The 288,358-nt window shown below is 41.0% G+C and overlaps 3 protein-coding genes across 3 annotated transcripts; 1 reads left to right on the forward strand and 2 right to left on the reverse strand.

Annotated features, from left to right (window-relative positions):
* Positions 1-8,665: 8,665 nt before the first annotated feature.
* On the forward strand, positions 8,666-38,803 carry FRMD1 (FERM domain containing 1; the record flags this gene model as incomplete). Its single annotated transcript, XM_082481555.1, has 13 exons — positions 8,666-8,761; positions 14,242-14,332; positions 23,793-23,872; positions 25,959-26,035; positions 27,712-27,898; positions 30,357-30,512; positions 32,611-32,676; positions 32,879-32,947; positions 33,138-33,312; positions 35,010-35,345; positions 35,486-35,614; positions 36,345-36,424; positions 38,516-38,803. 13 exons carry the CDS (start codon positions 8,666-8,668, stop codon positions 38,801-38,803), a joined length of 1,830 nt encoding a protein of 609 aa, XP_082337681.1.
* A 17,038-nt stretch (positions 38,804-55,841) lies between these two features.
* KIF25 (kinesin family member 25) lies at positions 55,842-101,550 on the reverse strand. Its single transcript, XM_082480451.1, has 15 exons — positions 101,417-101,550; positions 100,227-100,292; positions 96,337-96,453; positions 94,020-94,158; positions 89,080-89,183; positions 87,744-87,832; positions 86,202-86,244; positions 80,831-80,898; positions 76,301-76,375; positions 69,997-70,146; positions 67,086-67,262; positions 62,206-62,357; positions 59,488-59,685; positions 57,399-57,554; positions 55,842-56,154 (listed from the first exon to the last, which is right to left on the reverse strand). The coding sequence occupies exons 1-15, from the start codon at positions 101,489-101,491 to the stop codon at positions 55,997-55,999; spliced, it is 1,767 nt and encodes a 588-aa protein (XP_082336577.1). The 5' UTR covers positions 101,492-101,550; the 3' UTR covers positions 55,842-55,996.
* A 7,939-nt stretch (positions 101,551-109,489) lies between these two features.
* On the reverse strand, positions 109,490-240,307 carry AFDN (afadin, adherens junction formation factor; the record flags this gene model as incomplete). The annotated part of the gene is made up of 33 exons (XM_082481149.1): positions 239,801-240,307; positions 202,682-202,877; positions 201,009-201,124; positions 199,351-199,514; positions 197,815-197,975; positions 196,645-196,802; positions 190,533-190,644; positions 189,962-190,129; positions 182,039-182,133; positions 181,031-181,293; positions 179,372-179,441; positions 177,123-177,241; positions 170,571-170,632; positions 169,467-169,672; positions 165,784-165,804; positions 164,897-165,042; positions 162,547-162,641; positions 159,160-159,425; positions 158,496-158,639; positions 155,572-155,770; positions 153,609-153,712; positions 150,819-150,905; positions 130,906-130,971; positions 130,674-130,747; positions 130,039-130,157; positions 128,801-128,995; positions 128,451-128,542; positions 127,828-128,016; positions 124,269-125,291; positions 117,711-117,839; positions 115,422-115,518; positions 110,783-110,867; positions 109,490-109,634 (listed from the first exon to the last, which is right to left on the reverse strand). The coding sequence occupies exons 1-33, from the start codon at positions 239,915-239,917 to the stop codon at positions 109,490-109,492; spliced, it is 5,283 nt and encodes a 1,760-aa protein (XP_082337275.1). The 5' UTR covers positions 239,918-240,307.
* Between the last annotated feature and the right edge of the window lie 48,051 nt (positions 240,308-288,358).

Below are 288,358 nucleotides of genomic sequence, written 5' to 3' on the forward strand. Positions count from 1 at the left end.
ATAAGTCTACAAAAGGCTGTTGAAGAACATGGAGTTGTAGTGATTCTTTTCAGTGGTTTACCAAAAAATACTGTATGTGTTCTTTGGACAGGTGTTTTTCCCTAGGGATTTTTGTTGTTAACTAAATTTTTACACGAACATGATAAACTGGTGACAAAAAAAAACTGTGTCACTTTTTTTCCCCAAAACAATAAAAATAATTGTATCTACATGTGTTTTTCTGATTTTAAGTCTTTTTTGATAGATGAAGTTTTTTTTATAGCAGGTAGGGGCCATGTCATTTCAGTTTTGTTTTTTCAAAAAAACCCCAAAGCTGCTAGTGCTTTAAAGTGTTAGGAGTCTTTTCCGTTCCCAACACAGCAGGTAAAAAATACATGAATGCAGTGGTTAACTCTGTATCAGCTTTTGTAGTAAAGCCGTGGTTCTACTGTTCCTCCAATGCAAGACAATGTGAATGACTCGCATGCTTACTGTGCTCCAGGGTTACACTTCTTCTTTTCTTGCAGAAAGTCTTGTGCTACTACGCTGCTCCTTGATTATCTTGGTGGTGTTTAGCAGTGGGGTCTTAATTCGTGGTGCCTGGTTAGTAACAGCATGGACCAACGGTGGTCTCGGCCCAAAAGAAGTCCTCTGACGAGGAGGAGCTGCTCCTTGGAGAATTGCAGGAGGAAGTAATTTTCTTCTTGTTAAACCATTTCTTATGCTTGCTTTTTCTTTTTTTGCTATATTTGCTCATTTTGCAAAATTCGGCATCACCTTAAAAATGCTGCACTCTGCAAAGCTGGGTTGTTTTTTGTTTGTTTCTTTTTTGGGACACATCTTCCTGTTTTCCCCATCCCTTTGCTGAAGTTGGTGTCTGGCAGTACAATGTGCAGTCTCTGAAGCTGCATCTAATAGTAAAGACCCTGCTGTTTGTGTTAATTTTGTCAAATTATTAGCAGATTGGTGTTTTCACACTTGTAATAGAGGCAAGCTGTGTTCCGGGTGGAGTTTATCTATTCTTTCTGGAAGTCCATCCACTTTACATAAACCAATATTCCTCTCTGCTCTGAATACGTTCAAGACTGTACACTTTAAGGGGGGAAAAGTTAGAAGCAAACTTATGCAGAAGCTGGCTGGTTGGTCTGACTATTTAGACAGTGATTCAAATGCCAAGGCATCAGCAGTGGACTTTCTCCTTTTTCTGGGGAAGTAAGCCTTTTTTTTTTTTTTTTTTTTAACCTGGTTATTACTAGTAGCAAAGCTATTCCTGGTCAGAAGAGTTCTTTACATCCTATATCGGTAAAAGTCTGTCTGTTCTTACTTGTCCTGTAACTCCAGGTATTGCCTGTGAAGATATAATGATGCTTTGCTCCCCCCCCCCAGTTTGTTTTGTTTTTAAATAAAGATTTCATAGTCTGCTTACTTCTAGAACTGTTACAAGATCTGAGTGAGAATAGAAAATGAAGGAAGAGTTTATTCATACTTTTTTTTTTTTTTTTTTACAGCTCTGTAAGACATTTCAGAAGGCTTGGTGATCTGTTCCAATTCAGTCCAGCCTAGCTCAAATATAAAAATACCATCACAGCGAACAATTTCTGCAAAGATGGTCTTGTAGAAGAGTGTCTCTCAGCTGTTGTGCTTAAGGCAAGCGTATAATAGATCTGCTTGGGAGAAATCCTGTTTGTAGCCTTGATAGACTTAGAAAAAGGAATATGTTTCCAGTTGGAGAATTAACCCATAGGCTTTTGGGTCATGAAACCTCGCGCATTTGCAGTTTGGACGATATAGGAAGATGTTTCTCCCCTGAGTTGCTAGTAGAGAGACCGGGTCTCGCTGGTCCTCTCCCTGCATTCCCTGAGCTTCCTGAGGGCTACGCTGGCCGGGAAGGAAGCCTCACTCTCCCTTACTTTAAAGACCTCGCGGCAGCTCTCTGTGCTTTGCCTTTCCTTTTGTATCCCATAGATACAAAAGATGAACAGTCTGTAGTAAAGATTGCGAGACTTGGCAGAAGTGCTCAGGGCGAGCACTGGAGTGCCAAACTGAAGTATCTTCTGTTGCTGTCCTTCACATTGAGATACCAGACTGTGGTGGTGGTTTTTTTACTGGCTCTGCATACATATGCCCATGAATAAGCTTTCTGTAAGGGTCCATCTCGAAAGAGGTGTGTCCATGTGTTTGAGTGGAGGCAAGCTTGCTCTTACTGAATGGCTTCTCAAGCCATTCACTTCCCTTAATCTTCGCAAGATCTCATGCGATGCTGTCTTGGTCATCTAGCTGAGAAAACAGAGCTTTGCACTTCTGAGCGGCCTTCCTCTGCAGCTGCTTTATGCCCGGTGTGATGGACACTGAGGCTGGCTCATGCCTTGTCCCATATATTGCTGGTTCTTTCTCATGCTTCTGCATTTACCTAGGCCAATTGATACCTTCAGTTGCTACTTATTCATAAACTTTAATTAATGTGCTTGGTTTATGAAGTAGGAGGAAGCCCTACAAGCGATTGGTAATCAGTAAACAAGTCCATTGATAGATTATGCAGAAGTAAACAAATTCATTGTAATGAGAAACTTCATGTTGGTAGTCAGACGTGATAGGGTACATGCTACTTTTTACCTATCGATGAAAAGGCAGGGTCGGTTGATCCATTGCTCTTCCTGTGTTGGCAGGAGAATGTTTGTCTCCTCAGGAAAAAGGCTTGCTGGAAAGGAATTGCTGTTTGGGTATTGTTTAAAGCACGTATATTGCTTCTGATAAAATAATGTATTTTAAAAGGCTGCATGTTTTTGTGTACAAGAATTCAAAGGCACTTTCCATCACTTGGAAGTGATGGAAAAACATAGTCCCCGTGAGATCCTAATTTGTCCCATTTTGCCTGGAGCCTTTAATACTCATTGCCCGTTTCTCTCAAAAGGTTCCTGAATTCAGTTTTGGTTTCAGGGAAGGATTAAGCCCAGGTGATTCACGCTGGGCTGTCCTCACAGGGAGCAAACTGCTGAAGAGCTTTTTTCATCCCCTGGGAGAGCCGGATGGAAGCATGGCAGCTACCTTGCGTGGTTCTGCCACAGCTGCCCTGCCATTGCACTTCCGTGTGCTGTAGGGGCACCTCCTTTGGTGCTCTGTCCTCAGCTAAGCCTTTTTCTTCTCCCTGAGATCTGGTTTGCAGCAGTGGAGTCTGATGTGTTCCCAGAAACGTGTTACTTTCACTGGGCTACCAGAGAACGCTGCCTCGTCCCTGGGTAGGAGAGTTGTCCCCTGTCTTTGAGCATAAAGATTAGGGTGGCCTACAGACAGAGTGGCATAGCAGCGTGGTCCCAGGTTAGGAACGGGTGTCCCCGGGAATTTTCGGAGACCCCTTTTTCCTGAGCATGCTGGCCATGTTGTGGGAGGCGCAGAGCAGAAGAGTTACTAACTCAAGAGCGCGTTTCGTGTTCTAGTACTCACTTGTGCTGCTTGACTTGAGGCAGGAGAACTTTGCAGCACGAAGGTGGAGGTGGGTGGTCATGCCTAACTAAGAGCTGTGTCTAATCCTGCAATGAAGACTAAGAAAGCATTTTCTTCTCTGGTGTTAAGCTTGGCATCAACAGGGAGTGCTGCTTCTACAAGAAGGAAAGAAAAAGGATGTTGGTTGGCATCTAAGACCAATGCTCGGGGGTTTCCCCATCTGTCCCAAAAGGTGTGCAGGGTCATGACCAAGTCTGCTTGGGCTCCACAGCCCTGGAACTTTTAGAGCATCTCCCATTGTACCTTTATAAAATCCCATGGGAAAGATGGGAGCCAGGCTCACATCCTGCCCCTGCAAGAGGACTGCACTCAAATCTAACAAGGGTTGCTAGCGGATGCAGAAGGCCTGCTGGAGTTGCATCTCCCACATCTGTGGACTGAAGGCCAGTTGTCTTTGCTGCCAGTGTGGCACCTGTCCTGTGGCCAAGCTGCATCGGTTCTGGGATACAGTCCTTCAGAACACCCAAACGACTGGGAAGGTATCTTGGTATTCCTCATTCAGTGGCTTCACGTAGGGGCTTCCTACTAAGCAGCGCTCAGTGCTTGAAGGCAGGTGTGTAGTCTGCCTCAAAAGCAGCATGTGGACACCAAATTCAGTACCTTACCTCTTTGTGGCATTCTTGTCCTTGGATGTGTTGTGCTAGTCATGAGGTGATGCTGAGGCAGATACGTTTGACAAGTCAATGTACTCCTGGGAAGTCACTGCAGGACATGACCTGGTTGTCCCAGCTGTTGGTTGCAGGTGGCATTTTTCACACCTGCTGCAGCCACGACATAAAGCTGTCTACCTTCAGTCTTGTCTTCTACCCTGACAAGCAACCTTTTTTTCACCCTCCTGATGCAGAGAAATTTTCATTTTCTCGGGGGAGGGGGTAGTCAAAGGAGGTGGGTGGGGTCTTAAGTTGCTGGGGAAGGCTAATACATGCCCTCATTACATCTTCTACTTGCTCAGGCTCTTTGTTACTCTGCTTTGCAGATAGAGCTGGTGCTGTATAGTATGCCTCCGAGGGGATAAAATACCTGGTAGGTGAGGGGGGTTCTCAGTTTTAAGGTCCATGTTTCACCAGTTGGAGGTGGCCCAAGCGTGGGTTGCTGCCAAAGGCAGGTTTGTTTCCAGGCGGTTGTCTGTCTGTCTTGCTGCGGGGCTGCCTTGATTAAAGCTGCTTAAGCTGATTGTGAAACTGCAGCCTAAGAGTCTAGTTGTCTTAGGAGCCTAAGACATTAATAAGAGTCTTAACATTTCTGGACAGTTTTTGATGGGACTCCATAGGGCCGCTCTGGTAAGGCTTCATCAGGAAGATGCTTGATGCTCGTTTTCTGTCAGCTGTAGCAAAACCAGCTTTTTTTTCCCAAGATGTTTTACTGTAATAAAACTTACAAAGCATGTTTCCCGGTGTTTTTGAGAGAAGCACAATTACCTACGTGGTTCTTTTTTTCCATGGAGGAAGACTTTGTTCTGTTTTGCTGCTCTGAGTTGGTAGGTGATTGCTCATTCATCTGTTTGCTTTATCCCCTTGAGATGCAGTTGTGGCAGTACCTAGAGGCTAAAAATCAGGATTAGGACCTGATTTGCACAGACTGATGTAGACAATGTCTACGGCAGTGCTCATAAGGCTACTGAAACCCACAGGCTGTTTAGATGAGACCTGCTTCCAGACAGGCTGGCCGTGGTGTGGCTCCAAACTCAGCGGTGGTAAGTCACCCTTGTGCCATTGTGTATAAGGGCTGCATGAGATTGTTTAGCTTGTCGTCCCGCTGATACCCGAAGCCAACAGTCTACTTCCTCCACATCCTCCTCCTCCCTTGGAGGGCTCCATCAGTCTTATCCCTCTCACTGAGGCAAACCTTAGCCGTTCCCGCTTTCACTGAGCAAGTGCTGAGGTTCTGCTCCGGTGCTGGGAGGCAGCTCCAGGGGCACTGGAGAGAGGAGGGGAAGATTAGAGGTTTTTTCTTAATGAGTTTTCGTGGCCATGTTTGAGCTGTTTAATCAGAGGAGTCTTGAAATTAATGACAGGCGTGTTTTCCAAAGCTCCACTGCACATGTGTTTAGGTAAACTAAACAGTGCTAAATAAGCTGTGCCATCACTCTGGGCACTAATAAGCCTCCTGGCTGATACCAGAAGAATACAAATAAATAGTGCCTTTGACTGTTTCATTGATAGACTGCCAGGCCTTTGACCAAGCTATTTCATCTCAAAATGCACTTCTCTGGGAGATAAAGCATGAAGTGATGTTGTTTAAAAAAAAAAAAAAACAAACCCAAAAAAACAAACCCCACCAAAAAAAACAAACAACAAAATCAAACAACCTGTAGGGTGTCCCAGAGGCTGATGATTGACTTCAGCTTTTATTAATTCATCTGCAGTGCATTTGCTGGAGCTTTTAGGGTTTAATTGAGGTTAAGAGGTTGGAATCTGTGGTAAACAAAAGAATGGCATATGGGCAGTCTGAAATTGTGTATGTTTGAGCTAGAGCATTCCTTCTGGCCACTTGTTTTCATTGGACAGTTACTCTTGGCTCACAACTTTTTTTTTTTTTTTTAAAAAAAAGGTGTAAACATGCAATGGTAGCAAGTTAATGATTCATTATGTTTTATCGCATCCTAACATACCTCTAAAGAAAAGAAGGCTGAGCTGGGCTTGTGTTTGACCTCCCCCTTCAGATTAAGGACCTTGTTTCATTAACCTCTTACCTGCTGTGGTGGGATTGACAAGCTCATTAGTTTTAAAATGTAAAATGAATGACACCTTCTCCCTGTCCTTTTTCACTTCCTTGCTCTCGGGATCCACAGTTGTTCTTTTAAGAATTGAAATGGACAAAGCAGGTGTGAGACCAGAGGGAAAGCTTTCCAGGAGGTTTGTTTTATAGAGGCATTGAGGAAGTGGGATTCAGTTTCTTCAGTTATCCGCAGAAAACTGTGCGCGCATGTTTCTACGGTCACTTCTTTGTCCTGTTTTCAGTTCTGTTATGAGCCATGTGAATGTCTTTGCTGAATGTGGTTTCCCCTTGCGAGTGGGAATGCGTACCGGCCAGTGCAGCGGTTTGACAAGACAAACCTCTTTATGTTGGAAAGCATTAGCTCATACTCCAAAGTCTTTATGCTGTTGATAAAGTTTATGGCACATATGACATCAGCTGGCAGTAATACTGGTGACCTGTTGCCCTCGAGTCATTCTGTAGATATCTGTAATTTATATACAGCTGTTAGTAGTGTGTAGCCTGGAGCCTAAGAGAGCTCATCAGTATAATTATATTAATGAGAGGATAAATCAGATTTTTTTTTCTCTTAATATTTCATGTAATAGGAACTTTCACCTGTCCCAGGAGGTCAAATATGTCTTTCCTGCTTGCTTATAATTTAGAGCAATCTTCTTTTTAAAACTCCTAGTTCTTGCTTAATGAAATTCTGATTTTGAAAAAAATAGCCTTTAATAACCACCTATTTTCCTTAATACAATAAACGCAATTTTTTGTACTTCTGTCTCATAAGAGATGCTCTACGTAAAGAACTTATATCAAAAATGCTTTATTAAGAAGCCTCGTATGTGCTGGCTCAGAGAAGAAGGTTCATGGAACAGCTTTTGTACTTGCAGAAGGGCACTTAGATCTTTTTTCTGTGTCTGATTTCAAAAAACCCAACTACAATATTTGAGTATGGAATTGAAGGGAGAGGGGTAAATCTAAGTTCTTTTTTCTGTACTGTACTTTGTTTTCCCATGGTGGTTTGCTTTTCCCATCTCCCATGCAAGAGTTTGATTTTATCATATTTTTCTCCTGAAATGGGACAAACATGCTTTTTAAATGCCAAATGCTTTTAAAACTCACATGTAATGCACACATGCATGAGTCCATGTATATGTACGTTGTGTGTTAGCATAACATGAGCTGCTGCCTTGCTGCTTATGATCTCTCGTCCTTGAATCTCTTTTGGAGGGCGAAGGCAAAGCCTGCGCATCCCTTGGCCGCCTGTCCCCTGCAGGCGGGCTGTGCGTTTGGCTGCCCTCGCTGGGGTGCATGCCCATCCCTGGGATGTGGGGTCTTTGTGGGCAGGCATCAGCCAGCATCACCTCTGTTGCTGCGCCAGTGGTGGGTGTCCAGGTGTTGGTGGGTGTCCGGGTGTTGCTGGCTGATGGGAGTCATGCCAGGGTGACTTTGGGGCAGCCAGGGTTTGCTGGCTTGCATCAAATCTCGTGCAGGGATGGAGCAGACCCCATAACCGGTTGGTATCCTGCTGGTTCAAGTCCCTGGTGGCATTCATCCCTAACCTACCCTTGAGGAGCCTCTCCCCTTCCTCCCAGATTTGTCGGGTGCCATGGGGTGCTTCCCTGCCCTGGAGAGTTTTGGAGCAGAGGGCTGTAAATAAAATGTCACACATTGCTGAGCAAATGGTGTCTAACCTAGCTATGACGTGAAGGTGATGCTGGCTACTGTGCTTTTGGGGTGTAAATTGAATTTCTGTCTTTTATTTTTGTTGTTATCGTAACTTCAGCTCCAAGATGCTCGTGCAGCTTGGGCTCAGCCCTTGTGAAGAGGCTGGCAGTGCTCATCTCGTAAAAAGTAGGAAACAGCAGCTCAGCCTTGTGAGTTTGTGTGTTTTCACTTCCACCTTTGAGTTGAGGTGTAGAGGATTTGGGTTCAGCACTTTCCCAGGGGCTCGGAGCAGAGAGAGGGGGAAGACAGCTTGGAAGAAGCCCGCTGCACTGACAGCATTCCTGCTGACAGCTCACTGAAACCTCCGCTGTGGGCAGGAGAGAGGTACCCGGTTGAAGGATTGAGGTGCCCTCCCCTCCCTCGCAGGCGTTTTCGGGGAGCAGCCCGTGGTGTCATCTGCCTTATCGCTCACGTGCGTCTCGAAACCTTGAGTCTAGTTTGTTATTCTAAGGAAACGTGATTGCTTTATGGCATTCTCCTGGGACTCAGGTGCTATTTAAAGGTTGTCTCTGCCTGGTTTGTGCCGCGGTGCTGGTGGGAATGTTGACTGTGGCACTGTAAAACAGCGATGAGGAAAAACATCCCGTCAAACACGTGCTGCAGGCTGCTCCCCGCGCTGGCGGGGGACATGGCACTGATGCTCTCTTCTCTCACCTTCTCGGCAGGTGCGTGGGATGACGGGAGCCTGACGCTCGCCCGGAGAGGAGACACACACACACACACACACCCCGGGACCCTGCAGAGCTGCCCAACCATGAGCCGGGTGCTGCTGGCGGGCAGGATGCAGACGGAGAGCCGGAGCGTCTGCGTCTTCTTGCCCACCCGGGAGCAGCTCAGCCTGGCCGTCGGGGTGAGTGGCCAGGAGGGGAGACGGGAGGTCCGCCTGCCTGGCTGGCCGGTGCTGCCGTGCGGTTTTTCTGAGCACCCATTGTTCTCCCAAAAGCCTGGTGCCAGTCTGCTGACCAAAAGGCTATTAGCCAGCTTAGGGTAATTGGTGCTCCATTTTCTAATTGGGCAGCTTCCACTCATTTGCAGAGTTCCTTAAAAGTCCCGGTTGTGTTTTCCAATAGGGGGTCCCCTCTGCTCTTTTTCTGTTGTTATTTCTTTTTTATTCTCTCAGAGTGTGGTTGTTGGGGCTTTTTTTGCCACTGATGATAATCTAACAATTTGTAAAAAATATTGCACTTGCAATGCGTTGATGACTTAGCAAGCATGCCCAACACATGACCATTTGCTCTGGCGTTTGGGCTTTTTCTGGTTCTGATAGCCTGCAGATCTCTTCAAAGACTCTAAGGCAGAGTAAACAACCGTGGAGGGTTTTTCTCCCTCCTTTAAGTACTTGTACACAAAAAAACCTAGAGGTAAGTTGCTTCATTCCTTTGATCGCTACTTCAAGTGCCGAAGTGTGTGTGCACAAGTGACAGCAGCGCCAGGTCAGCCGGCAGCCCAGCGTGGCACGGTGTCCACCACCGCGCCGTGCCTCTTTGTGCAACACCAGCTGCTCCTTGAACTTGTGAGAAACTGAGCTGACAGAGGCACTTCAGGTTCAGGCGACAAGCAAGCCTCAAAGATAAGCGCTCTCCTGTGAGCGGGTGCACTCATGTGTAGGTTGGGGGAGGTTTGGCTTCATTTTGGGTGGGTTTCCCCGCCACCCCCACTCCACCTTGGGATGGAGAGGGGGAGAAGACAGTTGAGGTGAACTGTTATTTTAAGCACTTGATTGAAACGGTGGCTTTTGAAACCATGCATGCTAATCTTCAAAATCCATGTAGGAATTTTCCTACCTGCTGCAGCTGAAGTGTGGCATCGTTAACTTGAAACAGCCACAAGGGCTGGATGGAACAAGGCTTTAAGGGCAAAATCAGGGGTGCTCTGCTTCTAGGTGACCGGTTCAAACCCAGCCCATCTACCACCCCAGAAGGCTTTTGCGATCTGCCGCCTTTTGTGCAAGCCACAAAATGATGATTTAATTAAGTTCTCAGTGGCAGGTGTGCAGACCGGGGTAACGGTCTGTTGCAGCTGACCCTAAATCTCACCTTCTTAAAGCTTTTCTCGGGGAGGCTAAAGATCTGAGATAGCAGCGCCCGCCCTGCCGCAGGGAAGGTGCGGAGTGGCGTGCAGGAGGACAGGGTGCCGGCAGGGCTGTCCCCGTCACCGCTCCGTGCTGCACCCATGCCTGAGCTGGGCACACGGCTGGGTCACACTCTGCTGTATTAAATTTAGGCAGCGCTCAGACCATACAGTAAATCCTGGATACTTGCAGTTTATCATAGAATCATTTAGGTTGGAAAAGACCCTTAAGGTCATCGAGTCCAACCATAAACCTAACACTGCCAAGTCCCCCACTAAACCATGCCCCTAAGTGCCACATCGACACGTCTCTTAAATACCTCCAGGTTATTTAGTAAGCATAAGAAATGGTCTTTCGCATTGAGCACTGCCAGGGATGGAGGGAAGGTGCTGTGTTCCACCCCGTTCCTGCCTGCTGCCCCTCCAAAGAGTCAGGGCACCTTGAGCATTGCTGCCTTGTCCCACAGAGGGGTCCCTGCCACAGCACCCCTCAGCAGCTCTTATAAAGACATTTCCCTCCTTGCTTCTTCTGCCCCTTGCTTTGGTGGCTGAGAAGCTGGGAAAATACATACGTGGAGATGCCTGCCTGTGAAAGGGAATAGCTGCCTGGGCCAAAACATGAGACCTCAATGCACAGTTGTGTCCTAATTGCATAGAGAGTGAAACATGACCTGTTACAGCTGGGCAAGTCACCAAACCCAGCTTTTCATTTGGCTTCTGTCTTTACCACAACACCCCTTCAAAACAACAAAAATTAAGATTTCACAGCTGGAGAGATCTCTTTGTTTTTCTAAAGGAACATCAAGGCAATTTTCTAGCGATGTTGGTAGAACCCAGATTTAATTAGCACAACCACAGATGATACTTTGTGCATTTATTAGAATAATAATGCCACTACTTAAGATTTCCAAAGCCTTTTAACCTCTTCAGTGTGGAATGCAAATACTAAACAAGCTTGCAGCTCAGTGAGGTAGGTAGGAATGATTATCCTTCCAGCAGAATAAATTATAGATCCTTCTCATGATAAGCACAGTGTTTATGCAGGTAATTCCTTTCTACCCCTTCTCACAAATTCCACCCTTCCAGATAAGAGTTTATCTATATGTGTTTTATGTGGTCACATGTAGATTGAAGCCCACTCTTTAAAATGGATTTGTCTTATGCCCTTCATAGATAGTGCTGATGAAGAGAGGGGAGCAGGAGCCATTTTAAAGTCTCTTCCCCCGTAATCGGGTATCTCTTAATTAACGTTGGTGTCCCCCTTTATGGATGTATAGATGAAGTTGAGGGGTTGGCGAGGAGGAAAACTGTCTTCCTGGGACCAACTGCAGACATGAGGAGAAGCAGAGCAGTGAGGAGAACTAGTGGGAGCTGCAGCTCACCAGCCGCCCTGAGGACAGCGAGGCAAAATGGGAGGTTTCTGCTGGGGAGAAGGAACATCAGAGCACAGAGCAAAGCAGTCTGCCTTGCTCCAGGCAGCCCCAGTGGGGAGATGGAGCGTGAGCACTGAGGGAGAGCTTAAGCAGGCTGTGAGTGAGAATGGTGCAACTAAAAGTTGTATCGGTTGCACCAAAGATCTTGGAGCAGTGTTCAGGGTTTTTTTTATCTGCCAGCATTGTGGCTTATGTCCCTGATAGTTTTGATCAATATCAACTACTTTTACGACTAGGTTTCTGAAAATTTTCTGGGGTGGTAGCAGCTGAATAAAGGAGAGACACCTATGCTAGCGAAGGTCTGGCTGCCAACAAGGGGAGCAGCTACCTCTGGGTAGTTCAGAAGCAGCCAAGGCAGATGTTGCTCCTTGCCTAGCTGCTGGAGAAAGGGTGGGAGCGTGAGCAGAAATTTTTGGAGGGGAGGAAGTCTGGTGAGGTCCTGTGTGTTGGTGAAGGGCAAAGCATAGGTCTGAAGTCTTTCAGTTGTTCTGTGAGCAGGCGAGCTGATGTTTTAAAGTGTAGAGATCAAGAAAAATAGAGATAAGTAACCAATATGCATGAATATTTGCACACAGAATGACCCTGGAGTAGCAGTTACCTTCTGTAAATTTGTACTTGACTTCACTGGGGACTAAACTTCGTGTGTGAAGAAGCCCCAAGTGTGACATCGGGCCAAGCTGAGTATCAGGGGATGGAATGGTTCATGGCATGTCTAGAATGGAGCTTGGCATGGGAACCATATGCAAAGGGAGGAAGGACCAAAGAGAAGCGTGCAGATGAAAAATGCTAAAGGAAATGTTGGTTGCTTTGAGCAGAGGGGAAGGCAGGAGGAGGGAACAGTGGCTGCAAGTGTGATCGATGTTGCATAGCCTTGAAGGCTGAGAGTAAAACTTGATGCAGAAGGGAAGTGCCAAAAGGAGAACGGACAAGGCGGTAGCTCACATACCTGCTGTGCAAGAAATCTGATGAAATCACTGCTTTAGAGCTGAGTGTCACAAAACATTGAAGTGCTCAGTTCCCTAGAACTAAGTATCTTAAAGCAGGTTTTTCTTCCCTTAGTTGTGAAAGCATGCCACTTACAGAATTTATCCAATCGTATAGCTTTTACATAGAGTCTTGTGCTGCGGTGTATGCACATAACCATTTTGGCTAGGGCTAGGTCACGTCTTCCTTGGTGAGTCCTTCCCAGATAGAAGAACATGCACAGAGCTTGCTTGCTTGCTTGGGAAAGGAGACAGATCCGTGCCCAACTTTCCCTTCCAACTGCATGTTCTTTGTGGCTGAGCAAATACCGCATTTAGGTGTGAGACTGTAAGGGTGCAGTCTCACACGGAGACCCGTAACAAGACCCAAATGTGGTTTTGGGTCTTATCAGAACTGTGCACTACCTCCTTCTGTCCCAAAGCACGTATATGCACACGCACGTGTGTATGTATTGGTGTAGCACAGGTTTCAAAGCTTCTGATAAAGCAGTAGTGAGTGGCTGGCTAGTGATGCCTTGTCACATAGAAGAAAATGAGTACTTAAATGACCTCCAGTTTCCCATTGTCCGTGTCTACTGACATGGTACATCCTGGGGCAGGGAGGGGAGCGCAGCCGGTTTGAGGAGTATGGCACACCTGCACTAGAAGGGTTCAAAGAATTATGGTGGTGATTAGTTTGATGGCGGTGTTGAGTTTGTAGGAGAGTTCAGTAGTTGACTTCTGCCCCCTCATCTTTGCTGCTGTGAAGGTAGTGCTGCAGCGTCCCTCCTCAGGAAGGCTGCTCCTGCTGCTGCTCACCTGCATCGTCCAGCAGCGGCGCAAAGAAATTCAGAGATTCTGGCCAATGTTGCGGCTGCAGCTGGCTGCACCCTGGGCTGAGCTGAGGTCACTTTACCTGTCAGTGTTGTTCGGCTCTCCCCGTTCCCCCACACCTCTGAGGGTTGGGGGGGTGTGGAGGGTTGTTTGTGTGCCCCGAGCTCCCCCGCCAGACCAGCACATTCGGTAGCTGTGCCGCAGTGCCACAGCGCTCTTGTACCCTGTGCCGCGCTTGCAGGTACCACCCAGCCTCTGGTCCCCTGTGGCAGCATATGGTGGGACCTCTGCTTTCCCAGCGCTTCCTCTGTGCGTGCACAGCCTGATGGGGGGCAAAGGTACTGGAAGGTCTCAGGGTGGCATGGAAATGGGCAAGAGCTCATAGGCCATTGGTGACAGCTTCAGAAGATGAAGATGTTAATTGCTCTGTGACCAGAAGTCAGCAGGGGACAGAGCAACCTCATCTCTAACACACAAGCTGTTTCTTTTTGAACCATGCAATCTTGGGTTTGGTTTTGTACTTTAGGTTTTAGTTCTCCTGAATGAAAATTTTCTTTCGTGTTTTTTTTTTTTTTTTTTCCTCTTAACCTCTCAAAAAAGTATTCTGTAAGAGAGTAGTATTTTCATTTCTGTGGTTACAAACACGCTTTCTGTAAGAGCACCTATAAATACCCTAGTAGGTGCTGCACAAAACGAGGGCTCCAGCAGTGCTCCAAATTCTTACACAAAGATGCCAGTAGATAGGAAACTTTTGATTCATGTCATATTGATCTGAGCCACTTTGCACTGTGAGGGAGGAAGAATGACATGTTGATTATGACTCTGTGATAAAAGCAATACTACAACTGAAAACAAAGCATGTTATGTAGGGTTTGGGGTTTTTTGTTTGGGTGTTGGGTTTTTTTTGTTGTTTTTTTTTGGTTTTTTTTTTGCTGTGGTACCCAAAAATGCATTGGCCAATATAAAGAAGGCAAATTGCTCCATCCAGGTGCGTGAACCATCTGTAATGTTGGATTGGTTGTTTCTTTCAGGTCAAAGCCACTGGACAGGAGCTCTTTCAGCAAGTTTGTGATTTAGTGAAGATTAAAGAGCCTCACTTCTTTGGCCTCAGCATTGTTAAAAGTAAGCAAACTCAATGCACAGAGCAAATGACTTGGCAAACGTCCATAGACCCGCTTGTGTATTTACAGTGTGTGCATATATACACAGCGGCCGTGCCTGGGGGGAGTTTGATTGTAATAAGGTCACAAAGTATGTAGATTATGCACAGACTTCTCCAAGCTCTTTTGATCTTTGGTATGTGGGCAGACAAATTGGGAGAAGGGGGGTGGCTTTTGTTCTCCTCCTTTGTTCTTATGTTCCACCTCTTTGTGGGGTTTTCTTTCTCTCCTGTAGCCAAGTTGCTAGCCAACATATTTGTCACTGAATTCAAAACTGTCAGTAGCTGAACAGGAGGTGAATTTTAAAAGGACTTTGGGGCTGAAAGTGTTACTTGTCTTCTGAAGTCACACGCAAAGAATGTGGAACCAGGGGGAAGAAACTCGAAAGGTTTGAGGGGACTGAATGCTTGTGTGGGGGACATTGGGTTTCGAAATATCGCATGGGAAATACAAAACTTCTTAGTCCGTGGGTTGAAGTCCAGTCTGCTTCGTCATATGGCTTGGTATTGACCAGGGAACAGTGTAAGATGATGCCTTAAAAGAGCAAACTGATATGAGATATTACATTTCTAGGATGGTGTGTGCATTGGCACCCTCCCCTCCCCAGCTCTTAGTAATTAGAAATGGGCCTGTTGTCCTCCTTATCCTGTCACCCCACATTTTCTAGAGCATGGGAAGGTCTTTTCTTTCCTCCAAAATTTTTTTCAAGTGTGTTATTATTTACTGCTGGAACTTGAGGTATTGTTTCATTGAAATAAGAATAGTCTTTTATGAGTCCTTCTGAATAAGGTTTCTTTTGCCTCCTTATGAGTGTGTGGGATATAAAATGGTTTCTTTTAAGTTTACTGGTCTCATTTCCTTTCTGCTCTTGTTCTCTAGGAACTCTTGCTTCTTTTGAGTGTAGGACTCAAACTAAAACTAAAGTAAGCTGTTTATCTCCGTAAGGTTTGTAGTCTCCAAGAGATTCTGTCAACGTAACTAAACCAGTAGCTAACAAATACATCTGTGCATTTAAACCAGCGCAGGATTTTTTGATGTGAGGAAGACCTGAGTGCTCTTAACTTTTTTCGCAAATCTACTGTGTTCCAGTGGGTGTCCCCCTCCATCACCTTTTTATAACACCAGTTTTTGCCTATTCCACTTGCAGGATGTCTTGGGTGAAATTCGAGCTCCTGTCCTCCCCTGTAAGACAGAGCAATTTCATCCCCCTTTTCATTGAATTAGGTGCTCTTCTCCCGTTCTCCTTGTGTTTCTTTCACTTTTTTTCACCGTCCGTATCTATCTTGTTTCATATTTTCTGTACGCTCCTTTTTCCTTCCCTCCCTCCCACCTTTTGTGTGGAGCAGTTTCCTTCACCCTGTCAAGCACAGGGGCTCTGGCCTCAAAGTACCCTATTGTGGCAGGTGCCTTTCAGCCTGTTGGAAATGCAGCATAACTACCCCAACCCAAACAGCATAATAAAGCTGTGCTGACTAGACTTTAAAGTATATTGCCCATAGCTTTAAGCATAAACAATCTTCTTGCTCACAAAAGTCGTCTTCCTTTTTAGACAAGCTAATTCTTCGCAAAGCTCTTAGAAAAACGTCAAGGAAAAGAGTTGCAGTAGCCCAGTAGCCTGAATTAACCTATGTTTTGTTTTGTTTTCCTGACTATTCCTCGCTCCTGCCTGCTGTAGCTCAGTTTGTAAAGCTGCTTAATTGAAGGCTCCTTGTGGTCACCCTGGCTCCTCCTGACAGCCATCTTCCTCTGCCACCCAGGCAGGTGCCAGGATTTTGGATGAGGAGGAGATTTATTTTTGTTTGTGCCTCTGTTGAAGAAACTGTTGGGGCCGGATAACAGGAAAGTGTCAGCAGGGACTTTCTCAGCCTGAACGGCCGCAGCCACTGGGAAGGCTGCAGCCCGCTCTCGAGGGAGGGAGCAAGCCCCAACTGTCTGTAATTGCTTCCTTTGGTCCCTACCCTCGGTCTGTGAAAGTCCAGTAAGCTGCTGGCTAGTCTTGTGCGGTGGGTTGTAGAGTTTCCTTAACTTTATTTTATTTTTAAAATAGCTCCAGGTTTATTACTGCAGAGTTCTAGCAAAGGAAGTCTTTTGGTTTTCTGTTCCCCGACTTGATTTCCCACACCCACCCCCCTGTTTCGGCCAACAGACTGGTGAACATCTCCCTTGATGCCAGTGGTAAGTGAGGTCTTGCATCTGTTGCAAATGTAGCACTCTCCATCTCTGGCATTTGGAAGTCGCCTTTAAGGCATCCGCTGCTTTTCAGGGATTTTCGGTTTGATGGCGAGCTGTCATCTGAAGAAAGGGAAGCAGTCCAGTGAGGCTGTGGAGAGGCCTGGGTGAGTTTTGCAGTGCCCAGGGTTGTCTTGTGAGTACTTAAGCCAACTGCCCTGGCCAGGCAGCAAGTCGGTGTACATCCTGCAGAGGCTGCGAACTGAAGGCTGGGCTGTGAGGCAGGGGCGGGTTAGATTTCTGAAAACCGGAGAGGAAACCGCTGCGTTTCAGACCAAAGTATTCCTCTTCTGCGTCGTGCTTTCACCTGTCTGCGCTGCAGCTCTAAGATGTCTTTTTTTTTTTTTTTTTTTTTTTTTTTTTAAGAAACAACTGCCCTGTTTTAATAAGGGTCTATTTCTCCAGTTCTTAATGTGTATTTATTTTTGGCAGTGTGATGCTTCCATACGCAGAACAAGGTATTCTAATCCACCTGCATCCATTCCCTTGCTGCTAATTTGTCAACAAAACCCTGACTGTCAGCAGTGGCAAGAGAATGAAAATTAAGGGATTTCCACAGAACTGTAACCAATCACACTGGGTGGATTATCTGGATTAGGAGCCCATTTGACCTGCAGACGCTGTACAGATAGACTAATGCTCATTTGGTCTCATAGTAAGTATGTGTGTGAGGGGGAGAGGTTGGGCTTCTTAATCATAAAGAGAAGTTTAACCCCTAAGTGTGGCAAAAATGAAAGCAGCACCACAAAGCACTGTGCAAACTGCAAATCACACATGCTGTGAGATCTAAGCTCTAGGTCTTGGAGCCTGTCTCCCAGCATTTGTTGCCTAAATTTGTAGCCTTCACTTCTGACTGTTAGAGATGCTGAGGGCAAGCTTCAGGATTTTAGTTAACAGTGATGGTGGCAGAACAGAATTTTTCACCCCTTTTGCTCTTGAGCTTTTTCATTCTCAAGGCGAAAACCCTTTCAGCCAACTGCATTGGTGGGGAAAATAGCTTGCATCTATAAGAAGAATTTGATCACTTTGAAAACTGAGTTCAGGAGTGTATATTAACGGGAAGCCACACCAGCACAAAGCCTGGGACATGTTGCTCTTCTAGTTTTGTCACAGGTCATCAAGCAGGCTATACCTTGTGTGCTGCTGCTGCTGCTGAAGTGCGTTTTTTCTTTGTAGTTTGCTCAGTGAAAGACCCTGCAACCCTGCCAGGTTCGAGCTGGCTCCGTAGGCTTCAGCAGCTGGGTCTTATATTGCAGCTCCTCCTGCAGGGTCAACCTTATCTAGTGCCCTGCTGGAGGTTTCTCTCTTGTTATCAGAAAGTGTATGCAGTGACACAATTCCGTCTTCTAAAACAAAACTGATTGTCAGCAGACAAAGAACAGCCAGGCCTCCTTTGTTGTTATAACCCAGATCCCTGTGATCCTGAATCTTGGGCTTTTCCTTTCTAGGAACAAACCTTGCTTGACCCAAGCATATGGAAGCCTTCAACTGGGAAGGAGCAAGCCTGCAGCTCCTGCACCCTGCCACCATCTCTCTGTGTCATCTTATCAGTTTGCCAGGGTGGCTTTCTAAAAAACCAAATCCCTTTGCTTTAGCTCCCCTGCTTCGAGGGTCATCTTTCAGTTATTAGAGCAATGGCAGTTTGCCTTGTCAGACCTGTGCCTCCCAGCACACGCTTAGGAAGGAGCTTGGTGGTTAACTCTGCCAAAACCACTCTGTCTCCATTTAACACTTCTGCATCTGTGTATCCTCCAGTATTGAAGTTCATGGATGGAATACGCTACCGTGTTATCTTTATATTATGTGGATATCTATTACAACAAAGGGTCTCTTAAGAAGACAGATGACAACAGAAGTTTTCCAAAATATCCTCTGGTGATTTCTATTCCCCAGTCCTTCCCCACTATCCCTACTTCTGCCTCTCTTCCCTTAAATCTGCTTGGATAATTGCATCTCCCTTACGAATTTCTTCTGTATTCTAACCTAAGATACACTTCTGTTGTGATGACTTTGATACTTCATGTGAATTAAATGCAGTGTAAGAAAAACATCTGCAGAAATGTGCCACCTAGAAGGAATTGTAGGGGTTCAGGTGTTCAAAAAGCATATAACAACTCCTTGGAAGTACTTGCATGATCTCTTCCTAGGAAGGCATTTTTTTGCGTGTACATGCCATCAGTTGTTTCTCCTTCAGCATCAGTACAACATCCAGTCAAGTGCTCTACTGCCTGAGAATGACAAGGGATTTGTTTGCTCTGGGATGAGCAGTGCTGGAAATGGAAATGGTTCTGCAGCTCTTCTTGTGCAGAAGAATCCCCTGTGATGCTGCCAAAAGTCCAAAGATCTTTGCCTGGGCATGCCTTGTTGCTAGCTGTAAGATGCCAACATAAAATTCCTGTGGTACCTATCCATCATCAGGAATGACTGAGCCTTTATCTCAGTCTTCAGACCTCAACAGTTCCTAACAGGCACACAACCTTGGGCTTCCTGATATTGCCTCCTTTCATTCTTCCCTCCATATACCTTCTGTCTATCCCAGGTAAAGTGACCTCAGCCAGGACCTCCCTTGCTTTACTCCTAGGCTCTCTTGTGGTTCTTCCCTTCTTCACTTGGGATATGTGTACTTTCCAACTAAAGGTAAAACCACAAGGTTATCCTGAACCAAGTTCTTCTAGACCCCTTGGTAAATAAATCAACCAGGTACTGAAAAGTGGATGAGGTTTCTTTCTTTTGGCTTGAGGAGTGACACCAGGAGCATACAGAAGTTCCATAGAGGTGGTGGGAGCAGATGCCATGTGGATAGTGATGTTCCCAGGCCACCAGCACTTGGAAGCCTGGGGAGTTCCACATGTAAACAGAGTGCGTAGCCGGCTCTTCTTCAATAAGCAAACGAAAAAACCCATGCTGGTATTCAGGGAAGCTAAACAGGTTATGTGAGGTCTACAGCACATGTTGTGAGGTATTTTTGATCACTGTTTTGGTTTTGTGTTTTGTTTTTCTTTTTTTTTTCCAAGCTTTAGCTCTCTCCTAACCCCAGTACCCCTCTGTTCTGTTCCCAATCTCTTTCCTTTTGCCTCTCAAGGGAAACAGTGGTGCTGTGAGGCTTCTTGCAGCATCTGGGAGAAGTTAAGTGTTACAGCCAAGGATATTTTTTTCCCCTTCTCTTTAAGGCAGCAAAAGCTTGCTATGTGGAAGTTTGGCTTTCCAGTAATTCATATTTTATTTGAATCCTAATCTTCTGGAGTGTCTAAATAGTTATAAAATTAAATATACTTGGCTCAATCAAAGGCATTAATGGGACCTTCCTGGCTGCCAATGGGGCCTGAGCTCTACCTCTTGGTAGGACAGGACTTACCTCTGTGGAGTTTCTCAGTGCTCCTCGCCCAAAATGGGCACAGAAGAACAGATCTTTTGCATTCGCCATTACTTACCTTCTCTGCAGGGAACTTATCTTACATAAAAAATGAAATGGGGAGGCACTGGTCAATGCAAAATAATGGCTGTTGGAGCAACGATGACTCAGAACTGATTTGACCCTGTATTACAGCCATAATTTTCTATTCCTGTTTTCCCTGCAGTATAAATAATGCCTGTTGTAAATCTGCATCACTCACTGGAACTGTGTCACTTTTTTCTGACTGGAGACCTGCCTCATCAGGTATTAGGTTGTTTGTGGGTTTGTTTTTTTTTTTTTTTTTTGAAACAATGCACATCCTGTATTTGCTTAAATACATAAATGTGCTAAGGTAATTTTGCAGGGTGAGAGCACTTGAATATTTGCATTTCTGGTGACTGCTTAATCTGAAGTGAGAGTTTTACAGCATAAACTTTCCATTTCATTTGAGGGCTTTTAAAAGCTGAAATTGGGAGAAATGCGGCTGGCTGTCCAGATGTGTTTCTTGGGATTGTAGTGCAGTGCACTGGTGTGTTGTGCCACATCTGACATCTGTGCACACATATATGAGGGTGCACACATATATGAGGGAACCTTTTAAGAGAAGCTGATATGATATATTTTTAAGCTCACTGGCAGGGCTGAGATGAGATTCATGAACTCGGTGTTGGTAGTTGCAGGTAGACGGGTACGTATTTGCATGTGTGCTTCTAAGCCAGCTTCTTAGTACCTTTCAGTTGTTGTCCTTCAGCTGGGGCTGGTGAACCAACAGCAGTTTGTACCTGTTGAGTATCCAGCCCTGTTTGGATCCACAGATCGGACACGGTCTTCCCTGGAAAGGCGGCCATCTGTACATTTCTATACTGTCCTCTACAGCACTGCTCTGAGGTGCTGCAATGTGATGCCCTCATCTCTGTTAGAGATGCTTGTTTTCAAAGCAGAGACAGTTCTGGCATCTGGCAAAAGATCTCCAAGTTTCACCACTAATCCAGTTTAAGGAGGAAAAACCCACAACCCATGTAGGGCTGGGGAGGGACACACCTCTTTGTTTTTATAGATGGAGCCTTACACTGCAGGTTGACATTCCAGCAATATTAACTTCATTAAGGCAGGAATGCAGTGCTGCATTCTTGCACGGGAGGGAGGATGGGGAGGATGCTGGGCTGGGCTAGGGGGGAGTGGGACCCCCAGGGAGAGCTGATACATCGGGGTGTCCTCCTCCTTCAGCCTGCCTTATTCTTGGGGTTTATGTGCAGCTCTCAGTAGGCATGATAAGGACCTGGAGTCCTCAGGCTTGGTGTCTGGGCCCTCCCGGAGTCATCTCTCTAACTTAATTAACGTGACAGAGAAAAATAGGGGCTGTGGGATGTGGGTAACAAATGGCTTTACTGTGATGGAACTGCTATGTCATCCTTTTCCCCTTTCTGTCCCAGTATCTGTGTGAGACAGGATGGTTCAGGGTATATCACCATCCTTGCTGTTGACATCTCTCCCTTGTGTCTGAGGAATAATTCACGTATTTCCCTAAAAACCTCTGGGCACAGGATTATTCCTGAGCAAGAAGGGAAAACTGACCCCACAGCTCGTTACAGCCGAGCGGGTTCCCTGTGTTCTTTACGGGGTGGCAGCTAAACACCATGGTACTGGCAGAGCCCATACAGGCTTTGCCCGACGCTGCTGTGCCGTCAGGAGCAGCCCCAGTCCCGCTGCAGTGGAGCGAGCACCCTGCCCTGGGACTGCTGAAGCCCCGGGAGGGACCAGGTGCTGTGCATGTGTTATCCCGCTCCTGTCGCTTGCTGTGCAATTGCTTCCTAAATGAGCTTTTATTTACTTTTTAAGAAAAGCTTTACAGAGAGACGCTTATCAGCTTGGTAGCTGACAAGGGACAGAGACAAGTCCAAGAGATGGACCAAACCCATCTCTCTGACTAGGACTTCTGTCAGCCTTTTCAAGGCAGCATTATCTGGTCTTAATGGACTTAGAGAAGAAAGGGTTGGGGCCAGCGTAGCCCCCCCGGGCCCCTGTCTTACAGGAATAAGTGAAGAAGCAGGTACAAGATGCAGTCGCTGTGATGCTAAAACCTCTTCCTCTCCTTCTAAAAACAGCAAAACAAGGTCTATGTCTCCTTGTGTACGCTACAGCACTTAAATTCCCACCACTAAAACTGTCAGGATTTCTGTACAGCAATTTCAACAGCACTGTTAAATACTGTGTTGCGTATGTATGTGACATGTCAAGCAATGTGGTAAACAGAACTGTAATTACATTAAAATTACAGCTGCAGTCAGTACAATGCAGGAAAGACCATAGACATGAAAACAGGACTTTGGGGGGATTGTCCTCGATATTTGTGTCCAGTGTTACTGGTATTTTACCCAAGGCTTCTTGTTGGTGTGGTGTGTGGACCAATTCTGACTAACACCAGATGTGGTTGTCTCTCACTGGAGGTGGGAGCTGAAGGATGTGGCAATATGGGGTTGTTTTGCTTGTTTTTCAAAAGCTTGTAAAGGAGGTATTTGCTGTGTCTGCCCCTGTAAGGAACTGGAATGCTCTGGGAGGATGGCTGCAAGGTAGCTCAGAGCCCTCTTGAATAGCTGCTGTAACGCTGCCTTCTGCCAGTCCTTTGTCTGCTGTACAGACACAAGCGCAGGCTCTCATTTGGTTGTAAATCTCCATTAGAAAAATTTCACCTCAATTCTCCCCTTCCTTTTTTTTTTTTTCTTTGGTTTGACATGAGAAAGCAAAAGCCAAAGCTTGGAAGTCCTAAAGCTTGCTTTATCTTCAGGGGCAAAAGGTTGTTTTGTGAAGGTTTTGGGTTTTTTTATTCCTTTTTTACCTTCCCCCCCCCCGCTCCTTTCATGTCTAAGGAACAAGCTCTTCAACTTGGCACTTATGTCACCTGTCAAAACACTTTCCTGGGTAAGACCAAAGAGTAGAGGGACCGGTCAGGTGAATGTGCTCAGCTGGCATCGCTGCTGAAGCCTGAAACACCCATCAGGTCTCTTTTTAAGAGACTTGAGAAGACTTAGGGGAAAAAAATCTTTCACTGGCTGAGTTGTTTGGATTTGATAATTGTTAAGCAGTGTTACAAAATGTTGGCTTTGAAAGCAGCACAAAGGTCTTTCCAGATGCTGTGCTGTTCAAGCTGCCTCTTGTTCACCTTCACCTGGGTGGAGAGGAAGTCCTGGTCCTTTGAGGCAGGCCAGGTTTCCCTTCCCTTCATTCATCTTTTTGCTCTGTGAAAGAAGTTGGGTGTGAGCAGGAGACACCAGACCTTCTGAGGAGGTGTCTCCTCCTTCTGCACTGTTGCAGAGGATCCCATTCATATGTAGAGGATTAAACCTGTCAAATATCTGACTCTGTCCACTTGCTTATGCCGCGTTGGACCATGGTGCTACATGATGGCAGAGTGGAAGTATGACTAGGGCTTGCTTCTTTAATAATAATAATAAAAAAACCTGAATCTGCTAAACTGACAGTACATTTAGCTTGGTAAGATGATGTTTCCCTTCTGTAAGTGGCTTCTTGCTTATGAAGCAAGAATTCTGCATTTCTGGCTAAGGTGTTTGAGAAACTTTTTAGCTCAGCATTTCTTGTATCAAGGCATAGCTGACCTTCCTTCCATACTGTCTGGAATAACACATGTACTTAAGAGACTTGGTGCCCTCTCTTTTCCCTGCCCTGTCTATTCCCTGGTCAGCTTTGTTGCTTGGAAACAACTTGTATAGTCATCTAAGTATTTCATGAATAAGAATTTCTAATTCTTTAACTTTAAATGCTTTTTCCTCTTGTCTTTCAGATAATGAATATGTTTTTATAGACCTGGAGCAGAAGCTCAGTAAATACTTTTCAAAGGAATGGAAGAAAGAGACCACCAAAGTAAGACAGATGTTTAATTTCAGAGGCTACTGCCTTGGTAGTGGACTACACAGTGAAATGAAAGCTCTTAAACTACGATCCATAAAGCGTTTCTTGAAGATGGTCTGCAGAATGCTGTTCAGTAGCAAGATGCAGTGACTTGTGCATGGCTGTACAGTTAATTAAAAGAGCTAAAACAGCCCCTTACACAACTTTAGCAGTAGTAGCCACGTGGTTGCAGCTTAGCTGCTCTGCTGCAGGAGTGGAGAAGGTCAGTTTGTCAATCTACCTTTTGAACTCAGCCGAGCCTCTGAAGACTGTGGAGACCCCGTTGTTATCCTTAAGCAGGACAGCCTAAAATGACCTTTTGTGACTTGAACCTGATATGAGGGAGTGGGCTGGAGCTGTGACTCTTCCAGAGTACATGTAAAAGGACAGTGGAACGAAAGGAAGGATATTTTGTTCAAGAAGTCTTAGTTCTTTAAGGCTAGCTAGCCCTATCAAGGGAGGGAAAAGCTAAGTGCAATAAAGACAAGCCTGTGTAATTGTTTAGTGCTGGTCATTCAGGCGCGATAATGCCTGTTTGTGTGTGTCATTTTAGAGGAGCCGCGGTCTAGAACAAAGTGTAGTATGCAATTACATTCAGATATTTTAATTAGCTCACTATGACTTTTTCCACCTTCCTTAAGGGTTTTCTTTTGCAGAGTAGGCACGCTTGCCATTTCTGCTGCTGAGAGAAGTTTGCAGATGACGAGTGAGGTTTGGGGATGTCTCTTATTGCTTCTCCCAAACAAGTCAGGGTTACTTCAAAGACCGCTGCCAGTCGTGCGGAGGGCTGTCTGACCAGCCAGTGAGGGTTTCCCGAGGCGGGTGTTTCTGGTCACCTCAGGATGGGGTACGCTCTGTGGTTGCTTTGAGGCTGGATTCTTGCAACACTTAAGTCAGGATAAGTGTCGAACCTCTGCTGTGAGGTGAATCATAAAAGGCTGAATGAGTTGCTGTTGGCAGTACTGAAGTCAGAGAGGAATTAGGTTATTGGGCCGGGTTAGAAGACAGGGATTTAATCCCTATGAAGAAGTTCCAGGTGGAAAGCCCAGTTTGGCTGATAAAAAAAAAAAACAACAACTAAGTGGGGTGACTATGAATAAGTTCCAGAAGTAGAATGCCAACATTTGCATGATGATCAAGGAGTTGCTGTCTGCATCACGTGCACAGCATGCCACTTACCTTGTCCCTATGAGATGGGTCTGACCAGCAAAGCTTTGGAACTGCTGGTGTAAGCAGTGTCACCTATATGAACATTAAAGTGTGGCAATGTAGGAAAGATGAGAGAATGAGCAAGTGAGGTAAGATGTTCCTTCTCCTCCACCCCTTCTTTTCTTTTTTTTCTTCTGTTTAAACAAGCCTGTAAGTCTGAAAGGTAGGCTGTAGTTAAAACAACAACAGGACTCTTGATGGCTTTCTTCTAACAGACATCTTCAGCGTGAAGCAGACATCAATGTCTCCTTTTGGTCTGTGGCTGCAGGAAAGTGTGAATAACTAAACATTAGGCCTGCCAAACAAAAGGCGAGAAGTTAATATCAGGCTGGTGCGCCTCAGCCTCGGGCAGTAAATGCTGAACCTGGCAGCACGTGTGTCCCCGCTGAGGAGCGATGTGGTGTGGTGCAGAGATGGCTAATTACTCCTAGGAGTGCCCTGGAAACGCCTTGCCTGATGATGTGAGGGAGGCTGTGTTAAACTGGCTGCGTTCAGCGCTGACGCGTCTGCGGCGCTGCCAGGTGCTGAGCTAGGGAACTCTGGGCCAGGCTGGGCATCCCCAGGCTGCGCTGGGACTCCTATGCCTGCTCATTTTTCCCCCCCATCCAAATTATTCTACCCTCCCTAGGATGTTTTGCTGTTCAGACTGTCTAAATGTTTTATGGTGCCTCATTGCTGTGAGCCTCCAAGGCAGTCGGATCCCCCCACCCCCACCCCCCGAAACTTGCTAAGAGTAGAAAATGAAAAGCAGTATGGGGAGCGAGCTTGGGAGAAGAGAATGTTACCAGGTGGGGTAACAGGAATCCTGGATGCTGAACGTCATTGAACTTGTCTTCTGTCTCTGCTCTAGGGAACTGAGAAATTCAGCCCTCCTTTTGTTGCGTTCTTTAGAGTACAATACTATGTAGAAAATGGAAGAGTAATAAGGTAAGTTCCCTTCTGTGGTAGTTACTGTGTCTTAAATTATTCACTGTGTTCTTAAAAGGCAAGAAAAATAACGTCTCTTTGTTAAGCTCATCTCTGTGAGCTCACAGAAATAAGCTTAAAAAATCCACTTGATTTTTTTTTTTTTTTTTTTTTTTTTTTTTTAAAGACCTTCACAGGCTGCCTCAACCAGCCATGAACATTTTCCCCCTGAATCATACTCTTTATCCCCAGGAAAATTGTGACTGCTTTTCCATCTCTGTTTAGAGAGCAGGTGGATTGATGACAGTAACAAAATACATTCGACACTCTTTTGCTTGCATCTTTTGGTTGTATGGAAACATCAGATGAATATACCAAAAGTAGCTATTTATACTCCAGAGCACATGCTAATAATTTTGGATCTGTTTTTTTGTATCTGAGTAGTGCTCTGTGCAGTCTGCTCCTGGAAATGGACTTTTGTAAATGGACAAAAGAAATTACTTCCTAAGTTAGAGACTTTTGCATTTGTAGTCCATTCACATGGAATATGGGCTGCACTCAAAACACCGCCACCCTCACCCACAGTATAGAACAAAGGATGAGGTAGTTAAAAATGAACAACTGACAGAGTTAATTTTCATCAGCACTTCTGGCGTGGCTGTGACCCTGGGGCAAGCCAAGAGCTGGGATCATTTGGCTGGATTAAAATCTTTACCAAAATGTTGGCATTTGTTCTCGTCTCGAACAAAGCTTGGTGGTTTTTTGTTTTTCTCTCCATCATCTTTCATTTTGGATACAGTGGAGTCTTTTTTTTCTAGCGTCTGTTTGGCTGTTCAGTGTTTTTTATTTAGTTTTGCTTTTAGGTACGAAGGGAGATTGCATATCATTGTACCACCCCCGATGTATGTATCCTTTAGCGTTACAAGCGACTCTCTCTTGCACTAGTAATTCAGTTGGAGAGGTTGTGGAGCCCTGCAGAGGTGGTTGCATGGGCCCTTCAAACGAATACACACACACGCATTTAAGAGCAGACTGTAGTGTCCAGCACCTCATCTATACATACCTGTCAGCAAACTGCTTTCCATGAGCTCTTACAGGGCGGGGTGTGGGGGTTATCAATGCTATGCGATAGTTATGCCTTATCAGACTCTGCCTGTTTAGCAGCTTGAGGAAGAAGACAAAAACAAGCCCAAGGCTCCTGTGTCTTTTGATCTACCTTGCAGGGAATTAGCTGTTGAAAAGTACCTTGAGCCTAAGGCAAGGTGAAATGAAAAAGCGGTGCCAGGTTTAGAGGGGAAGGGAGGACAGGTGTGCAAGAAACAGGACTGGGAGTCAAGGGAGTTGACTCTCCTGACTGCTACAGGCTTGCCAGAGAAACAGAAGTGCTTGATGTAGTCAGTCTCCAGAACAGGTGTGACATGATTTTTCTTTCATCTGCCTTCTGCCCAGACTTCTTAGATCTCATGCTCCTCAAGAGAGAAGCTGCCATTTCCCATGTTTGTACAACACTTAGTGGGAGAAGACCTTGATCTTGGCTTGGTGCTCCCTGCACACACATAACTGTATCGGGGTGGCATTGGCACACATCAGGGATGTCAAAGTTTAATCCCTCCTCTCAGAAGGGAGATGTGTTTGAGGGGCCTTATCTGAGCCTGAACTTTCTTTTCTTCAAGTAAATTTGCTTTTGTGTCTTGCAGCGATAAGGTGGCACGGCAGCTCTACTACTGCCACCTCAAAGAGCAAGTACTTATGTCTCGGTGCAACCACAAAGAAGAAATCTACTTCTTGCTGGCTGCCTACAGCTTACAGGCAGACTTGGGCAACTACAGGGAGAAGGTCCATGCTGGCAAATATTTTGAACCCCAGGCCTATTTCCCGCAATGGGTAAGTTTTGGGGGATCTTTCTGTCAACAGATTGCGCAGGCAGCAGGACCTATGTCAAGGTGGTACATAACTGCAGTCACACAGCTTCCCCAACTCCCACTGCAATGATCAGGCAGAGTGGTAGACCGTCACCCTGAATTTTCCTCAGGAGGTATCTCCTCTTTTTCCATGGGATGTAGGTGCCTGTTCCTCCTGGGCTCACTCATCAGTGAGATGGGTGGTGTGTACCTTTCCTTGGTGAGGGAATGTGTTGGTGTCAAATTAATAACTCCAACAGTGCGGCTGTATTTGTTTGATTCTTCTATGGCTTAAAGGGTTTTGTGTTTGCAGTGGTACATCAGAAAGATCTGCACAACCTAAGCTATACAGAAAACCTCAGGGCTGCAAAGCCAAGTCCATTGCCCTTTGTTCCTCTCTAATGCATACCTCTGGGATGGACAGACCCAAACCCTGAAGGGCAGTACTGCTGTGCAGTGCCTCTGGTGCTTGCTTTGTCATTAATCTCTGGCTCAACTGCAGTAAGAGGAAAGTGAAGGGCATGGAAATGGGTTTGCATGTTTGTTTTATAAACATGTGCGTATGGGCTTGTGCCCTCCAAGACCTAAAAACAGCTTAGAAAGCCAAGAGGTAAAATGTTGAGAAAACTGTTGATAAACACTTTAGTGTCTGTAAAAATAGGAAGGGAAGCTAGCTTTGTTACAGACATGGCACTGTAACATCTTCTGGAGCAGGATATTCCCTGGGACCTGGACAGACCCTCCTCTGCAACCTAATATAGTTCTGGAGCCCCCTTCTCCTCTGTGACAGTGGATTTTAGTCCAGCCCACGCCTCGGGGTAGCTATTGAAAAGCCCAGATGCCTCTGGTGGTTGGCTGCTTGTCCCCAGGTGAGTTGTGTCTCCCCTGAAGAATGACATTGTCCCCTGTTTTGGGAAAAGGTTCAGAGCAGTGACAGGGCTTGCATCGGGGAGGCAAGCAGAGTTTTCGTTACACACAAGTCCCAGCCTGCCTGCCTTGCTGTGCAGAAATGCGCCTTTCTCCCAGACAACAGGCCGTCATCCCATCCCGTCCCTTGCTATGGGGCGCCTGGCAGGAGATAGCTAACAAAGGGCTGGCAAAGGTGAGTCTCATGCTTGCCATTTCTGGGGCAGTTAAGTCTTATCACAGATTATTGCTTATCTGGCAAATGTTGGAAAGGCCAAGGCAAAGCATGGCTCACCTGCACTGAGCCACAACCCCAAGCAAGTATGTGGGTGATTTATTACATCATTACAAAGAGCAAAATCTGGCAGGCATGGGGACGCTTCTCTCCCTGCCCCTGGGCTCCTGTGGGGAGTTACTGAGTGATCTCCCCCTCCAACGCAATCTCTTTCTCCAACACGTGCTTGAGATTGCGTGGCCAAGGGCTGCCCCAAGCCTTGTGCTAGCAAGGAGAGGCGGTGCTGCCCTGGGGTGATCAACCTGGCTTTGAACTGTGGAGCTGGTGTGTCTCTTTCTGCTGACATTGCGTAGCTGATGGCATCAGTGTTGTCCTCCACCGAGCCCAGCCTTCCTTGTGGGAGGGCAACTAATCTGGCAAGGCATGCAGAGGAGGGCAGGGGCATTGCCAGACAGAGTAAATGAGGGGCTTAATTAAAAATGGAAGTGGGAACTGGGTGGTGATAGGGTCTGGTTGTCTTGAGCCAGGGCAGGTTGTTCCTGGCAGGACGATCTCAGGTACTTGGTGGGATCTAGTTTTAAGTGCCCCCAGCGGTGGGGGATTTTGTGAAATAAATTCAGCCAACAGCTCTCTTATCCATCACTGCCACTCACAGCCTGGAAGGGGCCAGTCTGGCACAGGAGGCGGCCGGGCTGCCCTGTAGCCTTGTACAGAGAGGACATGTGGGCAGGCATGAGAACTGGACACTTGCAGGGCAAGAGCAAAAGGCCCAGTGTGGGTTTTTCTACTGCATAGCAAAGCCACATGCCTGCCAACTACTCCTGACAGATAAATACCTTGAGATAGTGTTATCCACCCCTTTGAGGATGGAAAAGCTAAATAAGCCTAGTGTGTAGTTACTGGTCTTAAAAGGACCACCTAGCATTTCTGCAGTGTTTGGAGGTGTTGCTGTTGATTGTGTTGGCATGCAGAGCAGTATTTGTTATCTGCCCATACGCATTTATGGATGCAAAGAGTCAGAAAAACTAATTCCATACTTAAATGTGAAAAGGGCTGACACTACCCCTGTAGTCTTGGTCTGTTATGATTTTGCCATCTAGGATCTGTGTGGAGACATCGGTATCATCTGGGCTGCTTTAAATGCTTATCCTCCAGGGAGGTAGAGATGAATGTGGACTAACGTCTTGAGGGACCATGTGGAACTCCTCCACCTCCAGTCTCTGCTTTGCTGTTGATCATAGCTGCCTCCCATGGGGATCGTGGAAGAGTTGCTGATCTGTTTGTTTTCCTTGTGGTTTAGATAATTGCAAAGAGGGGGAGTGACTACATCTTGAAACATGCCCCAGAGATGCACCGAGAACAGCAAGGGCTGAGTGCTAAGGAAGCGGTGCTGAAGTTCATTAAGGAGTCCTGCCTGCTGGAAGATGTGCCCGTCCACTTCTACAGGCTGCAGAAGGTTAAACAAAGAGCTTTTTATTTTTAACTTCTCTCCCGTCAATAATTGGGTGTACCGTTGCATTTTTCACTTTCTGTTTATTTGAGGGGACGGTTGCCTCTGGTTCAGAGAGGCCAAACAAGTCTAAAATGTGCAGCCAATGAGGTCTGTCCCCACAAACAAATCTGTTGCCAATATACAGGTATAACTGGAATCTAGTTTTGTTCCTCAGCCAAGAAACTGGCCACAGGAATGGCAAAACTTAATTTTTGTCCCTGATTGTCAGTAGACTCACACCAGGGAAATCACTGAGAAGCCTTTTTTTTTTTTTTTTTTTTTTTTTTTTTGTTGCAGTCCATTCAAACAGTGACAAGAGGTCGGCCAGCTTTCACACAAATGCCATGTAATAATTGAAGGTGATACTGAGTCATCCTGACTATTGCTCCCCCTCCAACGCTGTCAGAGTGGTTGGTGTTTTTTTCAGCTGTATGTCAGTGTTTGGATTCCTGGATTGTTGCTTGTCCCTGAGTCTTAGACTCCTTACCCAAGCCTGCTTAAACAGAATGTGTTTCATTTCTACATGCTAAGAGAGTTTAGGTCTAGAAGTAGGATTAAAGAGAAGTTTTCTGTTTTGCTTAGGTGAGTGAAACCTGCTCATGCAATTAGGAATGGCTTGGACCTTGTTTTTCAAATGGAGATACTCCACTTTGTCAGACTTTGTGCTTAGTGGGAATTGTGTCTGGGAGGTACCTGTGTCCTTTGACCAGATCTAGCAGCTCTAGTTACTGGAGAAACATTCATTTTCTAGAGGAAATAAGTTTGTTTGGTCTGTAGTCCAGGCTTAGTTTCAGTTTGTTGTAAACCATAGATGCTTTCCCTACCTCTCTTCTGTCCTCTCTGTTTTGAATCTGATGCTGTTAATAATGCAGTCATAAGAGGGTTGATTACACTTGAATGCTGTAAGAAATCCAGCTGGCAGGACATGATACAATTTATATCCGAAAGCAGAAGGGCTGTGAAATTGATTGCTCTTAATATCCAAATTCCTGTCTGACTTGAACCTATATTTTATGCATTGCTAACTCCCTCATGTGTTGTTTGATCCATGATGTGCTCTTCTTCTGCCGTGTGACACAGTTATCTCATCTCATGATATCTTTCTCCTAGGTGACACCTGGGTCACAAAGCTCCTAATCGAGCGCACAGGGGTGCCAGGTGAAAGTGTCAGTGTGCTGGCTGCCCTGAGATTTTGAAAACAGTCACTTTTATCTTCCACCCCCCTCATGGAAGCTACTGAGGCTGGGAACTCTAAAAGAAAACACAGCACTGAGCCCCCATATGTCTCCTCCAGACCAATACTGACTTACAAAGCTCTTTCCCCTTAGGAGGCAAAAAGAGTTTCTTAGTGACTGTAAACTGGAGACTTAGGGCAAAGGGTGAGATAATGTGACGGCATAAGGCTTGCTTCTTGACAAGCCAGATGAGGAGAGAAAGTTTTGATGTAAACTTACCAAAATACAGCATCAGGAAAAACAAGGCAGCCACAAGCATTTAAAACCACCTGGTCTCAACACTGAGATCAAAAGGTTAGAAGGAAAGTCCCTCTAACTCTGGATATTGATTAGCTCCCTCCTGGCCAAGGGACACCTAAGGTACAGCCAGTCGCTGGAACAGCATGTATGGGAACAGCAGTACTGTGGCAAAGGAGAAAGGGACAGGTGTCCCTTCTGTTTCGGGTTGTCTGTCACCTGGAGAACAAGAGTGGTGTGTGTTCATGGGTCAGCAGAGACAGTGCGTGGCAGTATGAGATGTTACAAGGTACCTCCGAGAGCAGTAATTGTCCATGCCTTCAAATCACTAAAGCTAAAGGATTCCTTGTCCAGGGCAGCTAGAGTGTTTGCTGGTGAAATGCTTGAGACGCCCAGCGTGAGGGGATTTTAGGTGTAGATATTTCAGGGGTCAACAAGGCAAGGTGCACTTTACAAACACAATAAAAACCAAATAAGCTGATGGCATCTGCCTGATGAGCAGTCCTGCTACCTCTCCTGCAGTAGATGCCAGAACAAGAGCGTGGTCTTTGTAGATTAACCTTTGACTCCAGGCTCTTCTGTTCTTTTAGGATAAGAAGGAGGATCGCCCCACGGTTATCCTGGGCCTGACCCTGAGAGGAATGCACATCTATCAGGTAACAGACTGCTGTGAAAGCCTTCTGGTGTAGCATTAACTCTGCCCAGCTCCCCTGTCCTCCCCCCTCCAAGCGCAGCTCCCCTGCGAGCACCAGGCTCCACATTTCTCAAATTCTTGGTTGTTTGCAAATTCTTTGCACATCGCTGACTCCACCCTGTACCTGCCAGTCCCTGTGTCACTCTGAGTTTGATGTGTTGCAGGAGGTGAATCACGTTCGCCAGCTCCTCTATGACTTTCCCTGGTCGCACATCGGGAAGCTGGCGTTTCTGGTGAGTATGACGGCATGGAGGCCATCTGGCAGCGGGCTGTCAACCTGGGACCTGACAAAGCTGTCAGCCTGCCCGCACTGCCGTGTCAAGTCCCGTCACTCGTACACGCAAGACCACAGCTATCTCTGGTAGCTGTGTGGCTGAAAACATGCTCTTGCTCATTTCACTGACGTCTCTCCTCTTTATGCAGGGGAAAAAGTTTGAGATCCAGCCGGATGGTTTGCCCTCCGCACGGAAACTGGTTTACTACACGGGTTGCCCCTTCAGGTCACGGCACTTGCTGCAGCTCCTCAGCAACAGCCACCGGCTCTTTCTGAATATCCAGCCAGTGTTGAAGCAAATCCGAAAACTGGAGGAGGCTGAAGGTAAGTGTCGGAAGAGCAGGTAACTCTCATAAGAGAAAGGATACAGCATGTTAAGCTCTGCTGCTGTTTCATGGTGGCTGCTCTCTATCTAATTAATGGTGTTTCTGCCTTATCAGGAAGCCAGTGAGAGACACAGAGGTGTTAAATGTGTTTCAGGTCCATTACTGGGAAGTGTTTACGGCTCCCGTGTTGCTAGACTGTGATCAGAAAGTGTGTGAGAGCAGTAAAGAGGGAATGCCTCCCTTTAAGAGGAGATCCTTGCGCTCTGTGCTCCCAACTTGTGCACATTTGACACGTGCTTCTGAGTGGAAGTAATTTTGAATAAAATGCTTTCTATTGGGATAAGATCATGTGTTCAAGCAGCAGTACGAGTTGTGAGCCTGTATCTTAATTTTTTAGTGCCCTTTAGTAAACACTGCACAAAATTTAGTCTATAGCATCCAACAGTTAAGAGCTAGGAGTTCCAGGTGCCAGAAAGAGCCTGAGAGCAGATCAGGACTCCCAGAATTTCTTTTCTGTTGGAGTCCCCTCTCCGTAGGACAGTGAACTCTGGCAGTCCCTGATATCCTTCCAAGCAAACTTCAGTCATTTCGTCACCTCTCAGCTTGCCCACTTCCATTTTCCAGCTCCGCAAGCTGCGTTTCCTATAATATCTCAGCCTGCCTCTCCCTGGTGACTGTTTTTAATGCATTACATAGGTTTTCTTTCAGAGGATTATGTCCCCTTCCCTCTAGCCTTCTCCTGAGTGCTTTTTCCCCCTACTTCTTTCCTGACTGCTGTTCCCTGCATTCTCCATTCACACTTTCTCTGTTTTCTCTGGGGTTTGTAAGCCTTGTATTGTTATCTTCAAGGTCAGTAGAAGTCAGCCAGCAGTAGCTGGGCTTCTTGTCTGAGGACACAGATTGACTTCTTCGAGGGAGAAGTCCAGAAGAAACTTGCTTCTGGTTATTGCCCATCTCAACTAACTCTAAGAAGCTAATATCCATCTCTGAAGTGGTGATTGCAGGTTGTGTGAAATCGGTGTACAGGGCAAGGCAGCCCTTGGTCCCATCTGCGTGGCTATTCCTATCTTTCCCTACAGTGGGGTTTTAGAAGTGGCCTTGAGCTCACTAATTAAGTGCATGTGGGCAAAAGGCCATAGGTTGTTTTGTGTCTTTTAGTGTCTCATGGATTTTTTGACCACCCTCAGCACACTTCTCTTCAGTAACAGATACAAGCCATGGGAGACATAATTCTCAAATAATTTATAAATGCCAGCCCTGGGGATCCTGTTCTTGGCTGTCTCCACATGTTTATAACTGTTTTGAGAAACAATCAAGGTGTTTTGTTTGTTTGTTTGGTTGGTTTTTTTAAAGACTGAGCACTTAGATTAGCTAAGTAATTTTTCTTTTTTGACCTTTCCTTCATTCTGGGAGCTACTAATTTCTGTATAATAACTGCCTCAAGCTGCCTGTTCTAATTCAGGAGATGCTGGATTTACTGCAAGTATGACTAATTCTTTTACAACCAGCTGGGCATCTCAGTATCTGTTGAGCAAACAAAATACCAAACTGTCCCTGTATTTGTTCAGTAGCTGCAGCAGTTGTTCCTTAATTGTCAGTTTGTGCCAGTCCCAGAACTTACTATTCTAGTAAGTTCTACCCTTCCTTCGGTCTTGCTTAAAGTTCCCACTGGTTTCTCTCATCTTTCTTCCACAGAGAAGAAGCGCTACCGGGAGTCCTATATCAGTGACACTCTAGACATGGACCTGGACCCGTGCGATAAGAACTCGCGCGGCAGCGGGAGCAGCGGGGGCAGCCGGAGGGATAACCGTCTCTCACGCCAGTCCACAGGGAGTCACGGCAGCTCTCACACATCAGGCATCGAGGCTGACTCCAGGCACCGGGTGTCGGTGGAAATGTCAGTGGATGAGCCCTTCAGCATTGACCGGGTGCATAGGAAAGAGAAATCCTGCAGCTCGACCGTCAGCTACGGTAGCTCTGGCATTGACAGTGGCAGCAAAGGGCGGGCTGAAGACGACTCTCAGGACGATGGTAAAGAATTCAGAGATGCGGAACAACTTCTAAGCCCGCTCTTGCCTTCTCCTGCAGGAGAATGGGGAGTAAGAGAACGTGAAGCAGCTTGGAGCAGAAGTGTAATGCTAACCCTTTTCCTGCCGCTCTCTTCCTCCTAGAGCTTGAGCTGGCAGTAGATGAGCCAGAGGAGGTGCCTGTAGATGAGCCCTTAGAGGGAGACCAGTTAGAGGAGGCCACTGTGGGAGAATCTGTTGAATCTCTTCCTCTAGATGCTGCTAGCTGCCAAGGTGAGATGGCTTTCTGCTACTGCTCAGTGCTTTTCTTTAGGATCTAGAAACAGGAAGATATGTTTGGCAAGCCAGGCATCATCTGAGGGAACTAAGAAAGCTGTATCTTCTTCCAAACAACTGCCAGTGCTACTTACTGCCCTACTGCGGCAGGATTTGAAGTCAGGTCATCTACAGGTTAAAGGTCAGCACCCTGTATCGTACAGTACTGCTCTCCTCTGTGCTCCTCAAGGTCTCCCTTCTCCAAATTTGCCAAGTTTATATTCGGTTAATGACAAAAAGATAACTGAGGTAAACCTTTTGTAGTGAAGGAATTTGCTTTAAAATCTTGTATACCACAAAACAGCCCAGGGCTTCAACCACAGATTAACGGGCTAGTCACGGGAATTAATAGGTAAAGTTTTGTGGCTTGTGATAGAGGGAATTCTAGACAGTGGGGTTACACAGGAGCTGTCTGGCCTTAAGATATACAGCCTTTATAGCAAAGCAAGATGGGCAAATATGGGGCAAGTTGGTGAGAAGCTATTTTCTTGAGAGTTTTTAAACATTGATCCTTAGAGGCTAAAAGAAGTACTTGTGAACAAAACTCCCAGAGCATTGAGGGTGCTTACTGATGTATATTTATAGAATACTATGGCTTGAATGTGGCCTGTGAGAACAACTTCCCTTTTCCCCAGCCCACAAAACCTCAAACTTGCAACGCTTTTCACTTCCTCCTTCTCTTTTGCAGCTGTAAATCAGGAATCACTGTCTGTGGTGCAAGTCACGCTAATAAAAATGAGAGGTCAAAGCGTGGAATCCCTTCACCAGGTAAAGCGGGGCGCGCGGCAGGAGGGTCTGTGTGTGGGCATTGAACCACGGTCTAGTGTAATGGAAAGCAGCTGTAAATCAGGTGAACTTGATGGGTCTGGATTCGGACAATTTTAAATGGTGTAACCAAAACCAGCTGTTGGCCAGCTACTGCTATCGGGAATAGGATGAGAACAGTGTTTGGGTCCAGAGAAGCATAGAGAGGTTTGGAGCAGTCTGCGTGGAGATCTTGCAAGCCAGCTATCGTCTGCCTTAGGCTTCCAGACAGGAAATGGAAAATAAACCACTTGCAAATTTTCAGTGCAATATAGAGCCAAGACCATCCATGCAGTTTGGATGTGGGTTGCAAACTTGATCATCTTCCTGCTCCTGAAGCCAGAAGGAGCTCACATCAGAGCAAAACCAGATGCTCAAGCTCTAATTACTATCATTTGTGTGATTATACTATGTGTGTGCTGAAGTCTTTGTTGTCGATGATTTTCTTTTATTCAAACCCTTGAGAAAAGGCAACTATATATGGTAAAATATGTCATATCATAAGCTGTGCTTGGGAAAAGCTTATTAAAATGTCTTTTTAAGGCCAAGCAATATTTCTTTTCAAAGTATAGCTGTATCCACTGGGTTAGAAATGTTGTGTGTTTCTTTAAAAAAAAAAACAAACAAACAAAAAAAACACTAAACCTCCACCATTTTTTCTCTCTCTGAATCCAAATTAGCTTTATCTGCTAAAAGAATCTTAAAAAACTGTTCATCGTTTTTCCCTTCCTGAACTTTTTTGAACAAGGCCTTAAGTCACTTTTTAGGACTTTTCTCTCTTTTCATGCTTCTTCCTGGACCCAGTCAAAAGTGATAAGGAATTTTCACTTAGCAAAATAGTCTGTAGAGCGCTATAGGAGATTTAAATAAAATCTTGGTTATTTTTTCCAAAGCTGAAGACCGTGCAGTACAAATCATAAAGAACTTATTCCTGTATTTGAGTGGAATGACTTAAGAGTGCAAGGCAGGGAGTGGGGATCTTGCTTAAAGTAAGGATTTTAACGTTAATGCTTTTACCAACACGTGCTTATGCTATTACTTGATCAGGAGGCATCTGTTTCCTAAGAAGGTTTGATCCACACAGTACTGTCTAAGCAATTGCAAAGAGCTGGCTGCCACTTCTGTGCATCAACTATTTGGTGCATCCTAAAAAAAAACACCCCAAAACCTTCCTTACAAGGCCATGTAACTAAACGCTGCAGGACTGGCTTTCCTTAGCGTTGACCAGACCATGCAGCGTGTGCCTCTTTCTGGGAGTGGAGCTGAGCCAGTGCAGGATTTCCTCAGGGTAGTTTTTTAATTCCAATCCTTTGGAGGTGAGAGAAGTGATACTGGGAGGAAGTTTTCTGTGTTGCCAGCAGAAGTATTTTGGTTTAAAAGTGATATTCCTGAAATTAGCCTTAATATTAGCGTTTAAAAGCTGATTATGAAGAGACAGAGTAAGAAGAATCAGGTGGGGAAGTTGGAAATGTCTTGAATGGCCAAATTCCTCCAGAGGCTGAGTCACTGCAGCTCGTGTAGCAAGGTGCTGCCTCTGGGAACTACTGCTGGTTTGTCGCTCCTGTCTTCTTCATTGCTGAACAGTGCTATGTAGATGGAACTGTACGTTGCCCTTAGTGAATTTTGGACACCATAACCCATTAGTTTGCATGGTTGCCTTCTGAACAACCAGACTCATGAGACTTCAAGCAGTTGGGGTAATGTTTTGTTACCTGCACTTTGTCCATTTGAGGATGACTGCATGGATCTGCCAAGAAGTGTCAGGTCATTCAGGTGTCAATGTCTGTCAAGTGTTTTGTCCATCTTACTGGGCACTGAGAACACAGTGCAGAGAGATCAGGATCTGGCTCAACGTGGCGGGGCAGCTTAATGCGCTTGTCATTTCTTAATGGTTCACAGCTGCTTAATTAAGCCAAAGTCCTTCAGAAGGCTGGTGGGGCTGTTTTGAAGGAGTGGAAGAACAATTTTGGAAAACTTGTAGCATGCATAGCCAGCATCCTTAGGCTGTATCTGAGCTCATCGTTTTTATTCATGTGTGTCTTACTGAACCGGCAGGTCAGATTGCCCAAAAGCAGGAGCTGCACGGACCAGCACAGCCAGAGTTTGGATGACATCCGCCTTTACAAGCACCGGCACCCACCACTAAGTGCCACACTGTCTTCAGACACGTCCCACAGCTACACATTTGGCTGCAGCCTGGAGGATAAGCTGTCTATCTATGGCTGCGTTTATTCCACAGCGGACTGCAAAACCAAGTCTGCCCTTTATGGGAAGCGATCCATGAACTGCCTCTCCTTGGATCTTCTGGGAGAGGACCAGCTCCCGGAGGAGTTTGTGGTGTAATGAGATTGGAGCTCTTCCATACCAGGAAACAGCTCATCATGGAAATATATACCTCATTAACACATGTGATGTCACTCTGGTTCTTGCAGGAGATTGTGAGCAGCTTTGTTATTCAGCTCCATAATCAGTAAGTGACATCACTTTTGCAGACCTGGCTACAGGGCAAATCAAGTGAAGTGCAGCACTTAACGTTGGTGTTTGAAGTGTCTGAGCAGAAAATGGAAGTGGCCTGCACCATTAGCAGTGACACAACCAACATAAAAACCAAAAACAGTGGACCAAAACTGACGCTGAGCTAGTAAAGCAAATGCTGTGTCTAAATGGTTTTATCAGAAAGAAATTTAAAGTCTATGTCAGTTTATCTTCCTGCCTTTCTCTTGTGGTCCATCTGTGTTAATGCTAATGTACAAATAGTTTGGTTGTCTTGAGTTTGTGCTGCTGCAACACTGCCAACAGCTGTCAGGCCAGGATATACTCTGAGCACATCTGGAGGGCTATGTATGGAAGTGTCTAGCCTGTTCCTGTTGTAATGAACACAAGTAGCCTATTTGCTTTACTGGGAGCAAGATCTGCTCTGCCAGGAGTTTATCTATTTTTTTTTTTATTGCTGTTTTGTTGTAAACATCCAGCCAAATACAATGTGCATTCTTTTTTTTTTTTTTTTTTTTCCCCTTTAATGCAACAAATGGAACTGGCTCTTAGCTGTCTACTGCTGCCATGATGCAGACTGGTAAATAAATGCTTATATCCTTGGGGAGATGGGGGAGGGGATAAAAGAAATTACTTAGCTGCTTCTGAGAGTACGGAAGACAAAGTTACGAGCATTAATTGACTGGCTCTTGAAGACAGGAGTGTGACTGGAGAATTTGTCCAGGCATGATCACCCCTTACTTTGAATCATACTTTTATGTTGTTCTTTTCTTTGTTTTTAATATAAATATGTTCCTTAGAAATTTTCCCCCTGCTTAGGAGACAAGTATGGACTGGAGAAAGTCACTTTGGAAGGACAGACAGAGTGACTGTGTCCAACTTAGTCATGGATAGGTCATGCAAACGTGAGCATGTGGTGCTCCAGGGCCAGTGATGGTGGAAGCGTAGGGTGTTTGTGTGCCAAACTAAGGGTACTTGTTTGGTGATTTTGAGTGGTGGAGCTGGCTGTGCTGGCTCACATTAGGAAAAGCATTAGATGGGGAAAACATCCTGCTACCTTGTTACATCCAAATAAATGTAAGTTTGTTTGATTTCTTTCCCTATCTTGCCCCAGTACATCCTCCCCTCGTCGATTCCCAGCATTTGGGAAGCTTGTACTTACAGGCATGTGTAACCTGTGCCCAGCTTTTGACAGCCTTGCAGGTGGAAGCTAATAATTTTTTGGCAAACTCTAGAAGCAGAGTGATGCTATTCTGCTGGTTGAGTAAGCGTGTTGTGCAGTGGTGATCACTCAGAAGCCGAAGGTAGCTGAATTCAGGAACAGGAGGAAGCCAGACCGTGACAAGGAGGGTTTGAGCTGCCGCTTTCATGGTGCGTTTGCAGGCTTAGCAGTTGTCTGGTAAATTACCTTCCCATGAACTGTTAAAATAACAAATCCATGAAGTCTGTCATCTCACAATTTCTATGCAAGTGTGGTGTAGCAACAGAGCATCCCGGTGCATCTGCATTTACTGAAGTGGCCTCAGTGGCTTTTCACCTCCGAGATGAATCCAGCACCAAACCCTAGCTGTGCGTTTGAGGAATGAATGATGGGCACAAGCTCACTGTAGCCACGACTCAATTGACTATGCCCTCATTGATAACACTGTTCGTCCTTACAGTTAGGAGCTGTGTGTTCACCATAGCCTCTTTTCCCTTCTTCCGAGCAAAGCCTTTACAGAGTACTTGAGGTATGTTTACTGCATCCAAAATAAACTCTCCTAAATGGATCTAAATGGGTAAAGGACATCTGGCTGCTTATGAACAGTCCAGTCAAGCTTCGTGCTGTCGGTCGCTCCCTGTTACCGGGGGCCTGTTTGGCCATAAGCCGTGGGAGACTGGCACAGCCAGGATCTGGGAGGCCCATGGCCGCAGGGAGCAGCCTTGTTCTTGCAGCCGCTGTGGAGCTGGAGGGATGGCTCTTACTGCAGCAATGCCTTTCCGCCCATGGAAAAGGTGGGGGGGTCTGGAGCAACGGTCCTGCTAAGCTGTTGCTGTCCCACGTGTGCAGACATACTTGTGGTTCTGGTAATGGTTGTTAACAGGAATAAAGCTCAAAATTCAGTGGGTATAGTTGTTTGGAAAGGTGTCATAAAGCACACGCATACACCACGTGCTCACATACGTGCATCCTTGTCTCAAAGACAATCACAATTTTACCTGCTTCAGCCTAACCACCTTTCTGAAGTGTGGATTGCCACCAAGCAGCTTGGTATTTTTTGCAGTTACCACACATTCAATGGATTTGGTGAGATGCTGCAATCCTGCTGTCGCTGGTTACAAAATACACCACTGCCTGAAAAACTGTGTCATTGGCTCTTGCATGAGCATCCACTGCCTTGTATGTACGTGGGGGTTTCTTCTATTTATTCACCGCTGGTGGGGAAGGCAAACTCTCCAGGTCTGACCATCTTTCTCGGTGGTCTGCGCAGCTCCCGCCAGTGCTATAAGTTACATATGCATATGAAGGGGAGACCGGACACTTGTGTGTGTAGACTGAGAATGAATTAATTAATATCTTACAAGCACTGTGAATATCTATTATGCAAGTTTTTGTATTCATATGAAAAAAAAAAACAACACCTGTTCCTGCTAGTAATAGATTTATTTTTGTTCGCCTTTGGATTTAGAAGGTCTCTTGCTATTTTTGGTTTTGATTAGTTTGGTAGAGGGTAATGTGTAAGCATTTATCAGCTGATGATAGAAACTAGCTGCCAATATTTGTACATATTTGTAAAATACTCATGGTATAATCACTCTATTTTAATGGTAAAAGTTTCTCCTTTCCATGAAAGGAATTTCTTGTTTAAAATATAAATAATTATATGTACACCTGCAATAAAGTATGGATAGAAAAAGGTAATTGTGTATCTTCATAATTATTTTTTTTTCCAAGACATGCATGTCAGTGACATCTCCCATTTGAGATAGGTAGGTTGTAGAAATATATTTCCATAATATATATATATATATATATATATATAATCCATGTGAGCTTGGCTTGTGATGGCAAGCCCAGAGTCACTGCAGCCTTTTCCTCCCTGCCATTCTCAGTAGCACATTGCCAAAGGGGCCTCTGTCAGGCGTTGAGGACCCAGTCGAGCAGGTTGGAGTCAGCGGGAACACTAATGGGAGCTGAATCTAACTGAAGAGACAAGTTAAGCTGCTCATGGTAGTTAGTCAACAAAACCGAGCGTGCGAACTCCCAGGGGTGTAGAGAGATCCTGTAAGCATCTATCCCCCCAGGGGCTGCATCCGAGGACAGGCACAGCAGCCAACGGGATGCAAAGCGCTGCTGAAGAGTGCTCTGCCATAAGTCACCCAACCTGCTGGCCTGGTGTCTGGCGTGGATAAAGGAAAGTTCTGCTTTTCTTGGGACATAAATCTATGAAGCAGCGCTACAGTATAATTATTCACATTTCTCAAATAAGCTTGCTGGGTAGGGTTGCCTCGTAAATTTTTGTTTTCCTAAAGCCAACATTCAAAAAAATAAAAGAAAGTAAAATTTTTAAAATGTACTTTAATATTGTACTGTTGCCCCTATTCTTATGACTTCCCATCGTGTACTTTTGTATTTCTGTCTGCTCCTTGCTGTTTCTCACATATAAATTTTCAAGGGCTTTAGGGACTCACCCAGCTTTGGTTTGGGGATGCTGGAAGGAGGTGGTTTGCTTACAGATAGAACTTTCTGTGGAGGTAAAATCAAATAACCGTCAAAGACTAAGTCACCTAACTGAAGGGCTTTGTCACTTCTCTCTGTTTGCTTGGCAAGTAATGTCACCTCGCCTGCTGCCCAGCACACGTAGGATGAGTCTGTCTCTGAGGGTTGGGGCTGCTTGTGGTACCAGCAAACCCTGCGTGGGTCCATCAGAGGGATGGAGCGTGGGATGGAGGCAATGTTGTTACTGCACCTGGTCTGCGCTGAGGCGTGCCCGGAGCTGCATGGAGGGAGGGTCTGATGGGTGTGTGCCAAAGCTGATGGGGAAAGGGGTGTTTTAAAACGCCGCAGGTGAAGAGAGAGCAGTTCCTCGGGGGAAGCTCATGGCGGCGAGGTCTGAAGCGACAAAGGCTGACACTGCGTTGTAAGAGTCTGAATGCTCCTGAGCAAGAACTGCTCCGAAAATCTCCCACCGGTGAGCTCCCCGCTGCCGGGGCCGAGCTGAGGCACAGAGAGGTGCGCCCAGAGAAGGTGGGGAGCCAGGCCCCCGGCCTGCCCCGCGGCCCCTCCTGCCCGCCAAGCACCCTTCCTCCCCGGTATTAACAGCGGGGCCCCGAGCCTTTAGGCCACGCGTGGGACCGCTCGTCCCCTTCCCGCAGGAGGCTGCGGGGCCCGTGTGGGGCAGGGACCGGAGGGAAAGTCCCGGGGCGGCACCCGCTACCCCTCTCCCCGCCCGCCGCCCCGGCCTGGCCCGGGCTCTGTGGCGGCAGTGCCGGGCCGGGGCGCGGGGCGGCGCCCGAGGAGCGCGGCGGCCGCTGCCCCAGGGCCGGGGCTCCTCCCGCCGGGGCTGCGGACAGGCCGGTGCCGTGGCCGGGGGTGCTGGCAGTCAGCCGCCGTGGGCTGCCCCCCCCTTCCCCTGCCGGTGCCGGCTGGGCCGCGGCCGCCTCAGGCAGAGCTGCCGGAGGGGGAGGCCCAAGTGGTGGCGGGGGCCGCGACCCCTGGGGCAGAGGAGACAACTCGGGCCGCTGCTGCCAACACATGGCCGGGGACCGAACTGCCCCTCTGCTCCCGAGGCACGGGCACACGGCCGGTTGCGAAGCGGCAGCAGCGCGGGGAGCCCGGGCAGGACAGGTCTGAGGAGAAGGCGGTGGTGGAGCGAGTGGACCCCGAGGCGGCCATCATGCCCTCGCCAGGGCGTATTGAGTGCTCATCGGGGCAGCATCTCTTGCTCCTGCGCAGAGGGGTCGTACGCCTGTACTACACTGGGGACAAAGCTGCTGCTGCTTATCCTGCGGGTGTCCTGGGCACGGGATGCTCTAGGTGTGAAATGTTGATGTGAGTTCAAAAAAGCCACCGCCCCTCCAACAAGTCAGTTTACAGAAGACAAGCCCATCCAGTGCAGTATACCCCTGGGATGGGAAGCCGCGGGGCCGCAGACAGCTGTAACACGGGAGGCTGTAGTTGCGGCGGTGCGGCTGTGGGCCCGCTCTGTACCTGCCCCATGCCGATGGTTCACTGCGGGGCTGTGCATGGGGTACCGCAGGGCACAGGGCGGGTGTAGATGAGCTTTGGGTACCGCTCAGTGAAACAGGTTTTCTTTTCGTTGCCCAGCGGCCACCTTTCTGCAGAACCTCTGCGGGTGTCAGAGCTGCACCGCAGCACGCAGCACGTCCCACGGCCCCACACAGGAGATCACACATGCTGAATTTTTAGCGACAGTTGCGCACTGTTGCAATCACTTGCCCTGTGGCTGCTTCTCATGGCCCAGCTCCGCCTCCGTGACTCCCTTGGGTAGCTAAATGCTAGCGGTGGGCCGCTGTTTGTTCACAGTTGGGCCCTTGTGCCGTGTACCTTCCTCCCGGTTGCAGCCGGGGCACCTGGCACGGCAGCTGGGCCCATGCCTGGGTGAGACGTGGCGCTGGTGCAAGGGTACGGGAGTGCCTCTTGCCCAGCACCTTCCCAGCTCGGCACGCTCTGCAACAGCTCCGACCGCCGCACCAGCACTGGGCTTCGTCGTGGAGGAAAAGGCAAAGCTGGTACACGCAACTGCCATAGGTCAGCAGGGACAGGCTGGAGGAGGCGATGGGATGATGGAGGAATGAAAAGGAAGGACTTTGTTTCCCCATGGATGATTTCACTTCTCACACCCAAACAAAGTTTTATAAAGTAAACCTACCTCAAAGTAGTCCCCACCTCTCCTTTGCTGGCATGTCCCTGCAGCTTGCTTTTTGGGGAGTGTGCCCCAGCCCATGGCCATGCTGTATTTTCACACCAGGTACTTGCCGCATCCATCCTTCTGGACCTTGAACTTGGGTCTGGAAGGAGGAGATTGTAGTTGTTAGAGTAAGATCCAGATAGCAACCCTTGCGTTGGAAGTCTGTTACTCTACCGCAGAGATATAATGAGCAAAAATTTATTTATCCTTTCTAGTAGACTGCAGGGGCAGCTGAATATGAGCTATTGAAGAGCATAGCTGTGGTATTTTAAAATTCTGCTTTATTTTTATTCCTGGAAATACCAGCCTCACATTTTTATTTTAAATCTCATAAATACATTTATACCAATCTTTATTTTTCTTTCTCCAATCACTGCTGTTCTCAGTACGCAATGAGATAATTGGATATGGCATACGCTAGAAGCCTTAAGTCTCAGCCCACCGCATGGAAAATACACTGAATACTTTAGCGACAGTAGAGCATTTGGTGTAGGAAAAAGTAGTTTGCATTACCATAGAACATACTCGACCTCTTTGCTATGACCAGCTGACAAACAGCCCGAGTTGTTTGACGATCACGGCAACAGTGACTGATTCCCACAACCGTGTTCCCCACCCTTTTAGAAAATGAAGCCTTGAATGTGGCTCAGTCTCCAACTGAGGGGTTTCAGACTGGAAGGGGTGGTTGCATTGAGGCAGCCCCTCCCTGCTCTTCTGCTGGCTGCAGGCTTCGGGGTTACCCTCCCCTCCGCACTGTCTCAGACCCAAGTCATTGGCATTCAAAAGGCATTCAAAAGAGCTCTGGCTACCGGGATGGAGATCCCGAGCAGAAACAAGCCAGGTACTTTTCTCTCCTCGATGCGTGACTTGGATTAGAGCGAGGAGGCTTGTAGCCCTCTTCTGAGGCATCCACGCTTACCCAGTGCTGGGAATAAGGTCTGTGATGCAGTTTGTTGTTGTTCCTGGCGGTGGTACTGAAATCTTTCTTGTCTGGCTTGTGGGCTGTGCTCCTATATTTAGGGTTAAATGCTTTTTTTTGTGTGTATGGAGGAAGCATGGGAAGCCGGCCTGGCTTTTGTCTGTAGTATCTGCTGAAGTGGATCCTGAGCTCTCTGCATTTGCAGGACCAGCGACACTGGCAATGCCCCTGTCCTCTCCTCTGGCACATATAGGTACTGCTGGGGTCGGGGAGGGTTTCTGCTCATATGATCTTTCTGTGGCTAATGCAAACTTTCTCCCCATGGTCTTTCTAGTCAGACATGAACAAAGGGCTCCTATAATCCCTCCATTAAAGTGTTAATGAGATGCATTTTGGGGAGCTCCCCTTCTTGGGATGGTCAAGAAGGACATGCTGGTCACCAGAGGAGGTGCATTAAGGCAGATGAGGCACCTGAGGCCAGGTGGACAATATTAGTCTTGCCAGCGTTGACTGCATCTCTCTCAGGTGTTGCAGTACACTACAGTTTTTTTAAAGTCTCAGCTCTTCGAGTCATATTTTTGCATAAGGCTCACAGCTTGTAATAAGAAAAACAAGGAATCCTTCCCAGCATACCTGGATGAAGGGAAAATTTGGCAATAGGACTGCTCAAAGGGGCCCATGCCAGAAAGGCAATAAAGACAGCCCCAAGTACAGGTGTGTTTTTGAACATCTAGATCCAAACTCACATTTAGGAAATATCTTGAGGCTGGGGGTGCGGACATGGGGCCGTGCCCCTGGCCAGTCCCAGCACAGCCCAGCTGCCAGTGCTGGCATTCAGCTAGCCACGTCCTGCAGCGGGGGCTGAGCAGCAGGGTTTGCTGTGGGAGCAGCTGGGCACAATTTTGATTAACATTTGCACTGCAAATAATAGAGAGGGTACAAACCATTGCTTTCCAATCTGCTTTAACACAAACCACTTTGAGATCCAAAGCAGAATTACTGCTGAAAAATATAGGGCTAGCATGCTAAGGGAGTGTTCTACAGCCATGATGCTGATTTTATCCTGTTTTTAGAATAAACAGAGGAGGGTAGGAGCTCTTGAAGGCTGCCTTTCCCAAGGACATTGCCAGAGAATCAGCTGAGCTTTCAGACAACCCCTCACCTTTAAGGCTAACAAGCTTTAAAGACTTCCTAAAGCTGCTGCCCTGGACTACTGCTACCACCACTCTGAACCTGCTTGATGCTGTCCTGCAGGCTCAGAGCTGCCTCTCTAACTTTGTGGGCAGGTGCCCACAAAGCTTCAAGTACAATTCCTCCCCATGTAGAGGATGCATAGATAAAATGCAGAGCCCTGTGAGGCATGGTGACAACAGGGACAGCTGTTTCAGTAGTGATGTCCTAGGCATGGAGGAGCACGAGGTGGTTTCTGGTGTCCCTAAGCTGCTCTCCTCTGTCCCCGATCAGGGGCCAGAAAGTGTTCCCAGCAGCTCAGGTGTTTACCTTGTTGCAGCTGGTAGCAGGTCCAGGTGGAGGGTGCTACAGAGGAGGGCAATCAAAGCACAGGAAGTCAGCTTTTTTCTGAGGAGAAGAGTCAGGGAAAGGAGAAGGTCTCTGCAGACTCTCTGGGAGAAGAGTTACCAGCAGGTTCTGGTGTCATGGTCCTGTGGATGAGCTGCCTAGGAAAGAAGTAAGGAGAGCCCTGCTGGGGTGGTGGGGTAGGGCTTGCTTGTCTTTCAGTCTTGCCCAAATGTTGTTCACTGTAGGAGTCACAAGCACCAGTGGTGCAGGACCCTCTTGGGTGTTGTGGGGCAGCTCTTTTGTGTAGGTGCTGGAATGTAGTCACTGACTGTGTCAGTGGTATGTGTAATTTAATTGTGTATGGGAACTGGCTGTGTACCCCCAGAAAACAGGTCTCTGCAGACCTGCATGAGCATCTCATCCTGCCTGCGAAGCTGGTATTTCAGGGGTCACTGTAAGCTGTGTTGGTATCCTGAGTGCTTGATTGGTGTCTCCAAAAAGGCATCCTGGCTGAAGGCAGTGTGGTGCTGCCTTGTGCAGTACCAGGCTTGGCTGCGAGCGGGCAGAGGTGTCCTCAGTGGCATCTCCCCTTCCTCAGGCTTGGCTTGGTCTGTTCTGCAGAGGGATCACCTCACCATCCCATGGCAGTGCATGGCTCACTTCAAGACACATGCAGCAGGAGCAAACTTGTGAGCGAGTGTGGGTGCTCATCTCTGCCAGGAGGAGGTCAATGCCTCCTAGAAGTATGAATGTGGAGAAGGTGGCTGCTCTTTTGGCTTGAATTTGGCCAGAGGTAATGCCTATAACTACTTCTAAGCTCATACAAGCTCCACAACTGGACTGGATACAGTCCTGGTGTCATGAGAAGCAGGGGGCAGTAGCTGTGTGCCCAGCTTCCCCAGGAATTGCATTTTTCTGCTCGGTAACTTGACCAGTGAAGGTTTTTTACCAGGATTTCAGGAACTGCTGTATCCTCACCAGCAGGATCCCTCCCAGGACCTGCACAGTGACCATGCAGGTAGCTCGCTTCTCTTCCTCTGCCCCATGTCTCCATGCAACTGCACATTTTTACATTTTCATTATTCATCAATTCTTGTGCCTTTTCTCTGTGTAACTTAGAGCTGAGCTTGTGACTTGCAAGTAGGATTGCAAAGGTTGTGATGTTTTGATGTACCAGGATTTATGGGACTGAGGCAGAACTGGTTACCACCAACCTGCTCATGCTGAAAAACTGTAGGCCTGTTGCTTACATCCCATGTCCTGAAAGTGGCTGTTGTGAGTTGCCTGTAGTCATGCAGTGTCTACCTCAGTGTGTCCATCACATGTCTTCTCTCTTTGTTTGCGTGGAGATGATGCTAGTGAACATGCAGGCACAGCTTCTTGTGTTCAGGAATCACAGTCTCTTCCTGCCTCTTGCTGTTGCAAATGCTATGCCAAATTTAGCAGGTAAACCAGATTCTGGTAAGGAAGCAGAAGTGGGGCTCAGATCTGACTATGGACCTCTTTTGCCTCCCTTTGCATTGCCCATTGCATGTTCCTCACATCACAGCTGCTGGTCTGGTAGCTGGCATGGGCAGTTTCAGAGTCTTCATGAGCCAAGGCAAGAAGAGCGGCAAAGAGTGCAACAGGTACATCACTGTAGTGCCCTGGCTGATCTGAGGGGTTTGCTGCCAAGAGGAGTTTCTCTGCTCTCATGGCATTAGGTAGAGAACAGTAGCAAAAGTTACTGCTGTAACTTCCAGCTGGTACATGTCGACAGTGAATCTACAAGAGCTTTCCAGAAAAAGGCATTATAAAGACTTTCTTCTGGATGGAGACTGGGAGGGCTGCAGATGGGACACGTCTCTCCATTAGATAGCACCAGTGGGGAATGTCCAGAAACATGATGCCCTTTATGGCCCCTAGAGGTATCCTGGGCAGTGATTTTGCACTGTCTGGTACCTTCCCAACACCTGGTTTGTAGTCCCTCTGGACTGAGCCCTGTGCCATCTCTGCGAGGCGTCCCTGTTTGGATACTGCAATATTGAATTGTCTCTTGCAAGCTTTGTCCCATCTCTGTTGGGAAGTGCTTCCCGTAAGTTGGAGACCATGAAATGACTTGTCAGATGTGGCTGCCTAAGCTCAAGTTGCATTGTGAAGCACTAAGAGCATCGGCACATTAAGCACCAGCTAGACCTCCTCTGTGGATTCAGTGTCGGCAGCAGACTCAGACGGAGCAGCACAGTCTGTTCCTCAAGTTCCTTTCTACGTGGCATGTGGATGCATGCATGCGTCCACTTGCGCTCAACCTCCTACCCTGGGGAGGGCTTGGGAAATGGGTTGGGAGAAAAGGAGGGTGGATGCCTGGATCACAAACGCAGATGAAACTCATCAGAGCAGGTTTAATGCACATTGTGTCAGGAACATCGGCGCTGCCTGGCCAAAGCGCGTAGGGCTGGAAGTGTCCAAGGCCTGTGGCAGAAGGACTGCTAAAGAAGGACTGCTTGCTAGCTAGTGTGTGTGTGTGTGTGTGTGTGCTCGGAGAGAGGCAGAGGAGGCTCGTGCTGTGAAAAAGCCAATCGTCTGAAGTGAGGGAGGAAGTAGTCTCTTCTGTCTGTTGGATCTGCAAAGTTTCTGGTGTGGCTTCCAAAGCTTTTTATATTAGTGGGGTGGGGTGGTTTTGGTTGCTATTTTGTTTTTATTTTTGTTTAGAAGAAGGAAGGAACTGATTATAGTAAAGTCCAGATGAAAATGAGAGGGGAAAACCACTCCTGGTGTTTGCCTTTAAGTGAACTGCTGGGCAGTGACTCATCCCAGCCAGGATGGTAATTTCATTTAACAGAAAAAGGGCAAGAGGGGACGCATGTTGGAGGAGATATTTGCCAGCACGAAGGGAGCTGGAAGAACGTGGGGGTGGTAACTTGGCTTAACTGTGGTTCCCCAGGGAAATGAGCAGAGGTGCAACTTTAAGCCTGCAAGTCTGGGGATCAGATGTGCAAATCTCATGTTCCTGGAGTTTGGTAACTATGGATTTTTTCTCCCATGTTGTTTCTATCAATCAAAGCTGATGCTAAATACTTGCTCCTGATCACTGGAGCACTGCAATTCTCTTCTCTTGTTGCTGAGTTTAGGCCCTGGTGTTTGAACTGCTGGTACTGATAGCTGAATGTGTCTGCTCACTTGACAGTCTAAGCGTTGCAGCAGGTCTTCTGAGGCTAATCTCCAAGTCATTAGAGACATGTCATGTACTGAACAGACAAGAGGTGAATTTGAAACACCACATCATGTCATTGAAATATTCCATTTGGGACTCCTCTTCCAAATGCTTTGTCTGATCAATCTCAAACTCTTGGGTACGGGGAAGAGGGATCATCTCTTTTTGTAATCGGAGATCTTAGGTAAAAACACAGGAGGGGGAGAATGTTGCACGGTTGTTGTTCGGACATGTTGCCAACCTTAGTTAACACCTTGGGCACCTTGCCACTTATTAAAGAGTAATTCAAATAAACGAAACCAAATGCAGCTGTCTGGTCCCCCAGCCCCCCCATCCCAGAGATACTTGCATGACTTCAGGAAGGCTCAAATTTTATCTTGGATTTTTTTTGTCTCCCTTGACATTAAATGAAATTAAAGAGGACAAATGCATTACAAGATAAAATCTGGTTTGATAAAAACGGAGGTAAGAAAAAATAACTGTAGGCAATGTTTTCCCTCGCTCGTGCCCTTCAATTAGATCACCCTGTGCCCTCCTTTGTATGGTACGTGGCTTGCATTTTTGTCTGGCTGGGGCTGCAGTTAAACGTCGTTGCTCAAACACCAAGTTGGTTTTGTGCAAGGCTGCGGTACTTTTGGCATTCCAGCACTCCGGGCCCGTCTGCTGCTCCGTGAGCAGATGCTGCTGCCTCTTCCTCTGGTTGGAAGGGTCTTGCAACCCACCAGCTTGCAACTGCTTGTCCACAGCAGGAGCTGAAAGCCTTTCCCAGTAGCTGCTTTGTTCTGCCTGTGCTTTCATTCTGCAGAGGTTTGGAAAAGTGCTTTGTAAAATGGAATCGGCAATTTAATAACAAATTAAACATTTTTGTGAACCTTCCAATGCTAATTATGGTTTTCCGAGCCTCGCTAAAACCAAGAGCAGCCTCTCTTTGTGGTGTGGCTGCTGCCAAGGCATGAAGCCACATGTGGAAATTAAATATATAATTTTCAAATGTCAGCATAGGTCAAGGTTTTGTTTTAGAGTGGGCCAAAGGCGATGGTTGTTTAATTACTGCTTTTTTCTTTTTAACCCTGTGATGAGATGCAGCATTGTTAATTAGTTGTGGATCACATCGCTTCCTTGGGCCCTACTGATAAGACTACTTCTAGGTGGTGTGGAAGATTAACAGCTTGTCTGCAGAGGGTGCAGAGTGCTATGAACTGCAGTGTGAATTTACAGCGGGCCAGCCATGTGCTCGGCCTGGGGCAGCTCTGGGAGCACGTAAGCTGCCCTGCACAAAGACGTTCCCTGCAGGCGCTGAAAGAAACATCCTCAGGGGGAACTGATGGGGAGCAGCTCCTGTGCCATATGCTCTGCCCCATTGCACGCTGCCTTCCCTCCCCCTGGAAAGCCGGGTGCTGCAAGTGAACTGGGGACAGATTTGCAAAGGCCAAGAAAAGGCGTGTTGGTCCAGTGCTGCAGAGCTTAACATGAGCTGGGTAGGTATCGCAGGGATCAAGGTTGAAATAATGAGTGAAAAACCTCCACAGCAGTTTTATGTCCTTCAAAATCAGGTCCTTGAGCAATTGGTTTCCTGGACCGTGGAAAACTGAGAGTTGAGGCTCTAAACCCTTTGCCTGGACTCCTTCACTAGAGTAGGGAGGCAGAGGTACTTGCCGAAAGTGGATCTATCCTGTTTATCCCTTTGCCTTGACTGTGAGGGGAACCAGCAACTGGAGTTGATAAATTCCATGTGTAATGATAATAGTTTGGGGCCAAATTTTGGACTTGTACTCTGAAGACTATTGTCTGACTCCAGATATGTCTAGATGTCTCCTGCTAAGTTTGCGTAGGTCTGTATGTGTGCATATTTGTGTATTTTTGCTCTAGACAAGCACTTGCTGCTATTAGGACTTGAGGGTTGGTCTGGTAGAGTCCCATTTTCCCTGTCCCATCTCCAGATCTGCTGGATCTCCTACAAGCCAGAGCATTCACTTGTGTGGGCCGAGACATGAGCTCAAATCCCGTGTTTTTTGAACCGCATCCAAATTTTCTGCTTTCTGGGAGGGTGCTTGGCCTATGGTTTAGAGGGGGTGTGAGTGGGGTGCCAGGGCGTGAGGGGTGCTCCCAGTGTGGAAGCACCCTTCCGTAAGGTGCTTGGGGTACACTGGCACAAATACCAGACCCTGGGCCTCCCAGGCGCCTGCTGTGCTTGTCAGGCTTCAGGCTGTTGACTCCTTGGCCAACTTCATGCTAAACCAGGACACTGAATACCAAAGTATTCATAGGACCAAATTCTCTTGGGCTTGCTGTGGTTTCAATACTGGGTAGGCTTTTTGAGGAGGCGATGGAGGCTCCTAGCTGCTGTTGCTAAGGGGCATCTGAAGGCCAGTCCAACGGGTAGCTGGGGTTTGTGGTGCCTTACATCGCTCTTTGGAAGAATGCCTGGTTCGTCCAGCTGGCAAGGGAGAGTGGAAGGTGCGACGTAGCTGAGCACTGGCTGAACTGTCACAGGGGAAAGTGTGGGCCCAGGGGAGGAGAAGGAGAGGCCAGCAGTGAAGGGTCAGCATGTTGACTGCCACCAAGGTATGTTGATAGTGGATAGGAGAGAGGACCCCCTATACGTAGCAGTGCTCCCTCCAAAACAGTGACCCACTCACCTGGCTGAGCTGGCAGAAGTAGAGCAGGGTTGAGAATGCTTTAGCTTCAGGGCACCAAGAGAGGAGCCCATCTTGGGATTATGTGCTCATGGGCTTCACTGAAAGGATTTTCTCCTGATTTATATAGTTTTTACTCTCAGTTGCCTGCAGCCCTGTCCTTCCAGAGAGCAAAGCTGTATTAGCAAACACACTACACGGGCACTCTTAAACAGCCGCCTTTTTCTTGGTGCTTATGAACTTCTGTCTCAATTTTTTAGAATCCTTTCAGCTATCACTTTCTTTATTTCTTTCTCCCAGAGTTGGTATGTGTGTTTCAGCTTTACAGTGTCAAGATGATGAGCACTAGTTTATCAGGATAGGTTTTGTCAACAAAGGAAATCTTAAAGTCAGCTCCGTGAGTATCCGTCACACCTGCTTTTCTAACGTAGCTGTCATTTCAAAACTTGAAAACTAAAAAAAATATAGGAGAGAAGTATAGGGCCTTGCACATGCTCTTTTCCTTGCTCCTCAGGACATTAGTTACATGTCTGAAGATCCCTGCCTCTCCTTTAGCAGGTCCAAGTGACTCTTCAGGCAGAAGACAATTCAGCTTAGATACCAGAGTAAAGCCATTTTACAGCTTTTACCCTTCTTTCCTTCAGCACATCACATCTAACACTGGGACTGAGCAATCACATCTCTATAACCCAGGAAATTCCAAAACTGAAAGTTCTTGGAGCAAAATGTTAACTTTGCTGCCCTGCATATCCTGTACACTTCATTGTGTGGGTGAAACAGCAAGTGATACATTATGCTGACAAGGAAAACAGGAATAGGGAATGCTACATATGCACAATTTGGCAGAGTTAATGTAGAAACTTAAATTTTTGGTATTCGCTGATATTTGAGGTGTTTATTTCTCAGCTTTAACAATCAGCATTGCTGCTTTCCCTCTACCACACAGATTGTAAATAAATGCCAAGTTTTGAAGAGCACCTCCAGAAAAGCAAGCACAGCTCATGACAAGTTACATTTCTATGTAACACTTAGGAAATGTCAAATCCTTAAAAATATTTGAGGAACTTACTTAAGGATGCTGGTGGAAGCAGCTAGCTCTCCCTTGTCACTTAACCTCTTTTAAAGCTCTAATCCGGGCTGCTTTAGTAGCCGAGCTGTCGGGAGACTTAAGGTGAGCTTGAAGCTGTCTGCTCCTGTGTCGTATTTACCAGGCTAACATTCCCCGCTCTGACACTTTCTCCCCCGAGATTGCTTTAATGACCGTTCAGCTTCACAAGGTCCGGCGTCCAGATGCTTTTCCTACCCATCTGTTACTGCTGAAATCAGGTAACGTTAAAGCATTTTTACCCTCACGACATTATTTAGGAAAACAAGTATAATTACAGCTCTGTGGTTGTGATGATAATGTTCTGAGCACCAGAGCACTGCATGCAACACAGCAGCTGTTACATATTCAAGGGTGAAATTCCAATAATAGTATGCTATATAATCTCTGGATAAATATTTATGCTTGTGAAGGTTAAGTGACTTGGAGTACTATAAACTCCAGCCTTTTGGGCAGGCCACTGCAATTTAAGCCTTCTTGCAGTGACCTATCAATGACCTCTCTCCCAGTCTAGAGGCAGTGTGATTGCTGGAGGTAAAAATTCAGAGTGGGTCCTGAGGCCTCTGCTGAGTAATAATGCAGTGCATAAAACACATTGGACATTATTTGAGCTCAACTACTCATCTCAGAACTGCGTCTCATCTCTAACATTACTTAAATTTCCTTGAAACTTCTCCCAGTGTAACTTCGTTCACAAGCCCTGCATGATGTTGTCCCAAAACTGGTGTAAGCCTCTTGAAGATGACAAGCATCACATCACCAGCTGGGTTTTTGGTGTTTTATTCATGTGATGGATGGGAAGTGTATAGTTAACCTTTTTTAATGTGCAGGCATATCTTCAAGGTTGTGATGTGGTTAACTTGCTTCAGAAATGCAAGTGAAACAACAGGCTAGACTACTTCTAAAACAGTTGTACAAGTTAGGTCGCATTAGCTGTTAGGATCTGAAGTTCAGGGCCTTTTAGCGTTCATGGAGGAAAAAAGAAAAAAAAAAAAAAAAAAAAAAAACCAAAACCAAAAACCCCAAAAAGGCAAAGCTGTAGTCTTAGTGAACTCAACAGAGTTGGGATTTGCTTCAACCATTTAACCTGAGTGTGTTTTCAAAAAGTTTTATAATCCCTCGCTTGCTTCCTAAGCTACGTTCCAGAGGGATAACAGATATAGTCTTACTCCTTTTTCTCCATCTCACCAGTGCCATTATTTCCTACTTAAAGCCAGACCAGAACTCTGTTCAGTGCAGCTGATGGGTCCCTTTACACTCCCACCTGTTGATAGTGCATTGGGAATGACCCCATCCATGCTAGACAGAAGAGCAAGCCACAATGACATGTCTCTTATTAATGCAAACTGGAAGTATTTCACTTGCTGCTTTGAAGCACTGGAAGACTCCTGCCTTCTAGTGAGAAAACAGAATGCACCCTTGGCCTTTCAGAAGCGAACTGTCCTAAATCAGGGCTCTGTTGACTTAGTTCTACTTGCCCAAAGGAAACGCATCACCAAAACTATGTCTTGAAGTAGCTTTCCTAAAAAAGCCTGATTTATTTCTATGTCATTCCACCATGGCTAGTAGCTGTTATTAATACTTGCTATTATCTTTGGAGCAAGAACGTTATCAGCAGGTTTATGGCTTACTAATGCCACATTGAGGATCGTTTATTTTATCTGGCAGTTGGTATCTAAAAGAATGGCTTTAGGACAACAATATACATTTCAGTCTGAGGAACTCATTAATAATACTTTAATCCACAGGAGTCTTAGGTTTTATTTTGCTTTACTCGGCACTGGGAAATTTTTTTTCTTGACTTGTCCTCTCTGAACTTGCCGAGCACGAGTTCCAAATCCCAGAGACTGCATTGATTCTGTTAAGTACTTCTGGTCAGGAGAGATACACAGCATCAGCAGCAGTTTAGCATCACCTCCTAAAAGCAGGAAAAAGGCAAAACGCTTATTTACCTCATTATCTTCAGTAAGTTATACACTGGTAATGTATTTATCTACACAATAATGAGCATAGGCTACCATTGCTTTTATGAATCAGAAGATTGTACCTGAAGAGGGCTGTTGAAAACACACAGCTCCTTCAAGAGAAGTCTCTGTCTAACAATATGATATTTGCCCCAGTAGAATAAATGTTTCACAATTTGTAATGTAGATTTTTTCCCCTTGTAGCTTCATCAGTTAGTCTGCATGTATGTTGTGGGTCTGGGCATTTCATTAAGCTTTGTCAAATGTTTGTAAATTCAGGGTAATGGCAAAATGGCTTATTTGTGCGACAATAAAGCAAAGCAGACTTCTTACAAGTTCACAGAGAATGATTAAACAAACAAGGAAATTGCCACTTTCAACACTTCACCTAAACAATGTCACCCAAGTCACACACCAGGCATGGTTAAAACGAGGCTCAGTGCCCATACAACACAGCTCCTAAACTCACTTCTTTCTTTGGCTTTCCCTTTTCACAGTGGGGACTCCAGCACTAGGTGAAATTCAAAGTTCAAGCAAAAATTAATAGTCTTTCAGAAGCTCTGACAAACTGTTACCTCAGTCATGGTCAATGCCTTGATCTGGAGACTACAGGGCTGATGCTTTCTGGCTGAAGAAAGATGGACTAATATACTATATGGATGGACACAAATCTTAAATTACTGCAGGTATTACACTTGCTTTAAAACTAGTTCTGCATAGATAAGGAGCTAGAGAAGAGGCGGTGACCCAAACACAAAAATAAGTTGTAGCACAGTACATGCATGTGTTCTGGAGTTTCCCTCCTTTGTGTTACTACTACAGGGCACAATGTTAAGGAACGTACAAATATGTGACTACACCCTATAGTAATAAAGGTTAAAGTTTAGCGTGTAAACTGTACCTGACATGAAACACCAGTAAAATGCGATTATTACCCTTTACACAGTCCTATTAGAGATGTGATTATTTCAAGTGTATTGCTAAACTGAACCTTGGAAAAAGCAAGGTTTAGCCAAACTCAGGAGGAGTTCAGAACTCTTACTGTGTACTCACACTGCTCCAAAGCCCGAGTCTTTGAATAGAGGCCCATATACAAGGGAGGAGTACAAAATCGTTCTCTAGTTTTACACAACAAAGGAGGGGAAAGATTGGGAAAAGAAATCTATATTGTTAAACAAAAATCAGAATAATCCCTCACCTAAGGAGTCCTGAAGCAAACGCGTAAGTTTGCTGTTTCGATATGGTACATGAGATCGCTGTTCTGCTATTGCTCCAAGAACATCTGCTAGGGCAGACAAGCTGCGGTTAATAAATGATGTCTCTCTCAGTGCTGCACCTGTCACTCCAGACATACCTAGTACAGTGTAGAAAAAGGCAACGGTAAGACTAAGCAAAGCTGCTTGAACTGCAATTGTGAAAAATTCTGTTGCTGCATTATCTACTTTTGACGCAGCATTTTTGAACGCAAATTCTGAACCATGATTTCCAGTCCACCCATGCCAAAAGCAAGATGCAGTGATTGTATACTCGACTGCCAATACATTGTTCAGTGCTTCTGTTCTTTGAAGGAAGTTTAAAGAAGGTTCAGTGACTGCAGATGGTCTGACGTATCTCATATTAAAGTTGATCTCTTCAGCTGTACAGTGCATCTTGGCTCTGTGTGTATTACGGAACACCATAAGATCAGACAAGAACACACTGCTTTTGAAAACACCAGTCCACAGTGTCTCCAGAGAGAAGCCTGTTGTGTTCCACCATTTTTTATAAGAGTTAACTGCCCTTTTTGTATCCCTTAGGAGGAACAGGAGTGACACCGATGGCATAAGCTGCAGAAACAAAACTGGACAGTGAGGGCTGGACAAATGCGACTGTGGGAGAGGATGGGGCTGGAATGGTAGAGTCTCTTTGCAGAGAGGCACAGGGCAAAACAGGTTGGAAGCTCCTGCCACAGGGTGTCAATAATCTGAGACAGAATGTATCTCAGACTAACTTCACTGGGGTCCCCAGCTTCTTTTATAGTCAGCGAAGATGGACTCCTGAGACGATGGGTATCACCCTAAAGCAGAAAACTGCAAATAAATGAGGGGGTACATGATTAAACTGCTGATTTGGTCAGATGAACTTCCACAAGGCATTTAGCCAAGTTTTCAAACTGAAACCTGGTTTGCTAAAAAGGGACCACTTGGTAAATGCTGTAAAAGATCCAGGATGGCTGTGGAGCTAACAAGGCAGGGTGCTGATGTACTTTTAAAGTGTGTGAGGTGCCTGCTACTGCTGCTTACTTAGATTTGTCCACATTTTAAAACTATTATGAGTTAACAGCTACCCTCACTTTTATCCAAGTCCCACATCTTCAAATCTCCACTAGCGTCGCTGATGGCAGAGGTTAGTCTGCTGTAGGTGCTGGACCACATCTAGCACTGATGTAAGTGAGCACAGTTCTGAGCTTCACTGGAGGATCTGGCCCACTGAGCCCCAAACCAAGTAAATGGGTGTCCTGGTTGAACTGAGATAACAAATACACACACTGTTGCTTAATTACACGTTTACCAAACAGTTTCCAGCATTTAGAGCAAATGAAAAAAATAATGTATTATATTAGGCTTCTCTGTAGAACAAAAGTTTAACAGTGAGCAACAGCAAGAATTCTTGGCAGTAAAGTAAAGGACTCTTTCATAATACTGGTTCAGTTTTCAAAACATTATTTCTGGAATGGTACATTTGGCTGCATGGCTTTTCTTGGTAAGAAAGCTTGTCCTTTAGGAAATAATCAAGTTTTTGAAATTATTGTGTGCATAGAGGAAGGGGGAGGAGGAAAACGATTTGAGGAAACAATGAGAACAATATTATCTTTTCAACACTAACTTCCTCCAAGACTTTTTCCAAAATAAGGCAGAACTCCTCACACATGGTGATACCAATTATTACAGATATTTGTAATATTTAAATAATTTATGCACTTTAAACATTTCTGTACAAAGACATGCTAATTTGCAGAGTAGAAAAACAGGCCTAATAAAACCAGTCTGAACAAATAATATACCAATGATATGGGTAACCGCCCTGGGCTTATTTTAGGCTTATGCAGTCAGATTTTCAGTTAAACTGTACCAGTATAATACTGGAACAATCAGGCCCACAAATTTTGTTTATGTCAGGATCTGTGGGTTTAAACCACCCCCTGTGTGAAAGCAGGGTAGCACATATCCCTGCATAAAGAGGTAAAGGCAACCATTGTAACCTAGATCTGGGAGGATCCATGTCCATAAACAGACATGTTCGCTTACCGACACATTCGCTACCGGCCAGATCCACCAGCTGCAATCTAGTTTTGACTTGCTTCAGTTTCTCAATGGCTTCAAGTTGCGCTGGTGAAGAGGCTCTGGAAGAAGAGGCGGATTTACTGTCTCTCATTTTCTGTGGAAAGGTGCAGGAAGCCTCTTTATTTAGCCTCTGACTGGCTTGTTCATCTTCCCATGAAGTACCTGGTTAATGGAAAAAAAACAAGGGAAGCTTCTCACCGACACTGGAAATTGGAATGGGGAAAAAATGGGGCAACAATAGGGGAAGTATAATATCTGCTGGTTTAGGCTGTTCTAACAGAAGCAATATGCAAGTCAGAATCAATGGCGTGGGCAGGCCAAATGACTTTTTCTATCTTATTTAAGGTTTTGTTCATCAATCCAATCATATCAGTTGGTAACAAGACTTAACTGTAGGTTGTGTTGTATCTAATATCTCCATTGTTCACACTTCTGTGTAGAAAACAAGAAACAGGAGTCCAGTAAGGACTTTAAAGAGGCATTTTTTCATGTTTTAGATTGGCTGCAACCAAAGTGAGATTTTTAGATGTTTGGGAGCAGTAAGCTCTTAAGTCTGTTTCTATGTATTTGAAACATCACCTGCTGGTGCTCTGGCAAGAAAAAAGTTCATCCTGCCTCTTCTGTTCTGTCTTTTGCTGCTGTTCCTCCTAAACTTCCTTCAGCCCTCATATGCCACTGCTGCATATCCACACGATGAGCTATTAGCCTCAATAGCTTTACTCTTACACTTGTTCAGGTTGGTTATCTACTACTCCTAGTAGTTCTCTAGCTGCACTAGACTGCTTCATATCCTTCCTCTTCCTCAGCAGCAGCATCTGGCTTTCATTCTCTGCTGGGAAGGAAGAGGAAGACAGACTCTTTGGGAAAGTTGCTTTGACATTAGCTTAGCAGGAGTATACGCAAAAGGGCTTTCCCCAAAGCAGTTTTGCTTTTGTTCTTCGGTGTTTTGGTTTTCATCCATTTCTCTCTCTCTCTGAAAGACATAAAAGAATAAAAGGCGCATACTCTGCTACAGGTAATAGAGACAATAGACTCTTGGGGACTCAAAGAGTCTGTTTGAAACAGTACAAAGTTCCCCGCTGCAAAACTTGAGTAAGGAACACCGAATTGGGTTGCAGAGCTCTGTACCTCTTCAGCTAGGCTGTTGCTAAAACCCGAGCTCGCTGTTTACAGTGTAGATGGAGCAGCTGTGTTGGTTTACATAGAATAAATGGCTTCAGGCCATACAGTGCAAAAATAAGTGTTCTCACTCCTCTTCGTTTGAGACAAGAAAGTTAAGAAACTGTTCTCATCAAACAATAGATATTACTGAAACAAAATGCTAAAAGACCTTAATCAAACATGAAAAAGCGCTTGCTTCTCAACCTTGGCTTTAGGCGCAGTACTCATGACAGACTTTACAACTTTTTATTTAGTGACTTAGATCTCTGGTGTTGAGATATTTGACAGTAGCACCTAGCTTTTAAATCAGGAATTTCTTCTTTCAAACAAGCCAGAATGCGCTGCCACGCTGCTATAGCAAGGTCCCATTTGCAGTGCTGCTCTACCCCTCAGTATTGCTCATCTTCATCCATACTCTCTGAGCGAAAGCCTGAGTCTGCATTCAACGTAAATTAGACATTTCTATGGAGCTTTGCTGCCAGACAACGTGGCGTAGTAGGGTGACACTGCAAGTCGAAATGGCAAAGGGAAGACTGGACTGGACAAGATGGCTGGTATGCTAACGGTACAAACTGTGTTTTGAAAAGTAACATCTGTCTGATTGACAAGAATATGGAACTGACTAGAGGTAACATCTGGAACACTGGAGCTGCAACTTGCAAAGTTACTGTGTCTTTTGGCAAGGCCCATAGGTAAGTGAGGGCACTGTTTGTTCTGTTTTGCTAATATTGTCAGTTTAATTTCTGATAGCAATCTAAGGGAAAAAATGTTAAATATTTTCCACTTTCTAAAACCAAATTGTTGTTGCAGAGTATGAAGGAGACGGACCACAGCACTGGAAGCAGAGAGTCTAATTACAACATGAGCAAAAGAAAACAAAGTTAACCCCCAAAAGCCAAAGTTATTCCTAAACCAATAAACTGGTAAGTCTTGGTGTAGAAATACAGGTTTTGCCATAGTAAATAAGACAACCGTGTTGTCTGTTTCTACAGTGGCCTATTATTAACAGTTCACGAGTCTCTGAATTTAATGGACATTTTTGCAAGACAGCAGGTAAAAAAAAAAGATTCTTTCTCACCCAAAAGCATATGCTGATCCCTAAAACGCATGGTTAGCTTTACCACAAACTTAGCATGAATAATTATATGACATGTCATACAAGGTGATTTAACTACTGTATTTGAGTATCTGTCTTACTGTTATTTATCTTATACCTTATCTTATGACTTATTGATAACATTTATTTCAATAGTTTTTTCATGCTATAAAACTTCAAGAACTCTGTAAGTCAAGACATAAAGAAAAGTAAAGGTTTTGTAACAGTGAAAGTTTCAGTAGCATTCAAACATTAAACTGGTCTTTTATTTAAGGTGTGTAGAAGTTAAACAATGAAAAAGGAACTGAGGTAATGTATTAAACATAACAGAAAGGAGGAAAAAACAGTATGAAAATCTCTCAGTCCACAGACTGTTTTTCAAAAAACAACTGGCTCTAGATGTATTTTAGTAACATTCTACTTACCAAAGTTATCTTCAGAGACAATTGTGGTTATGGTCAATGTAACTACCAGATGAGAACGCGAGGAATGAGCATGCACCAGTGTTGGGTGCCTGACTCTCAGCTGTAGGCCTTTATTGACTAGATGCAAAAATTCAGATGCGTTTTCAACAGTCCTAGAAAGTAAAGAAACAAGCACAAGATTTAACTGACTCACAGTAAAATCACATCAGAAAGCTGACAACTTGGACATGAATTTCCACTTCCCCGCTCTTCTGACTCCTTATACTAATCTCAGTTCTGAGCTGCACAAACAACTACAAAGACTTTTTCAGGTGAGATATAGTCCAAGATGAAAATTCAAGACAAAAGCTGTGGTGTAGTACTGAAAGTGTTAAAGAAGTGGTCTGCCAGCCTTGCAGGTCTATAGGTATTGTAGCTTTGCTCTAGAAGTGACTGAAATTTCTACACCTCCACACTTTGGAAGAAAAGACACAGATTTAGACATTCCTGGAATATTTGGTCTTACAGAAGTGGAGTTGTCCAGTTTATGTTAAGGTAGCTCCTGTTCTTTGGCAGGTACAGAATTAGGGGGGAAAAAAAGGGCCTTTGGAAATCATATTTCGCATTTGGAATTAAATCCAGAATCCTTGGAAAAAAATTCAATTCCACTGTTCAGTGAGCAGGGACTGTAGCGCAGTGTCAGAATAGACAGGCATAAGTTCCTATAGACCATTTTATCTTGTACTATCCGTTTTCTTTTCCATTTAAAGGCAATACTGCAAATGTGACCAATCAAAGGGCAAAAACGTAACACAGAAAGTGAAATAAACACTATGATTTCCCCCAGTTTTGCAATGTTTAAAACAAATGAGGTAAGATTGCCTACCCTTTCCTTTCACTGCATTGCCTTCTTCAATAATCACTCAAGTTACGTCACCTAAACATTAGTTTTTAGATGGGGGTATAACTTATTATGACTGCATATCACAGCCTGGTTACGGAATGCCCAGTAATACCAGAACCATTAATAACTCTCCTGATGGGCTACAGGCCTGGTTCCACATTGCTGCAGTCAGCAACAGCAAGCATGTGATAAAAGGCAAGGCCATCATGACTTAGATTTGGTCGATTTCAGTCAAAGTCACACTGGGCACACTCTTATTTTATGCTAAGAAGAGCCATACTTGAAGAGTCTAGATACAAAAGAGCTATACCTAACTAAAACAATTTAATCTGAAAATAAAGCAAGGACACGTCAAGACCAGAAAAACACTTAGCTGCCCCATGCTTATAGGCACTTAAGGGAAGCAGCCACCTAAAAGCAGTTCCCTGTGTAACGAGGGCTGGAGGAGCTAAATGATCACTATAGACTTCGCCGATCAATCCTGAGCTGCACGTGCTGCCCCCCCCCCCTCCCCCCCCCGTAATATCACTGCCTCTGTGCATCCACTGGTAACGTCTCCCTGGTCGTTTGACCTGGCACCAGCAGGGAAGCAGTGGCTCTAGTTCCTACTGTCAGAGAAGGCAGAGCCTCACACTGGGGTGATGTGACTACTGCCTCAGGTCCAAGGAGGCAGATCCTACCTTCCTAAGTTTTGAACTGCATCTTCCAGTAGCTGGTCAGTCAGGACCGGATAGCCCGCGAGGTAAGCAGCTTTTGCTAAGATGTAGCAACAGGCAATTGGCTTCTGCAAGCTGCTGCTGTGTACTGGCAAGGGGTCACTGCTACAAGCTGCTGTCCTCCAACTAGTGTTTGCAGAAGATGATGTGCCTCAGGGTATGCTGTCAGAGCTGGTCACCTACTAGGAAACCACAGTTGACTTTAGAGCGAAAAAGCATCCCCAGCCCAGTGCTGCAAGACTGGCACAGTAGCTTCTCAGTAGGACTGACAGTAATAATTTTTAGTATAATCTCTATGACTTTATCATGCTGTATGTACTGCATGTTCCAGGACCAGATTCTACAAAGAGAAGCCCTGTTATGGTTAGGTTAAAAATTTGATGCTGAATGTTCTCCAAAGTCAACCAAGCCATAAAAGAAGAAAGAGACTGAGGTTTTTGTGAGTCAGTAAGATGTACATATTAGCAGGAAAGAGACTACTGTACTTTAATGGACATATGGAGAAGCGAGTGAGACCCAGCAGGCCAATATATTCTAGATGAAATATTATCACAAATGAGGATGTGTTTTCATTCAAAGCACCAGCTGTTTGCTTTAGATTTCAGGCAGCTGGGTGGCCTCATTCAATGGTTCCCTTACTTTGTTTGGGTTTGCTTTTTATTATTAACCTTTCTGTGTAATTATTAATATAACCTGTTTATGAATTGGACTTTTTTTGTTGTTTGCATTGTAATTGAGACACAAGTCTGTATTCTTATTTACATTAGAATTGGGTACTTATCAATTGATTGAGATAAGCATTTTTTTAAGAGGCGTTTGGTTCAAGGCTCCAGGTTCCTTGACCATAAATTAAAATTTACAGAAGTAAACAGAGCAGCTATTTTATTAACTAGAAGGACAAATTAAACCTTATTGCAGCTTCTAGTTCTTGTCTCTATGGCACAAGTCCAGTTACATCTCACCTCTCCCTTCCCCAAAGCCTAGGAAAAAAGATGGGTCACCCACTAACTATTTAAAGCTCCCTTGGGAAGGGGAGCAGGTATTTTTCAGGCCAACATCTTGGTTACTGAAATACTAGAATTAAAAATTACTTAGAGGTTCTGATGAAGCAGGAAAAATTCAACTCCGATCATACCCACGCTATACAGACTGACCTTCGCTTTCTAAGTCATACAGTTCCTTTCTTCTTTAGTGAAAGGAAAAAGATCAGCTCCTTCAAGAAAGATTCAGCACACACAGGTTAGGTTCTGTTCCCAACCCCTTCTGAAGGAGTTTTTCATTCACTTGACAGCAGAGCCTTAACCAGATGCTAAAAGTTGGAGTAGAGTCACAGTTGGGGAAATCCAAGAACAGAGAATGAGAGAAACCCACCAGTCAGCATAATACAGACAGAGAGGACAAAAGGATTCATCGCTTGACGCTCCAGTCATTTTTAATTCATTCTATGGTCTTATGGAGCATGCAGAGTGCAATCAAGGATGCAGAACTTCTCTGGAAATTGTATTTAAGACTGAAGAGCAGTCATACCCCAGATACAAATGCTAATCCTTCCTAGAATATTGTAGTGATTATTATTTCGTAGAAAGAAAGGAGAGTTGTATAGCCTGCATGATGAAGAAAGCCACTTTACACTTTCTCTAGGGTGCCACTTTTCTATAAGCAGTTCAATGGCTAGAAAATACGAGTCAACAAATGTATATAACTAGGTAGAATAAAAGCATGTTTGCGCAACCCTCCAGTACATTCTTGTATTTTTATCAAGGCATTCTGGCAATAGCGTAAACCCGCATAAACAAACAACTACTAGTCTGCTTATGTGATTAAGGTCCCACAAGACAAAAACACCACCTTCAATTATTTCCACTGACGGTGCATTTTATTTTAAAGGGAGGGGGATGCTTTTCATATCTGACTTTTAATTCCTCCTGGAAACACAGAGACTAGACCATGAAAAGCATTATTACAGAGAAGTGAGCGAATAAAACCATCGTCTTCCTCCCAGAAACGTAAAACACTATAATACTGTGCTAAACATTTCAATAGGGCAAGATGTTTCTTTTCACAAACGCTATTTGCCCAAGGAGCAGAACATTTTTTTCTAAGTTTCTAGATTGCTCTGTAGTGCACAAGCAGAACTGTTCCATTCTGGAATCTGTTCACATGCTGGGTGCTCACAGGGAGATATCTGGTAGCTTAATTCCAGTGGGTAGCATCACCTCTCTGGTGCCACTAGTACTGCTTGTCATATTTTTTTTTGCTAATGTTGATTTAATACTAGCATAAACAACACAGCCATTATTAAAATGAAGCACCTGAAGCAGATTCATTCTTTTTAATGGGTGAATTGTTATGAATGTGTGATTTTTACCATCTAATTAGCCAGGGTTAGTGTTTTATATATAACAAGGAAGTATTAGACATTTGCTTTCTATACTACACATACGTAACACCAAGAATCATTCCCATGTGTACTAGAACAAGCCTTTGTAATGCTCAGCAAGTACAAGAAGGCATTAAAATAACCATAGGCGTAGCCTTAAATGCTTTAGCTCTCCCTATACCGTAAAGGTGTGTAAATGAGAATCAAACTTAGCATACACCAATGCTAGGAAGGTATACATCTTAAAACTGAATGGGTAGAAGCTTAGCTACTTCTTAGCTTTTAGTTTGAAAAACCTGGATTTTCAAGAACTACGGGTTCAAATGCCAGCATATCAATTCCCACTTTAATGCCTCCAGTTATGAAAACAGAATGCTAAGCAGTGTAAGATGGGTATTTATATTAAAAGATCACTTAAAATCTTATTCTTTCAAAGTACTTTTTTTTTTACCTCCAATGTGTGTAGGGAAAGCTAACACTATACAGGTGCTTAAAAATCTACAAGACGTACATACATTTCTATTATACTCTGTAAATTTTATAATTTGGTAAGACTAAAGGGAAAGTGCTTCATTACTGGGTTACCCCTTCTTTTTCTACAGCTGACAAGATGCCCTAGATCCAGCAACAACGAAATACACAGCTATCTTCAGGCGTTCTGAGTGGAAGGCACTTAACACAGGAGTATAACCCAAACTAATCATACTGTTATTTCTGAAACTATTTTGATATTTGCAGCCAACTGAGCTAATGGAAACAGTGAAAACTGTTCTTTTGCATATGGTAAAGACTCATTGTTTAGCACGTGATAACTGGTGCCTGTAATGCAGTTTTGTGACAGCTATACATTGCATTGACACCAGATCATGGTTGGATGGTAAGGATCAAATCATGTACTTACTCATGCGTAAGCAACGGAACATCGCTCTTTCCTTCTCTGGTTGTGACAACATCACGTTTGATGCCAAATACTTTTCCACAACTGTCTTTAGCCAGAAGATCAAAAATTTCATTATTATAGACTTCTACAACAGAAACCTCAATCCAGTAACTTCCTGGTGGCTTTTCTGAAATAAGTCTGGAGAATAAAAATAGAAAAAAAAGAGAAGAAAAAAACCCCAAAATGTTGAAGTCAAACCCAAAGTGAACACTGTGTAAAGAAAGATCTATACTTTAGTTGTAATCTAATTACAATCTGAGTACCCAAACCCCTGAGCTAGAAGACAGGGATGGGGAGCAGAATGAAGCCCCTGTAATCCAAAGGGAAATGGTGAGGGACCTGCTTCAGCACCTGGAGGTGCACAAATCTATGGGGCCGGATGGGATCCACCCAAGGGCACTGAAGGAGCTGGCAGAAGTGCTCACCAGGCCACTTTGCATCATTTATGAGCAGTCATGGATAACCGGAGAGGACCCAGCTGACTGGAGGTTGGCAAATGTGACACCCATCCACAAGAAGGGCCGGAAGGAGGATCCAGGGAACTACAGGCCAGTCAGTCTGACCTCAGTACCTGGGAAGGTCATGGAACAGATCATCCTATCCTCAGTGCCTTTACACGGCACGTGCAGGAGAACAGGGTGATCAGGCCCAGTCAGCGTGGGTTTGTGAAACGCATTCATGCCTGACAAACCTGATCTCCTTCTATGATAAGGTGACCCACTTAGTGGATGAGGGAAAAGCTGTGGATGTTATCTACCTGGATTTTTGCAAAATTTTTGACACCATTTCTCACAGCATTCTCCTGGAGAAACTGGCTGCTCATGGCCTGGACAGGTGTATTCTTCGCTGGGTAAAAAATTGGCTGGATGGCCGTGCCCAGAGAGTGGTGGTGAATGGAGTTAAATCCAGTTGGTGTCCAGTCACAAATGGTGTCCCCCAGGGCTTGGTGCTGGGACCAGTTCTCTTTAATATCTTTATCAATGATCTGATGAGGGGATCGAATGCACCCTCATTAAGTTCGCAGATGACACTAAGCTAGGTGGGCGTGTTGATCTGCATGAGGGTAGGATGGCTCTACACAGGGATCTGGACAGGTTGGACCGATGGGCCAAGGCCAATGGTATGAAGTTCAAAAAGGCCATGTGCTGGACCCTGCACTTGGGTCACAACAACCCCATGCAGTGCTACAGGATTGGGGTGGAGTGGCTCGAAAGCTTCCCGGCAGAAAAGGACCTGGGGGTGTTGGTGGATGGCTGGCTGAATATGAGCCAGCAGTGTGCCCAGGTGGCCAAAAAGGCCAACAGCATCCTGGCCTGTATCAGGAATAGTGCGGTGAGCGGGACTATGGAAGTGATCATCCCTCTGTACTCGGCACTGGTGAGGCCCCACCTCGAGTACTGCGTTCAGTTTTGGGCCCTTCACTACAAGAAGGACATTGAGGTGTTGGAGCATGTTCAGAGGAGGGCTACAAAGCTGGTGAGGGGTCTGGAGGACAAACCTTATGAGGAACGACTGAGGGATCTGGGGTTGTTTAGCCTGGAGAAGAGGAGGCTGAGGGGAGGCCTTATCACCTTCTACAAGTACCTGAAAGGAGGTTGTAGAGAAGTGGGAGATGACCTCTTCTCCCTGGTGACAAGTGATAGGACGAAAGGAAATAGGTCCAAGTTATGCCAGATGAGGTTTAGACTGGATATTAGGAAACATTTTTTCACTGAAAGGATTATTAAACATTGGAATAGGCTGCCCAGGGAGGTGGTGGATTCGCCATCCCTGGAGGGGTTTAAAAAAAGGGTAGATGTGGTACCTGGGGACATGGTTTAGAAGTGGTTTTGTCAGGGTAGGTTAATGGTTGGACTTGATGATCTTAAAGGTCCCTTCCAACCTCAGCAATTCTGTGATTCTACAACCTGATAAAAGTGCTTATTAGATATCAGCAGCTGTGATTTTGCCTCATCCACATGCTAATGTTAAGCTGAAGAATCAGAATATACAGTTAAATTATACGTGAAGCAGTAAATAAAACTTCATTTTCCAAATAGCTGTGCCAGCTTAAATTGTTTTTTTCTGCCAGCCTCCCCCCCTCCTCAAGATTTTTTTAAACCATTTCTCTGCTGGACATTATTGCATTCAGAACTTAAGGTATGATAAACTCTGGCAGAGTGCAAGCAATGAACAGGCAGAGATGGCAAACTGCCCAGCCAGATCTGTAAGACGTTATCTGTCCACTGCCTCAGAAAATTCATAAATTAAGGGATTGTCAATTCAGGAGAGTATTAACCAGGACACAGTTAGAAACAGTTATTCTGGTACAAAATTGGATCTTTCATTTATCTTATACCATTCTCCAAAAGCAACAGACTTAGCTGAAAAAAACCTCTAATTGCTCTTCTATTATAACATAGCAGCGCATCAATTCAAATCATGCATTAGCTTCAACTAAAAAAAAATCTATGAATTCTCAAAGAAAGAACAGATCGTGGTTAAAATTCTACTGTCATTCTTCTTGGGGACTCAGTTCTAATCTGGATCCTCTTTATTCCAATTGACAATTTTCACAAAGTTCATAAGAACTTAGTTATCTTTTAGACTCCCACAACTATGGTTAAAACATATTCAAAAGTTAATTAGGAGTCTGAAAGACAGACCAACATGTAACACACAGCAAGTTTCCATAATCTTATTTTCTTAGAAAATCAGACTAAGCAGAAGAGAGACTAGAAATCTATTATCAAAACTCTAATATCAAATGGCAGTTAGAGAAGCGATAAATATTAATCATTGTGAAGCTGAAATCTGTAATGATAAACACATTACAAATATTTCATCCTTTCTATGAAGTTTAAGGTGACACGAGCCTTTTCTTAGTTGTTACCTGAACACTTCTTGGGAAGCACGAGGAATAATTCCAAGATCCAACTCCTCTTCTAAGGAGAATGCAAAGTTCTCCTCTGACTGTGGTCCCAACATTGTGTATGTCTTCCCACTTCCAGTTTGCCCATAAGCCATAATACACACATTGTACCTGAAAATTAAAAGGGACTTCATTTATTTTACCATTACAAAATGTGTTTGTTAGGTGGCAAGTCAAACCCCAAACAATTTGGGAATGCAAACTGAAACAAAAAATAAATACACTGCCCCTGCAGATTTCTTTCTGGAGATCTCAAAATCTGACAGGAATTAAAGTACTGCTCATAACATCGCCTAAACAGATTTTATTTTTTAAGCAGAATTGAAGAGATGCATTTAAGCAGAGTTTAAGGGATGCTTAGCTTGGAATGACTAATGAGGTTAGACCTCCTGTCTGCCCAACTTCCAGTTCATGCACTACTGAGCTGCTAGTTAATCAGCTCCTGAACCACTGCAATTTACAGTACAGCATTTTAAAGTAAACCATCACTGGGTTTGATTTGTCTTACAGTGCTATGCTGCAAACCACAGCACTAATATCTTAACAGCTGGGAACAGTAAACTCTTCAGCTCCTGTAGTCTTCTTCAGGCAGGCTCATCAGTCATAGCCCTCAGTCACTGGAAAAGATAAGACAGCCCTAATAATAGGAGGCACAAATTTTAAACCAAAGGCACTAGTTCAGTATAAGCATGCACACAAAGACTGCTCTAGTATGGATTTGTAGAAGATAAAAATGTACAACGTCACTGCAGAGGTACAGGCACTTACAAAAACACAATTCATCATCTTCTGAAGTAGACATGTAAAATACGTCTAATGAACAGAACTCTGAAAACACCTATTTCTCTGCACTGAAAATAATAAAAAAAAAGTCCACAGCTGTGATGTCTGTTGTGGATGTCTGTGCTGCAGGGATCTGAATTCCGATGTATGAATCCTATCCAGAAAGCATGTTTCTAACACAGTGGGATCAAAGTCAACACCATAAGCAAAGCAAGCGGGCAGATACAGATGTATCCAGCCACAGTACTACTTTGTACTGAGAACCAATACTGTACTGTGCAGCTGAAGGTTAGTCCCTCCTCGGCTGCCTCTGCTCTGCAGCACCCGCCAGCACCTTGGTGTTGACCACAGAACTGTGCCAGCAAAAACACTTGGAAGACATGCATTTATGCTGACAGGACTGCTCCTTCCCTGGAGTATCTTGTTTGTTCAGAGACACAATGTTAACAGAACCTCCGTGCACAGTGAGTGTTCTGCAGTATGCTGAAATTTCTGCTCTACCAGAAAGTTGCAAGAACAGGACTGTTCCTGGTCTGCCAGGGAGTAAAATTTCACTGCCTAAGCTATACCTCCTTCATGGGCAGACCTGAACAGCTGCTTTTGGTTATCCGATGCTTTTCCTCATATCAAAAATGTTGTTTCAAGAACATGCCAGCAAATTTCAATGAACACCCCTCATCTAATTGTTTTAAATTTATGGTTTCAAATCGTGAAATACTTACATGGCCATTGCAGAGAAATATCTATGAAGCAATTTTTTGCATATTAAACATGCCTAGAAGCAATTATTTTTGGAGGATTATTTAGAAAGTTTTCTTGTTAGAAAGAAATGTGGGCTGATAAGCAACACAGCAAATACCTGGGTACACCTTCTGGGGATGTGAAGTCAAAGTTGCAGTCAGTGAACCTATAGCAAGTTCCCTCCACATTTCAGGATGCAGAGTATAAAACAGACATCTAGTCATAGATTTGATGAAGGAGATGAGATAACTGTAACTGAAAATAAAGAGCACTACAGCAAAACAAAATGTGCTAGAGATCAGGGCTGTAAATCTGAAACAATGGATTTCTCTAAGTATTCACTGCTGACCTAACTCTATTTGCATTTATGTCAGTGGAAAAGCTCCCACTAATTTTGATAGTTTTCAGCTAGGCTAACAACAATGAGCAATTTTCACAATTCCAACCCTAATGCACATCGCCTCACCAGCCCATAGCTTATTGAGACTTCTAGCCCCGCTTCAAAATCAGAGAGATCTTTGGAACCAAAAAGAGAGCCAGAAGTTGCAAGTAGTAGCTTTCCTTAGGAAAAACAGAATGGAAGTAAGTCTTTTTAGAAGTCTCTCAAACTTTCATATAGTCTGGCTATTCATATTTTCCTTAATTGCTACTTGTTAGAAAGTAAGCGTCATGGACAAAATAGTTCTGACAAGATACAGATGATATGATTAGAAGCTAAGTAGACAGGTGCTTGTAGCACTGAAGATAGAGATGCAAATCTGGTATCAATCAGTGACAACTCTGCCAAAGCCAAAGCAGTATTTCAGTAAGCCCAAATGAGCTCAAACTATCCAAAGCAGTATTATATCTAAGCAGGCACAGGGCAGAATGAATTGTTGGGTGATTCAACAGAAGACAAGCAGCAGGCTAGTTTATATTTACCAAGTTTACTTCATTGGTGTTCTGGTTCCAACATAAGGGTTTCCAATACAGCAATCTGAAAATTTCAGACTATGATTCACTTATGTGCCCTGACATTTCTCCTTCTCCGCTCTGCTTCTTTACTTACATTCTTGTTTCAAAAAGTTCTTACTGTCCAGCTAGAATACCAATAGTTTCATAGTATTTTTTCTCCTGAAAAGAGTGTGGGTGTTCAGTATAGTAATCACTGGGAGAGAACACTGTTAAAGACAATCAAAGGAGGAGAAATGTATTCTTCTTTAAAATAAACGAGTTTGATTCTTCAATGCTGAAAAGAAAAGAAATGTTATCTTACTCTCTTGCTGGCCTTGTACGGCTAACTGTAAACTTTGAAGCCTGCTGTCCTTTGTCTGTTTTGCATATGGGGCAATCTTTTCTTCCTGTATATTTATACTGAAAAACGAAACAATTCATTAAGAAAGAAAAATAAAGAAAAAAGGAAGGAAAGGAGTGGAACACTCCTTTCTACTTAAGTTAAAAGTTGTTACAGACCACTTTGGAACCCAGACTCAAACAATCAGGAGCAGCAAAAAGGTTCAAGGTTCAGACAAAGTATGTCTGTTTCCCATTTACAATGGGAAGGCTGCTGAGAAACATGGCTCATATGCACAGCCTCGCCTTCCCTGAAAATCTGCTTCTGTTTAAATGGCACTTCTGGAAGAACAAGAAAACTCTTTTGTTTTCAATAACAGAACATTTCCTAACTGAATATAAAAATCCTAGTTTTTAGGACAGGATTCTCTCAATGTGGAAATTAGAAAGTGGGAAGTATGGCAGATCAGATATGTCTGAAGATACATAGGCAACTTATTGAGCCAAAGCAAACTTATTTTCATTGCAAAAGGAAAAGCAGAGAGAAAAAACTGGCTTTAAGGACTTCTTCAAACTCATCCAACCTAGTGGTGCCTAGGTTGCTCAGCTATGGAAACTGTGGTTACTCATCCTTAGTAAACTAGGATGACGGCCTTCAGGAAGGCCACGCTGCGGCTGGAGCTGAACTTGTTAAGGGACACAAACAATAATAAGAAAGGCTTCTACAGGTATGTCAGCCACAAGAGGAAGGTCAAAGAAAGCATACGCCCCCTGATGAGCAAGACTGGCAAAGTGGTAACAACGGAAGAGGACAAGGCTGAGGTACTCAACAACTTTTTTGCCTCAGTCTTCACTGGCAACCTCTCTCCCCACACCTCTCGAGTGGATGCACCACAGGATGGGGACTGGGGGAGCAAAGTTCCTCCCACTGTAGGAGATGATCAGGTTCATGACCACCTGAGGAATCTGAACATACAGAATTCTATGGGACCTGATGAGATGCATCCCAGATGTCTGAGGGAATGGGCTGATGTAGTTGCCAAGCCACTCTCTATGATATTTGAAAAGTCATAGCAGTCAGGTGAAGTCCCCAGTGACATTGCACCCATTTTAAAAAAGGGTAGGAAGGAGGACCATGGCAACTACCAACCTGTCAGCCTCACCTCTGTGCCCAGGAAGATCATGGAACAGATCCTCCTAGAAGCTATGCTAAGGCACATGGAGGACAGGGAGTTGATTCAAGACAGCCAGCATGGCTTCACCAGGGGCAAGCCCTGCCTGACCAACTTAGTGGCCTTCTAAGATGGAGTGACTACAACGGTGGACAAGGAAGAGCTATGGATGTCATCTTTCTGGAATTCTGTAAGGCCTTTGACATGGTCCCCCACAACATCTTTCTCTCTAAATTGAAGGGATATGGATTTGATGGGTGGACTGTTTGGTGGATGAGGAATTGATTGGATGGTCGCATCCAGAGTCTAGTGGTCAACAGCTCAATGTCCAGATGGAGATCGGTGACAAGTGGTGTCCCTCAGGGGTCCATATTGGGACCAGTACTGTTTAATACCTTCATCAATGACAGACAGTGGGATCAAGTGCACCCTCAGCAAGTTTGCATATGAGACCAAGCTGAGTGGTGCGGTTGATGCCTAAGGGATGGGATGCCATCCAGAGGGACCTGGACAAGCGTGAGAAGTGGGCCTGTGTGAACCTCATGAGGTTCAACAAGGCCAAGTGCAGGGTCCTGTACCCGGTTTGGGGCAAACCCTGATATCAAATACAGGCTGGGGGATGAAGAGATTGAAAGCAGCCCTGCCAAGAAAGACTTGGGGGTACTGGTGGATGAAAAACTGGACATGAGCTGACAATATGAGCTTGCAACCCAGAAGGCCAACAGCATCCTAGGCTGCATCGAAAGAAGCGTGGCCAGCAGGTCGAGGGAGGTGATTCTGCCCCTCTGCTCCACTCTTGTGAGACCCCATCTGGAGTACTGCGTCCTGCTCTGGAGTCCTCAGCACAGGAAAGACATGGACCTGTTGGAGCAGGTCCAGAAGAGGGCCACAAAAATGATCAGAGGGCTGGAGCACCTCTCCTGTGAGGACAGGCTGAGAGAGTTGAGGTTGTTCAGCCTGGGCTCTGGGGAGACCTTATTGCAGTCTTTCAGTACTTAAACGGGGCCTACAGGAAAGATGCGGACAAACTGTTTAGCAGGAGCTATTGTGACAGGACAAGGGGTAATGGTTTAAAACTAAAAGGGGAAAGATTTAGACTAGATCTAAGGAAGAAATTTTTTACAGTGAGGGTGGTGAAACACTGGCACAGGTTGACCAGAGAGGTGGTAGATGCCTCATCCCTGGAAACATTCAAGGTCAGGTTGGATGGAGCTCTGAGCAACCTGATCTAGTTGAAGATGTCCCTGCTCATTGCAGGGGGGATGGACTAGATAACGTTTAAAGGTCCCTTACAACCCAAACTATTCTATGATTCTATGAATGCCATATGGGCCATATGGGACTTCCCTTAGCCCAAGTAGCCCTTGTGTGCCCCTCTGTGGCATGTGTAAAGGGAAGGCTGGGATTTCCCAGTATCCACAGTATCCTAATATGCCTCTTCTAGGCTGCTTTTAAGAAAAGGAGACTTGGAAACTTCATTGTGCAGACTGTCAGGAACAAGGATTTCCACTCCCTCTACAGGGAGGAACAGGTCCACGACAGCTCTACAACCACCATCTGTAATTGAGTGGAATTGAAGCAGGAGGTGAGAAAGGAGCAGAAAGGAAGTTTTGTGCGAATCTCAGTTCAAGCCTCAAGGATTATAACAATATGTGCTTCAAGTCTTCTTCAAAAGAGTTGCTTAAGCTGGCTCTAGAATAAATGAGGAATCACACTTCATGACCCCCAGTGGCTATAAGTAATTACACATATTTGTTAGTGGTTGTTACTGATCAGTTTTGTATTCAAACCAGAATTCTGTTTTAACCCTAATGCCTGAAGGGGCATTAGAAACTAAGACTGAGGATGCTCAGTTCTCGTTAAACCAGGAATTGATTACATCACCTCCTATGGTCTGTGCTGTACACAAAACCAGAACAGATGATCAGAGAGTGGTCCTGGCAGGCTTTTCATATATGAATACACTGTTGGAAAAGATGTATCATACTGTGTCTACAACTGAAAAACAGCTATAAAATATAACCTACCAAAACACAAAAAAAGACAGTATCCTCCATTAGAAGCAATGCTAAAGTTTGCCAGAAAGAGACCGAAGAAAGAAAAATAATTTTTTTCACAAATTTTTCTGTTTTTACAGAAACAACATTCACTTGGTGTTGAGTAGAAAGAAAACAGGAAAATGCAACTGCAAAGCCACAAAACTTAATAGGACTGCCAATATTAAGTAATTTTTTTTAATTGATGGATTTTGGTAGATTATTGTCCTTTAGTTTTCTTACTCCCACTTTTTAACTTACCCATCCAGGAGAGATGTTAGCAAAGGGGCCACATCTGCAAATACTGTGTCTTGAGACTCCAAATCATTGTAAACTCTGAGGAGCAAAATGCAATGATTAACTGAGGAAAAGTACAACTATGTTGCCACACTACAAGAATACAAACTAGGGAAAATGTAGGCCAGTGACATAAAACTCATGATCTGCCGACACTTCTATGTCAGGGGACTGAAAATTAGAACTCCAAGGTTCTTGCATGCTTTTTGGGAGTGGCTGTTGTCTGTGCTGGAGGAAACAACTTGCAGGTGTGTACACTTGTGGCTCTCTGAGCTCATCCTAGTCCTTCTGCCTGCCTCTCTGGCAGACAGAGTCTTTTTTCAGGCTGTACTGGATCCCTGTTATTCTCTTCCACCTACCAGATTGTGAAATATCCCTGCTGCCTATGTCTCCTTTGTCACACTAAGGAAGGGAGTGGTCAGGTTGTGCTTCCTTTTATATGTGGATAAGGTCGGGGGGGGGGGGGGGGGGGGGGGGGGGGGGGCGGAAAGAGGTACAGAGGTTGCCAACTTGCCTTGGGACTTGTCTCAGAAGAGTCAGTTGCAGCGAAGAAATCAGAAGGCCCCTGAGGGTCATGTTTAAGGATGCACTGTCTTTGTGGGTAGCATCAGCCTAAGGTATTTCCTTCCCCACCCCTGCTGAACTATACCTACTCTGAAAAAAACCCTTCTCACTTGAGGGAAGACTTTCTTTCACATTGTGATGTGGATTTCAGACTAATTTTTAAACAGAATGAAAGACAATTAAATGGAACGAGTTATTCCACCTCTTAGAAAGGAGCAATGACAGTACTATCCTTGGGCCAAAACATGACATCCAAAACAACTGCATACATTTTTTTCAAATTCAGGGGAAAAAAAAATCTAACAGGGCTCTTCAAAGAAATTCTTCCTCCAACCTTTCAACTATCAAGTTTGTACAACGTAAAATCAAGACCTGAAAATAGGAAATCAAAGGGGGGATCATAAAACATGGACATCTTGACTCATTCATTTCTTCCCTAGCACACTAAAAATGTATCTTCCCCAAGATTACAGCCTGCAGCAAGCACGGTTTATACAAGATGAACAGAATCTAAAACATGAATGCCATGAGTCATACTTCAGTATTTGAGGTATGAATGTTTATCTTTGGAAAAAGCTTCCTTTTCTGATATCTTTAAGTTGTGATTTTTTTTTGTTTGTTTAGCTCTGTTTTTCAGTGAGTGATGAGTGTTCTTTACAGCTGATAGCAAAACGACTAATTAGAAACAGGAATTTTGGTAGCAGCAAACATTACAAAGCATAGTTACTTCCCTATGTATATAGTATACTAACACACTTCACTTTTAGCAGCATTTCACAGCTTGTATGTGATACTACAGGTTTCACTGAATTAAGACATAGTGTGCTCTTTAGCATTTACTCAAGCCTTTTTTTATATTTGATCAGGATCTGGCCACTACAGTCTGTAGCCTGCATAAATGTAGATTTTTGTATTCATGTTCTCCATAAATAAGACTGTACAGAGGTATCACTGATAAACAGATACAGAATTAGAGCCAAGCCATTTAGTTCAGCGTTATGTTCCTGACAATAGCCAGAGGAAAGAGCAAGAAACACTATGGTGGCTGAAGACACTATAATTCATCTCTGTGTCTCATCCTAATACTTAAAAGCTGTAAACTGGCCTCAAAACTGAAATATGAGTTGAAGCTCTGTTTCAAAAAAAATATTATTAGAATTAGTATTCAGTTTCTTTTTGCATCTTGCTGAATTCTTGGCGTAGAGTAACATCCTGTGGCAATGTGTTCCACAGTCTAATTGTAAGTTGCATGAAAATGTACTCTCTTTAATCAGGAAAGGAGCACTTGTCTGGCTTGATGGACAAATACTGCTTGTCTTGCCATTCCACTGATGTGCTGTCATACTACACTGAGAAACCAACAAATATGCAGAGATGTGGCCCAGTTTGTACTGGGCGGACACAGACACTGAATAGCAATACTGCATCCTTACTTTGCATGCATACACGCATATGCTTCAGTAAACTTTGCACATCAAGTCTGCAAGGTCAATATAAGAGAGCAAAAGCACTTCCAAACACTTTTCTCTGCTTCATTTATCATCCGCAATCAATGAAATATTCATTAGCACCAAGTCCTCCATCTTAACCAACTAGGCTTCTTACCCAGTATATGTTGAAATTTTAGTTTTTTCTTAATACATCAAAACATCTCAGAGCTACTACATAAAAAAACCCACAAAACTTAAAAAGGTATTTTAGAGAGAACATTCATACTGTCTTCACTTGCTGTCGATGGGTGTTTACTATCTAATAAAGCAAACAGATTGCTACCGACCACAACCAGGGCTAGAATCAACCAGTCTTAGTAGTCTGTTTGCACCGAGTAGTAGAGCTGTAGCTAACTATGTTAGGTTCAGGTTCTGGTAGCCATTCAGAGGAAAGGCACAGGGCTCCATGTTACAGTAACTACTCCAAATATTTACTCAACTTCCTAAAGGGATTTTACTGCCACTACTTAGCTGCTGTGGTTCCAATGTTGGACCAGATGATCCTTGAGGTCCCTTCCAACCTGGCATTCTCTGATTCTATGAAATGCTACCAGTACCCAAATGAAGTAGTTTAAAGTTGGCTTGAGCTAGTTTATGCTACACTGTAATCACAGCACTAGCTGAAGCATGGACACCCACTTGATTAGAGACCACGAAAGATACAGAAAATCCAGAGAATCTCTTTCTATAAGTCTGGGTATTTTTACCAGAATGACAGATTTGTCCCTGTGCAGCGATTAATGTTAATTTCACCTTGAAAATTCTGAGCTTCTTTTTTATTTTGCTAACTGATTCGCCAATAAAATTCTAAAAGCATAACACGCTGAAAGCTGGAATTTTCTTTCTAAGCTGAAATCAAATATTTTGACATTTATTAGTTCCATAAAACTTTGCTAAAAAAAATAAACATTTTTGAGTTCATAAGAACCATATGCTCTTCTGTTTATAAAAAAGAGCTGTGCTGGGACACTGAAAAAACATTCCCCAAGAACTGCATTCTTTGGGGGATTTACATTATTTTAACCCTTTTCCTGATTATCGGGATCTACACCACATGTCCAGTGTCACAGCACCTCTGGAGTCCTGTGTCAATACCATTAACTGCATTGCTCTACAGAGTTGAATTCCAGCATTATTCTGCATGTACTTCAACTGGTATGGCTGCATTAGGTATAGCTGGAGGGTGAACGGAATTACTTCGAGTAGCTTAGCAGACATGCAAGGGGGCCATGTACCTTGAGAGATAGCATGTGTCTTGTATCAAGGGACTCCTATAACCTATGGGGTCAGTAAAGCATCCCTGAGATTTGCATTATCTCAGACATTTTCCGTTGTTTGGTGGCCTGCACAATAGCAGTCCTCAGTCTTTGCGAGTAGAAAGAGGCAGCATCCAAGAAGGATGCCTCAAGGAAAGGGTGAATGACTGGCAATGTTTAGCAAACCTACAGCAGCTCAGGCTGAACAGGCTCAGACCTTAAGTTTAAACCAGGACAGATAATTCATGTTGGATACATATGACTTTAAATCAAGTTTTGCCTTTAAGCAAGGAATCATAAAAACGTTCTCATGTGTTCTGTTTCCAGAGGATTTTGAAGCATGGTTCAAGGAAGAGAGCATACTGTATGAGTCATTGCAATGTACAGATGCAAAGTTTGCATTAGAAAGAAGGCATGGGGCAAATTTTCCTTCGTTTACAGAGATCTCATTTGTTTTAATTTAACTCTTTGTTTCTGGTTTTAGAGGTTCAGGTCAGCTCCATTCTGAAAGAACATAAGGCACTTTTCAGCCTGACTCCCCGTGGTTTTCTGTCTTGCTGACTGATTCTCTGGTGTCTCATAAGGCACAAACACTGATTAAAACCCTTACCACAGCTGGAGCATTCAAAATCTCTCTCATCTATGTGGATTCTTGAGCATCTATTAAGGAAAGTGGTCACACTACAGCCTTTCCCTTGGGGAGCGCTGATTTACATGCCACTACTCTAACCTGCTGTCTATGATCAGGCCATTTAACTCTAAGTTAAAAGTAGCATGGCTGAACATCAAATCTTACAAGTCCTCAATTCAGTTTCTGGCTCAGTCATGCTGTATGTCTAATGCTGAAGTCACGCCATCCACCTCAAGTCCTTACCTTTAAAATGCGGATAATGTTTTGCTATCTCACAACAGGTTGTAAGGATCATGAGAGCTACTCAGACTGTGAAAAGGGTGAAATAAGTCCCTTCACACTTTCAAACTTAGGCATATTGGTAGTCTTCACTGAGAGAGAAGACTAAGCATGTTATCTGTATCCTGAAGCGCATTATTCTGTCCTGGGAATAACGCAAATATCACATGAATAAAAAAAATATGAACATTATATTCTAACCAATGCCTACAAAAAATTAGCCTTCACTATACAAATCTTTCAGCAATGCAGATTGTTACACAGGACTACTCACCTCTCAAACTGAAAAGTCTTGTTTACTGATGCATGACCAGGACGGCTACACTTTACAAGGACAGTTTCCTTAGAGAAAAACAAAATACTTACAGTTAATATCATAGGCAGACACACACAAAAAGGGAAATAATTATCATTTCTAACATTCCAGGTGGCAGCAGTAATTAAGGATCATAAGTCCAAGACCCTTCTCCAGTAGTCACCAAGATGTGAGGCTTTAGAGCCTGTATACTGCAATGAACTAGCAAGACCACCCAAAAGAATCTCAAAACACATTCAGATTATTAAAGAACAACCAACAAATTCACGAGAAAAAGCCAAACCCTTACCTGGACTTCCTATGTGCCTAGAAAGCCACAAGCAAGTAACCCCAGCCTCCCTGTCACCACAGGTAGCAAAAATGGCAAAAATAGCCTTTTTTTTTTATTATAGGGCCAGTTTTCAGTGCCTTTTCAGATTTATTTCACATATATTTGTGCCTAGAACTGAGCAGAAGATGCACATTTCATAGAATAACATGCTAGTCCACAACTGTAAGAAAGAGCTGCACTAGCACAATTGCTAGAATTCCACGAGTTTGCAGTGGAATCCATTTTCCAGATGGACTATATAGTAGTTTTGTAAGCCTGACAGATATGTAAGCAGCTCTTTAAACTATTACCAGAGTGTAATCACAGCAGTCTGGCATGCTTTATGTAGCAACTTCTGTGCCCTTCCGTTCCTTACAGCATATGTTGCTTAATTGCAGAGAAAAGTAAAGAAAAAAGAAACGTGGGGGTTACAACAATTTGGGTGAAAGCTCACTAGCACACAAACCACTTCATCTAATTTGAGGAGGTTTCCTAGCTCACTAACCTGCAGTTACATTACTGCATTTGATGGGAGTGTCGAAATTCCTACTGTGCTTCAGACAAGTAGCTTGGAGTGCTGAACTTCAAATGAGTATTGCCACAGAATGAAATATCAAAGAGCTGAGCAAATAACAATTGCATAATAGTATGTCCAGCATGCAAATGGCTAATAAAAATCAAATTTCTTGGTTTGAGTTTACAAGTACTTCTTCCTCTTTGAAAAAGGCCAATGTATCACTATCAACCTCATGATAACAACACTCACTCTACAGCATGAGCTATGTTACCCATCCCAGTACTGGCAAATCTAGCAGCAGTACAGATATAAGTACAACACTTTGATACAAAATGGCCTGACACAGAAATTCTAGTAAGTTCAGTAACCAACAGGCTCTGGGGGAAGGAGGAAAAAAAAAAAGAAAGGGAAAAGGATATAGTTATGGAACCTATTTCTGATTCAGATATCAAATTTACTTGCAGACCAGCTTTCCCTAAGGTGAGAAATGGGACAGAAAAAACTCTATTTGCACAACATAAAGAAGTTTCATATGAGCATTGGTAAGGACCTTCCTTTCTCAGATCAGTATGGCCTAACTTATCCACCACGGCTGCTGGCCTATAGAATCTCATCAGGTTTCCCTGTCAATAGTGCTTATGAAATCCATACAGCTGTCTCACATGAACCACAGAGTCACAGAATACTCCCAGTCTGAGTTCTTTCAGGGCAATATGAATCATGGAAATGACAAAAGGATACTTCATAAATATTCACAATCTGTCCTGACACCCAAGCCTGAATCCCCAAGACAGGGGAGCAGTTCAGTAAGTGAAATTCAGTAAGGCAGAGAAATAATTTTAAATTAGTTATATGGAATAGTGGATATAGACATGATCACAGAATCCAGCTGTGGTAATTATAATTTCTTATCGCTTGTTGCTGCATATCTGCTGAAGGCTATACCCCCTTTCCCAAGACTACTGCTCCACAGCAGAGCGAATGTAAGGGACACTGTGACTGCTCCTCATGTTTCATGGCTGGGTAAGCACCAGGGAAAGAAACCTCTAGCTGGAGATCGTGATAAACAACTGGGGAACTATAATGTCTCCAACTGCTACAGGTACATCCATCTGATCTATTAGAAAATTATCTCCCAAGAAAAGGAGGGTCTTGGCTGCATTAATTCCAAGTTTTCCCAGTCCTATCTTGAAGAAACAGCAGAATCTTGCACCTTCCCTGATATTCAGAGCAGCCTCTTTGCTATCCTCTTTTTCTCAACCACTCACAAGTGAAAACTTTCTCAAAATGATTTGAAAGGAATGAATAGCGTAGAGGCAGACAGTTTCTTTTCTCCATGCCAATGGATTCAAACATCACTTCATGTGTTAGGCTACAGCAGGTGCCTATGTAGTCATGGAAACAAAAATATTTAAAGTTTAATTCAGATCTTAGGTGAATTACTTTCCCTCTGGAAGTGCCTACTTTTCTTCAGTGACCACAAGGAGACTCTGGAGTGATTAGGCACCTCATTTAAGTGTCTACATTTGGAGTTGTGAATCCAGACAAAAATATAGCTACTCAAACATGACACCTATATTTACTAGTGCACACAGCATACCCTGCCAGAGATGGACGAAATGGCAGAAAAGCAGCAGGTGGGATCCTGGACCAAAACCAGAGAATGGCTGAGGTGGGAAGGGATTTATGGAGATCATTGAGGCTCCCCCCCTGCTCAGAGGAGGGTCAGCTACAGCAGGTTGCCCAGAATCATGTCCAGTCAGGTTTTGAGTATCTCCAAAGATGGAGACTCCACACCCTCTCCAGGCAACCTGTTCCACTGTTTGACTACCCTCATGCTTCTTCTCATGCCTAAGCTGAATTCCCTGTATTTCAATTTGTGCCGATTCCTCAACTTGTCCTGTCACCACCAAGAAGAGCCTAAGCATTCAATACCTCATCTACTCATTTTCTCAGGCAGTGACAATACTGGCGCTACTCTGTGTCCTAATCTATGTGGACGAGTTCAACCCGATGTGTAGTGTGTACTTACTCTCCACCACTATTGCAAAACAAGCTTCAGGAGAAAGGCTCAGACAGTTGTTACTGTTACGCTGAGGAGCTGAGCATACACAGGAAAGCAAAAAGAAAACTTCAAAAATCTTAAAGTAGCTCAAAAACTGAAACAAATTACTCTTCTGTGCATCCAATAAAATCCTAAGCCTTTTTTAGACTTAGAATCAGAGTAATGATTCTCTAGACAAGATAAGCAAGATTATAGAAAAGATCATGTCTTTTGAAGAATGATATGAATCTCCAAATAAACAAAAGAAAAAACACCAAAGACAACACTAAATGGAATTCGTGTAGTCTCAGTCTCACAAAAAGATACACGGCCATTCTGTCCCAGTGTCAGTTCTGCCTATCTACAGGCAGTTTGAGGGAAGTGTTAACTGTTCTCTTCTGCTCCTGGCAGAAGAGAAGCAAAGCTATTTTATACTGCAATTTCTGTTGTGGTCTTTCAATATGAGACAGATGTTTTCCCTATTCTAGTTATAACATGACAAAGTTGTAGCTTAGATGAGACAGATCTGCATTTTACTAGAGCTCCAGCACAATCTAGGAACAATGTCAAGCTGAAGCTTCTCCAGAAGATCCAACCATAGTTTCCAATATGTACGCTGGACTGTGTTGTGACTGTGGTTCTCAAACGCAGTTCTGCTTTCTAACGAACGTTAGCTCTAAAATGATCATGGCAGATAACTGCCTAGTTATGTTACACATATAGTGTTCTTTCAGGGAAAAATCTGGAAAGACAGTCATGATCTAAAAAGCAAAACTAATAAACTCAGAACCTCTATCACAGACAGTCTTCCTTCACCTTGACCTAAAAATCATAAATACTTGTCTGGAAAATGGTTAACTTGTTTCCAGAAATAGGAGCTTTGTGTTGCAACTAAAAGCTCAATAACAAATCAAGCCCCATAATTTTAGCTGAAAATTGCATATTTATCCTAGCCACAAGCACAACACTTTCAGTTGTTAAAAGCAAAATAAGCAGGCAATAAACATTGTTTTCCTTTACTTTTGTTAGATTAGTCTAAATTGACTGCTTTTTGTAAAAAGTCAGTTGTACTTTTATCCTCCTTCACGAACTTGGATACTTCAAACAAAAACATTCATTTTTTTCTTATTAAATATTAAGAAACTAAGACAAAGACTTAAGGTGTTTGATCAAAACTAGAAAGCATTTTAACCAAATAAATGTCAAGGCAAACTAATAAAACATTTGAAGTCAATGTTGTGTTTTCCAAAACCAGGAAGTTAGTATCTTGCAAATTTCATTTTACAATCAAGTCCGTGCATACTTTTATTTTCCTGGAATATTTCATAAGGGCTTTTAAACATAAGAACAGGTTAGGATATTGACAATTACCAGCCCACTGCTTCATACAAACTAAACCTCAAATTGGCATAAGCAAGCAGACACTGCTTTGCTTGTAAACATATAGATACTGTAATATACCGCTATGAAATAATCCAAACTCTAAGTAATATCTAATTTCATCTTTATGCAATAAAATTCAACAGGTCAGAAATGGTCACGGCATTTTACAGTACAATAAATGGGTCATGGCATCCAGAATACTACGTCTACCATTACAGATCCCTGTTTTTTATCTCCTGACACATTTACTCTTTCTTAGCTGACTCCTCATGTGCTCCATTAGCTTCCTAATTGCATATATATCTCTCTGTAAGTATCCACTTTATGTAACTGAGACCTGCCTAATGAAGCTATAACTTGGGAGATTTAAACACCTAATATACCGTAGGTCACTTTGGCAATATTTTAAGCACTACACTACAGAAGACAATTTGGCTAATCACCATGTAAGTAACAGTGAGCAGCCAACTAAGAACTATAGTGGCTAAGAAAATTAAGACCCAAGTTAATACTTTCACCTTAGCACACACTACTGTGCATTTTTAAATTTTATATCTTGGTAATGGCCTCAATTAATGCTGGAATGTAATCTGGATTTGCAGCCTCGATGCTCATTCTCCTTACTCTGATGGATCTAAGCCAGGCCACTTTAACATGCTTGACTGCAGTAGGCTGTTGTAGTTCATGAGATATCATATTTCTCTCCTAATGCATTAGTTGTGTTGCAATAATAAAATGAAAAAAAAAAAAGCCTGACAAAACTTTAGAAATAGTTACAGTAAATACAAGTGGCTCAAAGGGACTGACTGCAGGAAGTCTGCAGCTCTTTGACTACTGCAAACACACAACCTCTGGTTCATGGATGACTGCACCAGCAGAAGCTATTACTACTACAAAGAGTAAGGATGAGAACAACACAAATCACCTGCTATTGCACCCATGGGTGATCAAAGCTGGGCACTGATTGACAAGAAAGTACCTAATTGTTTTTAAAACCCATGGTTCATATGTCCCTCTTGTTTCTAATTCCTAGTATCTGTGAATGTGCTTTTGAATTTCACCATCAAATACTCACATCATCAGCTGCATATGCCACTTTTTCTGAAAAGTTTCTTTGCCTGTAAGAAGAAAAAAAAAAGTCAACAGGGAAAAATTGTACAGTTCAAACCATAAGTGTTCCATATAGCTCAGGAAAGTCAATGCTCAAAACCTCTGTGAACTACACATTGTCTGAAGAGTACCTTTCAGAATTGCCATTATTATCGTCCCCTATGTACATACTAACACCACAGTTAATAGTGAATAAAAAACAAATTAAAGTGCAATCAACCAAAATCTGCTTTAAAAAAGAAAGTTAGAACAAACTCAATTAAGACATTCACATGCAAACCATTCTATTATTTTGAGACTGTAAGATGAGCTTGTAACAAGAGGCTTTCACTTTAGAACATTAAAGTGAAAACCACCCTCTTTTTAGGTATTTGTCCCTGATCTTGCATCCATTACTAGTCCAAAAGCTGACTGGGATTGCTGAGGTCTATAAATTCATTCGTGTGTAAGTGTTTTGAGAATTAGTCTGTAGTTTTACAACTAAGTTTTATTTAAATTGCTTTTTGATATCTTAAGAAAAGTTAGTCTTAAAAATTGTTTGTTTGGCCTATTCCATCCTGGTTTACAGTGCAATTCAGCACCTGATTGCACTATTCCATACAACAACAAAAACAGTGAGTGGGTTCCTTCCCAGGTATATCAAGTACAAGTGAATGCAAGTTTTCCCCTTTAGGTTCCTTTGATGTTGTTTTAATTAAAACAATTCTACATTTTTTTAAAGATTTGCCAAAAAATTAATAACCTTTAAACACTGAATGTACTATTTTAGAATTACCAGTCACCAAAAGTAAAATAAAGCCCCAAATCAGTTATTTACTGACTGGGCAAATGATAATGTTACTGGTTTCTAGCCACCCACAGTTTGCCCCTTCTTTCTTTCTTTGTATATGTTTCAATCCCTACCTTCTTTCATGTTAGTCATCTATGGAGAATTCAGCTTGTTATAGCACATACTTGCATCTAATCCCTCTTTTCCTTTTGGATCTTGGAATGTTTTGACACTTCAGTTACAGTAAGTGTATTAGAAATTAGGGATGCAGAGCCAAATTATACTGAAATAGATTACCAATGTTTGTGCTGACAGCAAATCTGTTCTGTAGCATTACAAACACCTGTAATGCTGAGTGTGTTTCTCTACCCATGACTTCTGACAGTTATTACATTGCTGTATCCCAGAATTTTTACAGGATAGCGAACATAGTCTAAACTGATTGCAGCTGTGTTACTTCTGCCAAGCCAGGGATAATCCTGTCTTGGCAGAACAGCTATGGCTTTCTATTCAGGTGGACATACTTTTAGACAAGGGGATGAGATTGGCTAAAGCCAATTTAGCAGGCAAAAGAAAAGGAAACAGCAATTAGTTTTTATGATACCATCATCATCTCCACACACACATAAAAACAGAAAAAATCAAGAACACTCTTGTTTTCACATACATATAACTATTTTTTTTCTCTGTACATTAATTATGAGTCAGCTAAGATCTAACACAGCAAAATCAGATTACCTATCTTGTGATATAGAATATGCAGCAGCAGTGTCAAAAGGTAGCAATGGTCGAATCCTGCAGTGGACTCTGATATTTCCTCTCAGTTCCTAGGGTTACAATATTAAGATGTATTTAACACAGATTACTGGAGAGGACAAATACACTGGTATTTGTGAAGGAGACATGAAAGAGTTTAAGAGAGCAGGTGGAGAGAAAAATAGTTATCAATATCATTTGCCTTGAGAAGTTAGGAGAAAGTACTTGAGGAAATATGAGCTCTTCAGAGCTCTGAAATGGTATAGCCCTCTCCAGTCTATATGGGGAAGAAAAAAAAAAAAGGCTTCCAATCTAAGCCATTTTCCCCTCTTCAGCCTCCTTCCTCTTTACTTGAGCTTCTTCAGACACCTATATTAACTCAATAGACAAGATTACACACTCCATTTCTCTTTCACCAGCCCTGAGGAAGATGTGGAATATAAAACATTTTGTACCTTTTCCTCTCCTCTGTGTGTACATACATGACTAAAAAGACAGTAACTGATTTTTCTCTGCAGGCTGTTTCAGACTTCAGTTTATCTAACCTGATGTTTTTCCTTCCTTTTTGCTGATGATCATTTCTTCTTGTTTTGTATTAGTGAAAACAGCTTGCCTCTGATGACTAGTGACCACTGGCTTTAACTCCCCTCTGCCTTGGGAAACATTTTTTCAGTAAACTGCAACACAAGGCAGAGTTTGGAAGGTAAGTACTTTTTAACAAAAAGCTTCATTGTCCCAGGTAGAAAAATGGAAAATATTTGTTTTTGAAGGAGGCTTGAGTTTCTAAAAATCAGGTCCTGAATCAGGCAACCCCAAACTAGTCATTGGGGGCGGGGGGGGGGGGGGGGGGGGGGGGGAGGCAGGAAGAGTAAAGTTAAACTACAAAAAGGAAAAAATTAATCCTGAATGAACCATCACTAATGGCAGAGCAGGATACAGCTAGATATACTTGGAAAAAATAAGAGAAGACCACTTTGTAATTTCAAATTAATAATTTTAAGAATTCTAAAACAATTTCAGAAGCTTGCAATTTTAGAGAAGAGGATAAAGAAACTTGAAGTTTTGTTCATTATTCAAAATGGATGATGCTCCTTTGTGCAATATGCTCCAGGAGTGCATTTGAAAGACACCTATGTAAAAAATAATGGGCTGGGGCTTATTTGAAGACAAATGTGCCTCAGCAAAAAATGAATTGTATATAGACAGCAGGAGAAAGTGATACATCCATGAAAAGTATATGCATTAGTTTTATTGGTGAGGAAGTTATGGGCATAATTACAACAAAATAAGAAAGTGTTCTGTCATTAAAGATACTTACAACTAAGCTGTTATGTAGAGCTCTCCTCTTTTGCTTTTCTTTCTCATATCTCTCTGTCACCTCTTGTAGAGACTGCTCAAGATCAAAAGCTTTTATCTGAAACACTGGAAGAATAAAGCTGTTTTAAAGTGCTAAATTCTATTACTTTACAAAATCAATTTTCTGGTAGTGCCTCATGAAATGTAAGCATAAACCTTTTTAACTTCTTCCAAACTTAAATTAGGATAGTTAGTTCCTGATTTACTAGACACCTTTGAAAAATCCCATCATACTTCTTGCTATGAAATGGCTATGCGAAGTTACAGATAATTACCACAGGTACCTATAATGAAATATAGAATCTTGAAAAACAATCAAAAAGACAAGATATTCAAAGGCAGTTCAAAGGTGTCAGTTTAGTTAGAGTAATGTTATCTGTCAGTGAAGCTGAAACTTAAACGTGAAGCAACCTGCTTCTGGATGGGGCTGTCACTTGCAAGGCTCAAACCATATTTGCAGATTGTTAGGTTAACTTCTTGTAATGTTAACTGGCATGAATCTATCATTTATCCTCATGTTACTACTACTGTAAACAGCTATAAGGTTCCCCTTTGAGATAGGTGCACTCACTTCATGGGTAGGATTTAATAAAAAAAGATTGATCTTTTGAACCTCAGGGAGTCTCCTCCACAAAACTGAGGAGAGCACCACAGGTCATTAAAAAAACCTTCTAACTTCACAAATTACTTTATTTCAGCCCAATTACATGAACAACGAGCAGGCCTAAAACAAATGTACAGCCCAGACAGCACATAACGTGACTGCAAACTTGGGTAAAAAGGAAGCTTTTAGAAACCCCAGTGGGATATCAATCTCCCCAGCAATTAGTGAGCAGTTTGAAGATGCAGAGTATCAAGCAGTCAAAACTATGGTCTGAGAGTTGAGTTAGCAGGATGGCCACGAGCCTCAGTATGTGTTACCTTACAAAAAAAGGAACAGACTTCGTATGTCATACAGTCTCAGTATGTCATACATATGATGTACACTCTCTGCTATAGACTAAAAATCAGGTAACTTCAAGGGACACTTGTCTATTCTGAGATCTTATTTTCGTAATACCCACGCTGTTCACCTCCAGCTCATAATGTTCCTCCACAAGTGCATGCATGCAGGGGAAATGCTGTTAATAGTTGGGGAATCAAAGTCTAGGAGTTTCACTACGAAAAATCCTTTTCTTGCATCCTGTATGTGGAGTAACACTAGTATGTCTTGGTTTGGAGAATCACATGCAAATATGGTACAACAAATTGTCAAAAACAACTCTTACAGTCACTGACCCCTAATTTATTTTTCAAAATATGAGGTTGGAATCCATTGATTATTTAAGTAATCTCCATAATAAGTACCTTCATTTATAAATTTGTTTCAGTTCTTGAAGCCTCTGGAATAAGCAGTAAAGTAAAAGTAATAGGTGCTAAGGGTACTTTTCCATTCTTCCAGTTGCAAAAGAAGAAAAATAAATTACTAGCTTGTTTCAATTTTTAAGTGGTCTCTTCATGAGGGCTCTGAGAAGCCTACTGGACATTACAAATCTAGTTTCAGTTAGCTTAGGCTCTAATTACTCAATTATTTTTTTTTTCTAACTAGCCCTCCTATGGTGAAGATGACTGAAAACAAAAATCAATGTTGGAGCATCCTAATTTGATACCAAGGCTTTTGAGCAGACAGGTGAAAAACTGCAGTCTCTAGAAAATGAGTCAATTTGTTACATTTAGCAGATGATATTTTGATATCTGTAAAAGTCAACAATCAGTTTTAATATCCATCTTCTGTAAAGCTTTACGTGCAGCACAGAAAAACTTCTTGAACACAAGCTCCACAGAGCAAGTTTCCTAACGCATAAATTATTTCTAAATTTTTGATTTTTCTGAAAGTGGAGCGATATAGTTATAAACATAAACAGTTATGTAACATTTTCCTAGTTTTCTGCTTGGCATGAGCTGCAAGCTATTCAGAAGTTACATTTTCATTCATAACCCTAGGGGCAGCCACTGAGCACATGTCTTTTAAAATACTAATAACCCACTCTTCATTATTCAAAAGAAGTAGTCACTACATGTCTCCAGCTATTACAGACACCCCTTTCCCTCATGCTTTGCCCATCTCATCACCCTATACAGAAACTTCCTGGGAGCTGGGCATGCTGCTTTTTCTGTTTAAATGTCACTGAGCGCAGTTAGGATCTTCAGCAATAATCAGACTAGCAGTTGTAGAAGAGTGATGGCTTGCAAACACATTCAGGATTATAATGTTTCTTTAATTGACAGTCCCGGTTAAGGAGCTTTTAATTCCCTCCCATTCAGCGCTGCACCAGACCTTCTGCTGTGCTCACACAACTGCTTCCACAGTCAGGTGGAGGTCAAAAAGCAATCCTTCTTGCAGAGCCACTTCTGTCCTGGATCAGCTCCCTGATCTGTTTTGTGTGTGGTCACACAAACAGTTACACCAGCCTAATGGAAAGGTCCATGATGGGGACATGAACAACAGGAGCAGCATAACCTAGCACAGCCACATCCTACCACAGATATGGATGTGTAGCTGTCCCCTTAGTTCCTTCAGGTTTTTAATGTTTCTTTCCACACTAGATTCCAGTTCAAAAAGGAGGTCAACCTGACCATGCCTTCTAGGAAAAGCAGCTATGATGTAACAGACTTAATTCCAAAGCTTCTTTTGAATTCAAAGGTGTTTTATATTCTGAGCTATAACATTATGCTTTGGGCTGCTGCGATATTCCTGTTGCTGGATCCAAGGTCCCTCTCCTCCTCCCCTACCCTACACTAAGAAGGAAAGGCTTTCCAAAGGCAGCTGAGCTGCTGAGACTCTGCTGTTGAGTTGAGGGTAAAAGTTGATGGTAATCCACATTCCACAAATACAAGTCATCAGTACAGTGCAGAGCTCAGAATTCTCCAAGAGGAGCAGAGCACTTAAGCGCTAGCACATGGACAAAGTGGGAAATAAGCTCTGTACCCAATTTTTCCTCTTCTCCACCCCTGAGAGAAAGTGTCCTGGAACCACAAAAGATATCTAAGTCACCGGGCTGCAGCAGCTTTCACAAAATACATCAGTAACCTGCAGCAACTCCTCTGTCATGTATTCACTTGGACAGATTTTGCTCCTTGGTACCCACCACTTTGCCAAGCAGTGAGAACAGTGGTTTCCCCTCCCTGAAAATAGGCTCTGCATGCACAGATACTGTCGTTTCCTCTTTGTCTTAATACCTGCATGGTGAAGCAATCTAAATTCATCAAATTTTTAGAAATTCCTACTCTTCCACATATCTGCTGAATTACTGCATCTGCCTCAGCAGTATCATTTGCAGTCAGGTGGCCAGTGTTTTTTGCTAAAATGATAGCAGCTTTGTTTATCAAGGAAACGGGCCTATAACAAAAGAATAATGGGCACTTCTCTCTTTTATGATTTACTGCTATTTAAGTTTCAGTGGGAAAAATGGCAATAGCCTGGTTTTCAGACTGTGAATAAATATTTCCAAGCAAGGGACTACTCAGTTATTACAGGAACGTTTTATAGTTTGCTGCATGTCAACTACAGCCTTGAAATTAACCTACTTGAATGTTTCTTCTATAATTCTCTCCCTCAATTTCAATCTCTATTTTAGGATTAAACTGATAACATATATTGTCTCCAGAATACATACTTTGGACCTTCTGTTTACAAAAGATATGTAATTTAAGGATGGCAATTTTGACTGTCATATTTAACCTTAACAATAGGATCTCCATCTAAAACATTTGTCAGAGAACTGAAAAGTGGCCAAATTAAAAACATAAGTCATCCACCTAAGTACCAACACACTATTTTGTTATAGGCAAGGAAGCTTCTCCTGGTTATGATTTCATAGAACAACGCACCACAAAGTGCAAATTGAGAACAGTTAACAGGAATTTGCAAGGCCTCATAAAGAATATTTACTATTTATTTACACCACAACATCTCAAGTGCAGAATCCAATCTTCTATCTGTTCATTTAGCCCCCTGCTTCAATAAGGGGAACATTCACCTTTACCTAGGGTTAATTTTCCACTTTGTTTTTTTCCATTTTAAAGACAACTTGATTAAACATTTTCTCTACATGGATAATACAGTAATCAAATAAATTCTAATGATAACTTAGTACATAACACACAAGGACAAGTTCTGCAAACACCCATCACTTCAGAATATGTGCCATGTGTTTCTCAGGCCTAGTAGGAGCTTCACCAGAATCAAGGATGTTGGAAGCAGATGCAGAGATCCATGCCAAGAGATCCAGGTGCAGGACCAATGCACTTAGTCTTCAGTGATGAGGGCACAGAGTGCCCCTGTACTGCAGGGTCTGCTTTGTATGTACACATGAACGAAGGACCTGAATTCTGAAGAAGTAGTTCGTATGGTATTATTATCTACAGTCTAGCGAGTGGAACTGGTTTTGATTTGGAAGTTAAATTTTCTCTGTAAATGCACAGAAATATTAAAAATCTAGGCTGTCCTACTTTCAGACATTATTTTCAGAAATCTCTGAAATCACCTGAGTCCTTTTCTGGTACAGTCAAAAGCTGACAAATTTCAGCTAAAGCAACACATTTGTTATTCAGCTATTCTAAAATAGTCAAGATAACAAGCCTGAGAACTTCAGATTAAAAATGTTACAGCTGAGCCAACTCAGCAATCTAGTAGCAGCTGCATTCAACACAAAAGCTAAATCCAAATGATCAGTCATAACCTCTGCAGAGTTATTTGCACTTTTTCTAACGCTTCAGAACTCCCTGATGATCTAACATCAAACAAAAAGCAATTGCTACAATTTCAGTGACACGTTTCTCAAAAATCAAACTCAACCTTTCAATGTTACTAACATTTAACAATGACATTGTTGATGTTACATGATTGAAATGTAGCCTTACTTTGCATTGCTTCATTTTGCAGCTGTATTTCTTGGACTGCTGTCAAAACTTGGTAAAGATAAGTATTGCTTTGACGCTGAAAGTCTTTTGAAAGCTCAAGAGCAAATGAATGGAGGCTCTTCAGGTCTTGCTTAAGCCTCTTCTCAGCAAGAAGAAAAAATACATTATAAAGACACAAAACAGTAGTTAAGGAAGAATCAATATAACCACAACACAAATAATTATGGTGAGATATCAGTCAGGAAGATCCCTCTACTTGGTGAAAGGAAGCCTTCAGGAGTACATCTTTCAGCAAGTTCAGAGAAGGATCCTGCAAGATATTTACCAATGCCATTTCCTAAAGACTTAAGCTAGACTTTATGAATCCTTACCATCTTATGGTACATACTTTGACTATAATGCAGCTTCAGGTATAAGAAAGTATCTTTCTTATTTCATCAAACAAAAATAAGCATGTGTGCCTTCTGCCCACTTATAAGACAAATCCAGGATTACCAATGAAAAATTGTGATCCATATATCCCTTACTGCATTCATTTTCCACACTTTGATCAGGGGGTATTTGCTAAGCTTCACTCTAAGGCATTTCTTAAATAAGTCAGTTCTATGCCTTCCTATGACAACAGACATATTTTGAAAAGATCGAAACCATAATTGTTCAGAAAATTAGAAAATTGCATGATGAAATATTTAAGCATCTATAAAAACAGCTTAAATGTCCAAATAAAGTAAAAACAAATTGACCTGATTTTAGGATTAGTAGACTTCTTGACATCTAAGTCTTGGAACAAACATGTAAAGCCATCTGTAAGATGAACTTAACAATACTTTATCTTACAGAAGCACTGTGATGTTTCATTAGTCAGCCTGGTACAAAGTGTTGCATATTCTGTGACAGTTTATTTTTCCAACTGTGGTACTGACCTTGAATTAATCGACTAGTTTCAATGATAAAGCAATAAACTAAACTAAAGGGAGAAAATCACTGCATTTCTCACTCTCAGAAGCCACAGAATATAACTGGGAAGAAATATTTATTTTTTTATTATGGATATAGGATCACCATTAATCTAAACTTCTATTTGGAGAGCTTTGCTCTCTCCTAACATTCATTGATCTCTGACAGTAAACCATCTCAATCCACTGGTATTGCATCACAAACAGTTCTGCCACTCTAGCTAACCTAAAAGTAAGACACCACTGCAAAATTTACTAAGTAGAAACACTGTGATTAGAATAGAACAGAATATTCAGTTGGAAGGGACCTACAACAATCATCTAGTCCAACTATGCTACAATTAAGCTACATCCTTCTGCCTGTTAAGAATCAATTTCTTTCCTGAGATACTTTTCAGCCATTTTATGCAGGCATTCAGTGCCACCCTGAGAAAATCTGACATTTGTTAGTGTCCCTAAAAGGAACTCACTAGATATGGACAAACTTTTTAGCAGAACCTGTTGCAACAGGACAAGGGGTAATGGCTTTAAACTAAAAGAGGGTAGATTTAGACTAGATATAAGGAAGAACTTTTTTTACAATAAGGGTGGTGAAACACTGGAACAGGTTGCCCAGAGAGGTGGTGGATGCCCCATCCCTGGAAACATTCAAGGTCAGGTTGGACGGGGCTCTGAGCAACCTAATCTAGCTGAAGATGTCCCTGCTCATTGCAGGGGGGTTGGACTAGGTGACCTTTAAAGGTCCCTTCCAACCCAAACTATTCTATGATTCTATGGAGTAACTTAAGGAATAAGTACTTCAACAAAGGAAAATATTATGGTACTGGGAGAACAGATCCAGTCTCTTTGATGCCAAAGACAACCTGAGTGAGCACACAGCAAACTACTTCCTCTTGTGAGGTTTGCTAGAGCAGAACTCTTACTGAAATCAATGGAGTTCTCCAATGCTTTTCTAAAGGATCTGCCTACCTGTTTAAAGTATATCACAATTGTTTTTTAGGCGTTGTCTGTATGATAGTCGAATCAGGGATTGCAAGGTTTTGATTACAAAAATATCTAACTCAGATACTGACAGCAGCCTATACATAAGATACTGGAGCTCAGGAGCAGCCACTTTTACCAGCTTCCCCGGTGACTTTGTAGCCTATTGCAGCAAATTTTAAGCTAACTCAGGCATTGCTACACTTCAGTGCAAGCACTGCTGTGAATACAATAAAGCCATAGATGAAGTTCATATCTGACCATTTTCTGGGTTTTACTGTATTTGATAAGCACATAAATGTTTAGGGTATTGTCATGGTTTAGGCCCTCAAACCAGGACAGGTATAGATTATGCCTATATTATTACTAAAGGTCTTTACCTTTATTGCTCCATGTAGCTGGGTTACAACAGAACTCCTCTGCAATTTCTGCTGCTGGCCATGAGCAGAGTAGAGCTGCAATACTTCATTAGTGCTTCTTCCAGCAAACCCTTGATACTGTTTAAAAAAAAAAAAAAAAACAAAAACCAATCACCTAAAAATCACTTTAAAGTGCTCATGTCTTCTGTTGCATTCTGGCCCCTTTGTCCCTGTAAACATTTGTAACTCAGCTATCGGATTACATGTGCTGTAAATACATAATTTCTTTGCTTTTACCTTTTTCTGAGTCACGTGAAGGATCACCTTGAGGTAACTGGCTAACAGCATAATATTCTACTTCCTTAGGGTAGTAAACCTCAGCATCAGACTACTAAAATGCTTCTGCAGTACCTAAAACCCCTTCCTCACACTTGAGGTGGATCTAAATGGTTAAAACTGTGCCTGCCTTCACTCAGGGAAAAGGGCTCCTTAAGTGTCTTCTGATAGCTACATTTAGTGCAGAAAGCTCTCTGAAAGGACATGAAACAGAATGAGGACGCACACATGTGTGTTAACTGCTAAAGTCCTGAAGGAACTGGTAATACACAGCCCCCAACTTAGTGTTCACTGCTCTAGCTTCCTGCCAACACCAACTCCGTTACATTCCAGAGAGTTGCAATAGTGCAAAAGTGTACCAATAAAGCACTAAGTTGGGTCTTCAGAGATCAAAGTTGCCAAAGCAGTTTTTAAAGGATATGGCGAAGAATGCTTTCTAATAATCTAAAATTACCTATTATGCAAAAGCAATTTCTATGGCCAATTTTTTTTGGAGATGTTTAAATCAAAAGGAAAATAGAAATAGTACAACTTTAAATATTTACAGGCAAGAACACAGGAAATTTTTGTAGAGTACTTGTGAAATTCTGCAATATAACAGAATCTGTAACCATACTAAAAACTGCTTTTTCATTTACTGACAATACTTAAAATGAGCTGCAACTTATTCACCTACTTTCCCTTGCAACCTGTTGTCATCTATCATTCCTTTACCAGTACCAATAGTCTCTTTCCTTATTTTTGAAATGCACTTGTCTCTAGCACAGACTAAGTTCCTACTTTATTCAGGCCATAAATTCTGTGACTGCAGTTCCCTGGTATTTAACCTAACAAAGCATAGAAGAGCAAAACGACATGAAAGAGCTAAATTGACTCACACAATGGGTTTGATTTACTTCCAATGATAGGTAAAATGATAGGTAAAAAGGAAACATTTAATTGCAGTTTAACTACAGATGACATCTCCAAGAACAACAATACAATGTCCTGGAGCTGTCAGAATAAAGAAAGATTATATTTTCCAAGAAACGTCCTTCACTTATCTGAACCAACCTTTTCATGTGGCTTTTTCACCTTCACAAAGCACGCATCTTCTATTTACAAAGGTAACCTGAGGTCCTGCACAGCTATTCAACACCTTAGCACTAATATAAAAAGTTCTTACATGGAAAAGAAACAGCAGGAAGAGATTATTTTAAAAGAACCCTCATTTTTTTTTTGTTACAGGCTTCAAGCTCCCAGAAATTGCGACCAAAGCTATACAGCATTTGTGTTCTTTTAAGCTGAGGATTTTCAAGACTCATGTTACTCAGATGCAATATTTACAAACACGCTTGACAAAAATACATACAAGTAGCTCACCAGAATTAGGATCTCTAATCACATGTGAAAAGTTAAGCATATATATAAGCAATTGCAGTACTCAAGCCTTATTGTTAAATAAGCTTAAGCTAGTTAAAATCTCCTTTTAACATCTAATGCGTTTTCCACCATCTGCACAGGTTCCCCCGACTCCCCCATTTTTCTCACATGGACAATAAAAACAGAATTGTCAATTCTACTTTCATTGCAGTCAACCTCTCATCACTTCCACTATCAAGTTTATCTTTATTGCAAAGGCTGCCTTGGTTTTGGGGTTTTCTCCATTAAAATAGTTTTAGCATTCATCAGAATGTTTTGTATGCCAGAACTTGCAAATTTGTGCTCATGGACTAGAAGCAAAAACTAACTAAAAAACTTTTTATAGTCAGCTTTATTATAAACATAAATGAAACTGAGCTACTTAATAGTGTTCTCCAAAGTGAAATCTCAGTTCTGCAATTGGATCCATTCCGGCAGACTTGGCTTTACGTATGGAAGACAGCAGGATATGGACCTCAAGGACTCCAAACAAAAGCAAGGGGAATGCAGGCAGGCAAACACATTTCCAAGTAGGCAAAAGCAAGTCTACAGAGAAAGATCTGACGTCTTAGTTCAATAACAAACCTTACAATATGCTGCCAGGATAATAATATATCAGGCTGCAGCAAACAGTGGCAGTGCTGATATTTATGACTGTCTTAAGGATATAAGCAAGGGAAAGTCTATAGCAAGACGTAACATTTTTATTAGACTGATGCAAACTACAGACAAACATTTACACCGCAAATCCTAATTTATGGCTATCCTTGTAAGTTTGTCTCCAAAGCTTGCTCACTCACTTCAGCCAAAACAAGAATGAGACCTCTGTTAACCCTGGTCACTGTGACTGAACCTGTTACAGCTCAATCGTTCAGGCAGCTCCACCAGCAGATCTGAAAGGTCAGTGACTGACAGCGGAGGGCAGTAGCTTTTTTCACCAGCATAGCTAGTGAAATATTGGGAGATATGATGCAATATTGCACAACTTTAAATTCATCTAATTAAAACTAGTATTCTTTTTAATAGAGACTCTTCAAGTAAGATAAAACTATTTAATGCCTGTTTAGCTCGTGTTTTCAGATTGCTGGGGGCAATTAACGAAGGAGAAGTGAAAGTCTTTTAAGTGTATTTAAAGAACCACCTGAATAGAAACATCAGTGCAAGGTTAATTGCAAAGTATTTCCACAAATCATTTGACATTGCTTCTGACTGATGGTGGTAACACTGCCATGCTCCTCACGTGTATGTAGGTGCTCATACCTTCCAGCACATTTTGCAATAAACTGATACACGGCTGTATTTGGAAAACAAGGCTTCATTAGCTAATACTCAGATAACTACTTCCTACATCTGATGCACCTTACTGACTAAAATAATTTCTTTCTTATGCTTGTGAGGGTAAAAAAAAAAAAACCACAGCTGAAATATTTAAGATTTTTGGTAAATATTATAAAGCAGAACAAAACCAATAGAAACATTTTCTCAGAATCAATTATAGTATTCTTCTGTATACCTAGCAAAACTCATTTCAGATGTACCATCTGCTTCTAGTCAGGCTTTGAAAAATGTTAAACCCATTTTTATCCACAGGTGTTAACAAACCCACAGGGAGGGCAAATGGCTTTCCTGGGGTCACCCAACCATTTAATGTTTCAGCCCAGATTAAAAACTCTTGGGCAACAGTCTCTATCACAACTAATACTCACAGCTGGCTCTGGTCTAGCAGTGTAGACCAACATTCAGAATTCTGTAAATCTCTGAAATCCTACCTTTGAAGACCCCAAACATTATCAGAGGCTGCTCCTTGTTTCAATAATGGCCTAGGAACAACACATTCTTCTGTAGAAGCATATATCAAAAAGGGGGCATCCAGTTGTTGCTATATGCTCTGAGTTGTTCCCTCAGTTCACTTTTGGAGATTGAAAACAATGGCAATTATTTAAATGTATGTCAACTTCTAGTTACTTAATCAGTTTATTGTTATTGCTGACTAAAAAAAGAATCAAACAATCAAACAAACAAGCGAAACCCAAACACTGAGCCTTAATCCCTTCATAGATTTTCCCAACAGGTAACGAGCGCAAAACTTGAAAATAAGGAGGCAGATTTCAGTGACTTTTTTTTTTCCTCCTATTTTCCTAAGAATTCTTTTTGGAAAAATAAACAATAGTTACCTCTGCAAGTTTTAGATGAAGAGCAGCGTTTTCAGTTTCCAGGACAACTATTCTTTCTTCTTTGGTCTAAGTAAGAAACCCACCCAAAACCACAAAAGTAAAAATTAAATAAATGTCAGTCTGATGACCATTATTTCATTATAATAGTTCTATTACATTCCTCTCTTTCTCTGCCTTCCAAAATCAAAGGACTACCTACCCCCAATCTCCTCAGCACAATATTTGTCTACAAGCACATAAAAACTAGGATAAACTCTTAATATTCCATGATTACCTACATTTTCTGTCACTTTGCCTGCTTATGTGGAAAATACACACGTACAAAATTTTAACTTGTTTATAAAATCATCTCCTGACATTTTCCAGGTTGTTACAGAAATGTTATTTTATTGATTTACAAGTAACCTCATAAATTTCTATTCTATGATTCTACGAATTTCCATTTCCAAGGCCGAACTGTCAAAGATCTTCAATGGCATCGCAACAAGACCATTCCTCCACAGGGATGCTGCCTTCCCAACTAGCCGGACGCCTGTCCTGCCCCGCGGCGGGGCTGGGGAGGCCGATCACAGCTCTGACACCCCATTTCTAACCCAGCCCCAGGCGGAGCAGCCTCTCCCCCACATCAGACTGCCTGCCAAATTCCAGAATCATAGACTGGTTGGAGTTGGAAGGGATTTTCAAGATCATCGAGTTCCAACCCCCCTGCCATGGGCAGGGACACCTCCCACTAGACCTGGTTGCTCAAAGCCCCATCCAGCCTGGCCTTGAACACCTCCAGGAACGGAGCCTCCACAGCTTCTCTGGGCAACCTGTTCCAGTGTCTCACCACCCTCACAGTAAAGAATTTCTTCCTAATATCTAATGTAAGTCTACCCTCTTTCAGTTTAAAACCGTTACCCCTCGTCCTATCGCTACACTCCCTGACAGAGTCCCTCCCCATCTTTCTCGTAACCCCCCTGTAAGTACAGGAAAGCTGCTGTATTTTGGATTCTCGCCTAAATTTCAAGCCTAGAAATACACTTTTGACACCAAGGGGCAGGAAAGGGGAGGGCAGGGCAGGGCAGGGCGGGGCGGGGCGGGGCGGGCCGGCCCGTGCCACCGCCCTCAGCGGGCCGCGGCGCTGCCCGCCGCCAGGGCGGGCCGGATCCCTCACACCCCCCCTCCCGCCGCCGCGCTGCGGGTCTCACTCGCAACCGCCGCTCCAGCTGCCGCAGGCGCTGCGCCCACACGGAGCCCGGGTCGATGCCGCTCCGCGGCCGCATGGTCCTCCGCGCTCCCGCGCCCAGGCAGAGCAGGGCCCGGCTCGGCGCCGCACCACCCCTCCGCCCCCCGCCGTCAGGCCGGCGGCCACGGGCGCGCCCGTGAGTGGCAGGGACGCCCTCCAATCCGCTCGCAGTGAGGGCAGAATGGGGCGGGGCCACGGCGAGGGCCCGGCCGGAGGCGGTGCTTCCCCCATCGCCTCACGGCGCAGGTAACGGGGCGGTTAACGGCCGGTCTATAAATAGGGGCTGGAGGGTGGCAGCGGTATCGCTCCATCTACAGCGTCACTTGGCGTAAGTGACTTTAGAAGCGGAGGATGAGGGCGGGGAGTGCGGAGAGGGAAGGGAAGGCCGGAGCTCCCGAGGTTGGTGTAAGGCGACGGAAAGATGTCTCCTCAGAGCACCAGTGCCCGGGGGCACAGGCCCCGCGTTCGGGTTCAGCCTCCACAGCAAAGGGCGAGGAGGAGAACAGGGCCTAGAGCTCCCAGAGCAGCTACAGGATTTCTGCCCTGAGCAGTTGATCTAAGGCTGCAAAGGCCACAAAGAAGATTAAGGGATAGGAGCATCTGTTTTACAGAGCATGTGGAGGGTTGTCCAGCATGCAGGAGAGGTGGCTGCGGGGGATCAGAGCAATTAAGTATTAATAGCTAATGGGAGACTATACAGAAGACAGAACCAAACTGTACTCTGTGGGACAAGAGACAGGCACAAACTGAGATACATGAAACTCCCTCTAAACCTAGAATTTTTTTTTTTTTTTTTGATGCAAGTGTAGTCAAACAGTGGCACAGGTTGTCCAGAGTGGCTGTAGAGTCTCCATCCTTGGAGATAACTCAAAACCCAACTAGACACAGCTGTAGCTGACCTTGCTTTGACTCTGGGCTAGATGATACACAGAGGTCCTTTCCAACTGCAAGTATTCACTCATTCTTTGAGCAAAGCCAGTGTCCAGGGCTAGTCTTTGGAAATGGACAAAGCCTGCAGGGTCCAGCTGGTGTGGGAGTCCTAAGAAGCTGCCTGAGACAGGAGCTATTGCAGGGGATCTCATACTAATGTTTCTGAGGCCAATGTTACATACGTTAGTAATACTACTTAGTGCTCTTCTGTATTGCACTGAAAGATTAACGTCTTAAAAGCAGTTTGAATACCATTTGGCTACAAATGTGAGAGTATGCTAGATAAACACGTCAGTTTCTTGGAAGTGGAAGACAACACTATTTTTGCACCACAGTTTGGGGGTGGTGGTTTTTTTTGTTTGTTGGTTTTTTGTTGTTTTTTTTTGGTTGTGGTTTTTTTTTTTTTTTTTTTTTTTTTTTTAGAAACTGAAGCCAACATCATAATTACAGAGGAATCCAGTTCTGCAAAACAGCAGTCTCAAGTTACTGTCTTCTACTGAACATGGTGAATGTGCTCTCATAGGGGCAGTAGAAAATCCAAAGGCATACAGCAGTGAATCTCTCCGTGTTTGGCACAAAAGGGATAGCAGTCTATTGCAGAGGAACCCAGATGCAGCCCATCTCTCACAGACCAAACCAAACATCTCTGTGCAGCTCTATCAACTGTCTTCCATGATACTGCAACTTCCTCCCATAAAATCTAGCCTCAGTTTTAAAACACACTGACTGGAAGCCCCTGAGCAGTTCGTCCTTGCAACTAGTTCTGCATTGGTGGAAAAATGAAAACTGACAAATGGATTTAGGCCAAACAAAGAGAGTTCCAAAGTACTGCAATACTGAGGATGTCAAGAGATGTTGGCACTAAGTAAGGCAGACAGGATTTTATCATCAGCAGCTATTTTTGGGAGAATGTTTTAGCAGCCTGGGGGAATGTGACTCAATTCTTGACACTGAGCTGTGATTTTTATATGTAATGATTATACTGCAGCAGCATTCAAATCAGAACAATGTTATTTTCCAACATAACTCATCTTCATCTCAGAAGGACCACTTCTGAAGTGTAATGGTTGGTCTACTCTGCTCTGGTGAGACCCTGAAGTACTGCGTCCAGCACTGGAGCCCTCAATGCAGGAAAGGCATGGACCTGTTGGAGCAGTTCTGGAGGAGGGCCACAAAAATGATCAGAGGGCTGGAGCACCTCTCCTGTGAGGACAGGCTGAGAGAGTTGGGATTCTTCAGCCTGGAGAAGAGAAGGCTCTGGGGAGACCTTATTGCGGTCTTTCAGTACTTAAAGGGGGCCTACAGGAAAGATGGGGACAAACTTTTTAGTAGGGCATGTAGCGATAGGACAAGGGGTAATGGTTTAAAACTAAAAGGGGGAAGATTTAGACTAGAAATAACAAGGAAAGTTTTTTTACAATGAGGGTGGTGAAACACTGAACAGGTTGCCCAAAGAGGTGGTAGTTGCCTCATCCTTGGAAACATTCAAGATCAGGTTGAATGGGGCTCTGATCTAGTTGAAGATGTTCCTGTTCATTGCAGGGGGGTTGGATTAGGTGACCTTTAAAGGTCCCTTCCAACCCCAAACTATTCTATGATTCTGTGAATGCCATATGGGCCATATAGGACTTTCCTTAGCCCAGGTCCCTACTGTGAGGTTTACCCACTATGAATGAGATTAAGAATCTGGTTTCTGTAGGCCGTAACACAGAAGACTTAATTTACTATCACTCTGACTTCGAACTAGTAACCTAAAATGGAGCATCCTTTGACTACTTTTATTCATTTCTCTATGCATACCTGAAAGTTGGATAGTACTGAAAACTCAGTCCCATCTGTATTAAAAGAAAAAAAAAAGTCACAATATGCTCTGTAGCTCACCATAACAGCTGCAATTCTCTTTTGGGATATTCCTTCTGTTTCCAAAGATCAGTAGAAGTTCCTTGATGGGCAGGGAACAAAACAGTCTGTGTGATCTAGGCAAGAAACAAATATAAAATCCAGCTGTCTCCTGGAAATGTGGCAAGGCTGTATTCCAGTATGCCTTTTTCTACACTGATTCTCTGCTTTGAAGAATTTCTCGACACCCCCCCGCCCCCCCCAAACTTCTACCAATTTGATCCTGTCTTTCCCCTGCAAATGCAGAACCCTGCCTTATTACAGATTGATCCTTCCTGGGGAACAGATACTTCTCAGGGCCAGAAATTTAATGGAATTGCCTAAATGCACATTTTCCTATATTAATTTTAGCATCAGTGACATACCATGGTGGATTATAAATCTTAAGATAGTACTAAGTAAGCCTTGTCTTGAATAATTCTGATGCATTTCATATTACCCCAGTAGTGGAAACAAGACTAATTAATGAGGTCCCAGCTTCGGCATTCTGATACGAGTTGTCCTTTACAGCATTCCCAAATGCAGTAACAAGAAAAATGGGTAGAAAAGCACTTGGGAGAAATACCAAGAGAGAAGGCTGCTATCCCTCTCGTGCCAAACATTGAGAGGTTCACTGCTCTATGCCTTTGCATTTTCCACTGCCTGTATGAATGCACATTTGCCACACACAGTGGACAGTGACCTGAGACTGCTGTACTGCACACAGCCTATCATTGGAACCTCCGAGACCATTATTCAGTGAAGCCATAAATATTTCCAAATTTTTAGCAAGACATTTGCTTCAGTAACTGTGAGTTAGTTCTGAACTTGCTACTAAGAATAAATGGAGGTTCTCTGAGCAGGCGTCTTTGGTCTCCTTATGGAGTTTAGCTGCCATTACAGCTGGGAAAGAAGTCAACTGACTCCGAGTTTTTAATCTGTGAGGCTTTGCCTTCTGGGCCACACAGCCACTAACTGACCATTTGAGACAGCAGTATCATTTGACAAAACAGGTGGGAGAGCCAAATTTTTTCCCATTCTTATTAAGTACATGAGTTACTACATGTGTTTTAAGACTATTCTTGATGAAGCTAGTTTTTTTATCATCGTTAATTTTTGTTATGATTTCTCATGTTACCTAATTGAATTAGGAGGTAATTGGTGCCCATTGATAGGACGAGGGGTAATGGGCACAAGCCTGAACATAGGAAGTTCCATCTTAACATGAGGAGGAACTTCTTCACTTTGAGGGTAGTGGAGCACTGGCACAGGCTGCCCAGAGAGGTTGTGGTCTCCCACTCTGGAGACATTCAAAACCCGCCTGGAAGCTGTCCTGTGCAACCTGTTGTAGGTGACCCTGCTCTGGTAGGGGGGTTGGACTAGATGACCTCCAGAGGTCCCTTCCAACCCTGACTATTCTGTGATTCTGTAAAGAATGGTCTTGTTTATTCTGCTGCTTGTGTACTCATTGCTTGACCTACAAACAGCAATCTGTATGATCAAGTTTATTATTTCAGTAAACAGGACATATACTATGGACTTTGGCAATTTCTTAATTTCCCTGACTCCTCCTCAGTTACCAGCAAGACTGTAGTACAAACAGTATGTAAAAGCAGTTGAAAAGCAGTGGATGTGGATGATAGGTGCAGAAGGGAGAATTTGACAGAGCTTTAAAATAATTAGAGTCTTTGCTGGGAGTAGCACACCTGGCTGCATATGCAAACGGTGATCACCATAAGGGTCGTCATCAATTAAAATATCAAAAGCTATGCTGCTAAGGTTGACAACTCATGTCCCTAAAGCAAAATGGTGAGCACTACTGTGCTCACTTAGCAAACCCGACCTGAAATGCACAAGGCATAGCTCAAAACTTGTGTTCCCACTGAAAATGTATTACCACTGTTGCATATCACAGTTCCTCCCCCGCAACCCCTGAACTACTTTAGTCTGGAAATAAATTTCTATGACGCAGTTCACAGCTGCAACAACTCTAGTCTCATCTAATAGATCACACTGTGCTTGTACCGGTTCTTTGCTCTTGCTTAGACTGAGGGACTACCATACAGAAGGACAATGGATTGTTTCCTTTTTCTACACATTCTATATTCAAAATTAAAAGTTCTTTTTCTTCAGGCTGTTCTCACAGTCAAAAGCTACAGGCTCAAAAAACATGGATAAAAGATTCCCCTCGGCCATGCTTGAGGTCCTGGCAGTCATTTCCTTGCAATGTACTACACAGCACTTCTGGCTTTCTGTGGTTCCTTTAGCTTCTTCCCTGCCTTTATACACACACCTCTCATACTAAAATCCAGAACGTCCTCATTAGTGATTTTGAAAATTCCAGAATGTAGACCCCACAACTCAACAGATTAAGGTACTCACCTGGGAAGAGACATAGGTGGCTCTCAATCCTGGCTCCAGTGGACCTTCAGCTACCGCAGAAAGCATCTACAGCACTTCCCTGGTGCCTGGTTCCCTCCCTCACTCTCCCCAGGAAGAGCTTAAACTGAAGTCTCCCATCAAGACCCAAGTCATCTAATCTTACCAATCCAATGACACAAGGGGAGCACCACCATTCCCAAGTCCTTTAGCTCAAGCTTCATTCAAAACTACACACTGAATTTGAGTCCATTGCCCCCAGACTTCCAGGTCAGCCAGACTGATTTTTTTCAGAGATTTGACAAAAGTTATCCCTTCTGTTCAAAACAGAGATCAAATGACTTTTTAACCACAGCAATCAGAATGGAGAGACTGGTTATAATACTGTTTACTTTTCCAAAAGAAGCTGCATCCCAGGTTCCTCTTCACTGCCAGAAACACAACTTTGCACTTGAGGGGGATACAAATACAGCATGACTAGCCTGTGTAATTGACTCTGCCCATATTTACCATTTCATAAGTTGCTGGTTTAGGCTGTAAAAATCACTCCTTTCAAGTCACTGCTACAGATATTGAACAACATTAGGCCAAGATGTTCTCCTCTCTGATCAATGAGAATCAGCCTCCTTTGTTGATTCTCCATGTAAAATTAATTTGAGGTTTTCATCTATTCATTATGAGATACACTGACTTTGCTTGTAAATATATTTCAAAAGGACGGGTAGGCAAAACATATTAACAAGAGCCCCTTTGGTTTATGATAGCACTGTTATGAATGCAGAATCACATAACAAACAGTACAAAAAAAAACATTTAATGCAAAGTTAAATACAATACAAACTTTATTAAAAATAGGTTGCAAGTGAAATACAGTAGAAATGGGAAACTACAGCAGTTTTGATGTTTTTCATAATAATGCACAGACAAATATGAAAAGCACTTTTACACATATTCACACTTGACCCGAATGCCCAATAGCGGCCAAATCCACTCGACTGAAGGTTATAGGTATTTTTTTGCTAAGCCTTTTTCGGATTCTAGCAGCAACAGTAATTCAGCCACAGCATAAGTTTTTTTCCTTAAGAAAAATTTGTCACTGTAAGGCTGCTAGTGTTCTCAAGATAAATTGGGAGAGGCTTGCTTTTCCTGATTAACAGACATAGCAAGCATGCAGATCCTTCATTAACACTTTGAACCAGTTTAATCATCTACTTCATATTTAACAGGTGAAACGGTAAAAGCACACTTTCAAATAAGAAACCTGAAATACGTAAAAAATATTTACACTCCAATTTTCATTAACTTGCATTTATTTATCATACAACTCTTATTAAAAGTGATTTCTTTCCTAAGGCAGTGAAAGTCTACCCCTTTGTATTTGGAAGTGTGCACAATTCCCTAAATATATATTTATAAGAGAACAATATGATACAGGAAAAAAAAAAAATCATCTAAAGCCAGTAAAGGGCTTTGTCAAATAGAAAATTTGTTTGGAATCACAATATATATTGTCTTAACATCACACAATGAGAAAAACTCTGATGAGGTCCTTATTCCCAACATCATCAGCCACATATGCATAGCTGAAGAAACAGTGGGAGGAAAAAGATTAACAATTTAAAATTAAATAAGGCTATTACAGTGTGAAAAAATAGCTTGAACTGCCAAAAAGATTTTCAGTACAACAGTAAGAGGATGTCAGTAAAGCCAGCTAGACTAAAGAAGAGCTCACTAGCGCTGCTTCCTCAACGTGAGCAGAGATGGTTTGTTGCCAGCACACCAGGTCTGTTAACGACCTTGCTAACATTCCCACTCCCAGCCAGCAGTATTGTATTTCATGCTTCACGCTAATATGCCAGTTCACTTCTCCATAGAAAAAAATATAAAAAATATTGCTGAACTGATAATATCAGACATCAATATCGTTCCTTGCCTAATTGCCTAATAACTTCTAACCAACCTTTTTCAGAAAATGTATGTATCTGTTCTGCTTACCTTGGAACTGGAATTGTTACTCCTCGCCTTTAACACATTACTAACATTTTGGTCCTAGCTGATGAAGGGCCACTAATGTAGCCTACTATCTATTGTTATGTATTTTTTAGTAAAGCAATTATCCAAAGGTTTTACTGTCACATTTCTGAAAGTCTGAAGCACATGTAGTGGGGATGCATCAACATACAGACTTTTCCAGAAGTACAAATACACTCTTAGGCAACCATTTTCGATCCAACAAATACATAGAACTAGAAATGTTTTTATTCCAAGGTTCTGCCTCCAGAATGTGTGTTATTCCAGTACTAAGATCTGTATTGATATGCTTGATCATTGTACGAATACCATACGGTATGTCAAACTTGCATATAAAGTCTTATTTAAGGTGGCCCAGATATTGGCTTCTTATCAAACAACCTACAAAACTACGTTCTAGTGCACAGTTTAGTTTAGGCAGTTCAAGCTATTCTCACTGTCTCTGCTCAGCAGCTAAAACAGAAGTGTGTCTGTAAAACACCAGGAAACAGAACTTATCTTTGACAAGTGCTACTCGGTCTGGTGCACAAGAACTTAACCCCCAAAACAGAAAGAAAAAAAAAAAAAAAGTTACCTTCACGTGATTCATCTTTAAAATTTTACAGTGCTTTCATTGTATAAACCACAAGCTCCTGGCAAAGTAATCAGTTTTCTTGCTATTGCAACATCTCTAAATCTTAATTAACAGTCTTAGATATAGAGGAATCAAAGTCACTCCTTTCAGAAAACATTCTTCTTCTGTTCATTAGTAGTGTACCCCCCATCTCAATCCCTCAGTTTAGAGATCTTCAGTCACGCCTGATAAGGTGCTTTAATCTTATTTTGTGTTCAACTCATTTTCCAGTTCCATTAATTTCCTAGAAGCTTTTACTTTATTGGATACATCCTGACCCTGTGAAAAAAGCCGTTGGCGTTCCCTGAACGTCAAGTTTTCTGGTGCTCCAGGTAAATCTGTGTCTTGACTGGAAAGGGGGGGAAAAAAAAAAAAGTCTTTGTTATAATTCTTATCTACAGTATCCTTAAATATAATAATTTTCAGTGACATGTATTGACTGATAGCTTTTGTGACTACATCAAAAGATTCTCTGTTTAGTGTTCTGCAAGGTTTTGTTGCCCACACATAGCACAATATCAGAATTAAAGGTATCACAGACAAACGAATGGCTTGTGAGCCATCTCTGGCACATTAACATGAATGAAACTGCTTACCAATTTTTAAAGTGCAATGCAGGTGTAAACTAAGGTTCTGTCTATGTTAGCACAGCATTGCTGTTATGGCTAAATCAGCAAGTCTTTCTGTGGTGGCATGTGTCTAGGAAAAAGCACTGGAATACAAAGCTTCTATGTCTTGGTGAACAAAGCTACTAGTACTGAGGTATGCTGTAGTGGCTGCAGCACCTCTGTGTTTCATTCTGTACTGGCAAAGCTTCCAACTGCAATTGTTGCCTAAGCTCTTGCACTTCTTACCCTAGTAGCAAACCAATTTTTGTGTTATGAGTTTCTGACCACTGCAGTGAAGGTCTCAAATCATTCTTAGTTGTAGCTGTAACAATATTTTACATGTGTGATTAACCCTCATATAATAAAGCTTTAATATATATTTCAATTTCTTGATCAGAAGAGGTTTCGCATTTAGCTCCAAGAGGTCTCTGCTGTGCATGCTCCACTGAAGCATTAACTACATTTTAAAATGCAGGATCTGACCCAACAGCTTCTACAGAATCCCAGCCAAGCCCAGCCACAACCTCAGCACACCACGCAGTAATGCTTGCCACTCACATATAAGGTACAGCCTGTATTATTTATGCTGATTACAAATTTGGTAAGAATCCCACTTGAGGGGTACTGTTCAGGTTTATAAATACACCTAGAGCAGCTGATGTTGTTAACTTACAATGATTTACTGAGTTTATTCAGTTGTAGCACTGAAATTTGCTCCTGTGAAGTAGTACTTCAGATCACCTAAAGACTTGTGGAAAACTTAGTTATATTTTATAGTAACCCAAGATACTCCAGTCAACTGCAAAACTCTTGAATAGCCCACAGAATTACAACCACAAAGGAAAATATTGCAGAAGTTAGCCAAGTCAGGTGGACTCCTGCACATCACCTTTTAGATCTTTTTTCTCTTGGATCCCGATAAACTTCATGGGCCCCAACAGCTGCTCCTGTAGATCCAGTGTATGAATTTATTCCTTATGCAAAAGAAAAAGTAAATTGAAGGACAGCAGTTACAACACAAAAGTTTCATATTGTATTTCTTCAAAAAGGTGCAGTGCTTCTTTCAAGAAATAATCTCAAACTAGAATCAGAAATATAGAGGGCCATCTGACCTGTAGAATATTTAAAACCACTACTTACTAAACTCCACCCCCTGTCAAAACAGCTGTAATTTTTTTATTCCTAATTTTGAGTCAGAACACTTTTTGTTTAGATTACCCAGCACATATCAAATCATGGTCTTTATCTTATTATGGCTTACTGTAAGACAGGCACTAGAAGTTGTTCAAGGAGATTGATGGACAGAGCAACATGCTTCATTATCCTGTAACAAGCTCCACAGGAAATGTTAGCTGCAGCTGCTCTCTTTATGAGGCTGAAAGTAAGCTAAGATTAGTATATTCCATCTTTGCAATTGAGCAGAGTCAGAATTTTTGTCTGTTTAGTTCTGATTAAGTAAACAGTATCACTCAGAAAATGCTCCCTCCTCCCCCAGCCCCTTAAATTTAAACTTCAAGCGAGTATCTTGCAGCACTGCACCTTTAGTTTAAGTTGATGTAACACACAGGTTTTACACATTGTATTAATTCTTTCTAAAGGCCACAAGACAAAACCTTTTCTTTCCAATCAAGAAGTTCAATAATTTAATCTATATTTAAGACCATATTATCTTAATAACTGTCAGGAAAAGAGTAAGTGCCAGTGCAATACTCAGATTTGTCTTCAGACAGTTCTGGTCTCAATATTGCACGTGTTATGTCTTGTGAACCTTCTTCGGTATAGAAGGAAATGTTTGCTTCTTCCACTGGTGTATATAACTTCTCATAAATGTTCAATGAAAGAGACAAATGAGGCTGGAACACACCAGCAAATTTCGCTAGCATGTTGTAGGCTGAATTTTTTTCCACCAAAAATTTGTAGCAGACCAAATCACACCGGGTATGCTAGGCATATGAAGACATGAGTCTTACATGCATACAAGTACCACCTTCCCTACTCTGAAAAGCCTGGATCCACATGCTGTGGTTCACACTTCCACCTGCTTTAGGGCAGTAGTTTTGATTTGGGTGTTGGCTTTTTTTCTTGGTGAGCTGACAGACCCAATGGTCTTAAGAGACCCAGTGGAAGAAGGTACGAGAGCAAAATTTGCAGAAGCGTGGTTTACTAGAGTTAACACTGAGAACAGAAGAGAGCTGTAAAGGACAGTAATGTAACAGAGTCAGCGAGATGGGAGATGGTAAACTGCACAGTGAATTCTGCATTTTGTGCAAACGGCTTTGTACGTTACGCAGGCAGTCTTCATAGAAGCTTGAGCAATCAGGTGAAGTTAACCTGTTCTCATGGCTATTTTAAAAATTATGAAATAAGAGTATTCAGAATTAGTTGTATGGTTTATGAATTAGGTTATTAAAGGCGAAGCATCATACTACAATATTCCTCAATTGTTACCAAAACCCTAACCAAATCTTTGTAGATTGTCCTTCTGATTGTTTTCCAGGAAAACCAAACATGCATACAAAAAAATATATCACTGAACATTTCACTTTCATGAGATTCTTTTTTCCATTAAAATTAACCGAAAGCAGGATTGGGAAATGCAATTACATATGAAATGGCATTCTGGGTTGTGGATGATGGGAGGCAGGAAGAGTGGTGGTGACAACTACTGACTGATGGTTCTAGAGTTACTTAATTCATTACATGTACAGCCTTCAAAGTGCCAAATAAGGAAGGGAAGCAAGGGCCTTTGGAAGCCTGCGTGTTTGATGGAAGGCGCATTTCACACTCTATTATAGTCAGTTTCAAGTAAGAATTTCTAGCAAAAGAAAGTCCTTTGAAAGAACAAAAATTCAGTACAGACATACAGTACAAAAGTTTCATGTCAGAAGTTTTCCATTTCAGAATATGCCTAAAAGCAGTCTGACAACATAGATAGTCATAGTGTTTAAAGAAAGTCTTTTCCACACAATTCCTGTCTGTAATCTTATTTTAAACGCATTCATTCTCTATGAGGTAAGGTGCTCAAAAGTTAAGAGTCCTGCTGATACAAAACTGTGATTTGGGTTCACACGCACAGTAGGTAGGCAGGCATAATGCAATTATTTGTATTGTAATGGTAGCACATAGCAGGTAGCGTACAGTTTCCCTACTTAAATTCCAGTCTAATGACAACATACTGAAAAGCTAAAACCTTCCTTCACCTTCCTTTAAAGTTTGGAACAGGAGTGATAGATGGGCTTGCAGTATCCATAGGGACTACTACATCATGAGATCTCACAGGCAAAACCAGGGCAAAGAAACAGGATTTTGGTTTTTGTTTGTTTGTTTGGGTTTTTGTTTTTTTTGTTTTTTTTTTTTTTTTTTGTTTTTTTTCCCTTTAAATGAGTACTTTAATGCAACTTGGATGATGTACTGATCCCCAATTGTGAAACTGTTAAGCATTGACTGTATCAGTTGGACAGTAATTATAACTGAGCTAAACTACTATCCCTTCAGTAATATTAAAACTACACAATGCTGCGCAGAACTTCTCTGGCACTGGAAGCAGTGCAACTGTAGCAGAAGCTAACTTGCCCTGCAAAGGAAAGGATGCCTTGCTGGAAAACGATGAGTTGAGCCTTAATTGAAAAGGACACAGACAGGAAGCCCAGAGTACCACGTACCTGTATGGCCTCATACATACCCTACATCAGATTCATATACTACTGCAGCTGGATTAGAAGTGCTTCTGATAGATGGAATCTATTCTGAGGCTCGTATGCACCGTATGACAAGGGCACACAGCACCTCTGATTAAAGAAAGTAACTGATTTTCACAATTCACTAGCTGGCCCAAAAGGTGATACGGGATATGAAATATTGTAGGCTTCCACATGTGTCACTGAGACTTGAATCCAGTAAACACGTTAGCCATTTGGCTAGAAGCCAGCATAAAGACTTTCCCTTGCTATCTCACAGGTGACTTGCTACCCTTTGCATTTCAGAAGGATGATCTGATCAGCTGGAGTTGGTTGTTGGGCATTTCATGACTTCCAGAACAAGTAAAAAGAACAAACTGGGAAAATGTCATGTTCACCATTCCCTTCAGAAGAATACAGAAGAAGAAAACAAATGTAGGGGAAGGGCTGGCAGATGCCAAAATCTTATATTAATAAACTGCAAGTTTATTAGAGTGAGATCTACACAGACATGTACTCAAAGAGTAAAGTATGTAAGATTCCTCCTATGTGGCAGCAGTTTAAAAAAAAATTTAGCATGGAACTTTGGACGGAATTAGCTTTGAATTCGTGAGTATAGCTAAACTAGTGCTCTGCCGATAAAATACGGTGCTGAAGTTACTAGCAGCTAGACCTCTACTTCAAATTAAACTCCATAATGGTTGCCCACTTGGAGTTATAAAAGAAACAAGATGAGGAGACAAAGAAATACAGGGGTGCAGAAGGAAAGGGAAGGAGTAAGTCAAAAAGCACTAAGATGAAATTTAGATTTTTGTCTCTCTTTGCAAGAAAACTGCACCGTACAAACCAGAAGTAAACAAACGGTGCCTGATACATGAAACTAACTGCATGTCCTATAAGTCTCTTAGTGTTTGTATTTTTAAGAACTACATCTACAAAGGTCATTTTTAAAGCCATTTGCACACATGATTAAAAGATAGAACCCTGGTACCAATAACGAAAGCAGAAGATAAGCTCTGTCCATGAACCCATTAGAAAAGGTTTCCTGTGTTCAAGAAAGGTGCACTTCCAGATGCCCTGAGTAACCAGTGGTCAGTCGTACAAAACAAATCATTGAAAGATAGAGAGTGAAAGCCAAAACCAACAGTACTTTGAATTGGTTGAGTAACAGTTAAAATAATTTTTGATTCATTGGGTGAAAGATGGAATTTTTGCTTTCGAAGAGTCTGGGTAAGGAACAAAGAAATCTGAGAAATCAGAACAATTAAAAATCGGAAGATTCATATTAATATCAGAATTTAAGTTAGATCACCATAGTGAAAATAGTGATTAGGTGGGAAAAAAGCAAATCACAAAGTGATTCAATCTACAGCACCAGAGTTGAAAACATAAGGACAGTTCTGTAGAGATGATTGATTTCATGGTGTCTACCTGTAGAGCTGCTGGCATGGATGAAACTCGGTTTGTTTGGTGGGGGTGGGGGCAGGCTTTTTTTGGCAGCAGTACTGTTGGCATTGACTGGAGATGACTGGAATGAGTTGGAAAGAAAGAGGCCATCTGAAACTGGGCGAGGCTGGCGGGAAGGCTGCTGTGGCTTAAGGGTGGCAGGAGGAAAGTCACCATAAGATTTTCTTGTACTGGAGTACTTATCCTGACCTGCTAGATTGGAATCCTCCTCCTCCTCATCATCATCATTGTATGCAACAAACTTGGCAGTATAAATCGTGTCAGGGGAGAGGACCTGTGTTTTGAGGTAAGAGGTGTTTCGCTGAGGTGGGGGAGGAGGAGCGTTAGATGAAGGGGTTGGGGATGGGAGTTCATATTCCCGTGGAAGCGGAGGTCTGTACAGACCAGGCTCGTCAGGTTCCAGTAATCTTCGTTCTGCTTCATCATGCTGCCTGCGCCTTTCAGCCTCTAAGCGACTGTAATACTCTTCTTCCTGTCGCCTCTGTGAGTCCAGAGGAAACAGAAACACAGTGGTCAGAAAGACAGACATGTCAATCTAAGAGAGATTTAAGTTCTTCATCACTGAGCTACACACATATTTTTTGTCTCCTTTTCCGGCAATAAGCAGGGCATCTATACGGACTCACGCAAAGAATATTTACTACTAAGAAAAAAAATGGCAGTCGTCCTGTAACACAGCGTTGCTGTTATTTCCAGATTTACCACTGCCTTTGGTAACTAAGGCAGCTGCCTGTGTGAACTAAGGGCGATTCCAGCATTTATTACTCAAAATGTAACCACAGTTAATAAGGGGTAGATTTACTAAAGCTGTAAAGAATCTCTGGGAGAGGGAAATAACTAAAATAACTACCATCTTAAAAAAGGAACTTTGTAATTTTGCTGCATGCTTATACAATGTAAATTAATCAACAGAGCCTTGGAATAGATGACTCCTAACAAAGCTTCTAGTATAAATACCAGCAGAACTACTTTCACATAGCAATCAAATTACAAAGAACTTTTCTATAACAGACATCAAACAACTGTTTTTAAAGAACATTTCTAAAAAACAAATAAACTATGCTAATGATATATATATGAGGCTGTTGACCATTTAAAAGGCCATGAAATATCTTCTATGTATTTCTCCATTTTGAAAGATTTTTACTGTTTTTAAACTAAATAGCATTTAATCTGTTCAGCTTTTGTCTAAGCCACATTGTAAATTAATACAAGGGTCTAGTCAATAGTTTGTTTGATAACGAATGAAAACGTGTATTTGGAAACCACATGTTACAAAACCCCCTTTTGTCTAAGTATAGTATAACTTTTGCGGGGAATACATGACATTTTGAACAACCATCCTTTCTGGTTTTAATCCATGTGTTTAAAAAAAATCCACCTTATCTGCTCAACACTGTGAGTCAGTTATCCTAAAATAAATAAATAAATCTGATCTTGTTCATCTAGAGCAAAGACATGAAACTCATCTCCTTGTACTACTCTCTAAAACCATTGTAGTGGTCAGATGGTACCGAGTTCTGGGTTGGCAGATGTATGACTGTCTTAATCAAGACCCATCAGTGAAAACCCTTTCAAGTGTGTGATCCAAATGTCATTTAGCTGCATCATTTTGAGAAATTAAAAGCCTTTGTTGTTTTTTTGTTGTTGTTGTTGCTTTTTTCTTGTTTGTTTGTTTTTAAACTTCCTACAGTATATTTTTAAGTACTTTCCTCAGTCCAGACACACCTTCCCCATTTCTCACCTATCACCACCCCCGGCTTAGCTTTCTTCTACTCATCAACCCATACTGCTTATGCAAAACATTCTAATGAAGCTTGAAAACAATGTAACAAAACAAATCAACAAAGTGAATACAGCTAAAGGGTTGTGTTTTTTTTTTTTTTGTTTTTTAAATATATTTGCTCAATCTTCTACGATGAAATTTCCAACATTAAAAGCTAGCCCTCTTTCTTCATTCTGAAGTCAGTGTTACTAACAGGAGTTGCTAAAAGTCAAATGAGGTGCTGTGTCCTCCAGTTTTACACAATAAAGCTTCTCAAATTTATGTATAATGTTCTGAAGGAATCTAGACGCCTGAATTTTTAGAATCTGTTTGATTGCACTTACTTGTCTGCTGAGTTTATTTACTTCCTTTCTAGAAACCAATTCCTTTTCCTCCCATGGTCCAAACATAAAAGACAATATGAAGTACTTATCCCCAATCTACTGTATTTCATATTTCTTTCTCTCTCTGTATCGGTATAAAACAATTACTGCAAAAATATTTAAGTGCCGTCTCTCAGACACAGCAAAACCCACCACCAGTAACTCAATCATTATAATAACGAAGGTAGGCAAGTCATGTTGGGGGCTGAAGGAAACCAGGAGGCAACTGATTTCTGCCAAAACTTTCAGAAAATGCTCTGAAGGCAAGCCCTCGCCATGCTAAAAACCTTCAGCTGGTAAGCCTACAGTACTAATTCTGCAATACCAGTCAACTCCAGCCACCACAAATGGGCTATTTGTTTCATTACTTTTTGTTTTATACTGGATAAACTGAAGCCTCGGGCCATGACCCTTATCACTAGGGCTAGCGTGTTTAACCCCTGCCGACCCAACACTGAGCTGTTACTGGCCAGGCTAAAGAGGAGAGGCCTGTAAGAGCCCCAGCAGCACTCAGAAGACCACAACCTTTTCTTCAGCCTCTCTTCTGGTCCGCTCCTCCTCTTGCTGTCGGCGCTCTTCTTCCTGCCTGGCCCTGTCTTCTGCTTCTCGTTTGCGCATTTCTTCCAACTGTTGCTGCCGTCTGCGTTCTTCATCCTGTAACTAACAGAGACACATCGTTATTTTTTTTTTGTCACTCGTGGGTAAGAAAGATGGGTCAACAAAAAATATAACCTGAGTATTTGCATCTAGAAATAACTCATTCAGCAGAAAATGCTATACTACAGATAAATCAATATAATTTCCAGCTGTTAAGAGTACACTTTGTACTAAAATCCTTTAAAAAAAAAAAAGATGCACAAAACTACATAGGGATGTACATAAAAGCATGAAACACACACAGGGAGACATTTTTTGCAATCATATACGAACCCCTAGCAGAAGACTGAGTTGACTCACGTTTCAGACAGCTTCAGCAACCATAGTCTCGTAGGTACAGTAAAGTGAAATTAAATACATGGAACCAACAGTCCACAGCTCCAGCAGCCAATTGGTTTTTCGTTTTGGATTAGTATTTAAGCACCGGAAAATCATGACTCATTAGTCAAAGGGTCAATCCATTTAAAGTAACAGGCTCATTCAGCAAGTCTGCAAATAGTCTCAGGAGATAAATAAAACCTCCCACTCTATCTGCAACAGATGTGTTTTGGAAAAAACAGAGTGAGGCAAAGAAATCTTTGACTACTGAGATTAAACAGCTCACATGAAAAACTGATGTCCAACAGACAATGCTATTTTATATATGCTTACAATATACACTGCACAAGTAAGAAAACTGAGCAACAATTCAAACTGCATGATTCTCTAAAGCTAACAGTATCTAAGCCCTTGATGGACAGGAATATTCACTGGCACAATAATATTCACAAGTAGAAATTAACTGGACTACATGCTGTGTTATTTCTTACTGCAGCATGTTTCAAAGTGTTTTTCTTCCCCCCCCCCCAAGATCTTTAAACTGATTGATATAAATCAGTAAATCACTGAATCTTGAGATAAGCTGCCCATAACACGGATGCTTCTCTACTCCTAGATTTGTTTTTACAATCCAGTTTCATTTGCAGAGAAAGGCCCTTAAGACACAAAGCAATCATGATACAGTAAGAGAAATTTAGTTTTAATAGACTTTGTGAGGACAACCTTCATGTAGGTATCTCTCCCCCCCAATTAACAGGAAATGTGCCTTAGAGCAGATTAGTTTTTTTAAATTAATTTTCCAATCAATTCTAAAAATGAACTTTCTCTTCTTTTTTTGAACTAATTTTCTGGTAATTATTTCCACCTACTGTTCATGTAGTATTTGTGTTATGGGTATCTTATTACCCTGTACAACAGAGAATTTCAAAAACATTTGCCTTCTATATCTTCAAACAGCCATACAGGCTAATTGCAGTGAAAACACCTCTCATTCAAAGTGTGAAAACCCACCATTTTTGAGCATAAAAGCTAAAGAACAAAATTAATTTCATTTAGGCAGTAATTTGGCGAATGTATACTAGAGGATGCTACCTCCAAGTAAATTCCCCTTATTTAGGGCTAAAACTTTTGTAATTCCGAACTGAAAATGACACAAAGGTAGAGATCAAACTCAGTATGTATGGTAGAGTGGGGAACGAAGTAGTTAACCAACCCCTGTTTGGATTAAGGCCTCTTCTTGTCTTGGTTATTAATGAGACAGTATTTTAGCAAAGGAGAGAATATTGCTGTCAAAAGGAAAGACAGCTAGTAATTCAAAAGAGTTATAGAAGTAATTTCCTCTTAAAAAAAGGCAAAACCTGCACAGTGAAAAAATACAGGGAAACTCCTTGACTCTGTCCCAGTTGCATTCAGAGAAAAACATGGCAGTTACTGATCCCAGGTTACAGTAAGGATGCCTTTTCGCTTAGTAGCAAATATTCCTATTCAAATGCACTTAAACAAGAAAATATTTTAAATTAAATTGAAGGGGAAGTAGGACTCGTTTGTTTTTTCTTGTGAGCTTAACTAAAGAAAGAAGGGCAAACTGGGCAAGGTGCCCACCTGGGAACTGCTGTCAACATCTGAACCATAATAATTGCAAGGACAACTGTATCCAGGTCAGAGGCTATTCTAAACATAATACCTAGTAAAAAAGGCCAAAAATTATATGTAATGCTCGAGCAGAAATACAGCAACAGTACCCAATTCAAACATCATCCCAAGTTTTCAATATGCTAAGGAAAATCAGCTTCACATCCCATTTCTAGTAATAGGGCTATTAGATTCCTAGGTTGAATATTTAGACTCTCTATCCCAATTAGTTTTTCTCTAATTTAGAAGTCATGTTTCCATGTGATTTACTGTACTTCCAGGGTTTCTCCAAAGCAGCATGTGTTTATATTGTAAAAATTAGAAACAACTGATCCGTACAGCCAGAGTGATGGAGAAGAGCATTCTCCCAGCTGTAACTATGAGAAGCAACTAAGCACAAAGCATTAATTCTTTCCCCCTGCTTTGTCCCGGCATAACTGCAAACTGCCAACAGTTCACTTAGCTGCACAACTCTGTCCCCTTATCGCCAACACTTCCTACCTAGAAGGGCAAAAAAGGCCACCTTTCTTCCGAGCTATGGCTCCTCGTAAAGGAGCCGATAGGCTGCTCTGTATCAGAAATGTTAAGATATTCACGGGACTGGCAGGCATCCAGGAAGTCTCAGATTTCAGACAAAATTAATTTCTCCAAGCACTGCTCAGAATGCTTTAAAAGATGTTCCAGAAGAACTTTAAAATTTATACCTATTTATTTATGACAACTAAAGCTGGGTCAGATCAGTAGCCGGGGAATTTAAAAAGACAAACACTAGCCAAGTTGACAATTCATGCATTAGCTATTCATACCTTTCATCAGCCTTGTAATTAGCAGAACAGCTATCACCAACGCTCAACGTTAGATGTACATAAAAACCATTGAGCATTCAGAAGTGTATTTTTTTCTAAAAACAAAGAGGTAATTACTTGGGTACATGAAGTGGCACAGGATAGATGCAAGTATGCCCAGAAAGTTACGTGAACAGTATGAAAATTATGAAATTAGGAAAAAAAGGTATTTGCTGGGTACAGCACTCAACCTATTTCAGAATTAGCTTGCTTTGTTTTTTTAAAGCTAAATTTATGAACATTATAAATCCTTGACTGATTCAGGCCATGGATCCATATAGCGCAGTATTCTGTCTCTGACCATGGCAAGAAGAGCTGCACATGAGCCTGGCCATTTTTTCTAGTATTTCCCCAGCATTCAGCGTGGTACTAGAGATGTCAGCTGGTACAGCCTTGCGTAATCCTTTGAGGAGCTGTTTACAGGCGTGATGTCTATGAATTTGTCTAATCCATTTTTAAAGCTGATGATACAGTCTGCCTTCACAACATCCTGTCACAGAAAGATCCAGAAGTTTACAGCCTGCTTAGCAAAGTACTTTATCTCCCCAGTCGCAGCTCCAAGCACCAAGGCTTAAGCAAAAAAATACAGGAGTAGTAATAAGAAAAAATACTGATAGATAATAAGTCTCAAACTCCTGGCTTGTCCACTAATTCAGAAAGCTGACACGCTTCACCTCTTTCACTGCCGTCAACTGCGTAATGCTGATGTACTACGCAGATACAAAACCAAGTACCTTAGACAGACTTATCTGAAGTACACATTTTAAAAGGTGGTTTTTTTTTTTTTTTAACTAAAGCAGTGCTGAATATCCAAATCCATATCCTGAACACATTTACAGTTTTTTCCAGAAGCACAGATTAATTATACTAACAGCACTTGCAAACATTACATTTCTTTCAAATTGGTATATTAATTATATAGAAATAGACTTTGAAGGAGATGTATTTCTTCTCTAGAAGACTACCGAACTCTTCTTCCATGTACCCATTTCCAATGAGAGCAATAAAATACAGAATTAGCTGGAGTCATAGCAACTATTGCTCCAGTTTGAAAGCCTGTCATGTTTTAGATACAAGAGAATGGTATTAATCAATTGAAACTGAAATTATATGGTAACTTAGTAATGGCACGTTTATGTGACCTACTTGGAAGTATTAGTTCAGAAGTAATTTCTGAGTTTACAATCCATTTTTACTTTAACGAGGAAGTTGTAACACCTATAAACAACAGGGTTTCAGCATGTGCTGAAATGGTATGCTGTATTATTAGGCTCTCAGGACAATTTCACTTCAAATTGGAAAGGAATGGTGTTGCTAGAGCTCTTCTAAAACCTGCAGGGGTGGGGAAGGGAAGGGAGGAAATCTTACCTCACAGCCTGTTCATTCAAAGTTATTAGTAAGAATTTATAAACACGGTTGCACAAAACATCAAATACAGTTTTATATTAGACCACTACTACAACAAACAAACGAAGCCTGCAAGCAGAACACAACATCTAAAAGAAAGGAAACACAAGGAAAGGAGTCACCACATCTGGAAACATTCAAATGCATGCTTACAGTTAACTTACTACTTATTATATCACAATGATTTTAGAACATCCAAAGAGGCCAAATCGTCATCCAAAGCATAGAGGGTGGTTATTAATAATATCAGGAATTGAAATAGGAAAGAAATATTGAAGAGAAAGAAACAAACATACCAAATCTAGAACAGAGATTGCTGGCACAGCAGTCTGCTGCAGGTAGTAAGAAAGGGGAAAAAAAGAAAGATGCACAGTGAAAATAAAGATAGGTTAGACTTGTGCTATTTCAAAAGCATTTTCTTTTATTTGTTAAGTCAGCTGTTTTAGATCGAGGAACTGAATTGACATAATCCGGAAATACAGAAATGAAAGCAATGGAATAATCCAAAATTTTTATCAGTGTTGGTTTGCTCATTCAAAACCACAGCATTTCTCCAGAGAAGCTACTTAGGCCATCTCTAGTAGCATAGACAGTGAAATGTAACCAGAATGCAAACTTTACTTCAGTTTGGAAGACAACTGCTATTTTTTCAGTTTCAAAGTTTTCCAAAATGCTGGAAGAACTTTATGCACAAATAGTATTTTAAATCCAGCACTTACAGAGAAGACTGATACAATGTTATGCAATACCACTGGCTTTCTATTAATGACACATGGCTTTTTTAGCCTTGCTACAGTAGAATTTTAAAGACACCGTTTGTTAAAATGGCAGTTTTACATGGATTTTTTTATACCCATAGCTAACTGCCTATGTGCTACAAATTACGTGTTAGAGATGCTGGGCTTTAACGCAACCTGTTTGCCAAAGATATATTTAGCTTTTCCTTTCTTCAGTTTCCAAGTTCGAGGTATCTATTGTTTTACACAGTAATAAAGTTAGCCACAAGAAAAAAGGAAAGCAATGCAGACTGCAGCGAACACGAGAAGAGTAAGTTTAGGAAATCAAGCTGCCAAAACAATCCTGAGCTCAAACATTACTCAAGCCGATAGCTATTTCTGAATGTCAAAATAAGCATGTCCAAACATTTCTCAAGAATTAAAAATTGCTTATCGCAGAATTAAGTCAACTTTTCAAGATAAACAAACAGAACACACTCATCATATTACAGAGCTAGTTTTTAAGCCTTTCAAAGCATAGCTATTGGTATGTAACTTTGGTATTCGTGTTATTATTCAGAAAAGAAAAACAAGTTTTCCTATCGAAATTGTGTCTTAGTAACAATAGAGTTAACAGATTCTGAGAGACAACAGCCACCAGCTGAGTGATAAAAATTTCATCATGCTGTTCAGTTGTATTATCTTATTACACATATTATGAGCTTTCACAGTACTGAAGCTAAGGTAAGCAAACCATGTCAGATACTGATTAAACTGGACACCATGCAAAATCCAGGTGTGCATGAGCTGGAGCCCTAGACAGGGAGTATCAGTTGTTACAACACCTAAAACCACATGGCTCAACCTAATGCTCTCCCCCAGCAATGCTGGGGTCCCCACTGAGGTGTTGGTAAAGTTAGAGGTAGCAGTTGCCTTATACCCCAGCCGTCGCTGGGAGCAAACCAGCAAGGGGGAATCTCAGTTCAGTTCACTGTTCCCTGGAACCAGCATGCATTCAGCATCTGTGTTCAGGTCCAAGACTATAAATAAGAACTCTTAGAGGTAAGTCTATGGGGGAGGGGGAGAAAAAGGGGAAAAAAAAAAAACCACCCCACACTCTTTTTGTTCCTGGCTCTCCTAGAGACTTTCATAATTTCTAATGTTTTTGCTTACCTTCCTGTAAGCAAATTCCTGCCATATTTAACCTTCTAATCCTACTCCAGCTACACGGTAAAATCCCTTTATCCACAGGGAATTTCTTTCCCCACAACCAGAAAAGTAAATTCGACTGCCAACTTGCATTCTATAATAGGTAGCTATGATACTTTAATAGTACATCACTGAACTGGTGAAGCCACTGTAAGTTAGCAATTTTAAAATTCCGCGTATTTAAGAAAGCTTCATCCTCCTTTACCCTATAAGAACATCAAATACTCAGACAAAGCCAGAGAACCCACCAAGATATATATTTACAATACTTTTGTCTAGAAAGGATTATCCCCTTTTACCCTTGCTCTTCTTTCTGCCTCCAGTCGCTGCATGATGAGCATAGTATCCACATCATCATCCTCCTCTTCATCATCATCTTCATCCTTTTGCTTTGATTCTTGAAGTCGCTTTTGGAACTGCCACTCAAGCATGAGTTTGCGGAGACGGTCATTTTCTTCTGCTGTACGATCAGGCTTGTTCTGAAGTTCCTGAATCTCTTTACTCAGCATATCCACAATGTGCATCTGTTGCTGCTTCTCCAGTTTCTCCTTAGCATCCCGTTTCCAGGGATCTGGAGAGAGGCTATCACTAGAGGACAGTTCTTCCTTGCTGATAGTAATGTACTGCAGATCTCTCCGTTCAATAGTCCGAGGCTGCTGCTGGGGCTGCAGCTCTCGAATAACTGTTTCTTGAGACCTCTGCAAAGTTGAAGGTTTTTCTGATTTCACTTGTTGAAGGGAAACAGGAGGAACCACAGGCTGAGCAGGAATTAGTGGCTGAGAACGCATTTGGCCCAGTTTTCTCTCCTGCTCACGGCGTTTCCTTTCTCGTTCTTCTTCCAAACGTGCCTTTTCCTTTTCATACCACCTCTGATGCTCTTCTCTTTTTTTACGCTCAGCAGCAGCTACCTGGGAGGATGCTTGTGCTCCTATCTGATTTGGAGGAGGGGGTGGAGGCAGAGGCAAATCCATTTGTATTTCATCAAACTCTGCTGCATAATGCACTGGAGGAGGCGGCGGTGGAGGGGGAAGATCTGTTCTGATGGGCTGGGAAATGGCCACTGGAGTTGTCTGGCTAATAGCTGGAGTTTTCCAACGGCCAGGTCCACTTTTAGTTAAACAAGAACCAGGAGAGACAGGCTTGGATGAATGGTTCAGGTGTTCTTGGCTAGATGTGCTAGAATCCACAGATGAATTCATCCACTGATCGCTGTCTGATTTTCGTTCAATATACTCTACATCCTTCCGTATAACAACTTCCAAACGATTCCTCTCTGGCTGGAAAACTTTATCTCGGAGTTCTTCCTGGGAACGAGCTATACGCTGGAAAAAATTAAACAAGGCATGTATTTCATAGTCCATCTATATTAAAACATATTTGAAAATGGCTCACAAACTGCATTCTTATTACTGAAGGTAATTACTTTTAGTGAATTTCAGCATTTCCATGCCCAGTAAGTTTCCCAAAACCAACAATAAAATACTCTTATCAGTCTTTTTCACTCATTGGAGTGATGGAAGACATTGCAACCTCCGAAATGCCTGGAAACCTGGACTGGGAGGAAGGACGAATGCAAAATGGAGTGTAAGCTGAAAACCTCCCCAGCTCACACAATTTCTCAGGACTATCCCTGACACCGCCTCCCCCACATACAAGCACAAGAGTCCTGGCAGCTCGGTACAGCAGCTCAAGCATACCAGCTCTGCCGTTCAGGCATCAGCTGGCTTGATTGAGCATTTTTCTTATTGGGAGGGCAAACAGAAAGGCTGCCGAGGGAGAGACAAGGGAGCCTCTGCCCACCCTCCTCCATTAACCGGCGAGATGACCGAGGGAAGCTCTCATTACTGCAGCACCATTCATGGGTATGGAATCTGGGCAGTCTGGTCGAATTCTACCTGCTCGTGGGGCATGGGTGTATTGGTCTGCGCTTTTGTCGCTTTTTTAGTGCGTCAAACACCAAGTCTTTTTTTATACAAACTCAGGGTCTCACTGCACTGTACAACCTCCTGAAAACGAATACTGGACCATAAATTAGGCTTATCAAATCTATTAATATTTTCTTGAAGCAAATATTCATACTTTGAATGTTAGGAACTACTAAGCACCGAACACATAATGTACCAATTATCAACAACTGAGAGAAGACGAATAAAGCATACTCCTTTTCTTTTTCCTCCATCAGTGACCTCAACCATGACCTCTGAAGAATGCCTTCTTTGAGATGAACAAGTGTATTTTTTATGCTCTATTAGTCCAGCAGAGCTGAACACACAGCTATCTGTGTTAGATTTGCTGTAAAGATGCACCTAGCCAAACAGTTTGCTAATGCCTTCAGAACAGAAAACAGGCATTTCACATCCATCAGTAGCTTACGGCAGCTTTTTTTACAAGCCCAGGTCTCGTTGTAAAGATTAAAAGGATGGATATTTTTTTTTGAAAAAAGTCTATTTTCCTCTAATTTTCAACATAAAAGCACTATTGTATGGTGGGGAAAATTGTGTACATTTTCAATGCTTGTAAGGAGCTAAAGTTTTGAGCCCTTTGCTTTTTGAAAATGCTTTTCTGCACTGCATTCAGCCTTAAATACCATAGCTCAGATTCAGCATCTGTCAACAACTTCAACAGATGGGGTTCATCTCACCAGTTTTAACCACCTCATCTAAGCTACTCACTTAAGCTTGTCTTAAGCAGGGGAGAGATGCATGTCCAGGCAGCAATTCACCCCATTAAGACAAATGGGTAGGAGCCATTCTCTGGAGATACTAGCTGCCCCCCATGCCATCATTGACAGAGAGCGCCTAGATGTTAACTATGCAGCTAAGATTAGGTGAGGTGAAATCATGAAACGTGAAGGAGTTAAGCACAGAAATTCAGCAAAATATTTCCATAGCTATTTGCCACAGTCATTTAACTTGCAACATTCTCCTTCAAAATTACCATCCTACTTTAGGCAGAACATCTATTTGCTTAACAGCTGAAATAATTAGGATTTAGTATCTATAATAATGAAAAAAAAGCACTAAGCTTTTATTCAATTAACTTTTTACTGAATTCATTTGCTGATACATGTGTGAGTAATCAATAATCAATCTTTACTTCGCTTCTGTGACACAATCTCAAGATAATTTACATGACTCTGCTTTTCCAAAAGTAAACCATACTGAGCCTGATGTAAAGCTCTGCTTTTATCACAAATTAAGAAATAGCAAAAAACAAAAAGTTTCCTCTCTATATTTTTAAGTTTCTGGACGATTACAGAAAAAGATGATCCAGTGATTCAATTTGGTAGATCTGTATTTAATTTCCTGTGTGGATTTGAGTAAAGTCCACATTTACGAAGAGCACAATAACATTATTTTTTGAATTTATAAAGGTACAGTGGGGGTAAATTCATTTCAGGTCAAGAAGCATCTGCACTTTGATAATAGATGAAGCTCGAACTTATCTATTTTATTTTTTTTTTTTTTTACCAAGGGCAGGGAATGTGTTTCAGTGAACACCTTGGATGGGTCTCAAAGTACTGTTTTATTTCATTTTTTATACTTCACTTTGTCACTTAAACAATGTAGCCGACAGGCAAAGAGATTTTTTCCATGTAAAGCTTCTTGGAAGGGCAAAAGATTTAGTTTGTTTTTTCAGAAAAATCACAAAAGTATTTTTAAGACAAACCCTACTACCATTTACACCTCAGAGTACAGTTTCTGAACCTAAGCCAATCTTGGCAAAAGTACCGTTGTTCCCCCTCCCGTGGTATAGTTTGTCCTCAATAGCTCAGAGAGTGAAAAGCAAGAGGCTTCTTTCTGGGTTTGGTGTTTCCCCCCCTCCCCCCCCCTTATATTGAAAGAAATTACTGCTCACCTGCATCGTAGAATTAATCGAATGATTACTTTCTGCCTGGACCTGTGGTTTTTCTTCATAATTTGGCCACTGACTCTGAGCTGGACCCATTCGATCCTGGGACTTTGAAGCTGGGAACGTGAAATATTCTCTAGTATAGGTCTGTGTTGGGATCGGATAAGCTTCAGGTCGTGGGGGCAGAGTCTGTTCCTGAAAAAGGTAGAAAGAATGCAAGATAGAATTTTCTAATCACACAGATCTGTAATGGAGTATTACTCTAAACATGCATTTCCCAAATGTTTTCTTTTGGCTCATAAGACCACTATTTGTCTGGAACAGGAGATAAAGAGGTTGTCTAGTATGAAATAGAATTGTGGTTATGACTCATGTTTTTATGACCTGAAAACAAGTATGCAATATTGTACAAACCTAAGAAATCACAAGGACAACTTCATGAACAAAATTTAATAAAATCATTCAAAGCTGTCTCAGTCTTTCATCAGCTGTAATAAGCAAAAAAACCCACCCAGTCAATGGCATTATGTTCAAATAGTTAAGACAGACACTGATTTGACTCAAGTACACTGATGCTATTGATAGCTAAGGAAAGTTTAATAGCCAGCATTTTGGTTGCCACTTCTGACCTCTGTACAAAGATTTCCAGTAGAGACTGAGGTTATTTTGGTGGTAGTTCCAGATGCATAGGCATTCTTTCCCCCGGGGCTTGGAGGCTGATCTGTTGGAAAGTTAAAGGAAGCATTTACATGACTGTTGTTAATAATTTACAGAACTTAATAAAATAATAGTATTCACAAAATAACTATGATTTTTCCTTTGAATGGTTCTAACAAGAGGCTTGCTCCAAATGTTACTACTACACTGGCATTTTAAACTTAATCCATACTCAAAAACAATCATCCCCTTTTTGAATTCAACAGCCTCTAAAACTAGTGGAGGAGGCATCTACCCCAAAAAGAAAGATAATCTTACTTACTTGCTACATTGGGACTGGAGCGATGATCGGCTCTATTCTTCATTAATCTGTCATCCCCAGGCAGCTTCTTTGGTTCACTGTACTCTGTCCACGGCAGTTGAGGGCTCTCAGGTGATCCATTTTGAGTGGAGTTATTGTACAGCTCAAAACCTTCACTCTTTGGTCGGGGTTTACCTGAGCCACGGCGGTCAGAAACTGTAACAGTTGGATATGTATTTTCCCCCTTTCACTTATATTAACTATTGTCTCGCATACTCTTTTTCAAACCGGAGCTACCTTGCATTTATAATTAGAAGTGAATTCCCAGTAAAGCAAGTGCTAGATTTTAAAATCGTTACTTCTTCAGATACACAATCCCATTCTTGTATCAACTATGCAGGATTCCTTTGATCTGTACGCTCCAAAAGAGCTTTTGAAAAAGTACCACCATATTTGGAAAAGCCAAATGTGCTTTACTGAAAAGTCTCTTGCTGATTCTCAGAGACATATGGCATCTGGGATGGTGTTGTCAGCTGTGATAATAAGGATTTATTCTTTTAACCCATTCTTTTCTATACTGTAGTACTACCCTATATGTAGAAAAGGTCTTCCTTTACAAGATTACTTCCTTTACAACATTACTTTACATAAGACTTAAACATGTCTTTTGTTAGTTCAACAAAGTAGGTTGATAAAATACAACATTAGAGGAACATCCGAGAACTTCTTATGGTCAGACACTGAAACTTAAGAATATAATTTCAATATTTCTAGTTTATAAAAAAACCTAAAAAACCTCTAAAAATCAATGGCAAAACATGTTCCAGGGCCTTCTGTTTCTATTTATTTCTCTCTTAGTAATTACATTGCACTCTCTGGTTACAAGGAAGTCGTATTCCAAGAGGAGGAGAGAAGCTCTTATGAAAGGGCTATAAAGTTTAACACTCGTTGTATTCATTATATTCCATTTGTTAAAATAAAAGTTACTTCATACCAGAACTGTGTTTAAATGCATCATTTAATTTTTAGAAGGTACATATGCAAAGTATTTATTAATGATTAGAGTAGCATAATTTCAAGCTATCTAAAAACAGATTAACTTTTGATAAGAAAGGAAACGCTTGTTTTCTGTCCTATTATGTTTCTTTTCTTATGTAATATTTTGGTAATATTTGGCAAGCTACTGCGAATTATTATATTTTCTGCATTCTAAGACTTATAAAGCTGTCATCAACATAAATAATAATTAGCATTTTTACCTCTTTGCATCATTGGGGATGGCTGATTAAGCAGGGTTGCCAGACCATGGTAAATTGCTCCTTGTTTTGCTACTTCTAGTGTCACTACAGAACCTGTCCTAGTCATAAGTTCTGCTGCCCTGCAATAAAAGCCAAAGCAAATAAAACGAATTGAAATTAGGCACTGTAGTTGTTCTTATTATCAGTTCGTGTGTGATGATTCCTCACTTTTATTCTAGTAATCTTTTGTTTCACAAAACACTTTTCTTGATTAATACGCAAAAATCACTTCGAAAATAATTAGAAGATGATGACTATAAGATACGCTTATTAAACACAACACCTACAGCCAAGTACTGATTCCAATTCCTGCAGTTAAAGGCCAGCAGCCAAAATATTTAAAGTCAGAGCTAAATAAAGTCTGCTTAAAACTAAAGCACAAAGGTGTAATACAATCTCTTCTATACAGATAACCCGTATCATATACAGAAAATACTACACGAACAGTTGAACTCGTCACCAAGGTTATTCATAGGCCGTTATAAAAAGCCAAGACAAAGCCTAACATGTCAAAAAACAAACTTCAGCCCTTTTCAGTAAATTATTAGTCTAGCATTTTCTTCACGTAAAGACAACCCAAGGAAAGCATTCCATACCTTTCCTGGGACAGGCCCACCAAACTTCGACCATCCACACTGAGCAACTGATCCCCTGCAGCCAGGCGACCATCCTAATTACATAGTTAAGAGAGAAGAAAATTCATACACCAGTGCTAACATGGTCTAAATTAAAACATTTATTCACATATACTAGTAAACAAAGGATTTAAAAGCATTTCCAAAGCATCTTTCTACCTTTGAAATTCTGATGTTTAAGAATATTACTAACCACATCTGCAGCACCTCCTTTCACAACAGACTTGACATATATCCCAAGTTTGTCTTGACCAGCGCCCTACAGAGAAAGAGACATTAATTTATTACATTTATATTTGATCTCTGAAGCATTCCACAGGTGTTAATCAGAATTTTACATGGCTAGCTAAATCTTTAAGTTCTCATTACTTTTATATATTCCCAAACTGGAAAAAAGCAGTTATACAGAAAAGAGTTACATTCATTTGAAGTAAAAAACAAAATTTTAATATTAAGCCTATTGAACCTGGCAAGCACTGTTAGAAGCAAAGAATATTTGGTCTTAATGCAAGCTTGAATAAGAAAGAAAATACATTAACTAAAACTTATACTTTAGAAGTTTGTTCTCAATCTTTTAATAAGAAATACTTACTTGCACTTTTACATGCATGTTATTATTTTTCATACCTCCATGTATTATGTTCCAAAAGCCTGCACTATTTCCCTTGCTAATACCCAAATGAAAAGGTAAATTGTAGATTATAAGAAAAAGGAATAGAAATGCTTTTTACATTCATTAGGACTGTAAAGGAGCTAGCGTAAAGGAACAGTGTTTCTAGTTTGACAATAAACAAGTAAAGTAGACATTGTAATTAATAAGTCTTTTAGAGTTGACAGAGCCAATATTTAAGTCTACTGCAAAACCATGCAATTTTGTTCATAAAAGATCTGCCTCAAAGTATTCTGCTAAATTTTAAAAGGACCATTAACAGTGAACTTATTGTGAGACAACCAACAGATTCAAGAGAAGAGAATATAAGCTTCTATTCAAGCCATGCTGTTGCATCATCCACATGCTTCAATTCACAAGACACCACACAGATCAGTCTAGATATTAGTATCACAAACCTTTAAATTGTCACTTATAATGTAAAACAATCACTTATGATTTCATTATCTACTACAGCAAACTGTGCCATTTTACTCTGCAAGTCACTTGGAAGAAGAGTGCTAAGTCTTCAACAGAGCATAGTTTTTAATTTAATTTCATTTTCTAACATAACCCCCAAATTGCTTTGATAGTAAATATACAACTTCCTCCCCCCCCCCCCCCCCCCCCCCCCCCCCTTCTGTGGCCCACCATTCTAATAAAGTAGAATAAAAATCAAGGAGGAGTTTATTCAAAAGCTAGTGTTATAGATGGTTTTCTAAGCAGGTGAAGGACCTAATTTTTATTCATTAAATCTTGAGTTAATCCCAAATGCTTACTAAAAAGCCACAGAGAAGGATTTACTTCCAGTTCCCTGATTTCAGATTAACATTCTACATGCCCAAATTTTTCATAGTAACTACTTAAGCCATACTTAAATTAAAAAAGGAAACAATATGCAATAAATGACTGAAGTAAGGACACTTTCTTTGTCTGGAAAGAATATAAGGGCAATTTAAAAAAAATTAGTTACTTTTTCATTTGGTTGGTTTTTAAAGAGCTTTAAAGAAACATCAAGGTAACTGCAGCATATTTTACACTTTATACCAGAAAAATCAGTTAAAGTTACGAGAAATACAAGTCAGAAGACAGCTAGATAAATATAATGAAAAACAAAACCATGCTTCACAAATCTCTTTTTTTCCCCAAGCAACCAAGTATCACACAGGGAATTATGATCTGGTTGACAGAACACCTAGACTTCCAGAACACAAGCGGCAAGATCTCTTACCAGGAGTTCTTCAAGACCTCAAGGTGACATGGCATAAGAAGGAATTTGTCCTTGTATATTAATAACTGGTTCAAAAATAGATAGGAAGTTGTTTGTTTGCAGAAGGAATGGAAGTTATCAGAGAAGCCCTAAATGAATGTGCACATAAGCGTTCCAGAAAAAGGGCAAACAATAAGGTAACTAAATTTGCCATACAGAAAATTTATTGGGTAAGTTAAAAACAAGGGTTGGAAGAGGATCACATGATGGAGCAATAACGGGGGGGAAATGTATTTCATTGGTCCAAATGTGAAGTAATGCTCTAACCTTGTAACGGACCAGTCCCCATCAGGGCACTGTTGGCAGAACCAGTTACCACCTCCCCTTGTTGGGAAGGGGAAATTAAGATGATTTGGTTTATATACTCTGAAGCCACTTGGGACTGACGCTGCTTTCATTTGCTCCTAACTTCAAAGGATGCTAGCAAGAATCTCATCCCCCTTGGGTCCAAAGATCTGCCTAATACAGTCAAAGATTAGGTAAAAAAACAGCAAGTCTTTGGAAAAGCATTGCCACTTTAAACAGCGCACATACTAATCAAGCAATTTGGGGATTGTGACTTTGGTACTCATAGATTACGTTTGACACACTATATCCTTACATATCACCTTTCTTATGCTTGATTATGATTGTTAGCACACATCAAATGAAGTTGAAACCTTCTGTTTAAGCCTATGATACGGGCACTGTTTGCAGATAGTGATGAGAGAAACAATTCCAATTGCACAAATATCCATATAATAGTTTATAAACTGGCTTTAACTCATTGAGCAAGATCTTTTTCATCACTGTTTTCAGAGCTGTCTTCACATATCAACTCCAATATTTACAGTCCAACAGAACTAATAGAAAAGAACAAACAAAACAGAAACCACCATGGCCACCAAGCATCTAAAAGGTTCACATTTAGAAAACTGTTTGTAATTCTGATTATTCTGAGGCTCCGAGGATAACAAAGATGATCAGAAAAAAGGAATAGCTTCTTTGAGAGGACCAACTAAATAGACACAGACTCCTCAGTTTAGCAACAATCAAGGAAGATAAAGTCTATGGGATGGAGTGGCGCAGATTGGATTATTTATCATCTCTCTAATGAGCCAACATACAAAGCTTTCTTATTCCTGCTATCAGCTAGCATATTTTAAAAAGTAAAAAAACAACAACAAAAAGAAAGAGAACATTTTCCATAGGATTTCATAATTAAATTGGGAAACTGCCAGGAACAAGACTGCTGTAGATGCCAAAGTGTAAACATGCACAAAAAAGATCACAGATTCATGCTATGGCCCTTCAAGGGCTTTCTGAAAAAGTGATACAGTTATAATACATTCTGAAGCAAATTCTGAAATTACAGAAGGCTAGAAACTAGGAGGAACCATCTTATACTTGTTTTGTTATGTTCTTTGGCTAAATACCCAACAGCTGGAGGATACCAGATCAGATGGATTTTTGCTCTGAGTACAACTGTTTTTATACTTTAAGCCTTACAGTAATTTTCCATTATGATTTGAAGTTGGCATTTTACTCTTTGTTCCTTCTTTTTTAGTGCTTTTATGAAGCCTATACAGTTTGTCAATCCCTTTCTCGTTCTTTCAAGAAGTTATGAGCAGATGTGTTAGCTCAAAGTCATCTCACTTAATACAAAACTAAAGAATTTTGAAAGCATAAAAATGATTTAAAAATAAATCTCCATTCAGATTACATAAAAAATATTTATCAGCTACCACATCTACTGACATATTATTAGGACAAATAAGTTCCTTCTCTGCCTCCTTCACATGCCATTTAATATGTTTCTCACAATGTGCCTGTGCTCTCACTTATGTTTGGGAAGATCTCTCAGTAAACATCCTCAATGTTAACTCATCATCTTCCCTCAACTTTTACCCTAAGCTTTAGAGTAATCTGAATCTAAATTCTTATTTTATACTGAAACAGACTTAATTTTGCTTCAGTTCCACCTTCCAGGAGACTGCATTAGAAGAAAATGTACAGTTATTAAGGACACAAAAAGGATGTTAATATGTGGTCAGACATGCATACTAAACTCTACATTCAGTGAAATTCTCATACACACCACATGGTTGTTTCTCCTCTCATTTACTGACATTACAATAAAACAGGTTTCTTTGTAAACTGTTTATTAACCTGCTTTTCTTTTAAGGGAATGCAAAAGTCAGCATAACTAAAATTATACCCCCACAAACAAAAGAGAGCAATGACATGAGTGTAATCAATAACAGTAATATGGTAAATGTTCTTTTCAGTTCACTTTATTTTCTCCAATCCTGAATAACAAAAACACATGTATCTGTACAGCTCTTAGTCCCAACAGAAGAACACAACTGTATAGAAGTTAGATAATTGTGGAAAGCAAGAATGTAGTAAGCATAAAAAGGTGGTTTATTCCCCCAAGATTATTTAACCTACAGCACATTTTCTTGAATATAGATATATATATGCAATTACAACCCCCCCCAAACTTTTACAAGTATTTTTCAAAAAATAACGTAGAAAATCCTAAAAGAAAAAACAAACTCTCTAGTGCTACCAATCTAACTGGTTTTTTTATACTTGAAGCAACGTTTTCCGACAATCCTAGCAGACAGTGAAATGGTAATACCCTTTTAAGGAAAAATAATAATTTAAGGAAAATTTTCAAGGTGTATAACTGAAACCCACCACAAATATACTACTGCTTCTTTATTGCTTCCAAATTAGCAGCTAAATTAGCAGCGCTTTTCAGTCACACCTTACAACTGGAAGAACCACTTCTACAGAAGTAGCGCAATCATTACATCAAAAGCTATCAACACAGTCTTCAGTTCACCTGGGTGACAATATTGCTGAACTGAACTGCATGCGCATAGCACTCTGCTCTGAAGACCTCCTTTTTTAGCTCTGAGTCTCATCTGTTGTTATAATGCACAGCCAAAGCAGAGAACCACGGGAAGTAAGTTTTATAAGGAACATACTAGCTGATCAGAATTAGAAGAACAATGAATTGTGGACTGAAGAAAGGGAATCACACGATATTTAAAAATTCTGACACCTCAAGTACATTGGACCTAAGCATCAAAGTGAGAAAAACACCTCCCTTCGCTGTGTTTACAAAGCAGTTAAATAATCAGTACAAAAGAACAACCCAGACCATAAAAACTGCATAAAACACAGAGAACTAAATTTAGAGGCCAGCAGCGGAACACTATTTACACATCTCAGTATTTATTTTTTTTCAATGTTATACTAAATTAATTACAATGACACTAGCAGTGCAGAGGGTCAGAAAAAATTCACCTGCCTGCTCCCATCCTGTCTTGCGCTTGGACCTCTGCTGGCCCCACTGTGTCATGGAAGGTCCCACAACAAGCCTGGCTGAAGGCTAAGCTGACCCCCGTCCCCAGCCCCCCTCCTCCCAAATAAAAGCTTTGTTTTCAGCCAAATCAGCTTCCTTAAGTTGTTTCCAACACAGCATGACTGTTCATAACCGTATGGGAAAGGGGGTTGCTAGGAGGGGCCTGGATCAATAAGCGGGGGTGACATTATTCTTGTTAAGCTGTTGTGCCAACTTTTATCAGGTTACAGCAACTGTGTACTTGTGCTAACAAGCGCATAATCGTCAGGGGCTGTGAATATATAGGGCAAATATCAGGTAGGCTTTTCACAACAGACCCCAAACTGGGCTTTTCACTACTAGAAACCCAAAAGCCCTCTTTGAGAGCAAAGTAAGAGTAAGGAATTGTTCATCTTTTAAATGTAAGAACATTTGCCCATCTGTGAACTTCCACTAGAGAAGACTTTTTACTATAAGCAATACAAAATCATGCCAAGGAAGTTTGACCTAACAGAGAATACTTCAATTTTAACACTGTCTAAATAATTCCCAAATGGGTTAAAACAGCATGACATAAAATAATCAGTGTTTCTCTGTTCAACCTTAGACTTCACTATTTGGTGAATAATGTGATTTTTAACCCAACAATTTAAACTGTTTCAAATTCCACTACACTATTGACTTGTCAAGTAGCTCTGAGAAGCATCTGAAGAGCAACAGTGGAAGCTGAGTCCCAAAACAATTGCAAAACGAAAAAAACCCAAGCCATATACATGCAGATTCCCCACACAGAGAAGCAAACTACATTGCGGAAGAACATCTTCGTTTGAAGCTTTTGATGGCCCGCCTGGCTAGCGCACCCAAAAGACACTTCCCAACTTTGCCAAAGCCCACCCACTCCCCTTCTAAATGTAAAAAATACAAACCATCCTAACTTTAGCAAGGGATGGAGATGAATAGTATATCTAGAACTGAAGTAAATTCATCATGTTAAAAAAAAAAACAGCACACTTTTACTGATATAATTACACACTGGGATAAAAATGTTCCCCTTTGTTTCCCAGGAATCTTAATTAAGTCTCTGAGTAAAAACATGAAAAGATTCTTGAAGATAATCTTCGCCATGCTTGGGCTTATTCATTTTTAAGATAGATGTATATAGCCAATACATGTAGGAAACTGAGGAAACCTATTAGGTCCAGTACCCGGAATGAAGCCAGGCATTTATTTGCATGAGACGCAATACCTGTATAAAGTTTTTCTTATCATCTTACATTATCTTAGGAAGTAATTTAATGCTTTAAACCAGCACAAGTTGAAAGATGTTAATGTATTGCACTTGCAAGTTTGTCATGCACTTGAGTTTAGTCAGAGTATGAGAATAATTAATCATAAATCTGCTGTGTTTTACAGGTTGCTGCAGGAATGCTATGACAATGGGGAACTTTCATATTTAGATGGAATTTTAATAGATCTTCTAATCCCACTTGGGAGGTAAAGGCAAACACACTTCTGCATACAGAAGTCTGCTTAGAATGAAGAAAAGAATGTATGGGAAAACATTTGTTTAAGTGACCAGACTACCTTGTAAAAAGCAAATAAACAACGAGTCCTCCTAATTGAGAGCACGAATAAAAGGATTTACAAGTCAAGAGGATAAGCAAAAAAAATGAGGTATGAAACACTATCAATAAAACCAGCTATTAAAACTCACCAGAAGTTCTATTTCCCTTAGATCTGGCCTTACTGCATCTGTTTGGCCCACATACACTGTATAACAATATTTAAAGTGGGACAGAAGAAAGCTAGGTAAGCTTTTAGAAAAGAGGACTAGCTTTTTTTTGTCATAGTAGCCCAGTTTCAAATAGTTCTTATCACAGAACAAAAATATGTTTAGAAAAAATCTTATAAGATGAAGTCTAAAATTACAACCTGAGAATAAAAATAAAGGAATGAAATAAAACACAGGGAGGCTTGTTAAGTTTATTACACATTTGGGTGATGATGATGATTATTGAGATTTTCACATCAGTACTGTTCATAGCTCAGAGGTTGCATAGTCCCTGCAAATCTAACTCTTCATTTGAAATTAAATTGAAATTAAATAAAAACTTCAAATTACTGAAGTGGTACTAATTTGGTCCTAGTTTAGTACAAGAACTGTTCAACAATGTTCAGCTATGTTATAATCTGTCTAATGCACATAAGGAAAACTTAATTATAACGAGAGATACTTATTTTTCTGGCGGTTTGTAGCTGAATTGACAAGGGACCTTTCTCAAATAACTGAGTAGAACCTACACAGGAACCGATGCATGTAATAAATATTGCAATTCAACTCCCAAACACTGTAATACATAAATATTGTAATTCAACGCTAAAACACTATAAACTGATCAGAAAAAAGTTGATGTGCCCCCTCTAGCACTTAAATTGAACATTTCATAAATTACTTAGGAAACTTCCTAAATCAATTCTTTTCAAAGCAAAAACCCCTGACCTGTCAGAAGACAAAATTAAAATTGCGGACTATATTCCCAAACCATAAAGTAACACATAGAAATACTAAAATAGCAGAGAATTTCATGAACAAGAAAGTAGCTTATACATGTAAGAGAGAAAAATTAGAGGTAGTTATAATTTCATTTGTTTCAGAGGATGTTTTATCATTCCTTCCTCATGCTGAATAAAAAAAAAAAAATAACCAAAAAACCACCCAAAAAAAACCCAACGCAAGAAACACCTACAAAACCCCAATATGCTTACAATATCAACAGAACTTCATCTGAAAATATGACCAAAGATTGTGGACCAGAGCAGTTGACCAACTGGAACGTCAGCAAGAGCTTTCAACTCTTTCAAGAGCAGCTATTTATTTTGGAGATTTGTGAATTCAGACAGACTGCAGTCAACAGAAAAGGGTCAAAACTAAAATTTCACCTGAGAGACAACTTTTCATTTTTTTTTTTATTACTTATGTAATATAAATAACATTGGTATATACTGACATTTTTTTTTTATATATACACGCATACATATATATTTTTCTCTACTAATTCAGAAAAAGTACTTGTTAAGTACTTACATTTGGAATATTAAAAAATAACAAAAACTCCATAAACTTAAATGTCTTCTAAATAAGCAGTAGGACAACTGTAAAACTTAAGCTAGTATCACAGGACATATCACCTGATATAAAGGAATTTAGTAAAGAATCTACTGAATAAACAAACAAATCAATATACTGAATGACTTTCCAGTAGGGCCTGAAAGATTAGAAAAATTCTGAAAACTCATGCAACTATGGCAAACCATAGAAGTTAAAGAGGAAATTTTGGCACCTCTGGTCAGCACAACTTCAATCTCTAGAATGCTGATACAATATACTTAAGAGTCACGGCACTGACAGAAGGCAGAGGGGGGAAACAAATTTAAAAAAAAAGAAAAGAAGAAAGGTATACAACACTATTGTCCCTCATTAAAAGAGAACCTGGAAGGTGAAGAAAATAACAACCTCCTGAAATATTAAGATTGTTTACAGGATTTCCACTCTTCAAGTCACATAGACTGCAACCTCAAAAAAATCTGGAAATTCGCTGCGAGCAGGAGCATGGAAGGAAAACAAAGTCGATACAACAGAGCCAATACAAACAATGCATCAAAAGAAAAAAAAAAAAAAACCAAACACAAAAGTATGCTCAGCTGACTAAGATTTATGGCAGACAAGGGTATGCAAAGATTTAATACCTGTTGTTCAAATGGGTATTTGCCCCTTTTAAGCCTGGTATGATTCTCTGCTTGACTACAAAAATTCTATCATGTTAAAAAAGCCAAAGGACTGAGTTGGATAAAACAATCTAACCTCAGCTTTTGAGACAGCCTAACAGGAAACAAGTCTTTTTCCATCACATCTGCTTATCACCTGGGCCATCTATCAAGCAACACATCAGTGCACAGTAGTCCCTACTTGTTTTCACAATTAGTGTTACTTTGCAAGCCCCTCCTTGCTCTAACAGGATAGCGCCCAAAATACTGCATTTGCTTAAAAAATTACTATGGGAACTATAGAAATAGAAGAGGCAGCATTAAAAAAAAATAATCTGTGGAGTAATCAGAGCAATAAGAAACAACAAGATAAACTACAGTGATCTGAAAAAAGAAACAACTCCTACATCGGAAGAATGTAAAATTCAGGATGTACAAGACTACAGTACTAATGAATCAATAAAAATGACAGACTTAAAGTATTTAAGGAGAACAGATTTTATTACTAGTGTTGCTATGTCACAAGATGAGTTTTATAAGACTACCTTGTCAGTAACAAACATGGGAAGCTTTGGCTCACGTCCATTTCATCAGCCATAAAATTGGAACATGCCATACAGTGCAACTGTATATAAAGCAGTTTGAATAACAGGAACATCAGATATAGTCTTCCTAATGGCAGCATCACAGCTAGCCCACGAGCTGGTGACTCAGTCACCACAGAAGCACTGAAAGCAGGCAGAAGTAGTCCTGCCTGCACCTCCTTCCCATTTGGTATTTGCCAAGACAAGCAGCCGTAATGCCATGGTGGAAAAAACAGCCAGCTCCTTCTAGTGAGCATCAACATGCAGCTAGGTTCCCAGGCAAGCCACCCATGCCATGCCACGCCATGTGGGGACCTGCCACCAGCGATATGATGGGCTGGAAGTGCTGACACACCACACACTCCCACCAGTATCCCAATCTGAAGGTATCGGAGTGGGAATGAAGGTCCACCTGTTGACGAGGTGGTAACCTCTTACCAGTTAAGCTACTCCCATCCTTAAACATCATGCCCCACAACTAGCTTAGGTGGATCACAAACTAGTTGTACCTTCTGTGAGGTTAGTAATATTCTTGCAGTTTTAGTAGATCTGTAGGATGACCTAGTTACTTCAATTCCATAGTTTTAATTCTAATGATAGGTAACTATTACAAAAACACTTTTCCAGTTGTTAGGAATGACAGCAAAATTGTAGTATTAAGTAATTAAGGAAAAACTATGCATCTGCAAAACATATCTGCAGGTACAGCACCTAACCAAACCGGTAATGCTCCAGACAATTAACAGTAAGGTCTTGTCATTACTTGTTCTAAACCATCATTTGCCTATACCTGTTTAGCTTCACATACTTCGTTTATCACTCCAATAAAACTGGAGCAATGAACAGCTTCCGATAAAGACTGGCAGAACCACTTTCGATTCATGTAAAAAATGTTACATGTATTAAAAGCTATTTTTATTTACACAAAATGCAAGAAAGTCTTCCTCATCACCTTTCAATACTGATCTGCAGATTTCTGTCTTAAATACACCAATATTTAAATGGTTTCAAGCTTCACATAAACAGTAATATGAAAAAGTAGTCCTGAAGTGAAGGTATCTTCACTCTCCAATTATAGTTTGACTGAATCCACAAGAAGCGTCATACAGTTATCAACCTTTTCAAACTAATATTCCAATTGAAGTGGCTTCAGATACCAACACTACACATCAAAACACTCCAATGGCTCACATAAGCCATTTGAAATTTTTTAAAAATAGATAATTTTCAAGACTGTCTTGGATTTTGCATAATTATGCAATCATTAACAAAGATTTCATTTTAGTAATGTACATATCACATAGATGCGCATGTATATACATATACAAATATACCTTGCTGAAATATTAGGATAACATTTCAAAGATGACACTGTTTCTCCAAGTTGGTCTTTTTTGTTAAGCTTCTGTTGTATTTTATAAAAATGAAAGATTTTAAAAACAGAATTAATCCCTGCAACTGAAATGTCTTTAAGAAAAATAGGACAGAAATGTAGCTATCAAGCCTGATACCAGCTATCAGGACTGAAATCTTTTATCTTCCCACGCCCAGGCTAACTCCCTGATTCCAGACTCTTACGTTTACATAGACAATCTCCGTAAGTTTTTATAAACAACCTTAAAGGCAAGTTTATGCAACAGAATCAAGTCTCAGTCTGACCTCCCTGGAAAGTAATTAGTCTAGAAGCATTTAAATAACCCAAGCTTGTAAGCATTTTAAAGCATACCAGTTCGCTAAACTATGCAACCAGTTTACAAATGTACTCTCCAGGAGGCAAAAGCAAAGGTTTCTGATCACCCAAACACTCACATTGCCTACAGCTGCATGCATTTTGTAGGTTGTATCTGGATGAGTGCATATTTATCCACTTTATGCACCCGACATACTACATTTACAACTCATTGAAATATTTGCTGGCAGCCCAGAGGTATGAGAAAGACCAATTTTGTAGCTACTGGTCCCACCTCTAGTCAGGGCAAACTTTTCTGAAGATGAGAAAAACCCCACGTTGTCAGGGGAGGCGAATGCCTCTGCTGCCTGAAGACCAATGTAGGGACTTCAGAAATCTCTCATCATGCGACAAAATACTCCTCATCATGCCCTATATAATTTCCAAATATAAATGAGGTGAACGAGCCTACTGTATGTAAAACTGGTCTGTTAGTTGTGGCTACAGCTGCTCTGAGTCACGTCGTACCCTGACTTAAAAAGAATTTTAAAACTGACCCATGCTCCACATATATAAGTTTCTGCTTTCCCCTCTCAAATTATCCTCCGTGGTGGGGGGAAAAAACCAAACATTTTTGGAGTTGGACAAACTACAGTCAGAAGTGGGCAAAACATTTCCAATTACACAAAACAGGCAGTGGAGATGCAAACTTTGGTGACAGTCAACATCATTCACAGGCAAAGAAACATCAAGCATTTAACATCTATGAACAATTCCATTGTAACTTTAAGTTGCACTGGGTGGGAAAATAGATGAAAAATAAGTCATACTATTGACAGAAAAACAAGCTAGACTGCAAGCAGTACAATATCACAGGACTCCAAACCATCTGACAACCTAGAAAATTTACATGCAGTGTATCCAGCAGCTATATTTACACATAGCCTCAAAAGACGTAAAGAGAAAAGACTGGAGAGTTTTGTTCTTCTCTTCAATGGAGTAAGGGTTACCTGTTACTTTTTCATAAAAGAATGCTTGCCATCAAGATTGCCTTGCACACAAAGCAAGGAAGTGAATAAACCCTCTATCATCCCAAAGTGTGCTTCTCCCAAGGAGATGAAAGACCAAAGAACCCAGGATGTTCAGTAACGGACTTCCAGAAATGGCATTAAGAAAATATGCAATACTGTAGGCTTTTGCATATGTAGTCCTTTTTTTTTTTTTTAATAAAAAACAAATTATGGTATTCAGTAACCTTAATAAGGCAATTAGATAAATATGGAAAGCAGGCATGCTGACTTCTGTGCTAGACAGAAGTATATCAGTTTGTAACACGTGATTTCTCTCACGCTCTGGAAATCGAGTGCTTCTAAAAAGATACCTTTGATGAAAACCAAAGCAACTAAAGGAACTAGCTAAAGGAACTGGCCTAAAGTCTCATTGTGAGATTGGAATCAAGTATGCAACAGTTCCTACCTAATTGTGCTCTCATGAAACGGTAAAAATGGTAAGTAAAGGGAAAATGATTCATATACAACATTTGTAAGCAACTAAGCAAGTTTTATTAATTAGTCTTTCTTAACCTTTCTGAAAAAGAAGCCTCTTTTATTCTTATAAATGCCGCAACTTAAGATTCATATAATAGTCTACAAATGCATAAAAGCACTCCTAATTTTTAACAAAAGAAGTTAAATGCATGAGCCTGTTTGATTTAATTTCTCTTTTGTTTCAAAGGAAGAAAAATATTTCATTGAGTTCAAGGAAAATATATTGCTTGAGCTCTGTTTCCCCAAACAAGGGTTAACTTCTTAATGTACGTTTGCTATAAATATCCTACGAGCAGTGACACACTAAGGACTATTCAGTTACGTACCAATCTACAAACTATATTGCACATTCTGTGATGCTCTTCCCTGTTAAGGCAACTCTGAATTAATGTCTCAGCTTAATTAGGTCTGTGGATAGGACTTTACAGGCAAGACATACCAGCCAATCTATTTTGGAAAAAAAACACCCTCTATCTCTGCATTTTTTCAAAGAAATGGCTCTTGGCTCTATAGCTAAGGACAAATCACAACCAAAAAAACCTACAGCATAATCTTCCACATAATTCTGCTCTGCAGTTTCAGATGGATACAACTTAATCCAGTATTGGTGCGTACACTATCATGTACTATTAAGCACCTAAATTTCTACTCCAATTCAGAATATTATTCATAAAGGGAAAAGTCTACACAGAATTTGTTAACTTCTGAAAGTCTTTTTAATTAATAGGAGTAAAAAATTTAAAGTTGAAAGGCTGTATTAACATGTATCTTAACAGAATTTTTGAAGTTATTTGAATGAAGTCTGGTAGAGGAATTCTAGCTAAAACATACGTGCACTATAACTTTTGCAGACTTGCTAGCAAGTGCCTGCATACAGAAGGTATTAGTGCAAGGAGGAACTGGCACATGAATTTTAAAACCCGCTTTGATCTGGAAGGCATTAAATACAAATGTCTGGGTGACCCATTTGCAGTATCAATCTAAATACAAGCGAATAAAAAAGACAAACACATTCTACTTGAGCAGAGTTGCAGTCTCACAGCTAGTGAGAAGAAAAATCATGCTGTGCTGGCTTAAACTTTAGTTTTTACACAGTGCATGAAAGCAATAGCAGAATTTTATAGAACATCTACAAGGTACCAAAATTTAACCAAAAACCCTGCTGGAAGTTATGAATCAACAAGAAACAGGCAAATTCCTAACACATCGCTACTTATTTGTTCACGGTGAAGACTAAACTGGCAACTTACATACTATTTTGTTCCCGTGAGACTGAGAAATCTGTGCTGGAAATGACAATTAAATATTATATTTTTACTTAAACTTCCTCCTAAGAAGCCTGTTAAGGCAACATCAGTGAATGTGAATTAGGATCAAACATTAAAAAAAAAACAAAACCAAAACAACTTCTAAATCTTCTTACTCAAACTTTTCAATTTATTCATGCTGGGAGGAAAGGGCAAAAATTTTCCTTAAATACTTAAAAAGCACAGACACAAGATGATTTCAGATACTGAGGTATCAGAAATCCTAAAATATCTTAAGACCTGGAACACAAGTAAAGAGCTAACAAACAGTTTAAAAAAATAATCACATCAACTATCTAGATTTGCAAATGCAGAGTAGAGAGAATCAAATTTATATATTATGTTACTACTACTATTAACTATAAATCTAATTTTCTTTTTTGGGGGTGGGGAATTAAGATTTTTAAATGAATGTTTAAACCTGTTCCCTCTACACAGATCACCTAAAAGATATTTGTACAAATACCTTTCCAAAAAATTTCACATCAAAATTGATATTCCTGGTAATCTCAAACCCTCTATAAATCTAACATCTTAAACTGACTGATAAATATAAAATGACGAGCAACAGTTTAGAAAATAAAGCAACTTAGAATGATTTAATTAAATCTGAAGAACAAACAAGGTCACCAAATAATACAAATTATTTATGGTTAAGATGCCACACACTCGTTTTTAGAAAAAGTAAGCTTCTTCCTCAGAATATTTATTGATGAACTGTCACACGCAGTGTTTGAAATGCTTCTGTTAAAAAAGAAACACCTTATCACCATCTCATCCTATTTTAGCAAGTGCTATGAAAATATTTAATCAGACCATCTGTTAAAAAACCCTAGAAAATACAGTCTGATTTATATGCAAGCAGTGGCATATACATATGTACTTTAAGATGCTTGTACATATTTTGAAGTAACTTTTTCTGTTATACTAATAGAAGATGACTGAGACAGTAGAAGTGTGCCACACTTTAAAGAACTAAATCATAGCATACTAATGAATACAACCAGCACGCAAAGATTACTCAATAAAAGCTGCTCTATCATTCTTGCAGAACACTGGAATCCTTTCCTTTGTGCAGTAGCAATCTAAACAGAATTTAAATGCCGCTACTCTGTGAATGTATTGAACATAAGATATCCTAACTGCAACATATTTGCATGTTCTGGTCTTTTCAGAAGGTGTCTACGGAGTATTAAAAATCTTCTATATACTGTTTAGGATGTCAACTTTATTTATTCCACTGTGACTTTGTAAAGGGAAAACAGACTTTTAGAAGAACCTGGATTAAAGCCAACTAGTATGACAAGTAAACAAATCACAGGTCATGCTATTCATGCTCTGCCACAGTAAAACAGCGGTTACCGCACCTGAAACTTTCAATATTAATAGTCACTTCCACAAATTTAAGAAGTGCATATGAAGAACAAGCTAAAAATTAGTTTTTTCTTTCTAGATTTTAGAAAGTTAGCTACTAACATCTGACTATATTTAACTGCATGCTGTATTACATCGCTGCTACATGAACAAATAACTACTGGCAGGTTTAAACAAGCAAGAGAGCAGGAAAAAGTACAGGGATAGCGTTTAAAACTTCAGAGAAAAACAGTCCCAACAGAAACCTGAACAGACTTACCATGGATTCTGTTCTTCCAACAACAGAAAACCACATTTTGATCTCCGGGACTACAGATCCTTGAAAGAAAAAAAACAATTCTCCACTTCTCTTCCAGCCCTCAACAGCAACCACCGCTCTAGTCTGCTGGATTTTCCAAGATACCCATCGAGATAACTCGGAGCTGGATGCGATGACACAGCGTAGCGTTTATCAACACCAGCTATAACCAATACAATATTCAGGCTCTTACGTAATCAGTTATGCTCTTCTGACTTCCATTTATTTTAGAGGCTTTATTAAACTGAAAACTGCTAGAAAAAACAAAAAGGGAGCCCTTTTGTACAAAAGACAAAACCCCTCCAAATTAAACAGGAAGTAATGTGCTGGCCCACAGATGGCTAAGAAGTCACATGCGAAAGCCCCCAAAAAGCGATATATTTTTAAAGTAAACTGCATGCACACGCTGCTTCCAAATCATCTGGATTTCATAAAAGCTTAACCGCAATGTGGTTGGGAGTCAGGCAGCTTTTAACATCAAAACATCTTTCAGGGTTAGAGCAACCAAATTCTGCACATAACCTCAAAAAGCAATCCTGTTCCTGATGCCCGACCACTCCTACCAACTACATTTCCATACACCTATTACAAAAGCTACTGCTAATAAAGCTACAGGAGTATTACCGTAAGAAAACGTGCAACACCTACAAAAGGGAAGAACAACAAGTTACCTTTTTGGATCACATCTGAAGCTATACAATTTAACTTCCAATAAAAAGCTGTTTAAAGTATTCAGTTTAAGAAATGCTGTTAGTTATTTTACCAATTTAAAAAAAACAAAACAAAACCTGAACACACACAACGCTGTTTACAGTCCTCTGGCAGCTAATGGTTGTTTCATAACTGAACTTGTTTTCTCTGGTACGTTTGCACATAGTGTACATGCTTACTACATGGTTGCTCAAAGGGGCTGTCCTGCCTCAGAAAACACCCTTACAGCAAAGTGAGGGGAAGTAGGTGATGCGCAGCATTTCTGCTCGCTCCGGCACTCGTCAGGCCTGTAAAATTTCTATTTCACAGCAACTCATATTTTATTTAATTTGAAATAATGCACTTAAACATTTTACCTGTCATCAGGTGGAAAGAAGATCAAACACAGGGTTCACTAGGGACCTAACACTTTCATATGCTCCTTGACTCACCTCCTTTGGTTTGGTTTTGTTTTTACATTAATGTCAGTATGTTTGCAATCACCTAATAACACAAACTGAATCCATCTATTGTAAGAATAGGCAGGTGCACAGCATTTCAATGCAAGTTGCATCACTTCTCTGCTTGCATAATCTTAGCTTCAACTCCAATCATTTTTTTTGAACGTAGGAGAGAAGCTGTGACAACCACTTGGTAATTAAGAACATTTGGTAAGGTATAGTATCTAATTTCCCCATTAAAAACTCTGAACTGGCACAGACTTCATTTATCTATAAAACCCTGCAAACTAATAAAAACTCAAAGAATTATCAAATGATAAATTTGTTAGCTATTTCGTCAGAGATGAGCACAGATTTCTAGGAAAGTGTAGACTTTTTGCAATGGGCAGAAGGAAGAAAAGTAGTCAGTAGGAATTATTTTTCTTCACTGTCTCTGAGAATCGGCCCATTACATCCATCTCTGGAGTATCACCAACCTACATTTTAAGCAGCTTCATCCAAAGCCAGTGACAAGTACAAGGAGCCCATTAAGACTTAACAAGAAAGGCAGTTCAGCACTGACACGCGAAGGCATTCTCACAGCATGTTACTGAGAGCAACTATTTTGTCACATCACAGGAAAAAACCAACTGTTTTCCTAAGTGACACTGAATAGTTTCAGGGTTGTCTTTCAATGGTTGGAGCAGGGCCACCTGTTGACCAGCCACTGCATTTTCTTTTATTACAGCACTTTTGAAGCACTCTAGAGACCAATAGTTCAATAAATGTAATTGGGTCATGGGATCCTGTGCACAGCAGCAGTAACCGTCTATTTCTGAAACTGCATATGAGCTTTCATTTCTTCAACTGTAAGGTACTTTCATTTGAACGTTTGACAGCCAACCTTTTATTATAATAATATAGTATATTATAAAATAGTATATACTATTACTCCCTCTCACTTCAGGTATTATATTCAGGTAATGTTTAGAAAATTTTAACAAACAGTCTGCTGGACTTCTTCCTCCATTTTCCTCAGCCAAAGGAAAAAAAAAAAAAAAAAAAGAGAATTTTAATTTTTATGCTGGTGAAAGATACATGACTTGAGACACACCCGAAAAATTATTAGTAAAAGTCAACAAGATAGGAATAGAAAGAAAAAATCCAACCACTATTGCTAGCTTCTCAGTCACACTCAATTCTCTAATCTGTTCTGCTCTGGCTAGACTGAGAAAATTAGCGCGTGTGTATTCTTCCTTACTGTGTTGTTTTTATGAAGCCTATTATGGGATAAACATGCTATTAATTACTTACAATAAGCAACTTTGCACCCTTTCAAATACCTCCTTGAAAATAATCCTATTTAACTACTACAGCAAGTTGTTTCAACACTTAATGAGAGACGATTATTTCTATCCAATGAACATTCCGCTGACTTTAAATTAAGAAAAAGTTTCTATTCTACTTACACTGAAACTAAAAGAAAAATATGCTTTTTGCTTCTATTGGATTTATATTTAAGACATAATTGTTTTAAAATCAGAATTGCAATATTGCAGCAGGCATGCAGCCGAAGATGAAATGCAATCACTGCCTGAACCAGCGAGTGCTTCTACAACTGTGCTGAGATGAAGACTGCTGCTTCCATCATTGATCATGTTAAAGAAATCATGAAATTGGGTAAATACCTTATAAAAATTTTTCAAATCAAGCTTACACACTGACCAGTAACACTGTCACATACTGCTAATGGAAGTTAAAAGTGTCAGCTATTAAAACAACATATAGATGCCAGCCAGCTCCCGTGAAAAGGGAAAGTTTTCCCCCATTATATCCTGCTTCTCTCTACATGAGAAATCAGATTTCACAGTTTAAAGTGAAAAAAAAAAAACCCACATAATTTCCATTGCACATTTTCTAACATTCAACAGAAATGCAGGTGGCAGTCAGAAGTCTGATACATATTTAATCTGGCGTATCTCAAGATCTATTATTTGCTTCTCAAATTATTAACCCACTCCACCAAAATAAGAGCAGAGTATTGAGTTACATTTTTCAGATCCTGAATAGTTTCCTCAATAACTGCTGATAGTTAGCAACATACACCTGACACCTGGTATTCCTCTACAGATGTCAGAAATAAATCTTAAAAGCTGATACCATGCAAGATTACTGTTTCAAGAACAGACTATGAAATAAGCAAAGTTGTAGGAAAATAAAAACAGTGCTGTTTAGAAGCAATTAACTATGTAAGATAACTTAAAAGCAGTAAAACAATCGTGTTTTCAGCCCATGCACTATGTGCCAAGGAGAACTACAGCATTCTGAAGTTTCACGTGCTACACAGTGAAGAGACATTAGGAAAGACCTGTTTTATCTGTTGTATACCACATAATTACAACACCGGCTTTTAGATATCACCATTGCATAATTGATAAAGATTATGTCTGCTGTGTGATCCAGTTAAAAAAAGCAAACCCAACCAACTAGTGGAGTCCTCCATCTGGTGGCTGGACTTGTATGTGCATTCTATACCTTATTGTCTAGTGCTACTAAGAGCAGCATACACCCACAATTTCAGCGAGTCAGGGCAAGAGGTATACTCTCCTTCACCAAACTACTTAATAAGCTGTAGCCCTCTACTATAAAGAAGCAAAACTGAAGTCATGCATTCACCTGTACACTGTACAAAAGATAAAGTGTTGTCTTCATAGCAGAAAGTATACAAACTTTAATGTCTATATTTGAATTACTGTATTTATTCATCAAATTAAAAAACCCCAAACATTTAATTCTTTATATTTACTGCTTTTCTTTCCTACGTACGTCTTCTACTTTTCAGCAGAAGTGCTAAATAAGCCTGTTTATTAATTCCATTTAATAACACTGCCAATTTTTGGCTCTGAAAAATGAATAAGCCTGTAGTAGAGGTTTAAACTTAAATGTCACAATAACTACATCCACATTAGGTTTCCTCTTGTATTGGTCACATCTGTGTATTTTACAGAAACATTCCCCAGCTAGAATAGAAGTATGATCAACATGATGTGCACAACAAACTTAAGGGAAATAGATTTTTCCATTAACATTTTCCACAGTTTCCACATTTTCCAATTGAGACAAAAAAAAAAAAAAAGAAGATTTTTTTCAATAGCACTTACACAAACTGACTTCCATACCTTGGCAGCAACAATGCTCAGGCCCATTCCATTTTGTTTTTTCAGTGTTACAGTGATAATTTCAGGTTCTTTCCTCAAAGGTTGAGCCTATCAAACAGCAAATGGGAAAGAAGAAAAAAAGACAAGGAGTTCACATTCACTGCCGGGCTAGGAAAATTACTGTGCAAAATAGTTCATCTACAATCAAAACTAAGTTGTTAGTAGACCAGAAGATCCCACACCCTAAATAATATGTTCGGTACTCCATTTTATAGGTAGAATCTCTAACATTTGATTAATACATATTCACATTATCAAGTACTACACCTTTGCTATGAACACTGCTGAAGCTTTGAAGTCTACCCATTGTTTCTCCTCCTTTAATTCAGTAAAGAGATTATTAATGATTCACAATTTTAAATGTAACAGGTCTACAGAACTGTAATAACTTTTAATGACAACTGAAGTTCAGACTCAGCAGGCCCCTATTAGAAAGCTGAGGGTGATCTAAACAGAGCTCAGTTTTTAGTGCTGCATCTAGAAGATAATAATTGTGCAAAGTTATTAAGAGGCCAATTAATTTCAAAGGCAGAGTTAAAGCCTTGAAAGAAAGTTCCAAAAATTTTCACTCCTGAAAACTCTAGAACTCAAAACCAGCCTGAGCACCGAAACATGTTCAGTAGTTTTTTATGTCTTTGCAACATTGTCAGTTCCCTCTACTCAAAAAGTTACTTAAAACCTGGTAACTGCAAGTTCCATAAGACCCATGACAAAGTAAATATATAAGCAAAGGAAATGAATTCAAAAAAATATTAACACTTTTTGATTAAGTTCAAGTATTAGAAGAGCAAGTAGTTTTTAAGCTAGGAGTATTCTAGCACTTCTGTGCCAAGGATGGCAGAAGAACAGAATCTGTTCCTACTTTATTTAGGATTTTTTCCATTACTTGAAATAGAAACATTATTAAACTAATTCAACAAAAAACATACACACTGGAAGGTAAGCCACTAGTTTGCCATTAGTCTATACTGAATTTCTCTCAGTCTGAGTATAAAAGAAATTCTTCAGTGAAAATTTGAGGAGACTGCCTAGCCTGGGCAATTCCCCAGACTACCAATAGAAGCAGAACTGTGAGACTAGTTTTGGCTTGGGGAAATTAAAAAAAAACAAACAACCCAACACCAACAAAAAAACCCCAAACCCCACCTCACAGATATAAAATGGAACATTTACCTAGTATTTAGATTATGTAGACATGTTGCACCAAGAGGTGATTTGTGAACCAGTACTGCTCAGACACCAAGAATAAAGACAGAACTCTGAAGCTTAGCACATTCAATTAATATACACACACCAGAGAGAAGAATTATTAGATCAGGTTATTTGAACAGTCTTACATGGTATTAATTTCCATGGATCAATGATATAGTAGCATCCACTCATCCTTTATCAAGCCTTTTTGAGGAAGACTGGCCAGAACTCTACTTTAGCTTGTTCTTAGAATGAGGAACAGCAAGTACCTTCAGATGGTTTCTGTTTCCACTAGCTCTAAAAAATGCATTTCTTTAGAGCAACAAAGGGAGGAGGAAGAGCACGGTGTCTCAAGAATGTGTCTGCTGTATTTTGTTTAAATGCCCATTTACCAAGATACCAAGCCTGCAGAGCGTGGCTTATCAGTTCAAGACTGGGCTCTGCTACATCAGTCATACAGATTTAGGAGATGCTCTCTTCTGTAAAGTTAACACAAATTTCTTCACAGAAAAGGTTATCAAACGTTGGAACAGGCTGCCCAGGGCCGTGGTGGAATCACCATCCTTGGAGGTATTTAAAAGACGGGTGGACATGGTGCTTAGGGACATGGTTTAGTGGTGGTTTCGGCAGTATTAGGTTGATGGTTGGACTCGATCCCAAAGGTCTCTTCCAACCTAGATGATTCTAGGATTCTAAATATGTTCTTTAGGCCACTCCAGCAAGACTGCATGATGTCATCTAACAAATGCTGGGTTCTGAACAGAGTAAATGAAGCTTTCAGGTCACTCTGAACAATAGGCAAGTATTTTTCACAGAAGGCCTTAGAAACATAATTCTAGTTTCATGTTGGTCTTCCTGATTTCGTTGAAATACTAATTATAAATATGAAGCTATTTCTGTTTAGTTGCTCTAAAAATCATTTCACATAAAGCCACCATCTTTCCAAAACCAAGTTGCTCTGCAACTTTGATATTCTTGGTTATCACATACTCAAAAAAAAACCAAAAACCCAAACCCAACCAACTAAACAAAAACACACCACAAAAAACCCCAAACAACCTACAACAGAAAAAAGCCACCTCACACTCAAGTGAAACCCCCCATAAGTATCATGAAACAGAAAACTAAGTAATTTTTCCTGAACACCTGGCAGAAAAAAAAAAGTACCAGATTACAACTTAATAATAAATGCTTAGTTGGTGACTGCCAGTTTATAAATAAAAGCAGCCTGTAGCTCCATTCACTTTACAAGTTATTTACAGATGTGTGTCCATATATATTTTTGCTGTGTTTAAAAGGAATTTTTTCACTGTTTACCACCAGTGTGGGGGAACACAACAGACAAAGTTTGCTTACATGAGAATTAGATCATGCCACAGCCTAGAAAACACTGATTTACAAAAATCTGCAAATGGTTCCTTAAATTCACTGAATCACTGATGAACTACACATTTAATGATGAAGTCTGTTCTTCCTAATAAGGATTAAAAGCCATCACATTAACCACAACGGCTTGCCAAGGTATCCATTTTGGCAATTATTCACTGAATCAATACTTACTAGCTCAGCATTCTCATGTGAGAGGTGGCTTTCATAGTCTGCACCTTCAAAGTGTATTGTCCACATGCCTGGTGACCGTGGATGAGGCGTTAGCCTACAAAAACCTAAAAGAGAAAGTAACATCAACCTACTCATGGTATTTTTCTGAACAGATTAATTAAAATCAAATAGCAAAGGAAATGACAAATAGCAGTATTTATATTTTTGTATTCATTAGAATGTTGAATCCTGCATCTTAGATGCCATTATGTGCTTCATTGCAATTTTTATGGCATCTACAAAATCCTAAAGTTATATAGCAGCTGCTTCTGAGAAACATATGTATTTAAAAACACTACAACCTCATAGAAAACTCTTAGGTAGCAAAACATTGTTTGTACCAACCAGACTCAAAAAAGACACAAAACACCAAGTCATCTTTTAGAATACAAACCACCAGAACTCTGAGTAGGAGAGCACCACAGAAATTTTCTGCTTTGGAGAGAGTCTAGCTAACCAGTCTCAGAATAGATTTGGCAGAGGTGAAGCTTGACCTGGAGACTCCTTACTTTTTTTAATGCAACTATGCAAGTGGAGTTGTTGTTTGATTTTTTTGTTGTTAACTGAGAAATTCCTAGAATTTTGAAAAAAGGAGCTAGAGCAGCTGAGTGGTATCCAACATTGTCTCCTAAATCACAGATAGTTAGAATCCACATCACAGTCAAATTACAAATCATTCCATCCAAATAGATGAGATTCTCCTCCTCACAAAGACCATCTTTCAGCAATTCAGTTTACACTAATTTACCGCAAACCAATTCCTTGAATAATTTAAGGGATACCTAAAAAGTAAAATGTATGTGTTAAAGAGGCCTTGCTTGTAATAACTATATAGACATTTGTATGGCAAATGAATTATAATTACTAATTAAAGACTTCATTCTACTAGTCATAGAATCATAGAATGGTTTAGGTTGGAAGGGACCTTGAAGATCATCAAGTTCCAACCCCCCTGCCATAGGCAGGGACACCTCCCACTAGACCAGGTTGCCCAAGGCCATGTCCAGCCTGGCCTTGAACACCTCTGGGGATGGGGGCCTCAACAACCTCTCTCTCAAAACTACATCCGCTGTAACTCAATGTACTTTGAAAACAGTCAGTTTCCTACTATTTTCTGTTTTAAAGGCAAGAATATGGCTTTTCTATAAACTAAGTTGGAACCAACATTTGCAAAACTTCACTGTAGGATAGAGTAAGCCTGCTTTGTTGATAGACTCCTTTGCTGTCCTACCTAACATAATATTCCTGTGGAACTTTAAACTGCTTTTTAAGGAGAATATTAAGGAATTATGTAACAAAAATGCTTCTAATAAAATTAAGTAGCACAAGATAAGGACCCCCGATTTACTTTCTCAAGTTTAGGTCACTTTTGTCCAACCACAAGAGCTCTCTACTTGTCATCTGATATTTTGTTGGGACTACAAAAGCCCGAACCATACACTCTTACATTGACGAATATCAGAAGAACTATTTTAAGCTCGTGGGTTTTTATTGTTATATGGAAGCAGCTGGTGAGTAAAAAAACCCCAAACTTAACTATTTAATTCACATTAGCTTTAAAAGTAAGTTGACTGTGAAATTGAAGTATTACAAAGTTTACATTTATGTAGTTTTTTGCTGCTTAAGCACCAAAATCCAAAAAAGCTCCAGAGCAAATACAAAACAGAATTTCAATAGGTACTCAGCACTCATTATTTAGAACCTGCAAAGTCAATGAAAGGGACAGGGAGAAAGGGTAAAGATTAAAAAATCCTGCATACTTTTTATGGGTTGCAAAAGTAAACACTTGAAGAACACAGTATAAAAAGATTGAAACATATACGAAGACAAAGAAAGTTGGTTACATTTAACTAAAATATATTTTGCATTCTGAGGTCACTACACCAAAAATAGAAGATCATTGTAGAACAACTGAAGAACTAACCTCTCTGACAGAGTGGATCTAAAAATTCTTGTAAGCCACTTGGAACATTTCTGACAACATCGCAGGAATAGCCATCTTCTGGTAAAAGAAAAGGTAGCTGTAAGTCAGGATCCTCTTCCAGTTGGACTTCTCGGCCATCGCTGCGAGCAAGTTCATCAGCCGTATTTTCTGCAACAGTTACTACATTCTCTATCAATTCCTGGACAGAAGGCAGAAAGACATTGTTACTTTAAAGGGATAGTTTTCATTAAGCAAAAAACAACAATTAGAAAATATTAAGAGTACAAGAAAAAGGAATTTGTAAAAGAAATTATCAGATATAAAACTTCCTTGGGTCCACCACGTACGGTCAGTATACTGCATTGCTTTATTTGATTAAATCCCATATATTCTCTAACTACATAATCTAACAGAAGCATTTATTTTTACCTCAATATTTTCAAAACTTGTGGTGCATGTTTTTACTTGATATGAAAGCTGCATTTAAAAATATACAGCAGAAAATATGCATGTACAGAGGTGCAATCACAGGCAGGTTTAAAACGTTGACACTTTGTTGAGTATATATATACACACTTCTGTAAGACTAAATATATAGAAAGGAAACAGACAGCTTGTGTAAACCAGGATTTTCAGCTCCATCAGGACACGTATACCCACAGAGGACCAATGGCATATACAGTTCCCTAGTTTGGAAGTTTTATAGAACTAATTTAATTCTACATTTCCTGGGAGGTCACTATAATGTGAAGGATCCCTTAAGGTAGGTATCTATTTTTTAAGTAACACTGTAGAAGCACACAACACAAAAGCAGGATCACTCAAGGTGCGGCAGGGAACTTTAAAGTTTTACATTTGGTGCACAACTGTTCCGCTTAGTATCACAAAAAGCTCTATGAAACCAATGCACTTTTCACAGCGTAGCTACTGTGGTTGCGTGTAGTACACAGTAGTTTTCCTTCCATATTTTAGAGAGATCTATAAGATTTCAGTAGGGTATCTGTTACTAGATGGTATGAACTGAGGAAAATGAATTCAGAAGTTCACAAAAATCAAATTCCTAACAACTTTGCAAAAACTAAAGGTCCAAGCAGCATTTTGTGTTTCTACATTCTTCTATTTAACCCAAATTACTAAAAAGAGCGCATAATGAAAAGGCTCGTCTCTCCCTCCTCAAGCAGTTCCTCCATTTTTTTGTTACCTTAAACACCTTAGGCTGGCCTAAGTTTTAGCATGAAAGCATTCAGTTAAGTGAAATAAAAAAAAGGTTACAGGCAACTTTTTAAAATCATGTTAGTAATTCTCTGAGCGCTCAGTCTCTTCCAAGTTGCATGCTCTGCCTTAGGAACCAAGAAATCACCCCAGGTTTGACTTATCACTACATTTGAACAAGCAGGCAGCATCAACAGTGTCTTTACCTCTAGTTAACCAGCATTCTTACTGGAAGAGAACTCACCCCAGAGATGAATGATTTTGCTGGCATCAAGACAGAACTACTACAATTTATCTACCTGAAGCTGCTACAAATATTACATACAGATTCCTTTACTACAAGTATAGGAAAATTTGCTTTACCAAAGATTCAGATGTGATTTCCAGTCTTTTTCTACAGCTTCTACTTGCCTCCCAAAACCAGCTTAACAGTTTGGTCTTAATCTCACCCAGTTACACTAACATGAAACTCAGAATCTGTAATCAGATACAACAATTTTATTACTAGAGCACAATGTAGAACACAGTTGAGAGAAAACTATGTAAGTGTTCTCATCAGAATGTTCAGTTTCAGCAAATTTCCAGGGGGAAGTCAGATAAATAGTCTGTCTTTAGAAATGCTCTTCAAGAAGGGCCTTTTTACCACAAAAGGTGCTAATTTTTAAAAGCATCAAACATGTATAAGTAAATACATTTATCATAGAATCAAAGAACTATAAAAATAAACTGTGGAATTCCACCTGTGTGTAAACAGGAAATATAAGCTACGGTCTTCAGCAAAAGACTTCTGGTTTGGTAGCCAATGTATGAAAATATACGCAAGCTACAAGCCCTCCTTTGTATTAGTACCTTTGATTTAATAAAGAGATGTATCCAGAATTACTAAAAATAGACTTTGTAGACAACGCACTCAGTTATATAAATATTAGATTACCTTCACCTTTTAAGATTTTTGAGATCAGTCAACTATCCTATAATCAGGGTTTACCTTAAGAGTTTTCATCCACATATGATTACAATTCTGCAAGGAACACAAAACCTCTTTTGACTTCTACCAAAAAGATGTTTCCCATGGATAAAACTTAGAATAGTCAGTTATGTCTTAAATATCAAGCTAAAAAACAGTTCTGTAAACAACATATATACAACTCTCTACAGACACGTTCCATGTATCTGTTTGGCCAAAGGACAATCTGTCTGCTGCTTTTATGAAGGGATTCAAGATTCATGGATTTTTACAGCCCACGTGTGAAAAAGCTTAGTGTTCCTGCTTCTTTCATTTGATTTCTATAGTCAAAACTTAAATTTTTGTTCCTTGTGGTTATACATAGAACTAGCTTTTGGGAGTGCTCTGTGCACTTCTCCTCCACCACCTTACTGGGTTTCATCCACAAATGCTTTAAGGTGAAGTGACACATCTCTGAGTATGCTCAACACGCGTTGTCACCTTACACTCCAACTCAGTGCGAGAGAGATTTTGGTAATAACCTGCTCAAGTTGCAGTGAAGTACACCCACCGAAGTTGGTGGCCAGAAGCAGGCTGATACCACTGATACTTCTTCTTGTATGGAAAGCACATTGACCACTGACTCTTCAGGGAACAATTCCAAACCAATCAACACTAAGACAGCTATTTTCAGCCAGTGTTTTCACTTTAAGCCAATATTCGTCAGGTATGTTAAACAGCACAGTAAGTGATAGAAGAGACTTACCGTTGGGATGAGTGGTTCATCTGGAGCACAGTGATAATTCTGCAACAAAGCTTGTAGCTGCAGGGAATTCAGCTTAAAGCAAGTACTGTTAATATTTGGAACATCTGCATGTGAATATTTGTCCATGGTAAGCAATGTGGTTGCCTAGGAGAGGGGGGGAGGGGGGGAAAAAGTCATAGGAGACAAATCCAAACCAGAATAAAACCTTGAGCCTTGTTTCTCAGTTTTCTTTAGATGAGAGAGAGGAAGAGACAAAGCAAGAAGCCAGACTTGTTATAGAAGCAACATAAATATCCCCAAAACAACCACTAAATATTTCTCCTGTACCTACAAGATGAATTAATACTATACCTATCACAGATGAGGCATATCAATTTTTCAGCTAGTCGTCTTGTCTCTGTTCAGCACAGTTCTAGCTCAGTCTTATAAACAGAAATTGAACAGCTTGTTGGCTAAAATCACTAATTATTAATTTCACTTGTAACTTAAATATTAATGATGTTGCAAACATATTTTGTGTCTGTGCATGCTACCTCAATGATCCAGGACTGATTCACACAAACTACACTTGTCCACATCTGTTTCTCTAGGAACAGAGAATATACAAATACTCTCTTTGAATATACAATTATGTGAGAAGTGTTAATCAGAAATACACACTCACCTGCACTATCCTGCTCAGGTGGCAATCAGCAGCCAATTCTAAACCCTGTTTTTCTGCCCAGGCTTCAATATGACCCAACTGTTGACGAACGATAGCTCCCCAATAATGTGAACATAACCCTGAATCTGGGGCTGTAACTAATCTGTTAAAAAGCCACATGTTGATAAAATGAAAGAGCTGTGAGAAGAGCTGTATAGTCAGAGCCGCATTCACTCTACATCGTCGCAAGAGGGACATAGCTCCAGTCAACGTATGCAGCACATCATCTACAGAGATAAAACAAAAAGTAAATCACATTCACATACTGCAATGTACAACTGCTTTAGGCCATAAATAAAAATACAGAGACACCTAACCCAGGTTGGTGAATGCTTGGTGGAACCTACATGTATTTAAGTTATACAGACTTTCAGAAATAAATTTACTGTTTCATGGTTTTCAAGATAGAGCAACATTGAACTGAGAGCTGAAATATGTTTTTTAACTCCTGAAAGGAAAATAAATTCTTTGGGGAAAATATTTAGTATACAAGTATATCATTGGTCATAACTGACACTTAAATCACATCCTCACTTGTGTAAACTCATTTTTCTGTTATTTTTAATAATAAGCTAAAAACTTTATATTCTACCATTTCAAATACATATTGCAATTATTCCATAGCTCCTTGCAGTTAAATATCAAACTGAACTCAAAAATTTCAGCAAAAACTATTGGCATTGCATGACATACTTAAACTGCAGAACGCATCTCCTGGTTGCATATTAGTTTTTTAAAATACTACTCAAATTTCCTGTTGCCCACTAGTTCATTGCAATATTATGTAAGAAGCAATAGGGTCCTCCCGTTAGCTTCACCAAGAGCAAACACCCTTATATGTTTCCTGGTGGAATATATTAATGCAAGTAGAACATTTATGTCTAAGCCTTCTTTTAAGGCAATACTTTTATCTGAAACTTCTATTGAAGAAATCACCAAGTTAATTTCTTTAGCATTGAAACCCAGTATTGTGATTGAAAAAAAATTATCTGTATAAGACAGAAACCTATAAAGCAGCTCAAAAATAACTGAAATAATAAACATCGTCTGCCTTTATTCAAATGTCAGTTTGCTAATTTTTCAGGGCTTGTGTTCCAGAAAGTTCTCTCTTACAGTACAGGGCACTAAAATCAAAACAGTACATCTTTTCATTCTTCCTTCAACGTTCAACACAGGAACAAAGCAATTGCAGCAAGTTTAATACCCAAAAGACCAGGAAGTATATATGAATTTTGTATAAATACTCTTCATAGTTGAACAGAACAACTGTACTTAATAGCTCTGCAGATCATCTTTACTTCAATTATTCAGAACATCACTATCTTAACTCTTCCTAACCTTTTATCCCTGGTTAATCCCTTCAAACCTAAGTATTTTTTACATTTTCGATTTTCCTCTTTAGTCATCAAGCTACATAATGTAGGAAGCTCTCGCACTTTCCCCATGAAAAGCACAATGGGGGGTCCTATCTTACAACAAAGAGGCATTAGAAGTCTGAGCACAGTCACTGAGCCAGGATTACAAACACAGTGGGACAGCACACAAGTAGAACGCTCTCATGGACAGGAACAGCCCAGGAAGGCTGACATTGCTGCAAAGCACTATCATAAGAGAAGGCTGAGGGGAGACCTTATTAATGCTTACAAGTATCTAAAGGGTGGGTTGAAGGAGGATGGAGCCAGGCTCTTTTCAATGGTTCCCAGTGACAGGACGAGGGGCAATGGGCACAAGTTAGAACATAGGAAGTTCCATTCAAATACACGGAAAAACTTCTTTCCGGTGAGGGTGACAGAGCACTGGAACAGGCTGCCCAGGGAGGTGGTGGAGTCCTCTTCTCTGGAGATTTTCAAGACCCGCCTGGATGCAGTCCTGAGTAATGTGCTCTGGGCAATCCTGCTTTGGCAGGGGAGTTGGACTAGATGATCTCTAGAGGTCCCTTCCAACTCTGAAACTCTGTGATTCCGTGATATTTAAAGTATCATGGCGGGGATTCTTGGCAGGAATCGACAAGGCTGGTCAGCCTAACCCTAGTACCTGGGAGGTACTTTCTCAGATTCTCCCATAGCATTCTTATAGTGAAATTGTTAAGATAAGGACTGAATAAGCAGATGATAATGTAGTTAGAGAATTGGCTGGACCACTGGACTTGGTGGATTTGTGGATACAAAATCCAGCTGGCACTCAGCTATTAGTGGTTTCCCTCATGGACTCAGGCTGGGACTGACACCTTTTAATGATTTTATTAATGACCTGCGTGATTGGATGGAGTGCATTCTCAGCAAATTCAGAGATGATACTAAGCTGGGGGGAAATATTGATACACTGAAGGGCAGCAGTATTTTTCAGAAGGGCCTCAGTATGCTGGAGAAATGGACAGACAGCCATAACATGAAGTTTAAAGGCATCTGCCAAGTCCTGCATCTGGGAAGGAATAAGTCTATGCAACAGTGTAAGCTGGGTGCCATCTGGATAGAAAGCAGTCCTGCTGAAAATGATGTAGAGATCCTGGTAAACATCAAGTTGAATGCGATTAAGCAGCGTGTCCTTGCTTGAAAGGTAGCCAATTGCACACTAAGCTGTTAAGTCAGCAGCGGTGAAGCTAACAGAAGGGAGGGAAGCAATCCCTCCTATGCATTCAGCATCTGTGAGACTGCATCTGGAGCACAGTATCCAGTTTTAGACTCCCCAGCACAAGGAAGACACTGATTTAATGGAGCAAGTTCAGCAGAAAGCCACCAAGACGATTAGTGGCCTGGAGAAAAGGCCATAAGAGGGGGACAGAGAAGTGGATTTGGTTCATCCTGAGGAAAGAGAAGGCTAAGGGCACAGCTTATTGCTGTCTTCATCTACCTAACAGGAGGGTTCAGAACAAGATCCATCTCAAAGGTGCACAGTAATAGCTGAGAATAACAGACAAACCAACATAAAAATTGCAACATGGGAAATTCCAATTAGATATAGGAAAAAGTATTTTCACCATGAGGGTGGTCAAATGTTGAAACAGGTTACTCAGAGATGTTGTGGCATCTCCACCCCTCACTGGAGATTCAATACTCAACTTGGGCAATACTCTGAACAACCTCATCCAGTTGCACCTGCCTCAAGCAAGACACTGGATTAGATGACACCCAGTTCCCCTCCAAACTAAATTGTTCCATGATTTTTAAACCCATTATAGATCATTTGAATGTCACTATTGTCCTTTCTTATCATCCATACAAAATTGATCCAAACAATTCTCAGGTGTTCGGGCAACTTGTAAATGCCATAGCACCTTTAAGAAAAATTCTGTTTATTGCTAATTAATTGTATGGTTTAGAAGACAAAAGAAAAGATCAAGTAGTCTACCTATTTTAGGCCTCTGAGGATTATTTTCCTCTGGATCATCAAGGAACGCTGGCATGTAGTTATTAAGCTCTGATTGTAGACAATGAACCAGGTACCTGGAAGGGAGGGGGAAAACAAAGAAATTTTAAAATCCTGTATATGTTCCTTATGAATGCTTTTAAAGAAGAGAGATCTATCAAATTGCAAGATTCCTGAAATTGCAGTGTTACGTATGTGACTATAGGGAACCAAATGATTTAAAAGGTCAGAGACACCAGTTCTCCCATACCTTTCCTAGAAATGCTGGGAAAAGAATTAGGTTGTCAGGGAACAAACACAGTCACTTAAATGCAATATCGCTACCACACTTGTAAGTGAAGTTCATACACTACATAAAAAGATGCTGCGAGGCCAACCTTTGGTTCTGTAAGATTGCACAAACTATTTTTCCAAACAGAAATACACTTTTCTCTGTTTTAAAATCTACCAAGAGTAGTACTAAAAGAAAAATAATTTTCCTATTCTGATCCAGTGCACAAGACCCTGAAAATGGCCCTAGTGCTCTGAGCAAGTATTTTTTTTGATTGTTGTATTTCTCTTCTGTTTTAGTATTCTTTCTCTTCTGATTTATACATTTATACATTTATACATTTTCTGTTAGGAACTGAAACTAAAGGGACTCAAATTGTAATCACATATATAAAGGAAAACATTTCATGGCTTTCTACAACTCCTCTTTCTGTTCCAGTGGTAACATTTCTAATTAAATACCCTCAGTTGGTAGAAAACAAAAGCCATGGCAATTTCAACCAATTCTGGTGTATGCCAGTTACCATCAAATAACATTTTCACAGCAGATTTATTTCTTTTCATGTTTCTGTTGTGCTTTTTTATTTGCCTTCTAAATATATATTCCACAGTTCTTGCTCCAAAAGTTTAATATATCCATTTGAAATCTTCTTTGTTACAGTGTACTTAGGAAAGAATTCACACACAGCTAAAATTGAAAAATATCCTTTTGCACCCAGCCTGCTCATCATGTACAGGGAAAAATACAGTGCCATTCCTTCCTAGCCACAGAAATACTCTGTCTTCAATGACTAACTGGCAAATTGAAGTAGCAAAGAGCTGTTTCAAGACACCAGTCCAGAACAGTGACCTGTGGCAAAAAGGCATAGAGCTTCAGTAACAGTTAACAATTTAGAGGTGCTATAAAAAATTGAAACATTTTGTCAAAATAGCTACTTGATATAACCTATTTTCCCATAGTTCACCAACAGAAAAAATAAAAAATAAAATCTGTGGGAGTACATACAAAGTGTTTTGGTGCTTTTCTGATACCTTTCAGAAGTTCAGAAAGCAATGATAAGGTTTCACATACTACATATTGCTCTTTAGAGCACTACGAACCCCCTTTAAGCTAACCAGGTAAACCATGGTCACAGTACAAAAAAAGGATTATATTCTGTACTATTACAGAAGTATGAAAAAACTATATTTCACATAGACATCCTACAAGTAGGGGAAGGCTGGGTTGAGTCCCAGCCACTCCCACCTTGGGTGACTCATACTGGGACTGGGACTTCTCTAAACATTAGTTTCAGAGACACAAGTTTGGTAAAAAAACCCAACTTTTTTAATACTGTCTTGGGGAAAAAAAAAAGTAAATTGAAATATGTACAAAAATTAAGCCTTTCTTGTTGATTATCTTGTTATCTTTGTTCGAGGATCCTTTCCTCAGAAGGACTTCCCTTCCCATTGGATACTTCATTCAATTTTTCTTTTAATCAGTATTGTAATTGCCTGAGCTGACTAGCACAGGTTGATTTTACCCCAAGCCAAAACCCGTCTTTACGTTTATAAGAAAAAATTGTGCAAAAAACCCCACTGTGCAAATTGCTGTTTACATGGATTATGAAAGGACTAGATTATTAATATCATTAGAAGCCCTTAAAGAACACAAGGTTCATTACTTTAGAGACCCGTAAATATTTAAACCTATGCAATTATATATTAGCAGCAGAAATAACCTTTCCTTACATCTCCATAAAAACATTAAATTAAAAGAAAACAAGCAACACAAACTAAATTTAAATAAAATTTCCCAAAACTTTTTATTTGCAGCCTCAACTATCACAAGAACAGGTAACAGATGAAACTCCTTGAATAGCCCAGTGGTCTATATTCCTAAAACAAAATATCTGTCTAAAGAGGTAAGTTTAGCCTCTCTTACAAGGCCTCCTCTCAGATATTTAACAATACACAAAAGACACTAGCGCTGTACCTAAAATTTGGCAAAAAATGTGAAGTTATTCTAAAAACCACAGAAACATAGAATATGTTAAGTGAACCAGAAGTTTGACAGCCTTACTTGAATGCCATTTGAACCAGGTGTGCCAAAACATCTTGTGCATCCACTGTAATTCGGCTAAGATCACGGTCTTGCTTTATGAAATTCAGTAATTCAGATGCATTTGCCATCCAAAAGGCAAGTGCCCCAGCAATATTCTTCTGTTTCTGTAAGTAGAAAGAAGCAAGAAATAATACAGGGAAATAGTTTTCTGATAAAGCACGGCATCTTAAAAAGGCTCCAAAAGATAGACCAGTACCTTTTCCCATTTCACCAAACATATCTCAGATACCAGATATTTGCAAAATGTTTATATGTAATATTGCAATTGCTGTAACTGGTAAGTTCAATTTTAACACATTCACTGAACACAGAAAAATCTGTTAAATTGCCAATAGCAATATCAATAAAGCCACGGCATAAGCATCTAGTTACATGGTGCTAAGAGCTTAGCGGAATGCAGTATCTGGTAATCTGTGCACTTTTAAGCGCATATTCACTACTGCCCACTGCCACCCTGATACTGCGCTCACTGGCTTTGATACCAGGTGATTCAGTATCAAGTACTGATCTATCTCACCATCTCCCGACCACAAATGCCAGGCCAGGCAACCTCAGATGAAATCCAAAGAATAGGAACCACAAACAACGAAAAAAGAAAATAAAGGGAAGAAAAAGAACTTTGGTCATTTCATATCCACATTGAAGTGCGTTAAGCAGAAATTATGGAATGCCATAAAAGTTGCAAAGTCAAAAAAGGATTTTAGTACTGCATGTTCCAGTTGCTGAATGAGTGTTATGAACCGTTCAAGTCCAGCTGTTTGAGTATTTTATTTTGATATGGAAGCAGCATGAGAAACTGAGCTAAGCCAACATAGCTAGGATCAGTTCCCAGCAATATATCCTACCTGATCAACCTGGTCTACCTCCTGGAGAAAAACGGACGAAGGAAATCAAACAGAATAGAAGAAAGAAACTTGTGAACAATCATGATAGTTTTAGAAATAAAACACTAATATGAAGGTACAACACTTATGTTCACAGTTATACACAGATGCATTAATCAGTAGCTACGATGCAACTGAGCCCCTTTTAAAAATTGAATTGTTTTAAAAAGACTAGTAGCACAACAGCTAAGAACTGAAGTGCCCACATGTCATAATTAATTCAAGGAGTGTTCTATACTATTTGACATCCCAGACTAGTTGGTTATTCCACGCTCAGTGCACCACAGAAACCCTGCAGAACTTTTTGCAGGCAATGGGGTAACTAGCCAACCCACACTGCTGCAATGAAGACAATGTACAAAAAAACACAAAGGGGGACAGAAAATCCACACCAGAAAAAAAAACAAACTAAAACCAAACAGAAAACATAAAAACACCTAGGACAGATTTAATAAATGGCTTTTCAATTAGAGAACGAAAAGACCATTTTAAACAACAAAAGAGAGTCAAATTAAATACCACACTAAGCTGCTTAAACGCTGGTACATAAAAGCTACACTGAGCTGAGCAAAAAAACCCTCCCACCAGATATGTTTGTCTGATTATGTAAAACTGAGCTGCTACTTATTTCTTTTTGGCTTTCTTTTCAGACCACTCTCCCCAACCTGCAACACAGTGAGCTTAGATACAAAAATTTGAGGTGTCCTTTGCTGTTACTATTATAGCTTGAGTTAGAGCTCAAAAAAACCAAAACAAATTGCCACTCCTTTTTTGTTTCTTTCCCCTTTCAACCAGGGCACTCTAAACTGACTGAAGATGTGTTGGCACAGAATGAAAGGAGATGCTCCTTCTACAAACAAATGTTAAAATTCGCAGAAGATCAGAAATGCTAGGGAATGATTTGGAAAAAAGAATAAAAATCAGGATACAAAAAATTGGCTTTTTTGTATTGAGTTAAGTTTCTATTCCTAGATTTTTATTAAAAGTACTGAGCCTTCTCATAGTTCTCTTCAATTTTATCTATCTTGTATGGTCTTCTGTAATATTTGCATCACTAATGCAAAGACTACAAAAAGTCACAGACTTAACTTGTTAGCAAGTACTTCTTGAGTAACTGCAGAAAGCTATCCAGATTGAGTCTCCTTACGATCTACACAGGCAAAATTAGGATTGAAACAATTTATTTTACTCCCACAGTACAGCACAAGACTTTGTGCACCTTCCCTCTACGGTCTGTTTTGGGTGCCTCTGTCTTCTCCATCTTGCCCCCCTCTGTCTTCTCCATCTTTCACACCCTCAGATCCCTTTCGGTACAGGCATGCCTTACAGTCTAGACATACAAAAAAGCTATTGTGATACCACAACCTATTATGTGGTGGTTTAACTGTGACAGCTATCGATATAACCACTCATTCTACAGCTTAGATGAAGTAATTTGACTGAGCTTAGCTAATACTGTTTATTCTCCACTAAGACAGGTCAAAGCTAATGACATTTTCCTGGTCAAGCTTTAGAATCAATGCACTTCTTTGTCTCCAGCCCATTAACCTTGAAATTCACTGGTGTTCTACTCTTTCATCATATTTGTAATTTTCCCCCTTTCCTCCAGCTTCTTCAGCATTACATTTGTAAAAACCGCTTCCCAACTTTCTTTAACCTCCAACTCTCATCAGTTTATTTCTTGCCACTAGATAACATCTTTCACAAACCACAAATGCAACCACCACTTCCTTGCTGATGTCTTCCTTAAATTTTAGGTTGGAGATTAGATTGTGGCTATAGAGTTGCAAGGCTGTAGAAAAGGCCTTTTTAAGAAAGGACAGCCCAGACAAACACTTTTGTTAACAGTATTACAAAATTATAATTAGGAGGATTACATAAAATGCACTTGCTTGCAACAACCACAAGGATGGACTTGATTTGGGAAGCCCTTCTCAGTGCTGTAAATGACTGTTTTCACAGAATAATCTATTTTCCAGCTTTGATTTGTTTTCAAATCAAACTGATGTTTGAGCCCACCTCTCTTATCTTCTAGCAGATAGATGGTTATCTGTTTTAGTTCAACATCAAGAATGCAGAACTTTATATTTGCTTTCCCACTGTACTCATCCCTGTCACCCAAGTCTTTTTGGGGTCATTGTTCCCCGTCTACATTAGTTACATAAAATGAGTGACCTTCCTTGATTTGGCCCTGGAACTTCCAGATTATATTTGAAGCCTGCCCTTTCATAGTTTACTTTCCATTCTCCCAAATAAATTGCTCATGTTCAGGCTCTTTGCATTTCATGTTCTCCACTGCTGCCAAAGTCTCTCCTCTGACTTTTAATAGATCCACTCTTCCACAGCCAGATCTTATTTTTGTTATAGCAGAACCTGAATATTTAACTTTTGATACCATTTCAGTTTCATCAAATATCCATTTACCACGGTATCAAGACTCAAACTAATGTACTGGTTCATCAATTCAGATTCAAACCACCTTTCAACCTCTCATCATCTTCCAAATGGACATGAAAGGCTAGTGTTTGTCTTCGTACTGTAAAGTGTCTTCAACACTGGCATTTTCTCCATTCTTTCTTGTGAAAGGCGGGAGCCTGTTGTTACTGTTTACAGAGCTGTCTAATAACATTCTCCCTACTGAAAGCTCCTCTAAATCATTACAAAAGCTGAACAATTTTGGTTCGCTGTGACTTTCATGCCACTCTTGTTGTATACTCTCCTCTTCTCCCTTAATCAACCTGATGTGTAACACTTGCATCATAAATTCTCTAAAGCAGGACTGATGGGTTTGTATGCTTGTACAGTGCCTAGTGCAGCAGGGTCCTTGCTCTATACAGGCTACTATGGTAGTACTTTTTGCAACAAACGTATATGTTTTAATAAATATAGAAATACATTTCAAGTTTTCCTCTGAGAAAAACCTGCAAATAAATATTACAATAATTAATTAGTTCGTGAAGATACCTGAAACTAGCACTCCTTTTTCAAGAAATGACCATTACATTTTATCAACAGTTACATAATGCAAGGTATTGTCTAATTTCACAGACACACAGTTGATCTTATCCTGCACTCCTGCACAAAACAGAACTCCCCCTATGCTTCTGTAGAAGCCTTGCCCAGGTAACAGCAATAGCATCAGACTATATATGACAGAACATTTGAGAACTTTTATGTCTCTTTATAAAGCAAATTTGTCAGCTTGGTTCAAAAAGTCCAGTTTTATTACCATTTTTGTGGTTACAGGAGTTGTAAAATTAACAGGATCAAAATTAAAGAGTTGTGTTTCTTTTTTAATATGTTCACTTCAAGCATCAATCAGTGCAAACAACTGCTATCTATACAATATTCTTTAATAGGCATATCCAACTTGTTTACCTAGAGAACAGAAGAGTAAGCTCTTCTCAGAGAATGTATCTTCAGAGCAACAGCCCCTCCCTAACCTCCCACATGGCTCAGGAGAGCGTTTCTTACCACTCACAATATTCACTGACACAAAAGCAAACCTTCGTATGGGCAATCAATGCAAGTATTAGCTTGACCTTTAACAACAGCTGGTTAAACACGAAGAAAAAGACTAAGGTTACTAGATAATCTACTAGGTGTATTTAATTCCCTTGACGTGTTTTTGCAGATAAACTCACCTGTATAACTCCTTCCATCATGTTCACCATCTTGTTGACTATTGCAATGACTTTGTGAGTACGCTCAGTAGGGGTGATGTCAGGTCTGTACTGGCTTGACAATACATACCGACATGTCATATACAAAACATACGTAGGTGACAGCTTAAAATGAACTGTTGAGCTATTTGTGTAATTTATAATGGCAGATAAGAAGGCATCTTCAGCTGCAGAGAAAGCGGAAAAAAATATGCCATAAAGCCAAAGACAGAAAGAAAATTAAATAAAACAATTTCATACCTTGGGGCATAGAGGATTTCTTTTTGGAGGCAGCAGCAGGGAGAGGGGAGCAACTTATAAGAATTTGAACTCTAAATTGTTTATTATATTCTACAGTTACTTAGGCACAATAACAACACACTTCTATATAAAGCTGGAATATCTGATTATCAGGAAACATTTTGTACTATTTTCTCTCTCTGCTGAAAATTTGCATCTTCAAGGGAACAGGAGAATGCAAGTTTTCTCCTGTCTGTTTTATTCCTACAAAGCTCCCTTATAGGGAATTTTATACTAATAAAAATCTGTCTTTGCTTGCTTACAAATCTATTTAGTTTCAAATATCTGAATCCTGGACAATCTCTGGTATGATAATTTTTCTACCACATCTGAGACCTTAAAAACCTCGGGACCAAGATAACAACAACAACAAAAAAAAGTTTAAATTTTCATTTAGAATTTAAGCAGATTTTATGTAAAATGGCTTTTGACCAAGATGCAATCTATTATCCGAGGTATGGAGGACTGTGTATAGAAGAGAATGGCTTCAATGTACTATTGAGGAGGTGGGATTAACAATTTTTTCCACAGTTAAATTTGAATATCTGAAGATGAAGTGTTGAAATGCAATTAGAAATAGATATGCACGAACCTGCCTCAATACCTGAAGTGTCTGTTCACCCTCTCCAACACAATAAATTATATTACTGGATTAGCTATCACCTGTTTAATCATTATTCTTTTCAATGTTTACTTAATTACCCTGAAGTTTTCAAACAGACTGAAATATTACACCACAGAGAAACGTGTCAACAGGTTAGTGTTATAACTTCATAATTTACTCACAGCTTTCCCTGAATTCAATACTGGCAGGTAGTATTAGTTCTGGTCCATGGGTATCCTGAGGTCTAAAGAAAGAGGACAAAAATTAAAACAATCCACACAGGTGATGTTAATTCCACTATAAAATGACAGATTTCCCCAAATATACTGGTTCCAAACGCTGACAAAACATCCTTCCCCAAAATGATCCTTTTCCTACCTGTCCTCTGGAATCATTCAAGCTATATGTCTGCAAGACAACAGATCAAAGTACAGACTTGAACTGTGGAGTCTGTGATATTAATTAACATCCTCTTCTGCACTGTATGGCAGACTGATAGGATCAGTTTGCCATCTGCCATCGGCAGGATTCAAATAACAAATTATTCATGGACACATGAAAGAAAGTGAAGGAAGCTTCAACTGAAATGTCAGCTCGGTTACAGCAAATGTACTTTGCTAGCTTTAATGCCCTCAAAATCAATGAGAACTTGATCAACTTATTTGTCCTTTTGTCTGATAAGGAGGTAAAGTCTAGCCTGGCTGTTACTATGCTACGTTATGAAACAGCAGTCATTCCATGAGCACTAGAATTATGTCCTCACTTAAACTGACTGCAGCGCTCTGTCTTACTTGGACCTATCAGAGAATTCACAGAGGAGAAAAATGAACAGAAAATTCATTTTTCTGGTGTCTACAAAAGGTTAAGCACCTATTTCATTCCTCCCTCAAGCAGAAGCATTAATTGAGCTGTTCTCTGTAGATAGGCACCCATTTTTAGGAAATATGTAAAAGCTTAATAGCTTCTGCATGCAGTAGCCATTTTTAACCACATGCAACACAATAGGTAGCCTTCTACTTTCCCCAGCAACTTTGATAAAGAAAGGAATGTATTACGATTATATAAATCTTATTCTGAGAGATTTTAGTTATGCCACAAAGCAGAGATAGGACACTGAAAGTCTTTATTCAGGTATCTCCTGTAGTAAAAATCCACGAGACATCTTTGAAGGCTCAGGCCAAAGGATCTAAAGTTAAATTTTATGATGTTCAATCAAAAATCTAAGGGTACCTTTGGGTTTTGGTGGGATTTTGAGGGGGATTTTTTTTAACTTGCAAAAACTTAAACCAGAGAACTCGGTTATACCATCTAGATGATGCTCTTTTTTTATTCTAAAAGGAGCTCAACAAAATGAAGTTCTGGGGAGCTGAAAGTTAAGGAACAGCAGGCACAGCAGGGCAATATGTACACAAATTTCTGCCAGTTCAGTTACATTTCAAACATGACAGCATGCTCTCTTTATGAAGAGCACTCATCTGGTGTGTAAATTGTAGCATTTCCTCCGGCTTTATTGCAATAAATTTAAGATGAACTGATTTCTCACTACCTCCACACTGTCAAAAGTGCATTGTCTTCACTGAGAACTTAATTACTTCTGTAGAAGAATAACTAATACTCACACAGCGTTATCAAAATAGAACTATAGTAACAACTCCAGTGAAATTTTTCATCTGTCATTATAGGAATGGTAGTAAGACAAAGAAATGTTTCAACAAACTGGCTGGTAAACCAGTGAAAGATTTCAGCTGATCATTTATTTCCTTTTCTTTAGAGCACAAAGGAACAGGATTCTCTATCTTCCCTCCAATGGGAGGGAAAGCGGCACAAGAGATGAGAATTGATGTGGATTAGTGCATGATTGCTTACAGAATTTTGGAAACTGGCTTTAAGAGAGAAATGAATATGAAGTAGCAAGAGGAAAGACTTCTTTAAAAAAATGTCAATTTAGTTTTACCTGTAAATTAGTTCTCCAGGAACAGATGCAGCAGTCAATTATTTTAACTACCTTAATATGAGTTTCCTTAAACTAATGTACCATTTTCTGCCTTCCCTAAGCACACACAAAAGAAAAACTCTCTAATAAAGTTTCGCAAATTGGAAATTGAAGTTAAAATAACTCTCTGTGCTTCTGATATGATAGCAGCTAGCCAACCTGCTTTGTTACGGGATACATTTTAAGAATATATTGTCTTTGTGCTATTGCTTTTATAGAAAAATCATCTCTGTAGCAATGAAATTCTCTGAGCTAAACAAGTCTGAAAGTCTAGTTAGGGTATGTCTAGCAAGGCCATAAAATATTGATTAGGCATTGTCTCCTCTCCAAGCATAGTGTCAGGTAACATTACATTTTAAAATTGCATTAAAAACAATAATACATTTTAAAGATATTTCTGAATTGTCCTAGATAAATTGTCTATGATAAACTGCATAAAAAAAATAAAATATCCTGTGTCCTTGTTGTGGTTGTTTTAGCCAGCATACTACCTCCACATAAATTTTGTAAGGCATGTTAAAATTAGGAATCAGGTAAATGTCTGCATTCCATTAACACCACTTACATATCACTATTCTCATTTCCAACCAAATATATTTTTGAGAACTCATGAAGAGTATCCAAGGCAAAAAGTAATTTTTTTTTTTCTTATAAGCTTGCTCATGCTACTTGAAGTCAGTTATCTAACGAGGATGTATAACCATAATCCTTAACTAAATAGTAGTCATCTTTTATTTCACAGAATCACATTTCAGTCAGAACAACCATACCCAATAAGTAAACTGGAGTGATGCTCTCAAGATTTTTTTTTTTCTAGAGAATAGAGATGAAAAAATAAGGCAGCCAAGTTCTAATTTTTGGTCTTCAACCCCTTCAGTGAGTGACGAAGAAAGTCTTGTATGCCTTATTATTCACCTTTGAACAGCAGTGATGAACACACAAAAAGAACAGACAAGGACACTTAGTACAGATGTGGACTAGTTGTACAGTAACAAGAACCTGGAACTGCTCAGTGAACATTTTTTGGTTTTTCAAACTAACATAGCAGTTACTTCACTCAATGCTGTATTTAGATAAATAACTCTCAGTGTAATTATAGAACACATACTATATACATATAAGATATACACAGATATAAAATAGCAATGTCAATGATGGTGATAAAAAAAAAAGATCTCTGTGGTTGTACCTATCACAAATCTAAGCGTAATTTGGATGCGTCTCAAAACATTTCACGCATAAAGGTATCAAGGTGAAAAAAAACCCTGTGTATAGTAAAAATAAGACTACTACGCATATTCTCTTCAGAAGAAATTAAAAAAAAAAAACCAAACTTTAAAAAAGTAATAAAGCCAAGATGCAGCTTACAGATGGCTCTGTATTTTTGAAATATACAACTACAGCACAAGATAATCTGCTTTATAACAAGTGCTTTTGCTGAAAGGCACAAATACAGAAATTTAATAATCTTCACACATATACAAATGCAGAGTTAGAACTCAGGAAATATTAACAGTCGAAGCCTCAAGAACTTCTGACAGGCTATAAAAAGTTCACAAAGTAGTTTTCTTGATCTTTTGAGATAGGAAAATTACACTTAACACGCTAGGACTTCAACAATGAGTTAGATCTTCAGCAAACTCAATAAAAACCATTCTAAAAAAAAAAAAAACAAACAAAAAACAACCACTCAAGATGCCCAGGCACACTAACAAGAAAGCGCAGAGTAGAACAGAGTTGTATTCTACTGTAATTTCACTGAAAGCATTTAAAAGATGTCCCTGCCACAAAACACTAGAACATAAGAAATTCAGTTCAGGTGGAACATAATTTTCTGCCCTTTTTTTTTTCCTTTAACTCTGTTTTCTGGCTAGTGAATAATAAATCCACCTAAAGGTACTAGAAGCTTCACAACTTGAGTCACTGCACTTTTTAACCCTGCAGCACATTTACCTTACCTTTACCATTTATCATAGCAGTTCATCTAAATTTAAAGCTGATTTACGTAGACAGCAATACAATCTTGTATTTTTTTTTTTAACATTTGAAAAAAAAAAAACACTTTTCACAGAGTCACAGAAACTCTGAGGTATGAAGGGACCTCTGAAGATCATCTGGTCTAACTTCCCTGCTCAAAACAGGGTCAAATACAATAAGTTGCTCACAACCTTGTCCAGTCAGGTTTTGAGTATCTTCAAGGATGGAGACTCCACACCCTCTCTGGGCAATCTGTTCTGGTGTTCAATCACTCTCACAGTAAATAGGTTCCTCTAATCGTGTATTTACACACATTGATCTGCCCTGAGCCTTCTCTTATCAAGGGTATGTAACTCTAGGTACCCAGTCATGCTTTTCATAAATATGTTCTTTTTATCAGAACTGACCAAGACACTGGACTCTGGAAAAAAAAACAAAAAACAAACCAATCACACTGAAGCTTAAGTTGAAAGGGACCTCTAGAGATCATGTGCTCCAAATTTCTGTTGAAAACAGGGCTTTATCTAGGGTTATCCAAAGCTTGTCAAGCAGAATCTTGAGAATTTCCAGTGAGGGAGATTCCACCAGTTCTCTGGGCAACATATCCCAATGTTCACTTGGTCTCACAGTGAAGATTCCTCTCCCCTGCTCCCTACAGCCAGACAATTTTCCCCAGAAACAACTTCTGCTCATTGCCTGTCAACCAGCATCCTTGTGATGACAGCACCTCCATCTTCTCTCTAACTACCTTTTTAGGTATTGGAAGATTGTGATTAGACCCACACTGAGACACCTCCACCCTGAGACACCTCCTCTCTAGACTGAAAAACCCCAATCCCTTCAACCTTTCTTCATACATCAAGTTCTTTAATCCTCTAATCACCTCGGTGGAAATGTCCCTTCACAGGACTGTTGCCAGTTGTTCAATCTCTTTTGAACTGGAGACACCAAAACTGGACACAGTATTCCAGGTATGGCCTAACAAGAGCCAAGTAAAGTGGGATAATGACACCCCTTGACCTGCTGGCTGTCTTCTTGCTGATGCAGCCCAGGACATAGTTTGCCTTCACTGCTGCAAGTATACACTGCTGACTTTAGCTTGCTATACACCAGGACCCAAGGTTCTTTGCAGCAGAGCTACAACCCAAATGGTCAGACTTCAGCCTACATTGCTCTTGGCGTTTTCCGTCTCATGTCCAGGGCTTCACATTTACTTTTGTTAAACTTCATGCAATTCCTGTTGCATAGGTCTCTCTGAACAGTGGCTCTTCTTTGTGGCTTATTTGCTGTCCTACAAGTTTGGTATTAGCCACAAACTTGGCGATGATGTATTCAATGTAGTTACCCAGACTGTTGATACAGTTACTGAGTAGTTTCAGATCCAATACTGACCTTGAGAAACTCAACTCACGATCAGCTGCCAAGTTCAACTTTGAGCCATTAACTATCTCTCTTTCAGCCTGGCGGTTTAGCCAGTTTTCCACCCACCTTGTGGTCCTCTGATCAAGATCATCTTATCAACAAGGATGTTCTGGGAGATTGTGACAATGCCTTGCTAGAATCAGGTAGCTGATGAGGCCCAGAGCTCTCCCCTCATTAACTATGCAAGTTGTTTCATCATGGAAGCCAGTCGAGTTGGTCAAGTGTGATTTATCCTTAGTAAATCCATGTTGCCTTTTCTTAACCACTTTCTTGTCCTTTCTGTACCTTAAAATAGCTTATATGAGGACTGGTTCTACAATTTTCCCAGGGCCTGAATTAATGCTGACTGGTCTGCGTTTTCTCAGTCTTCCTCTTTGTTTTTCCTGCAGATGGCTGTAGTATTTGCCCTTTTACAGTCATTCAGTACCTCTGATCTCCATGACCTTTCAAAGGTGAGACAGTGGCTTTGTAATGATGTCAGCCAACTCCCAGCATCTTTGGATGCATCCCACAAGGTCTTCTCTATTTATGATGGAAAATAGAGACAAATTTTGAAGCCATGCTAATATTAAAAGACATTGTCTAACAAGGAGTTGAGTCTTTTTGGATGGGCACAAACTGAATTTGAACAAGGTTATTATGAATACATGTGACTGAGCAGCTAGAAAATAGCATATGATTTCAAGTCAGTGTTTTCCACTATGGCTTTGGAAACAAACTGAATACGCAGGGTATGAAAAGTGCACTCTGTACCTGAAAAAGGGCATATGAGTAAAATCGGATAGCATTTATCTACCTAGTAACAGCCACTATATCATAAAAGCAAAAACCAAGAAGAAGGTGTTATGTGTATTTATAACTTATTTAACTTTACAAGGCAAGCATTCAGAGGTATCCAAAATTCTTGTTCATAAGACTCGCCAACAACACTACTGCAGAAATAGGAGTGACCTGGTTATTTCCCTCTCCAGAATAAATCAACATCATCTTGCCACTGACAAATGAAAATTTCAAGTAATTGTCCGTTTGTTATTAAAGGTATTTCATATGACATGCCTAACAAATCAACAACAGTGTGACATGACTATCAGCTTGGCTTTATAAAATGGGAACTACAAATAACCGAATATTGAAGCAAAGAAATTTTTTTTTTTAATATTTCCAAGTTTTTTGCTTGGGTTGTTAACCCTGGGTTTTATTTGGAGTGAGTTCTCAAAGGAAATCTCATTTTCCATAGGGAAAATCAGATATTTTAAAATATTTTAACACACTGCTTGATCTATCAGAGAAACAGAACCTGTTTTTTTCCATTATGAGAAGTAATGGATTACACATTGCCTACCTGCTTTCCTGTCTGCGGTAATCTTGCTGCTGGTCTATTCTAATCATTGGCTTCACCATTCCTCGTTCGGCTATGCTGGATGCTGATGATGTCCTGTCACCATCAAGCCTGCTGGTGCTCTAATTCAAAACAGCAGGACAGGTGCTTAGCATGCAAACATTGGATTAGCCAGTATTTGTGCCTGGCACTATTAAAATGAAGAAGTGTCAATTTGAGGCTTGAAAAGAGATGGGAAAATGGAAGAGAAAAGTACAGCACAATCCAGCAGCTCAGCAGGTGTTTTCACCACAACAAAGCATCTAAGAGCACACTTACAATTCAAAGATGACAATAGCCAGCTAGGAGCAGCTATTTCTTAATGCATTTAAAGAATATATAATGAAAATTTCAAACATCTTTAAAAGTTCCATAGTTATCAACACAAAGTAAGAATTAATTGTTAATGAAAACTTTAGCTAAGAGACAAAGTTAAACATATTAACAAATTTAGAACTGGCTACGCTACCCTACCCTGCTTCTGCAATAGCTCCAAATGTTTTACATTATTGATCCATGCCATAATTTATCCTGTTCTTAAGGAAAGTCTTATCAGCTAGACAGTATATAATTTTCCAAGACAAGAAGAGGCAATTCAACCTATGCAGTATTTTATGTACAATTTCATTTGTTTTCTTTCAGTGTCACAGGCTCCTTAATACGAAGCTTTAAATTTATGACTTCCAATTACATCAAACCCTATCAGGAAGGGAAGAAACATGATGCTTTAAGCAGCAAGATATGTAGCAATTATTTTTCACTATTACAGTTGAAAACAAAACATCAGTAAAATATGAAGTGTTTCCACATTTCCAAAGAAAATTCTAGGACTAAATAATTTGCTTTGACACAAGAAAACCTACCAAAAAGTGCATCTCAAAGCAAAAGTTTGAACAAAATAGTTTTTTCATCACCAGAATTCACAGAACTTTAATGAAAGTTATTGTTAACCTTTTCAAACAGAAAAGCAAACTCATAAGAGCAACAGTTAGAAAACAAGTGATTCACCAATGATTTAACAAGATGTCATGCGCGTTCTCGAACAGTACAACTCAAAAACCCCTTAAATTTTCCCAAGCTTCCCTAGGTCTACTGAAATTATTTTTCTAATGAGTCTGAAAAGAATGAGGTATGCTATACAATAATGTCAGAAACTCCAATTCTGAGCCATTTTGAGGCACTTTAAATAGTTTACAAAGTCTCTTCCCTCCCCTCCCCTCCCTCCTTCCAAAATGTCACTAAATAAGTTCCTATCAGAGGTAAAGAATGCATCCAAGATAAAAGCAGGCATTGTTACATACAAAGGTATAAAGACAGGATAATAACTGAATCAGAAGTCTGTGGCAAGAAAAAAAAAAAAATTAAGACTAACAAATGTATTCAAAAGCTATCAGAGTATTACTAATACCAACATGCCACACCATTATCACTCAATTTCTTTACAAGTATTTCTATTTGATAATAGTAGTAATAAAACATAAAAGGAAATGCATTTCTAGGACTACTACATTTCATACTGCTGAAATAATTCATTCTCTCATTTCATCTGAGGCATGTGGATCATAGCACCAAGAAATGCATTAACCATTGTGTCATTTTACTCTATTTCTTTGCTCCTGGAAAATGCAACTCCGGCAGAGAATTTATTAACAGAAAGACAGTGCAGAAAGAAAGCAAGAAAAGATTATCACCTCATAAAATGTTTATAACTATGACTGCAGAGACAGTTTGTTTAGTCAATGTGTGTACAGGAGCTCTATTAAAGTCAAAAGTCACATGCACTAAATTTTAAAAGCCTGGTTAAATTAAGATTGGACATCCTTCCACATTTTATATAAAACATTTATTTACCCTACCACCAATAACAATAATCATATACTAACCAACATGAGATAATGATGTATCATTTCTAATATGAATCTCTACCTGCATGTAATCTGCCTTCAATAGGTCAGTTTGGTGAGAAATGATTCCCGGCTTGAGGAATTTCCCTTTCTAAAAAATTTACTGCTCTTGGCATGGAATGCATGCCAAATGCTAACACAAACTTAAACAGGACAGTTTCGTGGGAAAAATAAAAATTAAAACAAATGCACGATACCCAAGCCCACCCACAACAGCAAGTGGCTGGAGAGAATGATGAACTGGGCACACTTCACCAAATACTACTAATGTTGTAATTTTGACCTAACTTACACATCAAAATATAATACCTTGCTTGCTGGTAATGCTGTTCCACTGTGAACATCTCCCTCCAGATCAAATGTGGTTTCCTGAACAGCTCTAAAAGCAAAATAACATTTCAAGTACTTTTCAGAAATTATATTGCTAAATATTTAACAAACAAGCAACACAGTAGCTAAAATTAGTAAATTAAAATTCAAGAGGTATACCATGAGTCCAGTTAATATTCACTTTATAAAACACTGTAGTAATTCTTTATATAAAAACACTACAAATATTTATACAGATAACTAAGAATCTGTTTTTCCAAAGGAAGTTACATTTTTTCCCAGTCAAGCGAGAAAATATAAATACACGTAAACATAAATAACCATCCTCAAACCAGGACAATAATATAAATACAAAACCACATAAAAATATATTCAAGGTATTGTATTCACTGTAGTAGACTTGATATACTTTTTTGCTCAGCTCTTCATTACTAGATGTGCAACAATCTTGACAATGTAAATCATTCATAAATCATAGTAATGCATTTTATTATCTGCTTATTCTAAAGATTTAAAAAATATTTGATTGTTCAAGCTGCAATAGCTCTTTGCCAGAGATTTTGTTGTTCAAATAAAGCTCTGCAGCAGTACAGTGCTTTGCAGTTGATTACGTAAACCTGCGAGAGCATTGGTTTATTGATCTGCAGGTTAGATGTAGAATGAACTCAAGATTTAAGCAGAAATATTACACGACAGCCAAACAGCTGGAAGTCTTCCTGCAGACAGGTCCCACAATAAGCACACGGTGTACTTCCATATTAAAATTAAGTGGAGAAAAAATAATAATGGTTAAAGTGTACATCTATATTAACTCAGAAGATTAGCCAGCAGAGCTGCTTTTCCTAGGTATTTTTCTCTCATTCATCTCCAAGCCAATTTGTTTCTTTTCTAAACTACAGTATACTACAATCGTAGCCTCATTTGGACCCAGACAGGATGGAAGATATGTTACTTTTTTTTTTTTCCATGCTATACAGCCTGATTTTAAGATTGTTTCTCCGGAATATAGCCAAACAGAATACCCAAGCCCCTACAAGTCACTGAATCTATAATCAGTATTTGTATTATGCCCCTATCAGAACATACAGAGAAACAACAGGATGGACTTCTGGACTGTTAGTCCTTGCAACACAGAAACGAGAAGATCAGTAATCACACTGTAAAAAGTGGTTGCTATATCAAGACATTTAGTTCCCTATCATGACAGTCTCATTTTGTGATTACCCTACTTAATTTCCAAATCCTTCTAGTGGAATTTTAAATGTAAGTATCTGAGAAAAAACAAAGACCAGACAGGCTCTCTGAAAGCATTCAGCAATTTCTTTACTTTTCACGGAGGTTGGATGAACTCTCAAATACATTAAAATAAGGCATTCCACTCCACTGTTTTTAACACAGAAGCAAGCATTAGGAAAACTTGTCTGAATACTTCATAATGAAAAGGACACTTGCTAATCCTAAAAAAAATCACAAGGTGGAGCTCAAGTATTAAAGTAGTTATTATATATTTAACACTTAAAAGCAGCTATTCAGAACTCATTCATAGTCTAGTCACAGGCCATTTGAATTGCTCTCATTCTCTATTTTTCCCAAGTTTTTCCCCTTCATCTCAGTGTGAAGAAAATAAATTTCACTCACCCAGTTTTGTGTCTTGGACCTTTGACCATAAGACTTGCATCAATAGGTCTTTTAGGAATAATATGGTCCTGAGTGGGATCCACAAACTTAAAAACATGAGATGACCCAAACTGAACCTTCATTCCACTTTGCAGCATAGTGGTTTCTGAAATACGCTGACCTTCCACATATGTTTCAGCATCAATGCTTCTTGGGGTTACAGTAACAACTCCATCCATATTAGTGAGGTCACAATGATGAGGCTGAATTCCTGGACCAAATAACTGGAAATAGAATTAATTAATGTGGAATAAAACTAAGTTACACAGCAGCAGAAATTAAAACAAAAAGATTGAGCTGCAGCTTACCCTATTTACAGACTAGTGACTTAACTTTGCTTGCTTATGAATTTAACACAGATGAGTAGTACTAAAATCAGTTGAGTTTCACTTCAGCTTTCCTTGCAACAGAAATAATAAAACACACATTTAACTAAAATGCGCAGCAGAAATCCCTTAATGAGAAGTTTTTCACTTTTTTGGTTACAGGCTGTTCAGAACTGTTTTCTTAGGCTTGTTTTGATGTGATATCTCACAATGCAAGTATTTACAAGTCAACTAACTGCACTGATGTGGACCCAGGGTGCTGTAAGAGACTCCCTGGCATGAACTTCATACAGCTATGCTTGTTTTACACATTTAAGAGATCCTACCTCACTAAAGAGGGTTGAGACTAGGACTTGAAAGCCATAAAGCAGTTACGATAACACTGATACGTACCATTTGATCCAGTGACAAAAAGAATACCCCATTATAAATAATGAAACCCTTACTTTCCTTTCCTCAAAAAGCAAGAGGGAGGAAATAAAATAAATCTGAGAGTTATGACCATTAACACAAAATAGCAGCAATATTTTACCCTTCTAGCTTTGAAGGGTAGTCACAGAGTATCTTACTAGTTTACACAATTATACATAACTGACCAGAGATAGGATCAGTTCTATCATCCGAGTCTGCTTTTTCTCCATACCTGAATGGAATTGTCATCAAATTTTTCAGTTCCAACTTCAGTGACACTTAATTGTAGACGATAGAGCTTTGGCTTATCTCTGGAGTCAGAGCCATCTGTATAACAAGTGACAAATATTAATTTGCAAGCTCTTAAATTTCAAGTCCTCCCACAATATTTCCACATTATTGCAATTTAGTTCAGAGTAGCAACAGTCACTAAAAAAATAACTGAGTGGCAGTCTTTCAAGATTTGTTGGGAACTTGTTCAATGTAGTGTAAAAAACACTGAATGCAGACAGAGCCCTCTCAACAGGGCAGCTGTTTTCTGCAAGTGCAAAGAACACAGTAATCAAGAATTACTATTCTGAACATACTTTGAAAACCTCTCTCTATTTCCTTAGCAGTTTAAGCAACACAATTTTTGTTAACCTCTAAGATTTTATATGGGTATACCAATATGGGTTTAAAAGATTTAGAAAATTAGATATCTGCAGATCTCTATAATAATAGTGGTTATTGATCTTACTAAAATTAGAGATTATCAGCAATATCTACGGTCAGGTGGCCAACATGCTAAACTTTCCTATTCATCAGATACTGAAATAGAGCAATATTAAAAGAGAATCTTACAAAATGTTTATCTATGACAACTTTAGTCCTGACATACAGGACTGCAGCACTTCTGGCCTTATCTTTGTAGTCCCATTGACCTATATTTTCATCTTGCAGAAGATGAGGTCAAAGATAAAGTTAGTCTTCCTCCTCCCCCCAGAAGAACATATTGTTCAAATAGAACAAAATTTTGCAAGATACACTGGATGCAGCACAGGATCTAGCTGCTTCCTTCACAGGCTACAACAGATGTCGTTTGGCATTCATACAAATCCTCCTCGCTTCCCAGAAAATACTACAACTTTAAATACCATCAGATACTAAACTAATACTGTCACTTCTGACTTCTCTCCAATTTCTCCTCCAAAGGGAGGATGCAAAAAAGGAAGGCTGCAAGACAAAGAATGTCCTACCTGCGGACATGAACAATGATTTCAAGTCATCCCCAAAAAGCATTAGAGAATTTTATTAAAGCCATGGCACATATAATGATACCGTCTTCAGTAGGACACCAGTCATCTTCAAAATTCAAATGAAAGTCAATATAAACAGAACCTCCATAAATCTAATTGTAAAATCCCAGCATTACTATCAGGATCTGCTTATTAAAATTGGAATGCAAGCTGTTTAACAATAAAATTTCACTCAGTTTATAAAGTCCTCTATCGATCCTTCCCTGAACAGTATTTAAAGGAATTAAAAGTCAACAGCACAGAGAAAACTTAGCTGTTAACAGCTACACACCAAGTAAAAGCAGAAAATACAAAGAAAGGAAGGCAAGAGTACAAAAGAACAGAAAACACAAAGTGAATGAAGAGAGGAGGAAGCTGGGTCATCAATGAAAAATAAGAGTTTTACATGGCTTTGACATGGAGAAAAGTATCATGTGTGCTCCTACTAATAAGCTTCTCCTGGGAGTGTTGTGATGCTATTGGGACATAAAAACATCAGGCAGAGGCAGTCCATAGACTAGTACCATAAATACTAAAGTTAAGTGCTGATACTATAGTAATATCCAGTTATTGAACGTATTTAGAATCATTATAATAACAGCAGCATGTCAACCATCACAAAAGAAGCATTAAACAGAAAAGCAGCAAGTCCTTTAAGCATTTTTCAGGTACAGGGATAAGCCTTTTATTTAATCCCAATACTTGGGTCTATAGAGACATACATCTAATATCACTGAACACTAAAAAACGTAATGCTAATACAGTATGTTCAGCAATTTCAATTGTGTGCAGTTTTTAATACTTAACAATGCTAATCGGAAATTTTATGGCTGCATCTTCAATGTCACCAAATGCAGACATGTAATATGCTACTGAATACATTTGGCTGCTTGCCCCCAATTCTCTAAACTGCTATTCTCTCTCCCCACAACTTACACATCAAAACCTAGGGTAGCTCCTTCATTTATTTCTTTATGAATCCAAAAGTCAAACATTTCCTCCTTGTACCTTTATCCCTGTTTGGTAAAACTGGCACCCAAAAGATACAAGATTCAGTTTGGAGGCAAGGACCCTTATTCAACATGCAAAAATACTGGCATTTCAGAAGTGAGTGGCATAAAAGTCTTAATTCTTAAGTCTTGTTCTTAATTTCTTATGGTGCTTTCTCCTAAGACCTTTATACATAGAGAATAGGCTTTACAGTCTTGTGATTTCACCCCTATACTAAATATACTTCCCCCGTCCCATACCTTTTCATTTTTGACATCTTAAAATAAAAAATAATAAAACAAAAAATCCTACATATTTCTGAAATCTTATGTAAAATACATGATAAAATACTATGTTTTTCAAGTGTTTATTTAAGATAACTTCTGGATCTCAGCACTTGTGAATAATCAATCAAGAAGCAAGTTCCTGCTAATAAACTTTTACCTCACACCACCGTATATCCTCAATATAGATGCATGTCACATAAAATGTGCTTTCACATGAGAAATCTATTTTAGTATCACAATGTTTCTGCTGAGGCAAATTAAGACTGTTTTGTTTCTCTGGAGTGTCCAACGTAACAAGAAAAAACTTACTTTAAAACCACAGCATTAGATACAAACACTTTTAATCCCAGGAAAATGAGAAAAATTGAAGGAGGTACTGAAAGTTATTTGGAGCATACATGTCATCATCCACCAGTAAAAGCCAATTTCTATAGTAAAGGTATCTTAATCTTGAAGAGAATTACTACAAATTCTAAAAAGGATGAAAAGCCTTTCTGTTCTAGGGGAGGGATGCAGGAGGGAAGGGAAGTTGCATTATACTACAGTATTGCATTACACTACAGTGTAAAGTCTTGTATTTCCTGTTTTTTAAAAGCTGGAAGCTCGCCTAAATGTTGTTTGGAATGCATTCCTCAACTGACTGCAGCAGGATACAGATTCTGCCATACCTGTAGCAAAGTCCCCGCTACCCAAACCATAACAGTTCAAGAAGGCTGTGCTTAGCCTCTAAGAATGAAACTTTAAAGACTTCTGATGGTTCAGAAAGGTGATACATACAATGTAAGTCATACAACTTAAGGTCCAGAATTTGTGGGGAGAAAAAAGGGAATAATGTATCTGGGGGTTTTATCTGACACAATAATTTCCTTTTAATTCAGAAATTTTAAAGGTCAAAGTTCTCAGAAAGGTGGGCATTAATAAACAATACAGAAGAGGCAGCAAGAGGCATAAGGAAAATGTATGAGTTCTGCACAAACTTGTTCATTTTATACGCGTGCATAAGTAAACACATGACATGGAAGAAAGATGGCCTGTATTCTATTTATGGCACTGAGGACTGAATAACATTAGCAGAGCTAAATAGATACAGAAAACATCTAGGGTTTTGGTTTGTTTTTTTTTTTTTTTTAAGCTTAGAAAATTGAATTGGAACGTGCCTCCAAGACACATGCTGAAGAAGCAAGAACTATGATTCAAGAGACCAAGTTAGCCACTATTGCATACATTAAACTTAATTATCTACTTGACAAAGCTTTTCCCAGTGACATCATATGAGGGTTCAAATAAACTTGGTACAGTTTGTATTTAAAATAAGTTTCACAAGTTATTTTTCCCCCATGACAGAAGTACATATACAAAATACATATACACCTGTGTATACTGCCTACTGCAGACTGAAAACTTGTATTTCAAAAAGTTGCCCTCAATCAGAAAGCAAGCCCTATCACCAAAGACCAGGCAGAAAACAATTATTTAGAAAAAAGCGTTTTTCAAAAAACACTAAAGCATGTAAATGTACAGTAAAAACTGCTACAAAACACACAGTGTAGAGTAAAAAGATGGATAGTAAATTACTATTCACCTACATTCACTAGTGGAATTGTCTATGCAAAACGTGTGAAAACTGTGGCTTTCTATCACTAAAGATGCAATACAAATAGTTTTCATGACTGGGTTTATGCAGTTACAAGTCAACATTCACACTTCAAATAGCAGCGTTCTAAAAAAAACTGTGGAGTGAAGAGAAGTGAACAGTCACTGTAAGCACATCAACTCAGTGATTCATAATACAAACGTACATTTTTGATCAACAGAAAGAGACAACACAGGCCTCCCTTCATGGATATATATTTTAAATGCATTACTTCACCACTAAAGGGTGAACCCTACACCACTTTGGAGATGATAATTTCAATTGATTTCACTAATCCAGTGCTTGAAATAATGCTGGGAAATAGTATCGACTTAAAAACAAACTAAACAAAACGATGAAGACCAGATCACAGAAAGCAACTAAGACCAAAGTTGAACAAAAACGTCCACATAAGGGACTGCACCTATTGACTTAAAAATTAGCTACATCCACAACTGAAAAGCAGCAGATATCCTGCACAAGTTCTCGAGCACTAAGAGTTTAGAGAGTAAGAAGTTTAAAGAGGTTGGTTGGGCAGATTTGAAATATGTCGAATTCAGGAGATAATTTCTGCTATTAAATTTCAGACAAAATGTGCACTTCCAGCAGAAAGAGCCAATAGCAAACATTTTGCGTAAAGAAAGATTCAGTGAGGAATGTGACAGACAACACAGCTTCTTCAGACTAATGTGTAAAAGTGTTACCACATATGATACTGCAGTTCTGTTCTCAGAAGGAAGGTTGGCCAGGAAAACCACGCTGGCCAAGGCTTTCAAGCTTTTCCAACCTCCTGTAATTCTTCTTTGAGTTGTTATGCCTGCACGTTCCCAGGATATCCCATTGCTGTAAATTCTACAGCTCTGGGTTGCTTTTTGTGTGATGAGACAGGGAGAAAAGGGAGAGCTTTTTGTCATTCTTCTCGGCTTTTAAATATTATGATAGTAATGTTAAATATATTAACTGAAGTTAATAACTTCTCTGAACTCATCAGCAGCCATATTCACAGATAACAGTATCAGTTATTCAACATACTGCCGTATCTCACTTCAGTCTATCAAGTCTATTTCTTCTACTATCAGATTCATCTGAGTTTATTGGTTCATCTACATGACTTGGAAGACAGAGACAATTGCTGACTGCCACGTTTACAGCCACAAGCTACTGAAGTGCATCCTCTACCGTACTGTGCAGAATCTGATCTTCAGTCTATAAAACAGTCACACAACAGCAACAAAGGCAGCTGTGGAGAAGCGGAAAAACAGGACATACTTCCAGTAGCAAACTTACTGAATTTGTGCAATTGCACAGGGCATGAAACTGAAGTCTGACAGGTTCTTCTGCAAGAATATAAACAACAAATGTTTTGACAGAAGGACACTTCTACAGGAGTTATTTCTGTTATAAATGCAAGTATTGGAACAAATATGCATTGTTCCAAAGACTGGACTCTAGAGTACCAAGACCTCTCTTTCACACTGAGATAAATCTTTAAGAACTTGTAATTTTTTTTTCCAGTGAGACACAACTAAATTTCAAGCTTTCTACTCAGTGGTCCAGTGTTCCTGCACAGCTCGTCTATGCTTATTAGTTCAGCACAATCTATGGAATTTTTCTGTTCTCTGGAATAATGATGTTAATGAAATGAAAGTCTGAATTCAAAGAGTTGAGCGCTAGAGGCATAAGTTTGAACAGAGTTCTTTAAACCTCAGTATGGTACTCCACAGCCATGAAAGAGTAAGCAACCCTGACAGAAATATAGTACTTTTAGAGCAGCCTGGAAAACAGGTGTTAAAAAACTAAGAAAAGGAAAACTTATTTTGGTAGACTTTTCACGATGAAGTAGAAAGTGGCTTTGTATTCTTGTCTATTTGGCCAAATCAGGACATATCTGCTTATTACTCTAAACTCTAAGCAGAATCAAAGACCCATACTGATTTGTAGGTTAGGTTATCAATTTCAAATGTTACAGATAAAACTGAACAAGACTGTACTGTCTAGTGTGGCTAAATCTCTTCGACATACACCATTAATGTTAGACAACACCACAACCCAGGCAGTAGAAATACCAAAGGATGCTATGGAACACCATAGACCAGAAAGTGAGGTCACTCTACCAGTGGTCCAAACACTATTTCACATAAAAATCATCACAGATTTCATCACTGCATCAATGCAGTCAAACATTGAAAAGCACAATTAACTTCCAGGCCATTTACCCAGTTCACTTTTTAACTATGAATTCTGCAAGCAGATGGATAAGGGGACGTTTTTCTTTCTACCACAACACTGCTTGTAAACCACCCTATGAAATTTAGTTGTTACCCTTAGCTGGAAGGTTGAACTCTTTGGATGATAGCACATTCATGATTTATTTGATGTTTGTTCACAGATAGAGTAACTAAAGGCAGCTGACAAGACAGATAACTACTTCACAGAAGCAGTCCCTTGGAAAAAAGTTAAGGTGAGCAAGGTAAGTCTTTCATTTGTCGAAAAGAAACAAAAGATTTACAGCCAACGATGTTTTTAGTGACTATTGAGAGAACAGTATTAAATATAGCGTTACCTTCATAAGCGTGATAATTGTAGTAGGCAAAGTGATTCCTTCTCCCTGGGGTTAGAAACACATGCAGAGGACCCAGGTGAAGGCAGCACCAGCAGGACAGATACCATGCAGAACATGCGGAAGAGGGCAGGAAAAGAAAAGACAGGAAAGGGTGAAACTGTAGCCAGAAAATGGTTATTCAATTTATAAGGATGAAGTGCATTAAACTCTTTCAACTTTAGAAACTGCATAGAATATAAAGACATCAGTACTACAAAGCTACTGAATGAAACAATCCTTATTGTTTAGAAAAGCAACAACAAGCTGTTAGAAGAAAAACATGAACAATAGGTCAGTCCCACAGGCAATGTGCAAAGACTTAGTACACAGTGTTGCCACCTGTGGCATTTCGGATTGTTTTTCCTCTCTCAGTTAATGGATGTCTTGCTACACTGCCCAAGCACAACATTTTAATACTAAAGCGACTAGGCTCCACGAAGAGTCAGAGTTTAGAGCACAAGAAAAGAAATCAAAAGTCCTATTAAAAGAACCCAAAATATTAATATGCAAATCAAATCTCAGAATATAATATAATAGATGGCACTTTTTTTTTTTTTGAGCTGCATATAACTAAATCACTAAAAATGAAAGTCCAAATCTAAATCCTTGAACATGAAGATAATCGAAATTAAGAGTAGAAGTTGCAAGTGTTTTATCAGTTGTTGTACTATAAACAATCAAGCTTCCCTGGCTGTTCCTAGATCATAAAATTAATTATAAACTACAATACAGCCCAGAGAGTTGTAATGATGCCAAAATAAAATCCAGCCTTGCTAGTGATTTGAAGGTTCCATACAGGCTGAAAAATGTTTAGCAAATAAGTTTGATTTAAAAATTCATGATCTTGTGCCAATAAAAACGTAGTTTTCATGTATGGCACTGTCAAATATATCTTACTAGGTATGCTACAGTATCCTTCTGAACATAAAACAAACCAGATTTAAGCAGTACTTTTCTGGTCACACTTCCCCCTCCCAGCCAAATCACAAGTCAACATGTTTAACTATTTTACTTATTATCAAGTTTAAAATCCCAAAATCGGAATCCCACATGATTTTTTTTGTTTTTGAAACACTTAAAACTTCATACTTGAAGCCATGCTAATAGAGACAAAGACTTAGTCAATAATTTCTCCCCTTTTTTTACTCCAAAACATTTGCCACTAAAATTTAAATATTATAACAATATGCAGCTCTACCTCTAGATAGCTCTAATTCGGAATCTGACATCAGAAGAACAACTGACGTGGCATTCACTTACACTGCCAAGAGACTTTCTTGTGCTTCTAATTGAAGTTTTACTTTTAGAAAATCTAAATGACCATGCAATAACATAATTCAGATTACTAGATAATCAAAATTCTTACCTGGGCTTAATTCTACCAGGTATGGTAGTTTCTCAGGAGGAAGGCAAGAGCCATAGCCAGACCCGTCAACTCTTTCCTTCCCCTTTAATGGCTTTCCATCAGTTATTTTCTTGGATTTCTTTGGGACATAATCAGGAGGCCGCCTTTTCAACTGAAAGACTAGTATTCCTAGAACACAATATTATACATCCTTTGAGTCTCACTATCAGTGAACAAGCACACATCCAACACCTATTAGTGTGTAAGCACTCCATAGGTTTACTTTCAGCTTACTAAGTTTCTGACACTTCTATATGTAGCTATTTTTAAGTTAAAACCATTGAAAAGATTAATAGCATACTTCTCCACAGTGGATAATTTAGGAACTTCAGGATAGACCTTCTACTTTCTAAAGATTTATTACTATAAACAGTGCTGAATGAAACAGTAAATAACTCTAAAAGCACCTAGTATTAAAAGTGCTTGAAAACAAACCACTAACATTTATGTTCCGATTTCTTACTTAACAGGGGGTCCACACCATGGCTTACAACACCCGAAGTACAAAAATTTCTTTAAGCTTTAGACATACCTTTATCACTAGGCCACTCCCTGAATATCTGCAGTGGACACTCATCATCATCAAGAATAGTTTCTTTAGCACCTTTATCATCAGAGTGCTGAGCACCAGGAGGCAGCACGACCTAGAAAAGACCCATTATCAGTTTTCAGAGCTGTTAGTGTACAATTAAAATAGAGGACTCAGGGGTGTATCTTCCAACGATTTTTTGTTTGTCCGTTTTTTAGTTTATAAAAAGAGATAAAGCAAAATAATTCAGTAACTTGAAATGCATTTTGGTTTCCAAGACTTTTTCTAACTCTCTTCTCTTCTCTCTTGTTACAGTTAAACCCCACTTCCCAGAACACCAGATATATTTAAAAAGCAAAGGAAAGCAAGTTACACTTAAGGTAGGCAAGACCACCTTCCAGTAAATAAAATTATTCCAATTTCTCAACAGCCAAGGGGAAGGAAAAAAAAAAAAATGATCTGTGGAGACGATAGTAAAAAATAAAACTGAAATTTCCTTTATTATCTCATGCAGTGGAATCAACCTTTCATTTTGCTAATGCCATTCCACTAACGTAACATGTATCTTAATGGAATTTTCACGGAATTTTCAGAGTTGGAAGGGACCTCTAGAGATCATCTAGTCCAACTCCCCTGCTAGAGCAGGATTGCCCAGAGCACATTACTCAGGACTGCATCCAGGCGCGTCTTGAAAATCTCCAGAGAAGGGGACTCCACAACCTCCCTGGGCAGCCTGTGCCGGTGCTCTGTCACCCTCACCGTAAAGAAGTTTTTCCGTGTATTTGAACGGAACTTCCTGTGTTCTAACTTCAGAAATGGTCTATCTTCAGAAATGGCAAGACAAGCTGTCAAAGAAAATGTCATGAGACCTCCTGCACCCTTGTCTTACCCAACTTTTACTTGGTCTACACAGAGACTAAGGGCACAACCGGAGCATTTCACACAATTACTTCATCCTGTTTAGCTTTAAGGAAGAACAAAAACTAAGCATACTTTGGGAACAGAACCACAGGCTGTCATACCTTTTACAGCTATATCCTGACAAGGTAGAGGAAGGGGAAAACCTCGATTCATGGGTTCTGACTCTGAAGGAGACACAGCCTCTGATGCCATGCACATTTGCATTACTACTCCTCACAGCAATCAAGCATAAAAAACAATGACAGGCAGTATTACAGTGTGTGAATACCTTCTAAGTTAAAGATAGATCTTTCAAATCTGAATAAAAAAATAAAATTAAATACACCTTACTCCCTCGTTTGTGATCCTAACAATGTTATTTAAATTCAGACAGCTCTTTTTTAAACAAACTACTCAAAATTATTCCCATGTCTGAACTATGACCCAGGTAACACCTTCCGAAGTAATACAGCTATTGGTTACTGCACCCTACTATGATGCAGCCCTCAAGAGGCTTTCTCCTCTTATTTGTCGCCTCCTTTCCACACCCATTTCAGTGTTAACTAAGTTCTCACAGATCCACCTCAAACATCCTTTCATCTTCTTCCAAGCAGGAAACAAGTACATTTAAGATCAAAAGTATGTAATCGAGTCATTGGCCTTTCCCTAAAACATTTTCTATGCAAAACCTGGCTAAACATAGGACTAATTAAATTATCTTTAATTAGATTTTCAAATAGACAAGATATTATAAAACAAGGAAAACATTAAAATGTATAAACCAAAGGGAAACAGAAACACATCTACACTAAAATCTGATCTTGCCAAACCACTCTTTCCTATTTCACTTCTCAGACTGTAAAATCAATTATACCTATGGCATAATTTTGATTAGCTAATTAAAGTAACACTGTATTTCAAGCTTTATTCAACAAGCAACAATTTTTAAATTCCAAAGGCCTCAAGATAGAAGGTAACTAGTTACAAAACAAGAACTACATGCATACCAGGGGCTGACCAATACTGGACTGGGAAGCAAACCAAAGAAAACCCAAATGCAGTCAAGTTAGAGGACAGATGAGACAGAAATACGTAAGTGCTGCTACCTGACCCTGATATTACTTCTGCCTTGGAACTTGGATGAGCATCTCTATTTGGCGTTGGGTCTAACGACACCAAAAGTAAACTAGACAAGTTAGAGAAGAGGGGTCCCAAAAGCACTAATCCCCTTGTCCTCTTCAGGAAGCGTGAGCCAGTAACTCAGATATGCCTCACTTAAAGAGTGTGACCTAACCTTTGGAATGACACAAAACACCACACCTGAGCCTATGTAGGCCAGAAGACTTCTAATCGTGATGAAGCCGTTTTCTAAAACATCTCTATGTTTTAGGCGAATGCTGCCTCAGTGCCAGCCGCAAAGCTGAAATTCCTACATTTTCAAATAACGGAAGAACATGGAAGTAAGCTCACATCATGATTGTGTTTTGGCTCATGGGTAGAGATTTGCTTTTATTTTAAAAAATAGAAGATGCAGTTAAATATCCTTTCATGAATTTGAATCCATACAGACTGCTGAGATCAGGCACAGATATTTCCCTGATTTCTGCAACGGAGTAGGAGATGGAGATGGGTAAAAACAGCTTAAGATCACAAGTCTTGGAAGCAGGTTGTCAGCTGACAACCTATGAACTGAAACAAACTCATAACACATAATTAGGAAGCATATACTCTGCTTCCTCATAACTCCATTCACGAGCATATACAAAATATCATAAAGTCATTCCAATCTATTTATTAATTTAAAATGCAGTGAAATATGCAGAAAATACAAGCTAAGAAATTTAAATGAAGCCCATAGCAACTAAGGACTTAACTTTATCTGTAGCTATTACTTGCCACAGTATTTGAGTATTGTCTTCTCTTGTTTATTTCAGCAAATGCCTTGGAAGTTATCAGATCTATCCTTAGCAGAAGTTTCACACACAAAAAAAACATGCTATAATAGGTCTTCAATAAGCTCTTTTGTCATTTTTATGTTTTTTAATTAAAAAATCCTCATATCTACTGTATGTTTTAATACATCTGCTTATTCAAGTGAATTAATCCTCAATTTTCTTTACAAGTTGGGAACACAGGCCCTGCATACACCCCTGAAAAAAAACCCAAAACAATGCAACTTGCTAAAAAAATATTTTAAGCCTTATGATGTCTGCAAGTCTGTTTCTTAAAAAAAAAAAACAAACCCAGAAGCTAATCACCATGAACTGCATGTTTTTGCTTGACATTATAAAAAGTTATTTATGGCTTATCCTTGAGTGAAAAATAAGAGCATGCTAAACCAAAAGTCTAATCAAGATTCTACTCTTAAGAGTTAACTGGTTTGCTGCATGCCTCAAGTCTTATGCCCTAAGTGAATATGCACAGGTAGCTTGGAAGACTGTCTAATTAATTTGACATCTTGAGAGAAGGGCAGTGAACCCTGCATTATTCAGCGAAACTCAAATCGAGCAAACTGAAACAAACAAAACGTATATTGGCACAAACTTGTATTTACTTCATTACACAGAAAAGCACTTTAGAAGTGGGTATAAAGGTACAGCCCAATACATGACAAACCATGGTATAAAAGCAAGCAACTAATAGGAAACTGTCATTTACAATAAAAGTCGTCAATGGTAAGTGTTAAGAAAAATTCTTACAATGTTCATCTTTCAACTGAAACTTCAGAAGTAAGTGAACTTTATTGCAGGTACTTATACAGCCTTATAAAGGTCTTGTCATATAACTTAAAATCCATCTTAACAGCTAAGTAAATGTCAACTGCTTAAGCCTTCTTAGAAGACACTTCACTTGCTACCCAAAGAAACAAAACATTTAAAAATCCCCACCAAAAGAAACTGAAGTTATACATTCTATTGTAAACGATTTAAAACCCAACAAAAAGTAAAGAATAGGAACATGTGCAAGATAGATTAGTCTTCCACAGAACATTGTAAAGTGTCAGAAGAACAGGGGCAAAAGCCCCACCAGGGGTAAAAAACAGCTATAAGACTTCAGTGTAAAGGAGTACCAATGGCCATGAGACCTTTTTAGCACTTGTGAGTTTCCAAAAAAGAAAACAGTGAAGAAAGACACATCAAGCTAAAGCTAGGATATTTCAATGTTTCAAACAAATAAGTAACTTTATAAAATATTTGGAAAAAACTAGATTTTAAAGTTAGGTTGAAAATACTCAACTTCATTAAAAAAGGAAGCATTATCATATTTAAAACCCAAGCCCTGCATCAGCAGAGGCACTAAGAAAGGCCAAGTAGATTTTAGCCAACTACTATGACTTACGGTGAGCAAAACAGTACGGTCTTCTACACTGAGAGGTATAAAAAAAAGATCTGCTATTTTTCAATGAGGACTACTCAGGTATTTCAAATGTAAACACAGGCATACAACTTATGTCAGTATAGAAACTTACTATATCAAGAAGATGTGCTGCTCAGAAAAGATGAAATATTTTCCAGAAGTACTTTCCAGAAAACTAATTTACATCAATTTGCTTCACAGCAAAGAATTTGTTAATCTTTCCCAAGATCAAAGCAATATTCCTCAGACTATTTTCTACATTAAACATCCCCACACAAGATCAGAGACCTGGGGAAGTGAGAGGGAACCACCACCACAACAGTGACTTGCAATAGTTTTCCTGGTAAGCGTGCAATCAGTTCAAATAATTCCCTAAAATATAATTAGTTCATTATACCCTCTAGCTCTGAACTAAACAGACTAATGCAAAATTATCTTCCACATTCAGTCACAACAGCTCCGCTGTAGCCCACAATTGTCTCAAACCAGCAGAAAAATGAGCATGTCGAGTCAGTAGCCTATTTAATAAGATCAGTGACTGAGAATCATTAATTTCATTTATGGAACCCACAATATGAAGATAATTGTCATAATTAAAACTACATATAGAAAATACTTTGCAGCCAAAACTTAGAATCAATTTTTAATATGCTGTGTCATAAAAAAAAACAAAACTTATTACTTACAAAATTATTCCCCTCTATAATAAAAACCTATGTAAAATTTTACTGAAGTAAAATTAACTTTCACAGTTGGGACCCCATTTTCAGGTTAATGAAAACAAGGATAAAACGTCTAGAACTTCATTAAAAACGTGTCGAGAACTAAGACAAAACTGTTGAAACAATAAAATTAAGACTAGTTCACTGTTACAAAACTACAAGAGCACTACCACCGTACAGTTTTCTTACTGCTCATTAGAATGATATTAGAGCAATGTGTTAATTCCCAGATAATTATACCACTAGAGGCTTTAAGTACAGCAAAAGTATACACTAAGTTTACTCAAAGATATCCTAAAAAACAAATTGGAAAGCAATTTTAAGACCAAACATATATCTACATCCTTTAGAGAAGCTAGAAAGTGCGGGGAACAGCAACTGTTTTTGAGTGGCACTTGAAGCATTAGAGAAGAGGAAGGGGAGGAGACTACAATATGATGAAACACAAACATTTTCCCCTTTCTTTCATCATTTTAAGGAGCAATAAATGCAAGTTTATTAGACAAATAATATCTGGAAATGTAATCAAAGATTGGACTCAAACAAGGACCAAATGTTTTCAAATCTCACTATTCTTCAGAAGGTGACATGGACACAAGTTTGTAACCTTTAATCATGGGACTGGCCATGGGACTTTTTGATAAAGCCATAGCTCTAAAAAACAGCAATTCTATACAATTCATTTAGAACTCCTAAAATAATCAAATTCTGAAAGTAAGCGTAAGTTTCACTTAAATGTTTAATCTTTTCTGATGTGTAATGAGGGTAAGCCACTGCTGAAAGGCGTAAGACAAGAGCATATTTAGGTATCCACAGGATTAACCATTAGTTTATACATCCGCGAACCATAAGCACACTTAGTGGTATAAAACCACAGTGCCAAATACAGAAATGCTACTTTCATTATTAGTGTTTTTCTATGTAGCAAGTAATAATTTAGTAAGGTTGAACGATTTAGGTTTTAAAAACAAAAACCTGACAAATCACTTCAGAATTCCCAAGATAAAAAAAAAAAAAAAAAAAAAAAGTCACAGAACTACCAGAGTCTTTCCACTTAGTTTTAAAGCTACTGCAAGGAACAAAATCAAATAAGCAGCTTGAGAAGACTGTGACTTAGTAACTTCAACTTCACTTACACGAGCAATACAATAATCCTTGGGATTTTCCTTCTCCAGACCATATTTTTCCAGTGCTTCAATAACTGCAAAGTCTGCAGTATCCGTAGTGGACAGCAGGATTGTCTTGTACGGTATATTTGGTTTTAAACTGTCTGCATAAATTCTCAGTGTCCCACCTTGGAAACAAAATTTAATTAACAATGCTAAAAAGACAGACATGCAGCCATTCATCATATTTCTAACAGAATCCAAGAATGAACCCCTTCATTAATTGTTTAGTCAATCCACTAATACAAGAAAAGTTACATAACATTCCTGAAACAAATTTGTCTCTCTCACTGGTTAAAAACCTCCAGTGATGCCTTCCTATTTCTCTAAGCAAGCCTTTTCCCCAGTGCTTCATTGTTCTTATTTACCTGAAGTTAAAATGAAACAGTGGCAACGACTGGATGAAGAACTGACCTTTCACAACTTGACAGCAAATTTGTGCTGACCTTCAAGAATCTCCCCTCTCTTTAAAAAGCCCATTTAAGATTTCCCTCAGATGATGTTTTCTACACCTCTTAACTCCTCCTTCACTCCTCTTCCATGGACAGAATATATCACTTGAGGTTTTATTAGCACTAACATTGCTTCAATCGTTCATTTAACGCTGATGTTTAAACAACCGCTATGATTTTTACCCCCTCCCCCAAGAATATGAAATACTTGACTGTTTATATTCACAAGATCTACCAGAACCCTTCATGTAGACCTGAACAATCGCTCCTTGCCATCTTCTATTTGTGCTACTAATTATATTTTTACATTCAGGTCATTCAGCTTGTTCTTAGCAAAATGAATGACATTTATTTCAGAAGACTTCCTCAGTTTGTCAGTTTAATAAGTCTAATTCTGTCCTTCCTTCTTTCTCAGTCTAGCACCATTAGCAAGACTGATGAACATATTCTCTCCCATCAATTTGCCCATCATTGAAAGCTTTGACTCGCACTCATCATAGGAAACACTCCTATGGAATCTTACCTCTACAAATCCTTCATTCAATTACATTATAAATTAGCCATAAAGTACAAAAAATATTGGAGAAAGCAGATGTTAAGTCAAATTTACAGGAGTCGCTGGCCTTACAAATACTCATTCTGTAAACAGTTTACTGTTTACAACTTAAGATTTCTTCTGGTTAAGTACCTGAGTCTGGTCTGCCATCAGAACTGCGAAATTCCTGCATTCTCTTCTCTAGTTTTTGCTGTCGCCGCCGTTTCATAACCACCTCAGGATTGGATATTGTGCGAGTAAAGCTGGTCTCAGGCATATCTTTGTAAACCTCAGCCGCAAGGCGAGAATTCTCACTGCCAAGTTAGTTTAAATAAAAAGAAAAAAATTGTCATTAATAGCTTAAAATATATACCTCATCACTTCATAAAGGATAAAAGGCAAGTAGAGACCGTAGACATAGATCAATAAAGTTATTCTAAGATTAACTTCACTTTTGCTAGGATTAACACTGTTCATATACCCATGCTCACCTGAAACAGACAACAACCAATTTAAGTATTGATAGTTGCTAGCTTCCAAAGGGGGGGGGGGGGGGGGGGGGGGGGGGCCCTCCTGCCTCTTTGGGCAAAAAGAAACCACCAAAAACCCAAACCAAAAAAACCCCAACCTCCACCCCCAAAAAGGCATTAAATAAACTTTACGTTATACCCCTAACTTTATTCTGATTTACAATATTGCAAATCATGTGGAAGCAGAGTTCACATGTGCTCGCAGCTCCTGCTTTTGGTAATGCACCTAAATACAATTCTATTTTAATTTTAAAAAATTAAGATCAAGCTAAGTCATGACACAGAATACTGTGAAGATCATGCTGACATCTGAAGAACATTGCAAACATATCCATGAAGAGCAGTACTAGATGTATAAAAAACAATCGTGAACTCGGGGGGGGGGGGGATAAAATATCAAGCTGAGCAGCTAAATCCTCTATTCTATGCCAAGCCATTGACTAATTTCTTTCATCTCTGAGAATCTGTTATCAATTAATAAGTTTTCATCATTAATTTTCTTTCTGAGTATGTTAAAAATCCACCATTAATGATTTCTTTTTCTGGTGTATTACATATGAAACCTACAGAATTTGGTACAGAGAGAAAGTTTAATTCAATCTAGACCTTTCTCAGCTTTCTAGTTCCAAATACTGTTATCCATGCCTGACTCTTGTGCTCCAGTTTTCTGTACATGGATTACTGCATGCCCTGCCCTGTCTCAATGAACAAGGCACAGCAGATTTGGGAGCAAGAGCTGAAGAACCTAGAAGACTGGCTACCGAAATAAGTCAGGTGGTAAGTCAAATGCAAACACTTACACATACTAATTTTTCTGACAAAAGACAGAACAATCAAACACAGGGAAGAGGAATAAACCCAGTCTAGAGTAAATGTTCAAAAATAAACACAGTACAGAAAGTCCATGTCACCAAGCATGTGTTAATTTCCATACAAGGACAAAGAGGTGGAAAAAAGCTTATTTCATGGTTTAGAAACAAAAGTTGCGGCAAAACATACATACAAACCACAGAAGTCGCCCTCACGTACTTTGGTTTATGATGATATTGCACCCAACTTACTTACCCCAACAACTACTTACTTTTGAAAGAAAGAACAACTTATTTGGTAGAGAGTAAGATGTAGGTTATATGAGCTGATCAAAGTTTAAAACACTTACATATCATCCCCATGAAGAAGTCTATCATCTTTATCTGATGCTTGTCGCAACGCCTCCTTTTCACGCCTCTTTTTTTCTTTTTTTTCTTTTTTTGAGAGAGTTCGTTTGAAATTCTGAATTACTCCCTCTTTTTCTTGTTTTTCAGGGCCATTACTCTGCGCCTTCTAAAAATAAATGAGTTGAAAACAACTTCTATCATTTTTATTCCAATGAAAAGTTAATATTGGTTTTAATTTTCCAGATAAATCTGATAAGACATAGGATCACTAACACAAGAACAACACTCCAGACAACCATACTGCATTACAGAGGAATGGGACTAATACTCCCTGGAATAAGACAGAAGGCAAAAATAATTTCATATTCCAGAGCAGGTATAAACTGAATGAGCACCTTGTACTCAAGAAAGCAAAGAAACTGCAGAATTTTACTGGAATAATGCCTACTATCTACTTGGCCTCCAAGATTAAATGAAGGCTGCAAAACAAATTTCTGCCTCCCAGTAAAAATACTTCACAAAACAACACTGCGTTTAATCTGTGTTGGAGCATCTGATAAGAATAAACTGCAGAAGGAAAAGCATCATAGAGGACATTTCCTCTGTGGTGTATTTTTTGGAGTTGTCCTTCCAGTGTTCTCCAATTTCTGCTCCTTGCACACACAAGATAACCTGTAATCTTAGGCTCATTTGCCTTCTGTAGAGAAAATAATAGAAGATGAGACAAAAGATGCAGATCTTTTTGCTTCTATTAGGAAGTGAAGAACACAAAGAAGGAAGACTGAAGATTGCTTAATTCAATGAATACGTATAACAACTCTGGTAGACATAGTGCAAGACATCATTAATTTTCCCTCCCCACCTCTAACATGGATGCATCCTGTAGTCAAAAGCATATAGTAAGTGTCCCTATAGTCAAAGCTCCTTGAAAATTAACAAGCTGTAATGCAAGAGCAAAAGAAATTTAGTGCTCAGCCCAAAATGAAAACCTTGTCTGAAGATAGCCCACACTGAACAGCATGTTTTCTGTAGCCATAAGCAAATTTAGATGTGATATATATAATCATATGACTTCAGGAGCCAAAGTGCGATCTAATTTAATGTTTAAATAGCTAACAAAGAAAAGCTTTTGTATAGCTGACGTTCACACATCAGCATTTGGAAGGAAAAAAAACCAACACAAAAACCACAACCAAAACCCCTCCCCGAAAGGAAATGGGCGCCCATCAGTTTTGTAAAGAAACAGAATGTTACTTCGGGAGGTAACAATTTTTAGTTATTTAACTCCCTCTGGCATCCCCTTTTAAAGGCTCTGCAAGAGGTAGGATCACCTCCTAGGTGTTTGGCCTTATATACTATTAGAGGAAATTTTTATTTCATCATGTTAGAACAAAGCAAGCTCGAAGCTCTCTGGGCATTACACACTGCAATACTAGACAGCTTCATAGATCAAAGCATCACAAGCCATCTGAAAGATCACAAAAATGCTGTGTTGTGAAGATGCATTTTAAGTATTTAAAAAGACTTGCTCCAGATACCAAAGGTCATTATTAGCAGTTGTTTTCAGGAATTAGAACAGTAAAATTGTGTTTTGCTGTATAAAGTCCCACACATATCAAAACTGCTGTTACCACTAGCACAGTCCTTCTTAAAGACTCACCTTTGGAGGAAGCGTATCATTTTCATTCTTGAGAACAAATCTTCCTTCTCGATCATCTTTGTTCCAGTTTAATTGCACAACAAGAGGCTTCTCATCTACATCTAATCTTCTTTCTTCTTCAAAAAAATGAAAAGCAGTAACAGTTACTTGGCCCCTCAAGAATAAAGATATTTAGAAACAAGTTATGCTCTTAAAAAAATAAAAAGTTTCCTGAACAGTATACATAAGTTGATGTTTCCTTGGTAAGTTTAGGGACAGAAAGCTTGGGGAGGTAGAAATTTATGTCCCCTTTCCAGCAACCAGCCTAAACGTATTCCCTCTATCTACATAAGCTAAAGGTCCACGTAGTCTTGCATACCTCCTTTGTCAGAACTGAAGTTTGGGAACACAAGATTATCACTTCGGAGGAGAAGTTATACCTACAGTTATACTGTTTCAAACTTTATAACTACGTGAGACTTCCAAATACTCATTTTCCTTATTTTAAATTTAACTAGTCTGATTGTGGTCCAAGAACTAGTATTCTGGAAAGACCGCAGAAAAATAAACCAGATTATGAAATAATAATAATAAAAAGAAATCCACTATGCACATATAATAGAAAAAAAAAATCAGTTAGTATATTTAGTGTATTATATCTATTTTAAGTATATGAAAAAAAAAAACTGAGAGAGTGGTTAATTAAACAAGAAACACTATCTTTCCTATTGAACAAGGTCTCGCTCTTACGATCCACGTTTTAGATATCAGGAACTCGCTCTGCAAAGGAAACCATTTGACTATAGATACAGTGCTAACAGATTTTTAAAGAAAACTAAAGCAGAAAAAACACAGACTATTCATTGCTTAATTAGTGATGACACATGCACTCTTCCCTAATCCTGTATAATTCACATCAAGTCATCATTCATACACCTTGAAAAGTGATGCATATCCCAGTAAATTAACATTCTTAATCTCATTTTAAAATATTTTCAGTCTTTCAAAAGATGAGTTTAAGGCAGTTAAATCACTTGTGTAAGCTTCCGAACTACAAAAAGAAAAAGCACAAGAAAAAGCTAGTTTGCCCTATTCTTGTCTCTACCACCACCACACACTACCACTTTCCAACCTGAAGCTTTCTACTGGGGTGGGAGACAAATGTTAGCAGCATCAAAAGGCTATTTAGATACCTAAATTCTTCACAGGTAACATGAAAGGATCTGTTTAAGAATACAGTGGCTTCAAACAATACTATGTTGAACTCCCCCCAATTTAGCAGTAAAGAACATGCATTATAAGGCTACCTATCAAAGGCCCACAACATCAAAGAACTGAGGATGTACTCTTTAAGTGCACCAATTTAGCACTCCTATTCTCTCATTATAAATTTAGTCTTTACCTACTAGTCCTAGAAATAGCAACTCTCTCACCAATGTCAACAAATTAACAGGATGTCAAGTACAGCATTTAATAGATCATAATCCAAATTTACATAAACTGCAGGCCAGATATGCGCACTTACATTCTGAAATACCACTTCCCCACATAACAATTAGTAGCAATGTACTTAGGAACAAAAACCTCAAGTCTTATGTGGTTCAGCAGCTGGGGGCAAACCTAAAGATATTTTGGCTAGGGGTGGATAGGAAGGCGGTGTGGATGCATGAAAGACTTTGTGAATAAATACTAACCTCCGCTGACATGCACCTCATAAAGCGAGTATTTAGGGGATGACAACATTCGCATGTCTGGTCGAAATTTCTCTGCAAGAGTTTCTATCACATCTTGAGTTGTGGCAGTACTAGAGACACGGATGCATTTTGTTGCAAAATTTCCAGCTGCTTTGTCTTGAAAGTAGAATCTCATTACTCCATGAAACTCCAAATCCTGTAAAGAAACAGAAATACAAATCTGAATGCTGGCTAGCAGTTATAAGGTTCATTATGAGTTCTTTTATTATTTATTAGTTACAAATATATTATGAAAATATCGCACTGGTTTTCAAAGTTTTCAGGACAGTATAACGTACTAACTAGGACACCATAAACTTGAAAAAAACAAGGATATTCTGTAAAAAGAATTTTTTTTTTTTTTTTTTTAAAACCCAGAAATGTGCCTTGAGACTGGTCTCAATATATTTTGTTACACAGAGCAGGCCTCTGTATCCCATGTCTGTAAGAGCGCAGGCTATATATGCTCGAGGAGCTGCAAAGTGTCTCAAAGAGAACAGCTTCCTTTCACAGCAGTCCTAAGCATCATCTTTTCTCTCCTCTTTCCCCCCCTTCATGCGCTACTCTGTCTTATATTGGCATCCATTTGTCCCAGAAACACCCTGTTCCGGAAGCTAAATCGTTTGATTTGTTTGTTGCATTTTGTATTTTCAGAAAGGTTTTGGTACTGCTCCCTAAACACTCTGGGAGGGAGAAAAGCTCCAGTACCAACACAAGCTGAAAGGGAGGGAAGAAAGGGACTGCAACCGTTAACCAGGTGGCTACACCACAGCTGCAACATTGATCTATTCAAACTAGTGTAAATTCACATCCTCAAATATTTTCCTTAGCCATCAAAGTCCTGTCCTCCGCTCCAGCCTACCAAACCACAGGAGGATACTGGCTGGTCACGCAACTCCATTACTGGTCTGATCACCAACTCCAAATTCAAATTTTAGTTCCCCAGCGGTCTCTGCCTGGCCAACTCTCGCCCCTCGCATAAATCCCAGCGCTCATGGGGCCCTGCACTCAGGGGGAATCAAGAAGATTCAAGTGCCCTAGTTGACATTGCCAAGTTTACTCTACAGTTTAATAATCATTGTTCCCGTCTTCACTTTTCAGAGGCTTTGAAATACATATACCCTCAGGTGTCAAGTGTAGATTTCATGCTCAGCACAGCCCTTTTCCAGTGCTACATCTGATCACACTAAACAGTTTCTTTTATGAAGTGATCATCTCACAGCCCCACGGCTTGTGGAAGGTTTGCTACTACTAATGTGTTGAAAGATAATTATTATTAAAGACTTTCCAAAATTTACTCCTCAAATTCTTTTGTTCTCTCATGCTTTTATTTTCTACTTTCCAGATTTTATATCCTTACAATTCTCCTCATTTGGATACTACTTCAGCTTTCTAATAACAATCTTTGCCTGATGTTCAGCCATGCTGCCTTCCCTTCACACCTCCCTTGATAGCTGGCATGCTTTTGGTCTGTACCTCCAGCATAGCATTTTTAATTCTCAGCAGGTGGTAAGTACTTTGCTACTACTTGCCTCTGAGCTTTAACAAGCTTCCCTAGTGCAGCTATGCTGTATTTCCAATCGAGTTGGAAAATTCTTCCGTTCGTGCAAGAAAATGAATCTACACATGTGATGATCTCTAGTATAGAATGCCTTCTCACAGTTAACGTTGTGAGCCACATCCCACACACTCTTTTGGACCTGTTTAAATGGTTGCCTCTTCTGTAAATACTCTTTAACCATGAGGCTTCACAAAGCAGCCACGACTATTTTTATAACCAAGTGGGTTTTGACCCACTTGTTTGGTGATTGCAAAAGAAGACAACACATGAGCTTTCTGCAGAAGCGTCATGAAGCATAATCATATCCCATTTATTTCCCTTTACACAGGATATTCCCTACCACCATTTCAAGGCACTGCTGAAGCAAGAATTAAGAGAGATAATATGCACACTGCAAATCTCTTGTCCGGAGTTAAGTATTATGTGAGATCCTACACACAGATAAGGTTCCATTTGATTTTTTTTTTTTTTTGAATGAGAGGAGACTACTGAGAACACATTCCACTGTCCATTAGACACACTTTTAATCCTATAGATATTATTAATTCTCTACAACAACATAGCAGTACTGGCAGAGATTCAAAAGCAAAGGAGTGCAACATAGATCCATTCAGAGAAGATCTAGAAAACAGTTCAAGAGGCTCTCTAAACTACCGGGGGGGCTAATATTATTATTAAAGTTTTATTGCTAAAACTTATTTCTACTTCCAGACACTAACAAAGCAGGTAGATGACAAAACTGCATTGTGAATACTCAAGATACAACACTAGTATAAAGTCAAGTTTTTCTTTTTAGAAAATAAAGTAATATGTTCCTCTGAGGAATTGTCAAGTTTTATTTCATTGCTTCGACAATCTGGATGTGAAAACGACAGAATGCACTGATCACTTGCTGCCGATTTCCCCCGATGGCAGCTTCTCATGTTGTGTCCCCACAGCCCACGTCCCCCCACCTCAATTTTCCCAAGTTTTCCATTAAAAAGACAGACTGCACAACTGCATCCCAAAGCTTTATCCCTTCCCAGTGTAAAGCTCTAGTTTAATGTTTCTTTTGCAGTAAGTTCCAAATTGTTCCTTTGGGCGTTGCTAGAGTATAACTGTACTTAAATAAAAGTGACATGAAAGTCTGGTTTCACATTTCAAAAACTTAGGAAAGTAGATGACAAAAGGGAAAAAAAAAACACCACAACAAAAAAAGCACAACACCCCTGCTCCCCCCATTCTTCATCATTATTATATATCACATGTGTATGTGTGTGTGTATATACATATGTATGTGTGTATGGATATATAGGTGGAGGTATATATGTGTATATCTATCTATATCTACATCCAGTTCAAGACATATTTAACTTTCTGGCCACTTTGCAGATCAATAACAAAACACACACAGAGACCAATGCCACCACCCACATCAACACAACAAGGTAGGCTTCACACTTAAATTTCCACTCGCCACTCTAACTCTGCATTAAAGCCTTTATTTTTGAGAGGTACATTTCATCATCAAACTCGCTCACTTCTAAATTTCTTTGTCAAGTCTGCCAGGTAGGTTCACTGCAGTTTATGACATGGACTTATATCAAGAAAAGAGGCTAAAGAATAAAAATCACTTGCCCTAAATCAAACAGATATGCAAATATCTGTTAACATTACCTAGCATACACTTTTAAGTGGAGAGATCTCCCCAAAACATTTACAAGTCTCTTAATACTATATTTCTCTAAAGACCAGAACTGCCATTTATAAATTACCAAAAAGAAGTAAAAATGTTTTCTGGTTTTCAAAAGTGACTAATTACATAAGCATATGAAAGCTCTTTTAAGTTCCTCTCGGGAGCTTATATGCATCATAAGCAATTTCAGCTTTCTCATCTAATCACATTAGATATTTTATGTAACTGCTGTGCAAGTCCATGGCTCCTTAGGAAGGACTGTGAGGATACAGAACAGTCTTCGGCTACAAGAGTACAGTCAATTTTCACAAAATTGTAACTCTGATCATCTAGACTGCAAAATATACTTTTTAAAGCACCTAGCTAGCAAAAGTCATCTCTTTTTAAGCATTTCAAATAATAAATACCGTTTTCTTTAAATACAAAACCTAATTATTCTTTTTATCACTATCAGAAGAACTTACAGCAGTTTCCAAAAGTATATTCTACTCAAAAGCAAGTTCCAACTTACACAATAAAAAATTAGCAGTTAACCATTGTTTCTTGGTTTGACAAACAGAAGTAAGTTGTATCACCTCATTAGACACACAAAAAGAAGTTATAAAAGTGCTTCAGCTACTTAGTTATAACAATTTGCATAAAGTCAACAACAGGCAGTAACTGCTTCAAAACCAACAGGTTAAATGTTTCAAAAGTATGTCTTTAGAAAAAGAAAATATGAACACACTAAAGCATCAGAATGGCACACTTGAAACAACTTTCACAATAGCAAAGGACTTCAAATTCTACAAAATCTCGTCAAAAGCTCTGATGAAACATTCTTAGAAAACATCTACATGCTCAATGCTATCGCCCTCCTCTGACATCCTCCTCGATGACCTCAGACCATCATCAACTGAAAAAGAGCACTACAAAAGCAGGAAGCAAACAAACTTTAATACATAACAGGGTCTCACAGATCACTTAAGTCACATTTAAAACTGAACATGTGACATACAGGTTTTCAAATCAGAGATCATCAAAAGTTTTCAGTGAAGCTTCAAAGTGATTCCTGTTTCTCAAAATGGGTTGATCTTTAAATCTAGCTCCCAGTTACTTACTATCAAGTAGGTATTTCTGATTTAAAGCAGTAACCAGTAATAAGATAAACACTCATTCGAAGTTATGTTATACAGAAATGCAAGCAAGTAGGAGAGGCAGCAAAGCACATCTCAAGCTTCTGTCTCCAATTACAGAGGCTGGTTACACACACATACGAAGTGTTAACAGTTATGGAAGACTTAGGTATTTAATACTTCAGTTATTTGAAAATCCCCACAGAAAAATAGCTTCTTTTTTTTTCCCAATCATCCCACTCTTTTTGCACAAAGAGAACACAGTCAAGAAGGAATATGAAAAACAAGTAGAAAGAGATAATGCTGTAAGTGAGGTATGGAAAAAATCTGCAACGTGACACAATGGGATTTATAGCAGGGAAACCTGGACTTCCTGAAGAATCAGAGAGGCTTTTGCAAACAAAGCAGTTATATTCAGGAGCAGTAATCCATAGCCATGCTCACATATGAGAAAGGAAACCCCTCCTGTAAAGTGTCAGAGGAGGCAATGAGGGAGTATTACCCCAGTATGTAGGACACAGCAATGAAAGATCAGGATCACTATTCCCACAAGCCAAGCAAAGAATACTTAAACTACTACCCCACCAATATCAATCACAAAGCAATATAGACTTCAATAATTAAGCATATTACACACTATCCATTTTGTAAACTATTCAATCTCTTGAGCAGTACAGAATATACAAGTTTCCCTATGGAAATCCTCATCTGTCACCCCTCCAAGACCCCATCTTTGATCTCCTTTAGCCACATTGATAATACTGTTTGCCTTGCAAGTAGCATTCTGCATGACTGCATCTAGAAAATACCAAAAACCAGCACTGAGAACGTCACATCTTTCTTCCTGCCCCATTCAAATTCTATGGGCAAAAACCTACAGAAGACTAACTCCTAACTAAGCTGTGATTATTATTCAGGTACACATACTTGTTGCTCAGGAGTTTTGCTAAGAGAATATAAATCACAGAAAAAAAAAAAAATCCACAATGCAACAGTTAGAATTAAAGCAAATACAAGTTAGTTTCAAACTAATTCAGGTCACAAGATTGATATAACAGGTCAGCACAACCACAGTATTATCACTGTAGGATATTCTGAAATGACATGAGGGTCAAGTTTCTAGCATACATTCCCAGGAGTGAATTCTCAACTTGAAACGAAAGGATAGACAATATTTTCATACACAGACTCTACAGCCAACTATCAAAATGGAATTCCAAATAGCCTTTGGAAAAAAAAAGAAAACAAAAAACTGTTAACTGTTATAAACTGTTTTCCATGTAGTGCAGAAAAGCAATGTACTTGCTAAGCTACAGTCTTTCAGAGACCTTCAAAAAGCACAGATCAAGACTAATGAAAGAATACCCTAAATGGTTCCAAGAGAAGAGAGGAAGAACAAAACAGACGAAAAAACAGCTCCTATAAAAATAATTTCCCTCAGCTTTATTTCCTCTTCCAAAACTTTGACACCTGGATCAACAATGACTTTCCACTACAGGATGACTCATTCTGTCACAACAATTTACACACACCATAATGTTCACAGAAGCAGGACCAGCAACTGAGCCTTCTATCAGAGAGAATTGTCAATAACCCACAACACAAGGTGCATAACTAAATTAAATCCCCTCTTTATTTTCCTGAAGAAAACCACATCTTAGGAACCAGCCTCACTACAATATGAAACAAAGCCTCAAGATCAAAAACCAAGAGGTACTACAAACATGTAATGCAATGAAGTCAATGCAAACCCCACTGCAGTATATGACAAATGCTACACAACTAAAATTTTGAACTAAGGCCAAAATTCATGTCTATAACTAACACATACCCTAAAAAAGGATTTACTTTCATAAATGTAGCTTGAATGCCCATGTGGACCTTGAATTATCACCAATGTAAATATTATACCATATACTTTATATGCATTCTCCCTACTTCCCATTACCTATCTGCCCACATAGCAAGACTGATTAATATAACAACTCTTGGGATGAAACAAACATTATTGCAATCTTGAATATTTTCCTGGTGAGTTACACCTTCCAGTTAAAAAGAAAAAACTTCAGAACAGACCCAATGTCCTGGTTTGAGGCAAAACAGGTCTTTTCTGGGGTGCCTCACATCCCCAGCAGCCAGTTCGGCCTAAACCACAACACCCACCTACATAAGGTAGATGAACCAGAATATTTCCTACTTAAAAAAAAGTTGTTTTCAGAATTTTATTTTGCCAAAGTCACCAGACTCAGTACGCAGACATCAACCATGTTTAATTCTAAAAACACTTAAATTCTCATGATCTTCTACAAAAGGCACTGTTATACAGGCATCATGAAGTGTCTTCAAGCAAGATTTATGATTCCAGAAGTAGCTACCATTAAAAATAAACAAAAATCTGCCAAGGGTGCTCCCTGAAAGCATTACAGGCTTAACCTTCTAACTCTAATTTTCAAACCTACAGTAAACGATCGGCAAAATCTTAATAGCACTTGCAACACACAGCAACTGTCTGCCACCTGCAGGGTATCTTTTGTTAAGCTGTGGTGGACAGCTTCATTTCATCTTTCACAATTAACTAGAGAAAAATGTAGATTGCTCTTACAAAATAAAATCTACAACAGTTAACTCAAAAACATTTTCAACAATAAGCACTACCAACAGTTCTGTAACTATTTAAGCATTCATTAACTAGACTGCTTAAACTAAAAATGCAACAAATAAAGCTACAGAAGATTAAATCATACCCTGTGATTAGATCAACCCTGCTTTATAAACCGTATTGATACTGATTCAGTGACTCTCCCAATACCACAACACCGAGGCCCTGCTAGTCACTGTCAATAGATACTTTGAAAACACGCCCTAAAAAAGTAAAAAAACAAATATATATATTATTTGGAAGATTGTTTGAAGGAGGTGACACGACAGTAAAAAAAAAAAAAAAAAAAAGAAATTGACACACGTTTTGTCTATCAAAATACCCTGGAAGTGTCTTAATAACAAGTCAGAGATACAGGCAAAGTAAAATCTTATTTGAAATTAGGTAAAAAGCCAGTCAAAACCAGAACAAAGCTTACTTTGAATTAGTCATAACATTTTGAAAAGCAAGGGCAAAAGTAATAAGCAGTAACAGACCTCAAGAATACATTGCTTACCTTTCTACTGTTTACCTATACAACCTGTCACTGTTGCAGAACTAAGAACCGGATGCTTATAAACAACTCCAGAAGACTCAGAGAAGAAAAATTAGAAGTACAGACAACCCACCACAGCTTCTTTCAGATATGTCTTTAAAAAAGACCTATTTAATCTGAATTCTTCATATTACTTATTGTGTTAAAGACTGTTCCTTTTAAATAGTCTGATTTGGAGGAAGAGGAACGCATTATCAGATCCACCTCAAACCAAAACACAACAGGAAATTTGTAAGGGGAAGAATGAAAGTGCAGGCACTGGAAGTCTGATTTTTCATTGGCATTGCTACTTGCCAACAACCTGCAGAGCTGCAACCCCTGTATTTAAGCATCTTCAGGCATCAATCAGGCCACAAAAAAAGAATGCTCTTACTCACTTTTACATTAACAGTGTAGGCACACAGCCACTTTAAAGCAACAGAAACTCCAGCTGCTGCAGAAAGCCCTTCCCCATACCAAGACACTTATTCCTACCTCCTCCCTTATGCCAGGCACGAGCATCCTGCAGCTGTTCAGCGAGATAAATCAGGTTAACCAACACAGAAGTTTGGGCTTCCCCCCCCCCCCCTTCACTCAACGTAGAGGAAACTATCAGTGCTAGCAGTTGTATTGAACCGTCCTTCTGCTGGCATCTTGTATTAACTTGAAGGAACCAGGAACCAGCAACCTTTGCCAAGCTAGGCACTTTATTCCCGCTTTTGCACTAGCATCAGCACGTACCAGACCCTGCACAGAGACTTCACAGCATTATAAGCCAGCAGATACTTTTGTTTGTTTGTTTGTTTCAGGCTATGCTGGCTTGGCATGGCATGAAGTCTTTGCACAGGTCAGACAAGCTTCAGACCAAAGAAGGGAGCAGAAATGTAGCAGCCAGCAGCTCGTCTATCCAACCTCATCTCTGACTGCTCTCACTTTCAACCCGCTCAGCAGTGTGGTATCATCAGCATCAAAGTGTCTGGTTCACTTGACAGCATCCAGGCAACACTTAATTGTATTTCTGTTTTCTCATGCAATGTTTATACATTTCTAAAGGAATGGTTAAGATTATAACAGCACAACAATAAGGCGTTTCCACATACAGTGACAATCCTGCTTTCAAAGGGGAATTTTAAAGCTAGAGGCAAAAGGGTTTTCAAAGGAGCATTTGAATGTTTTATGTAAAAAGTGAAAATCTGAATGGACATTTTTCAAGGAAAAAGTAATTCTAGCTCATCTACATAGTGTCATTGTCACCCAAAAAAACCCCAAACTTCTCTTTCATTGCTGACACTGATAGGGCAAACTGTGTCCTGGCAGAGACTGACTGTCCTGATGAGCTAAGTGGAAATTGTGTCCTGCTACAGAAACAGCAAATCTCTCAAATATTTTAAAGACTGATCCCACAAATGCATCTTAAGGGCATTTCCAGAACAGGCATACTGCAGAAGTTGTTGGATACTGGAGTTATGCAAAAAATTCTCTACCATTTAAAAAGATCAAACTGTTTCCTGTATAATTGAACTTTGGTAGATAAACTTATCATTAAGAATACATAATTAAATCCATAAAAAAAATGACAGTACAAGTAGTTTTTAAATTAATCAGCGAGACTGGTAAAAACTAGAAAGAGAATTTTCACCTCAAGAAACACACTAGAGTCCCTCTTCATAGTGGAAATGAGATTTGGTGTCTTGACTCTGTCTGACCACTTACTGCAGCAACTCCACATTCCTGACATAGGCTAAAGGTTCAATCTAACAACCAACGGATTAATTAAAAATCAAATTTGACAAGGTAGTCCCCACCAATAGGCTGACACCAACCAGTAACACAGAGCAGCTCAGAAACCACCCTCACTTCAAACACTTGGCATCCACCTGACACAGAATTAACTTTTATTTGCTCTCAATATACCCTGTATACTGGAAATACAGGAAATAAACTCTCATTCCATCGCAAAAAGTGTGATAGCAACAATCCTTTAAATAAACTGCTATCTGAATTAATTTCTTGCAACCAGCACTGCATTTTTACTATTTTAGTGTAAGGCTTTAGTACAATGCAACACTATATCAAAAGAAACCATCAAAATACGGTCATTTTTACATAATACAACAAGGGGTCATATTACATTTATTTTTCTGCTGACACAGCCAGGAAAAACTGGCCCAACTTCTACTCTGCGATGATTAACTTGATTGTGTTACATTTGCTTCGCACTCCTGTGGGATGAGCTGGAATCTGCACCATAGAGGGTTAAGACACCCAGCTACACCGACTGAACTAGAAAAACGCGGGTGCCATCTGATACTCTGCATGCAAGTGCTCTGGCAACCAGGCTAATTAGTCAGGAGTTTAAAGTAGGAATCCTAACAAGCCTAATAGGAAACAAGCACCTGATTCTCCTGGAGTAGACAAAGTGCACAAGGGAATCTACTTGAAAAAAACTGAAAACTTTACCAAAAAAAAAACCCCAAACCAACCCACAAACAAACAACAACAAAAAAAAAAAACACCAAAACCACACACCACAAGACACACCTCAAAACCAAACAACAAAAAAAAAGAAAAATCAAAACCCCGTACAACATCAAAATGCACTTAGACCCTTACCTTACCACAAAATCTATTCTTGACTAGACCCAATTCCCAAATGTCCTGTCTCTATCCTCTGAAATGGGGCAGACACTTTAAAAACATCTTAAAAGGAGTGAAGCATTTACTTGGAATTTCTGGGAGACCTTGGGTATCTATGGATATGAAAACTATACAACCAAAAAAAAACATAAGAGGATGCTATCTGGCAAAATGCAAAATAGGCAGGGATTACTGTGCACATAAATTTGGGAAGAAAGGGGTCCCAAATGCAAAAAAAAACATCTCAGTCTCTGTTCTCTTGTTTACAGCACTGTTGAGAACTCACTGCCAAATTGACATTGCTAAAGGTTTTATAGCAGGTCAAGACCTTGCCAAAAAGCAATGTGATAGCACAGGAATTGCACAGGAATTGCCAGCTTCATTAACCTTATTACTCGTTTTACTACCTCAAGAGACACTAATGTGCAACATTTCCATTCGCTCCAGTTGCACAATTATTGTCACACTGTCTTGGAATTCAGACTACAATCATTAAATCCATACATTCCAGATCACATTGATTCAAATCCAACATTTGACTGGATTTCAAAAAGTTGTTTTCCATGCAAATTAGGTTAGTCAAGCAGGTTTGAAGGAATAATACCATTTCAAAATGTAGCCAAAAATGCAATTTTGTTGTAACAAATACTACGGAAATAGGGGGAAAGACCTCTTCTTAAACTATTATTATTTTTCCTCTCTACCTGAAATATTTACCTTTCCCTTTCTTTTTTTAAAGGGCAAAATAACTATACTTCAGCCTATATAATCATCAACATCTACAGTATTAGTTCTACAGGAAAACCCAAACCCAAAATCTGAACTGCTGAATGCAATTTAGTGAGATCAGCTGTCACAGCCAAAAATGCGTAACTACAGTGCTTATATCCAGCTTCATCTTGACCACCGCCCCCCCCCAAGCTAAAGCATCCTTCTAGTTACTCCTACCATACATCCAGAAAAAGGATATTAATTCACTACAGATACAACCAAACAAGTAGCCAAATTTACACATGAAAATGCCACAGGCTTTTAGACATGGTTAGAAGCATTAACTAACTTTTTTTTTAACATTTAAAAGAAATACTGGGTCCATGTTGCAACTTCCAAACAGGAGAGTCCCAAAAGGTGGATTTTTTTAAAATTCTGTCACTCAAAAACTCCTCCAGAAGTTATTTTTTGACTTGCTTATTTGTTTATTTAAAGGAATCAGGTCATTTCTTAAAACCTAAGAAGCAGCTTATTAATGCTTTTAGTTATTTTAATGTTGGTTGACAGGACTACCAAGGGCACAGATAGCTTGGAAAAAATCTTTACACTAGTTGTAATACTTTGGTAAAATTTATCTGTTGATGGCCTTCTCTCTGCAAATCCTACTTAATACTGTTGTATAATCTTTGGCAACAATTTCATCAAGCACTGCGCTTGGTGAATGACATTCAGCTTCAGTTGCATTTAAAAACAACTGCTGACAAGTTAAAAAATGGCTTTCTCTGCAGTAACACCATCTACAGTACCTTCAAACTGATAGTGATTTTGCACTTACTGTTTTCTGAAGCTTTCTTTTGACTATTCTCATACTAAAAACGAATTCCTCCATTCTAACACAAAAGCTAGTTCAAAATAGCCCTAAACATATAAATAAATATATTTCCTACTAAGGTACTTGCACAACCAAAATATTGCTTTGGTTCGGATTTTACTCCCTCACTACTCTACTTACTTTTAGATTTGAAATGGAAGATACCGAGTAGCTATCAACATAACAATACACTTTAATGCTTTGTACTTGAGCTGGCACCCTTCTTCTCATGAAGAAGCATTTTACTTTCCAATTACCTACCACTTGCCTTCCATCCTAGGGGGTTCCACCCTCGCTCCCATCTACAACAGTGTCTGTTTTGCCAGACTGGAAGCAAGTTCATCGGTTGACAGGTCTTGCTCTGTAAGCAGGTTCATTTAGCAAGAAGCTCTCTATACCTGAATGCTTTCTTCTTTTATAGATCCTCCACATTATTATTATTATTACTAGAACTGCACATGAATCTACTATTCGCATAGACCTAGAAATAAATTCCCTGAAAGTCCCTAATTGACGATTATGGGAAGGTTACGTCAGGAGAAAAACTACTCCATGTGTCCTGTTTGTCCGTGGCAGTGAGGAAGAGTATGTCATTAAACTAATCCAATGGCAACAAGCCGCTACATTTGAAGGGGCTTTCCTTCTCCCTACCTACCCCCCTTCCAGCTACATGTCATTTCAATTGCTTCAACACAAACATTTAGGTGAACTCTAATGAGCTAGTTCAGAGACAAAAGCCCAAGGAGAGTTAATCCTAGTCCCCCAGCTTTCTTAAGAACTTCACTATGGAGTCACGATGCCAGCATAAAGGAGGGATTAACAAAACCACTCAATTGAAGAAGGGGTGAGGGGAGCACTCTTGTGCTGCTAGAAGGCCATTTTACTAGCTTAAGTTATAAATATGAAATCTCATCCTCAGACTTTTTCCTTGTGTATCTTGGCACTCAAAACCAAGAAGAATAGCTTAGAGGAGCCTCTGCAGACCCAGAACCCCAACCAACCGGGGAGTATATTAGAGGCTGGCTTTAACAGCATCTAGAGGTCATAAATTGGTTATCCATGGGAATTTGGGTATTTCGTCATCCCTGTCTAAACATCTGTATCATTTGTCTAAGGCTCAACAAACAAAACATTATGAAAGTAATACAGTATTTGAAACTAAGGCCTAAGAAAGGCTATTAAAATACAATCAGGCTATATTTCAATTAGTAAATCTTTTAACTGAGAACAGAAGTCATATTTTTGTTTACAATACTAGAGGACATAGCATCTAACATCTAAGAGCAGCACTGCATAAGAATAAATACAGCTTTCTATTATTTCAACCAGAAGTAACTAAATAAAGTTACCAAATACCAAGGTGATGTTATTTCCTACTGGAAAGAATGTTTTCCACAAAACATCAGGAGCCACTGCGTATGGAGTACATTAGAGCTACAACCACTGGCTGCGAACACCAGCCTCTGAAATAATTTTCATGTCCTCGGCATAAAAAGACAATACTGACAAGGGTTCAGTTAAAGCAGGAACGACACAAATGGTAGAGGAATTGCTCAGCGGTGCCAAGAGACCTTCTGCAAAACACTACATCAGATGTTGCCCACAAACAAACACTGACAGGGTTTTACAGTCCTGAGAGTCTCCAACATCCTGCCGAGATCACAGTAGCATCATTTCAACAAAACAGGCCAGAAGAGGAAAGTAAGCCAAATTATTAAAAGAACATGAGATTTGAGGAAGCGGTCATAATTAAGAAAGTCATTCCAGAGATAGGGTGGGTTAAACACGTTTAAAGGAGCTCAATTAAACCTGCTAAAAGTAACATGCCACCAAATAGTCATTAAAATAAAGAAACACTCGAAAGCGCCTCATAACTATGGGAGTAAAAAGCTACTCTTTCCGTAACTGCAGGATTTCAGCCATGGCCACTGTATTTTCTCTTTCCCTCCTACTGCTTCAGAGTCTCTTACTCCACGCTCAGGACAACAATGCAAACACGGCGACCATGAGTAATCGTCAATGCTATTCCCTATAGAGGAAACAGCAGTTGACCACTTGATTGCATAGGAAGCTCCTCATTTCCTTTGCAGTTCTCTTCATAATAGCATAAATAATCTACAAAGTGGTATCATGTGGTACAAGCATAAAGACCAATTTTAGCAACTTTTTGTCAAAAGGAATTCAGTCAGAAATCACCACTAATTTTTCAAACAATGGAGCAGATATATGCCCAAGTTAAAAAAAAGGTTTGAGTTACTATTTTGTAGTTGTTGATCTTAGCCTCTCAAATATTTTGAGGTTGAGTGTCTAATTAGATTAAGTGTTCTGTGCAAGACTATTCAGGTTTTATGAAAAAATTCTACTTCCAAACAGCAGCAAGGCAGCTCTTTCCCCCTCATAAATACTAATACTTTATTACTCCTTTAAAATTATATAGACCATCTGGAATTATCATTTTGTTGCAATACCAGGTAAGCTAAAAATCTGGCTTCGCTTTTCATCTTTTAACCCCTCATCATGACAAGTATGGGATTGATTCAGTTGATTAAGTGCTCCAAATTTAAAGTAGCCAGAGTCACTTGCTCACTTCTCATTTAAGCATCAAAACAAATCTACTCCAACAGATCAGCAACTAAACCAATATCGCCCCATCGTTTCATATCGGATTGCTCCTTGTTTGACAAAGGGTTGCCACCAGCTACTTACAGAAGAGCATGGAAGTTTCGGAGGGGAGGTCGGTCACATCACCAGTTACAAGACTGGGTGTGTGGAGTTGGGAGGAGATAGGAACAACATAAAGACGACTGAAAAACTGAACGCTTAATCATTACGTAAGCATCCTTCACATATACTGCTTTCTTCCTCACCCTTCCTATCCACCCCTGGTCTGGAATAATGCACTTAAAAATAAACAACGAATTTCTGTATTTGTATGTTGCTTAGACTAGACGTCAGCTTCATTCCTGGAATTGAGATAGCAGATGGGCACAGATCTTACAGGATACAACTCAGTAACTCCTTCAAGAATTTGTTCATTCAATGTTAAGGCTTCACACTGTCATAATGTAGGCAGTCTCCCTCCACCACACACTGCCTCAGCTGTCTCCAGCTGAATATCTTCCATTTATGAAAGGAGACTTCTGGAAGGATATTTTTCTTGGGGAACTCCAGATTGTGATCTCTGAACTTCTGGAGCAAACCAGTCCTGACCTACGACTTTCCAGAGTGCGCAATAAACCTTTTTAATCATGTATTTTAGGTGGAAATCCAAGAACAAGCATCTGGACCCGGGGGCTACCACCTGACATGGTAACTTAGATACTTAAGATAGACTAGCAAGTTTGCATCAAAATAGATTCAAATATAACATGCAGGAAAGGTGACTTAAAATTTGTTTAAATTTAATATCAACATAAAATTTAATGTTGAGGTTTGGGGGTTTTGCTTGCTTGGCTTACTTTGGTTTTAAATTCCTGCTATGTTAATACCAACCTTGGAACATTTACAGAAGTAACAGATTAATAGTACCCAAGTTTCAAAGTAGTAATTTAAATTTTAATGGCAAAAATGCTCCATTGAAGCGACAAATAGTACTATTAAACATCTGTGGCCAGACAAGTACTAGTCTGAAAGTAGACTTCAGCATTTCTTCCACCAAAAATGTTACACTATCAGCATAGCTATATTTCCGTGCAATTGACATAATCTCTGTATCTAACCAACTCTACCAGATGTTTTGAAGTCCTGATACCATGAAAAAAGACCTTTCTGCATTGAAATAAATGTTTCATAGATAAAACTTTTGTTTCTCAACATCACAATGCAGGATACATTCAGCAGCTACCACTTGCCGCAAGCAATGCGTGCTGGTTTTTAAGACATTTTTTTTAGGGATCAAACAGTGACCCACATCACAACAGCACAATGCAAAACACAAAGAATGTGAGGTTCAGTATGAAGAATTTAACTAGTAAACACACTGTACTGCACAAAATACAGTATTATAAAGCTAATAATAATCAGGAATGAAAGCAAATATTATTCACAATAAACACATATCAACAAGAATAATCCAATGTAACTCGTTCACTGCAAGAATCTATTCCGGACAAGGAAGAAACACAGGAGCAGAAAACAGGAACAAAACAGGGTGGAATTTAGACAACTTACAATCACTTCTTGTCCTGCAGTATTAGGACCTCATCCAATCTCCCCCTGCAATGTATCATATAAGCAAAGTATGTTCCTTCAATGTATGCTTAAAGCAAAGGATATCATAAAGTGATCCTGAAACTTTAAGGTACTTTCTGTCATAACATTTGGGTAGGACAGGGGTAGAAGAATGCTGTGCTCAACTTCAAAAAGGATCTAAGCATTTCAATGTTCAAGCACTCAAGCACATGCCTAAATGTTTTGTCAGAGGAAGTTCTATGAGGTGGGGGTTTGGGTTTTGTTTTTGTTTGGTTTTTTTGGGGGTTGGGTTTTTTTTTTTTTTTTTTCATTGCTTTTGGTTTTGTTTGGGCTTTTGAGCAGTTTTTTAATCCCATGGAATTCAATGAGGACAAATGCAAAGTCCTGCCCCTGAAAGGAATGTCTTGCAACAACACAGCCTCAAGAATAAAAACAACCTGGGGATCTTGGTGGACAGCAAGCTGAAAATGATTCAGAAGCATGCCCTGGCAGCAAAGGTCAACATCCTGAGCTGTATTAATAGGAGGCTTTAGATCAAGTAAAATGATTACCCTCCTCTACCCATCAGTCCAGTTTTGGGCCACCAATACAGGAAAGAAGACACAAACTGAAGTTTAGTAGAGGGCCACAAGACTGTCAGGAGACTGGAGAACTATCTTAGGAGGAGAGACAGAAGGAACTGGGTTTGCTACTCCTGGAGAAGAGATGGCTTTGGGGAGACCTACAAAGCAGCCCACAATATCTACAAGGAAGCCATCAAGAAGATACAGCAAGGATCTTCACAGTAGTACATGGTGGGAGGATAAGAGACAATGGGCCTAAGTTGAAACAACAGAGGCCTTTAAACTGGATATAAGCAAAAGCTTTTTCATCATTAGAACAGTCAAGCAGTGATGGAGGACGTCCCAGAGAGGTTGTATAGAACTTGGTGCTTCAGGGTTTAAGACCTTACTGAGCAAAGCCCTGAGGGGCCTCAGGGCTGATCTTGCTTTGAGCAGGAGGTCAGACTACACACCTCCTGAGATCTCTTCTAAACAAAAGTATCCTATGATCTTATTTAAACATCTATGAAGGACAGGCTAATTGATTTTTCAAGACTATTCTCCTACAGAAAACACTAATTATTACACCATCCAGGCAGGCAGCTATTCTTAGTTTACACAAGATGACCTCCAAGCACAGAATAATAAGAGGATGAGACCAACAGGAGAGCTCCAATACTGAGATGTTCCAATATGTGTGTCACAAGAAGGGCCATGACAAAAAAAGGGATGAAAAAAGCTAAATAAAGTAGTTTAGGTAGCAGCATAACATTTGCAAATTTCTCTTCAGGCATGAGTCCAACTGGTGGAGATTAGGGACACTAAAACCTATGTAAGTGGTTCTACGATACACATCAAGAGTAATTTCTCCAACTAATGCAATGCAATCCATGCCAGGTGGAAATAAACTGGAACGGGCACGCACACACACACCATCGATCCATCTAGGATCGCAGGATAATTCATGGAGGAAGAAACATCAGGACCTTCCAATCCAACCTCCTAGTGAAAGAAGGGTCATCTCTGAGGTCAGATCGGGCTGTTTGCAGCTTTATCCAGTCTGGTCTTTAAAACCTCCATGGACAGAAACTGCACAACCTCCCTGTGCAACGTGTTCTACTACTTGACTATTCACTGGCACCTGAAAAGTTTTATTTTTCAGAACACATTTGTAGTTAGTGAACTGAGTGGGGAAGTGGACACTTTGGAAGAGAGAGCCACCCTGCAGGAAGACCTGGATAGACTAAGAGAGTGGGCTAACAAGAATCTTATGAAGTTCAACAAGGACAAGTGTAAGATCTTGCACCTGGGAAAATATAATCCAGGAGTGCAGCACGGGCTGTGATCTACCCAGCTGGGGAGAAGCTCTGTGGAAAGGGACCTGGGGGTCCTGGGGGTCAACAAGCTCAATATGAGTGAACAGTGTGCTGCAGTGGCAAAGGAAGGCAACAGGATGCTGGGTTGCATCAATGAGGACACCACCAGCAGAGATAAAAAAGCCATTATCCCACTCTACTTAGCGCTTGTCACCTGGGGTACTGTGTTCAGTTTTGGTCCCCTCTATACAAAGATGTGGACAGGCTGGAGAGGGTCCAGAGAAGGGCCACAAAGATGATCAAAGGACTGGGAAGCCTGCCATATGAGGAAAGGCTGAGAGAATTAGGTTTGTTCAGCCTTGAGAAAAGAAGGCTTAGGGAGACCTTATCACCATGTTCCAGTATTTAAAGGGTGGTTACAAAGAAGATGGAGACTTCCCTTTTACAAGAAGTCACACGGGAAAGATGAGGGGTAATGGCTACAACTTACACCCCGGGAGATTCCAATTGGACACAAGAAGAAAATTTTTTCACAATGAGAACAATCAGCCATTAGAATAATCTCCCCAGGGAAGTGGTGGATTCCCCAACATTGGACACTTTTAAGATTCAGCTGGCCAGCAGCTGAGCCATCTTGTCTAGACTGTGCTCCTGCCAAGAAACATTGGAACAGATGATCCTTGAGGTCCCTTCCAACCTGGTATTCTATGAACTGCATAATGATTTCACTTTTAATAAAGTGAAGCCACTTCCCCCCCCCCCCCCCCCCCCCCCGATAAAGTGAACTGTAAGCCTGGAAATGTTTTTTCCAAATATTATCAAAATATTTCAAATATTCAAAAATTATTTGAATAATTCAAATATTATTCAAACCACTGTACAGCAGCTCTAACATAAGCTTGCTTACTTTATTCACCAGTGCAAAAGTACTAAGACTAGCCTCTAATTATTTTTTCCTTTAAGGATACAAAGTGATATTTTATAACATATATAGGTCATCAGGAATTTTCAGGATGATTCTTTTAACATGGAAGTCCTGTCCATTCTTCCAGAAAGATTATACAACCAAAAAGCAATGAAAGATCAGAAAAAGCAAGACAAAGACAGAAATTTAAGGCAAGGACTCAGAAGAAGAGGTTTTTAAGAAAAATAATAAATTAAATATTCCCCACCCTCCCTATATCCTCAAACTGGTGAGATGTCCTTAGGTTGTATGTATTACTTTTGAACACAATTAAGTTCTGAAGTTCTAGACAAGCACCTGAGCACAACAGGGAAAGTGATTTACCACCATCAATGGCAATTTGTTGCTATCCTCTAGTTGCTACAGGGTATGTGGCACACAGAAGGGCAGGAGTAGGTGGAAATATTAATAATTAAATAATAATAATAATAATCACATGCCAGCCACAGCAATACCACTTGATTTTGAGGAGAACACCACAAAGCAACAGAACATCAGAAGAAGACAAACTCAAAGCAGGAAAGCAGGGTAGACCAAGACAAAAGAGAGATCAAGAGAAGAATGAAGAAACACTGGTCTAATTATATTAACAGCTTCAAGCTCCTCTGTTGTTCACTTCATGCAAGCATGCACGGGGGCAGGAGGAGGGAAAGAGGCCCAAACAGTATCTGAACTTCAGACACTAAGAGAAGACTTTGTTTCAGTGTTCTTATGAACTACAAGAAAAAAAAATGAAATAAAAAGCCCTAAATCCACAAAAGTTAGAGGATCAACCTTCCTCCTGCACACTTAAAAAAATAATTAGGAAAGAAGATAACAGTTTTATTCTAAGCAGAAAAATGAACCTGTGGTTCATTTATCAATCTCAAAATACTAAGCACCCAATTCGACTTTAAATCTCTCCTTAATTTCAATTTGCAGATGAGAGGTCTTATTTTCTGAACTTAATTTAGCTGGAACACCAGTATGTAGCTAAGAAATTGTATGTAACAATAGAAAAATGTCACTGTCTTATCTTCTACATGCCACTGTATAAATATAGCTATATGACAATGGAGATACTGTTTATATGATACAGGTCTAAGATCTGCATCACATGAATTTGTCACAGAACTGGTTCTAGAAACCAACTACACTAAAAATGAAGATATTCCTAGTGATTTTCAGTAATTTCATGATCAAAAATTCTCAAGTAAACATTCACCCCTGCGGAGACCACTAGACTAACAATAATTCACTGTAAAACCTACATGACCTGTATCTGCCAGTAATTAGTTGTTTCCAAACTGTAATCTGGATATGCAGAGGGCTGCTCCTCCACAGAGAGTGGGGTAAATCATTGTCACTGACACTACTTCTAACATGTGGATCACCTTGTCATCTTTTAAGAGCAAACACGGTACTTGGTGGTAGTTGTCAGGTAATCATTAAATATCCAAAAGATACGTACGTTCACAAAAATCACATAGACAAGTCTCTCCATTTCAGTGCTATAAAAATGTGGTCTTCATTGTCAGCAGTTTGGAAATTCTCAGTACAGAAGGCATATGGGCAACTATCAAAGCAATTTTATCAGATTCTTTTCAAATTATTTAACGCAATAATTAAATAAGCTTTTTCTTAATGGTAATTGAGCTACCTGAGCACTGCATTTTTTGATGTGAAGCAGAGAAGAACAGTTGGTTTTGTTGTCTTTTTGATTCATACCTTTCAAAGCCATATCCAAGAGACAGCATGCATTTCAGCCCCCAAAAGTTAAAGTCTAGCAAATTATTTTTTTTTTAATTAAAATTATATACAGCAGAAATTAGGAATAATGAAACTGACTAATTAGTTTGACTAATTGTAGAAGACAAGAATAACATTTTTAGTCTTTTGTCCTGAAAGCAAACTGTCATACAGTAAAAAACACATTTGGGTCTTTACAAATTGAGATATATGACTATACAGAAGTCTTGACCAACTATAAACACTCTTCCCTCTCAAGATGTTTATTTCCAATAATGTCACCTGCACAAGGTCTTCAGCCTAAAGTTTTAAGCTATATAATGTCTCAAATTGTTAAAGGTAAACAAATAAGCAAACAGAAATACATCATTTTTTCCCCAAAGCCAAATTTTTCAGAGGTTCTGCTGAACAACAAAAAGGCGCAAGTATAATTTTCTCTACAAGGACACAGGTCTCCAGTTTGCAAGCTGTTCTGTTTGGACAGACCTATACTAATAAAGTGAGATGGGCTAATTTGCAACATCAGAATCAGAAATGGTAATTCCAGCAGCCACTCATTTTTAAGCTGTGATCTAGAACTACTGAGCTTAGACACCCAAATCCTCCCTGTGCCACAGCCTACCCACACTTCATCATCAGTAAGGTTTACACAGCTAAGCAATGAAAATTTTCATGCTTGTTTCAAGAAAAAAGTGATCTCAGAGCAGATTTTGACAATAATCAACCCCAGATCAGACACATTTTTATTAAAACAAGGCAAAAAAAAAAAGTTAAACCTAAAATTCATTCACTACTAAAAAAATTCCAACCCTCTGAAATGCACTTCAGCTTTAGGAAAAAAATGTTTGAATGCTTTTCAGTCTGAAAATACAATCTAAGCCTTTAAATATATTGGAATTAAATTTTGCAATTCACAGCATTTAAGTTTTCTATACTCCATCTCAGATATACAGAAAAGCTATACACAATTGTTTTTTTAAATGTAGAATAACGAAGCAAAACTTTCTTTCTCCAGTCAGTTACTTTCCCCAGTCAGGAAAGTAACTTTGCACTGGGGAATCCACCCATGAATGTATTTATTTCACCCTTGAAAAGGCACATTTAATTGCCAAAGGAACTATATTTTAAAAGCACTACCAGCTCTATTTTAAGAATTTCTTCTAAAAACCAAAAAATTCACTGTTTTTTATCATGCAGCACTGGTTAACAAAACTGGTCTCTGCAGCTGTCTTACTCAGGAGCCACCAGAAGAAAGTGTTTGCCAGTGTACTGTGCATGAATTCCTATTCTCAGAAAGTCCTGCATTCTGCCCAGTAGGTAGTTTTGCATCCAGTGACATGGTTTGTATGTTTAGTTAATTCCGTCTAAAAAATTCCCACCTTTCACTTGTCATCACGTGCAAAAAACTACCAGAAAATGAAGGGATGCTTACTTTCAAGTATTTTCTTGCTCTAAAATAGAATTCTATCAAACAATCTTAATTTTATTCTTATCAAGAGGCTGTCATTTCAGTGGCACACGGACCAAGGACAAGTTACAATACAAACATTAACGCAGATGATTAACGGTGAACAGGAGTATGTTGAGTTTAAACAGGCTCAGATTACAAAAGCATTTAGTAACTTGGTTTGTCTTACTCAGATATTAAAACATAGTTAATAAAAGTGTAAGTGATACTGCCATGCAAGACTTCAAGTATATTCTGACTCACCGTGAAACAATTAAGGCTTTAACTGGTGATATTACCCAAAGAATCTTTGCAGCAAATCAGGGTTAACATAGCTGAAAAAGTTACACCAAAAGACAGGTCTATCCTCTTGTTAGTGAGGCAGTATGCCACAAGAATATGAAAAGATGACCCGGGAAAGAAAACCAAACAAGCATGAAGAAACCAAGATTGCAGTATACAGAAGTGGAAAAGAATTTAAAAATATAAGGAGTCTCTACCCTCTTTTCCTCTTATTTAATTAACAACCAATAATCTCTCTCAGTGTGATGTGTGTGCTGGCTACTGTTTTGTTTCTCTACTACTGAGGACAAAAAAAATTTTCCAGTCTTATTTGAATAATAATATTTTATTTGTACAGAAATAAAAAATCTTACCCCAAAACAAACAAAAAACAAAAAACCAAAACACACCATGCACACTTCATATATTCTTAGTTAGCACTGTTATCTGTGCTGTGTATTTTTTATTATCCACAATGAGAAGCAAGCTTTCTTTAGGATTAAGTACTTTGAGTAACTCATTCAAGATTTTTTTTAATTATTATTGCAAAGCATTTTGAGATTTTTAATTTCTTCTGTATTCAGTATTCACTTTAAGAATGTTAAGCAAACATATATACTTGTCTTAATTAACAGTTCATAAGCTTCCTAGCAGTTTGAATACCAGAAAGGTACACATGTGGAAAAGAGAAATTATTCATCAAGTTCAAAACTTAAGTTACCCATTTACTGAAATGAGGCAGCCCCATGTGGATTTGATATTTAAGTATTTTTGAAAAAAAAAAAAAAAAAAAACCAACACAAAACCAACAAACAAACAAACAAAAAACCACAAAACCAACCAAACAAACAAACAAAAAAAAATCAACCCCCAAAGATTAAGATAATTCAAGTTTTCTGTGAAGATACCTAACCTACTTGTCACTGTATGCAGGTATCAAACAGACAAAAGGGACATTCTTTGCTATAGCATACAAGTCAGCTTAAGATTTAAAGCAGGGGTGGCGTATGACATTTTAAGTGTGAGTAACTCTTACCCCCATCCCCCTATATTTTAAAAGGTGAAATCCAAATTAGCATGACCCAGCAAATAGCAAACTACATACATGCATACAAATCTGGCTTCTCTTTCTGGCTCTGTAGTAACCAAACTTACAACACAGTTTTCAGTACATTAATTCATGTATCTGCATCACTGTTTTCCCATCCCACTGTCCTGGAGACATTATAACAAAGTGAGAATGCAAGACAGTTTAAGAAGAGGCTACAACTACATACAAGTAGAATTATAATCTAGTATTATCTTATTAAATATCATCTTGCAGAAGCACTGTAAGCAAAAAAAAAAAAAAAAAAACCAAAAAAAAACACACAACAAAAAAACCCCAACCAAAACAAATACATTTTAAAAAATCAAGTAATATCACTGATTTCCAAACATTTTTGATTGAGCATTGCCTACGTTCCAGTATTAGACTCAAAACTGCTCATTACATAAAAAAAATTATCATATATGTTCTACCCACAAAACTGTTTTAGATTGACAGTCAATGTAAGGAAAAAGTCAGACTACCATGCTATTTTTTACTGGCATATATAAATGGGAGAGCTCAGTAATAATAAAAAAAAAAAAAGCCAATTTGTGTATAGAATCATGGAGGGGACCTTAAAGATCATCTATTTCCAACCCCCCTGCAATGGGCAGGGACATCTCCCACCAGACCAGGTTGCTCAAAGCCCCATCCAGCCTGGCCTTGAACACCTCCAGGGATGAGGCATCCACAACTTCCCTGGGCAACCCATAAGAATTTCTTCCTAGTATCTAATGTAAATCTACACTCTTCCAGTTTAAAACTGTTAGCCCTCATCCTATCACTATGCTCCTAGATAGAGTCCCTCCCCATTTCTCCTGTAGGCCCCCTTTAGATACTGGAAGGCCGCTATAAGGTGTCCCAGAGCCTTCTCTTCTCCAGACTGGACAACCCCAACTCTCTCAGCCTGTCCTCATAGGAGAGGTGCTCCAGCCCTCGGATCATTTTCATGGCCCTCCTCTGGACCCGCTCTAACAGGTCCATGTCCTTCCTATGTTGAGGACTCCAGAGCTGGATGCAGTACTGCAGGTGGGGCAAACAGCTTTTTCTAACAAACGCAGTAAGCTCTAGAAAACCTAAACTTGTCAATTTTTTTCTTCATTTGACTTAGATTTCACATATGTAAATATGGAAAGGAATTTTTTAAATAAACAAAGTACCAATTAAAATGTTTTCAGAATTTAATGACATTTAAGTCAGATGGATATTGGGGGTGGAGCACAAGCCAGAGAAAGGGCTGGCAAAAGTTTTTGAAAGCCACAGTTAATATCAACATGCAAATTTAACTGCTATTATTCAGGACTTCTGGATGCTGTAAAAGTGGAAAGGATCAGCTCAAGGCAACTGCTAAACATTAGTGTCAGAAAAACCCACCACTGCCTTTCACTATCAACACCATAGAACTGGAAGAGAATCAAAGATGGACAGTTCTGCATTGCAGAAAACCCCCATGATGGCAATCAGACAGCAGTGATGGGAGGAAGAAGGTCAACACTACCAGCTCTCTTTCTGTGTCTCACAAGTGCTGAGAGATGGGTGAAGTGCTTGCAGAACAGAGTATGCACGTACGCATGAAACTATTCATCCTCTTTTACAGCTCCTGAGGTGGAAAAGGCTTCAGATTACTTAAACATCTATCAGCCATGCCAAAAAAATTCAACAGTGCTCTTCAACACTTTACTTCAGAAATTAAGGGTATAAAGGTATCAGAAATATGCTGATAGCTCACTCTGCTCACAGACTTCTATTACTACTGATGTCATGGTATTACCTTGGAAGGAAAGGAGTTGGAACTAGGAAAAAGGCATGTGTATCAAGTATCAGAGCAATTGCCTCGGCCACTCTGCACCATAAAGAAACATGCTGTTTATGCTCAGGGTTTGGCTAAATTTAGCTCTACCTGCTGCGAGTACCATCCTAATTACCTTTGAGGTGGTTAGGAAGGAATTTTTCTCCTTGGTGCAAGATTCTCTTCTCAGCACCTAAGGAATTCAGTGCAAGGTTAATCCAGAAAACTCATTCTTGTCTGTACCTAGCAGGTACCCAGAATAGATAACACTCAAGCTGAAAGCGTAGTAAGAAGGAAGGCTCTCCAAAATAAGGATAACTTATCTATGGTTATAATAGTATAGCTAGCAAGAAATAAACACCTTTTCACCCCCCTCCCGTAGAAGAAAACCCCACTGTCACAGCCACCACCCGCACAGGGATTAGCTGGTTATAAAAAGGCCTGTCTGCAACGGTGCAGCCACTCCAAACTCCAAAGTCCACATGGCATGTGCTGGAGGACTGGCTGATCAGTAACCTCATGGGAAGCTACGGACAAAGCTGGATCATCACAAAGTCATGCTCCCAGGGTCTTTCTGAAGCCTATGTAGCAGGATGAACACAACTGAATACGGTTGTAATTGGCATTTTTTCACCCTAAGTAGAAGATTGAGGTGTCCAGTTTAGGGTTGTGGATTTGAAATTTTTGGGGCAGACTGCAGGGCGGAAGTGTGGAAAAGGGTTCTACATAGGCAGGTTTACTACTAGAGAGCTAGATCAGTGCATTTATAATGATATACGTGGATATTTATGAGCATCCATGCACACAAGGATGCTCAAAGACCTTGGGACAAATACAGAACACTGAAGATAAGACACTTAAGCTAAGTGCTGAGTTTCATCAGGTTTTTACAAACTTCAGACTACCACTATCAGAGTGTTGTACAATACTTTTCTTCAGTACATGACGGTCTCACACTGGTACAATGCTATCCAAGTTTTGTGCTGCCACTTGACACTTCTCACTCAAGATGAATGAAGATTACTTTGAGAAAGCAAAGTTTTCAAATTTGGTTAATCTCTCCAATTTGATGCACTGATTTTCTGAGTTCGTGCTTAATCTTAATGCAGGTGAGAACGCAAAGTGTGAAACAAAAGTATTCTGGAGCTTGTACTAGACTGCAAACAATGTATTTCCAACAACAAGAATTAGTAACTCCTTCAGAACTACTAGTACTCAAGATACTGAGTCAGTATCAGATTTTTAAGAGATTTTCTTGATTACTACTTCAGAAAACTAGTGTTTTGAACACAGTAAAATTCAAACACTGTAAGGTCTTCACAGATCCTATCTTACAGGTCAACTTTAGTCAAAAGCTACATACAGACAGACAGAAATCAAAAGGTAAGAGAAAACCAGTTTTACTGTAAATCCTGACAAAGGCTCTAGGATAGACATAATACCTCTCTTCTTCCACATTTTTTTTCCTATTAAATGGCTAGAACACCTGAGACAGACTCCAAACCCAGCTCATGTCTTGAGCACTTCCTGGAACTGAAAAAATTTCATCACTTTGGGATGGTTAGGTCTTTAGATTCTTGTAGATGGCTTCAGTGAATATGCCAATAGTCAGTGCACAAAATTACTTCATTGTTCTCTTTTTTTTTTTTGTAGTCTACATATCAATCCTTATCTGCCTGAAAACAGTTTGTTATAGGCATAACAGCTTAATTTATTGAAACAGTCCTTGTTGCACTATGGCAACAACTAAAACACTCTTCTAATACTACATAAAATTTCAGTATTTATGGAGACTTTATCGAAAGTATTCCAATACATCTCTTACACAAAACAAAGAAGGGCTTTGTTAGAGCATTTCACCAATTTTTGAAGGAGGAACCAGTTGTTCAGTCTTTTTTTCAAGGCTTCAACAAAGCTAAAGAATTAGATAGCAAAATGCAGTAATCTTAAGTAATTCCACTTTTGAGTTTCCTCACTATACAGCAAACACTAGACGTAACAGGCAATCCACCAAAACCAATTGGCAGGATTGAGCAATGTTTTCATTAGTAAACATTGTCTTTCCATCACCATTTTCATATTATTTTCCTTTTCCAGATATGAAAAAAACCTATCCCAGTCTTTCAAAAGCCAGAATAAATAAAGTATGTGTTAAAGAACTCTTTTAAAACTTCCATTCTGTCTACAATGAAAATAAGTAGTATTCACGTTCAGTAAGGCTATCACTTTAAATGGAAACAACCTACATGTTTCCTAACAAAACACCCAGCATTCTACAAGAAGTATGCAATGCTTGGATAGGATCCGAATGCAGTAAATATTATCGAAAGGTGCATACAAGCCAGATTTCTCTACATAAAAGAAATTATATTATAAAGACCATTTTATCAATGCAAAGCTTTCTAAAACACAACCTGGTACAATTTGGCTTGTTTATGTGTAAACAACTTTCTGTCCAGGAGGACACTGCATCACAGACACCATTGTCCTGATATTTTTTAAATTAAGAACATGCAATAATTGTTTTTACTAAAATTGAGAACAACAACAAAAGGGTTAAAGGGCCCTTGTTAATTTCAAGCTGATGTATTGCTCCAAGTAGAGCACCTTCTGGGAGGGCAGAGCAAAGGAGACCTTTTCTTCTTGTAGTCACTAGGGGAGGTTTTCTTTGTTGTTTGAACTCTTTTGCCCAACCAGCCACTAATCTTCGTTAAGAAGGGGGATTCTGATCTTCCACTGCTTTTGTGAGCAATACAATGTATGTGCAAAAGCATGACACTGCGATGAAATTGTGTATCTGCCTGCAAGAAAATACTCGAATGTGGACTGACAAGACAACTCATCTGACAAAGAGAAAGCTCTACTACACAGCTCATGGAGTGCTTGAAAAACCTAGGCACCAAAACTTTAGGTCATAGATACTGCTATGGGCAACATACTTTGTTGGCCAAATAAATATTGTTGCCAGACAACTCATTCTTTCACTTTTCCCCCCCTATCCATAAAAAAACAGAATCAGCCATGCCCTGGGAGACAATTCACCAAGGGCAAGCCTTAAAACAGTTCACTAAGAAACTGTAATCTAGTACTAGGTAGTAAGTTATTGTGAGACCTTTCATATTCCATAGTTCTAGTTACAACAGAGTACAAGGTATCAAAGTAGCAATAAAAACAATGAACAAATAAAAGAAAAATATCAACACCCTGGAGCTATTAATATACAACATCACTTTTGTTTCAGTCTACCACCACTCTATAGCAACTAGTGCTGTATCACACAAAACCTATTCTAGAATATTCACCCAAGAGTTAACCTGGCATTAGGAGTCATATATTCAAAGAGATACTCAATTTCCTATTACACCAAACACCAGTAGGTTTTCTAATGTCGTTGAACAGAATTGCTATAGTAACTCAACTATTTTTTAAAGTCTAGTGTATCTTATACTCTTGGAACACATGAGTAAAATTAGAAATCCATTGATAATTATTCTTAAGATATACCAAGCACCATTTAAAAAAAAAAAAAAAAAGCTTAAAACTTGCAAAGTTGACAATGTGTCATTTCTGCTCTTGACTGGAACAGATGACACAAACATATAGAAGAGGATTATACACAATTTCATCAGTACAATCACAAACTCTATTATCAGACTCTTCTATTTATATGATGAAATTCAAAGACAGATTAGAAATATGAGTATCGGAGTATTATTTACATTTCCTAGTGTCCCATTTGCCCTTACCACTAACACCATATATTGATCTTTTAGATGACAACTCTAGCCCCAGGACTTTTTTCCAGTTCTGATTCAAACTCTAGAGGATTCAAACTCTAGAGCCATTTCCAAAAGTAACTAGTAATCCACACCAAAACTGTCCAAGACAGACCAGGGCAATAAAGAGCCCTGTCCTGCTCAGTGTGGAGAGAAATAAAGGAAGCAGTATCGAGACAGATGGCTTCTTCATGAGGAGATAAGATTAGAGGTGGTACCAGGGGAACAGTTCTCTGATAAGAACATCTGCACTATAAGATGATCTGAAAAGGAGCTGAGCAAAGGGTCTAACTTAGAGGTGAGCACACAAGGAAAAAAAGCAGCTCTAGAAAGTGCAATGAAATATAACACATGACAATAATAACCAGTTAATAACCTTGAGGCTAAAGCCTGTAACAGAAGTGATGACCATAATCCTGAAGTATTTCACAAAATGGTTTTACCAAATTTTACAACTAACAGAGGAAAAGTGTAAGTTACCTTGAATAAGAAGGTATCAGCAAAACAGGTGAGTACTGACAAAAAAGAAGCAATGAACACTGGACTTATGTGAAAGCAGATTTTTTAGTCTTACTACTGAACCAAACTAAACAGCAATGAAAGGCAGACTTGCGCTTTGATGATTATGGGCAACCTATCACAGGGAAAACTTATCCTCCCACTGCAAAAAGTTATGTTACGACCATATATATTTGTTCATTAAGCAGAAGTTCAGAAGGCCCGATACGGTCCAGGAAAATAGCTTGAATGTTACTGCTAGACCTGAACTACTTCTCATCAATAGAGTTTTATCTTTGCTGTCTCCTGTCTTCATCTTGGATTATCAATCTTGTAGACAGGGACAATTACAGAAAAGCAGTAAGTAATTTTTACCCGCAATTAAAGACAAATGGTGGGAGGGGGGACTCTCTGCAGAGTGTCAAACTAGAATTAAGGAGGTAAGGGAATGAACAAACGGAGAGAAATGAGAGCAAAGGAAAACCAAAAAAATTAAGAAAAGCAATGGTCGTTGAGGATTTTCACTTTTAATGATCTTGATTCCATCCAGAAAGAGAAATTACTGTACTCTATTTTTACACAAACCTCAAAAACATTCCAGGGAGATGCATGTTCAAAAATATTTATCATTTCCTATCTTGATGTACAAAACTAGACAGCAAAAACCCCATACTAGTTGTTAACAGTTCTTAACTCTGCTCTGAGCTAGACCTAATGCGACACGTTGTTCACTTCACCTCAACTACATTAATGCAAATACATTGCTTAACAGTTACTGAAATAATTCATATGTTGGGGTGTTATATCCAGTTTAAAAAAATATCCTCCTAAAACATTATTGCATTTAATTGCTAGCAGCTGATTTTTAAGGTAAAAATTAATGTTGTGAGGAGAAAAGATCTCCAAAACCAGTGTAACAACCTTAACAGCAGAAATTAACAGGCTCTAGTCTTTTCACAAGCAAAATCCCATACATCTCTATTCACCAGAATGAGCATCACTCAAAATGTACTTTATACGTAAATATTTTTACTAGCCAAAAATCAAGAATTATCTAAGTAGTACTTTACTCAAATACTTCAGAAGAGGCTTCCATTAGTGTGAAGTTCATTTTGAAAGACAAAGCAATTTACTTACCTGGAATATCTGCTAAATTTGACTTCACTTAAGTTTATCATAACATTCAGTTTATTACTGCACACTGTGATTTTCAATTCCACCTTCATCAGAACCACTGAACAAAACCAGAATTTATTCTTTATGCATCATTCTGAATTTTGCATAGCCACAATCTATTTGTAACGTTTGTAACAAAGCAACTTTTCAAACAAATACTGACACAAAGATAAATTCAGAGCGGTTTCTTATGATCAACATCCTTATCACAAACACCAGTTCATTTAAATTCCTTCCAGCTAAGCTTTAGTTTTTCTTACCCCATTTAGACGAATATTTCTTATGGGCAAAAGCAAAATTTTATTAATTATAAAGCAAGGTTTTCCTCAAAAGTGTGTTCCATTCATTTTGTTTTAAACTTTTTGAAAGAGAAATAGTTTTGTCAGAAAAAACACACTTGTGGAAACAAAGTAAATCCCTAACATTTCCAGAGAACTAGGGTGTGTTTTTTTTCAACTGAAAAATAATGCTTGTCAATGGCATTTTAGGCAGGGAACAGATTCACACATCAGGAGGGAATTCTTAAAGCCAGTATGTCTGAATTGTATAGACCTAATTAGCCACTAACTAAAGAAATATCTTACATAAGGAGTACTAAAAGCACAGCATAAAGCTTCTTCCTAAAAATATTATCATGCCATTACGTTGCCTGTAGATTGTGGTCAAAATCTTAATTCAAACTTCTTATCGCTCTCCAGATACTAGCAGTTATATTTCATTTGTAAAGACAGACTATTCACTTTTACTCAGTTAAAGAAAAACTGGTCTCCAAATAGTCCTTTTGATGCAAATGAGCAGACCTGTGTCTATGACTTCTTTTCTCCAGCCATTTCAATGCAGAACTAGAACTCAGTGTTTTTATGTCCTCTTGAACTGTGCCTGTTTAGTGGTAGTAATTATTGGAAAATATTCTACTCACTGAAAAGTGCAGGCACCAGTCCTTGAAGATTACAACATACCTTCCCAGACTGTCTAAGTATTGGCTTAAACATTTGTTGCAAAGACAATTTGTCTTCCATATCACAGATTTGGTACACTTAAAAAGACAGTATTTTCAGATATATTCATCAGCTTCTTGATATTTATATGGTTTGCAGTGTTGCACTGGTTAGAACTACTGAAAGCTGTAGGATCCAATGCATGGAGAAAGCACAAGCATTTCTACCATGCTTCCCTACCTCCAGACTTGCACTTCCACTACTAGTTTCACCCGTAATGCAATAGATACAGTCATTGGTAATCCCAATCTTAAAATATGAGTCCTTTTAGAGTCTCGGAGATAGATTTTTAAAAGCCTACGGGTGAGCAACCATGCAGATAGGTTTTAAAGCCCCTGCAGATTCCTAAAAGATTTCTAATTCTTATTGCTTTAACTAGATTTAAATAACAAGCTTGCATAACTACTTTGAAAAGACAACAAATTTATGTCACGTATCAGTCTGCCCTATAATCCTTAATGAACCAGAATCAGATCTGAACCCAAAGAATAAAGACAAAAAATTGCATCAACTTCAAAATATCCTGTAATCCAGTGTACTGGGTAACATTTTCTGTAAATAGATTGCTTACTTGTATTTAAAGCTAGTGAAAAGAATTTAAAACATATTGACTAGACCAAACATATGTAACACCAAAATGGGGGGGGGGGGGGGGGGGGGGGGGGGGGGAGGTCAATATAAAAAAAACTTAACAGCAAAACCCCCCACCCTCACTCTGAAGAGTTATTCCTAACGCCTTGCTGCAAAGCCTACCCAAGCGGTTTTGGGGCTGGGGGTGGGAAGATCAAATAGCCACAAAGACCTTCCAAATTCCTCATTTTATTTTTTTTAAAACTGTGGTCATTTAGAAGTTCTCTATTTAGTAGTTATTCTTAACATACAAAGAATGCTATTTTTCCAAGCTTTTTGGTTAGACCTTGTTACTTTTGTTAACATGTTATTAGATCAGTTTAGAACAACTTTCTCCATCAGAAAACAAAACTGCAACAGATCAATGTTTCTGACAACAATCCCCAAGCCCTTGGGCAACTATCAAAAAAAACCCACCTGTTCTAAAAAGTGTCTTTCTTGAACAACTAAATGCAATTCATATTCTTAACCCAGAAACCACGTTCAGAAAAATACAGTGCTTCTTTTCCTCTCATATACAGTTAGCAAAGCATACATTAAAGATGAAACCTTATTTTGTCACCAACAATTATAACTCCTAGTTAACATATAGCATCTTAAACCAACAAAACTTCAATCCTTTCAGAAGTATTTATATTTATTCTGACAATGATAAATGCACTAGTCTACAGTGCCTTTGCATGCCTTGCTCCCCCCCAAAACATCCATATACACTTATTTTCTATAGTCAATCACTTAATTCCAGTAAGCACTTTCGGGGGGGGGGCACGTAAAGTGTATAAATGCAAATCATTTCTTGTCTACAACTTCTGAACAACTCTATGCACTTGTTACCAAATCATTAATTCAAACCTGTTCCTTTTTGAAAACTTAGGTACTATAATCACCCAAGACTTAAATCAAGATCAAAACATCAATTTATCTCCTACTGCAAAAGGTCTGAAGTCTTTTTACTGCATTTCCATCCTTGGCCAAGGGGAAAAACAATACCAAAAAAAAAATCAACCAAAAAACACAACTAAGCCAAATACTAAAAGCATGAAAAAACTTGATAATAATTGGAACAAAGGCAAGGAGAAAGTGGAATGGAAATGGGAAAGATTTAAAGAAAAGGGTCAACATACTGTTTCATTTTGAATTTCACTGTTGATTTATCTACAAACAAAAACATGATTCACCACATAAAACCTTCTGTATCTTCTTTAGACTTGCAAAAGTGAGTAGCTGCCTCATCATTTGAAATAGATACAGTAAAGCTTATATTAGTACCAGCATTACAGAGTTATTTAGCAAAGGTCTGTACCTAGCATCACTCTTGACACCACTAGAGTTTAATTAAAACTTTAAAAAACAGTTTTGGGTTTTTTCATTTATAAGCGTCTCACGCCACAGAGCTTCTCTCAGCTACTTTCTGAATAAAAAAATAATAAAAAAGCTTTCAAAATGAAAATAATGCAAATTATTAACAGATTTCTCAGAATAGCAACACGTGTAACAAAGTTAAAATTACGACCTTGCTCTCAAGCATGAGTCCACAAGTGACTTCAGTAGAAGCGTAAGTGAAGATATGAAACCCTCACTCCCAAGAAGTCTTCAATTTTTTTCACATGTGATACAGAGAGAGGAATATCCAGCTTTCAGCATGGAACAGAAAGGTCCCTTCATCCCTGTTTTGCTGGTGAAAATTAGCACTGAATGACTTCATTAACTGCTTATATCACACAAAAAGTTAGGAAAAAGTTAGTAACGAAACTCTACAATATGCCCTACCAAAGGGTCTTGCTATTCAGTAACTTGGAGGCAACATACTTTAAGAAATAATTTGTGCCTAACTCTCAAAAGAGATGAGTAGACAAGTGGATCACTAATCCCGCAGAACTAGTCTACACCATGAAATACTAACAGGAATTCAAACTGATTTATTTCATGAAGCACTTCTCTGAAAAAAAAAAAAAAACCAAACACATATTTAAACTACTTTGAAAATCCTACTTTCATTCAAAACCAAGTCACATGTTACACTCTCCATTACAGTGATGAGGACCCAATGGACTTAGAGCAATTGTGTCTCACCAAAGAATTAGACCTTTCAAACTAACACTGAGGTACATCAGTAGGTCACGTGTGAATATCTTTCACTGTCACTGCCTAAGCTATGCTGTCAGAACTCTAGTCAATTTACACTAAATTTCACTCTTCCTTTTCTTTTCTGAACACATAAACCCCCCTGAAACACTACTATTAAGGAAGTGATTAACTCCTCTGGAAAATCCAACTCTCTCTATATAGGAAACTTAAGACAAGTCACTTAAACCAGATTGTTTACACTGAAGAAATGCCTGGAGAATCACTACAAGGCATCAAGTCTCGATATTCTAAACATGATATATACAACCAGAAGCTCCTGGGTGACAGTTTGCAGTATGGGCACATGCTAGCTGCAAAGTTAACCCAGACTGCCAAAGACCACATCTGAACAGTTTAAAATGATCCAGTTCGACCCAGCTCAGGCACACACAACCAAAAGTCATATGCAGGTTACTGCCTCTTCACAGACGCCACGCTCGCTGCAGCCCATACAATAAGCAAGATGTGCCTCATGGTCAAGCTGAGCCAGGAAAAGCAGGGAAAACAACAGGATTGTCAGCTCTCAAGCAGCCTAGTAAAAGGGCTTTCATTTAGGCTGATAAGTAGTACACATGTGAATCACACCATCATCTGGTTGAAAATATATTTCCAAATTTGGGTCAGGTCAGGGTAACGGTATTTCTGTAAGGAAAATACACTTTAGCTATAAACCTGTTACCTACTGTCACTTTGTTGCAAACACACCTGCAGTCTTATCAAACATTTTTAGAACTAGCAGTCTAAAAAGCTCAGGCATTCAAAGAGATATGCATGCACTTAATTTTTACTATCAGTACTTCAACTGAAATAAATGTCATCATTGACAGCAGTAAGTGTGCTCCTATGCAGGTTCAGAGGCTTAAACTGGAGAAGTGTGGAGCCAATGCAAGTAAAATTGTTATTTCTTTCCATAATAACTACAATGAAGCTGGTACTTTTTGCAAAGTCCAGTTAATTATTATAAACATGTAAGGCTGACCTAAAAAATGATAAGATTTGTTGAACTACTTACTAACAAAACTACAGAAGCACAATCTGCCATGAACATAAATAAAAACGGCTGGAGTTAGAATGTATTGGGAATTGATAAACGCATTGATCAGACAAAAAATGAGCCACAGACAGCAGTCAAGAGGCAATTCCAAAAGACGTGCTATGTTCTCAAACACAATCATGAAGGCTCCCTCACGCTAGCATCAGCCCACTTTTTTGAACAAGCGACTGTCAGCCAACAGTGATATTGTTAAAACCTAAGCAATACAAGCAAGGAGCTCTAATTATGATAAAGACTGCAAGATGTAGGAAATAATCACAGAAAACCCTCATCTTGGCCTTCAAGAAAGAAACAGTTTGCAACAAACCGAACTGAAAAATACCCAAAACATTTGTTTTCAAGCTACCTGAGACTGAATAATCTCAGAATTGCTTTCAAGACTTTTCCGTGGCTATGCTAGCAGCCAGCACCTGGGTGCAGAAACAGGCTCACGTTCCAAGACCAAGCCAACGTGATTTCTCAGAGGCTTCTGTTAATAAACAACCAGGACCGGGGCCAGGCCAAGAGCAAGTGTGAATTTCCTCCTTTTCCCCGGGAACACGCACATGATCGGCCTCCACCCTCCGAGCAGGGAGCTCGCTGTCACACACACACAAACAGGGCTGTAACCTGCCTCCCCAGCCCTCACCCCCACACCCCTCCCGCCGCTTTCAAACCAGACTAACCAGCCAAAGGGAACATGACAAGGGGTAGCGGTAGGGTGTGGTTTGACTATTTTTTTTTTTTTTTTTAATAAAAAGAGTAAAACCCAGCCCCTCTCAGCCATCAGAAACACCCATTTCACTAGGAAGAGATTACCCGCTGTGTTTTTCCGGTACAACATGTGAACCCGGGAGTACGAACCTGCCCCTGCTGCTGACCGCGGGCTGAAAGCTGGCAGCCCGCAGGCACAGCGAGCCACAGCGCTCCAGCAGCCTCCCTCATGCCCCGGGAAAGCTTACCCCCCCCTCCACTCCCCCCCCCCCCCCCCCTCCCCGGAGACCGCACCGGCGGCTCGGGGAGCCGCCGGAGGGGAGGAGGCAGGTTGCTTTGGAAGAGCCGCCTCCTGCACAAAGCTGAATATTTAAAGAAAAGAACAAGCAGGAGAAAGAAGAAAGAAAAGAAAGAAAGAAAAAAAAAAAAAACAAAACACACAAAACAAGCCCACCAGCAGGCTGCTCAGTCCGCCTCTTCCACCAGCCGCCTTTCGGCTCTGTTTAAGTCACAGACAGACACAAAAAAATAATAATAAAGCCCACAGAGGTAACCGGTTTCGGGGTCGGGAAGTGTTAGCTCCTGTATGACCGCCCTCGCCCGCCCCCTTTCGCCACCTCCAGCCCCCGGAGGGTTTCCTGCCTGCGGGCCGCCGGTCCGCAGGGTCGGGCCGGCATGTGCCTGCGGGAGAGGAGGGCGAAGGGGAGGGCTCCGGCCCTGCGCTGCCTTTCTCTCCCCGGCCGCTGCAACCTGCCTTCACACGAGCCGCTCCGGGCACGGCAAGGGGGCCCGACGCTCCCTCCCCGGCCCTCCCCGCCGAGGAGCAGAGCCTCCTCCCGGCCAGAGCGGGGGGGAGGCCTGTGCCCGAGCCCCCCGATCGGCGCGGGGGGCCAAGCTGCCCGCGGGGCGGAGGCGGGCGCGGCCTGGCCCGGGCGCGGTGTCTCACCTCCCGGGAGCCCTGGAGGGGGTGGCGGGCCGGGCCGGGGCGGGCCGCGGCGGGCCGGGCGAAGGTGGGGGCCGCGGCGGGGTCGCTCACCTCGGTGGGGTCGCTGATCTCGAACAGGTCCAGCCGGTTCGCGTTCCAGTGGTTGATGATGTCGGCGAGTTTACGCCGCTCCTCCTCCCGGCTGCTGCCGCCGCCGCCGCCCGACATCCTCGCCGAGCCCGCCGCCGGGGAGCCGAGCCGGAGCCGGGGCCGGGGCCGGGGCCGGGCCCTCTCCGCTGAGCCCCGGCGAGGGGCGGAGGCGGGGACGGAGCGGGGGGTCCCTCAGTCCCGGCTGGGGAGGGGAGGGGCCGGCTCTCCCCTCGGCCGCTGCCGGCACGGGCGCCGCGGAAACGCCCCGGGATCGCGCCGCCGATAGCGATCGGCCCCGGAGGACAGCGGGGAAGGAGAGAAAGAGAAAGGGCGGGGAAGGAGGAGGGGGGGGGAGGGGAGGAAGGATGCCCCGAGTCGGCGGCGGCCGCTGTGTCTCCCGGCTCGACAGCGTCTGTCCCCGCTCTCCTGCCCTGAGCCGAGCGAAGCCGCCGCTGCCGCCTTTCTCCGCCCCGGTATCGCCCTCCCCTCGCTCGCTCCCTCACACACCGTCCCGTGCGCGCCCCCGCCCGGCCGGCCGCCCGCCCTCCTTCTCCCGGGGCGCGCGCGCGCTCCCGCCGGCCGTCACCTCCCGGCGGCGGTGGCGCGCCTCAGGAGGGCGCCCCGTCTCCTCTCCGCCCTTCCCCTCCCCTCCCGCTCCCCCCGGCGCGGGGAGGGGGCCGGGGGCGGCCGGGGCGCGGCCAGGTGCGGCGGGAGCCTCTGCCCGGGGAACGGGGGCGGGGGGGATGGAGGGCAGGCGGAGCGCGGGAGGCGGGGGGGGGGTGTTGGTGGTGCCGGTCAGGAGGCCCTTCGCCGGCAGCGGGAGCCCTGGCCGCCGAGCGGGGCCCGCGGTCGGGCGTTGGCGGCAACAAAGGGCCTGAGCCGGCGCGGCCGCCGGAACAAAAGACCTTGCGGGAGGAGGCAGGCGCGGCCCCGCCGTGGCCTCTTCGCGCCAGGGCGGGCGGGAACGAATGTCCCCCGCTTCCCAGCTCCCCCCCCGTCCGCGGGCAGAGGTCAGGGCGCCCGGCCGGCCCGGGGAGGGGGCGGGTGTCCCCGGTGAAGGCCGCCGCGAAGCGGAGCGGTGCCGCCCGGCGGCCCCTCAGCTCGGCCTTCCGTGCCTCGGCTTCTCCCCCCCGCCCCGCGGGGGATAACGCGCCGCTGCTGCCCCGGGCGCTGCCGTGTTTAATAACGTTTGCGGAGGGTTTTCGGAGCACTGCGTGAAGGGAATGGTCTAGAAAAGACGGTATTGACAGAAATTCGCACAGGTTGGGGTGAGCCCGAGATGAAGTTAAAGCATCAGATACGTCTTAATGGGAATGGGTGTTGGATGTATAATTTGTGGTTTCTCACAAAGTGTGTCAGATGGCTATAAGAGGCGTCGCCCATTGTGTGGAGTCAGGAACCCCGTACAGCTCTGGGGGTTTGGCTTTGTCTTTTAAGCCGCTGAAGTAAGTAACGCATCCTGATAATTCAGCGGTGGTGTTTGTTTTGCACTGGGCATCCTCTGAAACGTAGTTCTTGGACAGTCGTGTTTAAACTCGCTTGTCCGAGTGTGTATCTTTTTTGTTTTCTTCAGGTGGGGGAAATACTGTTTCTTCACAGTGTACCTGGCAAAATATTTCAAGTTCCTCTTTGCTGAGGGCGTTCAGATGAGTGGGTCTTGCTGATGAAGTTTTGATTGGCTGGGTTATTTGAAGAAGGAGATTCCTCAGAGGCCTTGTCTACATTAAGCAATTAAATTATTGTTTTTATCTAGCAGTATAGCTCCTGTATAAGTACCAGCAGTTCTGGTTTTACAGGTGAAGGTCAGTTATACTTTTGCCCTACATCTGTAACTGTGCCATATTAGAGCTTTACGGTTCCAAGGATGGAAGAGATCCTATTTATCAGGTCCCAAACTCTGGGAGGTGTTGAAAAACATTCTGAGAGCCCTTAGAGAACTTGGAGAGGGGGACAAAACCTCAAGTTCTTGTAATATCATCATCCTAAAACCAGACTATATTCCTTTCAGAAGTGGAAAGAGAAGAAGGAAAAAACAAACCAGCCTAACTCTTCTTACATAAAAGGGAAAAAAAAAATGATGCTGGATTTTTTTTTTTTCCATATCCAGAAAGCGTGTGCTACCAGATAACTTCGGATGTTCTGGCTGTGCCTGTGCAAAGATCCAGAAACCATGTAATATCTGTGATACGGTAGTCCGCAGCCCAGACAGACAGCAGCATGCTGTGTCACAGATGACATTTGTAGACCAGTGTGCTGATTTGGATGCCTGGCTCTGTCTGGATATTGGTGAAATAGGGTTGTTCAAGACACAGGATGAGAACCAGTGGCTGTACTAAGTCAGGGTTAGGAAGGAAACTTTTAGGTACAGGGTGTGCATAAATCACCATTTTGCTATTACAAGCTACGTAGATAAAATTGTTTTTCCTGGGGGAAAGAGGCGGTTGCTCTGGGAAAACTGGCTACTGAAAGCAGTTGATTTAGCATTGCTTGTGTGCCTGGGTTTTCAAATGCTGAGGAGCACCAGGAATAAAATTATCACTGTGCTGGACCCACGTGGTGTATATAATCAGTTGTGAATTTATTTATTTCTATTTTAACTGCAGCTAGTCAGCATTTCTAAACCGTAGCTAGACTCCAGCCTGGATACAAACAAATCCCTCAAACTGAGCAGATTTGGAGCAGACTAATAATGTTTAGATGTCATTTCTCAGAAATCCCAAGTCACTACAATGTATTTTTGTAGTGGCAGGAGCAATGGAAATGGTACTGACGGTCAGATACCAGCAGGGACTACGCTGCTGATTATATCTGCGCTGAGCTGGACAGTGCTGAAGCAGTAGTGAAAGAAACCAGGCCTGCTTGTACCTGCAGAACAAGTTGTTGCCATCAACATTCAAACAGCAGCAGCTTTAGTAATAGCACCAGGGTTTAAGAAAAATCATAATGTAGACAAGAATTTAGCTGTCTGACTGAACCAGCAGGACAGTATGTGTATGGAGATAGTACTGTGGGAGATAAAGCATAAGCCCTGATTTCCTTGGAAAAGCTAGTGTGCAGAGAGCTAAAGCATGAAATTATAGCATACCAGCTAGTTTACAGTGGAAAATGTGGGCTGCTTCACTTTCAATCCCTATTTTTTTCATAGGGCTATTGAAATGAGAAATAAAACAGCTGCTGTAAAGCCTAGCAAGTGACATGATTCCTGTGAATGGTTGTAAAAAAAATTCAGAGATATTTATGAATGGAAAGCATACATATAAAATACATTATAAAAGGGGTTGTGTGTTTGAGCTATCATCAAGGCGTCTTCCATGTAGGGTATTGCATAAAGTTACTTGAAACCATTAAATTAAATTTTCCTCTATATTCTTTCTGAGATTTTTATCATTTACATAATGAGAAGACAGAATCCTATTTGAGGAGTTTCCATTTCACCCCAGCATTCCTGTAGGTAGTCCCACTGAAGCTGGTGGCAGAGTTAGATTTAACTCTATAAATGTTCACATACTTGATGCGAAATAATAAGGTGAGAGAAGCAAAAGGATGGGGAACAAAAACTGCTTTACTTGCAAGGGATAATGAAAATTGTTTTTTACTTCTTTCCTTACTGAACAATGTTCTTTTCTTTTTTAAGGTGCTTAAGATAACTAAGCTGCCATAAGCCATTATTGCAATTGTTTGTTCAGCACTCAAAGTATAATATGCGTTTCACAGAACAAAGAAGGTAAATGCCCTTCCCCGTAGAGCTTGCAAGCTAAACTTTGTCACAGGTGAGAGCAACAACTAGAAGAGACATCCGTAAAGAAGAAGCACAGATACACAAGGAAGCCTTTGCCATCCTCTCCATTCCCCGAGACATCAAGAAGTGCGGTGCTCATGTGGTTACCTGCCGCAAGGGGGTCTTGTCTGTGCGGCTTCTTTCATTAGTCATATTGGCGTACATCTCTTCCCCGAGGGATCTGATGGTTATAAGCAACAACAATGTCCAGGATCCCTTTATTTCTGCTCCTGGGCTGGTGCAGTTCATGCAAAGAGTTCTCTTGCATAGGGAAGGTTTGCGTGAAGGTAGGGTCATGCTCTGCTGGTCTCCTGGCCACTCGCCAGCTGCCCATATGGCTGCCGGAATGCAGCATTAATTTTCTGAGGCAGCATGCATCTGATGTATAGCGCCATGCTGTATAAATCAGCACGCTATTGGAAGTTATCAATTCATAGATAAGACTGAAATTATTAAAATAACCCTTATGATGGTTTCCCAAGTGTGCACACATTTCGAGAGCAGAAGTATTGGAGCTGTAATTTTGCATAACGCAATGCAAAAGCTTGTGTCAGGGCAACATTAACATTGCAAACCTGGGTCACCAAACTGCAGTCCTTACATAGACAACACACCCACTGAGGTAAATAAATTAGCCGGAATGAGAATTGCCGCTTTGGACGCTATAAACACACATGAGTCAGGGAGGGAAAAGAAGTTTTTCATTGCACCATTATCTCACCTCTGTGAACTGCACACACTGTATACATCAAAGTATCAATTTCATAGCCTAATTGGTAAACAAACAGTACATATAGGCTACGTGGGCAAATCCATGCTGCGTGACAAATCTTTACTGTATGTTTAGATCCCACTTTTCTTACTGTATGAATGTAGGAGCTTATGTTTAATAACCTTGACCTCTTTAAGATACACGTAAGGGGAGGGGGGAGTAGAGGGGAAAACAGGGCAAGTGTGGCAAGTTATGTAATTGTTTTTTGGAAATCTTTAGGTTTTCAGTTCAATTATCCTCGCTCTGTTTTTAGGGGGAGGGAAGCACAAAACTGTATAAATGGCAGCTATCTTAATAAATGTATCTTACTTTTGTTTTTTATATGGATGAATTACAAAAACTACCAAGAAAATTCCCTTGAGGAAGATGCTTAATTTTTTATTATGTATGGAAGATCTTTCCAAGTAATTTATTGGTAAACGCTTCCTGGGTCCAGACCACTTGAGTTATATTTGTACTAATAAAATAAGCAGTGTAAGGGCCTTTCTCTAGCCCTACAGGCAGCTAACCTAGCCTGGCCACCTCCATGGTTTTAAATTATCTTAGCTCTAAACCAGAGTGGCTGCATGTAAGTTGCCTGCTGGAGTGGTTGCTGGCACGTGCTGACCCCTGGTCTGTGCCCAGGAGTGGTCTGGGAGCTATCCGGTTCATAGCCAGACCGCACTAACAATTTAACTTACAGATGGTTGGGCACAAAGGAGTGGGCCTGGATGCCGAAAAGGTCCAGTGGACCATTTAGCAATGGAGAAAGGGCCTGGGAGCTCTTCTTGTGCAGCTGGCTTCAAGGCAGGGTCATCTGCCCGGACGGGGTGCTCAGGCATACCTGTGTTAGTAGGTTCAGAGCATGCACAGCCCCCACCCTGTCTTTACGGAAGTGTGCTCTTTGATCTGCGTTCAACAAGGTGGATGAGAGTTTGACTGTCTTGCAGCATGTTGGCATTGTGTCGGCTTCAGCAAGATGTACATTTGTCTTCAGGCGAACAGCTCCGGGAAATGAGAAGCACACGGAGAGAGGGTCAGGCCCCAGTCAGAGGTTCGCAGTCCATGTCAGCCTTGTACTGGAACCCTGCTGGATTCATCCTCTGGTGAATACTGAATGCTTTTCTGGAAAACGCTTTTTTTTTTATCCAGGGACTGCTGTTCTCAGCGTAGAAGTATTGAGGAGAAATTTAATGGCTGGTATATACATTAGATTATGAGATGATCTCTCCTGGCCTTATCCCATATAATTTAAAATGCAGTTGGTTAAAACAAAGTGCAGAGCCGCTGCAGGTACCACAAAGGCTTTCTGATAGTTTTTATTTTTAATCACAGATCTTTACTATAAAGTATTTTCTCCCGAACTGCTGTGTTGTGAAAGAAGATGAGAAATTGGCTGAAAGAAGAAGGGAAAGGAAGAAACAGGGTCTATGTAAAATTGTCAAGTGGACAGTGTAAATAAACTGACATCCCCTATCTCCAATTCAGCTAATCGCTCTGTGGTACACAGCATTATTTGTAAAAATGGTAAAGATGCTTAGACACAAGTTCTGCATTGCTTTTAATTTGAGGGTAGCTCTCCAATCAGTGGCCCAAACTAGGCTATTAGTTACAACAATGTGTAATCATTTCAAGGCTCTTTGAGCAAGATGTAGTGGGTGTTTGGTCTTGTAATTAACCCTCTGCCATTGGCCACACATTCTCTCCACCCTGTAATTACTTGACTGAAACAATAACGCCGTTCAAAGCATACATTGTATAGAAAATTAAAAGAGCATTCATTTTAATCTGCTTTCATGCACGGTGAGTGTAACTCGTACATACATTTCACGTATGAGCAGGAGTTGTTTGGCCACATCTGACCAGTTTTTGTTAGAAAAGTTTTGATTTGGAAGCAAACTGAGTCAGCATCCTATTGGCTTTTTGTTATTATTTCACTTTTTTAGAACCAATCTGAAAGCACTGAAAGGATTTTCACTTAAAAATATCTTACCACTGAGCTAAGAATGTAATGGATATTCAATTATTTGCTCCAACAATCGCTGTTCTTTTGAATCATATAACAAGCGTAAGTCCTGTATGTGGAGAGCTTTAGCCTCAAAACCAAATACTTTGGGAAGCTTGTAAGTGAAAATACTGGTGTAAACCTGTGAAATGAAAGTGCCTGCTCAGCAAAAAAGAGCCAATCCTTCCATTGGTAAGTTTTCCTTAGGAATCCTTCTGCGTTCTTGAGGTCTTTGTCCAGGACAAGTATGGAATAGAAGTGGGGTTTGTACGTACGAATGAAAAGCAACAGAAAGCATCAGGGAGCTCCTCTGTAGAAACCTGCAGTGGGATTTATTTTATCTAACCTGAATTGTCTAAAAGTTAGATCGAGAGGGTGAGTGTGGACTCCTTCTGTAGGTAGTGGAGAGAAGCAGCTGTTTCCAGAGAGCAATGGACACCTACCTTGTGACAGGATTAAACCCTAACTTTTAGACAGCTACGGAGAAGTGAGGTGAATCCCTCCTTGAGAGGAATACTGCCATCCCTCAGTTTCTTCAAAGCTTCAGTCTTTTGATTGCGGTATAGGCTTCACTTCCAAGCTCACCATTGCTTTAGCCAATGATGCCATTTTTTGTGTCAGGTATGATACAGCTGTATTGGTCATCTCATTTATACAAAGACGAGGAGTCCCTCCACCTGCGTTAAACCCAATGCATCAAATTCAATGAAGAACCTGTTTTTCAGTTTATGGATGTCACAGCTCAGTCCTACCCAACTGAGTCAAGAAGGGAATAGCTGCGGGGGTGACAATGGTGTGTGTGCATATTAAGGAGTATATTTATGTTGCAGAACGTGAAATAGGAGATACTTGGGCTACATTTAAAAGCGCATCCTTTTCAGCTGGCTAGGCTTGTCCATATGAAATTCTCTTCTGCTTCCCTTCCTAGACGGCTAGTTGAGATGCCTGTGCTCAACACCGCATCTGCCAGTGTAGGAATACTCAATAATTACACTTTGAAATAACTGAGCCCTGGCTCTTCTCTGTGAGACCAACCTTTAACACCACCCTCACCTAAAAACACCCTCACCTTTCATCCCACACCACTCCTTGACTGTGGGAAGAGACCCAGCTAAAATCAGAAAGGTGCTTCCTTCAGATCCTTCTTGATTCACTACAGTCATGAAGCTTGTGAACTACTACCCTATGGACAAGGCACTTGGTGTGCTGTGACCTCTGCTTGTTACGCTAACCACAAGCCTCACATTTTTACCATGTTTTCCGCATCTTTCCCTTTTCCGTCTGGCCATTAGATTCCTTTCCTCCTTACTGTGTTTCAGTATGTGCTGGGATTTGCATATCAGTTTGAGGCAGGGACCATCTTCTTGTGCACACGTGCAGCCGTCAGCACAGCTCAAAACCATTGGGGCAAGATGCATCACCACATGATAAATACTAAGCTTGCTGGAAAGCAAGTGTGACTACCAGACCCGGGTACAATAATCATAAGGATTCTGTATCCTTGGCTTCTTCTCCCATAAGTGCTAATTTGTACAACAGGGAATTGAAAAACCAAGACCATCTCCTGGCAATACGGGCAGAGGCTGGCACAATAGCAGCTAAAACTTGGTGTTAATGACCCTGTCATGCACAATGCACAGCGTCAGAGGTAATTTAAGAAATGTATGAGTCTCCTTACTTAATGTTACCCAGCAAAGCACTGTGGGATCTATTTATGCAAATCCTAAAGACAGCATACTCTACCTTGTAAGCGCCTTCAGGGTCAACATCTCCCAGACAAGCTTTCCTGTATGCAGTTTTTCTAAGTGCAAAATTTGTCCTTACATTGTTTTCACATTATAAAAGTGCATTCAGATGTTACCAGACAAAAAAAACCCAAACCATAAACAGTTTGGGAGTAGATCTGACATAAACAAAGTATGGTTTCCAAGGCATATATCCCAAGGAAGGTTATCCAGATCCAACACTGCAGGCCAATCATGAGAAATCATGAATTCAAAGATCATTGTAGACGAAGATTATGGAGGACTACAGTTGTCTGGGTGAAGGATCTCCTGAATCACGTTACTTCTGTGTTTCAATACGGGAAGATCACCACTTCACTCTTCCTGACTAAAGTTAGAAACACATGCACAGAAATAGGCACCTAGATTAATGACCTGTTTTCCAAAATGCTGTAAATTCCCAGCCATCAAAGGTACCTTTGTATCTTCTCTTACAAATTTAGACCACGAGGCATGAAAAATGTCTCCTTTGCCTCTCAACAGCACCTATCCGAATATGGGAATTCAACAGAAAAGCTCCACAAGAAAACTTCCCCCGACATGATTATGGCAGATGGATGTAAACGGCTTAATGTAGCGGATCCCCGGAGTGGGGAGGCACTGCTCCGAAGCTGGGGCGTGCTGCCAGGCTGAGGGTTTTCCCTGCCGGGGGCTCTGCCGGCTCAGCCCCGGCCCCGGAGCGCAGTGGAGTTCAGCCACTCTGGGCGCATCGCGCTCCCCGCGACGTATTTACATGGGGCTGCGGCGACCGCTTTGGGTGTCGCTAGCAAGGACATGGTGGCAGCAGGCAGCTCAGCAAGCACGCTGCTGGGTCAAGGGGTCAGTCTGGTGGGTCTGTGTGCCGGCAGGGTTGTACTGCCAGCAGCGTTTTAAGGCTAGGGCAGGGAAGTCTTCCCAAGACACGGGTACTTCAGCTTGAGTAGGGTCTTCTGAAATCCCCAGCCTATGCTGGATTTCCTTGCGGTTATTGACCCTAATCTGACCATCAGAATTACCGTCACGTGAGAAGGCAGCGTGGTGAGATTACAGCTCCTTCTCACTGTAACTTTCGATTGACAGCGGGCTAAGAAAACATCATCCGCTAAGGAGACGTAATATAAAATGCCCTGCTGCAGGCACGAGCCGGGAAACAAGTGCCCCAGTGCAGAGGCAGCAATGGAAAGATTCATCTATATTCCAGGAGATGATGAGGCGGAATGAGCAGCAGATCTGGTCTGGCTCGTTTAATACAAACAGTATAATTTAATTCAGCCGGTCTATGGATTAATTCAGTAACTTACATTTGGTGAAGACCTATCTTTCATAAAGAGTTGAACTGCAGATGGCAAGAGACAGAGAATAAAGAACCTCATGGGGTTTGTTCCAGCCGTTAATCATCCTCGCCGCTAAAAGGTGTGTCGTATTCGATGTGTCCAAATGCAACTTCCAGGCACTAGCTCTTGTCGCGCTTCTCTGTTTCGTTCAGTAGCCCTTTGGTACTTCATATTTTCTCCCATTTAAGGCACTCGTATCTTACCTGCTGGTTTATAAAGATACCGCTTTATCTTCTTCTTTTTAACTAGCTAAACAGATAACCCTCTCTCACTGTAATGCACTTTTTCTACCTGGGAAGTAAGCACTAAGGCTGTTCACTGCACTTGCAAGCGTATCTTGACTTTTCTGAAAGGGGATACCAGCATCCAGCAAAACAACAATTCGTCTTTCTGGCTGTAGGAGTCGGAGCACTCACCGAGTCCTTCGGGGCCTCCTGGCACAAAGGTTAGCTCTGCATAAATCAGGCCCTACTTCTCGTATCAAGTTCTTCCTGAATCTTTGAGCTGTATTCTATTGTTTCAATTCAGAGTACAGAACATTACCAGATCAATTTTTAAAAAGTACGTATTAAGACATTCCTTGATGTACACAGTATCATTCTTTCTAGCCATACATCTTTTTAACAAACGTAAAATGTTTTAAGGAGGAACTGTTTAAATTCTATCTGCAGTAGTACAGCTAATTTCATTCCTTAAAATCAGGCTTTTTGAAGTCTGGAAGTGCAAAGGAGCTCCTAACACTTAAAGTCTCTCTAAATGGAAATAAATACATATAGCCAACACTTCTCTTTTTTTCCCCATGTCATGCTTTTAAGCCAAGAAGTGATGTGTTAAGTTACAATCAGGGGTGGTCTAAAGATCAGTCCTAACGGTGTGATGGGTTGTGTACAGAGAAAATGCTAAGAGAACCTTAAGGAAAGCAGTGGTGGTTGTTTTCAGTGAATCACAGGTTGCTTGTAATGGCTCTGAAGACTGTGTATGTATATGAATACTCGTCTTTTGTTAAGGATTATAGACTGTTCTGTTACTTATTAAACAGAGTAGGACCATTACTGCAGGTCAGCGAGGACTGTCATTGGTAAAAATTCCTGCAATCTGTAGCTTTGCTCAATGGTCAGTTTTGGGGTCTCTATCTCAGAAGAAGCTACAGCACATACACTTCAAGAAGGGCAAAAAATATGCAGGGCTATAAAGTGTGCTTTCAGAAATATTTCCAAGATCTTCCAAAGTCCTTGTTATTTGCATTTGTCCCTGGAAAGCGGATATACCAGTGTTACAGCCCTCAGCCGTTCAGCAAGGGTAAGAAAGTGAAACAGATTTAAACAAAATAATAATTTAATGCTGTCATATACAAATAAAGTCTTGAGCTCAAAGGGCTCCATTAGACTGAGCAGAGAAAAAAAAAAAAGCTCTTCAGAATTTATTATTGCTTTTAAAGATAATTATTTTCCTTAAGGAACATCTTAAAGAGGCTGCAGCTGCCCAGCCTTGCTGTGATATCTGTACAGCAGCCTGTTGGATTAACTGTACAGGAGATTTAAAAGGGTTATTCCAGGTTTCACACCAGTGCTGGAAAAATAAAATTACACCAGACCCAAACTGAATTAAGTAGTTAAGAACCCAGCCTAACGCATTAAAATGACCTTCTCGCTACCAATTTAATGCTTTTCAAGCAAAGCCATGATCCTTAGCCACTGATGTAAATAGATTTTCTATTGACTGTAGCAAAACCAAAATCCAGGCTCATTTGTGGTTCAAGACTTTCTGCAAAGGGATTTGGCACACTTAATGCACGGTGATAAAACAAAAGCAGCATTGAACGTGTAATAGATACACAGGGAAGGAACAAGTGTAGAATAAAATAAAAGGTTGTCCATTTTAGAAGAAAGTCGCCGTTCCCACTCTACCTTTTCCATTTTTCCTGTTCTGTTTTCCTCCTTCCTTCCTTCTTCCTTTCCCTTTCTTTCCTTTCCCTTCTTTTCCTTGCCTTTCTTTGCCTTGCCTTGCCCATTCTAGAAGGTGGTTATATATTTGCTGAGTTCCTCTTTACTAAGAATGTAACTCAGCTCATGCTAAGTTCTGTGTATGCTTACGCATCTTTTCTGACTGCAGATACTTAGGTGAAATCGGGCCTTAATTAGGATCTTCAAGGATTTCTCCAGCTGTTAACGAGATGCTCACAGAGGCTGTCTTTACCATGGGAAAGCCGCGCTGACTGTGGCTTCTCTGCCGTTAAAAAGAGAAGATCTCACGGAGGGCACTTCAGGGCAGGATCCTCACCTTGCTGTTCTGAATCAACCCCTGGAAATGCTTCTCTTCCTTAATTTTGGAGCAAAGATAGGAAATCCTTTCCATACCGCGTGCTTCATGTCTCATCATGTGCCAGACGCTGTGCCCCGTGCGTGGAAACTCCCACGCCAGCCCCCGAGTGAGGGGCTTCGGTCACCATTTCTGCTGTTCAAGCGGTGCCTCTTTCTGGCCTCCACAGGGCTGGAAGGCAGGAGAGGGCAGAGGAGCCCGGCGCCAGTGACGTGCCTCAGACTCGCTGCCACTGCGGCCATGGGAGCTGAGGGCCGCATGCTCCCCCAGACTAATGTCAGCCACAGCAAATATCCCTTCGGTGGCACTTGTGGAGGAGAGAGCTAAAGCTGAGGTTGACAAGTCCATCACTTTTATCATACTGTGTTTTCTTTTAGGATAAGCAGGGCACGTGCGTGCATGAGCAATGAGAAAGGGGAGAAGACACAGCCGCGTGTACCGGAGACTCGCGTTGTGCTGTGACAGACCCTCCATCGCTTGGCGTTTTCATGGCTGTGCTCTGATCAACCCTGCTTTGGCACCTGCCTTGTTCCTGCCCTTAAGCACCTGATGACGCCGTGTTCCTGAACAAATGCCTGCGCTGCTCCTTAGACAGGGCAGAAGGAAATTCGCCTACCGCCGAGGGAGATCCTGTCTGACGAAATTTGAATATCCAAGTCAGGCAGACTAGTTCTCTTGTGGGAATGAATACTCCTCTTCTCTGACATGCCCAACCGGTTGCCTACGGTTTTGTAACTGCCATACCTCAAAGAGTGGGGTATAAACCTGCTGCATGGGAAGGTTGGATATCCACTGACTACTGAGTCTTTCCAGAGCTGGGGAAGGAGTCAGATCATGATCTCAGTCTGACTTTCTCTTTGACAGAGGTTTTCAGAATCATGAGCAAGCCTAATAGCTGCTTGTGAAAATCAGGGTATGAAAATTAATCATAATGTGCATCACCTCTTTTCATCCAACTGGGAGTGAACTCAGAAGCTCCCATTGTACAGAGGAGGAAGCAGATGCCGAGTGCATCGATGAAACGGAAAGAGGAGGCAGGCTCCTGACTCCTCCTTCTCCTCCCTACCCGCTCACCCACTATGCCTCCCCTAGGTACCTGCCATCCTGCTCCCGGCTGTCAGTTGTCAGGGGTGTTAGTAAACACAGCTATTCTTAGCTGTCCCTGGGCAGAGCCCGTGGATGCCACCTCGGGCTGAATACTTGTCAGGTACCCTAGATATGTCCAGGGACCTACGCAAGTGGTGGTCCAAATGTCTCCCGTGCCTTAGGGACTGTGGAGAGGGTGGAGGGGAGGTGCAAGTGCATTTTCCATACTCAGCAGCAGCAGCCTCAGCATGCCACCTGCCTGTCTGTCATCAGATTCTCCCAAAACGGACTATGCGTGAGGACCTCCCCACTCACAATCTGTTCCTGAGGCGTACTGCTTGCAGGTGAAGAGTTTTGTTGTAGAGGGAGGTCAACGAGAGTGTGTTCAAATTTCAGCAGCAGAGGCTCCGCTTGCACCTTTCTCAGATCAACCGTTCGAAGGCAGGAATCCACCACTCTGTTGTGACTTACTCGGTAAAAGTTGTGTTACAATCAAAGGAAAAAAAGCTCCCATTTAGGCACCAAGCAGAGAAGAGCTCCTAGGAGTTCAGGCTATGCCTGAGGGATGCGTGCTGAAAGATGTCTGGGAGAGGAGCTAGCAGCAAAGTCCACAACGCCGACGTGCCAGCAAGAATAGATTGCAGGACTCAGGAAGAGTTTTAAGGGTTACTTGGGTTATATACTCATGTATGTCAGCAGTGGTGGCAATTTGCCTTCTAAGTAGCGGCAGTGGGTATCCGTTTGAATCCACTTTATTGCTCCCTACAAAAAGAATGCATTTTCTTAAAGAACTTTAAAGAAAAACAACGCAGACTCAATACAAATTGACCTGTCCTTTAGACAGGAAGAAATCAGCCCTTTATTTTGTTACTAAGTTCAATAAAAATAATTACTTTACCAATACGTAATACTACCCTGACTCTAGCTATCACATAAGCAAAACCTTAGTCATATGGATGAGAACTGGAAGAAGTCATTAGCAGCAGAGAGGCAATTTTAACAGTTCTGTGTTTGAGTCCCATGGAGAATTTCATATGTCAGTCACATCTCCAAAACAAAAAATTTTTGTCAGTCCCATGGAAAGTAGCACATATACAGATAAAGTCATTGGCTGGCTTTCACCCAAGCTTGTTTTGATACAAGGAGATAAATACATTAGGTTTTTTATGAGTTTTTTTAATTCAGGTTTTTAGCTGGCGCAAGTCAGTGCACCTTCAGCAATTCAGGTCTGAATTACATTCACGCTAAAGTCAAGGCAACACACTGTAGTGGAGCTAAATTGATTTACCCTTGCTGAAAATCTGGTGAATTTTTTAAAGCCTCTTTTCTAGCGACACAAATACGGTGTAAAGTGAGTGTGAAATCATCGATACATAAGAATTTTAATATTTGTCTGTAACGCACATTAGCTAAAAAAGTATGAATACAAATTTTACTCCCTGGTGTTTGTCATGGTATTAATGTAAGAGAATGCAACTGAGTGACCCAAAGTCCACTTGTTCCTTACGACTGCCAGTCCTGGTGCCACTGCATCTGAAGGTAAGGGTGGGTCCTTACACAATACTGAGGTTCCCTCTGTATTGCTATGGGAATAATAGCTCAACCAGGTGTGGAAGCTCATGTAGATATGACCACCAACTCCAGCAGTTGTCCATCAGCCCAGGCATCCCTCCATTGTGACCATGGTAACAGCCTTTGTCAGAGCCTCCTGGGGTACCAGACCCCTGGAGTATCAAATACCCCATCCCCAAGCCTTCTGGTGTGCAGGAGAATGGGCAGGGTAACTGGAGCCATGAAAAAGGAGAGGAAGAGGAAACATAAAAGTAAAGAATAAAGAATTGAAAGTGAGGGACAGTAGGACAAGAATTAGTGCAGGCAAGAGACGCAAAGTAACGGACGTAGACCAAAGAGTCATGGGCAGAGATAGAGATGACAATAAAACTGTGTTAGGACAGAGACCAAAGAGATAAGAATAGTTTCTAAGTGACTGCACGGGAAGGTTTCCACCCAAATCCAGATATCACAGCTTTGAAATTGTCTCTGAGTTGGTGCCTCTGTGAAAATCTACCCCTCCAGTCTGCAGAGTTGGTCCTTCTTGGCATTGACAGTTTGTGAGCAGATTTTTCTGTTTGCTCTTATCTTCTTATTGTGGATAAATGACGAAATCTGCCCTGTAGAGAGTCAGTCACAGGAACAATTTCCCTATAAGAGTACCTGTGGCACAGTAGTACTGCCAGCAGCATGAATTAGCTCTGTTTTTCAGGACATACAAAGAATTAGTTGGCATTGGTGCTTCTATTCCCTTCTAAGAGTCATCACAGGTGTAATGTTTTATGTCTTTTTAATCACCTTCGTCAGCACAATGTTTATTTTCTTTTGTGTCTTGCTATGGCAGGCAAAGGCAGTATCGTAGAACAGAATGATGTAAACATCTACGTGGATTCATATAAATAATAGGGAGCTGTGAAGCCCAGATTTCCTGCACGGGAAGAGCAGTTTAAGGAATGCAAATCTGATATATACAGTGTAGTGCTTTACATGAATTTCACTCCTGAATGGCTTTAAAATAGCTTTTCCCTTGCAAGATAAAATTTCCAGTTGACAAACAGCTTGACTTGGAGCCCATTTGTGTGCTAGGAAAATATTGTATATCAGCTGTTTCTGAGAAAAAAGTCACCATAGTGAAACTTATCTTTTAGAATAACCATGCAAAATATCGCTGATGGCCAAATGTTTGGTGATTAATGTTTATCATGGTTCCTTTTTAAGGAGTGACTTCTATTTTTATTCTGAACTTTCTCTAAATTGGTGACACAATGTTATCTCAAGACCTTTCAGCCAGATAAGACCATGCCATTTCCTCAAAACTGGTGTTCTGTCTGTGGAGTTTGTATATATTTGGGGTAGGGAGGCACTGTGGGAAGCAAAACACTGACTGTATTTAAATTACTTTTAAAAGTAGAATTCTTAAAAGTTGACGTTCGTTAGGGAGTTGACCTGAAAGTTTTTGGTAACTTGCATAACATTGAGATAGGCCTCATACCAGATTTGTCCGAAGACTTTGGACAGATGCTCTGGAAAGCAAAAAAAGCAGCCCAAAAAAGGATAAGGAAAATTAATGTTCTAAAGTCTTTGTGACCATCCACCTGGGGCAGAGAAAAGTCACAGTACTAAAAAGTACCCCCTACCAACATGTGACTTGTCATCTTGAACGGAGCAAAAGTCTGTTCAAGAGATGTGATGTCCAGCAGATCACCATCTGGCTTATTGGCTGCAGTCCTAGGTTTTACTTTGTACAAATCCAGAAGCCTTAAAGAGCTGATATGTTTTCAGACTCCAGCTGAAATTTGCCTTCAGAAATGTCTTCTTTTTTTTTCTCTATTCTTCTATGTTGTGAAATGCCGTGGTCTTAGGATATTCCTTAACCTTACGTGTGAAAGCAGGCGTATCGAGTACGTGCATATGAGCACACATAGAGTCGATCTAGAGAGGGCTTTACTGTTCAAATACTATTTTATAAAATTGTTTTTAGAGAGTATTGTATGTTTAAAAGTCTGAAAAGAATCAATTATCTACAATTCTTGGTAAATAAAGTTTTCAAACTTCTTATCAAATTGATAAACATCTCTGAGGGTGGAGGCAGGGAAAGGTAACAACTACCAACGTTGCCAATATGATTTTCAAAAGCACCAGAGCAGGCTGTCAGTTTAAGTACTCAACCATTCAGCAACACAATTCTAAGAAGAAAGCTTAATAATGATCCCTGAGATGATCAGATCGTCCGATGGTAGTTTTATTTCAGCACAAAGAAAGTTAACATTTTCAATCACAGCTTGACAGGTTTTGGTAAAATTCTTCAGCTGTACTTTCTAAATAGAGGACATCCCTCTTTTAGATTATTTTTAAAATGCATAAAGACTGATTATTTTTTAAGTAATTTGACTAAATTCCTGTGTAATATTGAGGTTCATTTGACTTTGGTATGACAGTTGTAATTAATTCTATATTAATTATGTTAGATTATAACAATATTTAATTTTATCATTTGTTTAAATGTTTGAATTAATGAATAGAGTAGATACTGAGTTTCATTTCTTGCAACACTTGGGACCTATGAGTCTCTCAGCGGGTCAACCTAAACACCTGATCAGCTTTCCTGATCCCCATCCAATTTCCTGGGACTTTCCCACCTACTGAGTTGTGCTGGTTGAACTTACTTGTCATTTTAAAGCTGATTAAGAACAGCAAAAAGCTCTGATTTAAAATATTTAAATTTAAAATCTTCTGCATTAAGCTGAAGTTTTTCCAAAGCACTCAGGAACAGACTGAAACTGAACCTAAGCTGTGGACAGACAAGACACATCAAAGCCACCAGTGTCTGAAGGTAGCATCCCAGCTGTCCATTCACGTGTCCATTGACATGGCAGTGAAATCACTGGGGATCGGCATGGATGGACGGGGTTGGCTTAGCCGCTCATCTTGTCGTGACTCACAAAGTTTCTTCCTCACTGCCTCTGCTGTCCTGTTTGCCATGTGAATGCCTGAGCTGCTCATGCAGCAGTCCCTCCACTGCCGCCATTCACAATGGGATGTCTTGAGCAAACCAAAATCAGTGAGGGTTTGCTTTCCACTGGTCAATTGGAAATCACAGAAGCTCAGGCCTGATTCATGAGTAGCACAGGACCAGGTACAGCAGCCATGGGGAAGACATCTAGAGCATCATCGTTTCAGGTGTCATTCCCCAGGGGAGTCCACCCATAAACCAGAGGCTGGGGCCTGTTGTCCTGACCCTGCTGTGGGAATGGTGATGACTGGCAGAGAGGTGGCACAAAACAGAGGGATGAAACCCTCCCAGTGAATTGTGAGATGAACAGGAACCAAAGATCTCAATGAATCTTAACCTGAAGAAAGAGTCTGCAGGTAACCTGCAGCTTCTGGATTAAATGAAAAAGACCCTGTATGGAGGTGGAGCCTTGCTGCAGGCCGCCTCTCCCCTGAAGTGAATGAGCTGGGACAGCTTCCCCATGTTCGCTCAGGCAGAGCCGTGTGTCAGCACGAGCACACGTGTGTCTGGTGGCCTCAGCTCCTACAGCGTATTGTAGTACAGGACTAGAGTAGATCCGACAGAGTTCAGGTGGCTAGAACTAGGATGTTGTATGTTTCCTTGGGTATAAACCAAAGTTGAGGGGCTTGGTTGCCAAGAGAGAGCATGGAAGAGGGTCAGTGACTCAGAATAGGGCACAAGCAGACCGCACGCTGAGTGAGGTGGTGCCCAACGTCAGCGTGCTGCTGCCAAGTGTCCCCATAGAGAAACACTGGATGCAGCTGCCTTTGCACATTTTTGCAAAAACATCACTGTGCTTGCTCCTTGTATCTAGACGTTGATGGACAGTGTGCATCTCCTATGTGTATAATAAATTAGCAGTTAAGAAAACTACGAAAAGACAGAAGTCTTCACACAGCCAAGGGCTTGCAAGCACAAAAGCAATGCACTGCATTCTGCTTAACGGAAAATTGCTCAGTGCTTTTGCATATTATGTCAAAAACTTGTAATTTGGGATGTGAGTATACAAGTATTCATTTGATTTTATATCTTTGTTGCTAATTTCTGGGATGAAGACTAGGGGAGTGGTTTTGGCCCGCTTCATGAATTCTGAATACCATCTGCATTCCAAAATATCTGAACATGGACTGTTCATTAGATGCACTAAGAAAGTGTCAGTATTTCACAGAAATGGTTGCATGCAATTCACTGAAGTGACAGGCAGAGCACACTCCTTTTTTTTGGTCCCCATATGTCAGCTGCTTTGAGCAGCAGGGGGGTACTAGAAGGTTCCCAGAGGTTCCTTCCAGCCTCGACTGTTCTGTGATTCTGTGGCTCGGTGATTTTATGCATAAAACACTGGTTGAGAGAAATGCTGTTTTCCCGCTATGTTTCATTTTAGCCTTAATCCGTTTGAACAACTGGATTTGCTTCTGAATTGACAGCAAAATGAAGATGCTGATATAAAAAGAAACACAGACAGGATACTTTCACGAATTCCGAAGAGGGTGGAAATGAGAGAAATCACAGTTACATCACTTTCACCAAAAGGAGAAGTAAAAACCACAGGGGAAACCATCAAAACCAACTGTGTCACATCTTCCTGTATGTAACTGTTAGCTCTCTTAAAGTGAGTAGCTGGCACAACATTTATTTCATCTGATTACCTGTTGGAAGGCAGCTGTCAAATACAAATATCCACAAACAATCTTTTATGACGGACGTGTCTTCTCTCCTGTTCAAAGCCTAAATTCTACCAGTTGGATTTTTTTTTTTTTAAGTAATGATCTTTTTCAGTTAAAGGAAGATAAAAAGATAAAGGAAGGGCAATTTAAAGCACAGGAAGGGTAATTTAAAGCACCTTTGTATCACACCTGGATTCAGCCATATGTCTGCTCTCTGGAGAATTTTGCATCTCCTTCCTAATGTTAAATAATAGGAATGATGAATCATGTTTTGATCAAGTCTAATTTATCAGAACTGTGAGTCTGAAGTTGAAATGTGTGTCGTGGTATCTTCTGAGTTCCGCTTCAAAGATGAGTTTTCGGTTCCCTTATTACCCTTTGCCTGCTGCTCTCAGAGGGATGACGGCCGAATTCATCAGTGACGCACTGGCGTCTGCTGGGTCTGTTCGGCAGTGCCAGCAAGCCGCAGCGGTCCCCGGCCAGCAGCCACCCGCATCAGCCCCTCCACTCGAACCAGTGGGACGTGCCGGGTCTGAGCAGCCCGTTGGGCACCATGCCACCCCCTCCCATGCCGGGAGCCCCCGTACACTGGGGAGATGCAGGGGTTGGTGCAGGGAAGCTTTGCTCTTCCCCTGCCACTCGCACATCAACTCAGCACCTGCCCTGGGGTCTCTTAACAGTTTTCCCTCTTGCACATCCTTCATTTCAACAGCCTCCCCATGCCGTTTCTTCGTTAGACGTAATTTGTCCAGCAAATGAACCGGGCTTTTTCTGGCTTGCACTTGGTGGGAAGAAACAGCTTCCATTTTTTCATCTAAAAATACGACCAAGCATTGTCTTGCAGCTGCGTGTTAGCACGTGCAGTGCCCACAGCCATAGAAAAGCTCTCGGCTGTCTTGTTGGTCACCCACAGGTATTTGCTTGAGGCTGGTGAATTTGTTGCCTCTCCTGGAACTGACATCTTTAAGTTTCTGGAAGAGAAGTGAATCTCGATCTGGTCTACTTTGATCATAGGTCAAAAGGAGGAGTAAAATGTGCGTGAGCATGGGTTAGGGGCACTCCACATGCTGTCTGCACCATCACCACACTGCACAGGTCAGGGACCAAAGACCTGACCTTGCTGGCTTCAGAGAAGGGCATATGAACAGGGAAGGTGGCTAGATCTGCATACCCCTGATCAGAACGCAGTCTTTTGGAAAGGCACCATCACAGTCACAGGGATGGTATGGATGAAGTGCTGTGCTGAGAGATGAATGCATCCAGGAGGAGGAACAGCTTAGATAGAAATCTGCCAGTCCTTTTAATGTGGCATCCATATAGCACTTCTTATCGACATGTCTCAAAGTGCTTCCCTGCCTTTGATTCCAGATCCTTGTCTGCTCTTTTTTTTCACACCTTGCTATCAACCCTCCACTAAAGGATGATCTACACTATGACGATTTCAAAACACAGACTATTTTTAAAGGTTTAGATTGGAGAGCAATAGAGCTCCTTCTAAGACGTACAGGAGCACAAGGCTTGGAGTTATTAAAACAAACCTTTTAAAAATTATTTCAAGTTATTTAAACAAACCTTGTTTTGGTTGAGCATTCTGAGTGTCCCTGGTAGCCTTCCTTTGAGGTCCGTAATGTGACTGGCCTGGCTGGGAGCCAGAGGGGAGGACTGAGAGTATCTCAGCCAGTTGCCTGCACCCTTTCCTCCTGCCTGTGAAATAACACGCACGCAGTGCATTGCTGCAGTGCCGGCCATCGCCTGGGAAGGGGACATGCTCTGGCTACCGAGCACGCCTGGGAGGGCGAAGGCAGGCAAGGAGGAGCACGCACCTCCCTCGCGCTGGTCCATGAAATGCATAAGCTTCTGGGTTGTATTTGAACACACTGTCCCCAGCGTCCCTCTCTCAGGCTTCGGCTCTCGATGGCCGTACCCTGCTGTGCGCAGGTTCCTCTTTGCGCATGCTGATGAGCAGTGCTGAAGGCAGATGTGCCTATTTTTGGACCGCACTCTGGCTGTACTCATGTCAAGTGTGGCAGGAGGTACTGAAGGCTTACGGCTCTCAGAGGGTGCAATGGGTGTCCACCAGCATGCTGCTGCCCGCTGTCCCACTGGCTGTCACCTGCTGAGGTCACACAGGTGCACCATGATCACACAGAAGACCCTGTTCACATACACCAGCAAGAGGGTCACCACCCAACAGACAAGACTTCTGCTTATTTGCAGTTTTCCCTACAGGAAACATTCACAGGGGCTTGAGCCCCTACGTGGGTAGCCACAGTGCAGATCAGCAAAGGGGTTGTTGGAAACACTACCACACCAAAGCACAGACACTGGCTGTCTTATTCCTCATACTGTAGGAACTTTTAACTCTTGCCTTTTCTCACTCTCATCTGCTTCATCTGGAGCACTGTGACCTGTGCAGCTCCTGAGCAGCCCCAAGGAAGGGCTCAGGATTGCGCATCACTCAGATGCGAGCTCAGGTCCTTGTGGCCCCCTGGGCTGTGCTTGGTGCCAGCCCTTCTGTTCCTCCTCCTGGGAGCTGCTGAGGGCAGGAGGGGCAGGGGCTGAGAAGAGCTATCCCCCCTCCCCCGGAACAGAGGACAGAGAGGGCAAAGACCGGTGGCAGTGAGAAGGGAGACTGTGGCAGGCACAAGTTTCACCAAGACCATGGTGAAAAACAGGGTTGTGAATGTCAGAGAGCAGGGAGGTGACAGGAGGGAAAGGAGAGGCACTGGCAGATGGAGAGATTGGGGAGCAGGGGGCAAAGGAGGAGCAAAAAGGACAGGGGAGGGAAAGAGGAAAGCTGATGAGAAGGAAGATAACAATAAATAGTAATGTGAAATAAGTAAATGTCAATTAATAGCAATCTGCTCAGGGTACTGGGCAAAGGATGATAAACTTGCAATCGATTAAAGGCAGTGAACGAGCTATCTATTAGAGTCAGCCAGCCGGCACACAATCAATCAATAGCAATGCAGAATTGGAAGATGGGGAATAATACTACCAGCAGACAGATAACACATGCATTGCCCTCTCGGTGGGATGCTTCTAGAAGGACCGTAGACCTTGATGTGTCTGAGAGTCACGGACACACAAGAGGAAGCTTGCTGACGGAGTACTTCTGCACATCAAAGGCATGTAAAACCGGAATGGCTGTCGGGATCCTCATCGAGATTCTCTATCAGATTTCAGATGCACTTTGAATTCGTGCCACGCCTTGAGGAGGAAAACAGAGAGATGCCCATACAGTTTTCTCCCTCCAGAAGATATTGGCAGATGAGAGGCTGGAGCGCCTTGTGGCAAAGGGGTAGCTCTGATAAATGGCTGGATTGTAGCTGGAATTTAGAAACTCTCCTCCACCCTCCCAATACATCTGCAGAGAATTGTAACTACTTTTTTTTACTACTCTTGCCCACAAAAGAAAATGTTCAGATCTTCTGTATAAAATCAATCTAACTGACACTGGCCAAGAAAGCATAGCCCAGATTTCCCTGTAACTGCATTATCCCCCCACCTCTTCCCTAAAAGTGCTGGCATGCGTTCTCCAGGACTCTTTCTGAGTTTGAATCTAGGAGTCCCTCCCAGCACACAGGGAGGTCATAATTAGTCTGAGATGAAACATCTGCTGATCAAGATAAAATACGGGTCATCATTAATACAACAAAAATTACAAAATTGTCTGCAGATTTTTTTTTAGTCACAAATTTTACCCAGAGGGCCTGTCCTGAGTGCCTGATACACATGTTTGAAAAGAATGATGACATCCAGTCCCATTTTAGCTCTAATCTGTAACTCCGCTGGATTCGTGCCACGCTCCCAGAAGCGTGCTAGGTGGCATATGCGTGTCTGTTGCGCTACCTCCCCAAATGTGTCAAAAAGACGCACATTTTATAGCACATGCCAATAGCAACCCTGCATCCTCTGCCATCCCGTCCTCCTCCCAGGCAGTGCTTTCATGCTGGGGGGTTCGCCTGCTGCCTTCACGAGGGTGCCGGCCCCGAGGCAGGCACCTGAGCCCAGCGCACCCACCTCCTCCCACCCCTCTGTGCGCTGAGCCTTGCCAGATGTACCGTGCCCCGTCACGAATGAAGAAGGGATGGGATATGCTATCCAAGAAGAGAAAGAAAACTCAACCCGGTGAGCAATTTGCCATATGAGCCATAACACGTGGCCGTGTCCTGGGGAAGAGCGAACCTCTGCAGAAGGGAGCAGCAGCAGTCTTCTCACAGCGTGCTTTCCTCGCAGTGACCTGTTCCAGCTCATCCAGATGACAGGGTGAGTGAAGGCTAGCTTGAGCTTTTCTTGTGTGCCATTCCATTGCATGGCTCCTTTGCATCTTGTGCGTGCTCACAGGAGTGCTTGTCTGTAGTTTGTTGCCTTCTGAAGTGCTGAGAAATGCTGCCCGAGTGCCGAGCTGTCTGTGGCAAAGAAGCTGCGCTGTCAGGCTTTAAGATGCCGTAATGCTCTTTATCATGACGTGCCCTTGAAGCTGCACAAAACAGCTGCTGCTGAACAGCTTCCCCAGACCCCGGCTCACAGGAGCCGCAGCGTTTCTGCCTCACCACCTGCTCAGGCTGACTCTGGGTCAGCAGCGTGCTCTGGCATTTTATACTGAGCAGCTTGATCGGAACAGAAAGCCTGAGATGATGCGGCACAAGTCGGCAGCGTAGCTGCTGCTAACCACAAGTGCCACCTGGGACAATACAGAGTGTACCTGGCAGGAAAAGTACAGCCACCTTTTTGTTTGCCGCTATATCACAGGGTTAAGTGCCTTTTTATTTGCCACTATATCAGAGGGTTAAGTGCACCTGCAGGAACATTGTTCCCATGTTACATGGCAGACTTGGAAGCTCCCAGCACAGGTACCATTCAGCACCCTAGGAGAATAACTCTAGAAGCTAGAAGCAAGGGAGAAAATGTGGTCTCCGCCTCTGGATGCTCCCAGGCTGCCGAAAGCCTGGTCCTTGCGAGCACTGAACTGCACGGAAGAACTATACGGTGCTCTCTAGTCATTTGGATTTCATACAGTTTGTAATTACAACCAAAAGGAGCAGATTCCTTTTTGTTTCCTGGTCCATACAGCTAATAACAAACAGTTTCTTTCTTTTGGGAAAAAACATATTTTCCTTGCTTCTATAGTTTATTCGGTTGGTGACTAGCCCTTTGAATGCGTGCCCAAGGAAAAAGAAGTGGGGGTTTTGTGTCCTGCTCCACTGTGGAGCTGTATGATGGTATATTGCTCGTGAGTTATGTCTAAAGCACAAGAAAATACTTACGCGTCAGTAAAGCAGACTGCAGTCCTGGTTATAGCTTCTTGGTGGATGAGACACTGCAGGAGCACAGAAGAAAAGAGAAGGCTGTGACCCAGGACTTAAGGGCTCCTTTATAGTGGCAAAGAGAGAAAACAGTCAGTGGCCCAGCACAGTGAGTTGAAAGGCCAGAGCATGGCCCTGAGTGAAAAATACGGCCCTGGAGAGAGTTACCATTTTTTTGTGTTATATTCTCTTTCAGAGTCTCTCAGAACAAGGGGAGAAAGAAGAAAAAAGAAATACTCTGTTTTCCCTATTAGAGCCTTGATACATCTCCGCAGATAGCATCATCCTCCTTCTTGGCAGTCAGATCTTTTTTCTCTCCCAATAAAAGAGCCTCTGGAGAGCAACTAAGATGAAGAACTTCACTAGAGCAGCTTAGGACAGCACGTGCCGCCCTACATGGTCAGATTGAAATCTGAACTTCTGCCCCCTTCCATGCGCATGAGTTCATATTTTGGCAAGTCCATAGAGTTTCTAAACAATTATATGTTTAGTTTACTGGTACGAAAGGGGAAGCCACTCCAGACGAGTAAATAAGATACAGAGATAACTTTTTTGAGAAATTAAGGTCTCAATGAATACACAAATATACAAAGGATGTATAAATAAATGACATTTATAAATAATATACTTAGTGTACCGTTATTCATACTATCATTCTTCCCCAGTGAATGTTTAAAAGAAAATCATTCCATAAGGATACTTTCCTTAAGTGTATTCAAGATGGCCAACACAATGGCTTTAAGTAGTTCAAACACACAGTAAAATGATGCTGCTTGACTTCAGGAAAAATAAACATTCTCGTATAATGTCTCTCATTTTAATTTAATGCATTCGGATGAGTTACTAGTCTCATTCATGATAAACCACTAATTTTTCCTGTTTTCCTCTTTCTAATAGCAGGGAGCAACCCCAGTTGCCAGTGTAGTTCTGGCCAGTTGCCAAGACAGTTCTCACTGTCCTCAACAGCAGAGCCCATGGCTGCTGGGGGGGCAAAGAGTAAAGGAGCCACCAAAAGAAGCTGCAGCCTCTGGATGCTTTTCCGCCGCTCCATTAGGAAGCCCCGCTCAGAGACATTCCTGTTATTTTGTCCAGTTATCGAAATATAATCTGGAAAAGAAACATCTGTGTATTATTATGACCTGTAGTCCTGCTGTGTAGGTCTCACTGGTCTATTTTACGTGTGGATGGTGCCGTACCCACAGTCATTGTGCTCACAGTGCTCCTCTGCAACAGGAGCCTCAGTTGTGCAGACAGTAACGTTGAGGCACAGAAAGCTTTTTTCAACGCGGACAGTAATGCCGAAGGGATGAGGCCAGCAATGAGCACCTCTGAGAAGCCCAGCACAGGTGACTTGCTTGAGGGCATGCAAGAAATGGGTAGCAGAACTGATACTGAAAGTTAGAGGACCAAACTCACATCCATCTTCCTAACTGGCCATCTTCTGACAAATAATAGAGCCATATATCATTAACTCGAAGATGATGGCTAGGGTTTTTCGGAGTATGCTATTCATTCCTACAATTCTTCATGTTTTGAATTCCAGTCTGAGAGAGGAGGTCCAATTTTCAGAAAAAAAAAAGCACTCACTTCCTGACAAAGAGGATCTTTAGATTCTGTTAAAGCAGACGCTCCAAATACAAGGCAGCCAAAATCACTAGCCAGTTTTGCAAATCTTTCTGCCTTGCAAGATTTCAGCTATGATTTGCCTTAGAAAAAAAAAATCATTCATTTTAAGAAGCTTATGATGTCACATGTAAAATATCAACAGATAGCAACTTAAACTAATCCCTAAAAGATGACCTACTTGAAGGTGTTTGATAGACCAGGCAGTCTCTCTATACTGTATCAATGAATGACATTTTTATGAAGCTGGATTTTACATGCATCAGATTTTGTGTTAACCAGGTGATTTACTGTTGGATCAAACTTTGATTTCCTAGTCTAACATTTAAGACAGAGAGTGTTAAAGACACAACATATTCATTCTCCGTAAACTGCCTACAGACCTGAAGCTTTCACGTTCCTTTAATTCCTCGTTTTCTGATCTATCCTCTTTTATTACCATAGATATGAAGTTAGGAATTTTCTTATAATTGTTTTTCTTTCCATGGTGGTCTAACTCCCTCTGGATCGAGGGCTGGCTTTCCCTACAATCGAGGGAGTGTTTGCCACAGACTGTGGTGGGAGCAGAAGTATAACCTTAATAGACATAGATCAAAATTACAATGCAACATATATCATCTGGATAATTTTAGGGAAAGAGAAAATTCCATCCACTCTAGCCCTTTCACATAAAGAGGCAGTGTTCTTTTTCTCCCAGCAGAGGTATTTTTCCACATGGCACTGAACCCAAGAGGTTGGAGATTACTTCAAGATAATAAAGATGTTGGCTGAGCAAAATTCACCCCTGCCCAGGAGGCCAGCCTAAGGTCTTAAATGATCTATCAGCTTCGTGCTGACCTCTGGCACAGAAGCACTTTTCACCATCTATGCAAATAAAACGGGCAGCCTTGCCTGCACCGAGGCTAGGAAAGGGCAGGGGCTAAGGGTGGTGGTACTGATAGGCCATTCATTTCACGCTCTTGTCTCCTTCATTTCCTTGTTTCATCAGTGCTTTCTGGCTTAATGTCTCCTGGATGCACCTTTAGTAAGTCTGCCACATATGCGATATTTGGGCAAGAATGGTTGCAGAGAGCCTCCGGAGGTGCGGTTTTGGGGTGGGGTGTGGGCTGCAGGGAGAGGGGTCCTGGGCTCAGCGAGTGCAACCCAACTGCGGCCAGATGGGATGCGCTCGAAATCAAACATCACTGCATCACCGCAACACGCTCCCACGCCGCAGGGGCGGATAGGGACGAGTCCTCATTAGCACGTGAAGGAGATTCAGACATAGCAGCAGGTTACTGAGTGTGGACACCTGTGCCTCCATGTGCGTCCTGGTGTGGAGAGACCTCAGAGAGGCTGGTTCCAGGGCCAGACAGAGCCGCTGGTGGTTTAGTTAAAATGGAAAAGACTAGTGAAAAATAGCGCTAAGGTAGTGGGGCCAGCACTGCAGTATTAGGAGCTTCCAAAAGGCAAGATCATTTGGGGAATGTTTATGTGACAATGCTGTATGACTAGCATATTTCATAGCATTGAAAAAAACCCCCAGACAAACACAATTAAAAGGATCCAGTAAATAAAACATAATTAATATGTGCAAAGCAGCTCTATTGACAGTGACTACTTAGGAAACCAACTTTGTATTCAGGGGCAGCTCTCATACCTTAGTGAGAAGCCGAGGACGTACAAAAACCTTGCAATGCAAAGTCAGATTTATGCGGATTTAAATTCTTGCCTGTGTCTGTTGGCTTCAATCAAAACTGAAAAGCAAGTGAGAATGGATGTGATCTCTTCTTAAAACGCAGGAGGAGTACAGAAAAAAAGAGGCCTTCTGGAACGTTACTAGCTGTTCTCCACCTCCACAAAGGGAGAACGCTTTTTATTGTACATCACTACTACATTTTTCAATAGAAGTAAAGCCTGCCACTTTTGTGAATGGTATGTATATTTTATTGATCTTATCCACCCACTGTGGATCTGATAGAAATAACTTTTTAAGTAAAAGAATATTAAAAGAAGAAAAGAAAAATTGAAACACCGGATAAGCAATTGTCAGGAAAATTGAGACTTACGTGCTTATCACATTAAATTAAATTATACTGCGTCTTTACTATGATATGTAATTATCCAGGTGGTCTCACCTGCACCTATTTGTATTTTGCACATTTTCTACAGGCAGTGTATTAATATTTTACAGGCAGTTTGCTGCATACAAAGGAGAAAAGCAAACGGGGGCCAGTGGGATAGCAAATCTTGTAAGCTTGTAATAGCGGAAAGCTCAACAAAGCTTGCAGTGGACACAAAGACTGGATGAGAAAACAAAGCAGCCTATTTATTACAGCACTGCAATTATCCGGGCTGCAGGATCAATTTTAGATGGCCTAGCTGGTTATTTTCCTTAGGTCTTCGCATAATCCTCGGTTTGACTTTCTGTGGTATGAACTGTGGCTGTTCGAACGAGCCAGGGAAAACCTGCTCACTGCCTGCGATGGTCTGTGGCTGGGAGACCATCACCCACGGCGCCCTCTTACTACTGCAGGCGCAGTCAAGAGGAGGGCACGGATTATTTTCCCTCTTTTCAAACTGCGGAGGAGGTAATTTGTGGAGGGAGAAATCATTATGACCTTGCGTGAACTGGAATTTTACTGCCACCTCACTTATTTTGGGAACAACGGGGAAGCCTGCGCTGGCAATTTTGCTTGTCTGCAGAATCGTGTTCACCTTTGAGTCTTCTTCAGAAGATATGCTTTTTGATTTGTTTTGTTTTGCCAATATTACCTTATGGCTAACAAATATATAAAGATTCAGGTGTGGGCAGTGAAATGCTATTTCTTAATCCTTTTTACTAACAAAAGTCTCTTAGAACAGATGGGAAGCCAATATTATTTTTAATTGCACTCTGATATAAATTACTATGCAAACTTGGCTTTGTTATGTTTTATGTTTCCAATGTAAGAGCTAGGGTTTTATATAGCCTCATGTATACTGCCACACTCATTACTTACCTTAGGGGGGGTTGTGTATATATATTTGCACACACACATATAATTACGCATAGTGCACACATATATGCATGTGCACTTATATATGCATGTGCATATACACGTGTAAATGCACAGGACAGTGGCAGTATGATCTACTCTTCCTCAGAATATCTATTAATTTTTTAAGCTATTAAATGAAGACAGAAAATACATGCTCCAAGAAAGGATGTGAAATGACTCAAACTTAGGGTTGTACCCAAGTTTGGGCTAGCCAGCTTGGAAAAAAAACCCATATTTTTATTTTGTAAAGAGGCTGTTTTCCAAAAATCATCCCCTGAGCTGGGAACTAGTTAAATGAAACCTTCCTCTCAGCTTTCCCAGTGTCTGAAACCTAGGTTGGGACAGAATGAAAACTGAAAGTCATTACTCTTTGGGGTGGAGCCAAGACGAGGAATGTTACTTACATCTCTGATTGCAGCAAACTGCATGAATTATGGCCAGGAGTGAGCCCCTGAGGCCATTCTGCATTTTTTAATTCTCTTAGCCCCTGTCCTTTCTGAACAGGCACAACCTTTGCAGAACCAGAGGGCAGAACCTTGCTGCAAAATTTGTCAGTGATGAAGGGTGCTAAAACTCTTTTGAATATATACATATACATACACACACGTAATATAAATAATATTTTTATATATATATATGTAAAAATAAAAAGTTACTTCAAAACGAAGCTTTGCATGGAAGCATGAAAGACCTTCCAGGGAACGTTATTGCGCAGTTGAGCTGGCCACCAAGGTGTCATCTGAAGCGAGCATTTCCTAGGTAGTTGTGGGAATCTCTTCTAAAAAAAATCCAGGGATTTCAGAACTAACTCTTGGACAGATGGATGTCAAAGAAAAAAGGAGGAAAAAATTTGCAAAAGAAAGTGACTGTATCTTGATTCATTGACCTGCTTTGCTGTTTGTTTCCAGCAGCTGCTTTATTGGTTGCTGTAAGATAAATGGCCTAAATGTTACGGAGTAGCAGGAGCCACTCTCTAGTTAAAGTTAGATTTTAGGCCAATTTTTTATCTTACAACTTCTCCAAAAATGGAATTGTTTCCAGTACAAATCCCAGCTGGCACATCCAATCCCAAGGAGTGATCTTGAAAGACACCAGGCAGCAATCTACCTATGGCATTGTAAAGAGAGGGAGTCAGTTTTGAAATGTCCCTTTTCCAGGATTTAACCCCTAATGTTCTTGCTCATGGTTTGATCTACAGAATGACATCTTTTGTTGACTTGGCTGAGACATATATTTTACAATTGTCAGAAAAAATGGAGACGATTACACGGTGTGTTAACACCTTTCTAGTGTAAATATAGTAAAATAGGCAGGGCAAGAATTATCTGAGTTCTGATTAGAGCATTGATAGTGAAGGTCAAAGCTGGAGAAGAGATACTTTGGAGAAAGCTCTCAGGAGAAGTATATATATCTCTCCAACAAAAGCCCATTGGAAGTACGTAGAATACGACTGCCAACTCCCACTGCCCAAAATGGCAAATAATAGCCTTTTACCTTTAGATTCCCTGCTAAATTTTTTCCAATAGCCAATAAGACAGGCCGGTCTAACTGGATGCTGGCAAGCTGTCCCTCTTCTCCTTTTCTTTCTGTTTTTATTTTTGAATTCTTTTTTACCTCTGTCTTATTAGCTTGAAAGTTGACTGGCTTCATCATTCCAACGTCCTCGTTCCCTCAATGGAACTTAGATTTCTGAACATTTGTTATTCTGGAGGATGGCTTGGTTTTATTGTTCAATACCAGCTTGCCAGGTTTGCTTAAGGGAGGGTTTTGGGTTTGGGGATTTTTTTTTTAAGGGCACACTTCTAGTCCATCTGTTTAATTAAATACCACAGAAGCTTCTGACACATTCATGCCAGGTGTGCCAGTTGATTTTTTGCTCCTAAAACCTTCTGCAGCTGGGAAGATGGCAGCCTCGCAGCCGCAGCCTGACTCCAACTTTTGTGCAAGCGTGCAAGGTGTGGAGTGAAATGGCAGGGCGACGACTGATGAAAGGTTCATAGCAAAGTAAAGAGAATGATCAAGCCAGAAAAGAATACCCAGAAATGTATGGGCGAATGTCGATGTGAAAGGTTGATTTATTCTGGACTGAGACATGTTGCTGGCGACCGCAGATGTTCTCGATTTCTGCCAGGCTTTGGGCTACATGCAAAGATGAATTACGAAGTGTCTCAATTGTTTCAGAGACAATAAATGATACCCAGAGTCCATAATAGGATAAGGGTAATGAAAAATGCCTCAAATTGAAATTGATCGGATTTCCTTGCTTCAAGAAGAGAAGAGCAGCCACACTGGATCGGATCATGGGTCACCGTAGCCTGATTCATTGCCCTGGACAGGAGTCAGTGGCAGGTGCCTGGGGAGAGTGCAGGAACAGGGCTTGCATACAGTGATATTTTCTTGGAATACTTCCCCAGCTTCTAGTGATTTTCCGTGAGAAAGAGGAGGTGCATTTGTATTAAATAGTACTCAGTGGAAAATCCATGGAAGAAAAATCACTTCTTAAGCCCCCTTTCCTCCACTCAAGGCATGCCATTACCCAAAGAGTTGGACATGAGTTTTTGTTGCATACTTTTGTTCTCATGGTGGCTGGAATGTTTGCAGTTCTTGGCAAGGGCCATTTACTTCTCGGTGATTCAGCCTTCAATAATCAGCACAATGGTGAAACTATACTGCGGCAGCTTAGGGATGAACTTGCAAATCCTACCAGCATCTCCCTTCCTTGTCCATTTTCTTCCTTTTTACGAGGTGGGAGGAATGATGTGAAGCCTTCTTCTGACATTTAAATACATGATCTGATGAGTTATTTCTGAAAAACACCCAAAATAAAAAGGGTGGTGAGAAAACACTTGGTTCTTCCTACTAATCAGCTGTAGCAACTTTTTATCTCCTTGCCTTTTCTACGTTTTCATATTAATATTAAATGCCCTACTCTTAGCATTTAGATTAATTATCTGTTTCTTGGTTAACATTTATGTTACTGCATTTTGCTTATGTTTTGGACTTTTGGGGGAGTGGAGTGTCTGATCTCTCCTTGTAAAACAGAAGTTTACTTACATGCACAGGGGCCGAACTAGTTATTTTGGATTGCCATGCTTCTATGAGTCCAGAAATGAAATTTTGGGCACCTGACACTGTGTCAAAAACATGACAGCCACAGGACATGAATCCATTTATCCATCTAAAGAGACTCTACTGATTTAGGTGTGCTAACGGTTGATAACATTTTCCCAGCAGATCTGCAAGGCTTATTGTCTACAGGCCTTTGACTGGATGTCCCATAGTCTTTTCTTGCCACTTACATGCCAAAGGCATGGTCTGTGGCTATTGCTGTGCTGCTCTGTAAGCAGGTTTGAACCCAGGGACTTCCTCTTCTATTCGCATGGTCATCAGGCATGAACTGTGCTCAGACTTCTCCTTGCCTGCTACCAATGTGCCCCAGTTTCCAGTCCTGTTAGTGCCTGGACTCAGTCATGCACAGCATTAGCAGCATGGGTCCACTGCTATGTCTATGCCTGCAGTGGCAGAATCCACCTTCCACATGTCCTAACTGGATCCTAACTGGACCCAAGTACAGGTATTGGCATGGACACGTCAAGAGACATGTCCATACACTTGGCTGTCAGTGGAAACCTATGAAATAGTACAGTCTGTCGTACCATCCCACACAATTATTTCGGCACCTTGGATAGGCCCTTTTGGATTAACTCACTCAGATGACCCTACAAAAAACCAACAACAATAATGTGTGCTACTAAGTGTTTTGCTCCTCTTGGGGCAAAGGAGTTGGACTGCATTACAAGTTGGGACATAAGCACGGCCCTTGAATAGGACAATGAGGCTTTGTGGGACCATCTCTTACCCTGTGTGTTTGGAGGCAGTCGATCTCTTCTGAAAAGGAAGGGGAGGTAAAGAGCATGAAAGACCACCAGCAGTACACTGTCAGCATTTACCTCACGGCTCTCTGTAACTGGAGCACACTTTTGCATGCTTTGGCCAGGCACGCGTTGTGGAAACCCAGGTGTTGTGCAGCCTGCCAGGCCAGCAGAACAAGCTAACAATAGCCATCCATGGTAATCCACAAGGTCCTGGCACAGAACGGAAGAAGAACAGAGAGACGCAAAGGGTGGACATCTGCCTGTTCTCAAGGCTTTCAACCCTGGAGACACACACCCGCACTAGCAAGGCCTGACACTGTCCATGTGTGCTCAGTGCTCATCCCCTGCAGACAGTGTGAACAGAGACTCTTCTGCGTAGCATAAATCAGCTCCAAAGTTATCTTGCTGGATGTCCAATTTCCACACCAAAGCAGAGTGGCAGTGTGTGGTGGATAACTCTTTCCTTAATACTTAGGCTGTCCCTATTCACCAACAGGTGAGGGATCAAGAAATTTAACTTAAACAACGGGATCTGTGTGAATCAGCTCTACCAGGTGTAAGGATGCAGCTAGGGGTGGATTAATCCTGCTACTCAACATGATTTGGAAATATCTTGCTGGCCACAGTGCTGAGCTTCCCCTGAACACCTTTTGCAGGACCCCATTGGAAACACATGTGAGCCGTCTTTAAAACTGAAGGCCGGTCGCTTGGGGTGCCACCTCCTAACATCCTCTCAATGCAACTGCGACAACGTTCCCCGCTCATGCAAAGGCAACCGAAAAAAGAGGGCAAACGCACCACCAGGGCTGCCAGATCATGATCGTGGCGCAAGCTGGCACAGAATCCCTAAAGTACACAATTACTAACCTGATAGAAATGCAGTTGAGGGCTTGTTTCTGATCTGGATTAAACTTGTACTGCCAGATGATCTGGTAGATAGAGAGCTGGTATTAATGAACGTTGAATCACAGACTCGGTAAACAATACCTGGGTCAGACTCTGCACTCCAGACCCATATATTACTGCTGCTGCTGAGTATACCACCTTATCCTACTCATTGAACTGACGTGATGAGATGATAACAAACATTTTTATTATTGATACTGTCTCAGGCAAGAAAGGGGATGCAGGTGAGGAATGTAAGAACAGTTAGAGTGGCAATTAGAGCTAATATTAGTATGACTGACCAGCATTGACATTAAATGCCTTGGAGAATTCACTCTGCCATTGAAAAGTGTGCTTTTCTGCATAAGTCAGATTAAAAGGGAGCATGCATATGCCACTAGGAATACATAAGGGAATCTCAGCAGGTCCAGGCTGATCCTGGTAGCAGCAGAACCACTGTGTAGGTAGAATGTGAGCACTGCCTTCAGGGAGCAGCAAAGAGGGAAGAAAACATAGTCTGCATTAGAAGGAGGTGGGCTGCTAGTTAAACTAGCAGGACAAGGTAGCTAAAGTCAGTTTAGTTTAATTTCTGTCTTAGGCAACAGAACAAATAGTTCATGGCAGCTAAGTGTGAGGCAGGACATACTCTGGTCATCCAAACCAGTGAAAGGATGGGAAGAAATAATGGAGGGCAAAATCCCCCCACACTTTCAAGCTTTTCATAAGATATGCACTCCTCTCTGCCAGATAATAAAAATCAGAGCTCACCCTAAATTCAGAAAAAAATGTTTTCTATTGCAAAGCCTTAGGAGTGATCCTGTTATGGGCTTGTCCATGTCTGCAGGTCAGCATGTGGTCCTGTCAGCTTCTGTGCCTTTGCGAAAGCCTTCCTACCACCAAGACCATTGCTAAAGAGCAGAGCGTGGTTCTTCTCAAGCTCTCCTCTTGGTGAGGTGTGTGGCGTAAGTCAGTAATAATGTGAGTCAAGAACTGTGCAGGAATTTAAACAGCGTTCATGCTCTGCTCTCCCCTTTTGCAGCCCACCAAGCTCTCCCCCGGGCTAGTGGGGTATTTGGCAAGTGGTGGCGTTCATATGTCAGCTTGTTTATCATAACATTTAGATTCAGCTGGTTCAGCGTGGTGCATACGTTTGCTGTTAGGCTCAACTGGTACAAAATGCTCAGTGTAACTGATGTGCTGGATGTTAGGACACAGGAACAAACAAACTGATCCAGACTCAGAGGGTGTATAAAGAAAAGCAGGGCAAGCCATTAAAAATTAAGATTATTTACAGGACTGAATTCAAAGCACTTTTTCTCTGTTAGTTAATTGTTTCGCCAGCTCACGGTGAAAAATGTCCTAGGATTCAAAAAAATATTATCATCAAAAAGTAAAGAGTTAAAAGCTCATGCGGAAACAGAACACCATACTACTGCCATAGCCATAGCCCTAGAGAGAGTATCATGCAGATAGAACGAGTCTGGTTTAAACACAGCAAACCTCCCAGGCGGGACACATATTCCTTGCCTACACTAGCAACCTTAACACAGATGTCTTGGCAAGCTCTCCTGCTTCTTACAACTCTTCAGTATTTTTACAAATGAAAAGGAGGTTGCCAGCAGGGAATGTTGCAGCATGGAGAGAACTAATTATAAGTGATAATAATCCAGCAGACCTATACTGAGATTAAAATGCCTCATGGAATCATTTTTGTCCTTGAAAGGTGTACACTCGCTTTTTTGCACAGTGTAACCTAGGGACATGTAGCAAAAAAGCCCTCTTGCAAGTCCCAAAATAAAATGAACTGTACCAACAAAAGCACTTTCCCCTTAGCGAAGTGCCACAGGGCATCAGCTAACAGAGCTGCAACAGTTTGCTCTGCAGACTTTCCACACTGCTGGCAAAACTCAAAGATGGACCAAGTCCCAGATGTTTCTGAAGGTTTTCCACAAGTGAAACTATGGCTTTCCAGTCTTTTGGCTAGCTGTACTATGAGGAGGTTTTTGGCAGAGCACATAGTCTAATCAAAGACAATGATCTTGGTGGCCTGTGTATTTTATCTAGGCCCACAGTAATCCCTTCATCGCCTTGCCAGCGATTTGGGAAACAACAGAGTGGCAGAGTATGCTGCCAAAACGCTCCTTGTGCACAGGTATTACGCCTGGGTGCAACTGCTGTGGCAATGCGGGTACCACACAGCAGCACAGCCTTTTCTGCTTTGCCTAACCCCCCATCACGACCTATTTGTGGCACGGCAGGGCTGTACCCTCATGATTGCTCCCAGTAAGTCCTGCCTTGGATGCTGCATGGTGGCAGAGCGAGGGGAAACACGGAGCTGCTGACCCTGAGCAGCTGGTCCTGGGCCAGGGCGAGTGGACAGGAGATCCTGGCTGCTGCTGATATGACCTCCCTGTGCCTTCCTCTGAGGCAGGGTAGGGTTTGACCTTCCACAAACCACAGAAGGGCGCTGGGGTTTGTAGCTGAAAACTGGCTTTGACATGGTGATTTCCAGCTCCTGTGATCCTCAGCACTATGGGGATGATGGCAGGGACACACTGGAGCTGCAGAGGGGGAGCCAACCCTCCGGACCATGCGACATGCCCTAAAGCTGTCCGCCGACTTCGGCAGGTGGGATTTCACCTGCAGTCCGAAGCAGCACGCTGCGAGGAGGGACCTGCCGCTGCTTCCCCTTGCCACGACAAGTCTACTGAGCATCACTGCTCCGAGGTCTCTCAGGCTCTCTTTCAGCAAGGTATTAATCTTAACAGCTAATACAAGCAGCTGCTGATTGTTACACTGGGATTATGCATGTGTGTTTCTTACTGAATGGGAGTCTTAATGCATTATGGGGAAAACATTAAGGAAATTGACTGGAAGGCTTGGAAAAATCATTACTGTATCTGACCAGACTGAAAATGCAAATACAACCTTTTTTTTTTTTTTTTTTAGGTAATTAACAGATTCTACTACATGATAACTTACACCTGAGCAATCAAATCTAACAGTGATCATTTTTCCTGTTAATTAAACACTGTAACAGCAGACAGAGTTTAGAATAAATGTGTTTATTAGATTTGGGAAGAAACAGTATTTTTAGAGGAAGTATCTGGTACACTGGTTTGAGGGTGGTGATGAAACAGTGCTTAATAGTCCTGTTATCTAACCTACTCATCACACAACAATCCAGCAGCAATTATCTAGTATCTTATGGGAAGCCATATAAGCCGCAGAACTCGCCAAGCAAGTCTCTCAGCACCCAGATGGATGACAACAGGCTGAGAGTCACAAGGCGTGCTGGGACGTTGTCTCTCCTGACCAGGCCGAGAGAGCATCAGCCTCCCCAGAGGGAAGTCAGGATAGGCTGTCCTCATGAGTGATCCTGCCCCCACTGATGAAAAGCCATTTATGTTTCAGAGGCTGGAAACACTAAAAAACCAGGGTCCCTCACAGTCTCAAAAGTGAGCGCAGCCTCTTCTGAGCCTGTTCTCCTCTGTCTTCTATATCAGCTTCTGCTCCTCAGTTCCAATTTTATCCATTCCCTACATATTCATCCTACACTTACCATTTTCTCACTAGGTTCAGACCCACTTGGAGGCATTGTTGGGGGGGGAATGAAGAGTGGGGAGTTCATTCTCTTTGGCTGAGCCTCGTGCTCAGGCTGAGATGCCATGGGGATGAGCAACCAGAAAAAAATCCTAAAATCTAGATCGCCGCTCAGCTGCAAGACATAACACTCCCATTTACAAAAGGTAGAAGACACACCTAGAAGAGCTAATTTAGAAGTAATAATAAAACAACTTGTGCCCTCTACACCCTATGTGAAGGGCAAAGACAGATAGAATACTTAGGGGAAAAGCAGTTCTGAAAAGCAGCTATAACTGTTGTTTTCCCAAAACAGAGTCAACAGCGAAAGATCAACAAGGCCATGGCAATTCTCAGGCTGCTCAAGGAGCTTGAGAACGGTGACACATTAAGACTGCAGACTAGCAGAAATCTTGATGTTAACCCCGATGTCTGAACTCCCCAGTGTTCAGTGGTGTTCAGATCCATGTTCTTCAGTCAGCGATGCAAATAGCGGCTACTTTCAAAGTGAAGATCAAGAGATGGCTCAGATTTTGACACAGCTTCATTAGGGGGGACACTGGATCCCCCTACAGTAGGAGGTTTACGTTGTCAAGTACTGGAATTTGGATCTCTTGCCTGTACATCTTCATTTCTGTTGTAAATCTAATTTATATTTTCCCCACATTAGCCCTTATATTAAAAATGGCAACACTCACTTCCTCATAAGCATCTTGGTTTTGGTCACCCATCACTCTCTGGGGGAAAATATGTCCTCCTCCTAAAATCTGAGCGTGGACATTTGCAGCCAGCAGGGCAGGTCTGGGGGATGACTTTACAAGAACTTCATTCAGCTGCTGAGTTGCTAGAACGAGGAACGTGCAAAGCACATTTCTCTTTTATCAGGGGACCTGGGCTTTATTGTACGGTTAGTTGGTGAGTTGTTGGATTTGGAAGCCCTGCTCATGCTAATGGTTGTGTGGGGCAAGATGCACGCTGTAGTCCGTACGGAGCCTTAGGTGCCCAGCTGTGCTGGGACAGTCACCAACCCAGGGCCTAATTTAGCCTGGTCATTACTGAGCGCCAGGCACAATGCATCCCAGGGTTTTTGCCTGTGAATGCAGCAACCGTCCAAGGAATTTTGGGGGCACTGGAAAGCACACCGGTGGTGCCAGAAACAGGCCTCCCTGGAAAGGAGAATGAGTTTGGAAGACATTATTTAAACTCTGGGAGTTATGAGGGATTACCAAACAAGTTTCTCAGCGACGGAATGAGAACTGTAACTAAATTCCAATCTGGGTAGCTTTCTGCTGCCATTGTGCAAATATGCGATTACATGCAGCCACCAAGGCTGTGCAGTTGCGTACCTCTGAAATTGCCAAACAGCTCAATTAGCTAACCCCATCATAACACACTTAGCACTGTTTGTTTTGCTTTTGCCTTTTCTTTTCAACTGGAAGGGTGGAGAAAATTAAGTAAGCATTCCGTTTATTAGCAGTTACTGTCTCCAGTTCTCAGATCTCAGGAAACGAGGGTGCTTGGCGAAAACTGGCAACAAGCGCTGGGGATTTGCCTGGAATTCCCTGCGGTGCCCCCGTGCGCGGTGTGGGCTGCGGGGTGTGCGAGCTGGTGAAGGCTGTGGGATTGCACAGCCGCCCGCGCTTGCTCCCAGCTAAACTGGGGCTGCGTCGAACAAGATATGTAACACATCAGTCGTGCTTGTAATTTAGTTGGGCTATTCACAAATGGGCCCTATATCTGCAGGTAGGGAACCCCGGGTGGAAATGAGGGTACAAAACAAACGTGCAGAGTCTGTTAGATATCTCAGACCTCTGGCACTTATTCCGCATGAATATATAATATCGCTCTGGAGTCTGGGGCAAACTGAGTCTATGGCACCTGTGCTGTACGGCTCGTTGTGGTAAACCAGAGGTGTCTGCAACATGTGGGACTTGCTGAGGAGGTGGAGGTCGTTTGGGCAGCATGGCCACAGGTCTGCCTTGTGCCTAGCTGGTGTAAGAGTGAGTGTGTGTGAAGCTGTCTGATGAGATAAAATTTATTTGACATCTGTAAAATCTGGAAAAAGTCCAAATCCTTTTTTTTTTCCCCTCATTTGAACAAAATTTGTATGCTGAAAAAGAGGGCATGCTCACATAAAACCAGGCTTGTTGGGCCCTAAATTCAAAGTATTTAACTGTCCTGAAAGTGCTTGTATAGGGGGGGAAGACATTTTAGTACTCGACTCGGCTGCTCCCATGGAAAATGGAGAATTGTATTTGCTGAAGCTAGTAAAAAAAAATATTGTGCGGCCTACAGGTGCTTCTCTCACACACCTGTGCTGCTCTCTTCAAATTAAGTTGCTGGTGATGGATGTGTAATTGTGTTCGCAGATGTGTATCTGACGGCATCTTGGAAGTGTTTGCTCGGGAACAAAAGGAGCAGCACCCAGCCCACTCCCCTCCGGCTGGCGCGGCTCTTCAGGGCGAACTTGAGAAAAACAGCGCTTCAGACTTGTCTCGGCCCTGACAGTGATGGAGATGATAGCTGTATTACCTGCCTCACGTTCGGCGACCTTGCAGGGTTTGCAGGGCTCTGACAGTTTACAGAAATTTTAAGAGGTGGCTTTTGACTCGTCAAGCGAGCAGGGTTGGAGTGGGAATGCGGGGCAGACAGCGAGCCCTGCCCTACCCCAGGGGCAGAGGTGGCCACAGCTCCCCTTCCCTCCTGCCCAAGGCACAGCTCCCAGGTCCTGCTGCCGCCTTCCCGCACCCAGCCCGCCTGCTCGCCCCACTTCTCCTCCTCCTCTTCCTCCTCCTCCTCCTCCTCTTCTTCCTCCCAGCCCAACTACACCAGCTGCTCCGTGCCCTCCGCTCCCTGCTCTTGGCAATTTCTCGCCTGCAGGTTGGTGACTGCGGGCAGCCCGGCCAGGACTTCTTGGAGGGAGGGATAGAGGGAGGGGAGTAGCCCAGGGCTACAGAAAAAAAAACCAAAGTGGTGTGTCTACAGAATTAATCTGTTGTGTCAAGGCCAATATTAAACTATGCCCCTGTTCTTCTCGTCGCTGTGTTCATGGAGCTAGGCTACGCAATCACACAACACATGTAGTGCCTCCACTGCACCAGGTCCTACCTGTATGCCCCCTTCTTTTCCCTGTGAAATAGATCAGAAATATTCTTAATTTATGAGCTGTGACTATTCAGTAATCCCATCAATATATTTTTCAAGGACACAAATATATAACAGATTCTGGGCATGTCTGCAAAATCCAATTGTTTTTAGTCGAGAAACCATCATTTTTGATTGCTGTGGTCCCTCCAAATTAGATAGTCATTCTCATCTTGTTATATTTTATTCTACTGCTGTGTACTGATTTAGAGCAGCAGAAAACATACTCAGTGAAATATCCACTGTTACTGATGAATTCTGCATGAGATACATGATTAAATGTTATTTAATTTTTTAATGATGTCCATAAGTGTATAGGAGTGTTCTCCAGGGAATATAAATTTCATGCAGCAACACTGAGCAAATAAGCTACTCAGAGACCTGATCCGCTAAACAATTCAGATAGGTCAGATGATCAAATATGACTGTTACAGCTTTAACATTTATGGTTCCTGAAGAACAGAAACAAGCTTTACCGTGCCTAAGAAATCTTTCCTTATTTGATTTTGTACTACAAGCATCACCTGGCAACTTGATTGTAGCCTTGCCTCTCATCTGAGTACATCCGTGCTGATCCCTCCTTTTGCAAAAACATTCTGCCTTTTAGCTTGATATTGATCTGCTTGCCAAGGATTAGCATAAAATTGTACAACCCTCTTAAAGCTTTATCATATCTTCACTGCAAAACTCACATAAGCCCTTTTCTGTTATGACAGAAGAGTCTATATCGCATCCCTTAATCTGTCAGCCTTCTGTAGGAATGAAAGATGTAGATACGATTGCAGAGTTTGAAAGTCCTGTTCTAGGCCGGTCCAGCTGCCTGGAAAAGGAATCTAAAGAAGGTATATCTATGCATCCCACTCACCTCAATCCCTCTTCCAGAGTTTTGTAATGCAAGACACCTGCACATGCCATTTTAAACAACTAGTCCCCAAGTGTATCATTAAGTGTATTCTGTATTATTAAGAATATACTGATAAAAATCTCTTCCTAAGATTGATTTTACACCCTTTTACCTAATGTATATTGTCAAAAGCAAATCTTCTATGCAGAATGGAATTCATAATCTGCGATGATAAATATTGGTACCACATCGGCATAACCTAAAGATCAGAGAAACAACTTCCATGTGCTGCTGGAAGATGTTAGGTAGATAATGACAGTAGAATCTCTTCCATGGCACTCTGCCTTCTCTGTTAAGCCCAGTATTTGTCAAGGATGCCACAAGAAGTATTTCTGTTTTCGCTGCACTCTTCTGACCTGTGTTACGCACCAGTACTATATTGTTACAGTCAACTGGATCAGAGTAAAATTTTGAACCATTCTGAATACAGTAAATGAAATGCATGTGCTGCTATAATGACCGAAGTACAGATTGCAGAATTCATCTCTAGCCTTGCCTTCACACACAGCCAGGGGCTCTGCTGCTTCCTTTCCCTGTCGTCTTCCCCTCTTACTCAGGTGTCTCCTTCATGTTGCTTTATCCATCAGCTATTGCTCTGATATGGAGAGGCAAGAGGCAGCAGGATGGGATGCTGATGGTATCATTTAACTCTCACAGTATAACAACTGCGTGCAGGACGGACTTATGACAGGCCCCACTGCCCTCCTCCTGGCCTTGACTGGAAAATGACCATCTTGAAGTCTGCAAGGCTGAGACTTTATGTCTGAAAATTTCTGAAGTACAGGTGATAGTTTAGTTATGTGAGTGTCTAGTGAAGTACTGACTGGGATGCTGGTGCTTAAAGGCATACTGCAGTGCACATACATCGTAACACATGAAACCACTAATTTATTTGGATGGAATTTGATGGATTTTCTTCCAGTTAACCAGAGATTGAGTCTTACAGAGGACAGAAACTACTCAGGTTAAGATAATTACATCCCAGAGTGTATTGTACAGATGACATCACCTTCCTTTTCTTTAATCTCTGAACGGTTTGCTCTTGCTGTTCACCAACATCTTTCCTTTTTTATAGAAGAGACATTAAAAAAGAAGCTAAGAGTAGTTTTGTCTCCAATGACTTACACCCTAGGAACACAAACCAGGCCCAGCTCAGAGCAATCACACTTTTTTCTCACCGGGACATCCTAAGAGTTTGGGACTGACACGCTGAGATGGCCGGGTGTCACAGTGATGCTGGTGCTCATCCACTGACACTTTTATGAGAGGTGAGAAAGCTGTTTGCAGAGTGAAAAGCTCAGGATAAAAATAGCAAAAAGTCCCCCACGCCCCTAGCTTCCAGTGGGCGATAATAATAACTGACATGTCAGCCTTGCTCTGGGTGGGCTCTGCAGAAGCTGGTGGAGAGGCAGATAAATGATAACCCTCAGAAAGACCTAGCAAGCAACGGAGTGTGTGCGGGGAGCTGTGCAAGGAGGGAGGGGAAAGGCAAAGCCTTGGGAGATGTCAACCATCCAGCAATCTTTCATCAAGACCAGGCCTTTTCAGGCATTGCTTTTACATGTACCACTGTTTTAGCAGAGAAATCTTTCCATGGAGAACTTCTTCCATGGATGTCGACCTCTTTTCCTGACTCAACGTTATACTGGCAGGCGAGCATTTGGAGTTCAAGGTCCTGGCCTTTCCTTGTAGTTGGCTCTGGGTACTTTTGTGTGTGTGCTATTACGGCTCTCCTATGTCTCCAACCTCTCTCTCTTCCTCTGGAGCTCTTTCCCGCCAGTCTGCATCAGGCACGCTGGCTCTCCAGTGGTTCCTCCCTCCCAATGAGTTTGTGGGGGCTCCTTTATACCTGGGTATTCCCTTCACTGGACTATAGTCTCCTGTTTAAGTCTCCCTGTCTTAAACTTACAGAAGCCTTTTGTGGAGGTCTCTGTTTTTTCACTGATGCTTTTGCAGTGGCCAGGCCTAGCGACTGTAGAAATACCATTAAACAAAATGCCAGGACTGTGCAGCCGAAGCACCGTAGAGAAACAGGAACAGCTTCCCTCACACATACTGTGAGCCCTTCAGCGGTACTCCCCGGCCCCTGTTTCAGCAAAAGGTCAGATTCAGCCAGCCGGCTTACTTGCCAAATCGTTTGTGGATGCTAAGCCAAAACCTCTGACACAAACAATACCAGTGTGTGACAACGTGATACTCAAGCATTCGGTCAGTTCCTATTCCAACTCAAGCTAGCTGAGGAATAATAAATGATACAAAAAGCTGGCTTCCCAAAACATTTGGCTACTCTATCCCTTTATTTCTGGATCTAATCAGTATTCCGAACTAATATGCGTGCAGACTTGCATTTATACATTTTTGTTGCTGATCCAAATCTCTGGAAGCCACTTTGCTCGTGGTCCCTGGGCAGGGATGGTGACAGCCATCCCAGGACTGACCGATGCACCCTGTCGGTGGGAGCTCCAAGCGCTGTGTGGGTGTGAGAGCTGAATTTTGCCTTAGGGTAAAAAACTGGGGGAAAAATAAAGGCGAAATCAGAACGCAGGCTACATCAAAATGAGACTGGCACATCAGCTTGTGGCGGCTGGGGGAAGGGACGGCGCTGCAGACTGCCGGGCAGCTGCACAGCACTGCCAGCACTCCAGCTTTGCATTTTTCTTTTCTTGTGAAATCTCATGAGGGGCGAGACGCTAAAGCGCAGTGAAGAACCAGACTGCAAATCACCGTCCTGGCTGGCTGTCATGATTTGAGGGCATGATGCTGCGAGTGCTTCCCCACTTGGGTCCCTCTCTTGCAGGTGCCTCAGCGGTGCCGTGCGGTGCCACGTGGGTGTATAACGAAACCGTGACCTACCCGGCTCAGGGAGGCCACAGCCCACCTTGCAGCCAGCCCTGGCAGGGAGGGGAAGGGGAACCCCATCCTAAACCCTGCTCATTTGCTGCTGCACACTGAAATCCTTCAGGAAAAGGAAGGGGAGGGAAGATCAACACCCATTAGCATCGTAGCAATCCCAGTTGGGAAATACCTTGTGTGCCCTCCAGGATCCCTGGGCAAAGTGAGGGATTTGTTTCTAAAGGGAAAGCGGGTGATTCAGCCAGCCTGCTCCTTCTGCCCAGCGGTGGTGTGGGGGAACAGGCTGAGCACATCCCCAGGGACTGAACCAGATCCACCCTTTCCTGCATTCAGGAGCTGTGTCTGACTCAGAGGCAAAGCAGAATAAACACGTGAACCTTTCTCAAAACTGCCATTGTAGAAGCTTTCCAGTTAGTTAGGCGTGGGAATACTGGGCATTTGCAGGTATGTGTGAGACACAGGTCCATCGCCCCACGGAGGTGAGCAGGCTGCTGCTGAGGTGAGGTGCAGGAGACTCCTCGATGCGGCTGCAGAACTGGGGCCTTTGCACTTTAAATCATTTTTTTCACTGTCTTTCTCATGCCATTGTGTCAGCAACCAGTGAGCTGCATCAAGAGAGGGCCCCAGGGCTGTTGATGGGCACTGCTCCAGCAAAGTTGCTCTTTCTCTCTCTGCAGGCTTGGGACTGTCCTGGGGCTTGGCCCTTTGGTCCCAGCGGGTGATGGTGCCAGCTTGTCATGGTCAATGCTGTCTGGAGGGGTGGCTGAAGGGACTTGGGGTGCCTGCGGCTGTAGGACGTGTTCCTGCCTCCCTGGGCATGTGGAGATCCTTGGAAACCTGCTATCAGCGTGCCAGGGTACCTGGCAGGCAGCAGCCGCCGGTACAGGCACATCAGCAGGGGTTCAGTCTAGAAAAAAATGAGTAGAGCAGCTGAAAGGAGGACAGGGAAGGGCCTCTATCTGCTTTATTTAAGGTTGCATTTAGTTTCTTGGCAAGGAAACCCACGGAGAATATTTTTTGGAGCCCTGGCTACCCTGAAAGATATGAAGTTGACATGACTACCACTTCTTTCTGTCTTGAAACACAGAAGAGAGAAGGGAGGGTATCTGCGAGGCAGATGTAAGTGCTGTAACTCATGCTTGTCACCATCCTGGTAATGCATCTAATTTGGACAATAAAGTTAAACTTGGTGTTAACCCTCCCCACATTTCTTTGAAAGCAAAACAAAGTCTATCCTGGCCAGGGGTACATAATCCTCTGTCTTCCGTGATTAACATCAAAGGGCCATTGTGCAGCTTAATTTGTTATTGGTTGCAAGGTACGTTTAGATCTCAGAGTGGTTGTAGTGGTGCAAAATATATAATTAATAATGAGTAACAGCTCCATAATCTGCAGCTCTCCTCTCCTCCTTGATGTGTTCTCATCCCAGTCACAAGCACAAAAAACCCCAAGCGTTCTTTTATGTCATCTTAAAACCCCCCCTCTAACACTTTCTTTCTGTTCATTCTTTTTCTCCAGTTTATAGCTACATGTTCTGACTACAAACAAAACCTTATCCCCACTACATTTGAAAAATGTTTGCAACAGAATGAAAGTGTCTCTAACAGAACAAACACTCTAGTAATTAAGTATTCATTGAATTTTAGGACCCCGCGGTAAAAGTAGATGCATTAGCTGGTCCCCAGACACAAGGATAAACACCAGTCTGCTGCAGCACACACCATGCCCTGCTGGGAGGTGAGAAACAGAGGGTGTAGAAGTGACTGCCAGAGAGACACCAAGGGGAGGATAAGCTGGGAAAGACTGGCACAAACTCTGCTCCTTTGTGGGAGGCAACTGACCCATAGGCGAGGGCATCCCCAGGGCTGTGCCAAAACACCTTTGGGGTTTTTTTTTTTTGATATTACCACTCCTTCCGCTCCAGATATTATTATCATTATTTGATATTACTGTCCATCCACTGCAGGCATGGTGCAGAGTAGCCCAATTCAGGCAGCAGGGGGGTATAAGTGTTCCTTCTGCAGCCTCCTGCTTCACGCCTGCCAACTGACCGCAGTGCCGCCGCCGCCGCTGCTGCTGTGGCTGGACCAGTGCTGAACTACCGGGGAGCTGCTGGAGGCAGTGGAGGCAGGGGCACAGGTCCTCTACTCATGACGCTGCTTGAGAGCCGGCAGCGCAAGCAAAGGGCCCTGCACACAGCCATGGGCCGCAATGCCTCAAACTCTGGCAACTATGTGTGTCCCTCAGAAGCCGTGCATGCCCTTCTGGTCACGTCACGTTGCACTCTAGCTGCATCCAGCAGCATTTAAGGACATGGTCTCGCTAGTTGCAAGTTCTTTCCCCTCACCCTATTAAATAACCTTTTTCGACATCATATGTAGGATTATTAAACCATCTCTTCTCAAAATGTTTCCCCTCTGAACCGACATGGAAGGAATAAGATACAGCAGCTGGAGGAAAAAGGGGCAAGGATGGTTTTTTGTGGGCCAACAAGTGCCTCAAGAGCTAGTCACAACACCCTTTCATCATTTTTATTCAGCACTCAGCAAATGCAGAGCCATTTGTTGTCCATTGAATAGTCTGTAGAGCTTTGCTTTTGCTGAGTTGTATGTGGAACTGAGCCAAAAGGAGAAGAAATAATTAACAGTCTGCCCTGTCCATATGTTTAAAATACACCACAAAATGAAAACAGTCCTGTGGAGAGTTCTCTGCACTAAAGCTTTTCCGTCATGTGGAGTTGGAATATTTTCTCTGTTCCTTAGGGGAGGACTTAGGACAATATTTGAGAAACCAGAGTTAATATTAATTTTAAGAACCTTTCTTTCCAATCCTTTCAATTCATTATTCATACATTTTATGCCTGTATTAAAAAAAAGAATGAAGTTATAGTATGCACTGAAACTATTTCAGATATTTGGAATTCATAAGAATAATAAGGAAGAACTGAAATTAGTTTAGACTTTGATAGTACAACCTGGAAAACAGAATGATTCCTGTTTAGAGCCATTTTTTTACTGAAACTTTATGGTCTAGACCCATTTATTTAAAATGGATCTAACATCACCAGACCCAAATCCATTTAAAGCAAGTTACTGGGTTTGAATTTCTTAGGAAAGGAATAACATACAAAAGCCTGTTAATAATAGGGGATCCTTGTATGACAAGGGAGGAATTCGTGTCAAACCCTATTGATGTGAAATGAAGCATACCCACATGAATGCTGCCCATTCCTGTTTAAACGACTAATTTCAGAAAACCTCCTTAGGAATCATGATAATAGCTCCTCTGCTCCGATCAGCGCCCACTGGCCTCATTATCAGATTCATTGCAATTGCTTTCTGGTGAATCACCAGTGCCAAGCAAACAAGGTCCTAGCAGAACCAGCCAGCAAAGGATCCTCCTCTGACTGAGTAGACATGACTGACAGTTCCATGGGGACAGTTCCCCATGGTTGTCGCCAAAGGTTGTGACAATGGTCAAGCTGTGTCTTCTAGCTTACCCTTAGGGGGCAATTACACTTGACCTGTCTGCTGTTCATCTGCCCTTTGCCAAAGCTTGGAAAATTTGCATGTAATAAAACCAAGATTAATGAGGCTGGTTTTGGCTGGATTTTTTTTTCATATGACAAAGCCAAACTCTCCTCTTTCTACTGCTGGTGTCCTCCATGTTTTTTTTTTCTGGCACTCCGCGTCAAGAATATATGAAAGTTAAATTGGCATCACCAGCATGGTTTAGGATGGATCTTGAGGCCAGATATCCAACCTGCACTGAGTGCTAACTTGTTGGTAAACTCAGCAGAAAAGACATGCGCTGAACAACCTACAGGCCAGCCTGCAGCTCAACCCTTAGATATGGCCCTTTGGACTCATATTCAGGTCCACTGGCAGAGTCGAGTTGAGATTTCATTGACACAACCCAGGCTGCACCTGTAGATTCTAATCTCTCTAATCATTAATCTGGCACCTTGCAGTGCAAATACTCCAAGCAGATGCGTAGCCATCCGGGTTGGCTGGACAAGGATCAAATATTCCTTGTGGAATCCCAAACATCCGCCGGCACA

Source organism: Vanellus vanellus (assembly GCF_965231255.1).
Source record: "Vanellus vanellus genome assembly, chromosome: 3".
NCBI lineage: Eukaryota > Metazoa > Chordata > Aves > Charadriiformes > Charadriidae > Vanellus > Vanellus vanellus.

Excerpts from the sequence above, each read along its gene's own strand:
- KIF25 (XM_082480451.1), bottom strand. The coding sequence starts at position 101,491 with ATGCGGCCGCGGAGCGGCATCGACCCGGGCTCCGTGTGGGCGCAGCGC. Across the intron at positions 86,245-87,743 it reads TATTCTATATCACAAGATAG|GCAAAGAAACTTTTCAGAAA; the intron begins GTAATCTGATTT and ends TTCTTCTTACAG. Across the intron at positions 62,358-67,085 it reads GTTCCGTTGCTTACGCATGA|GACTGTTGAAAACGCATCTG; the intron begins GTAAGTACATGA and ends TTTACTTTCTAG.